Source organism: Alligator mississippiensis, chromosome 8 (genome assembly GCF_030867095.1).
Source record: "Alligator mississippiensis isolate rAllMis1 chromosome 8, rAllMis1, whole genome shotgun sequence".
In the NCBI taxonomy this organism is placed as follows: domain Eukaryota; kingdom Metazoa; phylum Chordata; order Crocodylia; family Alligatoridae; genus Alligator; species Alligator mississippiensis.
In genome coordinates this window covers 83128305-83403312 of record NC_081831.1, presented here as the reverse complement: position 1 = coordinate 83403312, position 275008 = coordinate 83128305, and the positions used below count along the sequence as shown (strand labels likewise).

Below are 275008 nucleotides of genomic sequence, written 5' to 3'. Positions count from 1 at the left end.
AACAGAGGTAGAGAGCACACGGTGCTGTATTACTATAGTAGAAGAGACATATCCAGTGCACACAGTTAAATACAACAAGCTTTGACAACTTTTCCTGTGAAAAGACAAAAGGTGAATCAAAGAGCCACTTATGACTTGGAAGGCATGGTCTGAGCGTCACTATCTAGTGCTTTTCATGATGGCTTGGGATTTAATGTATCCCATTCCACTGGTAGGAGCAGAGATCACTTCAGAGCTCAGGCTCCTGAGGTCCAGGGTCAATGGAACAAGATCCATTTCCCAGCCCAGGAACCACAAGCAATCCCAACAACATTCTTAGGTAAATAAAGGAATGATGTCCTAGGACCTTACATGAACTCTTCATCTTTGGTAGTCCGTATCCGGCAGTAGGCATCAATGACAGAGGGCTTCCGAACCGTCTCACACCGCACGTATTCTTTCCCATCTTCATCTCGGAACGTGCGATAGATTTTGAGCCGACGGCCAGTGGCAGAGGAGTTGAGACTGGTTACTGAAGCGGTATCATCATCTTTGTGAGAGCCTGCTGAAGTGCCTGAAGCCGATGCTGCAAGACAGGTTATTTCAGCATCTTGCAACGGCAAGGAAGTTTGGTAAGAACAGCTCAAGAGACAACACCAACCTATCATTGACAAAGGTAAGGGCAGATGAGCAGAACTGTGTTCCTGCTTAAAGATGTAGTATTAATGTGAAACCCATCATTGCTCTCCCTCCTCCTCTCCCCCCCACCCCCTGCCAAAAGGATGCCTATTGGCTCAACAAAGCCCACAAGATTTCATACATACAGGAAGCTCTGTCAGAAGATTCAGGGACAACTAAGTTATGGTGTCTATAGCCACATCTGCAGAACATTGGTATAAGAACTGTATGGTGGGTAAAGAACTGGCTCAAGGGAAGATGACAGAATACTTTTCAACACGACACAACCATCAGGTTGGGGGGGGGAGGGGTTACTATTCAAGTTCCTCAATAAGCTGATCTTATTTAATATTTCTGTTAATGGCCTTGGCACAAGAAGCAAACATATGCTAAGGAAACTTACTGGTGACAAAACAGGGAGTCCTGGTCAATGCAGAAGAGAAAGAGGAAAAAGGGAGCCAGGCAGGAAGAACTAAGGCACCTCAAGGACTGGAGCAAAAGAAATGGGCTGCTGTGGGACTGTGCAAAGTGCAAGTTCACGTTCTTAGGAGTTAATGACAGGAATCAAGGCTATAAGCTGGGAACTCATCAGTCGGAAACAACAGAGGAGGAGACTGACACGTACACGAAGGATGATTACGAACCACCAATGTGGTGAGGCCCTAGATGCTTGGAATGATTAAGCAAGATATTTCCAGAAGAGATAAGTAAGAATTAATGCCACTGTATGACAAGGTTCTTTGGGTGAATATGATATCTTTTATTAGACCAACTTAAATAGTTGGAAAAAATTCTTTTAGCAAGCTTTTGGGTTTAAAAACCTTTTGTCAGGCTGAGGAAGTCTCTGCAGTTGCCGTGTGCTCTTCCTGGATTCACTCCAAAAAAAGGACTATTGGGGCGAGGATGGAGGTGAAAATGGAGAGCCTGTTTTACAAGAGATAACAGACTAGAAGCTGACTTGTTGACCTGGCAAAACACAGACCGAGGGTGGAACACTACTGCTGTCTATAAATAGATCAGGAGCAAAAACCGGACAAAGATAGAACCACTTAGAGCCAGGGATGCCCACAGGCCAAATACTGCCCATGGCGCTGCTCCATCTAGCCTGCTGGGCTAGTGGCAGGATTTACTCAAGGGGCAGGGGGGTGGGTGAGTGCAGTACACTGCCCAGACTATGGGAGGATGGGGGCAAGGCACAACTGAAGTCCCCAGGCTGGCAGGGAACACCGGAGAACTGGGCACAACAGACCAGGCACGTGAAGGGGAGGGGGGCCACCAGCTGCTGTCCTGGGCAAGGGGGGAGCCTCAGTGCCACTTCTGCCCTGCTCCAGCCGGGGGCTGTGGAGAGTGGCTGGATAGGCAGCTGGAGAACAGCTGGAGCAGCGTGCAGGTTGCTCTTTCTAGTGCCTACTCCCTTCCCCACCCTCATCTTGATGTCCCCACTAGCCAGGAGCAGGTGTCAGAAAAAGGAATCTGTGTGTCACCATGGCTGTCCCTGGCCAAGCCTGGCTGGCCATGCAGCCATTCCTCACAGCTCCAAGTGGAAGGAGGGCAGGAGAGGCTCTGGGGCTCCCTGCATTGTCAACTGGGTATTGTGGTGGCGACAATGCCACAGGCAGGGCTGTTCTTTCAGTACCTGTTCCCACCCCATGGAGGATGTGGTGGAGTGGCAGGAAGTAGGTGCAGGAAGAGGAATCCATCTGCTGCCACTACTGTCCATTGGTATCCACGCAGCTGCAGCCTGCAGCTGGAGCAGCTCTGGGGCTCGCCCAAGGACAGCAATGGTGGCAGAGTTGAAGTGTGACTGCATCTGACAAAGGAGCACCTTCACAGGTAACACAACCAGTGCTCTTAATTGTCAAGTGTGAGAGAAGTGTGGGCAGCACTACAGACTTGCACTGATGGGACTACATTGCTGTTAACTGCAGCATATGTTTCATGGATTTACATTTTTAAGGCCTAACAGCATTAACCTCTTGCATAAACACAAACCATAGGATTTCCTTCACCCAAACCCCTAACTTCTGGTTGAGACAGAGCATCTTTAGAAACTGGATGTCTTCTAGAAAGACACCAAATGACAGCAAATCTTTACAACATATCCTTTACTAAGACGCTTCAGTGGCTCAGTACTCTCATTATTAAAAACGAGTGCCTTACTCTTAATCTGAGTTCCCTGCCCATGTTGGCAGAGCAATCTGTAACAGATCCAACAGTGTCCAAGTTGTTACAGCTGTTCTGAGCAAAACAATGTTGATCTGAAAAACTCTGCTGCTAGAAAGCATATTTGTGGTTCAGAAGGAGATGTGTCAGGGGTACAGTGCCAGCCTGCAGTGTGAAAAGCCCTCAAGCATGAATGTATTCTGGATGCTGTTTTCTAAGGAAGCAGTGCAGGGCAGGTGCTAAAACTGTGCTGATACAGCACAGGCTTTATGACAGATATGGATGATCAAACATGGCCAACACATTCTCTGTGCTATGAAAGTCTCCAGGGTGTTATAACCAGTTAAAATAAGTTTCTTTGAATGGATAAATGCCATCCTACTTCTAAACAAAGTCCTAGAGAAAGCAGGCAAGACTAACAGGACCTTGCACAAGCAACACCAGGCATTCCTGAACAGACTCAGACCAAGCTTGACTACTTTCTTCTAAAAACAGGATTATAAAAGCCAGTGAGAAAAGGACCACAAAAGATCTCTTCCAGCTCTAAGTCATACACTAATCAACACTGACTGCTTGCAGCTAGTCAGGAACCACCCCAAATATGCGTAACTACAGAATCATTATGAGCTTTTTACACCTTCCTTTGAAGCACCCAGCCAGAGACAGGACCAGACCCAAGCTCCACACCACCCCACGCACCAGCAAACACAACAAACCCTCCAAAATGCACTCCCCTCGTAGCAGTTACTCACACAATCCTTTTTTGTCTCTCCTATCCTTTTTGCTCCTCTCCTTGTCATTGCCGCTGTCTTCTCCCAGAAGCATCCTCTGCAACTCCTTCCTCTCTTGCTCCTCTCTCTCTCGGGACAGCTGTGAACTTGTTTTCTTGTTCTGTAACATATTCTCAATATTCTTTCCCATCTCCTCAAAGTCACTGTCCTCAGCTGAGCTGCTATCCGTGTCTGTTGATAAGATCTCAGTTGATTCCAAAACCCTGAAACAGGAGATAGCTTCAGAGTCAGTTACCTCAAAAGCCACGAGGGCTTTGCCATTAACCGCATGCCATGGGTGATACCTGGCTGGACGACAGCACTATGGAGTAGGAACTTGGAATCTGGGTAGATCACACCCTATACAAGCCGAGGGCCAGGAAATAACTTTTTTTCCCCCTTTTTGCTTCTACAGGTCAGAGTTTTTTCCCTGCTTCCTCAGAAGCACTGAGGGTTGGCTGTAGCCAAGGCTGGGGATTTTGAATGGGCTGTACTGATGCTGCTGCTGGAACCAAAGCCAGGTTCCTGGCTAGGTCTTGCCCTTCCACTCAGGGTCAGACCAACTGCCATATCTGGGGTCAGGAAGGAATTTTAACCCCTGTCCGACTGGTATGGACTGTAAGAGGTTTTGCCTTTCTCTGTAGCAGGGGGCATGACCCTCTTCCTTGGATCTCTCGAGCATAATTTTAACAACCTTGCCACAGCAGGACATTGGGCACCACAGTCCCTCTGGGTGACTGGAGTTTTGCTAATAAGTTAGAGCATGGATTTGTACAGGTTTGGATAGGGATGACCTTGGCTAGATGACTTCTGAAAGTCTACTTCTCTACAATTCTTCCCACAAGAACAGTGCCAGAAGTGAGAGCAGTTTGACAACAGCACCCCTACCCACTCCCAAAACAGGAGGCAGAATTCAAAGGACTGAAACAGACACCCATACCTTATGATAGTCACTCATTTTCCCCCCTCAATCCTGCAGCCCCTACCCTCAAAGCAGCACAAACTCAGTGGCCCTCCCCTCACCCAATTTGATCCTGGCTCCTGAGCCAGGACTTTGGATGGGAGGCGTGAACACTGAAGGCAGCAGTAACAGAGCAGGATGGGAAGCTAGTAGTAGCCACGAAGAGAGAAAGGGCAAAGAATTATCAAACCCCTGCCCTAGAAAGAAGGAAAATAGACCCGTAGAGGCCGCTGCTCTGTGGAACACTGTGTTGCTCATAGCACTCATCAGGCTGGACTGTCAGGCTGCCATTTCTGGTCTTTCCCAAAAAGATTTGTGACCGTGAATACATCCAAAAAATCAAGCCCTCCTCCCAAGTGCTTTGTTAACAGGGCTCAGGCAGATGAATCAACATTTATCTTGCAACATGCCAGTCTCAGGCATTCAAAGACCATAAGTAGGGACCACCAAAAGCACAGCAGAAGTGGGCCGCACAGCACTTCCTTTAATCCTGCAGTTTCCCCCGCACACCCCACCATTGCTGACTGGCTGAAGGGCCCTGCTGCTTGTTGCTGACCAGCTGGGAGGCAAAACACCACCAAATTTAAAGCCAGTTTTCACCTCCCTGCCCATCAGGAGCGAGCAGCAGAACCCTTCTGCCAATTGGCACAGGGGGAAGCAGAGGAACCTGCAAGATTAAAAAAGCCAGTGCACAGCCCACTTCCGCCACCAATTAGGTAGGTCCTTATCAATACGGCACATAAGCAAAAGGAAAGGATCCTGAGCTCCTGGCCAGAAGCTGCAAGCAACTGATAAGAACTTACTTATTCTGCAAGTCAAAGATACGCTGACACTCCTCTTTGTATCTCTCCTGATGTTCTGCCACTGAGAACCGAGATCCACGGGCAAATTTACTCATAGGCCCCTCCCCTGAGCGAGCCTGCTCTGTGGACATTGTGCGCACCACATCAATCACTTCCCAACGGGACAGCTTCTTAATCTGGGCAAAGACAGAATGGAAAGGGCTTCAGGAGACGCAGGGGCTAGGGAAGGAATATCTGCAGCCAGAAAAGTGGAGCTCTTTCTGTATGCAAGTCCGGCCTCCACTCCCTTGATCCCAGCTTCGCACATTAGCTATTGCAGGTTCACTCACCTCTTCTTCAGGAACTCCAAATTTACGCAAGAGCTGTTTGGCATTTTTGAGAGAAAGACGCCGGAGATCAGCATCTGTCCCTGTCACTGTCTTCTTCACTGGTTGTGGCTCCTTATCATCCTGCTCCAAGAAGAACACTGCTGTGAATCTCCCCACGTGCCAGCATTTCCTGTACTTATACCCTGACATCATCTCTCTACCCAAGCACAATTGGCCTAGGTTTCCAGCTACCCTTTCCAGTCCCACTCCAGCCTTGGGCATAGATTTACCTTCTGTTGGGTTGGCTTGTTTGGGATCTTTACGTAAGAGAACCCTTCACCACACCCTGTAGGATCTGCTACCCCAGTCACTTCCAAAAGACACTTCCCCTTCATCGCAGCAATGAAGGCTCGTGTGGTGTTCCAAGGAGCTGTGCGCACCTGCCAGAAAGGAGAAGACCATGACATCATGCCTCTGCCACTTCGGAGAAAGAGACCCCGGTCCTTTTCAATTTTGGTCCCACGAAAGACTCAAGCAAATTAAACAGTCTTAATAAAGTTTTCTAGTATAAGTTACAGAGTTTTACAGACAAGACCGACAATCAATGAAGCACATCTGAGCTGTCCTCGCAGAAAGACCTGGGATCATACAATGTGTAATGAACAGATGCACCAGCATTCCCTGACATGCTGAACACTCCACACCTGTATCTCCACCTCTGCCAGTTCCTCCCAGCTCTTTACCACCCTCCCAAGATGTCCCTGGGCAAACGAGACCATCTGGTTCCACCGGACTCCTGGTTCTCCTCCTGCTGCACTGGCCAACCTCAATACCACACCTGAGGTCATGTCCCATCAAACTCACCCTGATGCCTGCATCAGGCTCTCTCAGAGACAATACCAGAATCCCATCGAGCCACCATTTTCATCTTGCATATTTCTAAGCCTCCCTTCATCCTGGTAATTAAGTGCTGAGCAAGCCCCATGTGGTCTGTTCTCCATATCCCAAAACTCCAACTTTTCCACAACCTCTTTCCATGGTGCTTTCCTTCTGATCGTCCCCACTCCTCCCAAGCCTACACCAGTCTGGTCACTGAGGAGAGACTGCCCCAGGCCTATATCTGACCACAAACCTGTACACTAGCAGTGTCCCTGGAGAGTAAGCATAGTTGCTCTGATGGTCTCTGGCTAGACAGATCTCCAGGAACAGCCCTAGCTATCAACAACTAGATAGTGAAGTTGACCACTAGTAGACACCACCCCACAACTCAGTTTCACATTTGGGATCAGAATGGAATTTTGTCCCACTGTGTTACTGGCATGGACCATGGAGGGTTTTGCCTTCCTCTGCATCAGAGGAAGATATATCCTTCTACAAGGACAAGTAGTAGTTTGTAGCGGGCAGAATGCTAATAGTATCTTCCTCAGTTTATTTTACCTTTGCCAAGTTAAGGCAACTGGGTTCTTTTTTGATGAGTGGGGTACTGTGCATGGTGTCTGCAGGCAAAGGTTACTCACAAGGTTTAAGAAGAGGTTAGATAATCACAGGTCTATGATTATGATGGTTACACAAGAACAACAACATGGGTTCATTTGAGGCAGGTCCTGTCAGACCAACCTGGTGGCCTTCTACGATCAGGTCACAAAATCCTTAGACGCAGGGGTAGCAGCGGACATAGTCTTTCTGGACTTTAGGAAGGCCTTCAACACTGTCTCTCACCCCATTCTCATTAAAAAACTAAGGGACTGTGGTGTCGACACCTACACAGTCAAATGGGTCACTAACTGGCTGGAGGGCTGCACCCGGAGAGCGGTGGTGGATGGGTCCTATTCGAACTGGAAGGGTGTGGGCAGTGGGGTCCCCCACGGCTCGGTCCTCAGGCCTGCACTGTTCAACGTCTTCATTGGCGACTTGGACGAGGGGGCAAAAAGCACCCTGTTCAAATTCACAGATGACACCAAGATGTGGGGGAACGTGGGCACGCTAGACGGGAGGAACAGACTGCAATCGGACCTTGACAGGTTACAGGGGTGGGTGGATGAGAACAGGATGGGTTTAAACACTGACAAGTGCAAGGTGCTGCACCTGGGGAAGAAGAACCAGCAGCAGACCTGCAGGCTGGGGAACTCCCTTCTCATCAGTGCAGAGGCAGAAAAGGATCTTGGAGTCATTATTGATGCCAAAATGAACATGGGCTGCCAACGTGGGGACACAGTCAGGAAGGCCGACTGTACCTTGTGATGCATCCACAGATGTACCTCAAGCAGGTCCAAGGAGGTGATCCTCCCCCTCTATGCGACACTGATCAGGCCGCAGTTGAAGTACTGCGTCCAGTTCTGGGCACCGCACTTCAGGAGGGATGTGGACAACATGGAGAGGGTCAAAGGAGGGCCACCCACACGATCAGGGGGCAGCAGGGCAGGCCCCACAAGGAGAGGCTACGGGACCTGAACCTGTTCAGCCTCCACAAGAGAAGGCTGAGGGGGACCTGGTGGCTATTTACAAACTAGTCAGGGGGGACCAGCAGGCACTGGGGGGGTCTCTGTTCCCCCGAGCACTGCCAGGAGTGACAAGGAATAACGGTCACAAGCTGGCAGACGGTAGATTCAGACTAGACATCGGGAGGCACTACTTCACTGTCAGGGTGGCTAGGATCCGGAACCAACTTCCAAGCGAAGTGGTGCTTGCTCCGATCCTGGAGGTCTTTAAAAGGAGGCTAGACAGACACCTCGCCGGGGTGGTTTGACCCCAGTTTCTTTCCTGCCACGGCAGTGGGTCATACTTGATGATCTGCTCGGGTGCCTTCCGACCCTACCTACTATGAAACTATGACGTACTGCCTTGGGCAGGGTGTTGGGCTACATGACCCGAGAGCCCTTCCAGCCTGACTGTTCTATGATTCTATAAAAATATTCAAGAAAACCAAGACTGAATTACCTGTTGCAAAGGTCTGTTTTCCCAAAAATGGCACATAACTGATTGATACACTGAGCCCGGGCCAAAAAAACCTGTTCTTCACCAGAAATAGCCTTTTTTTTTTTTTTTTTTAAACTGCTAGACATGTTTACAAATTGGTAGGTGTCTAAGCCTTTCCATGGTTTGCCTTGGCAGTACCTCATCATCAATCTTCATCTGAAAGTCCTCTTCATTCTCTTCCTCTGGGGCAAAGAAGGATTTTTCTCCATAACCCGCATCCTGTAAAGAAAAAAATCACATCCCCCACCCACTTTATTAAAAAAGCCAGCACGGTCAGGGAAAGCAGAATATTGTGAACCTGAAAATTCTCTAGCAGAAAGTCAGCCAGTGCCTTGCACAGGTTCTGCTGCGTGAATGCAGGGAATGCAATGGACAAAGAACCACCCCACAAAAGAACTAAAAGGCTGAAACACTGACTGGCATCTGAACAAACTCTGAAGACAGAGACTGCACTCTTGACATCAAAAAATTACCAACTCCTTTCAGAGCAAGCCCTGCCTCATCACATGCCAGCCAACGAGCTGTACACAGAGCTGCAAGGGCAAGCAGGCCTCTACCTTCTTTCGTGATTTCTGGGTTCTCTCCTCACTAATGGGTAATTCTTCAGGAAAATCAGTTGAGGGACAGGCTAAAGAAACAGGAAAGAATAGGAATCTAACACTAGGTGTTTCTCAAAAGCTATGCTCTACTGCCTGGCAAAGTTCGCCCCAGCCTAGGTGGCCCCCCGACTTCATCCTCTATAAAGGGCTACTTGCCAGCAACTTATCTAGTCACTGGTATATTGCCTGCAAGCAATGCTCACTTTCAGTCGCTGCTCTGCTGAAATCATGCTGTAATAGGCACAACACTGTTCCGGTGACACCATTGCTCTGATCTCCTCCTCTGTTGGTAATCTGAAGTCTGGTTTCAACACCCACCAATTTGAGTCCATCCCTGAAAAAGAGTGATCCAACACTGGGGACATTTTTGCTGGTGCCAGATGACATCGTCTTGGCTACGTTGCAATTCTCAGAACCTAACTGCAACAACCACAGGCAGAACAAATTCAAGTCCACTGCCTTCAAGATGTATCATTAGGTTGAGAGTCAGGCTGGTTGTTTCATTTCCTTTGCTTTTGTGATCAAAACTTCCTAGGTAAAGACCACTGACCTATCCCCACTCCTTCCTCACAACATTAAAGTTTCACATTCAATACAGCATCCCAAGCAATACACGAGCTATATCCAAATGGCATCACTCCTACTTTTCACCAGCCAGGCCCCTCCAGGCAGCCATCTAAGCTAGAACTCACCCCCTACAAGGTGAAAGAACAAAAGTAGTGTAATTTCTCGCATGGTATGCGTCTGACTCGGACTGCCAGAACCTGTACTTGATGTTAAGATATACTATGCCTCTAACACAGCAAGAACTTCTCCCAGCACCAAGCAGAAAGCAGAGCAAGTGGTACCTTAGAGCCTCACCCTGCCTCATAGCCTACTTGGTCAGATACTATGAATGGACTGACTGAAAGAAAAAGGTTTAAAATAGGGAGGAACTTAAAATGCAAAAGGAAAGGGGACACCACTAAGAGACAAAAAGGTGGGATGAAGATGTCAATAGGAATAAACAAAGCAGTTAACAGAGGGCCACAGGAATTAACAGCTGGAATGGAATGGATTCACCTGGAGTCCCTTAGATACGATGCTCACCTGCTTTCTTTCTGACCAGATGCATATCCTAACTGCCATGTTTAATGGCCCCAAGGAACCAATCCGCCATAGAATCATAGGGCTGAAAGAACCTTAAGGGTTACCTGGTTCAATCCCCTGCACAAACATAGGAATCATCCCTGAGCAATGCTGATACAGTGCTGATCCAGCCTCCAAGGAAGAAGATTCCACAACTTCCCAGGGCAGTCTGTCCCACTGCCCCACTGTTCTAACAGTAAGGATATTTCTCCTGCTATCTAATCTAAATTTATTTTGCTGCACTAAAAAAAACATTGTTTTGCATCCTGCAGCAAATAGTAACATGTACTCCGTTTTTGACTGCAGCTTTTCAGATATTTGAAGACTGTCATTGTGCCCCCCCACACTTACTTGCCTTTTCCCCAAGCCGAACATACCCGATTTTCTCAACCTCTCCTCATAAAGCTTGCCTCCCAAGGTCCTGATCGTTTTTGTTATCCACCCACTTCACCTTCTCCACAGCCCAAAACTGTATACAATACTCCGGGTGAAGCCTAACCAGTGGCTCCATGAAATGGCACAATCACCTCCACCAAAACTTCTAACCCTTCTCAGCAGCGTCGCCATTGAGCCAGTTATATTTCCCCTTCTGCATTTGTGTTTGGATTCGTCTTTTCCTTAAACATGTCTAATTCCTTTTTTGAGATGGATTATGCCAGGGGTTTTCAACCTTTTTTAATATGGGGGGGAAGCATGGTGCTGACGGCTGAGGACCCCCGCTTCTCTGGAGTGGAAGGGACCAGGGAGTACGCCATGGAGGCGTGTGTAACGGGAGTACTCAGGAAGCAGTGGCACATGCTGCTGCATACCACCACTGCAGCGTAACCCTTGGAGCCTCCGGCAGCAGCGCACGCCACTGCTTCCCAAGTGCTCCCGCTTCTCTGCACCTCCTCCGTGTACTCCCTGAGGCCTTCCCAAGTGCCCCCAGGGGTACACGTGCCCCAGTTGACAACCCCTGGGTTATGCTATTAGCATTGTATGGCAAAGTTCTACATATTAATTATGCATTACATAAAAAGGTACTTTGGCTTGTGTGGTCTAAACCTACTGCTGGATTTATTCACCAGGTAATTCCTAGTACGTGTATTGTGAGGCACAGTAATATTACTTCCTTATTCACATAGTTCACGATTGTATCATATCCCCTCTCTGTCATCTCCCAGGCTGAAGAAATCAAGCCCTTTTCAGCCTGTCCTCACATGGCAGATGTTCCATAATTCACATTTTAAGCAAATGAGAGTATATAAATAGAGTATCCTTCTAGAAAGAGGCTGACTTTCCACGGTTTCCTGGAAGAGAAAAGGGAACAGCAGACAGAGAAGGTGACCCTGATGGGCAAATAGTTCTCTACATGCAATTCTCTAAATTACCTGTACGTTTGAAGTCAGCACAGAGTTTCAATCGCTTTCGAATGCTGCTCTCAGAGTGAGAAGGAAATGCCTTTTTGATATCTTCCATGCGAATTCTCCGAGGCCGGTCTCTGCTCTTCCAGAACAAGCGATAAATGAAAACCTAGAAAACCAAGCCAAAAAAATCCTGGTATGATTTATGTAGTGAAGAAACAGCTTGCTTAATTTTATTACAGATAGTGCTAGCAATGTTTTCTTTTAGACTTCCTGAAATTTCCTGTAAAAACCCATTTTTGGCTGCTTTGCCAAAATTTTAACCATGTATGCTTAATCCTGCCTCTCCCACACCACAGCTTCAAGCCCCCAACCCATGGGGATGGAGCCTGCCAGCACCACAGCAAAGGTAAGTGGTAACCGGGAGGAGGGGCAGTGGCTCTAGGGCCAAGTGAAATGGGGGCTTCAAGGAGGCCTGAGGCTGCAGGGGGCAGAAGTGGCATGGGAGAGGAGTTGAGAAGAAAGGGGGCAGGGGCAAGCTACCTGCCCTTCCCCCTTTATCCTCCACACTATCCCCCTATCGCTCCTCCTATCCCCCTCTACCACTGCTTTCCCTGCTGTAGTAGTAATAGGGACAAATTTAAAATTACCCTTTAATAATCACCTGCCCCCAGTTTTCTTTCTGCCTAGCGCACAAGGACTGGACCCAATGATCTTGCAAGGTCCCTTCCAGCCCCTTACAATCTATGAATCTAGGATTTAGATTCTATTGATGGAAAATTAGAACAAATTTATAAATGCTGTATGTACAGAATCCTAATAATTGGAGGGGGGGGTGTCTTAGGTAAATATGGTAAGCTTTTGCTCTTCCCATGAAGAGGCACCCAAATTTGGGCAAAGTATAAGCCTTTGAAAACAATCAGTTTACACATGCCAAGTAGGGACCTGTTAGTCTAACAGCTAAATTCCCTAAGAAGACTGCCCGCATTGGAGCACACCTAATCCATAACTGCAGGAATTGAGCAGAACTTTCTAGCAGCTATTTGTCCATTGTGTGGTGCTGGCACAAATCTCATCTATCAATGCCAGCCAGTCTTGCTAGCTCCCAGCACCTGGAAGGAAAAAAGCAACACGACTCAAATGAAGTGCACAGATCACAGAAGGAAGAACTGGGAAAGAGGAAGTGTCAATACTGGGAGACAGTTTGGGACATAATGGGAAAAAAAGACAGATAACAACAGAAGGTGGGAGGCTTGAAACAGAGGCTCAGAGAGGGAGAGTCTAGGAATAAAACAGGGTGCATGGGGAACAGCTGAAGAGACACAGAACCAAAGCAGGTTGTAAGGGAGAAGCACCTCTAACCAGTACAGATCTTTTCCTGGTAGCACTGGGTCAAAAATATCAGTGAAACCCACTGGCAAAGCTTACGCCTCATGCTCAGCATAACTGTTGGACCACAATCCAGCTACTGCAATCAGCTGCTCCATTAGCAAATGTCAAACTGTCAATCTAAAGGTTCTATCTTGCTAATGAAGCATGCAAGGAAAAAACAATTCCTGTTCTTCTGGATGGTTTTTTTAAACATCTGGGATATTAGTCACAAATATTGCAACTTGAATGTTTCTTAATGCAGCAAAGTCATGCATTCATAAACTCAAAAATGCAAGAATTAATATTACCTTTGCTGCCTTGATCTGGCCCTTTTGTACCCATGCAGTGATATGCAGCAATTATATAAGCACATGCTATATTTTTTCCTACAAGTCTTTTGTTTCATTCACTACCTAGGATGGGAGTGCACTCTGAAGATGAATCAGGTTTGCAGTTAACAAGGCTACTGTCTGTAAAGTAGTTTCCTGGGTAAAGCATATGAATGCTGTCCCAAAGAACTACAAAAATCTAGAACTCTTGGTTCCAAAATGATACCTTTTATTAGACCAACTGGGAAATCGCAAAAAAATTATCCTTTTCTGCAAGCTTTCGGGCTCAAAGGCCCTTCATCAGGCTCTGGGAAAAGTATAGATGGTCCCAAAGAACTGGATTCTATCCTTGCCTCTGCTACAAGTTTCTCTCACATCTGGTCATTATCCATATGCCCCTGATTTCCTCTTGCTCAATCTGATATGCTGGCACCTGATTTACAAGAGTCCTTAGCCATCACTAATAGCACAGAAGTCAATGGAAGCTGTGCTATGAATGCATCAACTGCTAACTACTCGAAGAAAAATAAAAAAAAAAACAACAGTTCCTACACGCTGTAAATGAGACACCAAAAATTAATGGAAATGTTTTACCTTATTCTCTTCAATTCCCCTTTTGTAAAATGGGGATACAAAACGTCTTCACATTCCAGGGGCATTATGAAAATAAATTCATCAATATTTATGACACTCAAACTTAACAAGAAGCACCAAAAAAGAGAACAAGAGGCAATGAAAAATGTTGTTTTCAGTGAGGGATTTGAATAGTATTCGTTAAATACGCTAAGAGGCCACGCACTGAAAAAAGACTAAAACAAAATATTGATTTATTGCTCATTAAATGAGCTCTGAAGTTTGTGAGCACCAAATGACAAAGGTGTCAAATAGAAAAAAATGTACGTGATCAAAGCATGGATCTAAACACTTTATTATACTGTACACACACAAGGTGGCTAAATCCTGGACTCTCTCAGCTTCCATGTGCTGCCCCTTGCAATACTAGTATTCTTTAACTGTAATCTTGTTTGTGCAGTTGACAGCATATACACCTGCAATTACAGGTTATATTCAAATCTGGGCTTCCAAAGTGTTTGTCAAATTAATGAGGCAAAGATGCTTCCGTGTCCCAGATGGTATAGGAGTGATGTTGTAGTCAGGTGCAGAAATGATGGTGTCGAAGAGGCAAGGATTTATTAGAGTGATAAGAAAAGATAATTAAAAGATATCACCCTAAGAAATCCTTGCCTCTGCATTCCACAGGAAGTTTATGGTTATGCAATAGCAACAACAAGCGAGAAAACATAACAAGATACTGTTATCTGATGATGAAGTAACTTCTTACCTTTTCTAATTAGTATACTAAGCACTTTATAATACAAGGAGATACGTAGTACATTAAAAGGTATCAAATGCGATAGGTGTTAATTCTACATAAAGTAAAAAGCCAATATAATAACCGCCTGAAATTTAAGAAAGCTTTCCTGCTGGAGTAACCTGATAAGTATTGAAAATAGTCCAACTGATGGTTTGTGTGTTAGAAACATAATCAACAAAAGAACTCCAATTAACAAACAGGTATAATGGAGTTATTTATTTAAAAAGGTGATATGCTCAATTTACATATTGAGCAGCTGTTGCAAACTGAACATTTTTTTAAAGGAAATCCAGCCAAAATGTTCAGGATCCAGTGAGAGGCATGGCACGCTGATACCAGTAGAGACAGATATTATCATCTCGCCTAATAAATAATGGGGGTCAGGCTAGATGGTCTGTTCAGGTCCCTCCTGACCCTAGCTACTATGAAACTACTAAGAAACTACGAAACGGTTACATCTTACTGGCATTGACAAACATTTATGTTTCTTCATAATGAATTACTAGAATAAAAAACACATCAAAAGCGTAAGGAGGTTATATGTAAGCACTATCTAAATTACAAGGAACCTTCTGTGGGACATTTATGCTGACAGTACTGACAAATCAGTTTACAGAAAGCAGAGGTATGCAAAGCTAACCAAAAGGTATGCCACGGGGGGGGGCGGCAATGGAAAGAAACTTGCATAAGCAGGTTGTTAAACAGAACCCGAACTACCAGATATCCTGAATACTTTGTCCAATACCACAACAGAACAGGTGATAAGCCATATCATTTTGGAAATACCTTAACATGACCTGCCCAAACTGAGAAAGCACACAATATATATGGACACCTAAGTCCCAGCAGACATTCAGTTAAAGGCACCAAGGGATCCAATAGGCAATTCCAACAATTGCGCTTCCTGCCATGCTACATGTGCATGGCAGGAAGTGTGATTGTGGGATCAGAGCTAAACTGTGCCATGCTGTCATCATGGTCCCAAGCTGCCCCACTGCACCAAGCAAGCAGCAGCTGCTTGTGCCCCTGATCCCTCCACTCCCAGCCTCGGGAACACATCAGAGATAAGGGCTCTGATGAGGTCCCAAGGCTGGGAGCACAGATCAGCTGGCTGCCATTCCCAGTGCGCTGGAGCACTCGACTCTGATGTGCTCCCAAAGCTGGGAGTTCTGATCAGCTGCTACTCCCAGCCACTACGGCACAGCGGGTCTCCAAGTACACAGAATCACAGAAAATTAAGGTTGGAAGGGACCTCAGGAGATCACATCTAATCCAACTGCTTGCTCAAAGCAGGACTGGCCCCAACTAGATCATCCCAGCCAGGGCTTTGTCTACCCAGGCCTTAAATGCCTGCAAGGATGGAGATTCTACCACCTCTCTAGGTAGCCCATTCCAGTGCTTCACCACCCTCCTAGCGAGAAAGTTTTGCCTCATATCTAACCTAAACTTCCCATACGAGTTACAGGTTCAAATACGCCTAAGGCTGGAGTGCAGATCTGCACTTCCCCACTCCAATATACCCTGGAGGCTGGGAGAGGCAGCTGATTGTGCCCCTGAGGCTGGGAATCACACTGAAGCCCTTGACTCCGCTGTGTCCTGAAAGCTGGGAGCAGCAGTCAGCTGATGAGTACTCCCAGCCTCAAGCACACAGAGGAGTCCCAATCAGCTGATGCACATGTAGCCAAAATCATCCCAGCAAGGTATGCATCCAGCCTCCTTCTGAAGATCTCCAAGGTAGGTGCCTGCACCACCCCTGCTGGGAGTCTATTCCATTCCAGAGTCTGGAAATAACCAAATAACCATATTTATTTTGCATTATATAATTTCTTGCTTTTTTTCCCCCCCTGCCAATTAGCTGAAGTGGGATTTAAAACTCATGTTGATAATAAGTCTCCCAAGCTGAACTTTACCTAAAGAACAAGAATGTAAAGAGCCATAAGAACTTGACAGGTAATGGATTAAATAAAATGACTTAACTAAAGTGTCTTTTATACTGTGTTCTCACACAGGCATAGCACAGACAATGAGCACCACAGTGCAGGGCTGTCCTAATAAGCCCATGCCCACCTCGCGCACTCTCTCTGAGGATTGCTTACTGAAATGACACATATAGCACATACCTGAAGAAAGTCTCTGATGTGCGTATTAGCCCGTTTAGAGTTAGGACCTGGAACTTCAAAAAGAGGGCACTCCTGACCAACAACAAAGATGTCCACCAGCTCCCGAACGTAATAGCCTTGTCGGGTCCGAATTATGAGGAAATCAGTTTCTGGCATCTTATGCAGATAGATAGGAGCCCGGAAGAGGTTGTTTTCAAATGCCTAACAAAGAAATAAACCAAAGTTTGAAAATCAGGCATCAATCAGAGATTTTGCAACAGACAAAAGTCTTGAAAAAGGATCAGCAAGATAGTCATCCTTATAGTCCCCATAAACATTAAATCCATGATGTATAAACATGTACAAGAAGGAGACATGTGCCCTGCTTCAGGGCAAAGACATGAGACAACAATTAAAATAAGGGAAGATCCGAAAACAAAATGCAAAGAATTCCTTAGACTGGGCTTCGGGGAGGAATTTTGAAGCAGTAACAGAAAGGGCACTTGGCAGGCAGAAAAGGAAGATGATTCCAAGCTTGGGGACGAGACAGGTCAGTGCAAAGCTTGAAAGTGGAGAAGTTCCAGTGAGAAGCGAGGACAGAACATCGTACTCAGATACTGAGGAAGTAAGACTGCATAGAGAAAAAAAGAGCTCAAGGGGAAGACAGATGGGAACAGACTCGGCATCATGAAGATACAGAAAGCAAGCTGAACCCCTTCCCTATTTACCTTTATATACCACCACTCCCCCTCCCACCCAACATCTCTACCTACAACACCTGTTTTGTCACTTCACTTGTTTGGAGAAGTCTAACCTTACCCTTGTGTGGATTGGGACCCTCACAAGCCACTCTTATTTCCCCATTTGCTTCCTGAAGGCCTACTTGCCCATAGAGAGCCAACTGCCTAGGTCTGCTACTTGTATACAAATGTTTGTCTTCTGAATGAGCTGCGCATCTGCCTGGAGAGGGAGAAGTGTGATACAGGCATCAAGTTGGAGAAAGATCTAGGGAATGCACTGGGCAGGGGGATTTATTCAGAAAACAGCACATGGATTAACTATTGGACCAGGGAATCATGGTTTAAAATCTGCATGCCTGCATCTTGCATCCCTACCCAGATCTTTTGCCAACTTTGCTTCTTGCTATCATACACTGCAGGCCCACAATGCTGCTACAGCAAAACCAGTCAACATGTTAGCCAGAACCAGATGTGTCAAAGATACAATTTGTCACAAGTTTCATCACCAGGTGGTTCTTACTACAGTACTGGGGTCTAAGACTCTCCAATCTTTCCTCATCCTACTGCAACCACAATTTTCTCAATGACAACTTCTAGCCCAGTTAACCAGCAGATGGGGATGAGTCCCTCTCTTGCAATAACTGGCATCTGGTAGGTCTTCCCAATTTTTAAGCTCAGTTGATGGAATGTGGATGAAAGTGACAGTAATTTAGCTTAGGAAAATAAGACCAGAGAGATGGGAGTCTCCTGGGCCACTGAGTCCAGTCTCCTGCATTTACAGGCAGGCAACCATTTATCCAAAGAGAACTACAGCACACTCACCCCAACCTCTCATACACTAAAACCATTAAGCACATTAAGAAAGCAAGTACAGTGAAGGACTAGAGTAGCTCACACCCACGGAGGTGGCAGAATCTCCATGCTGGAAGTTAAGAACAGGTTAGAAACTGACTAGGTAGTGTTGATCCTTCCTTGGGGCAAAGGGGGGGGGGGGGGGGGGGGGGGGAACGACGACGACACGGGACGGACTACATGACTTCCCAAGGGCCCTTCCAACCTAGGGACAAATGGACTGAAAGAAGGGAGATTTCCATTCCAGAGCCTTGCCACCCTCTACAGCTGGTTGGTGGATCCAGAAAGATCAAGACCTTCCCCCCTCTCCCTCACCTGCAGTAACTGGCCTGGGTGCAGGGATCCCAGGAAGGGAGATGTGTGACAGTAAACAGTCTCTCCATATTTGCAGTCTGGGGCTCCAGGATCCTTGCCAGGTTTCTGTAAGAAGCAAAGCAGGTGCAGTCAGCACCTAACAACAGACAGGAAACAGTGCCTGGACAATAAACTTTGTACTCACCCGTTTGTAGTAATTCTTTATCTTTGTTGCCATGCCAACCTGCATCATTAAAGGGGCATTTTCCTCACTGTACTCAGCCAGAATGAGGTCACCATCCTTGCCAGTCAGGTCCTGCGGCGTGCGCATGAAAAACATCTCGCCGCCTCCTGAAGCCTGCCGTTCCTGCTCTCTCATCTGTGTGTGGGGCAAGGGATGCCATCAGGGAAACAAGCAGCCAAATATCTGCCATGGTAGGATCTTGATTTACCTTGGCTTTACCTTGGCTTTCTTCTTAATATGTTTTAGCAGTGGTTGCACAGCATGGGGTCCTGGCTGGGACAAGGCCCCAAAGGAGTATTTTTTCAATGGAGGGCGATGAAATTGCCGAAGCTTCATAGGACCCATGTGAGTGGGGAAGAATGGCTGGCGAAGCTCCACTGCAGGGATAGAATGCTGGTCCAAGACAGAAACACAGACTCAGGACATGCAACTCAATACAGATGCCACGCTCCAACCTCCACCACGCAGGAGCATCCTCCCCTCATCAGGTATTGCATAGCCTAGAAACATCTTAGCAGCAAAAGTAAACAACCTATTGAGTCTCACCCCTGGCACTGGCATCCTCAGACAGAAGATGTCTGGTCATGGAAACTCTCTCTCGCATTCTCTGAACCACAAGAGAAACTGTCCTCGTTAATATTTTTTAAGAAGTGCCCACTGGGAAGAACGATATAGGAACAGGTACATTTTCTCCAACACCATGTGAGAGAAAGAGGACTTTTAGGAATGCATACATTTTCCCTGCGTTTCCTAAGAGTCTCAGAAACTAGCTGGGATCTTATGACCCAAATCACAACTTTGTCTTTCTACAGACATGGGTTAGACAGACTAATATACTCATGTCTAACTAACACCTAATAATCTCCACATCAGATGAAATGGTCTCATTAGCAACAGAAATAGGGTATCAACATCCTAAAATCTAGGAAAAATTACTCTAAACCAAGGGTGGCCAATTATTTTGGCTGGAGAGCTGCTAAACGAGTTGTGGCAAGCTGTAGCAGGCTGCACACAAAATCTATCACAAGATATAATTTTAATAAATTATAAATAAAAAAAATCATATACTAAAAAAGTCAAACATCTATTATAACAAATTTTAATTTTATTTCAAAAAATACTTTTTGATTTATGCTTTTTTGAGTAGAGTGGCAACTGCCTAGCTTAAGTTTCCCTCCCACCCCGACTTGGCAGGGCACCTGCTGCCCAGCACGCATCCCCACAGCTTCTCCGCATTGCCTGCTGCCCGGAGCATCATAGCAGGGGTAGGAAGAGGAAGCCAAGCAGTACCCTGGCAGCTGCAGCTGCACCAAGAGCAGCCCCACTGGGAAGCTGTGCGCGCTGGCCAGGGGCAGGTGGGAGTACGGCACAGTCTGTCCCAGGCAGGGCTCAACCTTATGAGGAGCAACATGGGCCAGATGCAATGAATTGGTGGGCACCTGTTGCAGGCTGGACCCAATTAGCTGGAGGGCCAGATCCAGCCCATGGGCTGTATTTTGGCCACCCTTGCTCTAAACAGCCAGATCTGTTGAACTCAGGGTAGGACTGGCATGGTACAATTATGGAGGCACTACTTTATTGACAGAACACAGGAGATATAAACAATCCTGGAGTTTGAGAAGAAGGAGGAAATAGATCATTGGCTGAACAATGAAAATCCGAGAGGGGCACATCAGGGTGATTCACTTCAGTGATTCTGCAGGCACATCAGAGTCTGTTAAGGGCTTATGTACATAGTTTCATAGTAGCTAGGGTCAGGAGGGACCTGAACAGATCATCTAGCCTGACCCCCTGCCACAGGCAGGAATGAATGCTGGGTTCACAAGACCCCAGACAGGTGATCATCCAACCTCCTCTTGAATTTGCCCAAGGTAGGGGCGAGGACCACTTCCCTGGGAAGTTGGTTCCAGATTTTGGCCACCCTAACTGTAAAATATTGCCTTCTGATCTCTAATCTAAACCTATTCTCCATCAGCTTATTACCATTGTTCCTTGTCACCCCAGGTGGTGCTGGGGACAAAAGGGCTCTACCTATTTGCTGCTGATCTCCCCTGATGAGTTTGTAGGCAGCCACTAGGTCCCCCCCTCTTCTTGCTCCCAATGTACTTGAAAAAGGACTTTTTGTTGTCCTTAATCCTGGACGCTAGCCTGAGCTCCATCTCTGCCTTGGCCTTCCTAATGGCCCTCCTACACTCATGGGCCGAGGAGGAGTACTCCTCCTTGGTGATAGCTCCTCCCTTCCACTGGTTGTATGCTCTCCTTGTAGTCCTCAGGCATTGCTGAATGCCCTTGCTAAGCCAAGGGGGTTTCTGAGTACTCGTACCCCCGTTGCTTCTCTCAGGAACTGTTATCCTTTGGGCCTGGAGGATTGCCCCCTTAAGGTACGACCATCCTTTGTGGACTCCCATCCCCTCTACCTTCTGGGCCCTCAGTGCCTCCCCGACTTGTCTCCTAAGCTCATTGAAGTTGGCCCTTCTGAAGGACATGTGAACACTCAGGAATATTTATCCAAACTAAATGCTTTAGTTACACAGCATTAACTTCCTGTGTGGACACTCAACAAATCCATTTGGAATTCACATCTAAAAACAATTCAGATAGATTCTCCTGAGCACCCCTGTGCAGGCAGCTCCAAACCACAACAGGTTTCTACTGAGGATAAAACATTGTTCCTTCCACCATGTATCTAGCATCACATTACCACTACCAATGTTCCCTCTAAGGTTTAGCAATCCGTGAGCAATCCTGGCTGAGCGTGTACGGGTATCTCCGTGTGCCTGCCCCTCCCCACCTCCTGCAGCAGCCTGTGGCCGGGCTGGGGCGGGCGGCAGGTAGCTGGACATCAAGCCAGCAGCGGCAGCAGGGGAAGCGTCAGCGCTCCCTTACTACAGCATTGGGCATTCCCCTCTTCTCCCCACCCAGGCCAGCACCTGGGGGCCATGGCCCCCTACTGCCCCCCACCCTGTTGGTACGCCACGGTATGCATGGCATTAAAAAGTTATTGCACAGCATCATTTTTTATTGTGTGCAGCCACGCATGCACGCAGCTTAGTGGGAACGCTGGCCAATACCTGGATGATATTGCCTCCAAAAGTTCCTCGAAGGCCCTGCTGTTTGGGATAGTAAAACTCATCATTGGAGAGGTTCCAGGGATCCTTCACCTCCGGCTGAGACATATTCTGATTTAACACCATTAAAAAAAAAAAAAAAAAAAAAGAACATGAATCAGAATTGGTCTTCCCAGCTCACTCCTAGCCACAAATCCCAAGTCTCATGCTGACCTGTTGTGGTTCCTCCTTGATGACACCTGTTTTCCCCAACAGGATCCGACTCTTCTTCAAAGAAGATTCCTTCTTGTTCTCCTTGGAGGGTGAATTCAAAGTCATCTCTTCCTTTTCATCAGGAATTTCTATGAGAAGAACATAGAACAGACAGAACATAGTCACAGCACTGCTCCTAGGATTCCCATACCATTAGCACAATTTCTCATGTATAGAGAGATTATCTCTACTGCTTCTGAAAGCCTCTTAGCACTTGTTCATCTCCCAAAAGGATCCCACTACTTCCCACCATAAAATCAACTTTGACACTGCAAGGAATGAACCTCCCAGAAAACAAATGGCTGCTCTTTCAGGATCTTTCAAACAAATGCCAGAGCTGATTTACATTCTTTCAGAGAAGATTCATGGAGCCCAACATGTAGTGAAATAGCAAAAAGGCCCATCCTATAGAAGAAACCCTGCTCCTTAATGTAGTTTTTCCAGCCTAAGGGACAGTTCTCAGAGTCTCTGAGGTGCTTGACGGCTCTGCTCCATGCCAGGGACAATGACAAGGCAGGCTATAGTTCCCTTCTCTTTGTTCCCTCAAAAGTAAGACTAGAGCAGCTATCATTTAGGAGGAAAGACACAAGGAGGCAGAATCATTTTAGGTGCGGACAGAAGTGCAGCTCCTGGGATTTAATTCATGGTGATTCATAAAAACTGCCGTGAGTTAGAGCTATCCTCCCAATCCAACAGACATTAGCCATTGGATCAGGAGGGCGGAGGATTGGTTCCAATTTGGAGCCAATCCAGGGAGACAGGCTGCATCTTCCCCTGGCTCCACACTCTCTGGATGGGAGCGGGTAGAAGGCAGGAGAGACAGGCTGTTATAGGGTTCTCTCAGCCCTGTTGGATAAGGGAGGGGGCAGGTGAACTGGACACCCCCTCCAAGGTGAAGGGTTCCAATGCACTGCCCTCCCACCATTCCAGTAGGGCTGAGAAAACCCTGGAAGGGACCTCCCTCCCCTGCCTTCTCCTCTTCCCATCCAGAGACAGCTGCTGGAGGGAGCAGACAGAAATTAACTAAGTCATTCCACTTAGGAGCAGCTTCATTCAAATCCTCATACAATGAGGGTTAATTTGTCCTGCAAATCAGAGGGCTCTGCAACCATGTTCTTCTGTCTGGGCACAGCAATTTCAAGGGGCCAATCATGCGATAAATGTAATTTCTGCCTCAGCCTTTTATTTACTAAATGTGCTTTGGTTTGCTTTTGCTTTCAGCTAATGGTTTGAATGTGGCATTAGAAGCGCACGTGCCACACTTATCAGGGCAATCAATTACAGTTTTCAGTTATCTCTTGACAGCTCTGGAATCATTTGTGAAAAGTCTTCAGAAATCTTTAAACAGGAGAAAAGCCTACCCCCAAAATAATGCTAAGAAGTCCCTGAAGTACAACTATATTCCCATGCTTCCACTTTCATCCCTCCAGAACAAGCCCATGGTAGTCTACGCCATCCATGTTTCCATTAGCATCCTCCACCCACCAATAAGTAGTCTTCATTCCCTACTCATCCTAGCTGGCCTGGAGATAGATATACAAGGGTAAAACAAGGAAAAGAGAGATAAACAGACACAATGGACTAATGCCATAAACGTACCCAGGATGATATTTTCATCATTAGGATCAAGTGTCAAGACTGGAGGATCCAAGCATGTTTCCATTGCCTGGTCATCCCAAATGATATTGTCTTCCCAGCGGCCATATACCAACTCCTCATTATCAATAGGGAAAATGGAGTACCAGGGTTTATCTTCATCTAGAGTAACTGCAGAGACAGCGAGATGAGATTTTTGAGGGCTCTGCACTCCAAAGCAAGGACCCTTGTAGATTCCCAACTCAGTACCCTTGCCCCACATCAGTTCTCTCTGACCATCCCTCCTTTGAGGCTCTTAGGTTTGGGCCTCTCAAGGGCAAAGCAAACCAGACAGAACTTTGCACTGTAGTCTGCACCAGCACACCTGAAAAAAAATATTCCTGAAGAGCTCTCAGAGGCTTTGCTTGATGAAGCCAAAGTCAATTTTCTAAGAGAAATGGGTTTTGTGCTCCGAGAGCAAGCTTTTTGTAAAGAGAAACTCTGCCTTACCAACCTACTGGAGTTCTTTGAGGGCGTCAACAAGCACATGGACAAGGGGGATCCAGGTGACATAATATTGTTTGGACTTTCAAAAAAGCATTCAACAAGACCCCTCACCAAAGGCTTTTAAAAAACAACTGTTATACCATGGGATTGGAGGGAAGATTCTTTCATGAACTGCAAGCTGATTAAATGGTAGGAAGCAAAGGACAGGGCACATCAGTGACATGTCAGGATGAAAGGAAGTCAAAAGTGGGGTCCCACAGGGATTTGTGCTGGCCTCAATTTTGTTCAACGTTTTCATCAATGACCTGGAAATGGGGAAGCACACTGAACTCGCCAAGTCTGCAGACAATGCTTAATTATTCTAGGCAGTCAAGCCCCAAGCTGATGGAGAAGAGCCACAGAAAGGTCTCACCAAGCTAAGTGAGTGGGCAAAAAAGTGGCAGATGAACTTCAATGCTGACAAGTGCAAGGTAACGCACCTGGGGAAAAACAACATTTCAACTGAACATACACTGTGCTGGGTTCTGAACTAGCTGTTACCACTCAGAAAGGAAACCTTGGAGTCATTGTGGACAGCTCTATAAAAACATCAGCTCAGTGTGTAGCAGCAACCAAAAAAAGCCAATAACATGTTGGGCATCGTATTAAGGGAATAGAAAGCAAAACAGAACATCCCCCATGCCACTACACCAATCCATAAATGCACCCACATCTTGGCTACAGTGTGCTCTGGGCCCATCTTAAACAGGATATAGAATTAGAAAAGATAGAGAAGGGCTGCCAGAATGATTGGGGCATGGAGCAGTGGCCATACCAGGAAAGGGTAAAAAAAGCTAGGACTCTTCAGTTTGGAAAGGAGAAGGCTGAGGGGGGATACAATAGAAGTGAAATCATGAAGTCTGCGGACCCAAGTAGTGACAAGTTTAAAACTAACAAGAGAAAGCACTTTTTACACAACATGTAATTAGCTCATGGAATTCACTGCCACAGTGAGTGGTAGAAGCAGACAGCATAGCCAGGTTCAAAGAGGGACTGGATAAATCCCTGGATGATTGATCTCTTATAGTGGCTGCTGAACAGTATAGCTGGAGATGTTCTCTGGTACCTCTGAACCAATAATGGTGGTTATCGGGGGGGGGGGGGGGGGGGGGGCGGGCCCCCCCGCCGCCGGTACTGAATAGGACAGTGGTTCCTAACCCCCCGGGCTGTGGCCCAGTGCCAGTCTGCAGAAGGGAAGTGACTGTGGATCGACAAACCACGGACTGGAAATGACCAGCATACTGCGGACTGGCAGCCAACCCTTTTTTATACTGAGTATATTGAGTATAAAAAAGGGTTAGCTGCCTGCCCACAGTATGCTGGTCACTGCTGGTCTGCGGTTTGCCAGTCTGCCGCGACTTTCGTTCCGCAGCTTGCCAAGCCGCAGCATAAAAAGGTTGGGAGCCCCTGGATCACCCTACATCAGGGACGGGCAATTGTTTTGGCCGGAGGGCTGCTTAACGAGTTTTAGCAAATGTCGAGGACCGCAACGGTAGGGCCCCCAGGTCACTATCTTGGGACCGAAGTCCCACCCTCTAACCCCTGCTCTCTACCAGCAGACGTCCCTCCCCCTTGCCCCAGAAATACTTCTTTTGGGAAGGGGGTTTGCCATCTTGGAACTGAAAAAAAAACCCAAATTAGATACTAAAAATCAAAAATCCACAATAACATATTTTAATTTTATTTTAAAAAGATATTTTTGTCCCGATTTGTGTGTTTGCATTGTGTATATGGAGGTGATTGCATACTAGCTCAAAATGAAGTCTTACACTTGTATATTGCAGGGGATGTGGAGGTGGTGGGGTATGGGGTTTGTGGGGAACTGTGGGTGTGAGTGTGGATGTATACGTATGTGGTGTGTGGGTATGGGGCTTGTGGGGAGCAGTGAGCAGGGCTCACTCCAGAGGCACACAGGTGTATGGGAGAGTTGCATGTGTGGAGGGTATGGGTGGATGCAGTCTGTGCGTTGGGGGAGGAGGAGGGTTTGTGGGTATGGTGGGGTGTACATGGAAGCCTCCTGCACTGGCCCCCACCCCACAACAGCCTGGAGCCCACATACCCTGTGGCACCTCACTGCCACTGCCAAGAGCACACAGCCCCAGTCCCACTGCAGCCTCCTCTGGAATGACTTCAGCAAGAGCAAAATCATCCAGATGTGTGCACAGTCCCAACCTGGCCCACCTCGTGCCTGCTCTGCACCAACCAGCTGTGGCAGGTCCTGCTGCTGTCTGGGCACACAGCAGGGCTGGGGCAGCTCTGCAGCTGGACTGCCTTTCTAGGCAGCAGCAGCTGCTGGCCCTAGCCCCATGGTACTGGCGGAGATACGTGCACAGCCCCAACCCACCCTGCACTTGCTGCAGACTCACCTGCTCATTATGAACAGCTACAGAAACAGCAGCACTGGCAGGGCACAAGTGTGCTCAGCACTGGGGCGGTGGGGGGGAAGCCCCCCCCACTACCCAGCACTTCCTGCAGCCACCACCTGGAGCCTGGTTGCTTAAGGAAGAACTGGGCGGCAGTGAGGGGAAGGGGCCGCTTTCCCTCGTGCCAAGCACACTTCTGCCCCACCAGTGCTGCTGCTGCACCTGTTCAGTGTGAGCTGGTGAGTCTGCAGCAGGCACAAGGTAGATCGGGGCTGTGCATGGGTCCCTGCCAGTACCACAGGGCTGGAGCCAGCAGCAGCAGCAGCTGGAAGGAGCTGCTGCCGCCTGGGCTGCCTAGACACAGTTGCCTAGACTACGTGCCGAGGGGGAGACAGGACGTGTCATGGCAGGATGGTGCCTGGGCCAGGCGGGATCAAAGGACCTGCCACAGGGAGGACAAAGCCCCTTCATAGGCCGGATCTGGCCCACAGTCCATATTTTGCCCACCCCTGCTCTAGTTCAGTGGTGCTCAACCCCTGGCCCACAGGCCAGATCTGGCACGTGTCTCACCAGTCTGAAAATTTGGTGGCAGGGTAGCAGTTGTAGCTAACTGCAACACCCTGCTGCCAAATTTCTGAACCTGTGGGGAGCCCCACAGGACAGATAACACAGCCCTGCACACTAGACAGGGCACACAGTGCCAATCTGGGTGGTGCGAGACCAACTGGGGCCTGGTCCCAGTGCACAGCCTGGACAGAGACATCATGAGTCCTAATCTGGTCTGTGTGCTGGCTCTGTACCATTTGTCTGCCTGCAAGGCACAAGAAGTTGAGCAGGAATGCTCTACAGACATCCAGCTCAGTGCTCTCCCTCTAAAGCACCTAGATCTGCCACAGTTGCAAACAGGATACTGGGCAACATGCACCACTGGTATGATCCAGTCTGGCACTTATGTTCTTCAACAGAGAGAGGCCCTGCGCAGGATTTGGAAGTCAGCAGGACACAGCTCTGACCCACAGGTCAGGATCACTGCAGGACCCTCCCACCTTTGACATGGAGCCCAGTCTCTCATACCCTGCCACTGACAGACCCAAGCCCTGTTACCTTGTTGCTCAGGGGGCTGCTTCTCTTTGCTCTTTGCGATGCCCAGAACCCCTGCAATGCTGGGTTTCTGTGAAAGTGGAATGGGTGGATTGAGCAAAGAGCCACTACGGTTCAGGCCTGTAGAAGAGAACACACAACATTAAGGCATTTCTGCCACCTGCTAAACCACAATTCAAAGCTCAGTGGAGAACAACTACCAGCATCTGCCCTGGGGGAACCTTAGCGTTATGACTGCAATCCCAAAAAACATTATATTGCAGCAAAATGGCTGCTGCTAGCTGGAAGCTCTACAGTGCTGAGAGGAATGGAATGCTGTACTCCTTCCACCCCAAGCCAAGCAGCCTTTAATTCAGAGAGGGGATATCAGTACCAGACAGGGTGCATCTTGACTGTTATTTTGATCAGCTCAGTTCAAAAAACCCACTTAATGTGCAAAGTTGACTAAGAAAGCAAACAAAATTATTATATTGCAACATACTGGACCATTCTATAAAGAACTGTTCTTACAAGTCAGGATAAGTCATGTGTTCAATTTTGGGTACCCTATCTAGAGAGCAGAAACTGCAGCTGTTTTCCCAGCTGCCACCTCCTCAGCCTGAGTGGAGTCAGATCCTTCATCTCACACTGTAGCTTCACCAGGCAGCAGGTTTAAAACAAAAAGGAAGTATTTTTTACACCAGGGATCACCAATCTGCAGCACACGTGCCAGATGCTGCCTGTAGCCGATTGGGGAGGGGACAGGCAACATAGAAGCAGATGTGGCAGGAAACAGAAAGCAAAGCAGCAAATGGGGCAGGGAGCACAGGGCAAGAAGCAGAGCAAATCGGGCAGAGGAAGGAGAGCGGAGTGGCACTTGGGGAGGGTGCGTGGTGGCACCCCTGCCAAAAAGGTTGGCCCCCAATGTTTTACACAGTGCACAATTAGCTTATGGGACTCGCTGCCACAGGACATTGTGGAGGCCAATAGCAGAACTGGGTTGACAAAGGGATTAGAAATTGATTTCTGAAAGACAGGCCCATATTAAACACAAGTAACCCCACACTCAAGACACCCCTAAAACTAGGACTTCTGGTAACAGGGAGGGTAGGACAGGGAACATCTTGCTGTACAAATAAGCCACATCTTATACCCTTCCTCTAAAACACCCGCTACTTGCCAGTGAAACTGATCAAACCCTGGGTTCGATGGACTTTGGTCTGACACAGTATAGCATGTCTTGTATCCTGCCTGTCCCTTGTGCAGAGCATGCAAGTCCTCACCCACCAGCCACCCTGTCCTGCCAGCATGCATGTCACATTTCTCCACAACCCAATTCAGTCACTGCTCAAACACTGCTGACAAAAGCACTGACAGTCTGCAATAAGTTACCTGTACGTGAAAAATACAAGGTCACGGTTAAGATACAGTAGCAGAAGCTAAAAGCACTTCTCCTCCCCCTTCAGTCAAATGTCACACGAAGTTCTGGTCTGAAACGCTTGTTCCCATAGCAGACCAGGAAATGAGCTCTAGAAGGTGCTGGCCTGCCTTTTCTTTCTGGAGAGCATAGATGGTTCTTCTGCCTCTCCACTATCCCACAGCTCCATCTACACCCTCTTTTTGAATTCCCTCTCCCACAAAGCCTCACACTCCCTGCAGCACTGATGTCTGATGTACAGGAGCGAACTGGGAATGTTGGAAGCTCAAGACCTGCAGCACCAAGAGCAGCTCCTGATACAAGAGTACAAGGGTGCTACTGCTGGGAGCATTGAGAGCCCTTTAGCTATCAACAGTCATACACTTACCAACCACCCAGGCTTCCTTCTACCGCCAGGGCCTTGATGACCTGCTACCCTCCCACTATGGAACAGTTCATTCTTCCTGCCCCAGTCAGCCTTCACAGCTCTGCATGGCACTGCAGCCTGGTGAAGCAGTCAGCTAGGATTCCATCACTGCCAGGGGGAGCAGTCTGCGCAACACAGCAAAAGCCTGCTCCCAATTTCTGACACTCCCCCAACACAGCCTCATTTCTCCTTGCACGCCGACATTTCTGCCCGTCTTTCCTTGTCTCACAGACCCCTGAATTCTTCCCTCATCTTGTGCTACCTCATTTGCTTTCATGACTCCCCACAGTGACAAAAGAATACAGTTCAGTGTGCTCACGAAGTAGGCTAGCACCAACATATAAAGATGGAAAATCTGACATCATTTGAGATCCATTGACATTTCTCTGCAACGGTGAAACAAACTATCATGAATAAGAGCAATTCTGCATTTTCACTTTAAATGTAAAAAGGGCCCTACCTCTGACAGAAATTTGGGGGAAAATTGTTTCAAAAGCAATGCAAGAGGCTCCTCTTTAAAAAAAAAAAGTCTTCTAGCTGGAGAATTGATATAGAAAATACACCTGGTCCCCAAGGGACAGACAGATGTTTACTTGTGTGGCAGAAGGTATTTCCATAAATTCAAAGAGAACGGAGTCACCAGTACAGCATCAGGGTGGTGCTGAGTGAAAGGGGCACCCCCCTCACTCTGATTACAGAAGAGGCGGTGGCAGATGCTTAGCTGGGCTGGCACTTGCTCTTTTCTAACAGCAGAAGTATAGCTTCTTTATAGGAAGACTAACAAGAGGCCTGGGCCTTGGCATCCCACCCTGCACTCTGCCTTACTGGATTGCAGTAGTGAGAAGGTAGGAGGTCACTGCCACACACCTTGCTGGGCATTGTAGGCAGTGGCATTCCTGGTCATGCTGGATGGCAGCCAGCCTGCCAGGCTTGCTCGCTGTGTCTTAGTCCCTTTGTGCTTGACGTCCTCCCCGTTCCAGATGACATCATCCTCCCACTGCAGCTGTGTCACCATGAGGAAGTGCTCATCAGCCAGTAGGTCATCCTTCTCCAACATCAACCCTGCATCCTGCAGATGAAAAAGGAGGACCTCAGACCCCAAGCCAACGTCCCCAATGTTCCAGGACTAAAAGAAAGAATCGAACTCCCCATTTCCTCCACGGTGTGATCCCTTCACCCCCACCCCACTCTACAGTGCACCCTGCTCCCCACTATCCTTCCTCCACTAAGCTGTCTCCCAGCCTTAGTCATCCATCCAATGCAGCTTCTTCTCTTTGCTACCATGCTCCACAACACCTTCACCCCATGCCTTCTCCAACATGACTGACCGCCACCATTTGCCAGCTAGCCCCTCATCCCAAGCATATGCACCTCTCACCTGCTCATCACCCTGTCCTTTAGTCTCCTGGTCCTTCTTTCTGTCTTTTAGTTTGAAACCATAGTCAAACCCACTGCCATCCTCTGGGATCCCCAACATGTCATACCAGAGCTGGGCAGGCCCATACCGCCATTCAGCCACCTTGGGCTTCGTATCAGTCACTTTGTCTATATCTCCTGTTGACTGGGAAAACTTGGACTCCACAGGTGCCATCATAGTGATCTAGAGCAGCGTGAGAAAAGGGAATCCATTGGCCACTGTTGCCAGAGCTGGTAACAAGAGGCATTTCTTGCAAGTTTTCTGTCTTTTTCTCCATGAAGCATTTCCCACAAAAACCTTTTCAACCTTAAGTGCTGCCGCAGAGAATGCCGGCATAAGGCCACCAGCAATACAAGGAATCCCCATACCATAAAAGGCAAAACACTGCCTCTTGCCTAACAGAATGAACACAGGGCCGCTGCACAATAGAAAATGGAAACCAAGCCAGCTTTCACCCAGATGCTCTTGGGGTCGAGGGGGTGGGGGTCACCTATGGGGTGAAGAGCGCTCCATTTGCTAGTCAGGCCCTTCCTAGATTTCAGACTCCCCACCTCATCATCTGAAAGGCACTGCTCAGGAGGAGGAGGAGGAGCAAACTCATATTCCCAGGGTGACTTTCCTTCCGCTCCTGCCTCAGCCGTGGCTTCACCCTCCTGGACCTGCACTTCTTGAGTTAGCTCCCGGTGCTTCTTCTTGCGTTTCCGGCGGGCACTACGCCAAACGGATGGAACATTCTTCCCAGGGCCAAAGAGGCGAAGGAAACGTAGCACCTAGGAAAACAGAAGGGTCACAGGAGTAAGCCACAAGTCTCTAACAACATAAGCAGGAGTTATTCATGCACGGGGGCAGCATGGTCGAGCACAGGATCTTAGTGTGACTTTTTTCTTGAATCTAGTGCGACTTGGCTGTATCTTAATTTAAACCTCAAAAAGATTTCACTCTACAAATCCGATACCTGCAAAGCATCAACAAAAGAAAAACACAGCATTTTGACAGAGCAAGGGCCCACCAACAACTGGAAAAGGTTGTCTTCATTCCAAGCAACCTCTTACTAGAAAGGCACCAACCAACTGGAGGGATTTAGAAGGATGGAAGAAACGACAGACATGGGAACTCTACAGCTTATACAGTATATAGTCAAAACCATTCTAAGCAACAGCTAGGAGGGGACAGTAATATCAGACACACCAGAATCCAGAAATACTTAAAGCAAGTAAAAACCAAAGAGGATGCTGAATTATTTAAGACTAATGTTTTCTGTCTTTAAGTAAAATTTTAAAATCTAGCCATAACCTTGGAGTAATGGAATTCATGTTCTCCATTCTACTTTAACTTTGCTCCTTCTTGCACAGACATTATGTGACTGTTCATCTAGATTTCACAGACATTAGGGCTGGAAGGGACCTCGGGAGACCATCGAGTCCAGCCCCCTGCCCCAGGGGCAGGAAGTCAGCTGGGGTCAAAGGATCCCACCAAGGTAAACGTCCAAATGTCTCTTAAAACGAGTCCATAGTAGGTGCTTGCACCACCTCTGGAGGCAGTCTGTTCCAGGCCTTGGGTGCTCAGAAAGTAAAGAAATTCTTCCTTACTTCCAGCCTGAAACGGTCTCGGAGGAGTTTTGACCTTGTCATCTCTTGGGGTGCTCTGGTGAACAGGCATTCCCCCAGGTCCTGATGTACACCCCTTATATACTTGTAGGCAGCCACCAGGTCCCCCCTGAGCCTGTGCTTTTCCAGGCTGAAGAGTCCCATAGCTCTCAGCCTCTCATCACAAGGCCTGTTTTCTTGCCCTCTGATCATGCGCTTCTCATCTGGACTCTCTCAAGCTTCTCCACACCCTTTTAAAATGGTGGAGCCCAAAACTGGACGCAGTACTTGAGCTGCAGCCTCACCAAGGCCAAGTACAGTGGGAGGATGACATCCTGGGATTTGCTTGAGAAGCATCTGTGGATGCAAGCCAGAGTTTTGCTCACTTTACCAGCTGCAACATCACACTGGCAGCTCGTATTCATCTTGTGGTCAATCACGACTCCCAAGTCCTTGACATTGGCAAAGGTGTAAACAACTGAAAAAGGAGTCATCGATGGAAGAATCTGGCAGCCTTTGTTACAGCTTCAGCCGTTACTGAGCACTACTGTTAACACACAGAATCATAGAAAATGAGAATTGGAAGGGACCTCAGGAGGTCACATCTAGTCCAACCCCCTCCACTCAAAGCAGGACCAGCCCCAGTTACATCATCCCAGCCAGAGCTTTGTTGAGCCAGACCTTAAAAACCTCCAAGGATAGAAATTTCAACACCTCTCTTGGGTAACCTGTTCCACTGCTTCACCACCCTCCTCATGAGAAAGTTTTTCCTAATATCCAACCTAAAACTCCCTTGCTGCAACTTGAGCTCACTGCGCTTTGCCCTGTCATCTGCCCCCACTGAGAACAGCCCAGCTCCATCCCCTTTGCAGCCCCCTTGCAGGGAGTTGAAGGCTGCTATCAAATCCCCCCTCAGTCTTCTCTTCTCCAGACTAAATAGGCCCAGGTCCCTCAGCCTCTCCACACAAATCATGTGCCCTAGCCCCTGAACTATTTTCACTGCCCTCCACTGGACTCTCTTCAACTTGTCCACATCCTTTTTGTAGTAGGGGTCCCAAAACTGGACACAGTACTCCTCACCAGTGCTGAATAGAAAGGAAGCATCGCTTCCCTCTATCTACTGGCAACACTCCTAGCAATGCAGCCCAGGACACCATTAGCCATCTTGGCAGCAAGGGCACACTGTTGACTCATATCCAACTTCTTGTCCACCATCACCCCCAGGACCTTTTCTGCAGAGCTGCTGCCCAGCCAGTCAGCCCTCAGCCAGTCCCATGGGATTGTTCTGTCCTAAGCATGGGGACTTTACACTTGTCCTTCTTGAATCTCATGAGATTTCTTTTGGCTCAATCCTCCAACATAACTCCGATAATCCTCCAATATAACTAGGGGTAACAGGGATAAGATTGAGAAAGGAGGAATTTCATCTTGAATCTGGAAGAAACATCTTCCTGCCAGCAATTTGTCTGAGGCTGGGCAATAGACTTCTCAATATTAACGATAGAATACCAGTTTCTTGGCACATTTAAAACTAGAATGGACAGTTATTTTTATTTTCACCACAGCGGGGTTGTGCGTTAGGTGTTCCTTCTGGCCTGCAGAGCTTACAGAAGATTAGCAAGCACCGGAAATATAAGAACAGAAGCACTGCCATACTGGGCCAAACAAATGGTCTATCTAGTCCAGTATTTTCTCTCTAACAGTGGAAGAAGTGGATGCTATACAGCAGTGGTCTCCAACCTTTAAGTAGGAGATCACCTTTGGCATTTAAAAGCAAGCCAAGATCTACCGCAGGCCATCACCACTCCCCTCCCATACCCAGCTGGTAAGTCTGTAGGGAGGGAAGTACGGGGGCCAGGTTGAGGCAGAGAGAGAAAAAATTATTTGGGGGCATGCCTCCCCAGTAGGTAAATCCGTGAGGGAAGGGCCGGGGGAGGGCAGGGCCCACTTCCTCCCTCACTGCGGGGACCTCGATCTAGCCCCCAACCCCTTTCCTCCCCCACAGACTGACGGGCTGGGCTGGGGTGGGGCACACGTGTGCATGCACCCAGGCACTCAGCACCCCACCCCAGCCTCGGATCGACTTCAAGAGGCTCCGAGATCTACTGGTAGATCAAGATCCACTGCTTGGTAACCACTGCTATACAGGGAGAACATCAGACCAGAGATCTGTAGACTGATGCATTTCCTATTCAATACCCCAGCAAAGAGCCATGTGGGACCCCTCTTTTTTTACTTCCTTCCATCCTGAAAAGTGACCACCGTGCCCTTCCCTTTGCTTCCTACCTTTTAATCGGTTCTCAGTCCACAAAAGAATCTTCCCTCCAGCCCCGTGGCATTGAAATTTGATTCAAAAGCCTTTGGTGAGGGATCTTGTCAAATGCTTTTTTGAACATCCAAATAATAGTGCCAGCTGGATCCCCCTTGTCCATGTGCTTGTTGACACCCTCAGAAGACTCCAGCAGATTGGTGAGGGATGGTTTCTCTTTATGAAAAACATGCTGACTTCCTCAACACATCCTGTTTGTCCATGTGACTACTGATGTTATTCTTTATTATAGATTCTAGTAACTTACCAAGGATGGAAGTGAGATTCCCTGGTCTGTAGATCCCAGGATTGCCTCTGGAGCCCTTTTTGAGGATGGGTGTTATGTTGGCAACCTACCCATTCTCTGGTGCAGAGGCCGTTTGTAATGATAGGTTACATATTATTGTAAGCAATTTTGCAACTTCACCTGCGAGTTCCTTCAGAACCTGCAAATGCCATGTTGTCCTGGTGACTTATTAGCATACGGGTTATTGACTTAAACCAAAACTTCCCTTGTTGTTACTTCAATGTGGTCTACCTCTTGAGACCCATCTACCAGAAAGGATTGATTTGGCATGGGAGTTTCCCAGGTGCCTTCAGTAGTAAACACTGATGCAAAGAATTCATTTAGCTTCTCTGCTATACCTTATCATTTGTGAGTGTACCTTTTACACCCGGATCATCTAATAGTTCCACTGATTCTCTAGCTGGCTTCCTGCTTCTGATGAATTTTAAAAAGTTATTATTATTACCTTTAGCATATTTGCTAGACACTCCTCCAATTCTTTATTGGCCTGCCTCATTTCACTTTTACACTTGACCTGCCAGAATTTGGGAGCTTTCCTGTGTTCCCTATTTGGGCATGCCTTCTATTTTTGGGAGGATGCCTTTTTGTTTTGAATGGCCTCCTTAACTTTGCTGCCAAACCATATAGGAGTTTCATTTGACCACTTGTATACTACTACTCTTAAAGGGTACCATTTTCTGAGCCTCTAATATGGAATTTTTAAAAAGCTTCTTACAACAACCCCTCAGAAAGAGATTAAATCATTTGCTTCCATCTCATCACTCCTATTAATAAATGTTTACATTGGAATAGTAGCCAGCAGCCCCAGACAGGATTAGGCACTATACAAAAAGGTGACAAAGTTGAGGAGCTCAGAGTTTAAAGATGCCAGACAAAAAAAGCTGCCATTTGTTTAGTATGATTGGTATTTCAATATCTTCCCTTTAACCTATCTGCTGCTAATCATCCAATTTCTTGTGCGTGTCACTGCAGCACTGAGCTCAGGGTGAACTAAACAAATTAAGAGCATGGATCACGTAAGTGAGTTTGGGTATAGAATTCCCATGTTAGAGACCAACTCAGGAAGGAAAATCACCACATACTACAACTTAAGACAGAAATCCAGACATCTTCCCTAATAATATACAATGGATACAGAGACTACAGAAGTTTTTCTACAACATTCATCCAACATAAAAAGAAGAAATAGAACAAATTACTCCAAGAACAACTTCCCTAGCCACAAAACAACCATCAGAGGAACAACACCAACACCTCACAACACTCCAACCTCAGACTTGATGAAAGTGAAAGCAATGACCAACCCCCAAATATCAATCTCTCCACACACGCGCTTACCAAAACTGAAAAAACAAAAAAAAACAAAAAACGGTCCTTTCTAAATGCCTAAATTTCTGTCCAGAAAAATACCCTAATAAAATACTTCAATGTGGAGAACTAGAAGAATTCTTCCAACACCTCTGCCTCAAGGAATAGTTCCACGGCCAAACTGAATCCACTCCCAATAACAACTCGTCCATTGACAACATTGAGGAAAAGATCAACTCCCAAAACCCCCCAAAAAACATCAGATCGGACACCCCACAGCAGCCAAAACCCTAGCCTTGACCGCTACATTGACTACTTCAGGGAAAGAATGAACAATGAAATAATCAACAACACACGCCACCATAACAACCTCTCTCTACCAGAAAGAAAGGCCATAGAATTTCTAGGATCTAACCAAGAAATAGTAATGAAACCAGCAAATAAAGGAGGCACCGTAGTCATCCTAAACCGTGAAGACTACATAAAGGAAGCCAACAGACAACTCTCTGACACCACCTACTACAGAGAACTACAAGAAGATCCTACTCCCCTTTTCATCATGAAACTCAACACCACTATCAAATCTTTTCCATCAGGACTACAAGAAAAACTACAGACCTTTATCCCCACACTACCTAACCCAGGGACTTTTTACATGCTCCCTAAAATCCACAAACAAGAGAACCCTGGCAGACCTATCATATCCAACCATGGGACCCTAACCGAGGAAATATCAGGTTTCATTGAATCAATCCTAAAACCGCTTGTCACCCAAAGAGCAAGTTTTGTCCAAGACACTACAGACTTTCTATGCAAACTTAAAAACATAGACCACCTTCCCAGCAACACCCTCCTAGCCACCATGGACATTACCAGCTTATATACCAACATCCCACACCAGGATGGCATCCAAGCCTGCCTTACATATCTACAAGAGCAAGATTACAACTCAGATTACAGACCCAAAGTTATTACTGACCTTATACACTTCATCCTCACACACAACAATTTCACTTCTAATAACCAACACTTCCTCCAGACCATGGGAACAGCTAAGGGCACCAAAATGGCTCCACAGTATGCCAACCTTTTTATGAGACACCTGGAAGATGACTTCCTCAAGGACTGCACCATCAAACCCTTGCTATACTTATGATACATTGATGACATCATCATCATTTGGACTGAAAACCTGCAATCTCTGATTGAATTCCATCAGAAATTCAGCAATCACCATCCCTCCATCCGACTAGCTCTTGAATACTCCAGCACCAACATCTCCTTTTTAGACACGATGGTCAGTATCCAGAATGATAAAATACAGACCACGGTATACAAGGAACCCACAGACCAACATACATATCTGCACAGAACCAGCAATCACCCTAAACACACCAAAAAAGCTGCGATATACAGCCAAGCCCTCAGATACCACCGAATTTGCACTGAGAAGAACACCCGGGATTGCCACCTCACCAACCATAAAAAGGCTTTCACCCAGCAAGGACGCTCCTCCAGAGAGAGAGATTGCACGTTTGAAAGAGCCACCCAGATATCATGTGAAGAATTGCTGCTGTACAGAAGAAACCCCCCCGCTATTTGCACACCGCTGGTCATGACATATCACCCCTCCCTCGAACCCATACGGAAAATCCTCAACCAACTGCAACCCATACTAGAAAGAGACCCTATTCTTAAAGAAATCTTCCCAGAGCCACCCATCCTAGCCTTCAAACAAGCACTAGGCCTCGCTAACCTCATCGCCAGAAGCAAACTTCCTCAGGCCCAGAATACACCGAATGGATCCAGAGCATGCCATGACAAGAAATGCAAAACCTGCCAACACATCTCTACCAACCCTACAATTACTACACCCCACAACAGAGCCATCAGCATTCCTGGATCTTACAGGTGCACCTCCAGAAATGTAATATATCTCAGCCAGTGCACCAAATGCCCCGATTGAAAATACGTAGGAGACAAAACAACAACTGCGCACCAGAATGAACACACACTAGAAATCTATCAAAGACCAGACCCAATTACTGGCGGGGGCACATTCCTGACAAGAAAACCACTCCCTCTCCAATCTCTCAGTCCTGATCCTCAAAGGAAACTTACAAAACACTTCCCAGAGACAAGCCTATGAACTTCACTTCATCAACCGCCTGGATACTAAAAATCATGGATTAAATATAGATATTAGATTTATGACACATTATAACCTGCCTGACATCTGACTCCCCAGGTACCTCTCCACTGTTCATCCCCCTTCTCTCCCCCCACACCCAGCCTGTCTCTCATCCACTGACTCCTCACTTTACATCTTCACTGACTGCCTATCTTGTATGCATACCAGCCCAGTCTCTGGCTTCTTTACTTTTCATTCCATCCAGGAAGAGCACACACCAACTGCAGAAACTTCCTCAGCCTGATGAAGGGTTTTTAAACCCAAAAGCTGGCTTCAAATGTTTTTCCAACTATTTAAGTTAGTCTAATAAAAGATATCAGATTCATCCAAAGAACCTTGTCTGTCCATGTTAGAGGCAGCATAGGAGGAAGAGCAGAGACATTTGGGAAAGAAAACGACAAACAGGTAGGTAGGGCAGAAAGTATAACTTCTGTTTTGTCTGTAATCTGGAGAAAGGTAGTCACTCCCCAAGCATAAACTATTTTTAAAGTAAAGCACAAAAAACCTATTGCAGAGCAAAAGATTAGATCAGAACCCAAATTATATGCAACTCTCCCTAAGAGATTCCTATAGACAGCAGGAAAAGCACAACACAGTGACTTCTCTCCTGCACAGGGTAAGGGAGAAACGAGACAGACACACAAAATCTCAAGCAAATCCCGGGACGTCATTCTCCCCTTGTACTCGGCCTTGGTGAGGCCGCAGCTGGAGTACTGGGTCCAGTTTTGGGCTCCACGATTCAAAAAGGATGTGGAGAAGCTTGAGAGAGTCCAGAGAAGAGCCACGCGCATGATCAGAGCTCAGGGAAGCAGACCCTATGACGACAGGCTGAGAGCCCTGGGGCTCTTTAGCCTGGAAAAGCGCAGGCTCAGGGGTGATCTGGTGGCCACCTACAAGTCTATCGGGGGGGACCACCAGTATCTGGGGGAAAGTTTGTTCACCAGAGCGCCCCAAGGGATGACAACTAGGTCGAACGGTCATAAACAACTACAAGATCGTTTCAGGCTGGACATAAGGAAGAATTTCTTTTCTGTCCGAGCCCCCAAGGTCTGGAACAGCCTGCCACCGGAGGTTGTTCAAGCGCCCACATTGAACACCTTCAAGAGCAAACTGGATGCTCATCTTGCTGGGATCCTATGACCCCAGCTGACGTCCTGCCCGTTGGGCAGGGGGCTGGACTCGATCTTCCGAGGTCCCTTCCAGCCCTAATGTCTATGAAATCTATGAAAATTGCCTAGGACCTCTGGACCAGCACATATTCACAACATTCACGAGCATGACTGACTGCAGGGCAGACACTTCCCACCACTTTCCCATTACGTACAATACCTTGCCTGGCCGGAATTCAGGGAAAAGCTCAGTAACGCTTGGCAATTGTTTGGTGGCATCCCGCTGCATGATTCCTGCGAGAGGCAGAGTGAGTTTGCCTTCCTTAGATTCTGTCTGCCTGGCCTCTTGGGGTCCCATCTCTGACTCGGAATCAGAGCTGCTGCTAAAATCCACCTTCTCGGAGGCAGCAGAGGAAGGAGCAATGATGGAGGGCAGAATGATGCCATCTCTTTCCTCAGATGCTACAAGAAAGCAAGCAACTTATCAACAAAGTTCCATCCCTGCCCCCGAGCACGGCCCTCAGAGCCACCTGTGCACTGCTGCTTTATCTCAGACCATGCAGTAACAAAGCCTCTGCGTGTCACAGTTACCAAGTCCCATCCAGTTTAGCCTTTCCTTCCAACCCTACAGCAGAGAAGGAGCAAGACGGAAAAGCAGCTCAAAGGCAAAGGCTTATTTATAAATCTTCATATTTGAACACTTGGTGAGAACGTGACAACTTTACTCTGTATTTCATGGAAGTGCCAGTCCTAGGCAGCACCATCTCACTACGTGCCTGGCCAGACCCCTCTTCAATTCCAAAACACTAGACTGAGGGGGAAGGAGGGGAATTATTTGGGCCGGGGGACCATATAAGGAGTTTCGGTGAGCTACTGAGGGGTGTGGGGGGGTGCCAAGTAGCCACTGCCAAGCCACACTAAGAAAGTTGGGGGCAGCTGCTCAGGGACCAAGCCCCCTTCTTTCCTCTCCTCTCCCCTGCCAAGGCTTGTAGAGACTCACTTCCTAGCGGTGTGGCAGTGGCTTAGAGCAGCAGGTTGGTGGAACAGCTACTCAGCACGCTGCATTATGCATTGTTCCATGAGGGCTCACTTGTTGGTGGCCACAGTGCCAGGACTGCAAAGCCACTGCAGGTGGGGGGGGCAGCGGAGGTGTCTATATGATCCAGCGCAGCCACGGCAGAATGGAGCAGTGCAGGACACAGTCCTCCCTCCTCCGGCTTCCAGTAGGCAGAATAGGCTCAATTAAGAACCATATCTTGCTGGGCCCTGCACTAGATGGATCTCTAACAAGATTCCAAGCAGGAAATAAATGTAAATGTACTGCCTGGAAATATTAGCCTTTGATATGTTACGCTCTATAACCCCCAAAACTCCGATTTTCTCAACAGTTTTAGAGACAAGGGGATATTCCTTACTTACCAGGAGCAACTGCATCCTTCTCTTCCTCTTTCTTTACTGGCACTGGAGGGGGTGGTGGTGGTGGCATCAGCTTGGAATCAATATCTTCACAATCTGCATCATAATCATCCTCATCTTCATCTAAACAATCAAGAAAGAGTCATCTGAACAGTCTGTTCTTAAAGATAAGCCGAATGCTAGAGGTGGAAGTGGGGGAAAGCAGGCAGGTTCAAATGATATAAGGGGGTCCAACATAGGCCCCCACCTATGACTGATCAGGTGTCTCGGCTGATAGAAAGAGGAATCAAGCCTGTGCCTGCAGGGCACCCCAGCCTTTGCAACCCAAGTTAAAAGACAGATCTACATGTAAGCTACATGTAAGACCCCAGGATCAGGGAAAACTGACACTGAACTGTTTTCTGGTTGGCATGCCCTGAATGGTACTGTTTTGGAGAAAAATCTGTGTGAAGGGCTGAAATTTCACTCCTGCTAACAGCTCTCCAATGCCGTGGCAGATAGATAGCCAACTGTTTGCAAGGGGATGCTGAAGCAGGGAAAGCAAATGGCAGGATAACATATTGCAGACACACCACTCAATCACAAGCACAACAACCAAGGCCAGTTTGTTTCAAATGCATCATTAACAGTCAACCCCAAGCACCTGGTCTCCGACTCGGCTGCAGGTTGCCCATTGCCTGCCTGAATCTGCGGCTCTCATCTTCCGCCATCTCACTGATATCAGAGTAATCGACGGCATCCTCTGTGCTCTTAACCCAGCCTAAGGAGAAGACGACAGTCACACAACAGATCCTTTACCCCAATGCAGCAGTCACATTTCCTCCGTGTGACTTTATCCTGTCTCCACCCATGGATCTTGCCCTCAGCATACCTTCTCCCCAACCCCTGTGGAGACTCCTTTTTATAAATGGACTGGAGCGACTCCCAACCCTTTTAACTGTAGTACATCTCTTCCCACCCCACCCCACCCCAGCTCCTCAATACCTTTGGCCTGAGAAAGAATAGGGTACGGAGTCTGTAGGTTCCCTTCACTGACCTGCCAAGATCTATTCATATTTCATAAATAATGGTACGGTCACTGTCCTAAGATGACCACGAGCCAAACTTTTCTTGTCCCGATTGATGTTAGTAATCCCATCCCCTCCCGGACAAAGTCAGGGAAGGCTCACACCCCACAGAGAGGTGACTCCAGTTGGAAACATAACCCAGATCTTCACTACTGCAGACAGAAGCCCTGTCTCTTTAATCATCCTGTCTCTCCACGACCCGTCACAGCACGGGCAAGGACCATGTAAACGGGCTTATCTGAGTGGAAACAAGACACTGTTCACCAGGTGAGGGGCCCGCCTCCCGTGGCTTTCCTGTGTGCAAGGACAGGCCAGTCTTGCTGGCCACCGGCCCCACAGGGCACAGCCCAGCGCTGCGGGAGAGGGCCCGGCCTCCAGAGCAAACGTGAGGGAGCCACACGCTGGGTTTGGGCCAGCCCGCAGCAAAGGCAGGCCTGGGCTGGGAGAACAAAGGCCACTGCAGCGCGGCTGCCGGCGGGTCGCTGCCCAGTGCGGAGGGGCGGCCCCCACCAGCCTCACCTTCCTCGTCCAGCTGCGGCCCGTCCGCCTCGCTGCCGTCCTCCTCGCTGGCCGTGAGCTCCGTGATGAGGCTGCCCAGCCCCAGCGCGCCCAGCCCGGCCAGGTGCTTCTTGCATTCCTGCAGCGGGAGACCGGCACCGCGTTGGCGCTGCCCCGCCCGGCCCGGCCCCGCGCCGCCCGCCCCGGACAGCCCCCGGGGGCCGGGCCGGGCGGCCGCTCACCTTGTCGAGGACGCTGTCGCCCTCGAGCTGGCCCGCCTCGTTGATGTTCCCGAAGAGGAAGCCGGCCAGGGAAAAGGGCCCGGCACCGCCCTCCGCTTCCTCGTCGCTCTCCGAGTCCGACATCGCGCCGCCGCCCGCTGCTGCGGTGCTCCCGGCCCGGCCCGGCCCAGCCCGGCCCGCACACCGGAAGCGGAAGCAGAGCACCGACAGGGTCGCGGCGCCGGAAAACGCCATAGAGAGGAGAAGCGCTGCCCAGAACGCCCCAGGAGGCGGGGCGGCCCGCTTCCTGCACGCATGCGCTCTGTTGAACAGGGCCGTGTGGCTGCCCCGGGAGTGCAGGGGCAGGGCCGGTACTTCGCGCCCCACACAGCCCTCAGCGGTCGGGCCCGCGGCCTCCCCCCTCGCACAGCCCCCGGCGGCCGGGCCCGCGGCCTCCCCCTCGCACAGCCCCCGGCGGCCGGCCCCGCGGCCTCCCCCTCGCACAGGCCCCGGCGGCCGGGGCCGGGCCCGTTGCCCCCGGGGCTGCGAGCCGCGGCGGGGGTGGGGGGACCGCCCCCAGCACGGTAACGACTGAGAAAGCGGAACGAGGCGCTGAGCCCGAGAGATGACGAAGCTTTATTAGTTACGGTCTGCGCCAGTCACAACGATCCGCTCGCGCTGCTCGCTGCCCTACGAGCTCCTCTGCAGCAGAAGCCGAGCTGCCGCGCCGCCCCGGCCCGGGGGCCCTCCGCAGCACCGGAGGCCAGGCACGGCCGGTCCGGCACGAATCCCGCGCAGAGCTCCATTCCTACACTGACGAGCGCATTTTCACTGTGAAGCGGCATGTCTGAACTCCTCGGCTTGATCCACAAGGGTTTCACTAAAAACCTTTTGCCTTAAATGACTAATTTGCCAGAAGGAGAAAAACAGCTAAGAGTACAGAAGAGACTGACTTGTTACGTTAACTACATTCCCGCCCACAACATTAGGAAAACTGTACAAGGTTTCTCAACTGTTCTCTTCAATGTCAGCATCTTTTTTGGACCCTGTCAAAACCAAACCAGTTCTTCAGGGAGCCACTAAATTGCCATGTTACCAGCTGACACAAAAATGGGGCAAGAAAGGAGCCCAGAGAAACGCTGTGCACTAGTTACAATACAATATGTTACGAATGTCAGGAATGGGAGAGGACATCTGAGCCCTGGAGTGCGAGCAGGAGGAACCCCCGCTCCTCCAGGGACCAGGTGCTGAAGCACACGAGCCGTCAGACCAGCAGGATTTGCTTCTCTTGGTAGAAAACACACAGTAATGCAAGGCATTGTGACCAGCTTCTATTAATGAGGTACTATGAAGACAGTGAAAAGCTTTCCAAGTTACTCTGTTCAAAGGTCACCTCTATTTTACATTCACCATTGTTATATTAATCTCTTAAATCCTGTGTGGAGTAGCTTGCTTAGTTGATTAAAGAGATGGGGATACCACAATTCCAGGTTTAACCCAACTGCCTAAGCAGTAGCTTTCTACCTCCTCCAGTTAACACCAGAATGGACACACTGAGCTGTGGAAAAGAAAGCATGCAGCAATATCTGCTCCCGGGACTTGCTATGCTCACCCTCCTTCACCACCCAGTTCCGCAGGGCCAGAGTGGCTACAGTGGTATATTTCAGTCCATAAATCACTTAATACTTAAAAAAAACCCCAAAACTAGCATGAGCTTCAGCACAAAATTGGGCTTGTGCAGCTGATTTAAAGATTGCATCAATTCTAATTAAAAGTGACCCATTTAGAACAGTGCAAACCTCTAACCCAGATGCACTTGAAGTTAATCTTTCATTTAAGTAAAGGCCACGGGTTTTCACTGATCTAAATAGATACAATTAAAATCTATCAAGGTAAACACCAGTGCAAAATTCTGAATCTAGACCAGGCTTGAACAGGGCTTATTGGTTAAAATCTATTCACTCTATTACAGAAGTTTACCCACAAAACACAAATGTCTAAGTACAAGGCACAGAATTATTGTTGCTTGCAAGTCAAGGTCCGGCTAAAGACCTGACTGCTAAACTGAAGGCAGGGAGCAAATGACTAACATCACTGAGGTTCTTGTATTACATTGCAGCTTGCAGAGCTCCGGCTTAGAGACCATGCTTGGAACAACACTTCCTCCACAAGTGCAAAAGGTGCAAAGACTTTCCAGTCAATGGCACTTGGTGAAAAACAGAAGAATGGTGCGCAGAAGTGTTCAGGTTTCTGCAGAAATCATGCTATACAGTTCATTTGGTATCTGTTTGAACCATTCTTGGGAAACTACATGATTTCATTAGCTAGTCATATGGCACTTTGGGTCAACCCTAATTTGTAATTTATTCTCTTGGAGTGCAATTTGCTAAATTACTACCTAGAGTAGCCATCAGACACACTGGGACTATAGGTCAAGGCAGGATCAGCACACCAACCAGAGAAAGGCACATCTTCCTTACTGAGAGCTTTCAGGACACAGGCAGGGCCATATTCATAGCCATCTTGTGCTTCTACAGCAGAAAAGGCAAGGCTAATATTATTTTTTATATATTAGTTTCTTAGTCCCCAATTGCTGCATCTTGCCAGGCAGAGAGATGAGGGCTCATTCCACTCAGGACAAATCCAATAAACCTTGACATGGGTAAGTTGTTAGTAAAAATGAGACCCAAACAACTCATTTAGGCTGCAAGGAGCACAGCTCCTGATTTCAAGAGGCAAAAACTCACTCCTAGCACCACTGGGTTAATACAAAGTCTCTTCTGAAGCACACCACTTCCTAGATCAGCTATCCACAGTGACTCTAGCCCTCAAGAGAGGTTTCACAGTGCCACTTTTCTTCTGATCTCAAGTGGATAAAACAGCGTGCTCCCAGTTTTTGGCTCTTGGCTTCATTCACAATGGGCTACAAAAAAAATTAACTGAAGCTCTGGTTAAATGCTTAACAGATTATAAAATTCAACTAGTTAGCACAGGGAATTTTTTAGGCATGCTAGAGCCAAGGTGACCACCCAAACATCAAAGACCAATATAGCTGGAACCACTATTAAATCCACTTCCTGGTTCCAGTTCACAGAGGAAATGTCATTGGTCTCATTTAGTGTCTTGCCAAGAAGAAGGAAGGGCATTTGCCATGAAAACTGATGCAGTGATGCAGGGGACTCTAGTTACAGTTAAGACAAAATAAATTAGTTCCTCGAGAGCAAACAGGCTCCTGCCAAGCCTCCAGAATTCACCAAAGGAAAGGGAATGAGCCAGTGTTTGCTTTGAGAAGGAGTGTCATACCAATTACCCCAAGCAGTCTGAAAACTCAGAATTTAAAGTTTCTTTTGAAGGAGAAGAGAAACCTTAAATGAGAAGGCTATGGCAGATTTGCATTTAAGTTTCCCCTCTCACCTCTCTATTCCAACGCAAAAGAAAATCATTGCTTTGAGTTACGCTGTCATTAAGAATGCCACAGATTGAAAGATGCTAATAAAGTTAATAAAACCATGTCAGGTATTCCTCATGTCTGGACCACTGAATTAAATATGCCTGGTTTTCATTAAGTTCATATACATGATCACATCCTTCACTATAAAGTGAGTCTCAGCAATACGGAAGGCATTTCTAAATTTTGACAAATGTTTTTCAAACTTATTGTCAAATTAAAGCAATAATTAGAAAGCCACACTTCCATCTGGACAATCAAGCTGATCAGTGAAAAAAAAGGCCAGAAAAAGCAGCAACTACACTTAAAGAAGAATTGTCAACATCTGGCTTTCAGCCAGGTCAGTAACTGAAGTTCATCTAGTACAAGAAGAAACGTTTGGCTTTGAAGAAGTCCCCTTATCTTTCTCCTCCATGGAAAAGAACAGAAGCCAACCAAAGACTGGAGAAGTTGAAGACTCTGGAACTCTAGAAGATGAATAAGTGTTTGACCACGCTCTCACTAGGTTGGAACAAACTCATTGTCTCAGTTTCCCTGAAGCAGTAAGAAAACTGCAAGAATATTCTTTGCATAAACTGTTTCTTTAGAGCTGTTAGTGCAAGATGCATATCTTCAATTAAAAAGGAAGGAACCCTCCATGATGCCAGCCAGTCTTTATTCCATCTTAAACGGCTACCACTGTAAGTAACTACAACAGGAGACACTTTTTTGTGTTTTTCTTTGTAACTGGGTACAAAACGGCACGCACAGCTTCAGCAAATACTTCTCGAACACCATCTTGGTTCAGAGCTGAGCATTCCAAGTACTTGACTGCTCCAATCTGTTTGGCTAGTGACGTTCCCTGCTGCGGGGTAGTGGGAGTCAAGCTTTGCTCCTTCAGCTTTTTCACCGTTTCCAAATCACTTCGCAAGTCTCTCTTGGTGCCAACTAAAAGGATTGGAACATTAGGACAGTGGTGAGAGACTTCAGGATGCCATTTGTGCCTCACATTTGCATAAGAAGAGGGACTTCCAATGGAGAAACAAATGACAAATACATTGGTTTGGGGGTATGAGAGGGTACGCAGACGATCATACTCCTCCTGGCCTGCAGTGTCCCAGAGATTCAGGCTAACTGTCCGGCCATCAACAGTCATCTGGGCACTATAGTTGTCAAACACAGTGGGGATATACTCTTCAGGGAAGGCATTGGTGGTGTAGCTGATGAGAAGACAGGTTTTTCCCACTGCACCATCTCCAACAACTACGCACTTTATTGTCTGCATTCTTTACCCAAAACGGAGAATCCTACACAAAGCAAGAGAAAAAGTTAGATCAAGATCATTCACACACCAAAATTTTAAAAGACAATGCTTAACAGGCTTCTCCAATGCCTGTGCTTTCAAACGCTTAATAAAAGGTTGGGAGTACACAGGCCCCGACCGAGGAACCCACACCTGAGATGCAACAGAGTGAAGAAAAGGTAATAGAACATAGAAGTCAAGCAGTCCGGTAGCAACCAGCCACCTCACGACTGTTTTTATGCAAGTGGCAACATGTGTCCAATGGGGGTCCATGCCCCAGATCTTAGTGACAGGCCTTGCCTGCTCTGCCCTTGAATCCCCGACCCTTCTACAAACTCCACGGGCCACACGTGGCTGCATGGGCCATAAGTCTGACATCCCTGGTCTAAGGCACAGTAACACAGAAACACCTAGGAATCAATGTGTAAAAAAATTCCTTGAAGAAGAGGCAAATGTATGACTGAACTCTAGGGATCCCATGTATAAAACAAGTAATTAATTCACTCTATTCAGTACCACTCAGACCCCAGAGAACTGGAGAAAATTCAAGGAACACCAATAAAAGGTTCAGAATACAGTATCTACAAAGCTAGCTGAACACATTGTTCTTTGACATACAACTAGAGAGACATGGGATCAGTCTATGAATGCACAAAGAACTATTCTAAAGAAGCCAAGGACAGATTATTCTCACTAGTCACTGACAGGACAAGCAGGAATGAATGAGCTTGAATGGCAACAGAGAGAGCCTATGTTAAGCAATGGGAAAACAGAAATAGCATCCGAGTTCAGCAATGAAATAAACTTCCGTGGCAAGTTATAGATTCATTGCTCAAGCTACCTGATGCCAAGACCCTCCCAACCACCCATCCCTCATAGCATCAAAGATAAGAGCCTCATGACCAAGTAGCAATCCTCAACCCAAATCATTATTTTTCCTTCTAATGTGATTCCTACCCTTTTCAATAATGGCTTTACAGAGCATAAGGCTCCTGCTTTCTCCTCACAGGTGCTGAAGTTGCCCACATATTTTCATGCTGACAATTCTGTTGCTAGTCAGAACAAGAAGGAACCTGTTGCCTGCATCTGCTTCTCCACCCTAATGCCTTTGCTTGTCAGCTTTAACTCAGTTCCCAAGCTGAAGGCACATTGGAGCTTCCAATCCAGAGAGAAACAGTGAAAACAGCAACTACATTATACATTCCAGAAAAATCAGCAGCTCAGAAGCCACAACAGCAATGAGAAGACATTAAAATGAACACTCATCAATTACCTTCTACAAAAGTCATGACATTCTTTTCTGCCAACCCCGTCCTTTTTCCAGCTCCAACCTCTTACTGGTCATGCCTCTGTCCTTCTTGATATCTTGCCTACATAATCCGGTCTTTTGGTTCCCCTCCCTAACCCTCACCCCCCAAGCCCAAGCACACACACATACTTTGTGTTAGCTTGAAATAAGCTAACAAACAAAACAAAACAAAACAAGCTTTATCAGGTACGTTCCCGGTCATATTGGTGCATGCGCTCAGAATCCTTCAAACTGCACACACATTTGCTACTGATATATAGCAATAGTAACGTAGCAGAAAATCTTATTCAGTAACATGCAGGAGGATCAGAGAGGAAATAACCGTTTCTTTCTGAAGCTGAAAAGGGTAATTTATTTAATAATATAAATCACTCAAGTTAATTTCTAGCCACAGACCTATGCTAAGGGCCCCAACTACTACTAGCAGAAACTGCAACATATGCACCTAACTGCTCAAACACAGCAGCCAGAATCCAGTACAGGGCTAGAGTAAATATGAAATGGCATGTTCACTGCAGCAGATTAAAAAAGCCACTAAGTCAAATAGAAACCATCCAGAAGCAGAACTGTGTTTGGAGTGTTGTTATTTTTGAGAGCTAGCACAGCTATCAAAAACACGAGAATTGCCATTTACTGAGTCAAACCATAGATTCATCTTGCCCAGTACCCGGTGTCCACAGTGGCAGAGAGTAGATGCAGAAAGGGAGAGCAAATTGGATGAGACCAGGGTTTTTTCCCCACCACTGTTGCACTCTCACTTGCAGCCTCCAACATTTAAGGTCTACAAAGTTCTAATTCCAAGGCTGTGTCCCTCACTCCAATGGCCCATAGCTACATCCATCCAATCCCTTTCTGAATCTAGCTAAATTGTCAGCTTCAACCACATCTGGTGGCAACAAGTTCCACACTTTAATTACACACTGTGAGAACACTTCCATGTGGCAATGCCAATTCTTATGTTCCTGACAGATGTGCTAGCCCTCAAAAATAACAACACTCCAAACACACTTCCATGTTTTAAACTTACTGCCTGCTAGCTTCATGCTATGATCCCTAGTTCTTGTATTGCAGGGGACAGCAAATAATAAATCCCTATTTACTTTCTCTTCACCATTTAGTATTTTGTAAACCCTTATCATGTCCCCCCTCAAGTGTCTCTCTTCCAAACTGAACAGGCCTGGCCTCTTATTCTCTCTTCATGTGCAAACCCCTCCATACCCCTAATCTTTCTTGTTGCCCTTCTCTGAACTTTCTCTAGTTCTTTGATATCCTTTCCGAGGTGCGAGGACCAAAACTGGGCACAGTATTCAAGGTGTGGATGCATGGATTTATAAAGCAGCATACTGATACTGTCCCTTTCGTTTACAATTCCCTTTTTAATAACCCCTAACATTTTTGTTTGCTGTTTTGAAAGCTGTTGAGCACCGAGCTGATGTTTTTAGTGAACTGTGCAAATTGACTCCCAGATCTCTTTCACGTGTGGCAACAGCTGACATACAGCCCACCTACATTATTAAGACTGCACCAAAATTCATATTATAACACAAGTGAAACAGAAACAGCCTAATTTGGCATTAGAAAATCAATAATAAATGTTTATTATTGTACTTTGTGAACTGCTTAAAAGGTGTGCCAGTTTGCAGTGATAAACTAAAAAGTGAATTATGACTGGTTAAAGCAGGGGTGGCCAACCAGCAGCACATGGGTGGCACATGAGATCAGGGAGGGCACAGGCAACGCAGTGGCAGATACAGCAGGAAGCAGAGCAGCAAACTGGGCAGGAAGCACAGGCACAGAAACAGAAAGCAGAGCAGCAGATCAGATGGGGGAAGATCAGAGTGGCCCTTAGGGAAGGTGCCAGGTTAATTTATGCACCCCCCCCCCTCAACTGTCAAAAAAAATCCCCTACGACTATTTGCTAATCTACAGTATCTTCTATTTAATTTTAAAAGACTACAGCATACTCAAGTATGAAATTGCATGTCAGATTCTTTGCTGTGAAGAGCCCAGATGAAACTTGGAAGCTGAAGCACATTTTGTATTAATATAGTTAATTAAGGTTCTAAATGTTATGGTTTTCAGCCTTGACTGATGCTATGTTAGCAAGCTGAGCACAGTTAGAAATTACACCTTGCTCCGTCATCAACAGTGTTATGTCAACATGAAATTTTCCTGCTTATGTAAGATATGTGAAGGGGTCTACCGAACTCGAGGAGGCGGCCAGCCAGTTTCACAGCTAGAACGTGGGGCTAGCCACCATTTTTGCGGATTGAGCACTAGGAGCCCCGGCAGTCCCACCCCTCCCCAGAGACTGCCACATGTCCTGAAACCTCATCTTAATTACCCCAGTTAAGCCCAAGGAAGCCATTAATCCATATATTATTCAGCATGCATTAATGGCTTCTCCGGGCTTCATCAGGGTACTGAAACTGTGGTTTCAGGCCATCCCCAAGTGAAAGCTTTGCACTTTTGTTGGGCTTGCTGGAAAAATAAAAAACGTACCACCAAGCAGAGAAGCCCTGAAGTCTTTGAGCACAGGGCGGAGGGGGTGGGGGGGAATGAGCTGCTACTGCCCTGTGCCCCACTGCCACCAGCCCAGCTGTCAGGATTTCATGACACTGCCACCCCTTGCGGCCGGCTCCATCCATGTCCTGCCCCCAACCCCGAGCCTCCTGCTTTGAGCACCCCCGTGTCCTATCAGCCCCGCTCCAAGACCACAGGGCTTCTCTGCTTGCCTGTAAGTTGGGGTTTTCAGTGAGCCCGTGCTTTTTCGCAGAGCATGCCCAAATTCACAATTTCTGCAGAAATCGCACAATCACGATTTCGGTCGGTCCCCAGGTATTAGGGTAGTAGGGAGTTCAGCACAACAGCAAAGCTTTAGAATGACGATGTACCAGACGTATTGTTTAATACCACAACACAGGACACCTGAAGATGCAACTGCAACCAACTCTATCAGTCCGGGTCTTTGCTCTCTTGAGAAGGGAGAGGCTTCAGATAGTTTACGAGACTTATTCCTGCCTTTGACCCTGGCCTTTGTTCCAATACCAAAGGCCTCTCTCCCACAAATCTAAACAGTGACTAACTCAACAGTGACAAAGCAGAATACAGGCTGGAGTGCTCCAGTCTCAGCGGTCCAGGAAATATTCAAGAGGCAAGGATTTTGGGAGTCATTTTTTTTTAATGGATGAACTGTCTACCTGGAAGAGATATTAGACTAGTTTTCAAACAGAATGCCCTTCCCTCAGGTCTCGTGAGTCCCAAGACAAGGCACTTTATGCACAAAAGCCTGCCTAACATCTTTCCTAACTATGGAGCTGGCCCAATCAAAGCTATTGCCAAAAAAAAAAAAAAAAATCCTTGCCAGAGGGCAAAGAAACCAACTAGGCGGGAAACTCTTCTCAATGTTTTGCTCACGGAGAGGAATTTGGTTGAGAACGTGAAGGTGGAAGGTAACTTGGGTGACTGTGACCATGACATGATGGGATTCAAGAATCTAGTGCAGAGGGCCAGCCTGCAGAGCCACTGGATCCAGCCTGCTTTGGCAACATGGGATTTCAGCTGTAGGGGCTCTCCTGCCATGATGGGGGGAAAGCGTCAGCTTCAGCTGGGCCCTAGCACCTAACTACCTTTGACCCAAACTGAGTCACTCTGGCCAGCAGCCTAGAAAGGTTGCCAACTGCTGCCCAAATCCCTGTTGCTGAATGCTGCAGATGCCCCTCATCTGTGGGCCAGATCTGACCCACAGGTCACAGGTTACTGACCCCTGCCCTAACGGACGGCGGGAGGGAAAGAAAGCAGGCTGGCAGCAGAATAAAGACACTGGACTTCAGAAAAGCAGACTTCAACAAAACTCAGGGAACTGATGGGCAGGCTTTCCCAGGGAGGCATGTCTACAGGGAAGGGAGTTCAGCAGAGCTGGCTGTACTAGTTTAAGGGCACAGAAGCAAGCTAGTTTCATGGAAAAAAAAAAGAGAATGGGAAATGGAGCAGGAATTGGCCTAGCTGAACAGTGAACTCTTGAATTACCTGAAAATAAAAAAAACAACTCTCACAAGAAATGGGAATTTGGCCATTTTATTAGGTGGAATAGCAATGCTGTAGCCACAATGGTCCATAAATTATGCAAGAGGTAAGGATTTCTTAGGGCGATTTATTTTATTGGACCAACCAGTTAAACAAGCTTTTTCAATGCAAGACGTTCTTCACCAGATCTCTGATCACAGGCAGCCAGGCACAGCAAAGTGATCAGAGACCTGACCAAGAATGTCTTGCATTCAAAAGCTTGTCTAACTGTATCCCAACTACAGAGCTGGTCCAATAAGAGAGATCACCCTAAAAAATCCTTGCCTTGCCTGTATTACCAGGGAAGAGTATAAGAGTACTGCTTGGGCATGGAGGAAGATTATCAGGAATGCCAAGATGCAATCTGAGATGGAACTAGTGAGGGACATAAGGCAATTCAAGAAAACAAAACAAAATGGTGCTACAAGTACGTTGGAAGCAAGAGGAATACCAAGTAAAGCTTAGTTGCCTTACTGAATACAGGAAGCCATCCGGTAACAGAACGTCAAGAAGGCTAATACCAGCAGAAGTACTAATGCCACTTACGGTCTTCATAAATAAGGTCAGTTTTCAGATGACAAGTGCAGCTAGCAACAAGGACGGGAGGAGATAAGCAGCCTAGCGTATCGGAAGAACAGGCTAGCGATTGGAGAGGTTAGATGTAGTTAGGTCAGCAGGGGTGGACAGGATGCACCTGAGGAAGGATACTGACCTTCACATTCTGATATCAAGAAATCAACACCTCCGACTGGCACGCAGGCTGCTGGACTGTATCACTGACACTGCTGAGGCACGCACTAAGGTTGTGAGATAGATGCAAATCTAAAGTTTGTTGTATGCAGTTTCTTGGTTTCTGCTAGAGTTTGACACGATAACTTTATGGAGTGGGGTTGATGGCACTAAATGTAAGTCTGTCAATCAGAAAAATTTCACGTGGGAAAGAAGACAATCTTAAGTAAAGTCTAGAGCCATCTAGACCTAAGTTTCCTCACACATTCCATGGCATTAAAGTGGTCAGAGCACAGGTGGCATCCTTGTTTCTTCTGCAGGGCAGGGTCTTTACTGGATTCTTTGGGGCTACAGGTGAGAGGACAGAAGTGCTATTCATAGGTTATAGAGTCGGAAGGGCCCCAATGGACTGTGTCTGACCCCCGTCCCTGGCAAGAAAGAGGACTGAGGTCAGACGACCCCAGCCAGGTGACTATCAAGCCTCCTCTTGAAGACCTCCAAGTTAGGTGACAGCACCACCTCTCTTGGAAGCCCATTCCAGACTCTGGCCACCCTTATTGTAAAAAATTTCTTCCTAACGTCTAACCTAAATCTACTCTGCACTAGTTTGCACCCATTACTCCTAGTTACTCCCTGGGGCGCTCTGGAAAGCAGCGCATCCCCAATTCCCTGCTGTCCTCCCCTGATAAATTTATAGGCGGCCACAAGGTCACCCCTCAGCCGTCTTTTGTATAGGCTGAAGAGATCCAGATCTCTCAACCTCTCCTCATAGGGTCTTTCATGGAGACCGCTAATCATGTGGGTTCTTGTTTGCCCAAAAGGATCTACATTTTACAACAGGGGTCTCAAGCTCCAATCAGTTGGTGGGCCCTATTGCCTGCCAGCAGCCAGGGGTTAATACTACTACTCACCCCTGTCACCAACTACCGCCAATTTTTATTGCCAGTGGCAAACAAAAGCAATACATTCAATAAATTCTGTGGTGGAAGTACTGAGATTTGGAGACTATGAGCTGGTACATTAGAGTCCTGGCTACATACTTTCTGTGTACAGTGTTACACACACTTCAATAAAATAGACTTATTAGTAGCAGTGCACCAATATATCGGCGCCGTATTAGATCACACTGATAAAAAGAAAATTCACATTACAGGATATCGGGTTTTTTGGAGCCATTATAGCCCATAACGTACCAATAAATATAACTTGCCTTCCAGCTGGGGCCCCCAGACACTGCATGCATGTGTGAAGCCGCACACATGCACTGGACATGAATGCAGCCGGGTAGTGTGGAAAGCAGCGACCTGCAAGTAAGTCTGTAGAGGCAAAGGGGTATAGGGGGAGATGGGCAGATTGAGGCCCCCACAGTGATGGAAGGAGCAGGGCAGGGTGATGAAGGGGACCCTGAGGCATTCAATGACCTTGAATTCAAGTGCCCCCACCACCATTTTTAAGCGCCAGGACGCTGATCCCCTGGATGAGCCACCCATGTCTCCTGCACCAGCCTCAGGGTCCAATTCGCTACCCTGTAGGAGCCTCGATCTGCACCACTCTGCCACCAATGCCCCTTCGCCTCCACTGACTTACCCGCAGGCGGCAGGGCACTGCTCTCCATGCTGCCCAGCTGCATTCCTGTAAATCGGTTATCGGATTGGAATCGGCCGACTTTCCTGGTGAATAATTGGTTATTGGTATCCGCCAAGAAAATCTTTATTGCTGCACCCCTACTTATTAGCTGAATACAAGTTGCTTTAAAATTTGGTACATAATAAAATGATATCTAAAGTATGCCCAATTTACCTGTGATGCTGACTGAATAGCTAGGGAGCAGAAAAAAAATCTTCACTTTGGTACCAGTACTCGTAAATCTATGCTTTAAAACAAGGGCTGGCAATCTTTTAGGAGTGGTGGGCCCAATTAATGTTGCATTTTGAGGGATATCAAGCCTGACATCACTGGCAGAACAAAATGGAAACAAAATGAGAATCAATGAGATTTTAAAGTTTTTTCTATCTTCTGCACTCTAAGCCCTAGAAAAAAAAGGGTGTGTTAGTACGGGTCAGCACCCTTCTCAGAAAGTCACTGCGGTCAGCTTCAAACAGACTTTCAGCTCCTTCAACCCAGGGTGTCCCCTGTAATATGGAAGATTTCAGTCGTCTCATTGAGACGCTATCTGGACGACTGTTCTCATTCTGACCTAATTGCATGTCTTATGGTATCATTAACTTGGAGAACCAACCCTGGCTGCTTAATGGGAAGTATTTGCCTATAACTTTTTCACATCACTGGGCTGTTCTTCTGACAATTGTTGTAGGTCGTATGAAAAGATTCAAATCATTTCTAGTGTTGAACTACAATTGTGATGGGTGGAGGAAAAGAGGGAGTTCATTTGCAGAGGGTTCACACATTTGTGAAACCCCTGGCACAAGACGACTGAGAAAGCTTGGTCAAGGGAATCATCACACCTTACCCCCTTTCTGCTAGGGTTTGCTGACAAAAAAAAGCAGTTTGCAGCTGGCATTGTAAAAGAGCCCTTGGGACATCCTGACCAGGTGATGCTTATTCAAGACATTCTCCCAGGAAGGATGCTTTCTTCTTCATAACTAACCCCCTGAGAGCAAGGGTTTTAGTTCTATGGCATAACTTAAGGGAGTGGAGCTGATTCTAGGGAAAGGGAATTGCTCCTGGGTTCTCTTATGACAGAGTTAAGGCTTGTCTTTATACACTGTTCTTCCTTGCTTTGGTTCTTTCCTTAGTGGCTGGAGTTGCTAGTGCTCTTATGCTCAGCCCTTGCAACACTGCCACTAGCATCCCTCTCTTCTACGGTGAGAATTTTGGCTCTGAACCGAAACAGTACTGTGAAACTGCCATCTGGGAACTTTGGCAGCTTTCCTTCATACCCCTTCATTCAGTGTGAGCAGGTCCTCAGCCCCAAATGCAAGTGAGATGAAAGCTCACTGGGAGCTTCGTGGAAGGAATCCCTGTGTTGAGCACATTGACATTTGTCCCGCTGAACCACCCTCTTTCATCAGCTTCCCTCTAGGTTTGGAAAGCACCACAGACAGGCTAAGCTGTAAGGAGGAAGGAGAAGCAGTAGGCAAGAGATGAAAGCTGGTTTCCCACAAGAGCTAGCTCAAACAGAAAGGTCCAAACTACCCGCCTTTTGTTTGAACAGAGGTAGAGACATTTTGAAGACTGCTACAAAGGAGCTTCAGGGCCTGTCTCACTGGATCAAGTGCTCGGATAGTCCTGGCTACCAGCAATGACTCTGTTCTCAAACACGTCAGATCATGGAGTATTTAAAGATCTTTTGGTTAACTCTCTATCTGACATATGCAAAGCTCTTGGGCTATCTATCCAAGACCTGAGGGACATCAACATCATCTGGGTCCAGGTACTTCAACCAAACCATAAACAGTATGCTGCCAGGCTTGTACTTAAAGGACCACAACCCCTGAAGGTTGCTTTTTTATTTTTTATTTTTAAAGAAAAAAGCTACTGGACTGCTCCCTCCCTATTCCTCACCTCTAAAGCAAGAGAGGCAAAGACAGACCCAAGAGCACAAGAGTCACTAGTCCAAGCCAGAAGTCCTTTCATCCATCAGACACAGTGGGACCCAAGTCCCAAAGCAGCAACTGAATCCCAAATTACTGCAAGGAAAAAAAATAAAGCCCTATCAAGACAGCTAGTACCTCAATGCACAGAGCCTGCGATGCCTGAACACCAACGTTTTGTTATTTAGACTTTGAACATTTCCAACAGAAAGGGCACTAACAAAGCAGCAAGTTGAGCTGACTTCACTGACAAGAAGCTGTACAGCTGAAAGGTAATGGAGCAACACCAAGATGGCCTTTCACTGGCTATGACTGGACAGGAGCCCACAGGCAGGGCTGCAAGAAATGTCTTTTTCCATTGGAGAGAAGGTTAAGATGCACCTCACTGGAACCAAAAGCTGCAAATTATTAATCAGGAATTTCCCTTAACTACCTGCAAGGACACAAGTCCATGAGCAGGGGTGTCTTGTCATGGGTATTCTGAGGAGTTTAGTTAAACGTGGCTATCAGAAAGCAACAGCCCCTGAATAAGCCAAGCAGCAGGCTGGGAGCCAGAACTCCAGGGTTCCACTTCCAGCTCTACCCCAAACTTCCTAGAGGACCTCAAGCAAGTCGCATTCTCTGTTCCTCAATCTGCCGTTTGTAAAATCTGCCTTGCCAAGGTGCTGGACAGTTTAATTCATTATTTCTTTATTTTTAAGGGAGCAAGATTGGTTCCCATTTTCAATAAAGGGAGGAAGGAGGATCCAGGAAACTATAGGCCTGTTAGTCTTACCTCAGTCCTGGGTAAGCTTTTTGAGAGAATTATCCTGGTGCATGTCCGCAAGGGGCCAGCAGGGGAGATTATGCATATGGGCAACCAACATGGGTTCATTCGAGGCAGGTCCTGTCAGACCAACCTGGTGGCCTTCTACGACCAGGTCACAAAATCCTTGGACGCAGGGGTAGCAGTGGACGTAGTCTTCCTGGACTTTAGGAAGGCCTTCGACACTGTCTCTCACCCCATTCTCATTAAAAAAAACTAGGAGACTGTGGCGTCAATACCTACACTGTCAAATGGGTCACTATTTGGCTGGAGGGCCGCACCCAGAGAGTGGTGGTGGACGGGTCTTATTCAACCTGGAGGGATGTGGGCAGTGGGGTCCCCCAGGGCTCGGACCTGCACTGTTCAACATCTTCATCAGCGACTTGGACGAGGGGGTGGAAAGGACCCTGTTCAAATTCACAGATGACACTAAGATGTGGGGAGAAGTGGGCAAGCTAGAAGGGAGGAATAGGCTGCACTTGGACCGAATGAGAACAGGATGGGTTTCAACACTGACAAGTGCAAGGTGCTGCACCTGGGGAGGAAGAACCAGCAGCACACCTACAGGCTGGGGAACTCCCTTCTCATCAGGACAGAGGCAGAAAAGGATCTTGGAGTCATTATTGATGCCAAAATGAACATGGGCCGACACTGTGGGGACGTGGTCAGGAAGGCTAACCGTACCTTGTTGTGCATCCACAGATGCATCTCAAGCAGGGCCAAGGAGGTGATCCTCCCCCTCTACGCGGCACTGGTCAGGCCACAGCTGGAGTACTGCATCCAGTTCTGGGTGCCGCACTTCAGGAGGGATGTGGACAGCATGGAGAGGATTCAGAGGAGGCCACTCACATGATCAGGGGCAGCAGGGCAGGCCCTACGAGGAGAGGCAACGGGACCTGAACCTGTTCAGCCTCCCCAAGAGAAGGCTGAGGGGGGACCTGGTGGCCGTTTACAAATTAGTCAGGGGGGACCAGCAGGCACTGGGGGAGTCCCTGTTCTACCAGGAGTGACAAGAAATAATGGTCCCGAGCGCTACCAGGAGTGACAAGAAATAACGGTCTCAAGCTGGCAGAGAGTAGATTCAGACTAGACATCAAGAGGCGCTACTTCACTGTCAGGGCAGCTAGGATCTGGAACCAACTTCCAAGGGAAGTGGTGCTGGCTCCTACCCTGGGGGTCTTTAAAAGGAGGCTGGATGAACACCTCGCCGGGTTCGTCTGACCCCAGTGCTCTTTCCTGCCCATGGCAGGGGGTCAGACTTGATGATCTGCTCAGGTCCCTTCTGACCCTACCAACTATGAAACTATGAAGATCCTCAGACAAGAGGTTCTAAAACAGCCAAATTGTTATTAACTGCAAGTTTAACAATATAGGAAGTTAAAATTGTCCACATATTTTCATTTTAAATGAGACCATTCATTATACAGCTAGACTTTCTTCAGCTGACGTTTGAACAGGAAGCACTTGGTTACTTGAGAAAGGCTGCCATGCTGGGAAAATCCACTTTGACTCCACATAATCACAGCACCTTGTCCTCCTCTGCCTGCTCAGCACAACCTTGATCCTTCCCTCCCCAGACAGAACCAGACTTGGAAAATGATGCTATAACAGTGCAGGAACGAGTATGGAAGTAGCGGGGACCTTTTTTCAGGGGGAGCCAAGCATAGTGGGACATGATCCGAGAGCACAGACGAAGTTCTCACATCTCTCACTGCGCTGTTCCCAGGCAACTCCCGATGCAGCACTGCAAACCCCCACGCCCTGCAAACACTCAGATGCCCCGGCCTGCTCCAACATTCCTTCCATCATGCCCGTTGCTCTTTCTAACCAAGGATTTCCTATAGCTCTGAGGTCTGCCTTGAACCACGATGCTTCTTGTCAACTTGGGGGGACATAAGGACATGAAAGGTCATGGAAAACTAGAGCAGCAGGGCTGGAAGGGACCAGATCATGGACTAGTCCTGAGGCATGATTGGCCCCATCCAAGCCATTCCATACAGCCATAATCTAAACTACATAAGACAGACAATCCTACACAGCACAGACCTAACAAACTAACCCGTCACAGGTAAAGCAGGGGAACCACGGTAGCCAACACCCTGCTTCTATGACATGTTGTTAATATATGCTCAAGCGGTTACAAATAGAGGCCTGCCACTGCTTCAAAGGAAGGCACCCCCCACCCCGTCTGTCCCAGTCTGACCATGGGGTAAAATTCCTCCTGGATCCCAAATATGGTGTCAGTCTGACCCTGAGCAGAGGGGCAAGCACCCTCTAACCAGGAGCCTCCACCTTTGGTCCCAGCAGAAGCATTGGCACACCCCAGTCAAAGTCCCCAGCCTTGGCTGCCGCCAACACCCAATGCCTCTGAGAAAGGCTTAAAAACACGCAGACTCATGTAGCAGAAAGCAGGGGCAACTAGCAAAGCCCAGAAGCACAGAAAATACCCATAACAAACATAGCACCACTATGCCTAGACCCTCCCCAAACAGGAAAAGGATCCCCGCTTCCAGCACCGGCCCTCTGAGCCCTGGAGGCCACCTCCACTCCCAGTGCTGCCAGAGGACACGTGCCTCGCAGCCTGACTGACGAGCTGAGACCCCAGCCAGGCTCTGGGGTGGGAAGAAAAGCATCCTACCAGGTGCCAATGAGAAGCTGGCACCTCCCTGCCCCAGCGGGGAACTGACCCACAGCAAACAGCAGGCCTCAGGACGCCTAAATGGGCCCTAAATTAGCCAAGTTTTGCCTGTGGTTCTGGGTGCAAGCTTCCCATTGAAATTAGTGGCAACTACCACTTTCAGTTCACCTGACATGCTGCCTCTTGAGCCCTGGTCAAATGTCTGCTGACGATGGAGCTCCTCCTTATTTGCCAAGACCCCCGTATGCCCCGTTCGTTACCGTACAGCTCCGTCACAAAACCCCTTCTCCCACTCCCATCCCATCCCGCCCCTTCTGCCCGTCACCTGGCCATGCCTCCACGTACCCAGCATTGCTACAACCTCTACAGACTTCCAAATTATGCATCAAAATACTGGAAGACCCTAAAACATCTTATGAGCAAGGCACATTGGGGGCTGTCTATTCAGAAACCACTTGGCCAAATAACCTTGCAACCTGCTTTCCTGGGATCAGCCTCCATGCCGCTCCTCAGGAAACTATTACATTTATCCTGTCGTTCATCCTCCCTCCGCTTGCAACTTGAGAAACCGAGCGGCCTAGAAACTTCCCCAAGGAAGCAGATTCGCGCGGGCACGCGCTAGCCGACACGAGCGACAGGCAAGCGAGACAAGCTGGGAAGTATCAGAGTCGCAACGTGGGTCAGTTTTATGCAACGCTGGAACGAGCTCTGCAAGGCGATGCTCTGGGAAGGGCCGCTGGGACCCGCTGGAGCAGCCGCACCGCCCCAGGGACCCGCACACTTCTCGGCTGAAGCACCGCGCGGCCCCGCCCGCCCGCCCGCCCGCCCGGCCCGGCCCCCCCAGGGCGGCTCGCAACGCCTGCGCCCGGCCACGGGGCCACGGGGCCGGGCAGGCACAGGCAGCTCCAGCGGGAGGCGCCCGGGCCCGGCCCGAGGCAGGAGCGCCCGCGCGACCTCAGCCCAGCCCAGCCCAGCCCAGCCCTGCCCTGCCCTGCGGAGCTGGGCCCTGGCCGCGTCCGACACGACTCCGGCACGGCCCCCGCGCTCCCCCAGCCCCGCCGGGCCTGCGCTGCGGCAATCGCGCCGGGACCGGGGCCGGGCGCCCGCACACCCCGCGGGGAGGCGCCAGCGGGCCGGGCCTAGGGGGCGGGCGGCGGCGCCAAGGAAGGGAAACCGCCGCCCGCCGGGCCGGGCCGGGCCGGGAAGGGGGCGGGGTCACGCTCACATTCGCCCGCGGCTCCCCGCGCTGCGCCCGGCTGCTGCCGCCGACTCCGGGGACCGCCCCCAAGCCCCTCACTGCGCAGGCGCTGCCCCGACCCAGCGCCCCCACCCCCCGACTCCACACTGCGCAGGCGCGGCTGGCCCACTCGTCCTGTGTGCGCAGGCGCAGCCCTTCCTGGCGCCCGCCCCCGATTCGGCACTGCGCAGGCGCGCCTGGACCACTCGTCCTGTATGCGCAGGCGCAGCCCCTCCTGGCGCCCCACCCCCGATTCCGCACTGCGCAGGCGTGCCCGGCTCTCTCGTCCTGTGTGCGCAGGCGCGGCACCGCCCCGGCACCCTCCTGGACTCCGCACTGCGCAAGCGTGCCCGGCCAGCTTGTCCTGTGTGCGCAGGCGTAGCCCCACCCCTCGGGCCCCTCACTGCGCAGGTGCGACCCCACCTCGCCCGGCCCCCAGGCCCCTCATTGCGCAGGCGCGGCCCCGCACCGGCGGCCCCCGGGGGCCACATTACGTAGGCGTAGTCCCGGGCCCGAGCCTAGCACGACGCAGGCGGGCCCGGCCCACTCGTCCCGTACGCGCAGGCGCAGCCCTACTTCGCTGGCCCTCGAACACCCCATTGCACGGATGGGGCCCTGGGCCCTGGGCCCGAGCGCCGCACTGCGCAGGCGCGGGCGGCTCGTCCCAGTGACCCTGGCAGTGTGGCCGGGTGTGCGATTAATACCGTATTTGTCCGATAACTTGGGCCCTTGTGCGATGGCTGGGGGGAGTCGTGTTATTACGCGTGGGACGCGAGCGGCCCGGGAGTGCGCGCGCACGTGCACGTGGCTCCCCGCCGAGATCCAGCCGATGCTTTTCTCCCTTCAGAGCCCGGCGGGATCCACGGCCCGGCCCCTCCCGGCCCGGGCCGTGCTCGCGCGCCCAGGCCCCCGGCGGCCCCGCGCAGGCGGGCAGGGCAGGGCAGGGCAGGGCAGGGCAGGCATTGCGGGCTCCGGCAGCGCGGGACGGGCGAGGGTGGGGAGGAGCCGGGGACGAGGCGCGCAGGCCGCGCCGAGCGGGGCCGCCTAGTCGGCCGGCCTGGCCGTAGCGGCTCGCCCGGCCTGGCCACCGCATCGTGCGGGGCGCGGCTCGGGACCCGGGAGAGACGGGACAGGACGTGACTACGAACAGGCGGCGCCCGGGCAGCCCGACTCTGTGCAGGGCGCTCCGGTAAGGCCGGGCCGGCCCCCGCGGCCAGGAGGGGCTGCGGCGCGGGCCAGGGGCCGCCCGCAGTGGGGTCTTTGGCGGCCCAGGGGGCTCCGCTCCCGCCCGCCCCCCCACTTAAGAAAAGCGAGGCACAGACACGAGGCCCTGGACGGCCCGACTGCGTTTAATGACAGGACGAGAGGAATCCGGGGCCTTGCTGCTTCTGCCCCGGGAGACGGAAGCGCCGGGTCCGGAGCGGTAGCACAGGGGCAAGGTGACAGGCTGGGGCCCGGCCCGGGCCGCAGGCTGCGCTGCGCTGCGCGGCGCTTTCCAGCGGGGAGGCAGCACTAGACGATGCCGCTCGGCTCCGGTCTAATCCTGCGTCTCGGCACAAGGGATCAGGAACAGTCGCGCAGGGCAGGACCTGGGGCAGTGTGTCCCCGAGGCAGGCTCCTTGCCTGCTCCTCCCGTCCATCGTGCCTGTGCTGAAAGCCCTTTAGGTCTGGCACCTCCTCCCCGCCCCGCGGGTGCCAGAGGGACGAAAGAAAGCGAAGCCCAAGTCCCGTTCCCCTCCCCCCGCAAGCAGCTTGACATTCAGCGCTGGGCCTGCGTCTCCAGGAAGCTCCGGCCATTCCTCGGGAGGTGGAGCTGGGCTCCCCGCTCATCCTAGGGAGCTGGCCCCATCCCTCCTTTGGAGAAGCAACCCAAGCATCACTTGCTTGCTGCTTCTTCCACCCCCTCATCTTCCTCCTCAGACCAGCTCAAGCTGTCGTCGGAGTCTTCCCAGTGAGCTTCTTGGGGCGCTTCCGCTTCCACTGCATCTCTCTCGGCCTGCTCCCCTCCAACCTGGGGCCTGTTGTGCGGATGCTCCAGTTTGCCCCAGAGCATGGGGCTGGCCTTGCTCAGAGTGATCTCCACCTTGGTGGGCACCATGTTGACAAAGCTCTTCTCCACCTCAATGACCTAGGGAGAGCAAGGGGAGGTTGGTCACTGCCTGGCACATGCTCAGCAGCCAGGCACAGCCATCACCGGTGCAGGGAAGGGTCTCTTCCCTCAAAGGGCCTTGCAAAACCAGCAGAAAAAACATGGGGGTTTTTTTAAGGGCCTAGAGAAGATGCAGGAGGATGGGGCAAAGGTGACAGGAGTGGCTGAGGGGTGCAGGGCGCCGCCCTACCGAGGATGGCACAGCAACACAGCAGCCTGGTGCCATGGAAGAGGGAGCTCAGGCTGCCTGTCAGAAGAACAGGGAAGCAGGGTGGAGCACTGCTTCCTACCCTTGGCTATCTTGGACTCACCACGCAGCCTGGCGCAGGTCTGATCACAGCCTCGGGCCATTACTTCCCTGCCTGTAAAACAGGAATGATGCCCAACTCCCTGCCTGCTGGCTAGCAATTACCCATCCATCACAGCCCTCGGAAACTCTGGCTGTCACGTGCATGGTGTCAGTGTAGCTGGGAGGCGGCACAGGGGAAAAGGACAAAAGAGAAAAACCGTAGGGTAGTGACATGGAGACTGCATGGCCTCAGCCTCCCGTGCAGCAAAACTAACATCTGCATCCAGGTGGAATAAGGCAGGCAGGGAAGGGGGCTGAGCTCAGGTCCTGGGCACAAGTGACTTTCCCTGTGGGTTTCAGCTCAGTCCAAGCCCTGTGAGAGGCTATGCATGTGCTCTGCTCTGCTGGGGGACCAGCCATTTCTCTGGCCCCAGCCTAGCTGCAATCTGCTGCTTGCTGGAGTACTGAGATCTGATCTGCAGGAGCCTTACCCCCCAGAGATCCAGCTCTGCTTGGAAAACCCTGTTCCCTTCGAAGCTGATACGGACCTCAAGCTGGAAGAGAAACAAGAGCAAGCAAGAACACACAGCAGGGGGGTCTCTCTCAGACTTAGCAGCAGGGACAGCACAGTCTGGGCCCCCATTTCACAACTCCCCGTAATGCCCCTCACACACCAACCGTCTCTAGGTATAAAATCTGCCCCCATCCAACCTCACAAGTAAGACCCTGCAACATCCAGGCCCTGCATGCAGTCTGCAAAAGCAGGGGAGGGAAGCCAAGAGGAGAAACCAAGGAATGAAACACTGATGGATGGATGCAGAATGACTTCAGCTGCTCACTGCCTTGTATTTGTGGGTTGCATGGGAGGGGCTTGCAGCCTGGCAGTCTAAAGTCCATGGGGGCGTTTGTGAGGGAATAAGAACATAGGTAAAATGACTGCGAAAGCCCATAACTGCCCCCTCCTTGTTCCTGCACTTAAGAGGGTAACAAGGGGTGCCCAATCTCCCCTCTCTGCCTGCTCACTACACTTTGCTATTACTTATCTTCATGGCGGGGAAGTGGCAACTCAAGTTGGCAAATCAGGAACAACAGAGGTAGGCAGCACCTGGTGTGGACGTCGCTGAGTTGTAGGATGGGGAAAGCACCAGAGGACCAGGCACTGTCTATGCAGACGGCAACCACACTGCAGCCTTCATGGAGTTTCAGGGCAGCTAGCTGTACCGGGGTGGCCGGGGCCATTGTTCTTTGCAGTGCTGAATCCCACCCATACGTTGCCCTTGTTGGGTAACAGGCGCAACCTGGAGAGAGTGTGGAGGCCGTGAATCACCCTCAGCTACCTGGGCTGTGCCATGCTGCACTGCCTCACCCCCTGGGGCAGAAGCAGGCAGCAAAAGCCAGAGGAGAGATGGGGAGCCCAGAGACTGACTGCTGATGTGGAGAATGGTGGCTGGGCAGGGTCTATGATGCTACAACATAACCTCTCACAAGCCAGGTGTGGCCCATGGGCTGCCAGTTGGGTAGCAACACTAAGACAGCCCAGAGAGAGAGAATGGAAGGAAAAGAACAGCAAGGGGCTAGATGGAATTGGTAGGGGCAGCTATACCCCTTCCTCTCTCTCTGTCTGGTCAGGATGTCTCAAGATGGTGAAGGCCCAATGGTGCCACAGTGGATCCCTGGGAACAGTGGCAGCTGTCGGTATGTTCAGGCTTGTTCGTTCAGTGATCCTAGATAATGTCTAAGAAGTGGCAGCCTCATCCCATTAATAGTAGCCAATCAAAGCACTTAACCAGACACAATGTTAACCAGATCCCCCCCATCCACAAGCCTTCAGCTCCTTGTCTCGCCAACCTGTGACTGCCAGGAGCCTTGAAGATCCTTTAGTGCGGGTGTCTAACTCAAGACAATGCAGTTAGCACATTCACTGCCCTTCCATAACTCTGTCAGAGGAGGATGCAAATTTCAGCTGCTTTGGCCAACTGAGAGCAGTAGGCTTCTGCATAGCACCCCTTGCCTACTGCCCTAACAAGCTTGGCTGCACAGGGAAACAGTGACGGGGCTGCTCCTGGGGCTGGGACTGTGCAGAAGAGACCCCAGGAGAATGCAAGCTGGAGAAATCAGCCAAGTCCCTTTTAGGCACCCCTGCAAAACCCAGATCCTCCTCAGTCAGGGCAGTCACGCCCTATGGTAACTGTTGTCTGAGACAGCCAACAGCCTGAGCACAGGTAGCTGGCTGGGCATGCCATCTTGCCCCTTTCCTAGGAAATGGGGTATTCTGTCTATAGCAGGATTACCCCACAAGCACCAGGGCCAATGGCAGGTCTCTGGGGAGCAAGTAAAGAAGTCATAGATTCACAGAAGTAGGGTCAGAAGGGACCTAGGGACCTTGTAGATCATCAAGTCTGACACCCTGCCCTGGGCAGGAGAGAAAGCCAGGCTCAAATGACCCCAGCTAGGTAGATGTCAAGCCTCCTCTTAAAAGACCCCCAGGGTAGGAGCCATCACCACTTCCCTTGGAAGTTGGTTCCAGATCCTAGTCACCCTGACTGTGAAGTAGTGCCTTTGGGTGTCTAGTCTAAACCTACTCTCTAACAATTTTTGGCCATTATTCCTTGTTACCCCGGGGGGCGCTAGGGGGAACAGGGTCTCTCCCAAACCCTGCTGGTCCCCCCAGTAAGTTTATAGACGGCCACCAGATCCCCTCTCAGGCTTCTCTTGTGGAGGTTGAACAGGTTCAAGTCCCGTAGCCTCTCTTCGCAGGGTCTGCCTGCTGTCCCCGGATCATGTGGGTGGCCTCCTCTGGACCCTCCTGATACTGTCCACATCCCTCCTGAAGTGCTGCGCCCAGAACTCGACGCAGTACTCCAGCTGCGGCCTGACCAGTGTCGCATAGAGGGGGAGGATCACCTCCTTGGCCCTGCTTGAGATGCATCTGTGGATGCACGACAAGGTACGGTTAGCCTTCCTGACCACGTCCCCACAGTGTTGGCCCATGTTCATCTTGGAGTCAGTAATGACTCCGAGATCTCTTTCTGGCACCGTGCTCTCGAGAAGGGAGTTTCCCAGCTTATAAGCGTGCTGCTGGTTCCTACCGCCCAAGTGCAGCACCCTGCACTTGTCAGTATTGAAACTCATCCTATTTTCATTAGCCCACCCCTGTAACCTGTCCAGGTCCTGCTGTAATCTGTCCTTCCCTACTAGTGTGCCCACCTCACCTTAAATCTTGGTATCATCAGCAAATTTAAACAGTCAGGTGGACTGAGGCAGAGGAGCCACTATGTTGTCTTTGCACAGGCATCAGCCCAGAAATCTGGGCAGCATGCGAGCCACTGCTCCAGGATGTTACTGCAGCATGGAGCATCTGGATGGCACCAAAGGTGCCTGGCTGTGCCAGCCTTGCATGCCTTGCCTGTGTACACCTGTGGCTGTGAGCATGGGGAAGCAGGCAGCTGGTAAGCGTTTTGTACGTCCCAGCCAGTTTGTCTGGGACTCCACCTACCACCGTGCGATTCGCCTTCACACAGCTGAGCGCTGGCAGAGGGTTCTTGGCATAAACAGTCACCACCACTTGGCTGCTGGTCTGATGCCAGTCCTGTCGACAAGACACCAGCTTCTTGTCCTGGTGAGGGGAGGAGCTGGTTACTGACATGAGCCACCACCACACCAGGGGCTGTGTGTTGTGCACAAGGGGGCAGGGGCCAATTCTCACTTCCTAGAGACAGGTACAAGCTGCTTCCTGAAACAGTGGTGCTTCAGCCTGTGCTGCTTGATTATGGAATAGGAGGCTGAGTGCATGAGCACAGGGGCACACTGGAAATGGCCTCAGCTATGGCCCAAGCACACTTGCTGCCTGTGAGCACTTGAAGACCTCAAGACCTCACTGGCCCTGCACTGAGCAGACAATTCAGAATGCCTTGTCACACGCTCAGCATTGCATGAGCCTTGGCTTGTGCACTTTCAGGAGCCCCGCTTACCTGTTTGTGTGTCCAGGCATGCATCCCAGTGCTGCAGCCCCGCTGCTCCAGAAACGCGCTGAAGTCTGTAGTTTTAATTCCACAGCAACTCCAATACTTCATCCTAGGGAGCGACCAAGAGATGGACTGACCCAGGACTGCCCGGGGGACAAAGGACTCCAGGGCAGAGGGGATCTCTAGAGCTTCAGGGTTATAAACGGGTGGGGCTGGAAGACCTGGGCACCTCAGCCACCGTCTCTGGGGAGGTGGAGTTTGTATCTCCAGGCTGACCCACAGAGCCCCAGCAAGGTGCCTGGCCACCTGGCAAGCCATTTGTGTGAAATGAGCCAGGCCTTCAGGCCAGGTCAGGCCATGATGACAACCAACAGGGCCTGCCCTAGCATCAGAGGAAGCACAGCTGGAAGGGCCCTGCAGAGCAAGCTCCTGCTTGCCTGAAGGACTCTCCTTGCAAGAGAAGTTCAATGCATGCATCAGCCTCCAGGGTAGCTCAAGGCTTCATATCAGTCTAAGAAACAGACTCAGAAGAACACTACTTACCCCTCATGGAAGACAGGAACTCCTGGGTGGAAAGTACAAGCCTCCTTGTCACTCTCCGGCCCCCGGTACATCTGCAGGGCAAGCAGCAGAGACAGGGGTCAGCAGAGCTTGCAGCAGAACATAGAAGATAAGTAAGTGCACATTTGAGGCCAGCACTGCTCAGAGGCTGTAGTAGGCTGTCCCTTCCCCACTCCCTCCCAGGGAAAGTCAACCTTACAGAATCTCCAGTCTGTGATGGGGCTGAGATAAGTGTCCAGACTTTTTCCTGGATGTTTTTTAGCAGCTGCAGAGTAGCGGGGACTCAGAGGGATGTTTAAACATGGCCTAGTGGACAGAGCACAGGAATGGACTCTGAAGACCTGGGCTCCCAACTTCCCTCTGCCATGCTGGGCAAGTTGCTGCCCTCTGTATGCTGTCAGTTCTACACGGACAATGACACTGACTTTCTCTGGAAAGGGCTCTGAGCTCTGCTGATGCCAGGCACTGAACAAAACCTGCGATCCCTGGTGTGACAGACACGCTCCACAGCAAGAGCAGTGTGGCTTACAGAGTTGCCTGAGGGCCAAGGCTCATGCCTTCCCAGGAGACTGGTTTGGCACCCTCTGGGGCAGGACAGGTTCTGCCAGAGGATAGGACCCCCACATGGTGCGCCTGCAGCCTCCTGAGCTCTGGGAAAAAGGAGAAGTCCTGGGACTGTGGCTCTGCACCCACCTCTGCCACACTCCTAGGACCTCAGACAGACATTCATCAGGATGGCCTGGGCACCAAGACTAGAGTGGCAAGGATGACACCCCAAATGCACTGACCAGGCACAGAAGGTCACATGGGCAACTCACCACCTTGCAGCCGGGGTTCTGGCAAGGGGCTCCAGTTCTCACCTCTGGGACGGCCTCCGCTGCAGTCAACATACACAGTAGAGATCTTCACTCCCCAGGCTCAAGACAATCATCCCAGACCTCTGCCCACTGCCCCCAACTGCAGCTGCTGTTCCTAGGAGCTCACACCACTGCCCTTGCCCTGCATCCCTGCTCACATCCCTCTCCCACCTCCCCACTAGCCTGGAGGCTGTATGCATGGCACATGCAGCCAGAGAGTTGTGGGTCCTCTGCGCTTCCTGCAATGCACAGCCCCACAGCACCTTGTCAGACCCAGTTCCACCTTCTCACCCTGGCATGAGGAGCCCCCCTTTGGGGGCTGGTCTTCAGAGGCTAGATTCAGTTTCTCCAACACCTGCTCCAGAGACCTGGACACTTTAATTGGCAGCTGCTGTCTCAGCTCATCACGGCTGCAAAAGAAATGCAGCATAAAGAGGCTGTTTTTAATGCCATGCTGAGGCCAGCTGCGCCCAACCCTGCCCAGAGGTAGCAGGGGCAGATGCTCCCTGCAAACCTTCTTGGGCAAGGAGCCAACTGGTTCACCTGGGCCTCTCCTGCTGCATCTTCTCTGCCGACTTTGGTCCTTGGACAATGAGCTCCCTGCCTAGCTTGGCCACCAGCTTGTCAGAGGTCTCCACTTGGCTGAAGGGCTCAGGAGGCTTCTCACTGCTGTGACAGCCCTTGGTACAGCCCTGAAGGGAAGTGACAGAGAAAAGCCTGATGCATGTTTTGACCCCCTCACCCTGAAGCTTGTGGCCAGGCTGCTCCTGAAGCCCCCACCGAGCCCAGTAGCCAGGACATGCATCTTACTAATGCTGTCCCTGACCAGCCTGGCAAGGAACACAGAGCACACCAGCCAGACCCGCTTCAGGCCCAAGCCATCGGACCCAGATGCCTCCCAACAGGCTAGTTCTAGAGCAAAAAGAGCTTCTGGAGCTTGCTGTAGGGTGAAGTATGTACCAGGTGACCAGAAGAGGAGAAGCTGCATTAATTAAGAGAGGAGACACAGGACTTGCATAGGAGGACAGGCAATTTGGACATGCTGTGAAGGAAGATTGGGTCCTGCCAGGGAGAAGGAAGCAAAGGCAGACCCCAAGCACAAGCCTCCTAAGTAGGACGGGAGGCACAACGGCCAACAGAAATAAAGAAGCAGAGTCTGGGACTAAAGGAAAGCAGTTTGTTCCAGCCATGCTGAATCCAGATGAAGTCACCCAGGAGACTGAGAGGCAGGATTGGCCAGAGTTGACAGGTACGTGCCTGGCACACCATGTGGAGGGCTCCTTACGACAAGGCCAGGAAAATTCCTGCTAGGGGAGGGGACCCAAACAGAGGCCTCCCTTCATGTTGCACTGTCAAAATTAAGATGTGCACCAGACCCCTGCGGACAGAGGGATTTCCCTGGTGGTTGCATGCCTGGGAAGGGGAGGCAGAAAGAGCAGGGAAGCTGAGAAAAAAAGAGGCATGGAAGAAACAGGCATGGCCTGAACAAGAACATGGAGTATGGCCCTGTGGGCACAGCACTGGCTCCAAGAGGCTTGAGACTGAGCAAGCAACTGTTTGATTCTTTCTACACTGAGGGAACCTGAACTCTGCATGTTCTTTCTAAAGCAGTGGGACTACATCAAAGACAGGCCCAACTCAATCCACTTGTGACACCTCAAATCTGTTTCAGATTCCATGATGCACCACATGGGCCCAGACCCTGATCCACATCTCTGCTTTCTGTTCACAGATAGTCACTGCTTTGCCAGTAGATTTAGGTATTTGTTTCTCTTCCGATGGGCAGTGGCTACAAACAGCAGAGACTTGCACCCTGCTGCTGCAATCAGGTTATATGACAGATGCCCTCACAGCTTGGGGCCCCTCACCCTGTCAGATGAGCTTGGTACCAGCAGCTCCACAGCACCAGGTGCTTACAGAGGTCCTGGGGTGGAGGACAGGTAGTGCCATCCTCCAGTGACTCCCTATTTATCCAGCTGGACTGGTCTGGAATAGGGAAGGGATGTTAGACATAGGGCCCATGAGCTGGATGCAGCCTGTGAGGCAGGGTCATCTGGCCCATGGACTTTTCTGCTGCTCTTGTCATGGTGGCAGAGCTTCAGCCCCTGGTGCTGTTGGAGCTGCTCACTGTAGCTCTCACAGGGGTATTGACTGCCACTGTGGGAAGCTTGCCACTGTAGCTAGAGCTCTGGCCACTGTAGCAGGGCTTCTTCCCATGATACTGCTGGGGCTGCCCACATGAAATCCCAGCTGTGGCCCACAGGCACCTGAAAAGCAGTGAATGTAGCTGTCCAGTGGAACTGAGTTTGATGCTTCAGCAACTGGGGAAGCTGGACAAGCAGAGCTGGGCTCAAGCAGACAGGGGATTTGAGGGTTTTGTTTCTGGGGACAGACAAATCAGCTGTCTAAACCAGACAGGGAGATGTCACATACCTTAATGGAAAGGAATTCTGAGAAGTCGGTGGTTCTTTTCTTGCAACAAGACCAGCCCTGCACACAAGGGGAACACACACAGGATCAGGTGTTGAATGCCCCAGGGGGCTCCAAATTGTGTGCACCAACACCCACACCCAGTGTGTGCCCGGCAGCCCCTTCCTTGGACCTGTGCCCCGTGGGGTGTTCCCAGCACACGCAGCTCAGGCCAGCAGCTGCCTCACTCACCTTCAGGGCATCGTGGAATATGGGGACGCCTGGGTGGTACACACAGGAACCTATAAGCAGAGATGAAGCAATCAGCATTTCACAGGGAATCCTGGCAAGGCCCAGAAATCCCAGCGCTCCTGCCCAGCTCCCCCAGTGCCTCCTGCCAGGTTCCAAACACCTGGGAACTGCCCCACAGCCAACACTCCAGCCTCACTCCTGGCACTGCCCGCTGCTGAGACAGCAGGAAGGATCAGTCGCAGCTATCCCCCCACCTCCGGTGCCTCTAACAGGCAGCGTGGGGAACTGTGTATTTTACATTCCACTTGCCTTGAAGCCCGTACCAGCCCAGCAAGACACTTGTTTCCCTAGCACTGGACTATCAGATTCCACTATGCATCACTTGCTCCCTCTGCTGCTTCCCTTGACCTGTTGGTCCAGGCAGGCAGATTATTTGGGGACTGGTGTTCCTCCTTCTCATGTCTACATTTTGGCCCTAACAGGAAGGTCCTTCTGAGCAGTCACTGCCCTTGCAGACACCCCTGGCTTTCCTTCCCTCCAGCCCCAGGGACCAAAGGGATTGCTTGAGGCCTCAGGAAAACCAACCCAGGCTGGAAAGGGGTCTATGAGGAAGAATCTACCTGGCATCCACCAACCACATCCAGCCCACAGATGCACACAACAGAGACCCTCCCCTGGCCAAAAGGGGACCTGGCCCTGGAAAAGGCACCAAAGCAGTAGCGACCTGGGAAAATACTTCCAGAGATAGCTGGGAGCAGGGGCAGGTCATTTATGGTCTGGCTGAGAACCCCAGGTTACCATAATGGCACCTTGCGGTTAACATCAGGCTTCTCTCCACATGCAGTTCAGTGGTGGGGCTTAGACAGCAACAGGTCAGAATGCCAATCCCATTCTACAGTTGGAAATGGCTGTTTTGCCACAGGCAGCTGACCTGACATCAGCTGGGCCCCAGCTCACCAAGTTCCAGAAACCCCAATGGTTTAGCTTCCGTTACCTGGCGCAAGGCAAAGGGACCTCTGGAACAAGCAGAGGGAAAAGGGCATAAATCTCAGCTCGCCTAACGCCTGCAAAACAAATCCACTTACCCTGGGAGTTCTTATCCAGGTCAAACCTTTGCCCACAGCCCTTGTTGTAACACAGCAAAGCCATTTCTGTGGGTCACACACAAGGATCTCAACTCCTGCCCAGTGGCTGAAATGACTGCAAATCACATCCCCGCCTCCAGCAGCAATTAACTGAAACTGATTGTTCACTACCCAGCATCTGTGGCGAAGCTTCCAGCAAAGCAGAGAGAGGGGGGAGGAGAAAGGGGATTTGTCTATCTTTAGAGGCAGCCCCGGGTGGTGGGGGGTCTTTGGCAACCAGAGAGCAGCCCAAAGATGGGCATGCAGGCTCAGCAGCTGGCTGGACCTGTCTGTCACTCTGTCTAAGCAGGCATTTCTGTTCTGCCTCCCCATCCAGAAAGCAGAGAGACAGAGCAGCAACAGAAGGGGAAAGGAACACCACCAACCTGAGGGGGAGGCCAAATTTATCACCTGACTTCTGTGCCTCTATGCAAGGCACAAACCTCAGCCAGGAGCCTGCAGTGAAACCATGCTCAGCAGGATGCCTTCCCAGCTTTCCTTGCTGCATGCAATGACTCCAGGCTGTTCACTCTGCTTACAGCCACATGGCTGCTCCAGCAACCAGCTCATCAGACCTCTGCAAAACCAAGTGGGCTTTCATTCCTGCCTCACCATCTGCTTCAAAGATCTTTGCCTGAAAGTACAGCTGTAAGTCTATGGAGGAATCTGGCCAGGCCATCTCTGAATACCAACCATACAAAGGGGCTGGTGTCCAGAGGTGCACGCTGCAGCACAGGATGCCGCATGGAGAACACCCCTACTAACTAACCGGACAGACTCGCAAAGGACCAACCCGCAGGCTTACTTCAGATGCTAGCGCTTGGACAGCACCCATGGTTATATTTACATTTTCTAATTGCATCTTTCTCTAATTCCTCACCATAGCAGGGAGGGGCAGGTTTCTGAGACAATAAACTAATGCAGTGGTTCTCAACCTCTGTAGACTCAAGGCACCCCTTTGTTAGACTCCAGATACCCTAGAAAAATGCCATCTCTTAGTTTTCACTCATTTTTCAACTACTGAAAAAAAACAGCAATAATTCTGTCAGAAAGAACTCCGAGAGACCACAACAGGGCACAATGTTTTTACACAAGGACGTCAGCAGTGCCAGATTGGCTCAGACCAATGGTGCATCTAGCCCAGTATCCTGTCTCCAACAGTGGCAGGACTAGATACTAGAGAAAGAGCATTGAACTGGACAGATCTAGAGTGATCTCTCCCTTATTACTCTCCCTGGCATCCATGGTTATTGGATGAGAGATGCCAAAGGAAACATCTCCACCCGTTTTGCTGAATAGCCAATAACAGATTGATCATGCACGAATCTCTCAAGTCTCATAGTGTTTCTGTCACTATGGATTCCTATTTGGAATCTCCAGAATTATCTGGTGGATCATGTTTGCACACCTAATAATGCCAGCATTCCACAGCACCCTTGAAGGGATCTCAGGACACCTGAGGGTGCCACAGCACCCTGGCTGAGAATCACTCAACTAATGCATCTACTCATGGGAAAAAGCACATTCCCAGTAAATGACCCTGTTTCTCATCTCCCCAGCATATGGAAATGTTTGGCTAGGACCCAGAGAAGGTCTAGAAGTTACAGAAGAAAGCACAGGTTGCAGACGAGCAGTGGAGAAGACATTCTGGAGAGTGCCTACCACATTCTTGGAGCAGCTGACCAGGTATGGCTGGTCCAATGAGTAAGGGTGACTGTGGACTACACAGACTTCAGCAGATAAATAGCACATATCTGGATATTCATAACCTTTTTGTACAGGGTTCCACAAGATCCAACACAGAGAATATTCCATGGACACTACTGGGCCCTTCCACAACATCACCAAGAGAGCAATCAGGCCAGGCTCGGCTCCAATACTCTCCAGGCTGCACTGCCAGGTCCTCTGTCCTCTGAAGATTGCCTGTTCTCAGGGTCCCATCAGCCCCTGGAAAAACACAGAAGCCCTCTCCAAGCTGAGACTTTATTGAATTCCCACAAACACTCAGGAAGATTAGCTTTGTTATTTACACAAGGAAAACCATTTTGCATGAGCTGCTGAAGCCAGCAGGAGCACTGCAGTTTGCTCACTCCAGAGCACAGTTGAACACAGTAGCCTTGTTCTCAACAGACTGAACAGCACATGCCTTAGAGAAAGCAGCAGCCTAGGTCAAAGGGTGCATGGCTGCGCTCTCTAGGGGTGAGCCCAATCGCTGCCGCACTGAAATGGCTGAGCAGGTCACATGGCTCTTCTGACGACAGTCGCAGCTGTCTGTCCCCACCCAGCACCCTGAGAAACTTCACACGTGGATTTGGCCTTGTCAGCTCAAGACAAGTCTCATATACAGTTGTCCTGATGCCCCTCCTGGGATAAGGCTTTGACCTCCAATCTCAGGCCGTCCTGTCAAGCAGCTCCATTAGCTTTTTCCTGGTGACTTCATATGCAAGGAAGAGAGCTCCGTTGGAAGGGACTGCACGTATCACTGTGGGCATCAGTCCGCAGTAAAGAGGCACAAAACCTACAACACCAATGTCACAGTCACAAGAGTGCTCTATCCTCAGGCTGGGCAAACAAGAGCTTCTGGTAAGGAGCTGGCCATGGCCCAAGACAGGAAACTCCACTACAGGGCCACTAGAGACCTCCTCCTAGCTGTGCTCGAAGGGACTCCCACACAGGAGCCCTGGAAGTGGACTTGGGGACCGTGGCTGTCAGGGTCACTCACCTTCTGTCCTCAAAATGTGCAGTAGAGAGAGCAAGAAGCCATCCTGCCGCCCTGCCATGGACAGCACCTGGATCCGCGACTTCACCGAGTCGATGGGATAAACAGCCAGCCAGAAACAGGCGCCCCCAACCCCGCCACTCACTGTGAGAGGGATGGGACCTGAAACCCAACAGAGGGACAGGCCTCAGTGTGAAGATGAAGAAATCCACCAGGAAACTGGCCCATGTCACCAGGAGTCACACCCCAGCTCTTGCACAAGAAACAACCTTTCCTTTAAGGTAAGGGAAGCAGTAATTAATCTCCTTGTTAGAGCGAGGTAGCTGAAACAAGAGAAGCCATCACCCAAGGCACAGGGTTGCATGAGAGGTCCCAAGCAAGAACAAACTAAGGGAACAAAAGCAGGGACTTCCTGAGCTAGTCTGAAAGCCAGGCCCTGGGGCACTGGGCAGTGGAACAGTGCAAGCCAAAGGGAGAAATCTGGAGAAGTGCTCATAGCATGGCCCCAAGGCGCCCAGGCAGAGCTCCTGGAGCATAGGGCAGCTGGCTGGAGAACAGGTTCACATTTCAGACCAGAGAAACCTGCATGCTTTCTTTGTAAGAAAAAGGTCTGCCCCAAGAAAGAAAGAAAGAAAGAAAGAAAGAACTCATAATTAATTTTTCCATCTCCTAGAGCAAGGCCCCAAATGCTGGCCAGCTGCCAAGGGGTGACCTTCTAAATATGTAATAAAGACCCAGGAATGAAGGGGGATGGAGCCCAAGACTGACACAAAACAGTCACCCCAGACACTTCCTTCCTTTCTTCCTCCAAGTGATCTGGCATTCCCTTCCTGGACCCAGGGTCTCCACTTGGTCCAACCTGCTGTTCTTGTCCTAACCCACGAGGTGCTGCTGCTTCCGTCACCATTTGCAACTCATGGCTTGAGCATACGTTCTTGTCCCTCTCACCCCTTTGGCAGAGATCCCAGTGACTGGGACTAACACTGGCTCACTACATCTTTGTGAAGGCAACCGAATGGCCCAGCTCCTTCCACTCTCCTGATTCCCTACAGAGCACCTGGAGGGCAGATCTCCCTATTTCCCCTGTCCCCAGTGCTGTTTACCCAGATCTTCCTTGACCTTCCCAGCCTGAGTGAAGAAGCTTCTACTGACTTCATAGCCGCCAAAGAAGAAGAAGTAGCCAGGTACCTCCCGCAGCCATGTACTGGTCAGGCCCTGGAAAAAGCCCAGCAGGCCCTTGGAGTGAAAGATGGCTTTCACCACAGCCCAGGTCGAGCTGCAAGAGAGAACGAGAGCAAGCCATCTGAGAGAGAAGCCACCAATGCCAAGCTGTGCACATGACCTGGCCCAGCACGGCACTCTGTAGCTCTGAACTCTGGATGGGTCTGGTGCCCAGCACTGACTGGACATGCTTCAAGCAAACCAAACCCCCCGTCCCCTTCCCATGGACCTGCAAATGGTCCTCCCAACCTATTCCTTGGACATATGGACAAAAACCAGACTGAAGAGCAAGGGAGCCCGGGAATTGCAGCACCAGTGCTCTGTGCTGCGACATGGGAGCTACTCGTGACCCTTGCCACAGTACAGCATGCCCAGGAAAGGAGAAGGCTGCCTGTTCAGGGTCCAGAAAGGCTGGGGTTAGATGGTCTCATGTAGACCCACAGTGCTTCCAGCCCGGGCAGGAAGGATGAAAGCCAGGTGCAGGGCCCTGGCCAGGAGACACCCTTCGAAAGGCCATGTCTGCGCTGCCTTTGTTCAGCACGCTATGATTCAGCAGAGGGGAAGCATCCTGGCTGCTGCTCTCCCAGCCAGAAGGGCCCGAGACCCTCTGCTTGTCTGTAAACACATCCACCCACTTCCCAGGGGAGGCTGGACATGTACCTGTGACAGGATATCGCTGCCCGCCCAGTTACTTTCATCTCATGCAAAGCCTGCATGCGGCACTTCACCAGCTCAGTGGGGCACAGGACCATGGAGGAAAAGACAGAGGAGAAGGAACCAGCCAGCGCACTGTGCAGGTCACTGACATGAGAGGACACGGGGACACACATACAGTGGAAGGAGCTCACCTCCTGCAGCATCCACCCTACAGGAGGTATGGGGCTTCATCACGCCCACCTGAGGAGGAGACTGAAGGGCCCCACACTGCCAACTGCAAAAGGCCACTCACCAAAGGAGTAACCAAGTCACAAACCTCCCAAAATGGGGGCATCCCAACCAGCCCCTGAGTGCCTGTTCCATCACCCCACAGACCCCTGACTGCTGTGTGCCCCACGCCCAAGAGCCCTGGGAGACACGCATACCTCAGCTCCTGCACGCTGCCCAAGCCAAAGAGCTGCCTGACCAGCTGCTGGCAGAACCCATAGCAAGCAAACAGCACGGCGTTCTCTGCCACATTGGCCAGCAGGGCTGGCAGGGTCCCCTGGTACAGCCCGCGGAGCCCCTCCTGCTGGTACGTCCTGATCGAGCAGTCAAAGAAGCCCCGGTACATGGTGGGGAAGGTCTGCATCTTCACCTTGATTGTGTCAAAAGGCTGCCCGCTCACCACACATGCCACACCCCCTGCAGAGAGACACCCCTCAGTGCTCGCCGTGTACTCCCAGCACCTCAGCAGTGTTGCCAAGTCCACTTATAATAAGCGGAATTGGGCTTGTTTTTTTAAGTCGCTTTTATTTTTTGAGTCGTGGGTTGATAAGCAGCCCCCCGCTCCCCTCTCTGAAATGGGTTGGGCTTGTTTTTAAAGGCAGTGCCGCTTTTCTTTCTTGCGAGACTTGGCAACACTGCTCCTCAGTGCCAGCCACTCAACCCAGTGCCCAGTCCCAGCCCCTCAGTGTTGCCCACTCAACCCACCCGTCCCAGCCCCTCCGTACTGGCCATTCATCCCACAGGGCCCAGTCCCAGCCCCTCAGTGCCAGTCACTTGCACCATAGGGCCCAGGCCCAAAATACCAACCCCCTCGCATGACAAATCCCAGCCATTCACACAACACATCCCAGCCCCAGCCACTCGCCCGACACATCCCAGCCCCAGCTCCTCAGTGCTGGCCACACGTCAGGCCCCAGACCCCCAGTGCTCAGGTCCTGTGTGTGAGCCTCCATCGTCCCCGCCCCACCTGAGGAGCTGTCTGCTCCTGAGCCTGGGCCTGCCTCCTCTCTGGGGAGTCGGGTTCAATCCCTGCTGCCTACAGCTCATGGCCCGTTCTCTGGGGCTTGGCCATGCACTGGTCTTAGAGCTCCCGCTCTTCCCTGGCCATTCTGGGGAGTCCTGACAAGCTCCCAGGTGGTTCTCCTGACCGCCCCCACCTTCCAAGACGGGTCCCCGTGGCCCACACTTACCTGCTGCCCCTGCAGCGAGGTGAATGAGTGCCTGCACCAGTGGGTGGCACTTGGCTTCTCCTGCAGACATCGCAGCAAATGGGGCCACGCTGGGCCCTGGGGCAGGAGCTAGGCTGGAAATCAAAGATACTGGCAGCTCAATGGAGCATGGAGAGGTTGGTCTGAGACAGCAGAAGAAGGGAGCACCATGAACACCCTGCTGTAGATCCCTCCCTGTGGCTGGTGTTCTAGGTCCCCTTGGAGTCAGAAGGGGAAGGCTTCCCCATAACAGGTGTAATAGTCAGCACCTGTAAGTGGCAAGGTTTGGGAAGACACTAGGGTACAGTGAGATGGAAGGCACTGGGGGCAGAGGGATTTGGGAAAAGCTGTAGGGAGCTGGAAGCTGTAATGGATAGGGGAAAGGTTGTGGGGGTGCAAATTGGGCTGGACAGGCAGGACAGGGGTCACATGGAACAGGGCAAAAGGGGCTATTTCTGGGGTCAGGAATAGAGACACTTGGGCAGGTGTGAAGATCTGGAATGGGAGATATGGAGAGTGGTCCTGTTCAGTTCTGTCCATGGTGGATTAGGGCTGGAGCAGCAGCACAGGCAAGGGAAAAAACACCTTAGCTGGGCTCAGGCCATGTTCAACACTGCCAGGACACTACTCCTCCCTGGAGCAGGCTGATGGGCTAGGATCATGGGCAGTACTGGGACAGTGGAAGCACTAGGGTGTGGGGCACAGGAAGACAGTGCTAGGTGTTGAGGTTTCTGGGTGTGGAAGAGCGTGCCAACCAGAGGACTGGGAAGGGATGTCAGGTCAGGGCATGATGGAAGGTCCTTCACCAGACTGCATTAAACCCGGATTCTGTTTACACAGATCTGTGCAGTGTTCCCCAGCTCCCACAACTGAGACCTTCTGGGACACTTGACACTCCTCCAGGCCAGGCCTGCGCTGCATCCTCAGCTGCAGCAGGAAAGATTTTTTTCTGAATGGTTTTTCTCCATGCCCTGAAGGGAGCCCTGCCATGGCCCTGACCCACCCCTGAGAAGCAGGAACACTGTCAGAGGACCACAAATAACAGTTTGCAGGTTTAAATCTTGTTAGAAAAGAATCTCTCTGATTTTCCTTAGTTATATAGTTCTGAACCAACTCCTACTATGACTCAGTGCAAAAGGTGCAAAAACATGGACTCCATACATACTGCTCTTCTAGCACTTGCATAAAGACCCCTTGTTCCCTGCAGGCTTTTGACTTTATCAAACGTTACACCCAGTGAAAACAGCGTACCTATGTGCAGCTGGAATCTGTAAAATCTACAAGTTTCGCAAAGGGAGCACAGTTTAAATGGACTAATTAAGCAGCCCAAGCTAAGATGCCTTCAGCCCACTTCAGAGAACCTGTGGGCACGTTCTCGCAACCTGGAAGAAGCAAGTTTCATGCGGCAGTTTCTGTATACTTGGCATCTGGGCACAACTGACCTTGGGGACTTTCAAGATACAGACTGGACTGCTGCCATGCCCAGTCCTGACTCCAGGTTACATCTGTTCAGTCCAGACATCTGTACTACCCACCACCATACAGGCTCCTTCAAAGCCCCTTCTCTCTCCAGAGAGCCAAAGTACAGGGGGACATGGAAGGAACAAGTTAAAGGAATCTGACAATCATGAATAAGAAATTAACTACCATATATCCCAGCAGCCAGTTTCCTCCAAAGCATCACACCAAGGGGAGGTAAGAAAGGGCCAACTGTGATGTATCCCTCTAGAGCAGTGGTTCTCAACCTCTTTAGCTCTGAGGCACCCCTTGATAGACTCAAGGCCCCTCCCATAACTTCTGTGACTTGAGGAGCAGCACCCCATTTAAAAAACTAACATTACTTCCTGGCACAGGGGCCAGCCAGTGGGAGCAGAGCACAGGCTGGGCAGGGAGAGCCTGAGTATGCACTTATCTCCTCACACCTTAAAGCACCCTTGAAATCATATTGAGACACCCCTGGATACCCCAACACCCTGGTTGAGAATCATTACTCTAGTGACACATTTAATGGAGGAGCAAAGTTGTTCCAGGCTCATACCTACCTCTAATTCAATCCCTCTCAGCCATATATCAATCATAAAACAAATCAGTGAATTCAATGGCTGAGGCCCTGTGCCAACGCCTTGGGACATCCATAACCCCAGCCCAGCTGGAGAGATTTAGACTGTGGCTAATGTACGAGCAGGAGAAGCTTGTGGACAGAGCCGTGACTGGTGGAGCTTACTGCCCCTTTGACTATGAGTTCAATACTTCAGGGTTACACCCTTCTCCTTTAGTTCATGGCTTGTAGGGCAGCATTCAGCAGGAGTACAACTGTTGTCATTCCAACCTCCACAAGGATATGAAGCCTGAGTTATTGTGTGTGCCTTACAGCAAAGGAAGCATAAACATGCACCAAGCTGTCAAAAGAAACAGATAGGGTGAGTGGTGCGTCAGTGGATACGTGCAGGAAGGACTGCTCTGATGAACCCTGCCAAGTGCAGTGAAGGAGCAGAGGTTGCAGAAGCACTGGTGTGAATGAGGGTCAGCACAGGACATACCCAGGCCAGTACAACAATGGTCCTCCCTGGCTGCCTGCCTTTGCTTATCAAAGAAAGCTCACTTACGAAAAAGCAAGGGAAGTGCAAAATGAGGATCAGCAGATGTGGAGTCTGGATTACCTTACCTTCCCAGAGTATACCAGCTTCTACACAGTCCAACTGGGTATTCCTGTGGGAGCCAGATGACTTGACGGCCAGAATTAAAGGAGTGTGCAGGTATCGATAACACAAAGGAACCAGAGACAAGAACATGGCAGAACTTGCAAAAATCTACTCACCGCCCTGGGGAATGGAGGACAAAGACACTCGTGCATGCAGGAGTTCAGCCTGAGACGTCCTACTTCAGGGAAAAGCCTTGCACTGGCTTGTGAACTAGTCATTTTAGGGTCTCGTGGATGCTTGCTCACTTAGTCAGGACCCACTTTCCTTCCCTCTGGCAGCCAAATACTACCCCCAGAAGGGATTCCAGTCGCAGATTGGAAGAGCAATATTAGGAAAGCATTTAACAGACTCCTGGCTTCTTTTAACATGAGTTGGCAGGCAGAGCAGAAGAGGTGAAGCAGCACCTCACAGCTTGCTAGCCCTCCGTAGACCAGTTAAGGGCACCTCTAGGCCAGGTGACCCAGCTCTGATTTCTAATTCCAGTACTGACCAGCCAAGATACTTGGTTTCTCTGAGTCCTTGGGCAAGCTGCAACCAGAATCCTGATTCTGGTGGCTTTGGGCTCCAACATGGAGTCACTCAAAGGAAGAAAAATCTCTATATGATTAAAATGCAACTCTTCTGGAAGCAGTGTAAGAGTTGAATTTCTACAAAGTGAGGTGAGGAAGCAGCACAGCCACGAGGAGAGCGCAAAACTAGATCATGTCACATGGCTGATTTCAGAGGTGCTGAAGGTAAAGTCATAATCACCCTATGGGCCAAAGCTGGACTTCTGATGCTGGGAAAGTGGGAAGTGGGCGAGTAGTCAGGATGATTTCTGAGCTAAGACATATCATAGTTGTAATTTCTTTCTGGCCCAGGCTTTCTCAGAAGGCCTAAGGTCTGTGCAGGCATTTTTCCTTCAATCACACACAGATATTTAAATGTGTCTATGAAAGCAAGCAAGGTGTGCACGTGTGGATCTCTGCTTGTGGGGAACTGGCCTTCTCTAATTCTGTGATAAAAGCAGAAGAAATCAGGGAGGGCTCTAGTTTGGGATCTCATCTCTAGCAGTGAATGGCCTACAGGAAGGCCCAAAAAAGTAAATCAAACGTTCCCATCAGGAAAAGCACGCTTCAGGTCTGTGGGGTCACACGGGATGATTCTCAAATCAGGGGCGGGCAATTATTTTCGGCAGAGGGCCACTTACTGAGTTTTGGCAAGCCATCAAGGGCCACATGACAGGCAGCCCGGGGCAGATAAATATTAATTTTCTAAACGTTTTAGAGGCCCCATGGGCCAGATAGAATGGCCTGGCAGGCCACGTCCGGCCCTTGGGCCGCATTTTGCCCACCCGTTCTGAACTTAGTAGAAGAAGCAATGTTTCAGTCTTCCTCTCTCCTGGAATGCTTTAAGCCACTGGCCAGTTGGATCCAAGAGGTGCAGGGCCTGTCTGCAGGCCGGATCAGGCTCTGCACGCTCAATCTAGAAAGCTGCCCACGGGGCTCCCCGAGTCCACAAACAGGACAGCAGGGCAGCGGCAACTGGCTCCACTGCTGTCAAAGTCTCAGGACTGGGGGAGCCCTGTAGTTTGGATGACATCAACCTGTGGCCAGATCTGGCCCATGCCGGGCGTTGGGCACGCCCAGTCCACAACATTCGAGCGTGCTGCACTGACCCATGCCTCAGCACAGCGAAGCCAAGACCATGGGACTGCCACTCTCACATGGGCCCGTGGTCTGTCTAGTGCAGGGCCCCGTCTCCAACAGCTGCCAGCACCTGATGTTTCAGAAGAAACCGTCAGTGACAATTATGCATCTACGGATGTTCTTTATTCACAAAACTTTTCACCTTTTTAAATACTATTAAGCTGCTAGTCCCTATCTTACGGCAATGGCAATTTTAAAGGCTGTGCAGTGTTTTTAATGGATTTCCTTTCATTACTTCAACACTGGTTGTCTTTAATTTCAAGGTCTTTCCATTCTTCTATTTTGCTCTGTGGAGGTAGACAGGAATGCCATAGTGAACTCCGCCCCCCCAAAATCGCAAACTATCATTTGTACACAGTTCTATCAAATCCAGTCTCATTTGTCTCCCCCCTAAGCTAATCAGTCCTAATCTTTTTAATCTTTCATCATCTGAAAGGTTTGCTGACCTCTGTTCTAGCCCTTTTTCCGGGCTCTATTTCTTTGTAATCTCTGAGAGATGGGTTGACCGAGGTGAAAACTGTATGAAGTCAGAGTACACCATTCATTTAATGACATTAGAAAACAGTTCTTTCTCCCTTTCTTCATGAAACACATAATCATTTGGTGCTTTGTTGACCATGAACTAAAAAAAAAAAAAAAATTCTGAACAAAGCTGAGGTCTCAAGAGATTCACAGCACTTTTCTGAAACCATTTTGCATCCATCAAAATTCTGTGCTGCAAAAGCACACCAGTTTGCTTCTGCTGGCCCAGCACTTCTCCCACAGTTTCTCCTTTCACTACATTTGACTTGGATAATTACTCCTTTTCTTGTTAGAGATCAGTGTGATAATTTTATTAGCTGTCATCTTCTCCTTTGACAGAAATCATGTAAAATTTCACTTGAACACAAACATTCCTGAATGAACAGCAGCAAAGATTCCAGAGCTGCTGTTTGTAATATCTAGTAAGAGAGGGCTGCAGGTTGTAAAGTGTGTTACCGAAGCTGGGACTGGTCCTTACATACTTCTTGAGCAGATCCAATGCAGGTTGGTTTAGTTCCAAGGCTGCACAGGTCAGAGAAGTACTCCTCCACTTGGACAATACTCAGGAATGGGAAATCAATTTGATCACAGCTTGCAGCTTATCCTCTGCATTAGAAGATGCCCTTTCTTGCCTTCCTGATTTGTCTCAATTACTGTTCCTTACCCAGTTGTGTATGGAAAGCATGCTCTTCTGGCTGCTTGCATAAAACCTGCCAGCACACTTATGCTTCTACCCTTTACCTCACAGCAACCACCAACATGGATAAGATGCTTCTCTTTCTCCCCGCACATCCCACATAGTTCCAAGAACTTAAACCCTCTGTGTTTATTGCTGGATCCTGGGCACAAGAAAGATAAATCTTCCACCCTTCTGATACTGCAGAGAAAAGACGTTGCAGAATTAGAGGGAGTTCAGAAGAGGGCGAGGAGAATGAATAAGAGCCTGAAAAAGCTCTTGTAAAGAGAAGCTGTAAGGATTGAGATTGTTTATGTAGAAAGAAGAGAGGTGAGAATCATATAGACATATATCAAATAATGAAGGTCTGGAGAAAGCAGGGAGAACTTCTGCTCTCATCTTGTCACACAGGGAGCAATTCAAAGACACTGAATATGTTCAGCAAACTCAAAACAGCTAAGAGCAGTGATTCTCTACCAGGGTGCCACAGCATCCCAGGATGCCTTGAAATCCTTTCGTGCGGGGGGGGGGGGGGGGGGAATATGATGATGATATTAGTATTGGTGGGTGTATAAACACGATTCACAAGATAAACCCTGAGACTTTAAATATGAATCCAGAGTGCTTAAAACATTCTGCTCTGTTATGGTCTTCCTGAGCTTTTTTGCAACAAAAGAGTTGCTCCGTTTTTTTTCTGTAGCTCCAAAATTAGTGAAACTAAAGAGCTGGCATTTTCCAAAGGGTGCCTCTCTTAGAAGTGGGGTTTGAGAGTGCAAGTTTTGCACATGGGATTAAACTGTGGGACTCACTGAGGCCAGCAAGTCCACTGGGTTCAAAGAGAATTTGAAAAGAAGTGGAAAGAAGTGTCCAGCATTAATTAGCAGAGCTAATACTAATAAATGCTGCCAGGGGTGTACACCATGCTTCAGGGTTTAAGCCACTCTCCAGTAGGGGCCAGGAAGAATCCAGTGGGTGCAAATGATTCCACTCTGCCATACACAGGGTTCTTGGCTCTCCTCTAAGGCAGCTGGTGTTAGCTGCTGTTGGGAGACAGGCACTGTTCTACATAGACCTGAGATGAGGCCTAGTAAGGCAGGTCCCAGGCAAGGGACAAGCAGTGTAAGAAATGGCATCCTGGTTGCAGCTCAACCTTCTGGCCACTGTGTATAAAGCGCAGGAGTGGAAGGGGTTTCCTGGACTCCTGCTAGTGCACTCACAATGTCATACAATCCTGTTCATAACTTGATCAAGCTCCTCTCAAAGCCAGTAGTACTTTTGGTGTAAAGAAGCTGCCCCACCAGCAATCCTATATCTAATAAGTGGTGCAAATCAGGATTAGGATTTTGGGGACCTAGCTCTGTCTGGAAGGGAAAGGAATAGCGGCCACCTCCAATGCCATAATGAAAAATAAGGCTAAGTGAATGGTTCTTCAATCTTTGCAGCCAGCACAAGCTCTGCACAGAGAACAGGAATATGCGGGGCTGATGCTCCTCTCAGATCACCTCTCTCTGGGGAGATGACAGTACCTCCCCGTCCCCTCTTCTCCTCTTGCTGATGCAGGATCTTGTGTCTCGCTCTCTAGCGAGCAGCTCAGCATGCATCTGCCCATGGTTTCATTCCACCCTTTCCAACAGTTAGTTCTGTGGCTGAGGCAGACAGAAGTTCTTTCAAGGCAGGACCAAGGACTCTCTACTCCCTTCTCCTAGGCAGAGTGGCTATGGGAACCCTCACAGCTACTTTTAGTACAGAAAACCGGTGGCTGCACCCATGTTCAGAATAAAGCACAGATCCCCATGCCCTCAGCTCTCCAGAGACGCTTTTCATGAGAAACTGGCTCTACTCTCCTTCTCTAATCCCCAACATCTTGCCCCAAGCAAAGAGACATGATCCCTAGGAACAGGTAGTATTGAGCCAAAGGCTCCAAAGGAGACAGACATACCATGACCTTGATACAGGAGAAGCAGCCTGGAACAGCAGCTGTCTGAGGTGAATAGGAACATGATAAGGTGAATACAGGACCACAGGAAACCCATGGCACTATCTGGGTGAGATACAGAACGACATAACAGGGTTGAACCAGCACAACCCTTATAACTTGATAGGGTTCTTTGAAAAGTTAACAATGCAATCAATAAAGAAAGGTGACATGGGGCAGGTAACCCTGCACAGCTTTAAAAAAAAACCCAAAAAACAAACAAACTGATAAAGGCAACTCATAAAATACTTAAGGGAAAAAACAGCTGTGACGTAGCGAGAAATATAGAGTTATACAGTTAAGTGACAAGAAATGCTGCCCCCACCCCCCTTCACTGGGCTCCAGATTTTAGGATTAGGTTTGTTACATACCATGTTATTCAAGGGACCTGATAACTGGGTTCCTGGCTCAATGTTCTTCTCCACCTATGCTTAAAAGCCAAGGATGCTGCAGGGTTGGTAAGGCCTGGCTTACAAAGACAGAATGGCAAGATGAAAGCAAAGCAGAGGAGCAGAGAGAAGTTGGTGAACACTGCTTTGCAAAAGGCCTGTGCTTTGCAAACTGCATGGACAATCCATTAGCTTTTCTGGTTCTCTCTCCTGTCCCAGAGACTCCAAAGACACAGCCAGAATAGCCCCCACTGCCCCTCTGATCTTTCCAGGTACTCGGGACATGTGGTAGGGAGTAGGACCATGCAGAGGCTCCATGCTAAGGACACCTGTGACAAGTGACTTAAAATATGTGCAGAGTTTTAGATAACAAGCTTGCAACAGTCCATGATACAGATCATGTGAAAGCTGCTGTGGGAGCTGCCCCATGGCCTACCTGAGCACATTTTGTTACCTCTAGGTTTTTAGACACCTACCAAGTCACAGTAACAGTAACATGAAGTCTAATTCCTTTGGACAGTCATGGCCTAACCACTGTGTGCACCCAAAGTCTCAGAAACCTTGGACAGGTTTGGTCCTGTACATGACTAAATGATTACATCAGTTACTACCATCTGAAGACAGAGACGGTAATCCATGTTAGCCTGCAATAATCGGGAAGAACGTAGCACGGGGTGGCCTTTAGTTTCTCTTCAAATGGCATCTGATAAAGCTGTTGCCTACAAAAGATCATGCCATGGAACCAGTTAGTCTCTAAGAGGCTATCTTGCATGACTCTGGCTGATTTACTACCACAGTCAGCATACTAAGAATACAGCCTCACTGTGCCAGGCACTGTAACAACACAGAATAAGAAAGTGCCTGTCCTGAAGAGTTTACAATGTAAATAGATAATACAGGTACAGCCTGGAAAAAAAGGTAGAACATATAAGCAGAGCTAACTACGCAATATAGCAGATGTCATGCTAACACATTCCATGTATATCTGACTATTTGAATCATTTCAGTGGTGTTCTCTTAGAGGTGATACATTAGATGCAAAGTTGAAGGAAAGGAAGGAGCTGGAAATTAAGGAAAAAGAGTTGAAGAAAACAGCTGGTTAGCACAGGGGAGTGTTCAGAGAGAAAACTCAGACTGCAGTTTGAGCACTGCCAGTCATTCCTGCAGATGCTGTACTGATCTCAGCTTCTGGCTTGCTCCACCCTGCAGTTTCTTCCCCAATGGCTGCATGGCAGGAAGAAGATGGGAATAAACAATTTATACATTTGAGGCATATGAAGTACTTTTAGAAATTAGACTATTGGATTTAGGATGAGAATACAGAAAGGAATACTTTTTCTAGATTGAATATAGTGCGTACAAAATACAGCCGTTACTAGAGGTGCAGATACATCAGTTGTATATCATATCAGCACCAATAAAAGGAAAATCAACATTATTGACAATCGGCTTTTTTTGGCCGGTGTACCTAATAATGTCACCGATAAATGCTGCGTGCATGCACACAGCCAGGAATGCAGTGGGGGGGGGTGCTCCCCACTATTGTGCTCACCCCTGGGGGAGGCATGGAGGGGCATATGCCCCCCAGATCTGTGTATAGGGCAAGGGCAGGCTGCCTGCTGCAGGCTCAGGGCCAAGGACTGCACCAGCCTCTTCCCAACAGGGGAGGCTGGGCTTGGGGCAGGCGGTGGTGGCACTGGGAGAGGGGAGGACTACAGGGTGGGCTAGAACCACCCCAAAATCTACCATAACCACCCTTCCCAGCTCTGCCACCTGCCCTGCCCTGAGTGCAGCCCTGCTGCTGGGAAGAGGCTGGTGCAGCCCCTGGCCCCGAGCCCACAGCAGGCAGCCCACCCTCACCCTGAGCACAGTCCAGGAGGCACATGCCCCACATGCCTCCCCCGGGGGTGCATGCACAAAGGCCTCTGATGTAGCCTGATGAAAGACATCACTTAGTTGTACTGGTAAGGAGCCACTCTTGGCAGGATGGTTTTTGCACGTTGAGCCTTGACAAACCTCAAAAGGAGGCACCGTTTTGTTTGGGAATGAGAGCACGTCCTTCTTCACATATGAAACTATGAAACATACAAAAAGCACCCAGGACTGGAACAATGTATACAACTTTTTGAGAGCCCAGGTTGACAGGAATATAGGCATGGATGCCTTGACATCTGAGAGAGACATCTATGACAGGCAACCATTTGGGGTAAAGCCCAAGGCTACAGAAAGGACAAAGTGTAGGATACAGAAGCAAGAGAAACAGCTCAAACCAGTTTCGTTAAATGAAATATGCTGATCATGAGAGTGATCCATCACTGAAAAGATGACAGAAATACAACTGGGCTACTGAAAATCAGAGAGAGCTGTCTCTGGGACCCAGTAGGGAGAAGCATTTTTTTGTACCACCTGGGCAGCAGAAAGCCCCATATATGGAAGTCATATGACTAACAGTATATGAGAATTAACACTCTTCTAGCAGGCCACTCAGAGAGCCACTCCGCTCAAGGATACTTATTTCCATACTAGTTCTGTATTCTGCACCTCTAGAATTATAAATTATAGCTTGACAAGTTCCAATCCTAGATGACTAGCACAGCAGATATAAAAAGGAAGGAATGTTCCTCATCTGGTCTTCCCAACAGCATAAGGTACATAACATTGACCTAATACTTGATGTCAGCAGGATGCAGCTGTATGCTGTTCTCACCCTTTCAAGAACACACTGAATCTCACAGGGGAGCAACCAGGACAAATGGCTCCATGGTCATGGCTTCCAGCAGAGCTTGGCTGATATCTTGGGATGCCCTCAGCCCAGTTTGAAACCTACCTTATTTAAGATGGGCCTTCACAGACCTGGAACCACAAACCTGTGTCTGGAGACAGAGCTTTGAGATTTCCCAGCCCACAGACTGAAATTAAGAGAGCTCTAAGGGTAGAGGAACTCCTGCACAAGACAGCACTCTTTTACCACGCAAGAATAGACATTTGTACCTGATCTCCCCTGTGCAAGGTAATGGATGCTGAGCTGCTACCAACAGCCAATATCAAATCAGTAGTTTCAAGGCAAACCCCACCACCATGGTACCAGGAGATGTAATTTGTTCTTCCTTCCATAGCTTAAGTAGTATGTCAAGCACAAGACAGACTTAAAAGACGCATCAGTACTAAAGGCTCAAAACCAAAGCTGAGGAACTCTGTGCCACAACGAACTCCTTTTGCCTGTGACTTGAGACACCCCCCACCCCCAAACTCAACTGGCAAGGCAGCACTGGAAACTCTTTACTCTGGTGGCTCTCTCTCCAGAAACACACATAATGCTCTTCTACAAGAATGTGAAACTTCAGTCCTAAACAGAAAGTAGGCTAGAGTTTATTCCTCTGACAAGCAAGACTCCTCATCCCGAAGCTCTGCTTGTCTCTGCCAAAGAAAACCAAGCATGGAAACCCACTGCTGGAGGCACCACTCAAAGTGAATGTGTGGCCACTCCAAAGCTCAACTGAAACAAGCATTTGCTAGGAGAGAGAAAGATTAGACCATAGTAAATAGGAAAACAGCCTGAGTTTCCTTGTTTTTACAATCCAGAAAAAAGTATGGGTAGGGATGTAGTCAAGTTATAGATGAAGAGAACACAATGAAAGCTGGTGGCTTTAATATGCTGTAAAGCAGGGCTGCCCAAATGGCATACAGCCCATAAGTGGTTAACTTGTGGCCTATGGGTTCCCACCCGAGCATCACTCTCTGCATCGCTCCTAGCTCCCACTCCCTCCTCCAGCTTCCGCTTCTAATTCCTGCCCCAGCCCTAGGGTAGGGCACAGTGGGATGCTGCAGCTCATATGGCCTGGCAAGGAGAGCAGGGAGACATATGGCAGAGGGGGGACCTGACTACTCAGAGGTTAGACAGCTCTGCTATAAAGCAAAAAGAAGGGAAAATAGTGCCTGTTCCTTTGCTTGTCACAATATTATCTAAGTTAAGTTCTGTAGATTTACACACACACACACACACACACACACACACACACGTCTGCTATGCATCTATCAATGTCCAAAAAAATTATATAAAGCAACTTGGTAGTTTCTGAACAAGAAAAGTAGTTAATGCCCAGTACAAAAAGCCTTTGTATATGGTATCAGTTTAGAATAGAAGAACTAGTCAAATATGAAGGTAATGGAACAGCCATGTATATGGTCCAGACAAGTCAAAATGCTGCATCTGCAATATCCAGTTGTGTCATTGTTAGTAACCTTGAAAGGTATAGTATGCTCTGGTCTCTTTTGCACATGGATTGATTTTAGCTCATTACAAATAAAAACGCTGTTTAGAATCCTGCGTCTTGGAAGGCCTCTTCGCAGAAGTTGCATAGCTAAGCTTAAGTTAAAAATGTAAGCCCTATGGGAGCTGCTGCCATTCCTATTCGCATAAACCTGAAGCTCAGAGAACCTTCACAAGAAATAAAGCACCACAGCTGCACATGGTACGGGGCATCTGTGCTCACACTCCGTCCGAGGCACGGCACCCTTGGACACTTGTCCTCCCCAATACCACCTATTACTGCTTCTTCTCACTAAAGTGGATCTGAACACCCTCCACCCTTCCAACAGGCTTCCCTGACTGTTCTCTTGCAAGAACCCATGACAAAGCTTTTTAGTTTGCCCTTCCACCTTTCATTAAAAAAAACAGGTATTCCAACAAAAATGAACCTACTTCAGAAACATACATACCCGAGCAGTTTTTGCCGTGCTGCTGTCACACTCTCCCCCCAACACCCTTTCCTCTAACCTGTCTTACAAAGATGAACTTTGAGCTGTGCAAAGTCACTCCCCTTCCCTGCCACCCTTACAAACCCTGTTTTTACCCATTAACTCTTAGAAAAGAGGCTTCCCAGCCCAATCCTTATCATGAATTATTATGTGTATAAGGGAAGGGTCAGAGCACAGCTAACTGCTAGGTCTGTCCCTGCTTTCCTAACAAGCTCCCATCTGCTTCAGCTCCTCAGCCACAAACAAACAAGCTGAGAAGTGGGGGGAAGGGAGGGAGAACAGTTATCCTGACAACCCAGACAACCAGTCTTGGCTCCGGAGGCATTTGCTCTACATGTTCTTAAGTCAGAAACTGTAGGAGGTACTGATCACACACCAGGGCTTCAGGCTGCACTCCCTCTAGCTACAAGTGGGACAGATCCACAGCAGACTCCAATCCCAATGTCCTCACAAGAGCAAAGGCAAGCTCAGTTAGCACTCCTGCCAACACCCCATGCCACAGTCGCTCAAAAAGATAAAACAGCAACCCCACTACTACCGCAACTGAATACAGGCATCTCCCTAGACCATGCTGTCACTACACAGCCCTCTCTCCTGGATGACTAGGGGACCATCTACCTCAGAATCCTGCATAATTGCTACCAGACATTTCAGAGGAGGGAACAAGAAGCCACGCAATAGCGGTTAGAGTAACCTGCCTCAGGAAAGGTTCCTTGCTAACCAAGTCATCAGGGACTGGCTTATTTCCTTGAAACAAAATGACTTGTACCCTGGGAATTCTGTATGACTTCACTAGAGCTCCTAGCTTGACTCCTCCGTCAATCTTCCACAACGCAAAGCAAATGGTGCCCCCGCTGCCTCCATTAGGCCAGGCATTAACTGTCCCGATCTCCTTACTCTGTACACCGATGACACGCGATCTCATACTGCCCACTTCTTTCCCCCACCTGAAGGATTCCTTGTTGGAACAGACCCATTTATTCCCCAGCCAACAAAGGAGAACAAGGATTTAACCCTGAGAGCACAATGTCCCGGAAGACTCCGGCCTCCAGCTTGTATCACATCTTAGCAGAAGCTTTTCTTATAAAGTCTATACTTGGGGCAATAAACTGACAGTTGTGGTTATGCCACTTCCAGTGGAGAGTTTTAGGGAAGGCATGCACTGCAGCCACAGCAGTAACTGCAGGGTAGAACAGAGATTCCTGGGCTCGAACTAGCTATCTCAAATACTGGCAGCAGTCAAATGGGGCCACATGGAGCTCAGTGTGGAGTACTTTACTCTGCAACTGCAAACACACTCGTAGATGCACAAACAGTTCCCCTAACTTACCGCAGGCACATTGGCAAAATTGTGAAGTTGAAAGGCTCCAAACATGCCAAAGTTTCTGTAAATAGAAAGCCAACACACACCAAGGAGAATTCTACTGGGGAACCCTCAGGGTTATACAACAGTGCCTACATGTTGTGGCTACTTCCAGAAGGCAAGTGGACCAATGCACTTTGCTCTAATAGCTGAGGGCTTATTTACCTGAATCTGCACATACCCAGAAGCTTCAAAATCAGGAACAGAAGAGACTGCACACAAGATAAAAAAGGCTTAAAATCCACTTTAATAATGCATTCCTGTAACATTCCTCAGACAAACTCAAACTTGTTAGTGGGACAATTACAGCTCATGTTCAAACAGTTTACACTAAATGAAAATCTTGTAGTACTTCTACACAAAAGACAGGCAAGGTTAAGATTATACAAACAATTGTTTCAGTTAAGTCTTCAGCATGAGATACAGTATTTTTGTCCAATAGATTGTACTTTACTACCAGTAAAAATAAACAGCGGTACAACACATACCAAAAGATCCATCCAAACAAGAGCCTTCCAGCCATTCAGGCTGCACACGATGGGCAACTACTTTAAAGAAAGAGATGGTCCAGAGAAAAAGTAAAAACTACAAGTTAAAAAAAGAACATAAAACCCTTCCGTTTCACTACATGATGGGCCATTTGAAGCTATATAAATTTACAGAGTCACTGGGGTCTGCAAAATATTTGGGTGCTCCCTTAATGCTCCAGAGACTTGCCTGTGCTCCCAGAGGAGCTGTATTGGGCTAGAAGAAAGCTAAGAAATACTTCAACTGTATCTAAGTTAGTCTCAGGGCTGTGGCTGCATACAGGAAACTTGGAATGGTAAAGGCATCAGGGTCCTAGCCAGGTCTTACTTTTACTGCACAGCTACTGAAACCTCCCAGAAGTCATTTTCACATTGAAATTATAGGAATGCACCACACAAAATTTACTAGAACCTTTACCAGTCAGACTGCACTCCCCGTCCCTAGAGCGGCTTTGCCGAGGCAGGCCCTAATTAAACTACTGTGAAGAATCTCCCCCCACCCAAGTAGAACCCTGCATGGCCTGCCAAGATTCCTTTCCTCTTTGGGGTGTCGGTAGGGGGTAGCTTAATCCTATTAGTATCTGCGACGTTTGTTAGGACCAAATTCCCCCCCAGGATTTCCTCTGTTGAAGCCAGGCGGGTTTCCTCCCATAGCTCCAAGTCCTTCCATTGCGCTGCCCTGGCCAAAGCGATCAGCAGGCGGTGGTGGAGTCTTGGACAGGGTGAGAGCACAGAACAGGCAGAAAGGAGAAAAGACTTAAGTTAGAAGCAGTTCCAGTTGACCCGAGTCCCATCAGGACTCCACAGCCCCAAGTGACCTATCAGCTCCAGACAAGGCCATTGGAAGGCAGCAACTTCAGATGCCCCTGTGGGGCAAACACTTCTCCCAGATTTGCTGAAGGGTCTCCCAAACCAAGACTGGACCGACAGGCGCACAACTGTGTCATAGGAACAAATCTGCTTCCCCACAAAATCCACCTCTGCGTCTGCAATTCTAACAGCCATATGGCAGGACTGTTACCCAAACCTATAGGTTTGCAGTGGAACACGAGAAAAATGCAGTTAGGAAGCAGAACTTCATGATTCCACTGCGCTTCCCCGAACTGAACACCCAGCAAGGACACCGAGCCCAAATCATCATTAAGCTTTGTGAAGAGAGTGAGCAGAGGGTTTTGTACCCTCATACGTGCTGGGAGTGTCACAAAGGATTTATACGCAAATACAGGTAGCAAAACAGTAGCAGTCCATCCTTTCCCTCCCCCCACATAGAAGTTTTCTGGAGAAGCCTTGATTCTGTCCTGCAAGACATGTTACCACGGGGCAAGATGGAAACCCCGTCAGCACCAGAGCGGGTATGAGACAGCCCTTCTCTCCCCACTAGTTTAAGCAGCATCCCCAGCCGCTTTCAGTACCAACCACACAGCCAGCGTAAGTAGAGTCAGACTTCAAAGCAACCAGAAAAGGCACCGAATATTAGACAGCACCTGACCTTCTTTTGGCCATTTTCATTATGCTGCCTAAATACCTACCCTTTCAATCTGTCCCTGCCATGTTATCCCCCTCATCCCCACTGTATCCATGCTCTCCCCCTAATCCAATCCACCAACCTCATCCCTTCCTATCCCACTCTTTATCTACATGGGCATAATCATCATTTGAAATAAGAAACCCCAAATCATCTGATAATACAGCAACATATGTCTCTGGCAATCAAAGCAATGGCATGGACTTTACCATCCCAGTGCCTCCCCTAACAGCCACTACTCCAGGCTTAGATTGCAAGCTTTATAGGGCAAATTGGCTTATTTGCCATGTCAAATTTTTGGATTCCAAATCAGGCTAAAAGTTAACTCAGTGGAAACACCCAAGCTGTAGATGTAATAGTGCTCCTCAGGCAGGAGGAGTGGCCTGTAGAACAGATAGGAGCAATACATGGAAGGAAACCATGGTCTCCTGTGAAGCAAACACCGCTAGGTAAATGTCTAACTTGTCACCGCCATTCCCACCCTTTTGCTTTCCAAGAACATACTCCATACAAAGACTCCATTAAAGTTAAGAAACACTAACAACTAGAAGCTTCAAACTGCAGTTTAGACACTCAACAAAGAACTTAACTGCACCTCTACAGCAACCTAAGCCTAAAACCATTTGTTCCATGCATCATGTTCCTAAGAGCTTTAAAACACCAAGACACAAAGGCTGTAGACATCTTGTTTGGCAGCAATAATGCATTTATACAATTGCCAAGGTAGTAAACACCCAGGCACCGTGCGCTGGTTCTGATACTACTTCAAACATGCGTGTTTTTGTGATCTAGTAGCATTATGCAATGAAATAAAGGCAAAAGGTGGTGCAGTCACATTTTCATTTCACTCGCAGCAAAGCATTCTACTTCACAGTCAGTGCTAAGATAAAAACTTAAGGAGTGGTAAGAAGTTCCTTGCAACACTGCTACAGAAGCAGAGTTACGCTATGGGTTTCTTTCAGCTTTACTTCTAAATTGCTGCTGGGTGGTATGCGCTAATTTTCCACTGCTGGTATGCACTTTAAATTCAAAGCCTGTATGTGGCATTTCTTTGGGATTTTGAATTGTGAACTGTTTAAGGTGACATGCATTGGCAGTGCAAGAAGCAAAACCCGAGAAGGGACCACATTTTACCAGGTCGTTTATGGATAGCTGGGGAGGGGAGCAAAGTCAGGGTAGTATGTGGATGTGACACTCACTGTGGAGCCCTGATGGTCCCTCACCAGTCCCACTCTAGCTTACATAGTTTCATAGTCCTTAAGGTCAGAAAGGACCTAAACAGATCATCAGGTCTGACCCCTTGCCCCAGGCAGGAACGAGTGCAGGGTCATAACACCCCAGCCAAATATCTGTCCAGCCTCCTCTTGAAGACCCCCAAGTAGGACAGAGCACCACCTCCCTTGGGAGTCCATTCCAGAGCCTGGCAGCCCTAACTGTAAAGTAAAACAGGGTAGTAGCGAGAGATGAAAATCTCACAGGCACCTGATCTGTGTGGGGGGTGTTGTGGAAGGGAGGACAGGTTCTACCAGCAGCAAATTATAAAATCAGAGTCCTGTCTGCTGTCATAGAGAATTTATTCATGCTCTTGTTTGATTCTCTCTCCTCCTCTTCCCCACAAAGAAGTCAGCAAGAGCCTCTCCACTTCCCCCAAACCACAATCTTATATTTTAGATAGGCTACTACCATGCAGGAGTTAAAAACAAACAAGCCTAGGTTTCTAGTTGTTCTTTGCTCACTACTGTCTAAGCCATAACTCAAGCAGTAGGGGGTTTTCCACTGTTCTCTGCTGTGCAGAGCAACTGATAAGCCTATACATATAGACTGCCAGAAATCTGATCTCCAGACACTTGAGTTCAACTAACAGCTTCCCAAACATGCCTTCCCCTTTATTAAGTGGTCATATGCTACAATCTCTTTCAAGTGAATTTTTAGAACTAGTAATTCTACAGGTATGAGAGCAAAAAAGCAAGACTGAATCACTTCAGAACTGTGCAGCAAGTCTTATGTCAAGACAGACTTGTGAAGACCTGAAAAAAAGCAAAGATCAGGTATATCATGGCAAACAGGTCCTGACCTTAATGCCACAGCCCTTAACATTGAAAGCAAAACACCCTTCACTTAGAAAGGGCACAGGGAGAGAGTAGCTAGAAAGGCAATGCTGCAGATACATTACCATCCCCATGGCCCCATCAGGTATCATGGCTCCAGGACCAGCTGCCGGGGGTGCACCAGCTGGGACATTGGTGCCACCCATGGCACCTCTATTGTTCATGCCAATGGCACCTGAAAGAAATTGAAGAATATTCCTGACAGACCTAATAAGGACCACCCCCCATTACACTGGACAGACACACGGCCCATGCAGCCTTCCTGCAGAAGCACATCCCAGAGACCGAATCCTCAACCAGGCAGCCTTACAAATGTGCTAGTGGGTACTCCCCTTCTCAAAAATCAATCTGGGCAGCAAGCAGTATTCCAAGGGTCATAATCATATTTCAGCATCTATTAGCCACCTAATACTTCTGTCTCAGGGGCCAAAACTTGAGGCTGCAAAACCAACACCAAAATGCCATCATGGGGTTGTACTCCTTACCAGCCTGGACTTTGTTCCATAGTTCAGTCTTGCATGTTATAGCAGTCTGTAAACTAGAGATAAGTGTGCTTGGTAGTCCTGACTTCCTTACAGGCCTTCTGGCAATTTCACCTGAATCTTCTGCTGAAGGAGCTGCACTATCCACACATACTATTATCTCATTTATGTCTAACTTCTTTCACGTCTTGCCAAATACGCCTCACTCAGTCCAATGTAAATGCTAAATGCTCTTAAAACTAACTTTCTGTAGAACATAGTACGAGAACAGCCACCAACGAAATAGAAAGCAAGTTTCCAAGTACACTAAACACGGAGCCAGTAATTAGACCTGTTCTTGGAGCATTCCAGTCTAGAGAGAGGGGAACTAAATATACAAAGAAACAGAAGAAAGAAAGTCAGAAAACTCTTACCTCCCATGCCCATCTGTCCCATCCGCATGTCTGGTGGTTCCCTCTGAAAAAGAGGCACTTGTTTTTACATTACAGCATTACAGATATTTTTATATAACTTGACAAAGCCAGAACCTCCATGAGCTCATCAGTGAAGACCTGGAAACGGATGCTTTTAGGACAAGCCCTGAAGAAAGACCCTCCTCCAACCCACTCTTAGCTATTCAAACAGGACTTCACTTCACATAATTCATTCTGCAAAACAGTTAGCCACAAGCATTGCACAACATCCAACATCAGATACAAAGTAACACGTGCATATTTAAGCAACAGCATTGACATAAAGAAGAGCCAGTGCCTTGGTGGAGAGGTCTGTCAGAAGCAGCTGCAATACCATATCAGCAAGGTCAGGAAAGTGTACTTATGGAAAGGAATGCAGATGCACAAACTATGCCGATCTGAGCCCAAAGGCCAAGAAGTGACACAACTGTGGTGTCCCCTACAGAGAGATTATAGTTAGCAAGACAGTCCTTTTTTATTATTGATGTCAAGCAGGACACCACTGCACAGGCAACCTCCGCTTAACAGTTTTGGTTAGCGCTATTTCGCTATAGTACTCATTTAAAATTCATGCCCGATTCCACTGAGTGCTCACAGCACTCAGTGGAATCAGTGAGTTTTGACAGGTGGGTGGGGAGAAGCAGTGGCGGTGGCAGCGAGTGGGAGGGGTGGGAGTAAGTGCGGGGCCCGCACCAGTAGGGGCTCAGGGTGGGGGAGCAGGAGCGTGGGGCCAGAGTCGCCAAGGGGGTGGGGAGAGGCAGCGGCGGTGAGAACAAGCGAGCGGGGGGTAAGCGTGAGTGCAGGGGCTGCGCTGGTGCCCGGGGCCAGGGCTGGCAGGGTGGGACAGGAGCATGGGCCTGGGCTAGCACATGAGGCTGGAGCAGCCAGCAGACAGGTGGGGGAGTAGGGAGAGGCAGCGATGAGAAATGGTGGTAACCAATTATCTCTATTTACATTTATTCCTATGGGGAAATGGGTTTCACTTAGCATGGGTCCGCTCTCTAAAGCACAGAGGCAGAAAGAGATCTTGGGAGTCATTATCAATTCTAAAATGAACATGGGCCGCCAATGTGAGGACGCAGTCAGTAAGACTAACTGGACCTTGTCATGTATCCACAGATGCATCATGAGTAGGGCCAAGGAGGTGATCCTCCCCCTCTATGCAGCACTGGTTAGGCTGCAGTCAGAGTACTGCATCCAGTTCTGGGTGCCGCACTTCAGGAGGGATGTGGACAGCCTGGAGAGGGTCCAGAGGAGGCCACTCGCATGGTCAGGAGCAGCAGGGCAGGCCCTATGAGGAGAGGCTATGGGACCTGAACCTGTTCAGCCTTCACAAGAGAAGGCTGAGAGGGGATCTAGTGGCTGTCTATAAACTTACCGGGGGGACCAGAGGGGAATGGGTGAGACCCTGTTCCCCCAAACACCTCCCGGAGTAACAAGGAACAACAGCCACAAGTTGATAGAGAGCAGGTTCAGGCTAGACATCAGGAGGCACTACTTCAGTCAGTGTGGCTAGGATCTGGAACCAGCTTCCAAGGGAAGTGATACTGGCTCCTATCTTAGGGGTCTTTAAAAGGAGGCTTGATAATTACCTAGCTGGGGTCATATTAGTGTAAACTTACCAGGAGTCATATAAGCCCAGTATTCATTCCTGCCCAGGACAGGGGATTGGACTTGATGATCTGCTCAAGTCCTTTCCAACCCTGCATCTGTGAATCTATGAATCACTTAATGCTCATTTTTTCCAGACCAATTAAGAGTGCTAAGCAGTGGTTGCCTGTATTTGTAAAAGCAGGAGCTACTCTGCTACAAATCCAACAGTGCCTCCTTTGTCTACTGGCAGTTCCAACTCGCAAAAAGGAGCTTAAAAAGTAAGTTTCATTCTATTTCCTGTGTACATCTGGGACCAATAAAAAATCTGAACTGATGTTGTTCATTCGTATACACTCCCCCACACATACATACACACCCCCCCCGCACGCTATACATATACACACCCCCTATACACACACACCCCCACACCCCCTATACACACACACCCCCACCCCCATACACACCCCATACATATATACACACAGACCCCCATACATATATACACACACACACACCCCCCTATACATACACACTCCCACAATACACATACACACCCCCCTCCACACTATACATATATATACACACATACACCCACCCACACCCCCCTACACACACACACACATCTATACATTAGTGGTGTTTCATTTTAATCATGGAAAAATGTGGATTTGGGGTTACTTTTTTAAATCTGAAAATTAGGATTTTTTTATTTTTTTTTAATCAGAGAAAACCAGGATCCCTGCTGATCAGGTCCAGTGAACACACTTACACCTAACCTATAAAGTTTCCGTAGAGACGTACCATATTTACTCAAATATGACATGACCCTGCATATAAGACAACTCCCCAGTAATAAGACTCTATAGATAGAACATTTATAAGTTTATTATAATTTTCTAGGTATAGAATCTCATTATTGGTTTGCCTTGAATTTGTCCTCCAGGTGTCACCCCAACTTTTTCCTCCTGCAGCTCCTTCCCCTCCTCTTACAGACCAGTCTGGGGTGGCACAGGTGCTAAGGCGTGCAACTGACAGCTCAGAAGTTGCAAATTCAAGGCTAGAGCAGCAGCACCCACAGCACAGCCCTGCCAGATTCCAACAAATCTGTGAATTCTGCAAAATACCTTCTCGCACAAAGACAAGAAAAAGGAAGGAGTGCCAGACCTTGCTCTTCTTAAGCACGTGGAAGTGGGGTAAAATCTGAAAATGCTGACTTTTTAAAAAATAAATGTGCCTGTAGTCATTTGCATAAATATACCCACAGACTTAGTTCATCCAGAATAATGCATTTAATCTTTTCTGGAAGTGCTGCAAGTTTTAACACAGGTACTCCATGAACACACTTTTGTACCTATTTAAATATAGTACAAACTATGCATGATATTAGTCCAAAGTAACAGTGCCTTGATACCAAGATAATTAAACTCAACGTAACCTTCTAATGTGGGAAAGACAAATTTATCTATTACCAATTACTAAAAATATGGGTAAAACTGAAAAGCACCCAGAACCTGGCCTATCCCAAGGAGCTTATAGTAGATGGAACTACATGGGACAAAAGGGACAGAAACGTCATATGAATTTGGATACCAAGCAGGCCACAAACACTTCAAGTAGAATGGACGAAGTCCACTAGCCTAATCTTTGACAATCCTTCTATATAATACAATGGGAAAAGAGATACCAAACCCTTCTATGGCGTGGCAATGATTTCAATTCCTCACTCCCATTGTTATCAGAAATAAGAGACTAAAACCAAGTGGTTTCTGGAATGCAACTGTGATACCCGATATTACAAAATGCCAGGACTGGAATTGAGTCCTGGCTCAGGGGTGATCTGATGGCCACCTATAAATTTATCAGGGGTGACCACCAGTATCTGGGGGAACGTTTGTTCACCAGAGCGCCCCAAGGGATGACGAGGTCGAATGGTCATAAACTACTACAAGATCGTTTCAGGCTGGACATAAGGAAGAATTTCTTTACTGTCCGAGCCCCCAAGGTCTGGAACAGCCTGCCACCGGAGGTGGTTCAAGCGCCTACATTGAACACCTTCAAGAGCAAACTGGATGCTCATCTTGCTGGGATCCTATGACCCCGGCTGACTTCCTGCCCTTGGGGCGGGGGCCTGGACTCGATGATCTTCCGAGGTCCCTTCCAGCCCTAATGTCTATGAAATCTATGAGTCGCTGATTCCCAATAGTTTTTTTGCAGCCCTGTTGATTTATGAAATATCCAGCCTTATCACTGAATTATCATTTCTTTTTTTTAAGTCTTCTTTTATCACAAATGTTTCCTACTCTAAGAACTGGGAAAAGCTGAGGTATCAAATACTAGCAGGTGGTAACTTGACTAACATTTATTCTCAGTGACAATCACACTGCCAGGCCTGCAAAGTCCCTCAAGTCAGTAATGTTCAAACTGACAGGACAACGCACCTGTCTTCAAGATAGTGCTATCATAGCCAGGTATGCAAATCATAATAAGGAACTGCATTTCAACTGTTGCTCAGAGAATAGGCCTAGTTAGCACAAGCTCTTCTGCAGAGCAAAGTGACACACTGTGGGTTCTACCTGGACAGTGGGAGGAAAGCATATTGCCCAGCAGTTGGTGGATTTCTGTATGTTTATTCTATACTAAGATCAAGTTGAGGCTGCAAGTGCTCGGTAATCTGGAGCAGAACAGATTAGTAAATGTCCCGCAGCCAATACTCTGAACACTTGACAGAAGCCCCTGCACTGCATCTGGGCAGCATCTCACTAGCAGCACCAAGATAGGAAGTGAAGGCAGGAAGAACTCATACCGCATCAGGAAAATTCCCTTTAAAGCCCTCCTGCTGACGCCTCATCATCTCCTCCTGCTGCCTCCTCATTTCCTCCTCACGGCGCCTGCGTTCTTCCTCCTGCCTGCAAGGAGAGCATTCCAGAGACTCAGCACAGCCTAAGCCAAATTCTCTGCATCAGTGTGAAATGCTAGAGTATGCAGCTGCCTGATAGTATACATAAGGACACTGTCCTGCCCAGCCAGTGCAAGGTTAGGCTTCACAATACAAAAAACAGTAACTTCTGTGAGCACTGAGCAATTTCCAATCTATTTCAATTCTAATGAGTTCATTAGAAAAGGGCCCATTTATATTAGGCCCCAGTATCTAGCAGCTCCCACAGAAAGACTATCCACATGGAACTGTGAAACACTAGCCAGGTGGTCCTCAAGCCACGTTCCACAGAGCAATGGCTCCTAGCATTTCACAAAATGTCCAAGAATCAAACAACACAGCAGAAATGGAACAGGAGACCTGTGTGAAAGCTTCCAAAAGTGATCTGGAGATTGGGAAGGCAAAAGCTAAGACAGCAATATTCCCACCAACAACTCTGGAGCTCAGGATCACTGGCTTTTGCATTTGCCCCAAAAGTCAAGCAACCAAATCAAGGTCTATCAGGGAAAGAATAAATACTAGTCATTGACTCTCAAGGTCATTGGTATAGACCCCAAAATCCTCCACCCTAAAAACACTTGCACTTGGACAAAGATGACCAAAATGATGGCCACTATAAGTACTGCCCAACTGGTGCACCCAACGGTTCTGAGCAAGAGTGGCCGAACCCTTCCAGGGCGGGCTCGCTGAATTTAATACTGCCCCTTACCTGAGTTCCAGCTGTTTACGTTTCTGCACTTCCTGATTATGCAGTTCCTCCATTCTCCTCAGTTCTTCCTGACGTCTCATTAAATCTGGAAAAGGTAACAGCAAAAGTCAAAATCCCCACCCTGGTCAACTGCTGTTCCTTCTGTCTGCAGACGGGAGATGCAGCAATGTTACATCCCACTTCCATGCCTGAATCTCATTTTATGACTTGGTTTCTATTTGGCGCTGTATGCCACCTTAAAGAGGTGGTAGAAGAGAAGCTAGTTCTTCAGTGCTGCAACTCCACTGACTTCATCAAGGACTGTCTGACAAGTTAGTCAGTTAGTCATGTCCTAGCCTAACTAGTGTCAAACTGACATTCCTGGCTCTCAGAGAAGATCCAACCAAGTGCCTCATGTCGGCATTTTATTGCTCTCTTACTGCCGGGTCTTGGCTCTCACCTTGCCGCATGAGCATAACTTGATGCTCATGGCGAGCTGCTTCCATCTCCATCTCCAGCTTCTCTCGTGCTTCCTTGATGTTACGGTCTACTTGTTCTTGCTGCTGCTTCTCCATCTCTATCAAAGCCTTCCAGCGCATGGCATACTCATACTCAAAGGTACCAGGCTGTGCAAACCGAGGAGGCTGCTCACGCTCCCTGGTGGAGAGAAGTTATTGGATGTTTGACCAGAGACTGTACCAATGCAGGAATTACAGGGTGTGAATAAATGCAACAGCATATTCAGCATTTAGAAAGGCTAGATCACTAACACTTCAGATCTCTTATCTAGAGACCTGCCATCCTGTCAGCATGGACAAGAAAGAGAATCCCCACTAAACTGAATTAAAAGGTGCTTTTTCCGTCTGAAGTACCATCATGTCAAATCTCCAGAGAACATCACCATGGTTCTTCAAAGGGAGAAAACAAAGGAAGACCAGTCACTCCTGCCTCTTTACCAGTGCAAGTACTCTTTTCTGAAGGTGTAAACTACTTGCAGAAACCTGTTGCCTGGACTCAGGTAGTGCTTTCTACAGGCATGCAATAGTTAGCGAGAACAGCAAAAGGGAGAATAGAAGAGGAACATTCTATAATTTTCTATGATTCTATGTTCCTGTTTTACATCTGATCCATTGCAGAAGTATGCCAAACATACTCCCTTTTCACTCGACCTAAGATGACAAGTCTTGTCCTTATTCTACACAGCTCCTAAACCTCAAAGGCCTGATTTTGTTGGTATTGCCTTCCTGCTTCTACAAGTCTTGACTCAGTGAAGGATTCACAAAACAAAGCAAAGTCAATCAATGTAATCACATCCTGCCTCCTTGCTCTGTTCCTGTGATGGCCACTTGAAGTTACAGAAACTTCAGGGCAGGTCTGTCTGAATAGGGCCTTTACTACTTAGTGCCATAAAACTTACTTATTAGAGCCTTGCTGGAAAGAAAGGTTAGGCCCCAACTTGGGACTCTGAGCATCGAGGTCCAATAACCTGCTTCCTTTACACCAGTGGTAGGCCAGGTGAGTGGCATGGGCTAGTCCACGAGCCAGATCCAGCCTTGCACTGCCCTGATCGCACAACCTAGTACACAGAGCCATGCTATCCAATCTTCTGGCTCACCACAGATCCAGAAATTTGGCAGCAGGGGAGCACCAATTAACACTGCCACTGCTCCCCCATCACCAAATTTTCAGGCTCATGGTGAGTTTGGCAGGCCAGATGACATGGCTCTGCAGGCAAAAGCTGGCCCATGAGCCAGGTGTTGAGCACGTACTCTAGACTACCTTCGTGACCCTGAGCAAGTCAAAGTCTGTGCCTCGGTCCTCATCCATGTAATGAGCTAGGACATTCATTTAGCTCACATCTGAGTAGTTCAGATAACCAGCTACTGTGGCCAGATAAGCCCATAGAGAGAGACTGATAATCATGCATGGCAATAGCCTAAAAGCACTGCCTTCCACAGCAAAAGACAAATATGGTATTCTGCTTCCTGGGATGAAATCATATCTACAAAAGCAGCATAGGGAGGCTTTTCCTACCCTACGATCACCCACCCATCCTATGATTAATGCAGCAATTACTGGCCTATAGTTCACAGCTAACACTGGGCTCCCCGCCTCAGGCAGGCACATACTTGTGATACTGCTGGTTTTTGATGACCAATTTCTCTGGCAGTCCCTCCTCATCATCATACTGGTCCATGGGCTCCACAGTGACAGGCCGAGGAAACCTGAAAGGAGAGAGACCACACATTTTAAGTACTACACAGACACTGGCTTGTACTGCAGACTAGCTTCCACTTGCCCTCCGACCCTAATATTTAGAACGATGCATTCTCTACTCGCATTCAGAGTGGCCAGATCAAAGAATAGCACTGAACATCATGACAGAGAAAATACAAGTGGAAGCCAACTTCTCACCTGCTCCAAGTCATACATTGCAAGGGTCTGGGTTTAGATTATTGCCACCCTGACACAGTTTCCTCAGTGCCTTCCTTTAAAGTATGCGCTTGTGAAACCTAGATCAGCTAGCAGTAGGGCACAGCTACGCTGGATTCAGGCTGTCACTGTAAAAAAAGGCACTGCCTACTTGCAACCACTTCAATTTTCCTCTTACCCAAAAACATGCCCATGGGAATGCCTCAGTGCTGGGAATGGAGTAAACAGACCAGAGTCAGTGTAGATATATCCTTAGATACCAAAAAAAGCAGGACATGAATAAAGAGCAGATTCTGAAACACCCACTCAATGCTGCCCCCTCCCACCCCCCACTCAAAACAGCTGCCTGGATGAAGTGTGGCAAGTTTACTACCGGTCATTCCCAGACATTCACGAGAGAGGGAAAGAGAGAGTTTCATAGTAGGTAGGGTCGGAAGGGACCTGAGCAGATCATCAAGTCCGACCCCCTGCCATGGGCAGGAAAGAATGCTGGGCTCAAATGACCCAGGCTATGTGATTATCTAGCCTCTTTCTGAAGACCCCCAGGGTAGGGGTGAGCACCACTTCCCTTGGAAGTTGGTTCCAGATCCTAGCCACCCTGACTGTGAAGTAGCGCCTCCTGATGTCTAGTCTGAACCTACTCTCAATTAGCTTGTGGCTGTTATTCCTAGTTACTGCTGGTAGTGCTCAGGGGAACAGGGACTCTCCCATTCCCCGCTGGTCCCTCCTGATAAGTTTATAGATGGCCACCAGATCCCCTCTCAGCTGTCTCTTGTGGAGGCTGAACAGGTTCAGGTCATAGTTTCATAGTTGGTAGGGTCAGAAGGACCTGAGCAGATCATCAAGTCCAACCCCCTGCCATGGGCAGGAAAGAACGCTGAGGTCAAACGACCCCAGCAAGGTGTCTATCTATCCTCCTTTTAAAGACCCCCAGGGTAGGAGCGAGCACCACTTCCCTTGGAAGTTGGCTCCAGATCCTAGTCACCCTGACTGTGAAGTAGTGCCTCTTGATGTCTAGTCTGAACCTACTCTCTATCAACTTATGACTGTTATTCCTTGTTACTCCCAATACTGCTCAGGGGAACAGGGACTCTCCCATTGCCTGCTGGTCCCCCTTGGCCAGTTTATAGACAGTCAACAGATCCCCTCTCAGCCTTCTTTTGTGGAGGCTGAACAGGTTCAGGTCCCACAGCCTCCCCTCGTAGGGCCTGCCCTGCTGCCCCATGATCATGCAAGTGGCCTCCTCTGGACCCTCTCAATGCTGTCCACATCCCTCCTGAAGTGCGGCACCCAGAACTGGACGCAGTACTCCAACTGCAGCCTGACCAATATCACATAGAGGGGGAGGATCACATCCTTGGACTTGCTCATGATGCATCTGTGGATGCATGACAAGGTGCAGTTAGCCTTCCTGACTGCGTCCCCACATTGGCAGCCCATGTTCCTCTTGGGAGTCTATAATGACTCCAAGATCCCTTTCTGCCTCTGTACTGACGAGAAGGGAGTTCCCCAGCCTGTAGGTATGCCGTTGGTTCTTTCGCCCTAGGTGCAGTACCCTGCACTTGTCAGTATTGAATCCCATCTTATTCTCATCCGCCCAACCCTGTAACCTGTCCAGATAAAATTGCAGCCTGTCCCTCCCTTCTAGCATGCCCACTTCTCCTCACATCTTAATGTCATCTGCAAATTTGAACAAGGTGCTTTTCACCCCCTCGTCCAAGTTGCTGATGAAAATGTTGAACTGTGTGGGCCTGAGGACCAAGCCCTGGGGGCCTCCACTGCCCACATCCCTCCAGGTCGAATAAGACCCGTCCACCACCACACTCTGGGTGCAGCCCTCCAGCCAACTGGTGACCCACCTGACTGTGTAGGCATCGACACCACAATCTCCTAATTTTTTAACGAGAATGGGGTGAGAGATGGTGTCAAAGGCCTTCCTAAAGTACAGAAAGACTATGTCCACTGCTACCCCTGCATCTAAGGATTTTGTGACTTGGTCATAGGAGGCCACCAGGTTGGTCTGACAGGACCTGCCTCGAATGAACCAATGTTGGTTGCCCCTAAGCATACACTCCCCTGCTTGCCCCTCACAGATGTGCACCTGGATATTTTTCTAACAGAGTTTCCCCAGGACTGAGGTAAGACTAACAGGCCTATAATTTCCTGGGTCCTCCTTCCTCCCTTTTTTGAAAATGGGGACCACATTGGCCCTTTTCCAGTCCTCTGGCACCTCGCCAGAGCACGAGTGCTCGTAAAACTGTGCCAGGGGTCCCACAATGACCTCTGCTAATTCCCTCAGCACTATGGGGTGGAGATCGTCAGGACCTGCTGATCTGAACACGTCCAGTCCCTCCAGGAGTTCCCTGACTAGGTCCTCTCTGACCCTGGATGTGCCTCCCCTGGGACCATCAGGGATCCTGGTGGGGGGGGATGACCTGGTCCCTGCTCAGAAAAATGGAGGCAAAGAAATTGTTTAATAGGTTAGCTTTGTCATCTGGTGAGATACCAGATTTCCTAGCGTGTCCTGCAGAGGCCCCACGTTACCCAGAACCTTCTTTTTACCCCCTATGTATTTAAAAAAGGATTTCTTGTTATCCTTGATCCAGGTCACTAGTCCCAGTTCCATCTCCGCCTTGGCCTTCCTAACAGCCCCCCTACAGTCCTTAAGCAATGGAGGTATAGTCTTCCCTGGTGATGGCCCCTCCCTTCCATTGGGTGTACGCCTTTTTAGCTTTGAGACGTTCCTGGATGCTTTTGGTAAGCCATGGGGGCTTTTGAGCACTCTTGCCCCCTTTGATCTGTGTTTGGATTGCTACCCTTTGGGCTTGGAACGACCACTCTTCTTGGACTCCCAACTCCCCACCCCTCCAGGACCTCACTGCCTCCCCAACTAGTCTCCTTAGCTCAATGAAATCCGCCCTCCTGAAGTACAGGGCTGCTGTCTTGCTACAAGCCTTTGCCACCCTGCGCCAGATGGTGAATTCCAGTAGGTGATGATCACTATCGCCCCGGTTCCGTAGCCCCTCCTCATAGAGCCTGCCCTGCTGCCCCCTGACCATGCACGTGGCCCTCCTCTGGACCCTCTCCATGCTGGCCACATCCCTCCTGAAGTGCGGCGCCCAGAAGTGGGCGCAGTACTCCAACTGCAGCCTGACCAATATCACATAGAGGGGGAGGATCACCTCCTTGGTCCTGCTTGTGATGCATCTGTGGATGCATGACAAGGTGCGGTTGGCCTTACTGACCGCGTCCTCATATTGGTGGTCCATGTTCATCTTGGGGTCAATAATGACTCCAAGATCCCTTTCGGACTCTGTGCTGACGAGAAGGGAGTTCCCCAGCCTGTAGGTATGCTGCTGGTTCTTTCTCCCTAGGTGCAGTACCCTGCACTTGTCAGTACTGAATCCCATCCCATTCTTATCCGCCTACCCCTGTAACCTGCCCAGATCTAGTTGTAGCCTGTCCCTCCCTTCTAGCATGCCCACCTCTCCCCAGATGAACAAAGCTAGCTGCTTTCCGAAACTGAAGGCACCCGAATCATCTCCTACTAGTTGAATTGGCAGTGCCATCTCCAACTCCTCCAGAAAAGGGTAAGACAGTGGTAGTGAGAACAAATAAAACTAACATTTAAGAGAGCAAGCACAACTCACCCTGTGCTTTTACTGTCTTCCTACCTCACGTGCACAACATACTGATTGTTCACCCCGAAAAAGGACAAAAAAGCTTTCTCTTTAGGTCTCCCCAAAGCATGACACCTTTAGTGTTACTAGTCATTACTGACTCCAAGATGAACATGAGCCGTCAATGCCAGACCACAGCCAGCAAGGCCAGCCATACCTTGTCATGCATCCAAAGGTGCATCTCAAGCTGGTCCAGAGAGGTGATACTCCCCCTCTATGCGACTTTGGTTAGGCCGCAGTTGGAGTACTGCATCCAGTACTAGGTGCTGCACTTCAAAGGGATGTGGCCAGCCTGGAGAGGGCTCAGAGGAGGGCCACCCGCTTGGTGAGAGGGCGGCAGGACAGGCCCTACAAGGAGAGACTGAAGGACCTGAACCTGTTCAGCCTCAGCAAGAGGAGGCTGAGGAGAGACCTAGTGCCTGCCTACAAGCTCATCAGGGGAGATCAACAGCAAATAGGTAGAGCCCTTTTCTCCCCAGCACCACCTGGGGTGACAAGGAACAATGGTAATAAGCTGATGGAGAATAGGTTAGGTTAGAGATCAGAAGGCAATATTTTACAGTTAGGGTGGCCCAAATCTGGAACCAACTTCCCAGGGAAGTGGTCCTCGCCCCTACCATGGGCAAATTCAAAAGGAGGTTGGATGATCACCTGTCTGGGGTCTTGTGAACCCAGCATTCATTCCTGCCTGTGGCAGGGGGTCAGGCTAGATGATCTGTTCAGGTCCCTCCTGACCCTAGCTACTATGAAACTATAGCAGGGATCCGGGTTTTCCGTTCACCATGGAAAAACATGGCAAAATACAGATTTTCACATTTTAAGGGGAAAAATACAGGAAACAGTGGGTTTCCCCCTGCAGACGTGCAGAGTTTCAGCCTGCAAGGGGCTGGGGGGAGCAGAAGGAGGGCAGTTAGAAAGAAGGTGCCATGTGAATGTGCACACATGCATGTGGCAGCCAAGTAGCCTGCAGAGCAGCTCCCTGCAGGTAAACTGGGGGTGGGGGGTGGGATTGAGGCCCCCATAATGAGGGAGGGAGGGGAGTTGGGCAGGGCTGGGGGTGCTGCCCAGACAGGGTGGTGCATCAGGCCTGGGGCTTGGGCAGGGAGCGTCACAGAGTTGTTGGCAGGCCAAGGATCTGGGTCTGCAGCCCCCTGCCCCCCTCAGCAGCGCCCAAGTTGCAGCTGCTGCCTGCAGGTCTCCCCAATGGGTGGTACGGCCAGAGCAGAGCTGTGACAGGGGCTCATTAGTGAAAGGCCTCAGTAGCTGTCGAACCAATGGAACAAAAGGCCCTCCTGAGTTAGACCCTCCCAAAAATGCTCTGCTACCACCCTAAGACTTGCTGAGGCTCAGGAACTGGGTACAAGATTCCATTGCAGGAGTATTTACTGCACGTAAAAGCTGTTTCTACACTCGCCTGCAAGGGAATCCAGACGGGCCAGCTAACATACTTAAGCTTTATTCATTGGCTAACTGCGTTAAAAACAGGAAGGACAGCCTCTAAAACAAGCTTCTGCCCCTTTAGGCCTGTTTTGGGAGGCTTTGCCAATATGGACACATATACAACAGCAGCTCCCAAATTAGCACGTTGACCCCACAGGTGGTTTCCAGAAAGGCTTCAGGCATGCCTCTTGTGCACAGTTTTTGAGGGGTTTTAAAATGGTCCAGGCATGGCATATAAAATCACTAGGATTCTTCATGGTAAAGCATATTTCACTCCATATCACACCTATTCCAGCACCTTCTCTCAAGCTGTGAACATGCCAGAGACACGCTTTTTGCCTCCAGACTTACGTAGTTAGCAGGAAAGACCCTTCGCTACATCTATCCAGGGCTTTTCTGGCAGCTGGCTTCCCTGAGAACTCCACAATGCCTTTCCCAGAAGATCTTCCTCTGTCATCCACAATTACCACAGCCCTCTCCACCTGGCCAAATATCGAGAAGGCCTCCTCAAGGAGCTCATTTGACACAAACTGAGGCAGGTTTCTGACGGTCAGCGATGCACTGTGGCAGGCAAAACGCACTCTTAGCTGCTTCCCACGCAGAGGCATGTTGTCAAGTTCCACCTTTGCAATCTCTGCCAGAGTGCGAGTTTCCTGAAGATAAGAAAGTGGCCATTAAAACTTGATGCAGCATGGAGACGCAAAGAAAGGCACAGAAACAGAGAAGACGGCCTGAAGACCAGCCTTCCTCCTGGACAAACCCTAATTTATAGTGCAATGAAGGATGCCCCAGTAACATGAAACAAACAAACAAAACAAAACAGTTCTCTGACCATTTTCCAAGGTGTCAGAGTTGCACTCATTCAGTGGGCACGTACGAAGCTTGGAGGGAGAAAAGAAAGCAGGTATCAAGGCACAATGCTTAAAGGAAGGTTACAAGAACTACAGTCAGTGCACAAGACTGTTAGTATTAACAGCGGGAAGCAAAATCAGAGCTGCACTTCCCCAGGTTTTTCTCAGTAGCCTAGTTTAATGACTGACATAGGAAATGCTCAATACATGAGATTACAAAGGTAAAATGAGAAAATATTATTTGAATTTAGCTTTATTTAAACTAGTGTTAAATGCCACCTTGTAACTTTGTTCTCCAGCTTCTCACCCTTACAAAGAACTCAAGTACACAGGCCCAGCTCCACACCTCCCTTTGCCAACTGGAATGTCATGACACTGCTAGGGTGGCCTTTCCTTGCCTCCAGTGGCAGAAGCCTTTAAAAAGAATTGAATTCTTCCTCAAGCAACCTCCCCCACAAAACCCCTTCCAACCCTGTGCATCTGAGATTCCTTTATTGATGTACAATTCCTGGACTGATATTATGCTGTAAAATTTAAAAAAAATATTAAAAACTTAAGAATCTTTGTTCTTAGGTATCACACAAAGGTCAATTTCCCATCAGCAAAAAAGGAGAGGTGACAAGATATCAGAGCAAGAAAGGATTCCGGACAAAGACAGGTCACATCGTATCATTTAACTGTATTTATTTATAAATATTGCCATGGGCTTTACCGCCCCCAAAGATGAGCACCTGAGAGACAGGTCATTACTATTCCTGTATTACAGATGGGGAACCAGAGGCACACATGAAAATGCAAATTCCCAGGGTCAGACAAAGGGTTCTCAGAGACAGGAACAAGCCCAAGGGCTCAAACACAAACCTACCCTTTCTACCCGTATGATTTGCACTGTGCAGCTAGTGAATGACTGGTTGCCAGTTTTCTCCAAGACAGAGCTGGATCAAACAGGCCTAAGGCTGGCTTAGATTAGATTCAGTCTACAACCTGGGAGTATACTATGCCTACAGTATTGCACAGGCTCCAAGAGCAAGAGTCTAGGGCCTACATTTTGAAAAATCGTATACATTACCACCAAAACCCAGAAGTAGACTCTTAGGTACTGTAGCAGGCAAGGTGGGTCATGTGAAAAATGACCCAGGGGGGAGGGTGGGGGGTGGCAGCAGGTGGCTGCAGGGGAGTATCTTTGACTGAGCCAACTGTATAGGTAAGAGAGGTGGTCAATCAGCCTTTGGCACTAAGTGCCCTTTCTCAGGGTGAGAACACCCAAGTCTGACAGGTCCCACAGCCTCACTCCTGCCCATGGAAAAGGGTAGGTCTCAGCAACTATTTCACTTAGTGCCATGCAAACATGCCATAAAGCAGGGACTCTCAAAGCCATAGAAGCACTCTCCCTATTCTTCTGAAAGGCTGATGTCCCTGTCTCACTCCTACAGATTTCCTGGTATATCCAGTTGATTTAAGATCCACCTCCAATAGTTAGTTTGCACTTTCTTTCTCTCCAGCTAGGACAGGACTGTAAAGGGACTTGCATAAAAAGTGGGTAATGGGATTATAAACAAACTTCACTTGGTGTAATGAAGCTGATAGCATTTGTACTTCCCCCTAGGAAATGTTCCACCTACACCACCTGCTCAAGTTGACCCCATATTCCATACTACCAAAATTAAAACCACCTGCTTAGTGAGAGCAGGCTGGACTAACAAGATAGCTAAGCTTCATCTGTACTTCCAATAAGCATCACTCCCTAGTACCAGAGGACATCCCAAAAGTAGCAGTAACCACTCACCAGCCTGATAAAGCCAAAGCCTTTGTCCTTGTGTATGAAGACTTCACCTGCCTTTCCATATTTCTCAAATAACTTCCTCATCTCCTCCTCTGTAATATCTGGGGGCAGGTTCCCCACAAACAGACGGCTCCTCTGGGTGAAGGTCTTTTCACCAGGTTTCCGAAAATTCTTCAGGTCAATTGTCAGACCTTCATCTGAGGGAAATAATGCCCAGCAGCAATGATAAGCCTTATTATATCACATCAAACACTGCATAAATACACAGATAACATCTCCCATACACAGCCTGGGAAAGCAAGAGATGGGACCCAGGTTCCAGAACATGCTTCCAAGCTGGCAAGGATACTGGAATGGTGAGAATGGCAGGAAACCCACAGGTGGGACCTCAGCAACTACTGCAAGTTTTTCGGTCCATATTTATACAACACTGAGCAGCTAGAATAGAACCAATGCACCGACAAATTAATGATACATGAATCAAAGCATAGTGAAGGAGGAAGCGTGAAGGTTTCCAAATAGTAGTGAGAGAAACATGGGAAATCATCTGACTTCTGAATTGGTCCAAGCCAGACTCACAAAGATGCATTTGGATATCAGCCATCAGGTACAGGAATATGCTAACAGAAGCTTGACGTTAGAGATCTCTTATGGCCACTATCCTGTCCTTAGTGGAACAAACCAAAGAATGCCAAGATATAGGCCTGTCATTCTGAGATGACCTCCCCATGAATGTCAGAGTCCTACTTCTCCAGTCAAGCAGAGCAAAGACTAGCCAGCCACCTTATTCCATACTCAAATGGAAACAGGTCTGCACATGATGCTGAGACCAGGGAAACAGCCTCCCACTAAAAGTGCAAAATGGGTAATAGGACTATAAAGGAATTTTATTTGGTGTAGTGAAGCTGATGGCATTTGTACTTCCCCTTAGAAAAGGTTTCACCTACACCAACAGCACAGAGAGAATATGACCAATATAAGATAGGAGAGGTCTAGTAAAAAATGCAGTCAGTATCTAGACAATCAGGTGACATGGCCCACAACAGATGATAGGTAATGCAATGAAGGGAAATACAAGAAAAGCAGAACGCAAGAAATTACTTGGCACTTAGCAGACTTTTCCCAAAGCACCGCGTTAGTATTAAATAGATGAATTAATGTAATCAGCCACCTCCCCAAGCCATACGCAGAAATGGAGTTCCAATCCCTCCCATCATGCTTCTGAACAAGACACCTCCTTTCCCCCATAACCCCCCCCCCCCCCACGCCATTAAACCCCACTCCTTGAGGTCCAAATTATTATCACAATTTCACCAATCCAGAGCTGTCAACACCACTGGATAAAGGTTAACTTAGCCCAAAGGATGAGAAATGCTAGCTCCAAACACAGAACAGTGCATTCCAAGGGGAAGGGCCACTGTCAGGAAAAAAACACCCCCCCCCAGACAGGAAGAAATCATTGACAGAAGACACCTGCTCCCCCTTACTTCCCCCCAAAGGACTGGAAAGAAAAATAAAGATGGGGGAAAGCAGTAAGGTATTCAAGAGATGCCTGATGGGGAAAAGAGCATCTAAGGGATACCCACACCTTGAGAATGAGTCCTGCCCCCCCAGTTGTTCGTGCCAACAGGGAAGCTGGTCGCTGGAAACACTGACAAGACTCACTGAGGGACTGTTTTCTAGTGAGAAGAGAGGCTAAGGCTGTGTCCAGTTTTTGGCCTCTCACTTCTAGAAAGACATGGACAGATTGGAAAGGGTCCAGGGGAAAGAGACCAAAAAAAATAATTAGGGACCTCAGAAGCAAGACTTAGGAGGAAAGGCTGAAAGCATTAGGGTTATTTAGGTTGGAGAGAGAAGACTGAGAAGGGATTTGAACAGTCTTCAAATAGTTAAAGCATACTTTATAGATGAGGGAGATGGGCTTTTCTCTGCAGCCACAGGGAAAAGGACTAGGAGCAATGGCCTCGAGCTGCAGCAGAGGCAATGTAGGTTGGAGACTAGGAAAAACTTTTTGACTGTGAAGGTAAGTCAAGCATCAGAACAGACTACTTGGAAAAGTTACAGAATCTTCACCCCTGGACACTTTCAAGAGCTAGTTACACAGACACTTGGCTGGAACAGTTTAGTCTGGCACGATCCTGCCCCGAGCAGGGGGCTGGACTAGACGACCACACAAAGTCCCTTCCATCCCTATTTTCCTATACCTTACGGACAGCATGTGGGAAGAGCGAAAATCAGAGCAACAGACAATTTTACAGGTATTTTGTTTCTATGAGAACAGATCTGTAATATTTTGCAAATCAGAGATGCTAACTCTGCAAGCTGGCCAATTTTCCCCTGCTGGAGCTGGAAGGTCTGAATAGGAGCCAAGGAAACAGAGATCTGCTGGGGGCAGAGTTACCCCAAAGGGCAAAAATCCAGTCTGCTCCCTGAAAACAAGCAGAACAGTGGAGAGGGGCTTGGGGTGTCCCTGTGACAGCAGTGCGACACACAATTTACCCCACCTCCAAAGAAGTGAAAAGTTTGACTATCTTTTTGGAAAAGAATAATGCAAGGGATTGCGTGAGACGGCCAGAATTAGGACAAAAAGGTTCCTAAATCCCTGTCCCACAAGTAAGGATGGGCAGCTGAGGACAATCCAAAGCAAGCTCTGAAGTACTGCGTTAAAGACGTATTTCACAGAGAAAATGTGTCAGGGTGAGGTGAAATACCCAGCAGAGACTTGAGGGCATGTAAGGCCCCCAGAACGACTCCACGACTTCCACCCCACGACTCACTCTGGCTGTTGGTCTGTTGCCCGTTGGCAGGAATCGGTGGTTGCTGATGTTGCTGATGTTGCTTTCTTGGAGTGTGGTTCTGTTTATCCATGTTAAAGCCTTTATTGCCCTGCATTTTTCCAACCTGAAAACAAAAACATACCCAGTTAGGTACTGTATGGGTAAGCTAGGCGCCCCCGCTACTCACGGCGCTACGCATGCCGTCCAGGGCCCCGCCTTGGGTCTAAGGATCAGAACTAGCACCCCTGACAGAAGCAAGAGCAGGCACCCGGTCTGCCAGGGTCTCCCGCTGGTCTTCACAAGCCCGCGCCCTGCGCCGCCAGCCCAGCCCAGCCCAGCCCAGCCGAGCGTCCCCACGAGCAGGAGGACGGCTCGCACGAACCCAGGGTGAAGCGTATCGCAGTCCGCCAGGCTGGGGCTCGGGGGCAGAGGAGCAGCGCCCGGACCCTGCGCGCCAAGGCGCTCGGGCGGCGCCCGCAGAGCTGCCCCGCTCCGGCCCACGAACACGCCCCAGCTGCACGGGCGGGGCAGGACGGCGAGGGCACGCGGCGGGGCGCGGGCCGGCGCTGCCAGCGGAGCGCTCGCGTAGGAGCCCCGGCCCCAGCGGGAGGCAGCGGCGCAGCGCGAGACCCGCGAGGCCACCCCGGCCCGCCCGGCCCGGCCTCGGCGAAACAGCCCCGCAGGCCCCGGCCTCGGCGAGCGGCCCTGCAACGCCGCCCCCGGCCCGGCCTCACCGAGCGGCCCCGCAGCGCCCGCGCCCGGCCCCGGCCCAGCCTTGCCGCGCCTCACCGAGCGGCCCCCGCCCGCAGCGGGTCGCGGCCTCCTCGCCTCGGAGCGGCCTAGAGAAAGAAGCGCGCGCGCGGCCGGAAACCGCACAACCTAGCCGCGCGCCGCCGGCCCGCCCCCGCCGCTCGCCCATTAGTCGCGCTGCTGCGCCCGCCCCGCGCTCAGTGGCTGGCCTCCCTGCCCGTTAGGGGCCGTTCGGGGGTGAGGCGGCGCCGAGCTCGGGGCGGTGCCTCCTGCCGAAGCCTATTGGCTGAGCCGGCCTCGCGGCCCGCGAAACACGCTGCCAATCACCGCCCGGGCTCTCAAGCTTGGGTGAGAGGCGCGAAGGGGACAAAGGAACGCGGCCTCGATCGGCCCGGAGGCGGGTGCGCATGCGCAGGGCCCCGCTGCCCGGCTCGCGCGCAGCCGGTGCAGGCGCTCCGGACCCCGCAGCAGGCGCGGTGCCGGCCCCCTGCAGCGCCCGCCCGGCTGCGCGCCTCGCGGGCGGACAGACAGACGCTGGCCGGGACCCTGGCCCGGCTCGGCGTGCGGGACCCCTCGCTACAAAGCCCCCCAGGAGCGGGTCGGGCCGGCCTGGCCGAGGGCGGCTTGTGCGGCGCCGGCGCCCCGGGGCCGAGCTGGGAGCGGCGCCGGGCTGCGGGGGACGATTGGGTGGCAGCTGCGCTGCTCTTGCCGTCTCCGCCTCGGGGGGCAGCAGGGACGCGAGGGCTCTGCCGCCCGCGGTGCCTGCACTTGCCAGCCGCGGCAGTGAACGAAGCCAGGACCGCCTGCGAGGCGACCGGCCGGCGGCCCACGCGGCCGTGGCGCTGCACTGGCTGAGGCTGGACCAGCTTTGGCCGTGGCAGCGCCTCGAGCAGGTGCCCCAGGTGGCTTTTCAGCCTTCCATATGCTGCTTTCTGCTGCCCCAGGGCAGCTCACAGCTCAGGCCCAGTCTCAGCCCAGCTGCTCCAGCCAAAGCCAGTCACCCCAAGGGGACCCGAGTTGGGTCCAAGTTGGCTGCTCTGGAAAACCTCCCACCCCCCACTTCCTCCCTCCCCTCATGCTTTTAGCCACCTTGACCCGGTGGCTAAGTCTGGGCTTGTGACACGCGAGACATGTTGCTGACCACTGGCACATGACTGGAGACTGCAGCCCCAAGTGGGCCAGGTGCCTAGAAGAGGCATGTCCGTCCCTTCCCAGACCAGCCAGGTGCTCCATCTGTGTACTGCTGAAAGGGGAGCTAGGTGTGCGCCACTTCCCCGTGCCTCTGCTTCAGCCTGCCCGAGCACAAGTAAAGAGGCTCTCCTAGCCCTGGGCTCATCTCTGCCACCCAGGAGCGTTTTACAATGGGATGCAAACAATGAGTGTGTTTGAGGCTCAAGCCAAAAAGGAGTCTAGCCCCCTCCTCACAGAACCAACACAGGTTGTCTCCAAATGCAGCTGCAGCTCTGATGCAGGCAAGCACTGGGAGTCAGTTTTTGAGCAAGATGGCTGTCCATCTTTATATCCTTTGCTGAAAATATGTGAACTTAAAAGCATAGTCCGTTTCAGTTCTGAAGCTAGAAAGATTTCCCACAGTGCACACCAGGAGGATCCATGAGATGAGACCAGGCCAGGCTTTCTGCTTGGATGCAATTGTCATCAGCACCTCAGGAACAGCAGGACTACTCAGAATTGGGGGTGGAGGTATGAACCTGTGCAAAGGAGATGCTGACAGGTATCAGACTGATCCCTGGCACAGCCCTGCCTCCCTCCAGCTCAGCTTCCTTCATGCCTCTCAGCCCCGCTGGTGACCAGCTTCTTTCCCATCTTACCCATCAGCAAGCTCAAGATAGCTCTATGGGAGCCTCAATAATTAACACCATTAAATGGAGATAAGCTTTTAATATACTGTACTAAGACTAAATAAATAAAATGCAAACTGGCAGGAAGCCCCCCCCCAGTCCTGGCTCTTTCAGCGGTGGTTTCCAGTTGCTGCACGTGCAGGTACAGCCTCAGATGAGCCAGTTCTGGTCAGAGGTGGCTCTAGATCCCTGCCCTACAGGAAGCCTGTGACAGGCTCTCACCTGGAGCAGCTTACCTCCTCTCCCCTCTCCTCAGTCTCCCAAAGGCTGCTCCTGCTCCTTGAGGCCCTGCTGGGTGCCAGTGGTACCTAGGAGTACAAGAGAGCACGGGCACTTTCTAGTTTTTGGGTATTCAACCCTGCAGCCTTCATAGCATTTTAACATTGTTTTCTGGAGTCTCTCTTAGCATTTACGTTGCAGCAGCAGTCCGAGGCAGCCCCAGGAAGACAGGGGTGCCCTGCTTGCATATGTACATTATATACCTGTTCGTTGCTGCCACCTCAGTGCCGTGTGCCCTGGCCTCAGCAGCGCTGACTGGCAGTCTCCTGAGGTGCTTGGGCTGGAGGAGGAGAGGGCCCCTTGCAGCCCCCAGGGGTGGCCGATGTCCAGCCGGGGCATGGAGGAAGCAGGCAGGCAGGCTGTCGGGACCACTGCAGCCTTCCACTTTCCTCCTGGCCAGTCTGGAGCCCCGTCTTTCGCTCAGCTTCAGCTGCTGCCACGCTGGGTGCTTTGCCATGCCCAGAACTCTGCATGGCCCTTTGCCCCATGTGCTGCAGCTTGCCTTGTGCTTCAGCTGTGAACCCCCTTCCTCCTGGATGTCCCATTTCTTTGCCTTGCTCCAAGCCTGCAGCTCGGCCCTTCCCCCACTCCAGCGGTCTGCCCGAGCCTGGGGGAGGGGAGCGGGGGAATGAGCAGGTGGTGGTGGGGGGAGGTGAAACCTGTGGAGGGTGGAGGGCAGCAGGTCCAGGGCAGCTGTAAGGGAGGGGAAGGGGCTGGGGTGTTCCCAGGGACCCCTGGCTGCACTGTGGGGTGGGGTCCTGGGAGGAGAGGGGCCGGAGAGCTGGTTGGAAGAAGTGGGAACACAGAGAAGCATTGCCAGGGAGAGCAAAGCAGGCAGGCTCTTAAGCCCATTGCCCGGTGGGGACAGGGGCAGGAGGGCTTTGGCAATGGATGCTGGGGGCTTCCCTGGGCTACCTGCCTGCATGGGGGCAGGGAGGGGGGGCAATCAGGCTGGCTGGTCTCTGGGCTGGGCAGGTGCAAGTTTTCAGGCTGTCTGTGACAAGGATGAGGGGGGCAGAGCCCCTGGGGCGTAGCAGAGGAGCCCTTGGGGGCAAAGGGGGAGGAGGAGGGGGAGCTAGAGCATGTGTGGGGGTGGACTGGAGCCCCTGGGTGCAGGGCGGGGGCAAAGCCCTTGGGAGCAGCAAGGGGCTCCAGAAAGGGGGGGAAATAGAGCATGGGGGGGCAGAGCCTTTGGGGGCAAGGAGGGGGAAGAAGGGAGCCCCTGGGGTAACAGGGAAATGAGGAGAAGGAGCAGAGCCCCTGAGGGCAGGGAGGGACTACAGCATATGGGGGGAAGAGCCCCTGGGTGTACGGGGGGGGGCTCGTGGGGGGCTAGAGCATGTGGGGGGGGCTGTGCCGGACGGTCCGCGGGGAGCGGCGGGTGTGCGGGGGGCGAGTCGAGGGGGGGGGGCAGGGCCGCGCCGTGCGTGGGGTGCGCGTGCCAGGGAGGGGCGGCGGCGCAGGCCGCGTCGCGGGTGGGGGCCGTGGGCAGGAGGGGCCGCAGGCGGCACGGGCTCGGCCCGCGGATCCCGGTGGAGCGCCTGGGGGTGGGTGCGGGCGGGCCGCGGAGTGCCCGGGGGGGGGGGGCGGGGGTGCTAAGCCCGGGGAGGATGGGGGGCGTCTCGGGGCGGGGGCGTGGTGCGAGGGGGGGGCCGGGGCGAGGAGAGGGGGGATCTCGGGCGGGGGCGTGGTGCGAGCGGGGGGGGGGGCGTCCCGGGGAGAGGAGCTGGGGGGCCCGGGGGGGGGGCGTGGTGCAACGGGGGGGCGCGGGGGCGTCCCGGGGAGAGGAGCTGGGGGTCCCGGGGCGGGGGCGTGGTGCGATGGGGGGGGCGCGGGGGCGTCCCGGGGAGAGGAGCTGGGGGCGCGGCGGGGCGGGGGGTTGCTGGGGATCCCGGGGCGGGGCAAGGGCTGCCGGGGGTCCCGGGGCGGGGCGGGGCGACCCGGGGGTCCGGGCGGCGCAGCCCATCCCGGGGGCGGTGCCGCGTCCCGGGCCCCGCGAAGCCCCGCCCGGCCGCGCTGTCACTCACCGCCCCGGGGAGACGCGGAGCTCCGGGAGGCGGCGGCCGGACCGCACCGCACCGCGCCGCGCCGGGCCCGCGCCAGTGGCGCAGGTAGGGCCGGGCCGGGATCCACCCCCGGTGCTGCGCGGGGCGGCGGGGCCGGGCAGGGCCGCCCCGTCACAGCCCGAGGGGCCCCCGGGGGTGGCGGCGCGGGGCCCGGTGCCGGTGGCGCGGCGGCCCCGCTTCGCGCGTAGCGGGCAGCCTGCGGCGAGGGCACGGGGCGGGGCGAGGCTCCGCGCACACCCCCGCATGGGGCCCTGCCCGCCGGGGGCTCCCGCTCCCACTCCCGCTCCGCTCCGCCGCCATGTTTTCCAGGCCGCCCCGCGGGCCCCGCGCCGCGCTCCGTTCCGGGCCGCGCGCTCCGCTCCTCGTTTTCCAGGCTGCCGCGCGCAGGCGAGTCTCGCGAGTCCGAGCCCCGCCGCAGCCAATGGGGAGCCGCCCCCTGCTCGCCGCAGCCAATGGGGAGCCGCCCCCGCCCCCCCGCGGGCTGCAGCGCGCTGAGGGCTCCGAGCGGCGCCTCCATTTAAAGGGGCCGCGACCCTCCTCGGCGCCGGGGCGAGCGGGCGGCGCCGGGAGCCAGGTGCGGGCCGGGCCGGGCCAGGCGGGCCCCGTGAGCTGCGGGCCGAGGGGGGCGGGGCCGGCCGCGGCGCCCGCCGCTGCGCTCCTGGGAGGGGGGCGGGGCCGGCCCCGTGTGCGAGGGGCGGGGCAGGCGCGGTGGCCCCACGCGGGGCGGGGCGAGCGCCCCCTGGGGGCGGGACGCTGCGCCACTGGGGGGGCGGGCCCCGCAAGGGCGGGGCGGGGCGGGGGTGCGGGTGCGGGTGGGGGGGGCACCCGTGGGTCGTGCGTGGCGGGGGCGGAGCTGGCACGTGCCTGCGGGGTGTGGGGCGCTGCCGGGCCGCGCGTGGGCCGGTCCCGTGGGGGGGGGGCTGCGGGTGCCCGCGGTTGCCGGGCTCCCCGCTGCGGCCGCGCTCGGGGCGGCGGGGCCGGGCCTCGCGCGTCCCGGCTCCCACGTGACGCCCGCGCGGAGGCGCGGCCGCCTCGATATAGCGCGCAGCGCGCGCCGCCCCCGCGCGGCCGGGCAGGGGTGGGGCAGGCCAGGCCAGGCCGTGCGGGCGCTGCGGGGGGCGGGGCCCGGGCCCTGCCCCGCCCCGCCCCGCCCCGCCGCTGCCCGGCGCGGGCCTGATCCTGGAGCTCCGGGCAGAGTTGGGCCACGTGCGCCCTGCAGGCCCCTCCCAGCCCAGGGGCTTGGGTGCGGGGCTAGAAGCAGCTGTTGTGGCTGCAGCGGCCTCAGGTCCCGTCCGCGCCGAGGCATGGGAGCGCTGGAATGGGCTGTCTGCCGGTTGCAGCGCCGCGGTGGAGATGTCCAGCCAAGCGGCGCGCTACCTGCAGCGCTGACTCGCCCAGGCGGGGACAGGCGGTGGCTGTGGAGCTGAGCCTTGCCTGCTCCCTTGCTGCCTGTGCTGGTGAAGGGCCCTGGTGGCTGCAGAGGAGGCGTCTGCCCGTGCTGGGCGCTGGGGGCATGCACGTGGCCGGGCAGCTAGTGCTGCCTGCGGTGCTGGCCAGGCTCTCGGAGACCTGCCTGTGCAGGATTCTTGCCTGTGGTGCTGGCTCCCACGAGGACCAGGAATCGCTTATTGCTGTCTGGGGTCAGAAAGCCTGAAGGGCTTCCAGATGTCCAGCTGCTAGGCCAGCTCAGGAGCCTCACAGCAGCAGCCTGGCTCTCAGAATAAGGCGAGGCCCTTGGCACCTGCTTTGGCACTCTAGTCTGTCCAGGACTTGGACCTACTCCTTTTCCAGCAGGTGCTGTGGCACCCTGGGAGCACTGAGTGTCTCAATACTTGGGGTGCTCTGCACCCCTCAGCCTGGTACTTGTGCCCTGCATGTGTCTTTGGTGAGGGGATGATGACGCTGTTTTGGAAGGTAGCAGGAGCCTTGGCATGTCGTGGAAGAAGTACTGTTTGCTTTGTGAGTGGGGCTTCAGGCAGGAAAGGCCCTGGTTTGTGGACAGGAAGCTGCACAGCAGCAGAATGATTTACTGCCTGCCTTGATCTCTGGTCAGTCCTTGAGACATGTTTCTGGGAGCTAGGCTCTACTCTTGGGTTGAGATCCTGGATGTCCTGCATCGTTGCTCTGGGCTGCTGCACGTGCATAAAGGAAGCACATTGTACATTGAATAGACCAGGCTCTGTCTTCCTCGCTTCTCCCCTTGAACTCTGAGACGCAAAGCCCTGAGTCCATCACAACCGGGCGAGGAGTAGTGCTGGTCACCCAGTGAGCTGTGCTGGCAGAAGGCCGTTGCAGTTGAGCGGTTCCTGCCTTGGGCAGGGGGTTGGACTAGCTGACCTCAGGAAGTCCCTGCCAGCCCACTTCTCTCTATAACTATGGTATATAATCACATACCTTCTTTGTAGTGGGTCTCCAGGGTTTAGCAGCTGCTAGGGCAGGAGCGAGAGAGATCCTGGCCTTGGGACAACTATGCAGACCCCATGAACTAGAGCAGGGGTGGCCAAGCCATTGCAGGGGCAGCTTCTGTGTGTGGCATGGAGCAGGTCAGGAAGGAGACTGGCAGCACAGCAGCAGATAGGGCAGAAAGCGGAACAGCAGAGGAAAGGGGTCAGAGTGGCACACGGGGAGGCTGTTGGGCTAATTTGCAGTCCCCCTTTCAAAAAGGGTGGTCCCCACTGAACCAGAGGACCAATTTCTAGGTTCAAAGATGGAACAGAGCAGCTTGCTCACCTGACCAAGCCCTCTGTAATGCCGGCCAGAGCATTTCACCTGTGGCTCCTGCTAGAGGAAGTTTTGGAGAAAGGCACCCAGCACTGGCACAGGCTCGGAGATGGCAAATCCCCCCACATTCCTGTCAGTTTTTTCAGTGGTTAATTACCTGCTGTTAGAAATCTGCATTATTTCTGCTATGAATATGTCTAGCTACAATATTTCTAGGTCACAGTTTCTAATGGTAGAAGTCAGGCTGCAGATTAGCCCCTTATCCTTCCTGAGTGCCCCTCCAGTCCCTTTCCTCTACCCAACATGATGCTCTGCTTTCCACCTCCTGCACAGCTGCCACTTTGGTGCAGGTCCCCTCCCCGATCTGCTGTATGCCTCTCACAGAGGCTGCCTGTGCCACAGGCTGGCCACCCTTGGTCTGCAAGGTGCCACCTTACTCTGTCTTCATAATCTGTTGGCTATCTACAGTGCCCTTTCCTCAACTTTTGCAGTCTCACTGCTTTCCAAGTGCAGTCTCCCATCCTGTGAGCATGACATCCGTTCATTCATCCTAGATGGAAAACCATACATTTGGCATTACATTTTGAGTAGTTTGCTTGCACCCATGATCCAGATCGCTCTAACAGTCCTCTATCTCTCCTCCATATTTTCTACTGACCCAATATATCTGTCCTCTGCAAACTTTATTAGTAGCAATAATTGAACTAAAACTCTTTAAGCAAAGGGCATTAACCCAGGCCTGGGAGGCAGACTACAAGGTACTTCCCTAATGCTCATTGTGGAGAAGGACCTGAGGTGATAGGGAGCATCATCAAAGGTTACAGCATCATCTCTTCATATTGCCAAGGAGCGGTTGTGTAGCCCCAGTGGCTATGGATTTGGTGTTCTGCAGGCACCGAGCTGGGGTTGCAGTCCTCCCAGGTGTAATGCAGACTTGGGGCTCTAAAGGAGTAGCATTTGAGGGGGAAATTTTCTTTCATTTCTCTGGAAATGTCCTAGTATTTCAAGTTTAACGCTGTTTTTCCAGAGAGCTGCTTGGCCAATTCTTATGAAACTCTTGGGTGCAAGTTCTCTGGACCACCGATTTTAAAAAATGTTTATCTTTAGCACAATGGAGGCCAACCTTTTTCTCAGATGTGCCACAAGTTAAGCCCTGAACCTTCCCCGAGTGCCATGCCAGTCCCCTTCCCCTGCCTGGTCTGCTGTTTTGTTTTTTGCACCCTTTCCTGATTCCCTGTCTGATCTGTTACTTTGCCTTCTGCTCCCTACACTGTCTGGCACTGGGCTGCCTGCCCCTCCCTAAGGTACAGCGTGCCACATGCAGAGGCTGCCCATGCCACTTGTGGCCCTCGTGCTGCAGATTGGCCACCCCTGCATTAGTGGATGATGTTTACTGTTTCCTTAATTCTGATGCATCCTGTTGGTGAGAAAGGTGAGGAGTCTGCAGCCCAGCCTAGATTTCAGGGCTCTGAATCAGTAGGACAGTTACCCAAGGGGCCCTCAACCTCTGGCAGAGGAATGATCTGATGATGTTTCATAGTTGGTAGGGTCAGAAGGAACCTGAGGAGATCAACCAGTCCAACCCCCTGCTGTGGCAGGAAAGAGTACTCTGGATCCTGCACTTGCAGTGCTTGGGGAGGCCATCTGATTTGTCATAGCAGAGCACTAACCCCCTTTGTGGGCTGGCATGTTCAGTGCTCTATATCCTCATTAGCTGCTGGATAATATCTGTGGGCTCCCAGTCTTTGCAGGTGGGCCACCTGTTTGCTCAGCCAGCTCAGCTACGTCACGAGTGACACTGCTCCAGGTGGCATGGCAGAGCAGAGGATGTATCCTGTGGGCTTATAGGGTCAGTGGGGTTTTTATAAACTACCCAGTGTCCCAGCCCAAAAACAATCAGGGCACTGGGAGCCATGGCAGATATATCTCATCTCAAAGCCTCCCTGGCCTAGGGCAGGATCCAAGATATTACATTACATGCCTGGCAGAAAAAATGAGCATGTCCTGGTACGTGAGGGCAAGAGCTCTGCTGTGTTGCAGACAGCCACAGGTATTCCTCCCAGAACAGCACTCAGAACCAGAAAGCAATGCTCTGCCCTGGTGGTTCTCAATTGGGGTGCTGTGATTCTTCTTAGGGTACCATAGGGTGCCATGTGGTCTTGGCATTGAGGTCTGGAAACACCTGCCTACACACAATTCAAAAGATAAACCCAGAGATCTCAAATAGGAACCCATCGTGTCAAAAACATTCTGAACTGTTGTAGCCTGAGTTCTTTGCAACAAAATAATTGCTCCAATGTTTCCGTTGTCAAAAATGAGTGAAAGCTCAAAGTTAACATTTGGGGGGGCAGCCGTGGGGGGTGCCCAGAGTCTAGAAATGTTGAAACCACTGTTCTAACCCATCCTGGGAATCCTGTCCCTGGCAGCCTGGCTGCAGACAGGCAGACATCTGTAGACATCTGTCTCTGTTGGACAGCTTGTGTCCTGATCTCTTGAAGGCTGGCTACATTAAGGACCTGCAGCTCCAAGTGGGAAAGGTTTGCGGCAAAATTCAGAGAGACCCTTTACATACAAACTGCTCGATGGCTTCACCTGCCTGAGTCCAACCTACAGAACCAACTCTATCCAGGGACATTGGGCATCCATTGTAATCTTTTGTGAATTTGTAAAAGGCAGACTCTGTCTGTCTCTGTGGCCCTTTGTCATCAGGCTTATGCAGGGCTTAAACACCCATGTCCACTAAAATACCCCTGTGTCACATGGTATTGACACAGTCCTGCCAAATGTGCTGAAGGGGAGCAGGGCTAATCTTGTAGTGGGAGCAACATGCTCCAGCAGCTGGTCCACTTTGTGCCACGTCTTACAAGGATGCTGTGCGGCTCTCAACCCCTGGGTTCTTCTCATGGTGGTGGCAGTGCAGAGCCACTTAATGGACCAGTCATCCTGCCAGTTACCTTTGCTGACCATAGGCCCGTCTCAGTGAATCTGCTTTCCACGTTCTAAAAACCTTGGGCTTTGTCTAGAACAACTGAAGCCTGAGAAAGTTCATGTAACACTCATTCCTTTTGATGCCAGTACACAGGTCACTGCTATGGCGTAGAGCCTGTCTGCATGGGTGTCTCGTGTTTTATGTTGCTGTGTCCTGACTGCTTAAAACGAGAAGGTTGTGTTAAGGCAGACTCAGTCTGAAGCCAGGTGCCTCTTGCTGCCTTGGGGGTGATTCTGCAGCGGACAGCAGCAAGGCTGGCATGCTGTCCTCCCTCCAGGCATCCGCATGGGATTATTGCTTGAGTTCTCGTGGAGGGAGTCCCCACTGGCATTTTGTGCTGCAGAACATGCTTCTATATCTAGGAAGATCAAACTAGCCATCAAATGAGGCCTTGGCCAGCAAAAAAAATAAAAGGGGTGTGTATGTGCAGATGCGTATATGTCTGTGTGTGCATGTGCCCCCCTCTCTGGGCTTGCACATAGCACCTGCTGATGTGCCTGAGCTGGAAATGTGTCTTCGTGTTTTGCTGCATACATCAAATAAACCCTTTCCTTATTCGTGTGGTTGGGGCTGGACTTGTTGCTGCTCACTGCCATGATGCTCTAGCTTCATGTTTCCCTAGAGTGGGAGTCCTGATAGGGAGTATTTTTAGGGGTTGAAAAATTGTTCCTCTTCTTGGGAGCAGTGTCTCGGCACAATTCATGCCTCGTGACAGCTCTGCAGCTTTTCTCTGTTGAAAAATTTTTCTCCTGCCCTCTGTTCCTCTCCGTGCCCTGCTGAAGCACATTTGAGATGGTACCTCCAGCTAGGACCTACCTCCTGCTGACGTGAGTTCCGCGGGTCAGCGCTACAGACTGCAGGGATTTCCTGTGTTGTTCCAGCTAAGCCTAGTTTTGATTCTGGCAGCAGGGTGGGGAAAAGTGGCTGCTCAGTTCTCGCCATGACCTTTATCATCTTGCATGGCAACTTTCTTCAGCAGAGAGTTATTTTGTGGTTTCTTGTTGCCCCAATTTATTTTCTCTTATGGAACTGAGATTTGTGTGACTAGTAACATACCTTGTTCATTTGACAGGGTCACCTACCCTCCACATAAAACAAGTCTCTAGAGGAGTTCAAAATGGGCTCCATGCCCTTCCAACTGTGAGAATGAAACATTGGCATCTGCACAACTGACCTGTGTGACAAGTACCAGCTCTAACGGAGGTCACCAGAATAAACTAGCCCCCATTCTTTGCTCTTATGCACAGTAACTGTAGGGACCATGCTGCCAGAAGAGCTGTGGAACAGGGTGAAGGTTGCTGTGTTGGTTACCAGGAGCTTGTAGCTGCTTCTACAGGAGGCAAGTCTGGAAAGAAAGAGCTGCCTTGTCTCTGCTGTCGTCTTGTGCAGTCTGGTGATGGAGCTTTTACAGCTTCCCTTAAGGAGATACTGTGGAAAACAGATTTTTTTTGCCTTTTTTAAAAGAAGCAGAATAGGAGATAGGGTGCCTGTCCGTGAAGTGCTGAGACCAGGAGCTCCTCTTCCTTGCAGCATGTGACCAAAGGGGTGCCTGATGATATCCAAAGGTGGGAAATTGAAAACTTCAGAGGAAAAAGGCTTCTTCCTGCCATGTGATTGCCTGTGAAGCCCATTGCCACAGTGTGGTACTCAGGCTTAGCACTTGGCAGGCTCTGGGAAGGATCTAGCTCAGGGGTGGGCAGTTATTTCAGGCGGAGGGCCGTTTACTGAGTTTTGGCAAGCCATCGAGGGCTGCATGACGGGCACCCAAGGGCAGATAAATATTAATTTTCTAGAGTTTTTAGGGGTCCTGCGGGGCGGATAGAATGGCTTGGCAGGCCACATTTTGCCTACCCCTGGTCTAGCTAGTTATCTAGCTGAGAAAGGTGTTCAGAGTGTGGCATACGTGTGCTGGAAGGGTCATGGCCAGCTTCTCTGCCTGTTGCAACTGGAACACTCCTTCCCAGGGAGCCAGCAGGACCCATGCCTGCTGCTGTGGTTTCCCACACCTTCCTCTGAAGCATCCAGTGTGGGCTGCTGCTGCAGACAGGGGTATGCTCAGCGGTCCTGCCCAGGTCCTGCTGGCTGTGCCCCATTCCTGCCCCTGCTGCGCACTGGCTCCCTGATGCAGCTGCTGGGTGTGGTTTGGTGACCTGAGATGTGTGCCACATGCCTTCAGCTCTCAACGCTCCCTTGGATTTGGCCACTCCAGCCCTTTAACGGCTCTTTGACCTCCACCCTTCGATCTCTCTGCCAGCAAGGCACCAGCACAACCCAGGGTCAGCAGAATTAGCAGGTTGCCTTTTCCCTGAGCAAGGCCATGCAATCCCAGATTACACTGACCATTTCTCTTGATGTTGCATTGCAGACTGGTGCCTGCTTTGCTGTCTGCTTTTCCTCCCCACAGCCTCCCCACCCCTTAGCTCTCTCCCTGCCAGGGTTTTTCAGGGTATTTCTTCCTGATTCAAATCTATGCTTTTGTTTCCTTTTGTCAGTAGCTTGTATGTGCTACCTTCCTGCCCTTAATTGCTGGTGCCCCGCCCCTGCAGACTGACACACCCCAAGTTTCTTGCAGGGGGGTATGAAACCTTGTCTCCCTGAGACATTCAACTCTTGGCCCTTGGGGATAGTCTGTATCAGAGGTGCAGGCTGCCTGGCCCACAAAGTTGCCAGGAGTTGATTGTTTAAACTAGGGGTGCTCAGCCCCTGGTCTACAGGCCAGAATCAGCCCCCACAGCTGTCATCCAACCTATGGGGGTCCCCACAGGCCTGAAAAGTTACCAGTGGAAAGCAGTGACTATTCCTCTGCCACCACGCTTTCAGAGCTGTGAGGAGCCCTGTGGGCCAGATAGCATAACCCTGTGCACTACATTGGGGACCCAGGGTGGTACAGACCTGATCCAGGGGTGATGCAGGGCACCAGGGCTTGATCCTGGCATGCAAGGACTAATCCTAGCCCACAGGGCTGGTGCGGGGCCTGGTCTGGGTGTACAGGGGTCAGCCAAAGCTATGCCAGGCCCAATCCAGGCCACAGACCGACTCTGTGCCACTCACCTGGCCTGCGGGGCCAAACGGTTGAGCACCCCTGGATTAAATGGTACCATGGGTAGGTGGGTGAGAGCCCGCCAGAGGGACAAGATAGGCCAGGCTCCCTGGGACAGGAGCAGCATTCAGGGCAGCAATACTGCTGCTATCTCATTGACTGCCTGAGTCCTCTGAGCAGCCACGCGAGTGACTTGTGCTAGCCTACTGCCTTGCTCTGCTATGAGTGCAATTACTCAGCCTGCGGTGGCTTTCAGCCACAGCGGGGCATGGATGCATGCTGGGAAGTTCCCAAGGGCTTACTGACCAGGCAGGGACCGAGGCAGCTTTCCTGCTCAGAAGTCCATGGCCCCCTGTCCTGCAGATGGGGGAGTCTGGTTGCTTACAGCCTGGTCAGTGCTGGGCGTCTGGGGCCTCACCTTACTGCTGGAGTAGAAGAGAGGTGTGTGATGCTGCATTTCTCGCTCACTGACAAATCTTTCTTGTTCCCAGTTGTCACCTGTTGTTCTCAATGGATTCCAGTGAGTTTCCTGGTTCTTTGGACCCCCTTTCTCTGCCAGATAAGCCACTTATTGGGGATCTCCCTGCTGACATGGAGTTTGGGGAGGATCTCCTGGCCTCCCAGACTGCTGCTTCTACCCAGCCAGTCTCAGCCCTGCAGCCCCCTGAGATGGAGTGGGAGCAGTCCAAGCCGGTGACTTCAGAGAGAGACTTGGATATTCTGGTGAAATCAGACAGTCTGGCTGACCTAAGCAAACCAAACAGCCTTGATCTAGATCAGCCCAGTGTCCTGGATGTGCTGGAGAAACCCGGGGATTTGGATGACCTGGACAAAGCTGCCGACTTGATGGGTTTAAACAAGTCTGAGGACCTGGAGGGGCTGTACAAGGCCCATTCATCCCAGGACATGGCCAGCGAGCCTGGGGGCTCCTCTGCATTGCCTCAAGCAGACCTGGCTGCAGAGACATGGAAGGAAGAGGATGGGGAGCCCAAAACCAACCCTGGGGACTTGGAGGAGGACAGTGCCATAGCTGCTCCTGTGCTGAGCGATGGTGGTACCCCAGAGTTGCCCCAGGCGCCTGCTCCTGACCCTGGGGAGCAGAGCAGCACTCCCCCTGCAGAGGAAAGCACCACCCAACCCTCAGATCTGCCAGCAGCTCCACTGCAGCCAAGTCTGAAGCAGGTGAAGAAGACCAGATTGAAGGCCCCAAAGAAAAGCTCCACCATACAGAAGGAAGGGCCAGCAGCAGAAGAGGGAATGGAGCAGAGCCCAGATAGCAACGTGCCGGCCCTGCCCCCAGACCACGTTGGCGATGGCCAGGGGGAAGAAGGCAGCGAGGGTGGCAAACCCTCGCTGCAGGAGGAGAGTGGCACACCAGCAGCCCAGGATGCCACGCAGCAGCCAGCAGCAGGTGAGTGGGTGCTTGCACCTAGGGCTTGGGCTTTTGTGAGATCCCTGGCAGGCAGCCGCTGCCACCACTTCAGGCCACGGGGCTGTGCCTAGCTCTGTCTTGCCCAGTGGCAGTTAGTGTTGTTTGCCAACAGGCTGTCTGAAGCAGCCCCTAAAAGGTGGGTCTGGAAGCTATGACAGTCAGGGCCCTGCATATAGGTGAGTGTGCTCCCTGCCTGTGGGACCTTCTGCTCTGTTTGTCTGTGCTGCTGGTGGCTCTGAGGCCCCTGGGATGGGTCAATGGTGGGTCACCAGTGGCTTATGGGCCACTTCCCTGCTACAAACGCTGCAGTGCTGGGGCTATGCAGTGTTGGGAGGGACGTTTCTGATAGGTGGGCCTACCATCCCTGTCCCCCTCTGCAGGGAGCAATGCCCGGACCTGCCCAAGGCATGTGTCCCTGATGCAGCTGAATCTGCCTGGTGCTTTCAAAGAGAAGATTTGGCTTTGGGGCTGTGAGCTCAACCCTAGAAATATAGATGAACACCTTGCTGGGGTCGTTTGACCCCAGTACTCTTTCCTGCCACGGCAGGGGGTCGGACTTGGTGATCTGCTCAGGTCCCTTCCAACCCTACCAACTATGAAACTATGAAGAAGCTCTGGCCTTGGCTGCCCAGTATCCCTTGTTCCCCTCTCCCAAAAGCTGCCTTCCCCCAGCAGCATACTGGCTCATGCTGGGTCTAGGGCTCTTCCCAAAGCATGGTGCCATGTCCAGGACTTCCTGTGCAAAGCAGCCTTGTCTGTGGGATTTGTGGTCTCTCCAAGGTGTGCAGAGAGCCTGTGAGGGCAGCTCCTCTGTACTGGGCACTTCCCCTTTTCTGGAAAGAATCAAAGAAAGAGTTCAGGTCTCTTCTGTGTTTTCATTGCAGGAGATGGCCTGACCGGGAAGGGGAGCGAGCAGCCAACTGAGAAGGTGAGCAGAGTGTAGCTTGGTGCCTGTGTCTACGAGCTCCCAGGGCACCCTCTCCATGACCAAGCCCCAGTGAGGGACACCAGCTGTCTCTGTCTGTACCATGTCCAGTTCTGGTAGGAAGGAGCTTGCGTGCTTCCTGTTGCAGAGCATGGCCCAGAGGCCCCCTCTGTGCTGTGCATGTGGCCTCAGTCTGTTACTTCCATGCTGCTGCCAGGGCACCTTCCTTAGCGGCCCAGTCAGCATCCCCACATGGCTAACCCTGGCTACGACCTTGGCCTGGCCTCAGCACAGTTTCAGGGGAATGCGGCCAGGACCCTGGTGGTCCCCAGGTGCTGTCCTCGGTGGCTAATCCAAGTGTTCTCTGGGTGTCTTCTAGGAGCAGAAGAGAAGCGAACGAGCCAGGAGGTCAGAGGCAGCGAGGCCTGAAACTGTGAACTCCTCTGAGAGCAGTAAGTGGCTGGGCCTGGCCCAGGGCCTGGGCTTAGCCTGGGAGCAGAAGGCTAATGAGAGTGGGGTAGAGGTGCTGTGAGCAGACCTAGGGGAAAAGCACAAGAGCTTGGGCACTGACTGCCCTGTCACCCCAAGGCAAATCTCTGCCCCACGGTTTTCCATCTGCACACAGGGATGTTGGTCCTGACCTTCCCCTGGGATTGTGCACAGTCTGTCTGCATAATCTCAGCTCCATCTGCCCATCCAGGGCCTCCCCATGTAAAGCACCAATGAAGCATCCTCTGGGGATACATCCCAGGAAACAAATCCTCCCTAGTGCCCCCTTCCCAGCTGGGGCAGCCTGTCCTGTTGGGGCTATCTGTCGTTGCCGCTATGCCAGCAGGGGTCTGGAGACTCTTCGTTGCGGGGCCTTTCCTGAGGGGACGTGTCCGGCCCTAGTGTGAGAGAGGCAGGGCCTGCAGCCCTGTGTCTCTGTGCTCATCTGCACAGAGAGGAGATGTGTTATTAGAGGCTGCCTGTGTCCTGTGTTGGAAGGGACTGAGGGAAGCCAGCCCCAGGACCTGCCCCGTTGTCTATGAGCACTGTGCGTCTCTCCAGGCTCCTCACAGCACCCCCCTTTCCCCGTTCAGTTCCAGTGTCCGACGAGGACTCAGACGCGATGGTAGATGATCCCAATGATGAGGACTTTGTTCCATTCCGCACACGGCGCTCAACCCGCATGTCCCTGCGCACGCAGATGGCCCAGCGCGCTGCCCGCTCCACCGTCACCAAGATGACCTGTGCCCACTGCCGCACCCCACTGCAGAAGGGGCAGACAGCATACCAGCGCAAGGGGCTCCCTCAGCTCTTCTGCTCCAGCTCCTGCCTCACCACTTTCTCCAAGAAACCTCCTGGCAAGAAGATCTGCACCTTCTGCAAAAAGTATGTGATACTTTCCCTGCATTGTGCCTTCAGCCCCATCTCCACAGCCACACTGGCCATTTAGCCTACCCCTACTCCGGCTCTTGTGGTCCCTGCCTACTTGCCTTTTATGCCCCTCTCATCCCTGCCCCATCTGTCTGCATGGTCTCATTCCATCTACGCATCCAGGTGCTTCCCAGGTCCTGCCCCACCCTCCTCATGCATAGCAGGCCCCGCTCCCCTCCATGCCCTTTCCTGTTCTCAATCCCCTGCCCTCTCTCTCCCTTTAGTAGCCCTGTCCTGCTCCCCTTGGCTTCTGCCCACTGTGTGTCCTTGCCCACTGTTTCTCCCTGCTGTCCTGGTGGGAAGGGCAGCTCTTCTTGCACTACAGCTGTCTCTCCCATGTGCTGGAGCAGGCACATGCCTGCACTGATAGCTCCTGCCCTTTCCGCCAGGGAGATCTGGAACACCAAGGACTCTGTTGTGGCCCAGATTGGCTCAGGCGGCTCTTTCCACGAGTTCTGCACCTCGGCTTGCCTCTCTCTGTATGAGGCCCAGCAGCAGAGGCCGGCACCTCAGCCTGCAGAAGCCTCTGACACCAGCCGCTGCAGCGTGTGTCACAAGCCTGGTGAGGTAAAGGAACGCCTGGACTGCTAGTGCTTGGCTCAGTGGGCTCCAAAGCTGCCTGCTCTCTCTGTGGCTGGAGCTGGAATTTGTGCCGCTGCCTGAGTTGGCCAGGTCCCTGTGAGCCTCCCATTCCAGTTATGGGACCTTGTTGCTTCTTTCAGAGCCATATGCTGGGACCTGCCAGCACCTGACCCACTTGGCGCTGCTTCAGGGTGTCAGCCTGGGGCTCAGGCTCCTGCCCACGAGCAGATATGGGCTCCTCTTCAGATGGCTGGAACCTGGGGTTGAGGAGGACTAGTCCAAAAATGCAGCTTCTATGCTGCTCCCCTCTAGCTGCCCCCATGCTTCCCCTTGGCATTCGGCTTCCCCACCTGGAGCAGTAGCCTGCCTTTCTGGAGGGACAGGAAGGCTTGGGGGCTAGGCCTTTGCAGGGTGCCTTTCATGTGTGGAGGGAGGCTCTGCCAGCCCAGCCTGAGGGGTGACTGGTGCCAGTGTCTGTGCAGATCCAGCACGAGGTCAGCAACGGGAACGTGATTCACCGCATCTGCAGCGATGCCTGCTTCACCAAGTTCCGAGCCACCAAGGGGCTGAAGACCAATTGCTGTGACAACTGCGGGCTCTACATCTATAACAAGGGGCTGCCGCTTGAGTATCTGTTCCACGAAGGCCAGCAGAAGCGCTTCTGCAACTCGGCTTGTCTCAACAGCTACAAGAAGGTGAGTGCATTGGGTGGGATAGGGGAGATGTGTCTGTTGAACACATCCCCTTCTCAGGGCTCCTGCCAACCTCCCCTGCTCAGCACCAGAGCTCCCTCTGACAGCAGGCAGCACTGAGCAGCCCTGGCTACTGCACCTGAACCTGCCAAAGCTTTACGGCAGATCTGCAGTCCCTCCAGAGCAAACAGTGCTGGTGCACCGAGACTATTTGCTCTGCTGGAACTGCAGACTTCAGGCCTGTCTCCGAGGCCAGCTGGAGCTCGGTGCTGGATGGGGTGAGCTGGCGTGGAAAGCAGGTTTGGTCATATAACGTGAGCTGGGCACCTCTAGCCCAGCCGTTTAGCCAGCGGCAAATCCCGAGGTCTCCAGAGTCCAGAGCTGGTTCAGTCCTGCACTCCTCATGCAGTGTAGAGTTCATGTAACTAGCCCAGGCCCTCTTTGTCCCCCAGCTCCATCCTGCTGACCCTGGTGTCCGCCCAGAGCACCTGCATGCCTGTGCAGGTGGACTTCCAGAGTCTGGAGGCAAGCACAGGCTGCCCAGTAATATGAGCTGCTGCTCCATCCCTAGCTATGGGGACCTGCAAGCTGTGGGTATATGGAGCAGCCCAGGCTTTCACTTCGGGTGTCCTGGGTCAGGTACTGGAGAAAAGCTGCCCTGAAGGTAGAAGGAATGGGAGGGGACAAGCACGCTGGAGCCTCTGTAGCAGCAGCTCTTCTCTGTGCTTGCAGAAGAACACTCGTGTGTACCCTTGCATGTGGTGCAAGACTCTGTGCAAGAACTTTGACATGCTGCCCAATGTGGACCGGTCAGGGCGCACGGGCCTCTTCTGCTCCATCTGCTGCACCACCTCCCACAAAGTGAAGCAGTCGGGCCTTGTTGGTAAGAGCTCCCCCAGCTCCACAGCACCAGGTCGGGAGGAGTGGAGGGAGGCAGTGTTGCACACTATGGGGTAGAAGGAGCTTGGATCTGAGGAGACCATCCCTATCCCCCACACTCCCAAACTGGAGTGCAGGGGAAGCCGGTGTTGCAGCTGCTCTGGCCACCCAGGCTCTTTGCAGAAGCTTGGGGCCTGTCCTCTGGCGCACTCCCTGCTCAGATATACCAGGGAGCCCTGGCACAGTCCTGTCCACTGGAGAAGACAACAGTGGCCCTGGCAAGACTGGTGCATGCATGAGGCTCCTGGTGCCACTGAGCTGGCATGGGAACTGCAGGCTGCTTTCCCAGGTGAGCCAGAGCTGCACCACTCCCTCGCAGGGGTCAGCTCTCGTCCCCTGGGACAGTGCATCTAGCCTTGGAGAGCTTTCCTGGAGTTCACTTGTCACTGTAGTATGTGAGCATTGTACCCACAGACAGACCTGGGGGTAAGAGTACAAGGGCTTGGGAACAAGCAGCCTAGCACTGGCCTCTCAGGCTGCTGCACTCACCATCTCCTCTCTGACTCGCCAGGTCCCCCTAGACCCTGCAGCTTCTGCAGAAAGAGCCTGTCCGAGCCCTGCTATTACAACAAGACAGACCAGGTCGTGTACCAGTTCTGCAGCCCCAGCTGCTGGACCAAATTTCAGGTACTGAGATACTCCAGAGCTCCCTTCCTCCATCTGTCCCAGCAGAGGCTGAAGCTTCCTCAGTTTCCCACAGGGAAAACACATAGGAAAGACGTGCTAGGGCACTGGATCATGGTCACAGCTGCACCTGGTTGGAATGCCATGCCGTGCCCCGGGGCTGGGTGTGAGTGGAGGTTGGTTGTAATGTGCCCGTGTGGCTGCAGCCTGTGGCAGCTTGAGGCCCGGGTGGCAACTTGCATGGTGTGTTTCTGTGGAGATGCAGCAAGTGCTTCGCAGTCAGCAAGCACATGCTGTGGGGTCAGGAGCTTCCCAGTCAGCAAGCACACACTGTGCTGTCAAGACTGAGTGTGAAGGACAGGGTAGAAATGAAATGCTTTCTCATTTCTTTAGCAGCTGTGGAGGGTGTTCATCTGAGCACGCTGGAAGGTGTTTTCTGATCACTTAAAGGCACCAGACCCAGATAACTTGTACCTGATGGCCCTGAAAGATGGGGCTGGGATCTTTGACCTGTTGATATTAATTTTCCAAACATCTAGAATTTCCTCCACGTTCAAAGGAAACTGGAGGAACGGCCTTGTTGTGCTATTGTTCCAAAAGGGCATGAAGGGGTCCAAGTCAGGATAGGCCATTACCTGAGGTCAATCCTGAGCAACAGAATGAAAAGTCTGAGCAGAAATTCAGTCAATAAAGAATTAAAGGAGAAAGACTAATTGAATGCCAGCCAATGTGGTATTATGGGAAATAGACTGTGGTGTCCTCTCCTCTGAGATCAAAAATGTGCTTGGTAACAGTAACAGCACAGATTTAATATCTGTAGATACTGTCTTTTAGTGCTCTGTGTTCTGATCAAGACGAACACAGGTGTGCCATTGAAACACCTGTGTGTGGACTGGCTGACGAGTTTCAGAAGGGAGCTGTTAAGGAGGAATCGTAAAATGGTTCCACAGCAATTCACCTTAGGCCCGGAGCCATTCAACATCCTTGCGATGGTCTAGAAACAAATATCAAATCATGACCGATCAACATCTGCAAGTGACTCGGAGATGTGTGGAGAAGTGCATGATGATGAGGGACGGCAGCGGTACGGAGCAGTCTGGATTGTTTGGTCATCTGGGCTCACTCACACTCAATGTTTTTAAGTCCTATCAAAGGCCAAATCCTGCCAGCACCTGACCTGACGCTGCCCGAGAGCAAAGCAGGCAGACGCTTGCAGAAAGAAACTGGAAAGCAGGGTTGTAAAAAGGCTGTAGGGAGGAGAGCCTTTTCAACCAGCTCCACCCCAGCCCCATGCACCATTGTACCTGAAAGGGCAAATGCAGTCCTCAGCCGTATGAATAAGAGGGCAGTGAGCAGGAGCAGGAGGGATGTGCTGGTGCTGTGCAGCGCCGGTGAGACCAGTTTTGGAATGCTGCATACCGATCGGCATCCAAGGCTCTTTGGAAGATGGTGAAACCTTGAAGAAGGCACAGGAAAGAGCCACAGCAACAGCCTGTGGGGTGGAAGAATGCTGAATGACTTCAAGAGCACAATTTTTTCTGGTGTGTCAAGGAGGAGGTGGCTTGATTACCAGGTATAAGCACTTTCCCAAGAAGGAAATACCAGGTATCAGGAGGCTTTTGAACTTGGAAAGATGGACAGAACAAGAACCAGTGGCTGGAAGCTAAAACCACAGCAATTCAACTTAAACATCACACCCGAGTAATCATGAGAGCAATTGAACCCTGGGCCAAAGGGTGGATTCTCTGCCTCTTGTGCCTTTAGCTCCAGCCCAGATGCCTGCATGGAGGTCATGCTTTAGCCAAGCACAAGTGGCTGAGCTTCGTGCAGAGGAGATGGCATGAATTCTCAAGCCTGTGATGTACGGGAGCTCTGGGTATATGAACAAATGGGCCGTTCTGACAATATGACCTTTGAATCTTTGTGTGGCCAGGCTTGAGGCTGGGTAGTGGATGCCATAGGTCTGGACAAACGGGCACCAGCTGGTGGATAGAGTGGGCATGCTCTGTTCTCCACGTGCTCTGTACTCTGGAGCTCTCTGCTTTTGTTCCCTACAGCACACCAGCCCGGAAGGGGGCATTCACCTGAGTTGTCATTACTGCCACAACCTTTTCAGTGGGAAGCCAGAAATCCTTGACTGGCAGGTGAGGAGGAACAGCAGAGCCTTGGTTAGATTCCTTGCTCTGCTCGGAAGAGGAGGTGGAAGGGGTAGTGCCGTGTTGGGCAGTGGCAGCATGCTGCTCTGAATGAACTGGCCCAGCTATGGGTGGGAGGCACCACCCTGAGCTGTACTGTTCGGGTGTTTGGGACTTGCAGGGCTGGCATCTCCCCTGCAGCCCAAGGAGGATGCCTTGCTGCTTGGGCTCTGTGCCGGGAGCCCACGGTTCCCCTTGGCTCCCAGGGCTGGCACAGCTGACCCAGGCTGCGCTCTGTTTGGCAGGATAAGGTGTATCAGTTCTGCTGCAGGGACTGCTGTGAGGACTTCAAGCGGCTGCGAGGTGTGGTGTCCCAGTGCGAGCACTGCAAGCAGGAGAAGCTGCTGCATGAGAAGATCCGTTTCTCTGGCGTGGAGAAGAACTTCTGCAGCGAAGGTACCCAGGGAAAACACATGCAAAGCGGGCTCCTTCTGCCAGCCCTGTGGCTGGGGAGGGTGGGGGCCTGGCTGCAGACCTTGGGGAGACTGTGCAGCTGCCACCTGGGGCAGGGCCTTGCTGCGCGCTGAAGGGAAGATGCATCGGAGATGGGTCACTGTCCGGCCAGGACCTGGGGCCGAGGCCTTGCCATATGTCCTGTCCGTGGGGAGGGGTTTCTCATTGCTTTTCTCTCTCTGGGGCTGGGGGAGACAGCAGGTGGCAGCTCCGCTCCTCCTGTCAGCACACACATCTACACTGCGCCTGGGCTGGCCCGGCCTGGCCTTGCTCTGCCTGCCAGGTTCCTGCACACAGGAGGTTGGAGGCGTCTGTGTGGAGTCAGACTCTTCCTAGAACCATAGAGGTGAGAGATGGCAAGTCCCCATGAGGTCTCATCTTGTCCCAGCCCCAGGGGCCAGTGCAGGATTGTTACTACAGTGCGTTCTGTTGTGTCTCGCAGACCTGGCTGCCAGTCTTGTTTGGGTCAGGGAGCCCCCAGTACATCCTGGGAAGGTTTCACTCCTATTGTTTCTCCGCAGGGTGTGTGCTTCTTTACAAACAGGATTTCACCAAGAACCTGGGCCTGTGTTGCATCACCTGCACCTACTGTTCCCAGACCTGCCAGCGGGCAGTCACCGAGCAGCTGGAAGGCAGCACCTGGGACTTCTGCAGTGAAGACTGCAAAAGCAAATACTTACTGTGGTACTTCAAGGTCAGTATTGGCACTGGCAGCTGCCTGCCAGAGCTGTTGTAGGTGCCTCATCCAGAGCAGTGGGTGTTGCTGTGGGGAGCTTGCACTGACGGGACACTGCTGTGAGGGAGCTCACATGGTTGAAGTCCCCAGCTGATGCTGCCAGAGCACCACACTGCGGACCTGACAGGGCTGGATCCGTGGCCAGTGCCGTCGTGGAGAATGCCAGCATGCTGTAGCCCCGGGCACTGCTGGGGGGAAGCTCGCAGCACTCTGCCGTGCACTCCCATCCCGCTGGAGCACGTCTGCATTGCGCCCGGAGTGAGGGTGGCTAGTGACCTGATTTTCTCTCCTGCGATCCGGGCTTTAGGCAGCTCGGTGCCACGCCTGCAAGCGTCAGGGGAAGCTACTGGAAACCATCCACTGGCGGGGGCAAATCAAACACTTCTGCAACCAGCAGTGTCTGCTGCGGTTTTACAATCAACAGAACCAGCCCAACCTGGACACGCAGAAGGGGCCCGAGAGCCTGCTGAACAGTGAGTAGGAGGGAGGGGGGGACCTGCACGGCTCCACCCCAGACACAGCAGGGTGGAGGCTCCCATGGCTGGGACTGGACAGGACGCTAGGGAACAATCCTGCACTGGCCCCCGGGGGGAAGGACTGAGTGGGACCTCTCGGGGCATCTCCATCTCTAACGTCTATGGTTCTATGACACACAGGGCCCAGACGGGAGGAGCCGGTGCCAGCGTGCTGCCTGTAGCTCTCGCTCTTAGCGAGGATACTCAGGGATTTAATGGGCGACTCCATCCTCTTACCGCATGTTGCCAGCGGAGAGCTCCATTTACAGGGTTAGGGGACAGCATGGTTGGACTTGCCAATCCACCTGCAGCCCCGCATCACCTCCGAGCTGTGACCTTCTCTGAGCTCATAAGCTAAGCAGGATTGGGCCAGGTCAGTGCTTAGATGGGAGACCTCAAAGAAAAGCCAGGGTGCTGCAGGAGGTGGTGCTGGTGATGCTGTAGGTGGGGCTCTTCAGGCGGCCCCCTAGGGCAGACAGGCATGTTGAGCTGCAGCAGGTGCTTTTCTTCCCTCCAAACAAAACTGGAGCATTGAGCCTGTGCAAGGTCACGGGAAGGCAGGAGCTGCTTTCCCTGGCTAGCGAAGGGGCATCTCTTGCCTGTTGTCCATTCCTTGTTGGCAGTGCAAGTTAGCTGGTCATGGGCAATGGCAGTGCTTTGGGATCCCACAGGCTGGAAGGTGCTGGCAGCATAGCTCACCTGTGGGATGCTGGACTTGGCCTTGCTTACTGGGCCTTCTGGGCCCAGCCGCCTCCCCTAGCTTTGTGCAGGTTTGGAAGCTGTCCCGGCCTCCTGCCAGACATGTACCAGATATGGACTCAGCATCAGCCATGTGGGCTGCCCCACACCCAATGACCTTGGGGAAGCCACTGCGTGGGACCCAGGAGGCATTAAGCCCAGCTCAGCTGGACCAGGGAGAGCCTGCTGTGGCAGAAAGAGAACCCTGCCCTTGGCTCTGGGCCCTCTGTTGCCTGGAGGCAGGGACACGAGTGGGCTGAACCCAGCATCACTCGTGGCCCCAGGAGCCAGCGGGATAGCTGGGCAGCTCACTCGGCAAGCTGCTGTGGCAAGAGCTACACTCCTGGCAGTTAGCGAGGTGCCTGCGCATGGCCTCGGACACCTGTCTGTCCTGTGCTGGAGCAGCGAGGGGGTGTGGATGTGGCCTGCCCCGTCAGGGGTGAAGACAGGAAGGCCTCAGAGGTTCTGTACTGGGGCCCCGGGATTTGGAAGAAGGGCAAGGACCCAGAAGCTCTGGGAACCTGGATAAAACACTTGTGGCGCTGCCAGTCCTGAGGGGTCCAGAGGCCAAGGATCCATCCAGGCAAAACCGCCCAGTTCTCCCACCAAGGCATAGCACTGCATTCGCTGCTTCCCAGCACCTGCGCTGCCTCTGCTGCATCCTGGGCCTGCTGAGCCAGAGGGGCACACGGCTGCACTACCCAGTCCGGTAGAACGGCCCAGTGTGCTGAAGCCCCTGCAGCCCCCTCTTCTGAACCTGCCCAGAAGGCCTCCCATGCTCAGGAATGCCTGCACCAGCGCCCCTGCCAGGGAGCCATTGCCCGTGCCCCTTGGCCCCAGGCAAGGCTCCTGTTGCACCTCAGACAGACCTGGAGGACCTGGGCTCTGTCAAGCTGTTCACCCAGGGCTGTTCATCCATCCTCAGGGTGTCTGGGCTGCTTTTCCTGCTGCTTCAAGTGGCTAGTATGCGTCTTGCCTGGACTCGGCAGCGCAGTCTGGGGCTATGCAGATGAGGGGCATTGGAGCCTCCTGAGAAGGGCTGGATGTTGCAAGGCTGCTTCCTCAGTATAGGGTGCATGCTTACCCTGAAGACGTGGTGGCACTGAAGGACCTTCCTTGCCTGCTGGCCCCATCACCAGGATGCAAAAACTCAGGAGGTCTCTGAGCACTCTCCCCGGGCTGCTTGCTCATCTTCCCTGCTCTGGAGTTGCAGAAGAAACACTTGTGGGCGAGCTATACTGCCTGGCGGATTTCTTGGCGGGTGGCTCATATCTTCCTCAGGATGCAAGCCCTCTCCAGCGTCTTGCAGGATAGCTGTCACTCCATCCGCCCAGCAGCCTCTGCTCTGCCAGGAACAGGCAGAGTCCAGCTGCAAGAGGCTCTGCCCTGATCGAGTCCTTCCGCGTGACTTCAGTGGGAGTTTGGAGCTGCCTAGGCCTCCTGGCAGATGAGCATGAGGGAGGTGAAAATACCAGGGACTGGATTTCAAGTGGACCTGGCCTCCATCGCTTCTGCTGCTGCTTGCCCAGAGTCTTGAGAAGCTAATACTGCTTCCGTGGGATCCAGAGACATTAGGCCAGACTCGGCTGTAAAGGAGGGCCTGCCGTGGCACTAAAGGTCCCACCTAACAGAGCCCTGTTTCTGGGCATGCTTGAAGGTGAGGCCATGAACAGGCAAACCCCAACGTCGCCTGTGGCCCTGGAAACCAGAAAGCGCTTACCCAGCGAGCTCAATTCATTTTGGCACAGGCTCCTACTGGTCACTGGTCTCTAGCCCCTCAGCATCCCAGCATATTTAATTTCTTTGGCCCTGCAGCTTCTCCTGGCTGCAGAGCAGCTCAGGAACTGATTCACTGTGGTCAGTGAGAGGCCTGAGGCTCTGGCCACCAGTCTGTTGTGACTGCTGTCAGCTCTGCACAAAGCCTCCCAAGGAGTTCTGGCTTCGTGGTGGGTCCTGCTCCCCCCTGCCGGCCCAGCCGACCATGTTCATGGCATGTGAGCTGCCTAAATGAATGCTTTGGCCATGGCTGTCCACTGGCAGCTGAAACCTGGGGTGGGAGCCAGGACCCCAAGATCCTTGTAACCCGGGAGCCAGTCCCATCGCAGCTGACGGAGCAGTGCTCAGTTTGGCCCTTTAGCACGTGGGGCCAGGGGGAGAAGCTTTCCGGGGCCAGTTTTCTTCCTGCTGCAGAGATGACTGTTGCTGCTGGTGTGCCCCATAGCCCTGGCATCGCCCACTCGGGTGCAGCTCTTAGAGGCAGGCTGGTTCTTCTTTCTGCAGAGGAGGGACATGAGTGCTGGGTCCCTGGAGGCATGCAGCTTCTGCTGCTGGGGTGGCTGCAGCCTACGTTGGACCCGGCCAGGACTCACTCTCTTGCCCTCATTGGGGTTGATCCACAGGCTCTGGGCCTGTCTCCCTTGCATGTACCCGCAGCTTTCCCTGCATTTCCTCTGTGGGGTCCAGGCTCCCAAGAAAGCTGCTCCTGGAGCCCAGCTGAGGGGGAGAGGAGATGGGTGTTGTGGTGACCCTCGCTGCTGCAGTCCGATGACACGGGCTGTCTGCAGTGGTTGTCCCTGTGCCAGTAGAGTGGAGGCACTCCCCAGGGGCCTGCTGTCCGACCTGTGTGGGGTGAAGGCACTGTGCTCACAGTTCAGCTGTGCCCTGGGCAGTCCCAGGGACCAGTCCTCCATGCTGAAAATGAGGTTGGAGCAGATGGTACAAGACCAGGAGAAGCTCGGCGCTGTCTCTGCCTGATGCATTTATGTTTGAGGGAGTGGACCCTTGGCTGGGCTGTCTGCAGCCCAGAGCCAGCCTCACTCTTGGTGCATAGGGGGCTGCTAGGTCCCCTCCAGCACCTTTCTGTTCCAGATTTCAAAGCACTCTGCAGAGGTGTTCCCTGGCCAGCAGCAGGAAGGAGGGATGTGGTTCTAGTCAGGCCGCCAGCCTCCAGTGGAGGAGCTGGGGTGGAGCTTGGGCCCCTGCGAACAGGGCTGCGCTGCAGCAGCCCGGGGAGACGGCAGGCTGGACGCATGGGGTGGAGTGCAGGGGAGAGCAGAGGTAGCGGGAGTGACGGGACTGCCGAGGCCCAGGGCCCTCTGAGCTGCTCAGGTGAGGGACGTTCTGGCAACTGGTCACCTCTCCTGGGACTGGCCTGGGCTCTGATCAGAGACCCTGCCTTGCTGGCCCAGGTCTGCAGCCACGTCCAGCCCCAGCCGTGGCCCTGCCAGCCTGCAGGCACCCACAGAGGAGTGGAGCATGCAGCTGGGGCTGATGACCCTCTCTTTGCCTTGCAGGTCAGACGCCAGAGCCAAAGCCGGCTGCCTCTTCGCAGCAAAAAGCAGAGACAAACACGGTGAGTCTTGAATAGGGAGCGGATGTCCTGAGGGTGCATGCACGGGGGTGCCCAGGGAGAACCATGGTTGCCCCCAGCCTGGGATTCTGTCAAGTGAGAGCAGGGCCCAGGGGTTGCAGGGTGGGGACAGCGTGCCTCATCCCAGGAACAGGGTCTAGGTTGGGCTGGGGGCAGCACGGAGGTCTTGGTGCTGGTGGTGGAGAGTGGCCAAGCCCCGTGCTCAGATATGGGGTGACAACCAGGCCTGGGCTGTGGACTTGCTTATAGATCCTTGACGTGTGCCCAGGGGCCGTCTTTCCCTGCCCTGGCCTGACAGCTCAGTCCCAGTGGCTGTGGGCCAGAGCTCCTTCCTGCTTGACGAGGTGGGCTTGCCACTCGGGTGTCACCAGCCCCTGGGCTTGGCACTCCCTTGGCCAGGTCTGGCCATGACCTGCAGCAGGTGCCTGCCCCAGCATCATGGAGAGCAGCAAGGGGTCTGGTCCCGGCACTGTGCTGCACTGGTGCAGCAGGCAGCACTGCAAAGGTGGGCACTGGCTGCCACGGCTTCCAGGAGTCATCCAGCCCTGGGGGCTGGGAGTGTCCATTGGCTAGAGGTGGTCTTGGTTGGAGCCAGACACCAGCAACCCCTTTCTGGGTTATTTCAGGTGTCTGCAAAAGCCTTGTCGGCCCAGGTGTCTGCTCCCCCACCACCCCCACCACCGGTTCCAGCCACGCCTCGCAAAAACAAAGCTGCCATGTGCAAGCCCCTGATGCAGAACCGTGGTGTGTCCTGCAAGATCGAAATGAAATCCAAGGGGTGTCAGACGGGTGAGTGCGGTGGTGCTGTTGGGGCTGCACTGGGTGCTGGGGCCTGACTCATGTGACTGGCACGGTGTGGGTTCTGGGAGTGTCGGGCACCGCGGGTTGCTGGGAGTGGACCAGCAGGGCACAGCGGGAGCAGCGCAAGGCTGGCAGATACCCAGGGAGGGGCCTGCACCTTTCTCAGAGCATGGAGAGGTGGCCCAGTCTCCACACCACTTGCTTCTCTTGCCCCACGTCTGCTGCTCATCTTTACAACTCCCAGCCCCCCGCCAGCCCTGCCACAGCCCAGCTCATGCTGCGCAGGAGACAGTCAAGCTGGGCCTTCCCAGCTCCGATGGGTTCTCACCCTACATCTGGGGGGTCAGCCTTCCCTATCATGGGTACAGCTGGCTGCCAGGGCCCTGGGGTCCATGGGAACAATGTGGGCTGGCAAAGGGCTCTGCCAGACCAGGGAGCCTTCAGAGCTCTCGTGATTGTACCAGAGTCCAGGTCCTGCAGAACTCTGGCGGTCTCAGGGCTGTGGGGCGGTCAGTCCCAACCCAGCAGGAGTGCTCTGTGGGGAGGGCTTGGCGGCGGCAGCAGCAGCCTGCAGCCTGGCTCTGCTGCCCCACCTGGGCTGAGCTAGGGGAGCGGATGCCAGCAGTGTGGCCCCCCTGTGCCATGCCAGGGAGGATGGTGTGTGGAGGACCCCTGCCAGCCACACCTGCGGGGCTGAGCATGACTGTGGCAGCCCCCGTGCCTGCCCTGCTGCCAGGGTACTGATTGCGGTCTACCCCCAACAGAGGCAGATTGGAAGCCCCAGGTGATTGTGCTGCCAGTCCCAGTCCCAATCTTTGTGCCTGTGCCTATGCATATGTACTGCCAGAAAGTACCCGTGCCTTTCTCCATGCCTGTCCCGGTAAGTGATGCTCCTTCCCCCAGTCCCCTCTGTGAGCACCTGCTCTCTCCACCCTGTTGCCAGCAGCAGGGAGTAGGGCCAGAGTTTCTCACTTGGCAAAAGCCCCTCTGACCCTGCCTGACATCACACTGGTCCCAGGTGCCTGTGCCAATGTTCCTGCCCACCACACTGGAGAGCACAGATAAGATCGTGGAGACCATTGAGGAGCTGAAGGTGAAGATCCCATCCAACCCCCTGGAGGCTGACATCCTGGCCATGGCGGAGATGATCGCAGAGGCAGAGGAGCTGGATAAGGCCTCCTCCGACCTGTGTGGTATGTTCCACCCCTGCCTTGGGCTTGGGAATCCCTCTCCAGAGCTGGACAGGGGGCCCCACTGCTCCTGGAGCCAGCCTGCTGCCCAGGTTTGGCTCTGCAGTCTGGCATGGGCCAAGACTTTGTTAGCCGTAGCTGAGCAACCATGCTCTGCAACCAGCATGTGCAGGAAGAGCCATGCTCTAGCAGGATGATGACCTCCAGCTCTGTCTGGTAGAGCCTGTAGTGCAAGCCATTACTGCCGCGGCTCTGGCTGGCTGCTCCAAGGTCCTGTCCTGCAGTGGAGCTCTCCTGGGGCAGGCACCAACTTTCCCTCCCATGTGGCCAGTGTGCACGTGGACTTAAGGGTTCCTCATGCCCTGGCACCTACTGTGAATAAGTCTTGCTGGCTCAGGCTGTGCCCGAGAGGCTCAAGGAAGAAGCCCCAGTGCCATCCCAGGGAAGCCTGGCTGTGACCAGCGCTGCCACCTGGAGCCAGCACGTGGCACAGGGCCTTGGCTGGCCAGAGCCTGACTATCCCACCTGCAGCATGGCCTTTTGGGGAGCAGGGGGAAGGCACGTCTCATGTGGGCTCTTGAATGGCTTCCTTGTTCGCAGACCTGGTAAGTAACCAGAGCGCCGAGGGCCTGCTGGAAGACTGCGACCTCTTTGGGCCAGCGAGGGATGACGTGCTGGCCATGGCTGTTAAGATGGCGAATGTGCTGGATGAGCCTGGCCAGGATCTGGAGGCCGACTTCCCGAAGAGTAAGTGCTGGGCGGGGGTGATTCAGGTCCATTGTGGGAGAGGCCGGGCTCACTGGGGAGACCTGGCTATAGGCATTGCCCCTTCAAAGGGGATGCGTGGGCTGTCGGGTACAGGGAGGGCACGGGACTGCAGGCAAGAGGAGCTGGTGAGTGGAGAGGGATGTGGAGTTGGCATGTCCTGCACCAGAGATCCAGGAGGAAGTGGGTGTGGAGCATCTGCATCAGTGTCAGGGAGTCACCGGGGCCTGGGCAGAACCTGGAGCAGCCCCTGAGGGGCACAGAGTGGGAGGAGGCACCATTTGACAGGAGCTGTGACCAGGATGCAGGGGAGGCTGAAAACCCAGTCTGCAGGAAGGAGACCAGCAGGGAAGAGGGTGAAGGCAGCTGTGCCCATTGCCTAAGTGCAGAGCTCCCCCAGCATGGGGTCTGGTCGGGAGAGATTAGCTGCTAAAAGGCACGGGCAGGAGTGTGGCTGCAAGGAGCAGTAACATCCCTCAGAGTCAGCATGACCACTCTGAGCTGGGACACAAGCTGTGCTGGGCGCCAGTGCAGCCAGTGACCAGCTGCAGCAGAGCCGGCAGGCTCTGGACTGTGCCGTTCTTGCTGGCATCAGAGCAAGGAGCAGACCAATCCCAGGGCAGATGTTGGAAGCAAGCAGGGGCAGGAGGCCTGGATGGGCAGTGTCCATGTGCCCAGGGCTCGATGGGCAGGGAGCTGGGGAGGTAGTCGTGGGTGGCAGAGGGTGCTCCAAGCCTGCCCCTGGGGCACCCCAGCGAGGATGCCACCTCTTGACCCTAAATCCTGCTGTGCTCCTTGTTTCCCTCCAGATCCCCTGGACATCAACCCCAGTGTGGACTTTCTCTTTGACTGTGGCCTGGTGGGACCAGATGATGTGTCCACGGACCAGGACCTGCCACGTGCTGTCCGGAAGGTGAGTGATTGTCTAGGCCGGAGCTGCCAGCAGCTCAGTGGGCGCTGCCTGCTCGGACCCAGCCTGCAACTTCTGGGGACTGGAGCCATGCCACAGAGGGAGTGGGACCAAGCATGGAGCTTCCTCCTCAGCCCCCTGCTGCACCCACCTGCACTGGAGCCAGCTTCCTTCACAGGGGCACTGCTTGTCTGCAGTAGTGGAACCCAACACCAGCCTGTGGGGCACCCATACTTGCACCTTATGGTGCCAGCACAGCCCTGGCACTGGACTGGCCCTGCTGGCCTTGTGGGAAGGCTCTATTCCCAGCTGCAAGCATAATTGTGCCCTAAGCCAGGGCCCAGTGCCTTGGAGCAGTCCCCTGAGCGTGGGCAGGGGCTGCAGCTGGGATAAGCGGGAAGGCGCAATGCCTGAAGTGCTGGGAAGGGCAGCGTCTGCCACAGTGGCAGCATGCCCAGCCCTCCCATGTGCTGCTCTGTAGGGTCAGAAGCGCCTGGTGCTGTCCGAAAGTTGCTCCCGGGACTCCATGAGCAGCCAGCCCAGCTGCACGGCACTGAACTACTCATATGGCGTCAATGCCTGGAAGTACTGGGTGCAGGCCAAGTACGCAGGTGGCGAGACCAGCAAGGCGGAGGAGCTGCGCTTTGGGCGTAAGTGCCCTGCTCAGGGCAGGCAGGGGCTGTGGCACTGCTGGGCCTCAGGATGCTGGAAGCTGTTGCAGGAGCTGCGGAAACCAGCCTGTGCCAGGCCCATTCCAGCACCAGGGCCTGGGACAGCTCTGTGCTCCCTGCCCCAAGTGCCTGCGGCTGAGACCAATGCTGCTTTCCCCACAGCCAAGCCCATGCGCATCAAGGAGGACATCCTGGCCTGCACGGCCGCCGAGCTCAACTACGGCCTCGCCCAGTTTGTTAAGGAGATAACGCGGCCCAACGGTGAGCGCTATGAGCCGGACAGCATCTACTACCTCTGCTTGGGCATCCAGCAGGTGAGGTGGCCTCCCAGCCTGTAGCCCCTCCAGCCCCATCAAGGGACCCTTTGGGCCTGGCTCTTTCCTGAGGCTGAGAGCCCTGCAGCCCCAGGAGGGTGGCCATTCAGGTCCCTCTGCACGGCCTGACCTGTACTCCCTTCCCTCTAGTACCTGCTGGAGAACAACCGCATGGTAAACATCTTTACGGACCTCTACTACCTGACCTTCGTGCAGGAGCTGAACAAGTCTCTGAGCGGCTGGCAGCCCACGATCCTGCCCAACAGTACGTGTTGCAGGGCTGCGCATGGGCCGGGCTGGACCAAGGCACAGGTCTGCCCTGACCCTCCGCCAAGGTTTAGCCTGCCCTGACCCTCCGCCTTCCTGCTGTGGGGAGGCAGCCTCCATGCTGCCAGGGTCTGGCACCAGAGCCAGCCCACTGGTCCTCAGTGTCTTGAGCTTGCAGTACGCAGGGGGGCTGGTGATGGAGCTCTGGCTGCATGTATGGCCTGGCTGGAAACCACCCAGTGGAGCAATGCCCCGGCACCTGGCTGCCACACTCTGACCTCTGCAGTTCCCAGCCCAGAGCACTGTGGCCTCACTGGCTGGCTCTGCTATGCTAGTTCCCAGAGTTATGTGGGAGTTAAACTTGCCCAGGTGCCCAGCTCCTGTCCAGGGACCTCTGTCCATCCTGGCCAGTGGCCATCCCATCCCTCATGATCTGGGCCCTTTCCACATGTGCCAAGCCAGTGGTCATGCCACCTGGCCCATACTTGCGGTGCTGGCAGTCCACTCACCTGCCGTGTGGTGGCAAGAACTGGTGTGTATCCATCCGGCCCATGGCTTCATCCCTCCCTCTACCTCTGCCCTCTCTGTCCTATGTGGGGTCACCTCCCAGCTGTCTTTGTGGTTGGCTGTAGGATTAGTGTCACATGCTGTGGCTTGAGGCAGGGCTGTGAGGCTGGTGTCAGTCAGCCGGGACGAGGACTACAGCGGCAGAACTCCCCATATCTGCCCATGCCCATGCTTCCCTGCCCTCTCTGCCCTGCAGCAAGGGGCTGAGTGCTTCTGGCCACAGGCTGGGCTGTGCCATTTCAAGCCCTACTGTGGGACAGCGAGTGACTGCTTCCCTGTGTCCACAGACACGGTGTTCTCGCGTGTGGAGGAGGAGCACCTGTGGGAGTGCAAGCAGCTGGGCGTGTACTCGCCCTTCGTGCTGCTCAACACCCTCATGTTCTTCAACACCAAGTTCTTTGGGCTGCAGACAGCAGATGAGCACATGCAGCTCTCCTTCACCAATGTGGTGCGCCAGGCCCGGAAGTGCACCACGCCACGAGGCACCACCAAGGTCGTCAGCATCCGCTACTACGCCCCTGCCAAGCAGAAGAAAGGCCGAGGTAGGCACTGGACCACGGCCCCGGCCCCGGCCCCCACCCTAGCCCCCTTGCCCAGCCCAGCCTAGCCCTGACTCCAGCCTCTCCCCCTGCAGATGGAGGCCTGGGGAAGCGAAAGCGAGAGGAGGAGACACCCATCCTGGAGCAGCGCGAGAACCGGATGAACCCGCTCCGCTGTCCTGTCAAGTTCTACGAATTCTATCTCTCCAAATGGTGAGGCCCTGCTGCTCTGCCCCTTGCTGTCCCCCACGCCCCGGCCTGCCCTGCGGCACACAGCCTGCTCTCGCCCCAGCCCTGCCCTCCCCTGCCAGGGCCTGTGCCACGCTGCCCACAGGGACAGAGAGCTTGTCTCCTCCCCTCCTGCTGGGGTGGTGGGGGTGACCCATGCCCTCCTGCCTGTCTCCACCACGGATGCTGTCCAGGGCCCCAGAAGAGAAGCCCACACCCAGCTGCTGGGTCCTTGCTCTGCAGGAGGGCAGAGAGTGCCCTGAACACTCATCCAGGCCTCTGCCACCTCCTTTGCTCCTGGCAATGGATAGGAAGCAGCTGGGGAAGCCAGGGCTCAGCGTGCCCTGGGTGGAGTGGGGGCAGGCTCTGGTCAGCCAGGTCTTGGGCCCTGGGGCAGGTAGGGAGAGGCAGAGCCTGTACAGGGGGCCAGAGCCAGGCCTCACCCTGCCGCTCCCCTCTTGCCGCAGTCCCGAGAGCCTGCGGAACCGGAGCGACGTGTTCTACCTGCAGCCGGAGCGGTCGTGCATCGCGGAGTCGCCCCTCTGGTACTCAGTCATCCCCATGGACCGGAGCATGTTGGAGAGCATGCTGAACCGCCTCCTGGCTGTGCGCGAGATCTACGAGGAGCACAGCCGGGCTGGCGGCCTGGACGACGACATGGACTGAGCCCGGCCCACGGTGCCCTGTCCGCTCTGTGCGGGGAAGCCACGTCCCCCTGGTTCTTGCTGCCCACCCACGGGGACGTGAGCGGAGCGGCCTGGCATGGGGCTGGTGCTGCTCCCTGCCCCGGAGACCAGGGCGCTGTCCTGCTTATCTGTATCAGACTGAGACATCCCTGCCTCATGCTAGGGCTGAGGCCCCAGTGGGCCCTAGCATCCAAGCCCTACCTGCACGCTGCCTCCCAGCCTGGGCCTGGCTGCGGCAGGGTCCTGCCCTGCCCCTTCCTGTCTTCCCAGTGGCTGCAGGCCCAGGGGAGCCAAGAGCCCGAAGGACATGCTGCTGACAACCCTGCCTTGGCACCACCCCCGTTGACTGTGCCAGGGCTGCGGCAGCTCCCCATGGCTGTTCCCAACCTGGCTCCCTTCCTCCATACCCCCCAATGTGTCATGTGGCTGCCACGGTGGAGAGGCCAAGGCCAGCCGAGGGGTGGGAGGCTGGGCTGGGCCCAGCAGCCTCTGCTGGAGGCTCTCAGCCCTTGGGCTGCTCGCTGCCTGAGTGGCAAGCTCCCAGCTGGGGACAAGAGCCCTGCCCCAAACGTGGGGCCCAGGGATGGGCTCTGCAAGGTGGGGCTGGCCTGTTCCTCAGGGCAGCAGGCCTGGTTCTGCTGGACAGGAGAGGGGTTTGACCTAGAGCATGGGGCAGCCCAGCCAGGGCTGAAGGGAGCGGGGGCCTCTCTGGTGCCGGGGGCGGTGGGCATGGAGCCTTCCCTGATGGGACAGTGGGTGCTGGCAGGGTATGCCCTGGCCAGGGCCTGGCTGTTTTCTCCAGCTTGTCGTCTCCTCCTGTGACACGGAGCTCCCATCCTCTGCGTGCAGCTTGGGGGCACAGGTGGGCATTCTGCAGGCCAGATGGGGGCTGATGGCACCCCCTTGCCCAGGGGGAGCAGGGATGCCCCTGCACCTGCTGGAGCAGGGGGTCAGACCCCCTCGCATGCTCGGGGCTGGAGAGGCAGGCTTCGGCTGGCCACCTCTCCACTCCTGTCTCCCCACTAGCCACATTGGCCCAAGCCCCTGACCTGCACTCTGCGAGCAGGGGTGGTGGCACCTGGCCGGGTCTCCGCTTGCTCAGCCCCCGCTTTGCTGCCCCAGCTCCCACCCCTTTGTGGTGTTTGAAATCCTCCGAGCTGTCAATGGGGCTCGGCACTGCCTGACGAGCCTGTACATATTGTCCTGGGCCTGGTAGGCCCTGTCCTCTGTGTCCATGTCAAGCGTGAGCACTCACTGGTCTTGTCGTAGTGATAACGGGGCGCTAGGACGAACCCTGTGTCTGGAACCATTCATTTCAATAAAGACGCAGAAACCTGGTTCTGCTGGGCTGGTTCTGCTGGGCAGGAGAGGGGATTGACTCAGAGCATGGGGCAGCTCAGCCGAGCAGCAGGGAGACCGCTCCTGCCACCGCGCCCCAGAGCTTGCCTCCCGTGGCTGGCCTGAGCATGGCAGAAGCTGGCCTGCTCAAGCCAGGGGGTCACCCACCTATAGCCCCAGCTCCCCCCAGCATGGTGCCCTGGCCCCCTCCCCTACGAACCCCCAGTTGCAGCCTGGGTCTGTAGCTGCCTCGTGTAGGGCATGGGCTGCTGCTTGGTCCCAAGGGGCATCCTACCTACCCTCTGTCCATGCTGAAGTGGGACCAGTGGTGCCCCCATGGCTGCCAGGAGGAGGCAGTGCCAGCACCAGCACTGGTCCCTGTGACTTAGGGCCCCCTGGGCCTAGAGGAGACCCAGCGCCTTGCTCTGCTGTGATGCTGGGGTAGCTGAGCTCCCTGTGGGGTTAGCACAGCCAGCCTTGGACACCCCATGTGTGTGTTCACCATTTACTAATTGCAGTGCAGGTGCCTCACGGGCTGGGGGGCATAGCCTGTGGGCAGAGGAGGGAGCTATGGAGGACACCCCAGCACTGCTGGGGTCCCACAGTGCTGGATCCCGGGTGGGAGCAAAGAGGGCCAGTCCTTACAGCCAGCCCTGCCCAGTGTCTCCCCAACCCCTGCCCAGCTTGGGGAACATGTCAGGCAGGGCACATCCAACAGCAGGGCAGGAGGGGCAGTGGGGATTCACCCTAGTACCTGGGACACACCCAGTGCAATGTGGCTTCCTCACTTGGCCTGGGCCCAGCAGCACTGCTACCAGGGCCATGGTGCAGGGCTGGCCCTGGCTCCAGGAGGGCTGCTCCAAGGGGATCACCCTGCACCTGCACCCCAGGCCTGCTTGGCTGTAGAAAGGCTGTCTGGGTGCAGGCTGGGGCTGAGTGGCTGGTGCTGCACAATGGGACCAGCATTTCCTGGCAAAGGAACCTGGAGACCAAAAGGTAACCATGGAGACGCAACGGGCTGTGCACACTACAAGGCCTGGGGCAGGTCTGCGGGGTGCAGCGCTGCACCCCGTCACCCAGCCAGCGCAGCAACAGCGTGGGTGCTGAATGGCCAGGGGGCCAGGCTGCAGGGGCGGGGGGGGCTAGCAGGGGATGCTGCCCAGCACTGGGGCCAGTCGCTCCTCTGGGGCTGGGACCAGGCCCAGGCAGCTGTTCTTGCCGCGGCACCGCCTGAGCCATGGGGCTGGCCCCAGGGACGCTGTGGCAGCTGCAGGGTCAGGCTGGCACCAGAGGGGCAGGGGGCTGTACCCATCTGGCCTATTGGGCACTGTGAAGCTGGGCAGGCAGAGCCCTGGGGCCTTGCGGTTGCCTGGAGGCTGCTGGCTGTGGGCCTCCGCAGGGCTCCGGTGAGGCCGAGGTGGCACAGCTTGACCAGAGTGAGCAGCAGGGACAAGCCAGCCACAGCCAGGGCGAAGACGGTCTTCTCGGTGGTCTGCAACAGGTAGCAGTTGACAGTGTTGCGGCAGGGCCAGCGGCTGCAGCAGCAGAGGGGCTGCAGCTGGAAGCCCTAGAGTGCGCGCTGCCCTGCCCTGCCCTGAAGCCTGCCTCCAGCAGTGCCTTGCACACCACAGTGCCAGCATAGGTCGCAGCAGGGCCCTTGGCATGCCCCCAGTGCCCTGCCCCAGCCCCCAGCACCGTGGGCCCAGCCCCTTCAGCTGCACGAGCTGCAGGCTGTGGTCCAGGTAGACGAGGCTGGGTGTGGAGATGAAGATGATCTGCAGTGCCCAGAAGCGTAGCTGGGACAGGGGGAAGGTGGCACCATAGCAGGCGCTCTGGCAACCAGCTGCTACCTGTTGCAGGCAAAGCCGGCCGCCTTGTCCACCCAGGCCCGCTCGGCCACTGCGCCCAGCACCAGGATGCAGAACACAGCACGGTGAGCCACACCTGGCCCACCGCCGTGGCATGCACCTGTGTCTGCTCCAGCAGGCTCCAGTTGCCCATTGCTGCACCCTGGCTGCCGGTGCCCGCCCCCTGCAAGAGAAACCGGCTCCAGAGGTACGCACAGCCTCTCCACAGTGCAGCCTCACTATCCCTGTTACACGCCCCAACCCCACCTGCCCCCAGACCCTCTTCCCCAGCCCCGGCACCTGCCATCCTAGTGCAGGGTAGGCTGTGCCATAGCCATCACTCCAGCACCCAATGCAGCCTGTGCTGGAGCACAGCAGCTGGCAGCAGCTCGGGCTGGGCTGGGCTGGGCTGGGCTGGGCTGGGGACTCTGGTCTGGACCAAGATTGGAGGTGGGGCGGGGGGCACCAGGCCTCCTGTGGGGCACTGCTGCAACAGCCAGCCCCATGCTGTTCCTGCTCAGACTGGGTGGGGGCAGGCAGGGGCCAGGGAGAAGGGTGCAAGGCCATCTGTGGGGCTGGGCGGAGGGGCTGCAGGGCTAGGGCACACTAGCACCAGCACTGATCCTGGGTGCACCTGGACAGCGCTGCCGGGCCACGCTCTGGCCCTAGGCGCCCTCCCGACTCGCCACATGCAGGTTCGTGGAGCCGGCACTGCGTTGTGCCACCCTTCAGCTGCACCTTGGCCCACAAGCAGGTGTGTCCGGCCAGCCTAGCGTGTGGCTGGGCCCTGGGTGAGACCGTTGGGGGTGGATGGTGAGCAGGCACATGCATCCCACTGTCCACGCGTTTGGCTTGGCAGTGCAGGAGGCTGCGTGTGTGGGAGTCACACTACTCTGGCCTCCCCACTGGCAACAGCAACGTGGCCACTTGGTCCCGCGCTAGTTCTGGCCTGACCCTGCTCTAAATAGCCTCCTGGCTACTGGGCCAGGCAGCATATGGTGCCCGTGGCAGGTACTGGCTCCCGCTGCTGCGATGCTGGCACTGCCCAGACTGCTGCCCAGCTGCTCCCAGCTGCACTGAGCAGGGCCATGGGGGCCTGGAAGCTGCCCTGCCCCACTGGCCTGGGCTGAGGGCTTGTGTGGGGCCCACCGGGCCCAAGGGCAGTGCTGTTGGGCCAGCCCTGTGGCCCTGGGCACCTGCTCACCCCAGGGCCATGCACCCAGCGCAGGAGATGTGGTACCTGGCCTGTGGGAGCCACCCACCCCCAGGGGACAAGCAGGTGGGCAGCAGCAGGGCATGGTGCAGCGCCCATGCCCCACAGGTGGTTGCAGGGCTGTCACACCCATGACCACGCTTCCTGCGGCTGTGAACAGGCTGCTCATGCCCACTGTCTCAGCCCCCAGTGCCTCAGCGCTGTGGCCTCCACGCCGCAGGAAGCAGCCCCCACCTGCCGCCCCTTGCTCCCCATTGTGGGCTCTGGTGCTGGGATGGAGCCTGCAGAGGACAGGCAGCACTGGGGGGTGGCAGGGGGGGATATGTGCAGGCAGAGGTGACATGGTACAAGATGAGAGCCAGCTTGCAGAAGCAGCAGCCCTGCCCACCTGTCCTGTGCCCACTGAGCCAGCCCAGGATGCCATGGGCAATCTCCCTCAAGGCTGCATGCAGGCCCAAGCACCCTGCAGCACTGGTGAGGTGCTGGGGGGCATACCAGGACTGGGCCCAGGGACCCTGCACACAGCTCCGGAGCTTTCCCAGCCCCATGGAAGACGGGGCGAGGCAGTGCCTGAGAACGCAGCTTTAATGGGGACAGTGCAGACCTGTTCCTCTGTGCACCCAGGCCTCCCCCCATTCACATCGCCCCTTGCCCAAGTGCCCTCATGGGCTGGAAGCCCCAGGCCTTCCCTAGCGGGTGCTGCTGGCAGGGGAGGGGGAGGGGAGGGGAGGGGGAGCAGGGGCTGGGGGTGGACATTGCACGTGGACGCAGAATCCCAGGGCCACGGCCGCCTACACCGACCTGTCTGCTGGCCCCAGTGGAGGCATGGCCCCAGGCCCAGGCTGGCATGGCCACACATGGGTGCCCGTGGCAATATGGTGCAGGTGACATCATGGTCCCGGGGGCCGGCAGCACCTCTAGCAGGCAGAGCAACGGTCGCCCTTTTCCTGCAGGCCCGGGTTGCGTCGCAGCATGTCCTTGAGGGAGCCGTCCTGCTCCGTGAGCAGCTGGTTGATCTCATTCTGCTTGTACTCGGACGAGAGCTTGTGGCCATAGAAGGAGCTCTTGGCTGAGGAGGGGTTGCTGTTGCGGTGGGTGCGGCGGACACAGGCACGCACTACCAGATAGACCAGCTCAGCCACGTTGAGCACGATGCAAATGGCAGATGCGGTTAGCATAAAGACAGTGAAGACGGTCTTCTCGGTGGGCCGGGAGACGAAGCAGTCGACCGTGTTGGGGCAGGGGTAGGCCTCGCACTTGACCAGCCGCACCATCTGGTAGCCGGGATAGAGCATGTAGAAGATGTACATGAAGGTAGCCTCGAAGAGGAGCCGGAAGGCCACGCTGCTGACGTAGGTCCACCACAGCGCACCTGAGATGCGCATCTTGTGCTTCTTCACCTCCTCCAGCTGCTTGGGGTCACCATGGCCTGTCAGCAGCAGCAGCTTCTTCTCCTGGTGCTGCTGGTAAGCCACATGCATGGCCACGAGCAGGGCTGGTGTGGTGACCAGGATGAGCTGCAGGGCCCACAGGCGCACATGGGAGATGGGGAAGAAGTGGTCGTAGCAGACGCTGTTACAGCCCGGCTGCTGCGTGTTACAGGTGAAGGCCGAGCGCTCGTCACCCCACACACTCTCAGCTGCCACCACCAGCACCATGATGCGGAAGATGAAGATGACCGAGAGCCAGATGCGCCCAATGGCCGTCGAGTGGCGGTTCACGCCGCTCAGCACCGCATACAAGCCGGCCCAGTTCATCCTTCCTCACGCCTGCAAGAGAGAGTAGCAGCCTGTCACTGCCTGGGCAGCAGAGGCCCAAGAACAGGGGCAAAGGGGCAGCAGTGGTGAGGGCAGACCCCTGCGGGCGTGCACAGGCCCTGGGCTGCCGTCTGGCATGGGCCCTTGGCAGACCTGGGGCTGCAATGCTTCAGCCTCCGGGACTGTTTCCAGCACCCGTGCTTGTGAAGAAAACCAAAACCCTGCCCATGGCTGCTATGCCAAGGCCATGCCAGCTGCCAGCACCCGCAGCCAGCCTGGGACGGGCAGGAGCCACAGGTGTAAGCTGCCTTGTGTGTCCCTGCCCCCCACTCCCCTCAGCAGGCTCCTAGTGCTGGACCTGCTGCTGCCCCATCACTCTCTGTGGCATCAGCTCTCGCAGCCGCCTTGCAACCAAGCTGCTCCCCAGCCTCCTCCCCAAAGCCCTTGCCTTACGCAGCCTCCAAGCCCTGCAGCTGCACCCAGTGTTTTGGGCACCATGGCCATGGCCCAGTAGAGCCGAGCACATGGGGAAGGCAGAGCCTGGCAAACCTGAGTGCAGCCCTGGCCAGGACAACCAGTGCTGGTGGGATTCCTCAGTGGCGCAGGGTCTTTGGTTCACCCACACATCTGGGACTCAAGGGAGGTTGTGCAGCCTCCCCGGCTGCACCCGCGCCCCACCCCCTGCTCCGTGCAGGCTCTTGCTGCGGGACCGGGGCCTGCCAACTGTGGGGGGCTCTGAGTCCTGACCCCATGGGGGGGCTCTGAGTCCTGACCCCAGGGCAGCTGCTCCCCACACTTGTTGGGAAGCTCTGAGGGACCCTCTTACCCTGCCCCAAGCTCTGACCCCCAGCCATGCCCTCATGGCCGAGTACTCAGGAGAGCTGAGGGCCTCTGCCTGGGCCCTGCCTGGGGCTGCAGGCAGTGCAAGGGGGCTACTGGGGAGGGCTGAGCCAGCAGTGGGTGCACCAGGGGGGCCATGCCTCATCCACCCTGCACCTGGTGGTTTGTGCCCTGCCGTGGGGCCCTTGGGCCATGAGCCACCGGCCTGTCCCTGCGCCTGGGCTTGTCTGCACTCCCTGGGCACGCAGAAGTGGGGGGACTCATGCCTGAGGGCAGCCTCCCTGGCCCTGCCAGCCCCCCCCAGAATGGCAGTGCCTCTGGGCATCTGCCTGCCCACACCCCTGGGCACCATCCCTGCACTCCTGCTGGACCCTGCCCAAGCCACGATCACTGAAGGCCTCCAGGGCCCCCCAGCTGGAACTGTGCGACCCAGCCTGCAGCCCCAAGTGGAGCCAGCAGCACGGCCAGGGGAACGCTGCTCCCCTCAGCATTGCCAGCCCGTAGCCACACACCCAGGGAACCCTCCTCCCCTCCCTGCCAGCAGCCGCGCATACCTTGGACGCAGGTCTTGCGGGGCAGGGGCCAGCAAGGTCCCTGGCCTGGACTGTTACCTTGCAGCGAGGAGCGTTGCTTCTCGAGCTGCCCGGTGGGGCCCTCTACAGTCTCATAGCTCCAGGCGGGCGTGAGCCCAGAGCAGCCCCCCGCGCAGCCTGCCCTCGTCTCTGTCCGCACTGCCCTGCTCTGGGAAGTCATATGCTGCTTTATAAACTATTTACATACAATTGGGCCTTTATGGGGCCCTGAACAACACACTTTGCATTCAGACCAAGCGCCCTGACTTCCGCCCACCCCTGCTGAACAAAGTCCTTGTGTCCTGCATTCCAGGCTGTCCAGCCCCGCGCCCGCTCCCACCTGGCCCGGCACTGCCGCTCCGCTTGCACCCCGCCTCAGCGCCCGTCACACAGCTCCTGCCCCAGGCCAGCGCCCCACACTGCTCTGTCTGCATGGCCCCTGCCCCCAGGAGCGTCTGGCCGAGGGCTGTGGGGAGAGCCTGGCCCTGAGCAGCCCAGCACCAGGCTGTCTCCCATGAACACTCAGACCTCTCTTTCTCCAAGAGGGGGAGAATGCAGCCTGGCACACCCAGAGGTGCTGGGCACCTGGCTGGACATACTGCTCCCACATGGCTGCTGCCATCAGGGGTCGGGGCTGGGGTCGGGGCCAGGGCTGTCCCGTGACCAGGCCACCCTTGCTGTGACGCCGTCTGGCGTCAGTGGCTGCGAGCTGGGGCCCTCCCGGGCGCAGATGCAGCAGGAGCTGCAGCCCAGGGCCAGTGGCTGAGCACAAAGCAGCCCACAGTTCCCGGTTCCAAGGCCACGGGCAAGCCGCTGGCCGCTCCTCCGCAGCGGTGACATCAGGTGCCCACAAAGCGGACATCGGACGTCCCCTTGGCCAGGAAGAGCGTCCAGGGCCTGGAGAGACGTCGGAGGCGGAGGAAGGAGCCAGCCACCCGCCCAGCCCAGCGCCCACGACTGGGGCCTGGCAGGTGGGGCAGGAGGCGCGAGGACAGGCCAATCCACAGCAGGACCCAGCCCCTGGCAGCTGGCTCCGCGCCGGCCCCAGGCACGGACCTCCCGGGTGGGCAGCTCAGGGTGCCCCAGGGCCCTGCCCACGCCACGGTCCTGCCCCCGGGCCAGGGCCAGGGCCAGGGACAGCGCGGGCGCCCGGCCCTGCCCCGGGGAGCCCTGCCCTGCCCCGCCCGGCCCGGCCCTGCCCTGTCCTGCCCTGCCCTGCCCTGCCCGGCCCGGCCCTGCCCCGGGGAGCCCGGCCCGGCTCTGGAAGGCCCGGGGCCCGGGGTCGCTCCGCGCCGGTACCTGCCCGCGGCGCCCGCTCTCCCGCCTCGGCCCGCCGGCTCGTCGCGGGCCCCGGAGCAAGGCGGCGGCAGCTGGACCCGGAAGCCCCTTCGCCCCCGCCCGGCCCCGGCCCCGGCCCCGGCCCCGGCCCCGGGGAGGAGCCAGCCGGGCAGCGACCCGCGCCGCTCGCGGGGGCGGCAGCACGGACGGGGCGGCGGAGCCGGCTGCCCGGGGCGGCGGCCGAGGACCCGGCAGGCGCCTGCGGGGCGAGGAGGCTGCGCCCCGGGGGGCAGAGCCCGCGGCCCGGCCGCTCCGACCGCTGCGGCGTCGGGGCGAGAGCCCGGGACAGGACGGGGCGGGACGGGGCAGCGGAGCACGGAAGCCCCGGGGGCGACAACCCCCGCCCGCGAGGAAGCAGCCCCCGCGCGGACCGGAGCGCCGGGCCCCTTGCGCGGAGGCCGGAGCCGCGGGGCGGCAGCGCCTGCGGAGGGCACAGCTAGCGCAAGCCCTGCCAGCGCCGAGGCAGGATCGGGGCCGCGCAGACCAGCCCCGGGGCCGAGCTCTGAGCAACGCGACACCGTCACCCCTGGCGGGCACGGCCCGGCCGCAGGCAAAGCAGGGGCCGCGGCCCCCGGCGTCCGGCGGGTGTGACATGTCGAGACCCGCTGGGGAGATCCCGGGCGGAGGTGACAGCCCAGTGCGGAGGAAGGCACAAGCCCGCCGGGCGCACCGGGTAGAATTCCTTCCTGAGCCTGGCAGACACAGGTCTGACCACGAGCAAAGGGGCGAGACCCTCTCGCCAGGAACCGCCGGCTTTGCTCCTGCAGAAGCATTGGCTCAGCCCAGCCAAAGTCCCAGCCTGGGTGCCGCCAACACCCAGTGCCTCTGAAGAAGGCTTAAAGACACCCAGATGTGTAGCAGAAAGGAGAGGGCAGCAGCAGCCAGCAAAGTCTGGAAACCTGAGAAATACCCAGAGTAGAGCAGAGGCATCGCTACGCCTGGATCATCCTGAACCAGTGGCTAGCCGAACTCCTCTCGCACCCCTCCAGTGATGGAGGGGCCGCAGCTTCCCTGGCATCTATGCCATTGCCTCACTGCTCCACCAGTGGACATCCAGATAAACTTCTTCAAATTAAACTGACTTCACTGCAACTTCAAGCCATTGGCCCACGTCCTCCTCTGCGCAGTATGTCAAGTCTTCACAAATTTCTGTCATCCTTACCCAGCTCTTCAGTCCTGGTTTGCAGCAGTGCCAGGGGTGCATCATGCTTCCCTCTCCAGTCTTTACCTGCTCTCAGCTGTGGAGCTCTTCTCTGCTCCCCAAGCAGCCGGGATGTGGGATCTCCTCCTGCTCCTTACAGTGCACCCCAGGCACTGCTACTCCTCGGTCAGGGTGGCCGGCAGCGGCACGCACCAGAAGTGGCAGAGCAGCCCACGTAGCACATACAGACTGGGGAGGGGGCAGGCAGCAGAGTGGCAGACAGGACAGAGAGCAGAAAGCAGAGCAGCAGATCAGGTAAAAGAAAGCCACTGGAGGGACTGTTGCAGGGCTAATCTGTGGCCTGCCTGCCAGGAAGTTAGCCCCCATTGTCCTAATCTAGAGCATCCCTGACCAGTGCTTACCCAACCTGTTCTTGAAAAACTCTGATCACGGAGATGCCACCATGTCTCTAGGCATCTGTCCCACTGCTGCGCTGCTCTGACAGCGGAGGAATTTGTCTAATTTATTTTTTTTTTGCAAACATATTTAATTCTCTCTCTCTCTCTAAACTTTACCTCCAACCTGCTCATAAACAGCCACTCAGACTCCACAGTCGAGGACTGTATTAAAATGGGACTAAGTGAAATGTACTGGTACTACAGGAAGACAGAAGAGGACCATGGGAAAGAAATGGCAGCGCTCATCTGGTGGAGAGGGGTCTGGCATAGACTGTTTTGGGGTGGGGGGCAGACCCTCTGATGAGGGCAGTGGGCGGGGGTATGGCTATGGAGATGGGTGCGCACGTGCATGGGTACACAGTGCAAACTGTGTAACGGGTTTTTTATGGTTTAACTGTCACAGTGTGCTTTGATCTGCCAAGTGAACCATAGGGGCCACTTGGCATAGTTTGTCTGTCTAATCTGAACATACTTTGCTGCACCTTCAAGTCATGGCTATGCTTCCTGCTCTCTGTGGCAAGGGGGAACAGGTTGTCTCTCTCCTTCAGGTGCTTGAAGACTGCTGTCATGTCCCCCCTTAAAGCACCTTTTCCACAGCATGAACCCACCCGTGTCTCAGCCTGTCCTCCTGTGACAGCTTGTATTTGTGTTTTGATTTCTCCTCCCAAGCTGCAGCACCTTGCACTTGTCAGCACTGATCTTCATCCTTTGGACTCCAGCCCAGCTTTCCAGCCTGTTGAGAGCCATCTCAATTCACCTCCAGTGTGTTCACAGTCCTTCCAGGTGTCGCCTGCAGCTTTGCTCAGGAAGCTTGCTCTTTTCCAGCATCCAAATCATTAGCAAAGCACCAGGCCTAGGACACAGCTCTGTGAGTTTCTGCTTGAAGTCTGCCGTCCTGACAGGGACCCTTGATAATTACCCTTTGCTTGCGCCTATTGAGCCAGTTGTCCATCCACATTGTAGTAGTTTTGTCCAGCCCACATTTCTCCAACTGGTTTATGAGAAAGTTGTGCAGAACTTGTCAAAAGTCCAGATACGTGATATCCACTGTGTTCCCTTCATCTGCACAGTTGGCTACTTTGTCGAAGACGGCACTGGGATGTGTTTGGTGCGATTTGTTCTTACCAAATCCCTGCTGGCTGCTCCTGATCAGCCTTTCCTCTGCCAGCTGCTTGCAAACAGGCTTCCTTAGGATGTGCTCCAGCAATGTCCTGAGTCTGGAAACCCACAGGAGAAAGTGGGTGCAGGGCAGCAGTCCCAGCCCCAAATCTGGGCTGGGGCTCAGGGGACAGAGAGAGACAGCCTGGGGGGGCAGGGCCAAGCATCAAGGAGATGGGGCAGCAGCACTCAGGCAGGATTTGGGTGACCAGGGAGCAGCAGTCCCCTGGGGCTGGGCCAGCTCAGGGCAGAACTGTGCTAAAGGCTAGAGCATGGTGGGCAGGTGGGGCACACAGTGCCCCGCTGCAAAGCAGTGAGCTCCAGAGCTGCTCCCTGGAGTGAGCTCCAGAGCTGCTCATGCAGAGAGTCCCCTGGGCAAGTGGGCAGTGCTGCCAGTGTCCCCAAGTGCCATGCTGCGGGGAATCTCAGCCAGCTCAGGCCTGTGCCCCCAAGGTCACATCTGTGGCACCCCATGGTCCAGATGCTGCTTGACAAGCCAGGGGCTTCCAGGCTCCTTCCAGAGTTGAGGGCAGTGCCCAAACCAGTGAACAAGCAGTGGCTGCAGTGCCCTGGCACAGAGGCATTCCTGTCTCGGGCGTGGTGCAGTGCTGGGTGTGCTCCTGCACTGATGAATAAACCAGGGCAAGAGTCTCCCTAAAGATCAATAGCCATGGTTGCCTTATCGCTCCAGAGGCAGGGTGCGGGCCAGGCGTCAGCCAGAGGGGGTGCCAAGCCAAATCAGGTGTCAGCAGCGGGGTGCAGGGTTTGGGCACCACCTCATTCTAGCAGAGCAGAGACACTAGTCTTAGCCTCGCTGCAGGCTGAGTTTGTGCCCAACTCATGTTGCAACAACTATGCTGGTGGGGACGTTGGCAGCCAGGGGCTTGGGCCAGGTCACCTATGCTGTCTGGAAACCCTCTCTGGCATGCCAGGGCCTCACTGCTGATCTGCAGAACCAGGTAGTCAGCACTGGGACTGAGTTGCTGGCTGGTGAGCCCCATCTTCCTGGGCCTGCCCCGAGGCTGCCAAGGGTGCAGGGTCCACAGGCAAGTGGCGTCTGCAGTGCCTGGCACATCCTGGGGCCCAGGCCAGACACGCAGTCATAGAATGGGGCTGACAGGAAGCCCCAGAGGTCACATCCAGCCAAACTCTTGCCCAAGGCAGGATCATCCCTGTCCAAAGCATCCCAGACAAATCCACAGTCTCTGTAACACGACCATCAACCTGGACACAGCACATCTTGACTTCACACCTGAGCCTGCCACGGGGAAAGCAGCCAACATCCTGCTGCTCTAAAAGATTGTTAATACGTGCTCTAGAAATCAGAGAGGCAGGGCTGAAGGTACGTCTAGCCCAACTCCTGCCTGAGGCAGGATCAGCCCCGTCCAAATCATCCCACCCAAATCCGTAATCTAACCTCTTAGGAGCACTACCATCCACCCTAACACAGCACAGTTCATAGCCCCTAACCGACTTCTGTAAAAGGTTGTTAATATGCGCTCCAGAGATCCCAGAGAGAGGCTGTGCCCCTGTTACAGAAGGAGGCAACTCCCCTGCCAAGTCCATAGCAATCTGACTGGGGGAAAATTCCTTTCTGACCCCAGTACTGGTGGTTGTCTGACCCTGAACAGAGGAGCAAGACCCTCTAGCTAGGTGTCTCCAACTTTAAGTCCCAGCAGGAACATGAGTGCAGCCCAGCCGAAATCCTCAGTCCCCACATATGCACAGGAGAGTCCTGGTGTGGTGGGAACAGCAGGTTTGACCAAAGATGAGCCCAGAAGACCATGCATCCAGAACAGCTGCCGACTGTCTAGGTCACCCCAGAGCCCTCGCAGGCACCTGTGGCCACAGCACAGGACCCCATCCATAAGGGTGTGGAGGGCAGCCCAGCTGTGGGGCACAAGCGCAGCTCTGCTTCATGCATTCCTCAGGCAACCACAGTCAAGTGCCTTGGTCTGCTGCTGCAGTCCTGCCCCATGCAGCCCTGGGCCTGCCTCCTGTCTTGAGGTGACCACGGTGATGGCTGCAGGCTCACAGGCCGCTGACGGGGGCAAGGAGCAGCTGCCCACAGAGCCCTGGTGACACTAGCCAGGCCTCTGGGGTCCAGCTGCCAGGGCTCCCTGCTGCCAGGATGCTTGGTACCAGGAAGCTGTGCTGCTGGAGGCATTGGCCAGAGCTCTGCTTGGGAGAGCTCAGCACAGCCTGACAGGAGAGGGCAAGGCAGGGCAGGGCAGCTAACCTGGTCTGAGGTGGCCACAGCTTCCTGCTGCCCCCATGACAGGCACTGCTTCAATGGGGCTGCCCTTGGGCTGCTTGGCAGAGCTCATGGGCAGAGCTGAGGATCCCATGTCTGCCTAGTTAGGCTGACCCTGGGTGGCAGGAGCATCTGGGGCTAAGGCTGCCATAGGGAGCTCCCCTGCCACAGGAGGGGCTGCGGCATGTGCCTGGCCCTCACTCACCTCTAGCTGCTGCCTACAAGCCCAAGCCCTGGCTGGCAGCGGTGACATTGCCCCCACCTGCCGCAGCTCAGCTCCATGCTGCGGCCATGGATGCGTGACCCGCCCTGCTGGCACAGCTTCTTCGTCCTTGATTTCCCCACACCTGCAAGAAGCACCAGGGAGGGCTTGTGCCCTGGCCAGGAGGCAGGAAGATCCCAGGTGCTTGTGCAGGGTGGGGCAGCAGCTCTGCCAACCTCGGGTGCTCACAGGGAGCTGGAACAAAGAGCCCAATGGGCACTGGAGCGAGACGCTCCCTCCGAGCAGCCCTTTGCCTGTGCCCACAGCCCCCAGCCTGCAGCTGGCTCTGCCGTCTCCCCAGGACACAGCCCCAAGCCCATTCTCTGCGTGCCAGCCCTGGGACTGCTCCTCAGTGCCACAGATGCCCCTGCCATGATGTTTTCCCAGGCTCCACCATGCGCTGGGTGCTCCCATGCCAGTGGCTGCAGGCTCTGGGCAGACTGGGACCTGGGAGCAATCTTGTGCAAGGGCTCAGGCCAGAGGCCACAGGTGCTTTGAAGCCAGTGAGAAGGAAGGGGCAAAGGTTGCTGTAAGAAAGGCCTCGACAGGGAAGCTGGCAGCTGTGCTGGAGCCAGGCACATATCGTCCTCCTCTGATCGATACTGCAGCGCCAGCAGGGGCTGCAGGGCCGGGGCCCAGGACTCACACACGGGAGAGAGGAAACCAGTTGTGCAGCTGACCCAGACCCCTGAACCCAGGCTGCACCTAGGCCCAGACCATAAGCACAGGGTGCCGGCAGTCACAGTACCCTTAAGTCTGCCCTCAGCTCCCACAGGCATCTGCCATGGCCTGCCACCTCTGCCAGCACAGGCCTGGCACTCAGCACCAGCCCCCAGAGCACCTCCCCTCCCAGTTCCCCTTGGGCCTGAGAAAGGGGCTGGGGGAGAGGGGGCTCTCCCTCCCCCTGGGGGAAAGGGGCACTTCCTCTAGATGCGGGGTATGGGGGTAGTGCACGGAGCACGCACCCAGGCAGGGGCATATGGCTGGAGGAGGCTGCCAGCTGTGGCGGGGCCCACTCACCTCTGCAAGTGGGGCTGGCAGGCGCTGAGCTGCTGTGTCCCTCGGAGGGCTGTGCTTCTGCAGGCTCGGACTTTATACCTCCCTGCTCCCCGCCTGGCCCCTCCCGCCGGCGAGGCAGGGGCTGGCTCTGTCCAGGGCTTGCTCACCTCCAAGTAAACACTGTCAGGTGTGTCCATCCTGTGCCAGCCCCGCTGTGCCCTATGCACCTGGGCTGGCCACACCTGCAGGGGCTGCCAAGACAGGCCAGGGCAGCGGCCCCACCCCAGAACTACTGTGGAGAGCGGGCCCAGCACAGGCCGTGGGCCCAGTGCTGTGAGCTTCCCCACAGCAGTGCCCGCCACGTTGCTCTGAGCTGTGTCTTCTACCTGCAGGGCCAGCCCCGGACCAGCGCTCCCACCCGGGGCCGGGCGGCTGCAAGGCGGCTCATGGCCCTTGGGAACAAGCCCGCGCTGCCGCTCAGGGCAACAGGCTGTAAACGATTAACCGGCGCGGGCCCTGCCCGGCACAGCCCAGAGCCCGCGGAGCTGCCCCTGCTCCAGCCTGGGCCGCGGTGACCTGCGACTGCAGAGCTCTGCGCGGGCCGCGCCTGCGGGCTGCCCAGCTCGGTCTGGGGGCCCGGGGCTGGTCGGGGCAGCGGGGAAGAAGCTGGTGGCGAGTGCTGCCTCTCGGTGAGCCCCGCTGCAGGGGGAAGCGCAGCCCCTCCGACAGCCGCTCCCTGCCGCGGGGCCGGGCCGGGCCGGGCCGGGGGCTGCCAGCGCCGCTGTTGCTCCGTCGCATCCCGCTGGGGCGGGCGCAGGGGGCAGCTGGGGGGGGCGGGGGGCAGCGGCCGCAATCTGGCAGCGCCTGTGCGGGGCCTTCGGGCGGGGCGGGCGGGGCTCGGGAGCCGATAAGTGCGGCTGAGTCAGCAGGAAGCGGCGGCACCACCGCCCCGGGCCCGCCGCTGCCCTCTGGCCCCAAAACCCGCGGCCCGGTTCGAGCACCCGGGGCAGCCGCCCCGCCCGCCCGCCCCTTCCCCGGCCCCGCGCTGCCCGAGGCGACCGTCCGCCCCGTCCAGCCGCCAGGTCGCGGCTGCCTCGGCCACGGCCACGGCGCGGCGCCGGAGCCCTCCCGCAGCTCGCCGGCGCCCCGGGGATGCCGATGCGGATGCCAGGCCCCGGCGGGGGAGCGCCGCCTCGTGCAGCCCCGCCCCGCCCCGCCCCGCCCCGCGGCGGTCCAGGCGGGAGCGTGGCCGGGGGCGCCCCGTCCGGGCTCCGGGCCGTTCGCGGTGTCGGCCGCTGCGGGGGGCGAGGGGGGCCGCGGGGCTCCCCGCACCGTCCTGCCCCGCAGGAGCCCCGGGGCCGCCGGCTGCAGCGCGGAAGCAGCGAGGACCGGCCGGGCGGGGGCGGCCTGCGGGCACCGGGCTCGGGCGGCGCCGGTCGGAGGGCCCGTGGGGCACCCCCGAGGCTCGGGGCGGCGGGGTCTGGCCGGGGGCGCAGAGCTGCGGACGCCAGAGCGGGCCGTGCCCCGCGCACCCACGTGCCACGGAGCCGCCGCCCCGCCCGCGGGCGCTGAGCGGGGAGCCGGCCCGGGCCGGGCAGCCCCACGCGCCCGCCCCCGGCACGGCACGGCCGGGTCCCGCGGTGCCTCAGGGCCCGGAGCGGCCGTGCGGGGCCGGGCTGGGGTCGGGGCCGGGGGCGCCCGCAGCGCCCCCCGCCGTGCTCGGGCGGCGGAGACCGGGGGGCGGGGTCGCCGAGCTGCCCACCCTTGCGGTTTCCATGGCAACCGGATCCCGACCGGGCTGACGTCACCTCCCGGCGCCGCTCTCCCGCAGCCCGGCCCGAAGGCGCGAGCAGAGCGGGCCGCCGGCAGGGGGCGCTGCGGGCGGGGGGGGCGCTGCCCCGGGCCGGGCTCGGCTGCTCCGTGCTCCGCTGCGCCGCCGCCCGCGCCCGCGCCCGCACGCGGAGCTGCTCCGGGCCCGTTGCTGCCGCTGCCGCCGCCCCAGGGCCCTCGGCCGGGCACCCAGGCCCCCGGTAGCCGGCCGTGCGGGCGAGGCAGCGGCCCGGCGCCCGGGTCCCGCCGCCCCCTGGCCCAGCTCTGCCCGGGAGCCGCTCCCGCCGCCCGCCCGCCTGTGCCCCGGCAGCTGCCAGAGGCTCCCCAGGCCACTGCCCGCACCCCCGTCGCGGGCCGCCAGCTCCCGCGGGTCCCAGCACCCCGCAGGCACCCGGGCCCAGCACCTGCCCTCTGCAGTCCGCGGCCCTGCCCCTGCCCCTGCCCCTGACACAGGCACAGGCGGGCCGCAGGCCAAGGCACAGCCGCTCGGGCCCTGCCCCGCACCCCTGTGCCCCGCGCGGGGTTCTGACCCACGGCTCCCGGCACGGTTTGTGACGCCCCTGCCTGGGCTGCAGCCGGCTGAGCGGCCATGTCCCGACGGCTCCAGGAGAGGAGGGGGAGGTGGGCAGCCGTGCTGGGAGCATCACCGCTGGCCGAGGCACAGGGCGGCACAGCAGTGGGGCAGCCCCTGGCCCCTGGCAGTCGGGCATCCCCGGCGGCACGAGCTCTACCAGCCCCTGCAGAGCCCCAGACTGGGAGCGCAGCGAGCGCAGCAGAGGGTGCCCCCCTCTGTCTGCTGCACCCCAGCCTGCCCTAGCCTGGCAGGGCCTCAGCCTGTCTGCAGCACCTGCCCCCCCCCCGGGTACCGCCAGCTCAGGCAGCCCATGGGTCCAGCCAGCAGCGGGGCCACGACCGAGCATCCCTGCATCCCAGCTGCTTCATGGCTGCCTGGGGGAGCCTGGCAAGCCCTAGGCATGGGCAAAGCACGGGCTCATGCCCTCCCCCCCCACCATCTCACCCAGGCCCTGGCTCCAGCTCATCGGGCCTGCGCGCTGGAGGCGATTCAGGCCCCATGCCTGGTTTCCATGGAAACCCCATTTGCAATTACATTAAAAAGAAATGAAACCAGCAGCTTTTCTGGTTGGCAAGAAAGGAGAGATGGGTGGGGGTGGGGGCCTGGGCCAGCACGGGGAGGCAGTGTAGCACTGGGGTCAGGGTCACAGGGATGCAGGTCCCAGCCTGGGGTGCCTGTTATGGGGGGGGCAGGGAGGCTGCAGAGGCCTGTCCTGGTGCTGCCAGTGGCACAGGCTGTGCACCAGGGTGCAGAGCTGGGCACTGCCCCTCTGACAGCACCACAGGGCAGGTGCCGTGCGGGGGCACGTGGTTACCAGGCTCTTTGGGCAGCACTGACTCGGGCATTCGGGAGCTGAGGAAACATAACAGGCTGGCTGGCACAGGCAGGACACTGCTGAGTGGGAGCTCGCAGCTGGGAAGCCCCGCTTACGGAATAGATGCCCTTGGCTGCCCCTGGCGCCGCATCTAGTGAGATACCCGCTGCACGGCCCCTGGCTGGGCGTTCCCACGGGCGGCCGCCTGCTTGGGGAGCGCAGCCTTTGCTCCCACCACACCATTTCCCCCAGATCTGGGCATCCTCCCCTGCCCCAGTGCCAGGCATCTCACAGGACACCACACATAAAAATATCAGTTTTATTGGAGCAGGTTACTCGCTGGGGTGATGGGTACAAATACATTCTGCCATCTGCACCACCCAGTCCCAGCCTTGGGGCAGGGGAGCAACACCCCCAGCCTTATGCTGGTCTGGGCCTCGTCTACCCCAGCTGGGGGCAGGTGCTGGGCATGTGGCCGCCCTGTGGTGGAGGGGAGCAGCTTTGCTGGCCATGGACCCCACCCTGGCCCCTGCTCCAGCCCTGGGCTCAGGATCAGGCTCTCCTGCCCCTGCCGGCCACCAGTGCAGTGACCCTGCAATACCACTGCGGAGGACCTGGAAGCCCAATCCTGCGCCAGAGGAGGCCGCTCAGCACGACTCCCCCTGCCCCCACAGCTCTGTAGCTCTGCTCCAGGGCCTCAGGCTGCACCCCTGCCCTGGGCTCCCCATCCCCAGTGTCCCCAAACCACAGCCCTCCCCACCTCAGCCAGCTCCAGCCCCAAGCCTGCAGTGCCTCTCACTCCCAAGCTGCAGGCCCTGCTCCCCACAGCCCTGCCCACCCTTTCCTGCCATGCTGCAGGCTAGCTCCCTCCAAACACTACCCCCAGCCCTGCTGCCCTGGGACTGGGCTCTGGGCCAGAGGCCCCCAAGCACAGGGCCTGCTTGCCAAGTGCAGAGGCCCAGAAGGGACCAGCTGAGGCCAACCTGGACACGCTGCCTCCCCTGGCCCCCCGCATGCTGCCCAGGCACTGCTCCAAAGTGGGCTGCCTTGGGCCCCCTGGTTTGTTCACGCGTCCACCCCCGAGGTGGCTGGCTGCAAGACCCCAGGGAGGCAGGGGGCATGGAGGGCACAGGGCAGAGCAGGCAAGGGGGCATGGACCTGGGCAGCAGGGACCAGGGCTGGGGCCTGAGGGTGGCGCAAGGGCAGGCTCAGCTGAGCAGCATCAGTGCAGCAGGGGCGGCACTCACCGGAAGGGCAAGGAGCAAAGGTAGGACCGGCGAGCACATGGACCTGGGGAGTGGGGGCAGGAAGGCAGTTGGGCAGGGCAGGGCAAGGCAGGGCAGGGCTGGGGCAGTCACAGACGGGCTGCATGGCACGTAGTGCCCAGCTGGCATACGCAGCATGAGAGAAGAGGGAGAATATAAAAAATACAAAAGGTCAGGAAGGGCCTGGGAGCACGTGCTGCCGGGGCTCAGGGGATGCCGGGGCCACACACGCTGGGATTCTAACTGGCTTTTTTATTTTATATCAAGAACACTTGGTTTAAAATCTTTACAAAGGACAAAACGCGGCGACTCCGTTAGTGTGTAAAGAACTAAAGATCTGCTTAAAAAACGTCTCTGCAAAGAGAAACGCCCGCACGAAAGAGGTTCTCTGCAGCGCACAGCGGGCAGGGCAAGCCCGGGGCGGGCACGGCACCCCCTAGCTCCTGCCCAGCCGCTGCGGCTCGGCAAAGTGCGGGCGCGTGTTCCACGGCACTTTGGATGATGGCGAGTTTCTGGCGCCCCTGGGCTCCCGTGGCAGGAGGCGACCAGGGGCTCTGGGCAGCCCCATGTGCCAGGCAGGGTTGCTGCCTGGCACGAGGCCCAGCCTCTGGGAGGCCAACGGACCACGGGCCAAGGCAGAGGCTCTGCAGCCCATCGCATGTGTCCGTTTTGCTGTCGGCGTGGCCAGGGCTCCCTAGCAGGGAGCAGGGCATAAGGGCTGTGCCCCTGCCCTGGGGTCAGTCCTGCTGTGCGGCTCTGGCTGCGCCCCACAACCCCGGCATCAGCGCAGGAGAGTCAAAGCACTTGGAGAAATAAAAAAGAAATGGAGGAAGGAGCTGGGGGTGGCACCAGTTGTCCCCCCCCCATGCTGTCCGCAGTGCGCCAGCTGGGGCTCTGCTCTGCCCTCTGGGCTGGACAAGCCTGTCCGTGCGCTGTTGGAGTGCCCGGGCCCCCACCCCGGCCCCAGCGTCCGCTGTGAGCGAGCGTGCGTGTGCGTGCGTGTGTGTGCGTGCGCGGGCAGGCGGGCAGCTGGGGAGCTATACCCTGGTGGTGGAGTGTGAGTGGGGGAGCCCGGTGCTGTTGAAGCCAGTGGCGAAGGTGTTGTAGGGGTGCAGGGTCTGCAGCCCCACCAGGGAGTTGGGGATCATGGTGATGGTGTTGGGTGTCATGAGTGGGATGTCGTCTGGTGAGCGACGCAGGGTCAGCGTGTAGTCAGGCAGCGCGGCCAGGCGCAGGGCATCGTGGGCTGGCACGGGCACTGGCTCGCACTCGCGGTGTGCCTGGCTGGCCTGCAGGGAGGGGATCTCCTCCTCGGGCGTGTGGGCCATGTCGTTGCCAGCGCTGCGCTGGGGGCTGGGCTGGCGGTGTGTGTCTTGCCGGCGCTTGTCCTTGCGGTAGTAGAGGGCAGCAAAGGCCAGGACGTTGAGAAAGAGGAGGGAGGCACCCACGGCGATGGTGACGCTCAGCTCAGTGGAGTAGTCGCGTGGGTTCTCAATCAGCAGGGTCCCGGCCTCCTGCTCCGGGCTCCATGGCTCCTTGCCGTCCTCACTGTTGTAGGCGGGGGACAGGGCAGGGCGCTTGGTGGTCCAGGCCTTGCCGTTGGGCCGGCGGGTGATGTGGGCGTTCTGCGTGGCGTCGGGTGGCGGCACCTTGGTGGTGGTGGACGTGTAGTGGAACATGTCGTGCAGATTGTACAGGTGCGGCACCAGGTGCTTCCAGAAGGCCACCTTGGTGGCACGGTAGTGGTCGCGCACCCGTGGCTTCAACCCGATGTGCAGGTACAGCTGGTCTCGAGGGTTGTACTTGGACCAGGCCACCTCCTCGAAGCGGTTGGCCTTGGTGTGGATGAACTTGGTGTCCTGGGGCACTGGCTTGTTGGGGTCCCTGTGCACACAGGGCGGGACAGGGTTAGCGGGGAGGGGGCAGGTGATGACATGTTGCCCTTGCTGGTGCCCATGACCCACCCCGCCAATGCCGTCTGTGCTGCTACCAAGTCCAGGGACCCCCGAGCACAACAGCCCTGCTCCAGCTGGCGCTGGACAGCTAGGAAGCAGCCAGGGGTCTGGCACTGTCAGCCTAAGCAGACAGGAGACAACAACTGGACACAGACAGACCGACTGATGGGCAGACAGATGGAGGGAGAAGGGAGCACAGGGATGCTGCAAGCCCGCCTGAGTGGCAATGGGGTCCGTGCTGGCAGCAGAGCTGTAGCAGGTGTCCTGCAGCATCACAGCAGAGGCACAAGGAAACCATGGGGGCTTCATGATGGGCTCAGAGAGCTTCCCAGGCTGGAGGGGCAGTGGGATGGCAGCGCCTGTGAGGCATGGGGCAGCACGGGTGAGCAGGAGAAACTGCAGTGGAGACAGGGCTGTGCCCTGAGCAGGGGCCGTGGGCACATGCCCAGGGCAGAAATGCCCACTCAACTCATGCGGGCAGTGCCTGGCCAGGGCAAGCAGCAGCTGGGGCTGGCAGGAACTTGCCCATCACCGAGAGCTGTGGGGCAGGGCTTGGGCTGCCCAGAAGCAAGGCTAAGCTACACACTGTATCAACTCCACCTGCCCGAGCGCACCAGAGCCTCCACAGTGCCCCGGCAGGACACAGGCAGGCGGAACCCATGTGCTGGGCCTGGGGAGGAGCCAGGCCCACACGGGTGATGAGGGGAGGCCGGGCCAGGTGGGGGCATGTAACCTGGTGGCTGGGATCAGGGAGGCGAGTGTGCACACACACATGGGCTCAGGGCACCACACGCACACATGCGTGTCAGCTTGAGGGGACACACATGGACACAGACTGGCTGAGTGGCTCAGGTTTGCTCCCACATGCCCTGGTGCCACATGCACCCACTTGTCCCCGCATGAGCTCACCCACACCTGCACACCCAGCTGTGGACCTTGCACACACCCACACTTCCCAGTGCAGAGTCTGCACACACCCAAGGACCCTGGCTTGGAGCACACACATGCCCCAGCATTCTTCCTGAATATCAGCACATACATCTCAGCAAGGAGCCTGCAGATGCCCACACATGCCCCGGCACAAAATCTGCACATGCCCCAGCATGGAGCCCACATGTGCCTGCCCACACCCAGCATGGAGCCCGCAAACACCTGCCCACGCCTGGCACGGAGACCAAACACTGCTCACCCCGTCTTGGCAAAGTTGGTCCAGTAGGTCATAACGACAGCACTGAGCATGATGTCATTCTTGGAGAAGTTGCAGGGGAAGAGGTCAGTGGGGCCGATCATGGGGATGCCGAAGACATAAGGCACCTCGTCGCCATGCGCTGCGTCGGACCAGGCGGGCTTCATGAGGCTCTGGCAGTGGTGATAGAAGGCATAGAAGTAGGTGGGGGAGCCGTAGCGAGCGTGCAGGTCGGCCGTCACCACTGAGGGCTCCACCCACTGGTGGTCGGTGAAGAGTGCCACCAGGGTCTTGCGGCGTGTCTCAGGGTTGTCGCGGTCAGCCCAGTCCGTGTACATGAACTTGATGGTCTCCCGCAACGTGTCCTTGCCCTCAGGGTACCCATACAGATTGTCCACGAAGTTGGAGACAGAGTAGTCGAAGTCGCTGCCCGAGACGCCATCCTCGGGGTCCACCACCCCCTCCACGAACTTCAAACCCTCGCCTTGGTTCACACCCAGCATGATGTCATAGTTGAGGAACTCGCCCTGCTCCATCAGGATCTCGGGGTCATCAGGGATCACGTCACCATCGATGACGGGGCCGAAGGCCACATGGTAGCGCGCCGGCTGGATGTCCTGCTCCACCAGCTCCTTGGCACTCTTCTGGCGCAGACAGTCCACCATGTCCACCGTGTCCAGCACATTGCAGCCCACCTTGTCTGCCAGCATGCTCGTGTACTTCACTGGCTGGTAGTTCACGGCCCAGCTGGAGAGTGCCGAGCCGCTCTGGATGATGGCCCTCTGGAACAGCCCTGCAGTGAGACACAAAGCAGCCCACAGGGTGAGAGCCAGAGCACAGCCAGATCCCGGCACAGCATGGCCAGCTCTAGCTAGCTCCCCAGTCCATGCAGCTGGGGCAGCTGCTCAGAGCCCCATATGCATGGAGGGGCATCCCCCAAGGGCTCAGGAGCGAGAGCTGGGCCTCTGAAAATGCCCCTGGAGCAGAAGCGGAGGCAGGGATGGGGCACTGCTTGCCTCTTTCACTGGCACCCTTGGCTGGGCCCAGTAAGACAAGCTGGGGGGACCCTTCTCCCAGCACCGGAGCCCAAGCACAGTCTGCACAGGTCACGGGGGGGGCAGGGGGGCCAGCGGGAGCCTCTGTGAGCACCAGGCTGCAGGAGGTGCATGCTTTTGGGGGACCTGTTGGTGCTGCAGCCGGAGCCAGGCTGCATGGGGCCACGCATCCAGGTCTAGATGGCATCTGAGCCATGTGGGGCAGAGGGAGCATGGGCACCCCCAGAGTGCAGGGGGGCAATGGGCCCATTGCTTGGGCCACCCTGACCCACCACTGCCCCCAAGTTGCGTGCCCCAGGCAAGCAGGCACCGGCGCCAGGCAGGGAGCAGCTATGCCCATGCTGGGCCTATGTCCAGGAGGCCCCAGGATCCTGGTGGCGGTGGGGGGGGCGGCCCCTGGGTGAGCAGCATACTAGCAGCCTGAGGGTTAATGCTGCCAGAGCTGGTTAACCCTGCGCATCCCACTGAGGTGCTTTGTGAGGGCTTCCCCTGGCTGCCCGTGCTTCCTGCCCAGCTGGGCCCACTCCGTGCCAAGGCCGCCTGGCAGGAACACGCTGGCCCGGGCACAAAGGGGCCTTTCTGCGCGGGAGTGCGGGGGGGCAGGCGCGCGCCCTGCGGAGCCGGGCCACAAAGGCCCTGGCCCGGGCACAGGAATGTGTGGCCAGGCTCCAGCTCCGCCTCAATGGGGCTTGTGCAGAATACAAAGGGCTCCGGAAACAGTGCTGGGGATGGACGGGATGGGACGGGACAGGCGGGGAGCGCTGGGGCTCCGCTCGCCGGCTGGGCCCACGCCCCACGCACAGCCTCCACACCGTCCCGGCCCCACGCCAAGGTCCCGAGCAGGCTGGCAGGCAGAGCACTTCCCACGCGGCAGGACCTCGCTGCTGCCGCACTCGGCGCCACGCTGCTCCCTGGAGCCATCCAGGAAGCCCCCAGTATCTGCCGGGGGCCCTGGTGCCCATGGTGCCAGGTGCAGCCCCACCTGCCCAGCACAGGCACTGCTGACAGGGTAGCCTAGGGCCCTCTGCCTTTGCCTGGCCCCGGCAGCAGGGAATCCACCTTCTGTGCAGCCGGCCTCGAGGCCAGCCAAGCTGGCCGTGGCAGTGCCCAGGAGCAGGCCTCTACCCGGTCACATCCACGTGTTTGAGGCCTGGCCAGTCATGGCAACCCCTGCCCTGGAGGTCTGTGAGCCCCAGCTGCTGCCCCGCCACTGCCCAGCCCTTGGGCTCTGCAGAGCTGCTTCTGCCCAGGGCAGCTGTAAAGAGCAGACGCATCATGGGTGTCTTGGGAAAGAGCTTGGCGGTGACAGATGAAAGCATGGGATGCAGATGGCGCAGGCCGTGCCATGCTCCTCCAGTGTGCAGCACGCCCTCCCCTGCTGGAGCTGGAGCCAGAGCCTGTGAGCGCGCTGGGCACATGCAGGCTCTGGGAAGCAGACGCGGGAGCAGGAGTGGCATCAGTGTCCCAGGCGGGTGTCAGTGCCTGGCAGGAGGCAGCCTGCAGCCAGAGTTGCCCTCCAGGGGCCCAGCACAGCCCCCAGGCATCGGCCTGCCTCCAGGATGCTCCACGCCAGAGAGGCCCCATGCTCACCAGCCCCAGGCAGGTTGCCTGCACACCGTGCACGTGGCCCCTGGGGCACAGAGATGCCTTCCTCCTTACTGGGCTCCCCCCCACTACCTGTGCACAGCCCTCATGCCATGTGCCCAGGGTGCATGTCTTGCACACCAGCACGGAGGCAGTGCTGGCTCGACACAGCCCTGCCCCTGGCCCATGCAGCATTTGCACGTGTGTGTGGAAACAGCCAACCTGTGTAACTCCCGCCCTGCACACGCCCTGCCTATGCCTGCTTGAGGGGAGCATGCCCCCCGTCAGCCAGCACTGGGGGACCCCGGGAATGCCCAGCAAAGACGGGCCAGACCGGAATGGCACATCCCCAGGTCAGCCAGCCCTGGGGAATCTCTCCTGAGAGGACAGGAGCTGTCTGCCACTCACGGAGAATCCTGGAGCCACGGGCTGGCAGGGACCTCCAGAGGTCAACCCGTCCATGAGGCAGGATCAGCCGCGCAAACTCAGTGTCCAACAACTAGCAACATTACACAGTCAGCCCTGACGCAACACCTAACATCATGCCCACACCTGCTATGGGGAAAGCAGGGGACCACGGTGGCCAGCACCCTGCTACTGTGAAAGGTTGTTAATAGACACTCGAGTGATCCCAGGAAAAGGGCATGCCCCGCTACAGAGGAAGGCAAATTCTACCCTCCTCCTCCTGCCCCCCCAGTCTGATCAGGGGGTAAAGTTCCTTCCTGACCCCAAATCTGACATTGGTCTGACCCTGAACACAGGGGCAAGACCCTCTAGCCAGGACCCTGTGGAGTTGGTGCCAGCAGGAGCACTGGCACAGCCCAGTCCCATCCTCAGCCTGGGCTGCAGCAGCACCCAGAGCCTCTGGGGAAGACTAAAAAACCCTTGACACATGGAGCAATAGGAGGGGAAAGAATTCTCTCCCAGCCCCACCTGCAGTCAGCAAAGCCCAAAAGCCTGGGGAATCCCCATGGTAGAACATAGGTATCCCTATGCCTAGATCACCCCGACCGGTGGCTGTCCAAGTGCCTCTCGACGCCTCCAGTGATAAAGTCCACTGCTTCCCTGGCATCTATTCCACTGCCTGGCTATCCCTGCAGTGAAGTTTCTCCTGATCTCCAATCTAACCCTCCTTTGTTGCAACTTCAAGCCACTGATCCGCATCCTCCACTCTGCAGCAATACAGAAAAGGTACTTTCCCCTTTTTTTTTTTTTATGGCAGCCCTTCAAGTACTTGAAGACTGCTGTCATGAACCCTCTTAAGTGCCTTTTCCACAAGCTGAACATGCCCAGCTCCTTCAGCGCCTCCTCTATGACTCGCTTTCCAAGCCCTGGATCATCTTTGTTGCTGCCTCTGGACCCTCTCCAACTTCTCCATGTCCTTTTTAAAATGTAGAGCCCAGAACGGTGCAGTGTCTGGATGAGGCCTAACCAGTGCCGAGTAGAGAGGCATGATGATTACCTCCCACGTCCTGCACCTAATGCAACTGTTGATATCTTCCAAAACTGCCTTTTGTGTGGCTGCATCACACTGCAGACTCCTATCAAATCTGTGATCTCCCAAGACTCCCAGACCCTTCTCCAAGGGACTGCAGTCACCTCACTAAGACCCAGGGAGTGTGCTGGGTGCCTCCAGCTGCGCCACCTCTGCACAGCCCATCCCATCCCATCCCATCCCAGGTCAGCCAGCACCATCACAGCTCCACACAGAGCCTGGTACTGCAGGACCCTTGGGACAGGCCAGGACAGCTTGGGCCGAGCTAGCTGCAGGAAGTGCTTGGCTCTGGTGTAGAGCTGCAGGCCTGGGCATGGGGCTGCAGGGGCAAAGGGAATGGCTGGGCCCTAGCAGACACCGTGTTGCGCAGACCCTTGTGCAGAGACTGTGCCACGAGGGTTTGCCCCAGAGCTCCCCTCAGAGTCTGGCTCACCACCTTGCAGCTCTGACCCCTGGCAGCTGCCGGCTGGCTCTGGCCCCAGCTTGTGTCACTGGCCCTTGGGCTGACCCTGCCCTCCCTCCCCGGTGTTGCTGCCAGCAGACACCCTGCCCTGCACACCCCATCTCACGGTGCAGCCTGCTCACCCATCTTGGGAGCCTGGCCCTGCCCTGCCAAGCCAACCTGGCCATCGCCTCTGTACCGCCGAGATCATTGCTCCCGGACACGGGTATCAGACTGGACACAGAACCTGGCCCGGTTTCTCCAGGGCTTTGCAGGGTGGCATGCAGTGGTACACGCCATGCACCACTGGACACGACCGACTTCCTCTGCCAGTCTGCACTCCCCAGCAGTGTGACTTGTGCTCCCTGCATGCACCATGGCCGGCAGAGCACTGCCCGGGGCAGGACAGAGCCAGGTTGTGTCTCTGCCCCTGCCCCTGCCTGCCAGCCCAGTGGGGCCCTCATCTGTCCCTCCCGCTCCGTGCCCAGCGGAGCACAGGGCACCTACCTTCAGAGTGGTGGGACAGGGTGAGCAGGCTGACGCAGGAGGCGCCAATGCCGGAGCCGAAGACAGTGATGCGCAGGGGGTCCCCCCCGAAGAAGGCGATGTTCTCACTGACCCAGCGCAGTGCCTGGATCTGGTCCAGCAGCCCGTAGTTCCCCTTGGCAGCCTGGTCCCCCGTGCTCAGGAACCCTGGGGGTCACGCAGAGCCTGTCAGCAGCAAGGCACGAGCCTGAGGGCTCTGCTGCCTCCTCCAGCCCTTGTGCGTGGCCCGACGGCCTGCAGCACCCCACTAAGCTGAGGCTCATCCAGGCAGTATCTGGGAGGGTCCCCAACTGCAGTGGGCACCGCTGAGCCTGACCCGGGGCTGCAGGGACACACACAGGGCAGCAGGACTCTAGCCTGAGCCACTTGCCCTAGACCCGACACCAGCTGCCCTGGCAGGCCCAGGCTCCCTGCCCCTGCCAGGGGAGAGCAGGAAGCAGAGGCCCAGTGGGATCAACTCCAGATGCCTTGGCCCGGCAGCCCTGCCCTGAGCTGGGACCTCACGGCACGGCACGGCACGGCACGGCACACCCTGCCCAGCCCAGCCCAGCCTAGCCCGGCTGGTACCTAGCACGCCGACGCGGTAGTTGAGGGTGATGACGATGACATTGCCGTAGCTGGCCAGGACGCTGCCGTCAATCATGTTGCCGGTGCCCTCCATGTAGGAGCCACCATGGATGTAGACCATCACGGGCTTGGCCCCGCTGTCCCGGATGTCTGCAAGGAGATTGGGTTACACACGGCACCCACCACGCCATGGCCGGGGCAGTGCCAGCTGCCAGGACCGGGGGCAAGGGGCCAGCTCTGCTCTGCGCTGTCCCTGCCGTGGAGGGAGGGCAGTGTCGCAGCCTGAGCCACGGCCCCCCAGGCCTCCTCCCTGCCCCAGGCCCTGCCCCGGGAATGGCCTCCTCCCCCTGCCAGTGCTGTGGCAGGAGGAGGTGGCTGGGGCTGAGCCTATGCGGTGATGCTGCCCCAGGTCCCGGCCCTGCCCCGTGGCGCCCTGGCAGCTGGCCCAGCCCTGGTGGGGGGGTGCAGGATGGGGAGGCAGGGGTGCAGGGTCTCAGGTGTCTGACCGCCCGAGGACAAGAGGAACCAGCCTGCACCGCACGAGGCCCGTGCCCGGCACCAACGCCCTGGCAATGGGCAGACGGACGGGGCAGGGAACAGGGTATCCAGGTGGGATTGGAGCAGGGATGGAGTGAAAAGGCAGCAGGAAGAGGAGGGTTAGGCACAGGCGGGGGCTGAGGGGGCTGGGGAACACCAGGCTCAGGCTCCCTCTCGTCTGCTCATGAACCTCTCTTGGGACCCCGGCCCCAGCCGAGCGCAAGCCAGGGGCTCACAGCTGCTGCCTGCGGAGGAGGGGTGCTGGGGCTGACGCTGCGGCAGTGAGGGCCCCACTCTCCGGGCAGCCCCAGGGCTCCCGCTATGGGCACTGGGGTCCAGCACAGGGGTCTTGGCTGTGCCAGGAAGGGGGCAGAGGTACCCAGCGCCAGAGGCAGGAGCACGCCACGTCTCAGCACAGCAGCCCCTCGGCCACCAGCCCGGCCCTGCGGTGCCTCCCCAGAGCCTCTGCTGCCATGGCACCGTGGCCGGCTGCAGGGTGGCCCCTGGGCCCCACAGCCACTGGGCCGCCTGCCGGCCCGCACACACCTGCACCCGGGCAGCCAGGAGCATGGCAGGACGTGCCTGGGAACACGTGTACTGCCCAGCACTGCCCATGTGTCCACAGGCCTTGCCACACGTGCATGCACCGGAGGTGATGGCCAGTGCCCGGGGTCACCGGGACAGGACCAGGGATAGTGGGGGCTGAGGGGCAGGTGCTTGAGGCTTCCCAAGTGAAGCAATGCCTGCCGGGGGGTCCCGTGCCTCAGCATCCCACACCCCCCGGCTCCCAGGTCTGGACCAGCCCCCAGGCCACCTGGCAGTGCCAGGGCCTGGTCTGTGCCGGAGCTGCGCTTGCGGGAACCTGCCTGCTTGCTAAACCTCCGTGAGCAGCCCCAGCCTGACTGCACTGTTCAGCAGCCCTGGCCCTGGCCCTGGCCCTGGCCCAGCCCAAGCTGCCTGAGGCCCATCCAACCCCGGCACCAAGGCTTGCTCAGAGCCAACGGGCGCTGCGCAGCCCAAAGTGCTCCGGCATGACCCTGCACTGCCCAAGGGCCCTGTTCCCCACCCTGCTTGAGAGTAGCTCACACCGGAAGATGGCCCCAGGCCTGCCCCTGCCTGCATCCGGTCACCTCTGCCCAGCCTGGCCTGGCTGATGCCCCCGGCTCGAGTGCCAACGTCATGCCCTGCCCGCAGCGCTCATCCAGCCCTGCTGCCTCTGGGCCCCACCAGTAGCGCTGTGGGGTCACATGCCCTGCAGCCCTCGGCCCACCCCCGCCCCCAGCCTTTGCTCCCTGCTAGCCATTCCCGGGGCAGTTGCAGCCCTGGTGTCATGGCTGAGCGTGCAGGGGCAGTTGCAGCCCCCTGGGCCCAGCTGAGCTGCTGCAGAGTCCGGAGGAGACCCCTGGCTGGTCCCTGCTCCTAGGGCACCCCTGTGCCTTCACCTCACGGATCCCATCGGTGCCGCCACCCACGAGGACACGCACCCCAAGGGCAGTGCCAGCCGGCCTGGCAGCCAGGCCTCAGCAACTGCACCTTCTCCCTCGGAGAACTACAGCCACATACTGGGGGGTCCTGCCCCGCCCCTCCCCTCCTCTCCCGGTGCCCAGCTCCCGGCTCCACTGGGGCCTCACCGGTCAGCTCTGTACAGCAGCACGCCTGCACACAGTGGTCCTGGCCCCGAGAACTGCACTGACTGGTGCCTGCAGCTGTCTTGGGCGTGATGCTTGCGGGAGGTGCACCCGACAGCAACAGCGCAGGAGCCCCAGCACGCCAGGATGCACAGGCTGGCCCTGGGACACCCCCTGGCAGCCAAGTGCATGGCCAGCACAGCCCTCCGGCTGGCTACTGGAGCCTGGAGCACCAGACCCGATGCCAACACGGTACCAGACCTGGCTGTGCTGCCAGCCCGTGGTACCGCACAGCACAGCCAAGCACAGGAGGCAGCGAGAGTGGGAGCCGGGTGGGCGGCCCCAGGCTGGGCCATGCTTTGCCACCTAGGCTGGCGGGTCCTGCTCTCCACGCTGTGCAGGACGAGGGGGGATGGCAGTGGTGGGGATTGGAGGGGGGTGCCTGCTCACCGCAGGCATTGTTGGGTCAAAATGGGGTTCAAGGTGAGCTGGGCCGGGCCAGGCCAGGCGGGGTGCGGTGTCGGGGCCTGCAGGCCACGCCTGCACACAAGCTGCCATGCTTCCCTGCAGCCTGGGCTGGCGGGAAGGCAGAGCGGTGGGGCATCTGCAAGCTGCCCCGAGAAGACCGGGCCACGGAGCGAGCGCCCCCGTGCCCTGCACAGCCTGCCCGCCCGCCCCGTGCAGCTGTGCAGCCCCATGAGACAGACAGACAGACGGGGCTCCAGGCGGCCGCCAGCGGCGAGCACACGGCTGGCTTTGCGCGTCATGCAGCAGCAGCAGCCTCGAGCACAGAAATACCTTCGTCTTCGTCCCCGTCATTATCGGCTAAGTCCTCGCCCTGTTTCTTAGCGCTGGCTCCTAGGGACCAAACACGAGGAGACAGAACAGGAAAGGAAAACAGAACACAAAACAAGAGAATTCAAAGAGAGCGAGACAGCAGGGACGGGGCCGCCGCCCGCCCGCCGGGCTTCGCACACGGCACCTCTCCAGCCGCCCGGGCTCTGGCACCTCCAGTTGCTGGCCCGCCCAGGCCCCTCGCCCTGCAGGGATTGCACACCTGGGTCGTGGCCTGGGGAAGGGGCAGGAGCCATGGGCTGGGGCCACTCTGGACGCAAGCAGGAGGGCCGTGGAGCCTGCTGCATACAGGCCTACCCAGGCGTCTGCCCACATACCCGCCTCCCGTGTGCCCTTGTGGCTGCCTCTCCTTCCCGAGCGCCACATGCTGCGCCCGCTGCCCTCCGCTCCACAGACGGTGCTCAGCCAGCGCTGGGGCAGAGGGCGGCCGGCCGCATGGGTTCGCATGGTCAGGACCCAAGTATCACGTTGTGTGCCCCCACTTTGGGCCAGAAGCGTCTTTCTTCTCCAGGCGCCGGCTGCCCAGGCCCCAGCCCTCCGGGGTGCACGCAGAGGTGGTGCCACGTCTCTCGGGCACAGAGCAGCAGGAGGCCCATGTGCAAGCAGCTGGCACGTGCCCACCCACCCACATGACCGTTGCTGCAGGTGCTGGGCCTGCTCACAGTGGGCTGCCTGCCTGCATGCACAGGTGCATGGGTGGCGGCAGCAAGCGCCCGAGCCTCTCTTGCACCTCATGCAGCCCAGGGCACACGGCCTAGGACCAGACCCCCTGGGTGTCCTGGGCGCACTGCACTGCATCAGCAGGACCTGCCCTCCCCTGGCCTGTGCCGGGCACAGTGGGGTCACAGGGAGTCAGGCACCGACAGGCAGATGGGCTGGAGGTCTCTGCCCCCAGCTCCCCTTGCCTGACCACAGCCCCTGCTCTGGGCCCAGACCAGATTAATGCTCCCCGAACTGCCCTGGGGCTGCCTCTGCCTTGTCCAGCACAGGGAGAGGGGGCGGTCAGCCCCAGCAGGGCAGGGAGAAGCCTCCCCCCATGCTCCAGACAGAGCAGGGCACAGCCACAGCTCCGAGGGCCCCTGTGAGACCAGGGACCCCCAGCCAGGTCAGCTCCACAACTTGCCCACCCCACCCTGACACCTGGGCCACAACTCCCTCTGCCTGCCACCCCCTATGCAGGATCAGTCCCTGCCTTGAGCTCTGGATGCAGACACCCTCCACCACAGCAGCCTGTGCCCTGTAGACCGCAGCCGATGCGGTGCTCCTGGATGCTGTGCCAGCCCCAGGGCTGCAGAGTCACTGCTGGTGCCCAGTAGGTTGCAGGGGCCAGGCGCCTGCAGCAGGCAGCTTGCTGGGACCAGCTGCACAGGGCAGGCAGGCTGTGCCGCTGCGTGGTGCATGCGGACAGCCCTGCGTGCTGGAAGCACACACAAGCATCCTGAGGCAAGCCGGTGTGCAGAGCACAGACGCGCTGCTTGGTGACACTGGGGCAAGGGGAGCCTCAGCTCCGCACGGGGCCCGCAGCCTGTGGCAGCCCAGAGCAGGTGACCCTGTGGCCTGGCCAGGGGAGCCTGGTGCCAGGTAGGCTCAACTGGCACAGGAGGAAGCTTGACACCCCCCACCTTCACACTGAGAGGAGCAAGGCCCAGGGACCCCGTGCAGCAAGGGCACACAGGCTGCCTGGTACCGTGCTACAAGTTGCCTGGGCCGGCAGCTCACTCACTGCTGCTGCCAGGTTTCCCTCTCTGACTCCTGTGAACCCAGGTGCCTGCAGCGCAGAAGGCAGGACAGAGCTGCGGGGGTGGGGGCGAGACCCCAGACTGCAGGTGGATGGGCCCAGGGCACTGGCCTTCCCCGCGCACTGGCTTGCATTCAAACCTCACTAGGAACGCATCAACACCTGCCCGGTTATACGCGTGGCCTAGAGCTCCTTCGGCCCTGGGACAGGTGGGAAGCCCAGCAAGTCCCAGGCCTCTGGCTGCGTGCGGCTGGCCCAGGCACCCCAGTCCCCACGAGGGCCGGCAGCCCTGAGCACTTGCCCTTCAACTGCGAGAATGGCAGCATGCAATGGTGGAGGCCAGACCCCCAAGGAGACTCCGGAGCAGAGCAGAGCCTGCTCATCTGTCCGGTCACAGCCTGAAGCCTGCTACAAAAGACCCAGCTGTGGGGGGGTCGAGGGTGCAGGGAGGGGAGGCTGCTTGCCAAAGGGGGCAGGAGAGGCTGGTGCTGAGGCTGCAGGCAAGGGACAGGGACAGGGACAATTTTCCCTCCCCCATGCTCCTGGCGCTCTCAGAGCCGGTAGCACAGGGGCTGCAGTGCTGCCTCCAGACAGCCCTGCATGGGCCAAGACACTGCAGTGGGACACGGCTGCTGCCCCAGCACTTGCCTCACCTGTGCCAGGCTTCACGTGTAGCCTCTGTGCCCCCAAGGGCAGTGACCCTGGCCGAGAGCCCCGGGTCAAGGGTGGGATCAGAGCTGGGGGGTCCGGTCCGACTCAGCCGGCCCATTCTGCTACCCATCCCCCCAGGACCTCGCATGGGCTCTGCCCCGCCAGCACCTTGCTTGCTGCTCCTGTACAAAGTGCAGTACAGAATCACTGAGCCGTGGGGCTGGCAGGGACCTCCAGCGGTCACTAGCACAGCCCCTGCCGGAGGCAGGATCAGCCCTGTCCAAACCAGGCCAGGCACACCCATCGTCTAACCTCTTCATAAATCTACGGCCAACCCTGACACAGCACAGACATTGCACCCAAACCTGCCACAGGGAAAGCAGGGGACCACAGCGGCCAATGTCCTGCTGCTGCAAAGACACTCGAGAGATTCCAGCAAGAGGCCGTGCAGGCTACAGAGCAAGGCAACTCCCTCCCCAGCCCGGCCAATCTGACCAGGGGGAAATTCTTTTCTGACCCAAATCTGGCATCGGTCTCAGCCTGAGCGCAGGGAGCAGACCCTCTAGACAGGACCCTGTGGGGTTGGTCCCGGCAGGAGCACTGGTACAGTCCCATCCCCAGCCTGGGCTGCAGCAGCACCCAGTGCCTCTGGGGAAGGCTTAGAAAACCCCTGACACAGGTAGCAGCAAGAGGGGAAGGAATTCCCTCCCGGTCCCACGTGGCAGCCAGCAAAGCCAGGAAGATCCCCACAGCAGAGCACAGGCATCGTGATGCCTAGATCATCCCTGCCCAGTCCCTGTCCAAGCTCTTTTAGCATCCCCAGTGACAGAGAACCTATAGCTTTCCTGGCACCTACCTCACGGCCTCCCTGCACTATAGTGATGTTTTCCTGCACTCCAGTGTAAACCTGCTGTGCTGCAACTTGTGCCCCGCTCTCTGCAGCCAGAGAGAGAAGGCGATCTCCCTCCTCTATGGAAATGGCTGCCATGTCCCCCTGCTTGAGCAGGGGTTGCATCCATTTACGATCACAGAACAATGCTCGCGGCACAGCACGTCATGGGCGCAGAAGAGGTCAGCACCGGGCTGGGGGGCCTGGTGCAGGAGCAATGTGCCTTTACCAGCCCCCAAGTGTCTCTGTGGGAGGCTTGGGATCATGTGGCCTGTTGCCTGCCCTCCTGGGCTCAGGCGCGAGCCGTCCAGGCACAGGTCCCACACCTGTATCCTGGCTCCATCCTGGTGCTAGCCCACCGGGTCTGGACATGCCCAGCAGGGCCTTGCTCACCAACGGCAGTGCAGAATCCCCTGGTCCGTGATGGACAGCATTGCAAGGGATGCCAGCCCTGCACCCCTGCTCAGCCCCTCCCTGCACTGGGTCCCATGGCACACAGCAGCTCCCCTGGGGCAGGGGCCATGCCTGGCAGGCAGTGGAGGCTGGGGCAGCAGGAAGAAGGGCTCTCAAGCGGCTTGCTCAGGACCAGGAGCTGGTGCCACCTGAGAGGAGGCTGCCTGCTTGGGAGGCATGGGAGAGACTTGCTAGTGTGCAGCCCCGATGCTGGGAGACGGAGGGAAGAGCCAGCCCAGCACCAGGGAGGAAGAGCAAAGCAGCCAACCACAGCACCAGCGGCACTGGAAGGACCCGGCCCGCGCCAAAGCCAGCTGCATGGGTAGAAGGTGCTGGGACCTGCCTACCACCCACCAGGTGCCCGAGCCCAGGTGGGTGAGGGCAGGACCAGCCCTCACATGTGGCAGCTGCACAGGGCCATGCACATCACCCTGCTTACCCCTGCCTTTGGGAAAAGCTGTCACTGCGGCTTTCTGGGGGAGCAGCTGCAGCCTGGGCTCAGGGCCTGCACTGCGCAGACCACAGTGGCTGCAGGCCGGGCAGGCTGGGACAAGGACAGCTCCAGGAGCTTCCAGGGCCCTCCCTGCACCATGGTGGGAACAACCCCTCGGCATGGGACCCAGACGGTCCCAGCCCTGCTGCAGGATGCAGCCTCTGGGCAGGCCGGCAGGGTGCAGAGCACAGGCGGTGTGTGACCAGGCTGGGTCACACGAGCCCGGAGCCTGGCTGGGCCCAGCGGGCAGACAGCCTGGGTGCCGGGGCAGGCAAGGCCGGCACCAACATGTAGGTGCAGGGGGCAGGCCCCCGCACCGCCGGCAGGACCTAGGTGCCGTGTTGGGGACCCCCAGGCACAGGCACATCCGGGCAGGCCTGGCACCACGGCACCCGGGGCAAGCAGGCTGCACAGATGTCGAGGCCCCTCGGTTCGCCCCGTTCCCGTCCCCGGGCCCCGGCTCCTGTCCCTGCGAGTGGCAGTTGGTGACGGCCTGGGAATGCGCCTGGCCCTGCCCTGGTCCAAGCTGGCGGCAGAACCGATCTCCCGGCGCCGGCCCAGCCATGCCCTGGCGAGGGAGCATCGCGCAGCCGGGACGGCCAGGAGGCCCCTCGGAGCGGGACCGGTGGGTGGGCAGGCGGAGGGGCAGACAGGCAGGGGCAGGCGGGTGGGCGGGGGCTGCACCGCAGGTGGAGGAAGGCTGAGGAGCACGTGGCAGGCCGGGCAGCGGAGGGCCCCTGTCTCCCTCTCTCTTTCCTTTCTGGGCCGGCTTGCTACCTACCTCCTTTCCTACATATTTTCTTGTTGGGCTTTCGGGCGCATTCCTTGGAAATCCGCTTTACTGTAAAATGAATAAAAGACTACAAAATAACAGAGGCTCCACAGGCCGCAGCGGGCATGCACGTACGCACGACCGCGCCCCGGGCGACCAAGGGGCGGGGCGGGGGGGTGCCCGCCGCGGGAGGAACACTCAGCCCTGCCCTGGGTGGGATGGCGCCGGGTGGCATTGCCCGCCGGACCCCCAGCTCCCCTGTAATGAGGCGGCCGCGGCCCGGGGAGGGGGCTGCCTCCTCGTCTGCTACTTACTGTCCTGGCTGGAGACCTGCTGCAGGAGAGAAGGTTAGAGAGGAGGCGCCCGGCTCGCCCGACCCGCCTCACCACAAAGGGGCTGGTCCCGGTGCCCCCACCCCTGCCCCACCCTACCCAGCGCCAGTCAGCAAGATGTCCCCATATGCCCTGGCTGGGCCCTGCCCTGCGCTGGGGTCCCCGGCTGGAGAGAGCAGCCAGCCCCGCTTCCTGGGCCCCCATCCCAGTAGAGCCAGCGAGCGAGCAGGAGTGTTCCTCCCCACCAGCGGCAGCCCGCCCTGGGCCGGGGCACACGGCCAGGCCACCTGTGGCAGCACCTGGCCCTCAGCGCCAGATCTGTGGTCAGAGCCCGGTCCAGACTGAGCAAGACGAGAGAGGAGCCGTGAGGAAGCCATGGCGGGCGGGGGAGGCACGGGGCAGGGAGAGCACGAGACAGGGGCGGCAGCGAGGGCAAGCGGCGTGGGCAGAGGAAGCGCGCGCATCCACACACAGACCATGCTGCAGGTGCCACGGCGGCCACATGCGGCAGACCCACGCCCCGGGACCCGGCCGCCGGCACTCACCGTCCTCAGTGGGGATGTAGATGTTGAGGTACAGGCAGTCCTCGTTGGGGTCCTGGATGTAGGTGGCCACGATGTCCAGGTTGGAGGTGAACCAGATGGGCAGCATGATCTCGGGCACGGCGCTGTGGATGTTCTGGGGGCAGACGGGCGAGAAGTGCGTGGCGTTCCGGATGCCCGACCAGGACGCAGGCGGCTCAGGGGGCATGAACCGCTTGTCGCCGACGGGCGGCGCCGCGTAGGGCACGCCCAGGTACTGGTCCACAGGCCCCAGGATCTCGCTGGGCAGCGGCACCCTCACGCCGCGTAGCTTCCCATAGCGTGTGTTGACGGTGGGAGAGTAGGCCTGCCCCTCCAGGCGCGCCACGACCACGGCCAGGCTCAGCACGCCCAGGACGAGGCGCAGGCCCCGGCCCGCCGCCAGCTCAGGCGCGGGGAGTCCAGGGGACGTGGCGGGGCCTTGGCGCGGAGCCAGCCACATCGTCTGGGAGGAGCGGCACCACACCCAGCCAGAAGCCTGCGTCCACGGCTCAGAGAGTCCCCATCGCGGCCAGGTGCGGGGCGGCGCCACCCGCCAGCGCAGCTAGAGACAGGGTCTTGGGGGGCCCGGGCAGGCGGGCACTTCCCACGAGGGTGGCAGGATGGCTGCAGTGATCTGGGGGCAGCTGGCTGCCTCTTCAGAGCCACGGGGCTGCTGGCTGCCAAGCACCTTCAGGAAGAGCTGCCCAACTGGGATCCACGGCTCTGTGGAGAGAAGGGGACAGTCAGCGGCCACGGTGAGCAGCTGTGTCCCCCACCCAGAGACCTGCACCAGCCCAGTGCCCATGCCCAGCGAGTGGCTGGGGAATGCCTAACCACCCCAATGGCCTCCCACTCTGCTCCAGCCCCCGGCCTGGCTGGGCACCAGGGGAGTGGGAGCGCTGGGTCACAGCGAGGCATGCAACAGGACCAGGCCCTGCACCCTCTGTGTGCCGTGGAAGGGAGGAGGTTGGCACCCAGCGCCCAGGGTGGCAGACGCAAGGGTCTGCGAATGCAGAGCAGCACGACCAGCATCCTGCACTCCAGAGCTGGGCAGGGACCGCACACCCGAATGTGCATGGGACGACCCATGGGCAGGGGACTGCTGATGCACACAGAGAGGCACGTGCAGACAGACGCATGGACAGGCAGTGCCAACAGAAGGGACGCAGCAGCCTCACGCACAGGGATGGAGACGACCCCCGGGGAGCCTCCACTGGGCTCGCCAGGGATAGGAGAGGTGGCACTGAGCCTGGGCTCCAGCCTGGTGTGCTGGGCACCTAGTGCCATGGCCCTGCCTGCCTTGGACGTGCCACGCCGTGTCCAGCTGCCCCAGGCCCCCACGCTCTCCCCCCGACCCGCAGCCAGCGTGGGGTGCAGGTGGAGACCCCTACCCCACCCTGCCCCAGTGCGGCCAGGCTGTGCCCCGCTCAGGCGCATGTCCTGCACAGACTGACCTCTCCTGTGCCCGGCGCGCTGTGTGGGGGCGTGGGAAATGCAGGTGGCTGTTGGGGCTGGGGCGCGGCGCCTGCCCAGCCACAGCCATCCCCAGCCGCACCAGGCAGCCCTGCATCCAGGGCTGGATCAGACCCCGCACTCCCCCAGCACTTCTCTGCCTGCTGCTCAGCCCCTCGGCAGCTGCCTGCCAGAGCTGCCCCCACAGGCTGGTGCTGAGCCCGGGGCCAGCAGGGCAGCTGCAGTGGGGAGCATGGGGCAGCGCCAGTGCCAGTGGGGCAGCGTGGCTGGCCTGGGGCCAGTGCCACAGCAGGGTGGCAAGGAGCCCACGTTCCCCCTCCCACCCACGCTGGCCTGCAGAGAGCCACCCACGTGGGTGAGGCGAAGGCCCAGGTGCGTGTCACCGAGCTGCCATCCTCCGCCAGGGAGGCTGGGCAGGAGGCGCCAGGATTTGCAGCTCTGCCGTCCCCTCCCCCTGCTCCATGCTGCTCGCTCTGCTCTGCCGCTGCCTCTGGTCCTTATGTAACGGCCCCCTCCCCCTCGGCTCCTCCACTGCTGCTGCAGGGACGTGGGCAGAGGGAGGTCCTTGGCTGCAGGCTCGGGCCTGGGACCACCCCAGTGCCTGCCCGCCCACCCTGGAGGCGACGAGGGGGTCCAGGCTAGGCTGCCTGCACCACAGCCCTGCCTGGACTGGCCGACCCCCGGCTCAGAGAGGGCTGATGGCTTGGCTCTGCCGCCACGCACTGGGCACCGGCAGGAGGCCCTGGGCTGCCCGGAGCATCCCCACGTGGCTGCACACCGGCTGGTCCCTGACGCAAGCCCAGGCAGCGCCGACCTCTCCGGTGCACCCAGGGAGCGCAATGGGCCTGGACATGCTGGCAGACCGGTGCCACGAGAGCACCCAGGAATGCAGCTGCAGCCCCGCAGCGGGACCGTGCCAGGCCCTGGCAGGCCCAGAGGCCGCCGCATCGGGTGATGCCAAAGACATCAATCAATGCCCAGGGTGAGAAGAGAGGCAGTGCACCCCCCACCCTGCCCCCACCGCACTGCAGGGACCGCCAGGGCCCGTCCTGGCACACGAGCCTCCCGCGCAGCTGCAGCCCCAGGAGGAGGGCAGACCCGGGGGCAGCAGGGCTGGAGCGAGCCTCTGAGCCCAGGTAAGGGCCAGTGGCTGCAGCCCGGCTTTGCCAGCCACGTTCCCCAGGACCCACCTGTGCCCCCAGCAGGCCCTGCCCTGCCCTCTGACCGCACACAGCCCACTCCCCCAGGACAGGAGGGCCGTCCCAGCGTGGCTCGGCTCTGTCCCCATGTCTGATGCCACCACTCAGACGGCCTGGGCTGCGCCTGACCGAGGCCTGCGGGGAGCGTGGCCGCTCTTCAGGTCCATGGGTTGCTTGAACTCACTGGCCGTGGGTGCTGCCAACTGCAGACTCGCCAAGGGAGCCTCACAGGCGGCCCCCAAGCAAGCTCTGAGGTACGGGGTGTGTGACTGCGTCCGCTCCCTGCACGCCGAAGGAGCCCGAGGCCCCGGCTGGGCTCCCCTCACCGGCACCAGCCTCATGGCAAAGCCCTCGACACCACTGAGCCAATGGCAAACGAGGGCCGGCTCGTTAGTGCGCACTTCACCTGCAGGGGAGCCCGGAGCAGCCATAAGCTCAGCTCCCCCGGGCAGCGCAGCTGCCAACTTGCCCTTAAAGCACAGCCTCCGCCAGCACGCGCTGCCCAGCCCTTCCCACCCCCGGGCCGCGGCCGTCAGGACTCCTGGCCAGGGCTCGGGACAGCTTTAGCCACCACGGAAATCCCAGGCGACCACAGATGAGCAGAGGCATCGTCAGTGCTGGGATGAGCCCCAACGCCTGGAGCGAGGGGTAGACGCGAGGCTCCCGCCAGCGGGGAGTGACCCCGTGTGCCGGCACCAGGCCGCCGATCGGATGGCGCCGACTGCCACAGACGTGCTCGTTGTTTCTCCATCTGCTGCATCGCTCCAGGGCAGGTGGCGCTGTCAGGGGCCCTGACTGCGTCCCGCCACCTTGGGACCAGCAGCCTGCGACGGCCCGGACTGGGCGCTCAGCTCCCACCGTCCGCGCAGCCGTGAGGCGCCCTCCCCTGCGGGGAGCTCGTGGGCAGATGGCGCGGCTCAACCCTTCCAACAAGCATGCCATCCCGCAGCCCGTGATAAGCCCAGCACCACCCCCGGTGCCCACAGGCCCTTCGGGGCTTTGCTCGCAACGAGCACGCTGCAGGTGGATCTGCGGCTGAGCGGGGTCCGGCTACGGCTCTGCAGGCGAGCCCCAGCCGGGTTGCAGGCATGGGCTACCTCGCCTGCCATGTCTCAGGAAAAGATGGCTGCTGTCTCCCTGGAGAAGCCAGGGGCTGCCCTCAGTGAAGATGGCTGCCATTCCCCTACTGCTGGTCTTCAGGAAGGCAGGCCAACACTTCCTGTCCCCAGGAAGGAAGCCAGGCTGCCCTCCAGGAACATGGCCGTGCTTGGCACAGCCGCTGCCAACGGGTCTGTCTGCAGGGCACAACCAGGACCCTCTCGACTCCACGCTGCAGCCCCCTGCCCCGGGCACAGGCCCTTCTGCCCGCAGTCCGGGGAAAGGATGTAGCGGCTCTACGGCTGCAGTAGCGGACGCAGCGCCAGCCTGGGACCCGTGCCCTGCTCCTGCCCAGAGCAGCCAGCTGTCCTGCTGGGCAAGGAGCCGTCCACTCCTCCACCAGACACTCTGTGCTTCAGCCACGGGGGCAGCTCCTCAGGTGACAGGGGCTCTGGTGCCAGCAGCAGCAAGATGCCACACGTCTGCTGGCCCTTTCCTGCCAACGACTGCATCACTGCCGCCAGGCGGGCCCCGGGCCCAGCTGGGACCACAACGTGGCTGGACCCAGGACGAACCCAGCGGAGGTGACGTGGGTGCGGGAAGCTTTCTGAACCGCCTGCAGGCCTGGTCCCTCTGTCAGAAGCACCCCCAGGAGGGTCCCCTGCCCATGACAAACACAGCACCACCCATGGGGACCTGCCAGCCCCAGCCAGCGAGGAGATGCCGCCTGGCCTGGTCTGCAGCCACGCAGCGCACCCGGGCCAGAGCCCCCACTAGCACAGGGCCCAGCAGCACATGCAAAACCCGCCTCCACCAGCTACCGCAGCTCCCACACCCTGCAGATCAGGCTCGTGGTCCCAGCCCTGATGGTCCAGGATGGAGATCGCTCAGACACAGCAGGATGGGACTCCTGCACCCAGGAAGAGGGAACACAGCATTTCCCCAGGGACAAGGGGCTGCTGAGCCTCCCCTTGCCCTGCCATGGGCGTGAGGCACGTCTTTGTGTCTGCACACGGCCACACGCTGCCCACGCTTCCCCATGGGGGCAGCTCTCAGAACAGCCGGGAATGGACCGACAGGCGATCTTGCCCCTCCCCGAGCCTGGCTCCCAGCCCGGCCCCACCTGCCCCAGCACAATGCAACTTGGGAAGACCAGAGCACGGGCAGTGGCCGCGGCACTCCTGCCCCAGGGGCTGCACTGATGGTGCATGCAGGGGTGCTTCCTGCAGGCCAAGCTGCCCCGGGTCTCTCCTGCGAACTGTCTTCCCAGGTCTCTGGGGAGGCCAGCCTGGGGTGTGGGCCCTGCAGCCTCCCCCTGCCTGCAGAGGCCAGGAGGATCTCAGCCTGCCAAGGGACCCCTTGATGCCTCGGCATGCCCCAGCCTCCTGGCCTCTGCCATCGGGCAGGACAGTCGCTCCCACCCTGTGAGGCCAGGGCTGGAGCTGGGGCCAGGGCCAGACATGGCTGAGGCTCTTGTGGCCCCAGGACCCCAGCCAGGGCACTGGGCCCACCATAACTAGTGCCAGCCTGTGCTGCCGGGGAGCAGAGATGCGGTGCAGGGAAGCAAACCCTCCCAAGACCACCATGCACTGGGACCAGGCTGGGGCTCTGACCCAGGCCACGCAGCCCCCGGGATCAGCCGAGGGCAGCGACACAGCCACCCGCAAGAGGGTGAGGCAGGGACCTGAGGGACCCAGGCCAGCACATGGCCAGCCCCTGGGCCCTCCACGCCGCAGCAAGCCTCCAGCAGAGGCCCTGCCCGGTGCGCTCACAGGGCAAGCCCGGCAGGCGCTCCACGTGCACAGGTGGGAGCTGTCCCTTCAGCACTGCCAAGGAGCGCAACCCCGGGTGCCTGGGCATGGACAGGCACGGGCACGGGCAGGGCGGGGAGGTTCTGCCCCCACATCTGCCTGCCACGGCAGAGGCCCCGTGCCACGGCACTGTCCCCTTGCAGGCAGCTCCCGGGTCACTGCTGTGCACAGCACCACGGGGCAGAGCTCCAGAGCACGCGTGCCCTACCTGCCGGGCATGCTCGGGGCTCCTCAGCCAGCTGCGGAGAGATGGAGGGGGCTGGTTCCCTCTCTGGGCTGTGGCAGGCGCTGCCAGGGCAGCCTTCACCTTCCTGGGGCTACACCCAGGCTGGTCAGGGCAAGAGCAAAGGCAGCAACACAAGGTTTGAGGCAGAGCCTGGAAAGTCCCCAAACCCTGGCACACCACAGCCCATGCCCTGTACAGCAGATGCCCACACACACCCCAGCATACCACATCTGTCCACACTGCAAAGATGCCTGCTCATGCCCATACCCACATCCTGCACATGCCCCAACACACTTCATGCCCGCCCATGCCCCAACACACCACGTGCCCATGCCCCAGCACACTGCATGCCCGCCCACGCCCCGTACACCAGATGTGGAGGCGGGGGTGGTGGCTGGAGTGGACAGACATCACCAAGCACCAGAGGCCCAGACTCACAGGCAAACCCGCAGGCATCGCTGAGCGCAACATGTACATGGGGCCAGCCTGCTGTAAGGGTGTCACGCTCAGATATGGTACTAACCGGCTGTGCGTGCGAGGCCCGGCACACACCCAGCTCCAGTAACAGTAGTGTGCACAGAGCATGCCTGTGTGATGGCCACCTCCCCGCCCGTGCCACCTGTCCTTGCCCACAGAATCAGGGGCTCCCTCGCTCCATCAGGCCAATCAGTTCCCTGCCACTGCCACGAGCCAAGCACGGACCCACGGGACACCTTGCACGGGCAGTGCTCGGGCTTTGCAGGCCACAGCTGCTCCCCTTCCCCCATCTGCAGCAGAGGAGCAGGGCGGGTGGGGGGCACCTTGGTCACCTGCTCTGAGGTCGTCACCCGAGGTGCTTGGCAGCTCGGTGCGTCTGGGCTCCCTGAGCAGGCTGCCCCAATCCTGCTGAAGGGGTGCTCTAGCCAGCCCTAAACATAGGAGCCCTCCTGGGGGTCACACACTAAAGGTCAGAGGGTATCCTGTGCCCAGCAGGGTTGTGCTGCTCCAGCAGCAGGCACCCATCCAGCGCCACAGTCCCCAGCCCCATGACCAGGCCCCTCCAGAGTTTCCAGGCCTGGACCCCGCACCCTGCGACAGCAGCACCCCGCCACCCTGGCTCACCCCCCACCTTGCCCCCCAGAGCTGCAGCCCCTGGCTGAGAGCAGGAGTTCATGCTCTGCAGCTCCCTACCCTGTACCAGGCCCCCACGACTGCCCCGTCCGACCTCGCACTTCCCAGTGCCAGACCTGGGACAGGTTCTGCCCAGCGCACAGCCCTGGGGCCCTCCTGTCGTGCTCACATTGGCACGCGTCCCACCTGCCATGGCCCGCTCGACCTGGGGCTGGGGGCCAGGGGCCAGCCCCGGAGATGGTGGGCCTCGCAAGGAGAGCACAGGTCTGCTCTCACCGCATGGCAGAACCGGGAAGGCCTCCCCCAACCCCAGGACAACAGGGGATGAGGGTACTGGTGGGAAGCCCTGGTTGTGGGCAGCAAGGGGGCTGTTACACCTGGCCGCAGCACAGGCAGAGCCTGCCCGCTTCCCTCCATGGGGCAGGGCCAGGAGCACGGGCCCACACTCCCAGGTCCGAGGGCCAGGGCCAGGACCAGGGTGCCACAGAGGGCTCACAACAGGCGTTCAGTGCGTGCCAGCCGGCTGGCAGCTCCACGCTCAGCCTCAGGCCCAGGGCTGCGAGGACAGCGTGCCACTGGCAGGGCCTGCCAGGGGCCTTGGGGAGTCAGCACCGCAGCCCAGCGCCCACCACCCAGCAAGCCCTCGCACAGACGAGTCCTGCAGCAGCCGGCGCGGGGCTGCGGTGACGTCAGCGGCGCGAGCAGCAGGACACGCGGGGCAGGCCCTGCCAGCCGCCGCTCAGCTGCAAATTGCATTTCACACGCGTGTGCCCTTGAGCGAGACGCAGGTGGCGGGGGAGTCTCCCTGCCGTCTCTCCCCTCCTCCCCCTCCCTCTGCCTCCGCCTGGGGAGGGGCTCACTTCGCAGCCCTGCCTGGGGCCTCCTGCCCAGGCCCAGCACGGCCAGAGCAGCTCCCACCTCCCGGGGAACAGGCAGGGAGACGAGCCCGGAGCCCCGCTCCCCGCTCAGTCCTCAGCCACCCGAGCAGCCAGCACTTCAGCAAGCCGGAGCTGCTCTGTACTTGCAGGCAGGCAACTGTCCCGAGCTCCAGGACCCGGCCCAGGTGCCAGGCAGGCTGCCTCGTGTACCCAGCACAGCTCGGTAGCCAGGCCCAGGCCGCCAGGCCCCAGCAGACACTGCTGACTGCGGCCACACTGCCAGCCAGAGGCAGGGAGCCGGGCAGCCTGGTCTGCCAGGCCCATGGCTCTACCTTTGGCCCTTGAGTGAGCACTGAGTCACATGCCAGGCCCTGCCAGGGCAGCCAGGTTCATGGGGGTTGGGAGCAGCTCTGGCCACCTTCCCCCATGGCTCACCCAGGGACAGGGCCATCTCTAGCGGGAGCAGCACTCGGCCCGGCCCCAAGCCCTCCCATGCAGGCCTGCCCTGCCCCAGATGCTCCACAGCAGGGGACATGTGTGCAAGACAGGCCAGGGACATGGGACAGGCGGTGCCCTCACAACAGCCCCTGTGCCCAGAGCCAAGCAGGGAGATGCGCAGCGGTGACCCCAGTGCTGCTCCAGGGAGGGCGGCTCTGCACCGCAGCACATGGTGCCCAGCTGGGGGATGTCGGCCTGCACCCGGGACCCTGCCCCTCTCGCCCCCAGACCCGTGGGCTACTGCCCAGGTGCCACACTCCCAGGCAGGCCTGGAAGACGCTGCCCACCACAGCCCACGAGCAAGCACATGGCTGGGGAACATGACATTACCACAGCAAGCAGACAGGGCTGGGACTGCCCGGGGCACATGGTTAAGACACTGTACACCAGGGACTGCGCAACTGGACCAGTTTGGATGGCATGGGGACAGGGCTGCCCATGCAAGAGACCGAGTCTCCACTGCCCACGTAAGAACAGGGCACCTCTGTGGACCCCTGCACCCCAGAGCCCCAAGCAGCAGCGTGGGTTGGGCTTCCACAGCTGATGGCCACGTTGGTCTCTGTGGCTCTGCGATGCTGACCTCACTCTCCTGGGTGACCCTGGAGCCAGGTGCACCTGGGAGCTGGCACTTGGGGCCCCCTGAAACACTGTCCATCGCCCTCCTGCCCACCTGCGGGTGGAGATGGCCCAGGGCTCCCACGCCTGCTGATGTGCCTGGGGCAGCCCGACACGCCGGGTCACTGCACACGCCTGCCACAGCGCCACAGGGGATGGCCACCCCACGAGCGCTCTGGAATCCGGCACCAGCCACACGCTCCAGCCATGCACGTAGCCATGGCAACCACACACGCGAGAGGCCAGCGGTAGGTGCGCCCTCGCCACACATGCAGCTCGAGCTGGTGCGTGGTGGCACTCGGGGGTGATGTCCGCAGGCCGGCGCGTGGTTGCGGTTGTGTGAGTGGCGCTTTGGCCACGGGGCCGGAGGGTGAGGCTGCAGAGACCTTGCCCCGTTCTGGGAGGACACGCCCATGCTTCCTGCCCCGTCGCCTCCCCGAGCAGCTCCTGCCCTGGTGCAGCTGGGAAAGCCTCCAGCTTCCCTCGACCCTGGGCAGCTCGGGACAGCAGAAGCACAACCACACACGGGCACGTCGCAGACCAGCCACACGGAGCGCAGCGTGCCCTTGCACCCGGGCACAGGTGCCCTACGCTGCCTGCCTGGTCCCGTGGCAGCCCTGGCCACAGAGCGAAGACCTGGGGAGAAGGAGCAGCTGCAGCCAAGAGACCCAGCCCGGGCAGGGGAAGCACCCCAGGCCCCGGCGGGGTGCAGACGCCCAGGCCACACGGCCTACCTGCTGGAGGATAGCGGGCCTGCCGTGGCCAGCACCTCACCAAGCATCTCCTGCTGTCCTGCCATCGCAGGTGCCCTCCTCCTGCCGGGCCTAGCACGGCCCAAACCTGGAACCGCTCCTCTCCCTCCCACTGGCACCACCAGGCACCAGCTGCTGGGACTGCCCTGCACACGCCGGCCGTGCCTTGCAGCCACGCAACCGCAGCAGACCCACGCTGCTAGGACACGACGCAGCTCCTCACGCACCCCGGCCACCCGAGCCACGGGCCAGACCCATGCCACATGCAGGGAAAGGCCACGGGCCCGGCCACAAGACTCCCAGCCCTGCGCAAGCCCGTCCAGCCGTTCTCCACGCCTCGCCCTGCTCTGCCCTGCGCTGACGCAGCACCGTGGCTGCGCCTGGGACCACGCGGCCTCCGCCGCGCCAGGCTGGGCCCTGCACCCGGGGCTCCCCCGTGCCAGGCAGGGCAGAGGAGCGTCCCCTGCTCGGGGAACAGAGGCCTCCGTGGCCCCAGCCCCACGCGCCTCGCAGCCCGCGCCGCCAGGCCGGGGGTGCAGGGCAGAGCCCAGGGCCTGCTCTCGCAGCGCCCGTCGCAGCCGCGGCCCTGCCCCCCGGCCCGGAGAAGCTGCCCACGCTCCCCAGCCTCGGCCCCGACAGGCTGCAGTCGCTCCCGCTGCGGGCCCCCGCCCCCGCCCCCTGGGCCGAGGGTGCCCGGGGCCACGGCTGGGTCCCACAGGCGCTTGCCGGAGGAGACGAGAAACACGGGCTCGCTCCGGCCTCCCTGCTGCCCAGCGCCAGCACCAGCACGAGCACGAGCACGAGGTGGCACCGCAGGGCCAGGCCGGGCTCCGCGGCGCGGACCTGGCTGTGGGGGCGACCCAGGACGGGCGCGGCCGGGCCCCCGCCACCGCCCCGCTCCCCCTTGCAGCCGGGCCCTGGGGCGGGCGGGCACCCGCCGCCGCCGCCGGCCTGGGGCGCAGGGGACGGGCCGGTGCGGCGGCGGGTCCCGCCCGGCGCAGCCCAGGCCGAGCCGCGGGCGGCACGTGCGGCCGCGACGGGCCCCGCATGCCAATGAGGCGCGGCCGGGCCCAGCGCGGTGCGGGGCGGCGGGCCCGGCCGGCATCGGGGCGCGGCGCGGCGCGGCGGGCCGGGGGCGGGGGGGACGCCGCACAATCCCCCACTCACGCGGTCGCCATGGCAACCGGCTGCACGGAGCGCGCCGCCCCCGCCCCCCGCCGGCCCGGCCCGGCCAGCCGGGAGAGACCCCGCGGGGCGGGGCGGGGCGGGGGGCACTCACGCGCGGGGCCGCGGCCGGGGCCGGGCGGGCGGTGTCCGTGCGGGCGGCGCTGCCGGTGCGGGTGTCCGTGCGGGCGCGGGGCTGCGGTGCCGGCGCGGCCGCTGGAGCTGCTCCGCCCGCACGACCCCGCGCACCCGGGAGCGCGCGGCGCGCGCAGTGCGGGGACGCGCGGGGGAGGGGCCGCCCGCTCACTAACCCCTTCGGCGCCGGCTCCGCTCCGCCCCCCCCCCGCCACCCGCCACCCGCCCGGCCGGCAGCGCCGCTCCTCCCCGGGGCCGCCCGCACGGCCCCCCGCTCCAGCCCTGAGCAGCACCGGGCCGGGACCCGGGGCGGGGCCTCGGCCGCCGCTGCCACGCGAGGGGCGCGCCCGGGCCGGGACACGGCGGCCCTCGCCCTCGCCCCCGCCTTCTCCCCGCGGCGCCCGGCACACCCCGGAGCTGTGCTGTGCCGCTCTGGCGGCCCGGAGCAGGGCGCACGGTGCGCGGGCGGCAGTGACGAAGGGGGCCCTGGCTCAGGACACGACGGCTGCAAAGTAAGCTCTGTATTTGTCGAGACCTCTGCAGTACAGGCTCCATCCGGTATAAATAAAGTACAAAATTTTACAATGTCTTGGTCATCGCTTTACCAAAAATACTAAAAACTCAGTAAAAACTGAAACCAGGTGGGAGGGAGGCTTGGCCAGGCGCGGCCCGGGCGCCACGGCGTGCTGCAGTACAAACCTCCGCCCTACGCGGCGCGCCCGGCCCCGGCCCCGGCCCCGGCCCCGTCCCCAGGGGCACGGGCCGCGCCAGCGCCGGCGGGTGGTCCTGGGCACGGCCTGCCCCCACGGGGCTCCTGCCCCAGGGCTGTGGCTCAGTAGCGTCCGAAGGGGTTGTTGCTCTGCTGGGGCTGCGTATCTGTGGATCAGACGGGCAGAGGGTCACGTAGGTCCTGGCCTGGGAGGGCAGGGGGCCTGGGGCTCAGTAGCCCAGCTCCCAAGTCAGCATGATGGCACCAGGCGCAGAAGGCAGCTGCCGGGGGTGGGAGCTGTACCCGCGAGCCTCGTGCCCCTGGGCACCACTGCCAGGGAGCCTGGAGGCCAGCACAGCTGTGGGCCCTGGGCACCTGTTTGAACTCCAAGTCTGAGGCTTGGGGCTGCCCCATGATGCTCGGGAGCCCGGGGTGCACGGCTCAGGGGCACCAAGCTGCTTGCCCCGGTGCCCTCCTAGCTACCTTAGAGCCCCCCTCTCCGTGCTCCCCACAAACGAAGGGGGTCTTCCCGACCAGCTCGGGTCTGCCCCAGAACCGTGCACCTACCTCTGGGACAGGCTGGCCGGGAAGGGCCAGAACACGAGAGTCCACAGCCGACCCGCCAGGGCCTGGACCATGGCAAGCCAGCCAGCGCTGAGTGGAGCAGGGCAGCCTCCACCCCCGCTCAGCAGCTGCAGCTGAGGGTGCCCCATCCACCCCCTGCCGTGGCCCAGGCCAGAGAGTGGGGCCAGGAGCAGAAGGCCCATGACCAGGCACCTGCATGCCCTGCCTGTTCTTGCTGTCTGGGCCCTGTCCCACCCTCAAGAGTGGCATCCGTGTGCCGGCTGCATGGTATTGAGCATGGTATGGAGTTGCCATCTGCTTGGCTGCTTGCACGGAGATGTGGTGATGGGAAAGAGGGTTCAGGGCAGGCTGGGCCCCGCTGAAGGGGAAGCCCACCTGGGATGAGGGCAGCGTGCTCTGGCTTGTGCACGGCCTCCCTGTAGGATGTGGCTCACGTCAAGCAGGTGCACAGCTGTTCTCATGAGATCAAATCACTGGCACTGCACCTAGACAAGCAAGGAGCTTGGGGGCTGCCCTGCACCTGCAGGGCTCGGCCACCTGTGGGGCAGCGCCAGCAAGGAGGTCTCACGCTGAGCAGGCCACAGACAGGAGTGCTCTAGCCAGCAGGACAACCCATTCCCAGCAGAAGCCAACAAGTGCTGAGGCAACCGCCACTTAGTGAGACCCCAAGGGAGGCAGCTCCGACCCCTCTGGGAGAGCTGCCCTGCACGGACAGCCCAGGCCCTCTCTGCAGCAGCCTTGCCTCCGTAAACACCTACGGCACCCGGACAGACCTGGGACCCAGCCTGCACTTGTGATCCCCATGCAGCGCACCACTTCCAGGAACAGGGCACTAGGCGGGGCAGGGACAAGGGTAGAGGAGGCGCCTGGGAAGCTAAATCTTACTGGAGAGCTGCTGCTGAAGCTGTCGGACCAGCGCAGCCGTCTGCTGCTGTTGCTGTGTCTGCTGGAGGCCTTGGCGCTGAAACTAGAGAGAGAGAAGGGTGAGTCATGCAGGGCCAGGGGTCTTGCCCAGACACAGCAGGCAGGAGGGGGTCATGGGGGGCATGTGCCAGCACTTACAATGGGCTGCTGAGGAGGTAGTGCCTGCATCCCCAGCCCCGGGGGCTGGCCTTGTGCCTGTGGCTGAGCCACTGAGGGCACCTGTGGCTGCGGCTGTGGCTGTGGCTGCTGCTGCGGCTGCTGCGGCTGCTGCGGCTGCGGCTGCTGTGGTTGCTGCTGCGGCTGCTGCTGCTGCTGCTGCTGCTGCTGCTGCAGCAAAGACAGAAGCCCAGGGACTGTCAGGGCACCCTGCAGGACAGCGGACCTGGAGCATGCTTGGGGGAAGACCTGCCACCACCTGCGGCGGGGAGCTGCCCGTGGCCTCAGAAGCCCATCTGATGCTTGCCGAGTCCCAGGGAGGCTGCAGCAGGGCCAACACAGCTGTGACATGAGCTCCGTGAAGCACAAGGTCTCTGAGACAGTGAGTGACCAGAACCCATGCGGCTGGGTAGGGGCAGCTGGTTAAGGCCAGAGGAGGAAGCTCGGGTGCTGGCTGATCTCAGGGAACCCCGAGCCACTGCTGGGGGGGGGGTTGGGCATCTCCAGCAGAAACAGGGCTGGGGCTGCCATGGTGCAGGTTATGGAAAGTCCTCTCTGGAAAGCTGCAGGCATTTGGTCACCTCCAGCAAGGAAAGGGGACTTGACTCAGAGCAACACGAAGGGCTGTCAGGACATTTAGGAGGATGGAGAGCCTGCGCAGTGGCTGCAGGGGATGCCACTGCTTTTCCCACCTGCACCAGCAGAGATGGGGTGCAAGCAGCAGGGAAGGAGGAAAGCTCTTTGGGCAGAAGAGCCTGGCTGGCACAAGAGCCAGGGACACCCAGAACAGCAAGACTCTGGAACTGCCAGAGTCGGCTGCCATCTGGGCTCAGCGGCCTTGGGGCCCTGCCCATCTTGTCCTGTGCTCATCATATAGCCCAGACTGCCTGCCCTGTCCATCAGCTTGACCCCAGCTACAGAGCAATTTTGCCTCTGTGCTGCCACTGGCACCACAGCCAGAGTCCAGTGGGCCTACTGAGAGCATTGGTGGGGAGAATTCTGAACCTACTTCAGCGCAAGGACAAAACCCCCAAGTGAGTTCAGAGGCATCCACGACCTGCATTCCTTCATGGCACGTGGAGACCACAACTCACTGGAGCTCAACAGCTCAGAAAGTCCATTCTTTCACTTAATGCTCCCCTGCAATTCTCCATGGGCTTCTCTTCAAGGAGCAGGTGTGTTAATGCCAACGTCCCTGTGCCATCTGGGCCATGCATCTATTATTCATGAGCCTCCTGTAAAATCCGGAGGAGAGCGCCTCTCCACCGCCGCACCTGGTGAGCTCCTGTGCAACCAGAACTACATTGGATGGCTTTCCAAGGATGAATACAGCACTGGCTGCTCTACAGCTTACACAAGAGACCGCTGAGGGGAGCAAAGGCACAGGCTGGATGGCAGAAGGCACATCAGCCACCGGCTCTCTTGGCTGGGGACAGCTGTCAAAGGCAGTACTGAAGGCTGCACCAAGGCCTCCTCTGGACACTTCACGCTGAACAACACCAAGGGCTTGTCTATGCTTGCAGCAGGGACGTACCTGTCAGGCGGGGTTCTGTTAACAGCCAAGTGGGACTGATCTGTGAGCCAGGCCTGCCAGCATCGAGAGCTCAGTGGCACCAGGAAGGCAGGGAAAGGGGGAGGGGGACCTTCCTACCTGCCTGCCCTTGTCTTCTGTATAACCGGGGGTTGCTACAAACCAAGCAGGGCTCCAGCAGGGAACAGAGGGGAGACTTGCACTCAGAAGATCATGCAGGAGTGCCAGAGCTGTCCCTAGCAGGTGCAGCAAGGCACTGGGGATGTGCAGCCTACCCTTTCCCCTGCCTGACATCTGGCTTCCCGGTGATGAGGAAAGGCAGGATGGTGCAGTGGGCCCCACTCACCCGCAGCATCTGCTGCTGCTGCTGCCTCAGGTACTGCTGCTGCTGCTGCTGCTGGTCAGGGAGCATCTGGCTGGGCCGGATCCCGGTGGGGACCCCTTGTGTGCTCATGTGGTTCATGCCGCCCATCATGGGTGCCTGCTGCAGTGACTGGTGTGGAAACCTAGGGAGTGAGGGGCTGGGATCAGAGACTGCCCCTGGAAGGAGCCCCAGGCTGGGCCCAGCTTCATGCTCCAGGTAACCCAAGGCACGAGGACCAGCCACTCTATCCTGCCCAGCTGGGAGCACCTGAGGCAGGCTGCTCTGGGTTCCTGTACCAGCCTAGCCCAGGTCCCTGCCCCACCCCTCAGGACCAATCCCAGTTGCATCCATTGGCCCAGTGGGGAATGAAGGGGCGCTGCCCGTCTCCTCCAGGGGCTTCTGGCAGGATCCAGCCCCAAGCCCCACCCCAGGGACAATCTGCCAGCCAGGTCCAAATCCACGATGGTTCCCTTTTCATCTTGCCCCTCGTCCCTAGGCTTACGCCCATCTCTCACCTTCCACTAGATGACCTCTGGAAGTCCCTTCCAGCACTGCTTCACTATGATTCTAGACATCACATCCCCTTCCATGGGACACTGACAAGGAGCTGGACAAGGACATCAGCTCAAGGGCACCAGGCCCAGCCCTGCAGCCCCACAGCATTGGGTTTGGAAGCAGGCTTCCCCCAGCCCCTCTCTGCAAGGGCTGCTGGGCAGATGATGGGAAGCTCCCTGGGGACCCTGACAACACCTGGGGTGGCAGGCTGGGGGTACCTCTGTGCGCTGCTCAGGGCATGCCCATAGCCAGGGGCCTGCTGGTGCACGTAGCCACTTGGCCTCTGCTGCATCTGGCGAATGGGGTCCACAAGGGCTGGGGTCGAGCCAGGGTGAGAGTTCTGGTAGGGTGGGTTGGAGTAGGCAGGTGGCACCATGGTGCCGGACTGTGAGGGGTGCTGCTGGAGGCCGATGTGTGAGACATAAGGTGTGTACCCCTACGGGGAGAGCAAGCCCTGTTAGGTAGGGGGCAGTAGCCTCCACCACACCACCCTGGGGCACGAGGCCACCACACTCGGTGCTGGGCTCTCATGGGGGGCACCACCCTCCTGCCCAGGTGCTCACACCACGTGGACACAGGGCCCCAGGGGATGCTGGATCTGGGCTGGGCAGCGAGAACTTGTGCCCTGCCCACACTGCAGGTCGTAGCCTCCCCAAGAAGCACCATGCTCACCTGGGAGGGCTGGAGGGCTCCATACGATGGGGTGGGGGCCATCGGGCGCACCTGTGGCTGCCCCAGGATCCCCTGGCCCTGCTGAAAACACAGGAGAAGCTCTGCTCAGGAGGCTAGGACCAGGCTGTGTCCACCAGGGGCTTCTCCTGGCAGCCCCCAGATGGGGCCCAACACTGAGCTTGGGCCAGCCTCTGTGCTGGCCCCACAATGCCAAGGCCAAGCTGGGTGCCCTCTCCCGTGTTTGGGCCACCCTTCCTCCTACCCAGGCTCCTTCTCCACAGTGCCACAGAGCCATCCCCACCCTCTCCCACACACAGCTGGTCTGGAAACCCCTGGGACCTCCCCACATCCACCAGCTCATCCCCCTGTCAGCAGCCCCTGCTCAGCTGGCCCCGCTGGGAATGACAGGGACGCAGGGCCCTGGTGCCCGGCATGTGCTTTGGCCCCCTCCTGACAGGTGCTGTACAACACCCCCTTGCAGCCAGGGGCAAGGCAGAGGGCAAAGGGCTCTGGGGAAAGGAAATGGAGCAGTGCACAGCCAGGGCCCGCTGGGGGCAGGGGTACTCAGTGTGAGGCCATGCCCCTAGCCACAACCAGCTCCCACTTACCAGCTTGGCTTGGAGCTGCTGGCGCAGCAGCTGCCCCTGGGGCACTGGCGGCTGCTGCCTATAAGCTGTTGGCTTGTAGGAAGGGTCAATCCCCATCATGCTGCCCATGGCAGAGGGCAGCACTGCGCTGTATGAGGTCCGGCTCTGCACCAGCTTCCCCAGGGGCATCCGCACCGGCCGGTAGGAGGTGTCCAGTCGAGGGCCCCCTGCAATGGGACAATCTCACTGCAGAAGCCTGCCGCGCTAATCCTGGCACACACACCCTGCCCCAAGGGGATTGTGTTCCCTGCAGCCCCAGCAAGATGGAGCAGGCCTCAGACATGGAAGAGCACAAGGCAGAAGGGATCCAGGTCCACCTACCTGCTGGCAGAGGCTGGTTCTGGGCGTAGAGCCCCACTGGTGACTGCCCGTAGGCAAGTCGGGACATGGAGCTCCCTGCCTGGTGGTGCAGGAGGTCAGTGGGCATGCCAACGCCATAGGGGACCCGCCCGGGGCCCAGCATGAAGTCCTGTGGAAGGAAGGAAGGAAGGAAGGAAGGAAGGAAGGAAGGAAGGAAGGAAGGAAGGAAGGAAGGAAGGAAGGAAGGAAGGAAGGGGTGAGGGGCCTCCGGGACTTAAGGGCCAGGCCAGGCTGGGCCAAGCACTGCTCAGCACAGCTGCAGGCTCCTCTCCAGCAGGGATGGGGGCGGGTGCTGTGAACCTGGGGAGCTTCCAGCCCCAGGAAGGCAGAAGCAACCCAGCTCTTGGAAAGGGAAGGCATGGCTCCCTGCTCCAGGGACAGGGCATGGTACCTCGCTTTTGTTAGCAGATTGGTTGCGCTTCTTGCTTTTCTGTTTCTTCTTACGCTCCTCTGTGGAGGCAGCAGGATTGGAGCTGGCTTTGTCGGCTTTGACTGGCTCAACGGCCTTCTTCTCTGGCTCCAGAGTCACGGGTGTGGGGGGCTCCTCCTCCTCAGGGGGCAGCGGCAGTGGCTCTAGGTAGTAGCTGCGGGGCTTGGGCTTCAGGTGTGTGTGATACAGCAGGAGCCTCTGCTGCTCCTCAAACCTGGACACCTTGCGATCTACCCGCACGGTGCCAAACCAACCCCAGGACAGGGGAGCTGAGTGCTTCAGGCCCTCAAACAGGTCCCAGGGGGAAATCTTCTGCTTTGTGGAGACCTGCAAGCCCTGCCAAGAGAAGAGGAGGATCCGTGAGAGCCCACAGGCTGCACCTGAGAGCCCTCAAGCAGGTGCCAACCCTGCCCTTTCCAGGCATGGTCACACCACACAGTTTCCTAGTGCCAGCCAGCCCAGGCCACAGCACCACCAACACGGGGCACAGGGAACAACCCTCCAGGCAGCAGTGTGGGCCCCTGGCGCAACCACTGACCTCCTTCTTGAAGATGGAGTCAAACCCGGCGATCTTGTTGCCCTTGGTATCAATGAGGGAACCCTGCGGCTCACACGTGATGACATCGCGCGTCTGCTTGGGCAGGGGGAGCAGCTGTCGCACCTTCTCCAAGCTGTCGGACTGCCGGTCCCCCAGCTCCTTCTGCAGAGATACAGGGGCTTCAACAACCATTTGGACAGCACTGCACAATACCCTGCAATGCTCCCACCACCATGCCAATCACGGTCTTCGGCGCCCCCCACTCAACAGGGCTGTGCCCCCTGCCCCACCCGCCACACTGACACAGGCCTGGCTTCCTCACCCGGAGTTTCTTGACCAGGTTCATGTACGCCCGCTTGTTCTCTTCCATGCTGCCCTGGGAGATGCTGGACATGTCTGCCGCCAGGGTGCCATTAATGAGGACGCTCAGCATGTCCAGCACCGTGGTGAAGAGCTCGCTGGGGGTTGGACAAAGGCCCAGGTTCAGCACAGACACCCCCAGCACCCTAGCAGCACCCGTCCTGCAGCACCCCTGGACATGAGAGCTGCAGAGGAAAGGCCCTGCACTGCCTCACTGTTACTCATCCTCCAACCCCTCTCCAGTGCTTCCCTGGGCTCTGCTCACTACTCCGTCCCTGCAGGCTCCAGCTCTGACATCAGTCCTGCAGGTCGGCTGCCCTCTGGCCATGAGATGAGCTCAGAGCTCCCCACAGCCATGGGATGGGGATGGCCCTGGCTGTGCCTGGGGCGGCTGCCAGCCACATGGCCATCCCAACACCCACATGCTACTTCCCCCTGCATGGTGGTCTCCCAGGGCTCTGGCAGCAGGGATCTGCATGCACCTCCTAGGGACAGGACCATGGCAGGTGGTGCCCTGCACTCACTGGTCCTGGAGACACTTACTTGTTTGACTGCATGTCCACAGTGCCACTGCTAATGATGTCAAGGAGGAGCACGGCCCACTCTGTTGTCTGCTGCGTGCTGCGCTGAACCGTGTCAAACATGCCCCCCACCTGGGACAGAAGGGTCTGTCAGATCCACTGGGAGACCCCTCCAGCAGCAAAGGAGGAAGCAGGCTGGGCTAGGACCCCTCCCCTCACATGCCCATAAGTCTCCACTGCACATCCTCCCCACACACATATCCTTGCTCCTGGGAAGAAGGCCTTTCCTCCCCCAACTCACTGCCTGCCCCTCTCCCCACACAGCTCAGCCCTGCTGGTCCCTCGTTCACCTGCTGCTTACCAGATTCAGTCGCAGTTTCAGGGCCTCGTGCATCAGCTGCTTGGCTTTGCAGTCATCCTGGTACTGATCCTCCCGCCAGTTCGTGACAATCTGAGGGCAAGAAGGAATTCCCCCCCTGGTCAGACTAGTCCAGGCTGAGAGGTTTTGCCTTCCTCTGCAGCGGGGGCACGACCTCCACCTGGGGTCTCTCGAGCGTGCTTTAACAACCTTTCATAGAAGTAGGGGGCTGGCGGCCGCAGTCCCCCTGCTTTCCCTGTGGCAGGTAGGGTATTACATCTGTGCTGTGCTGTGCTGTGTCAGGGCTGACCATGTAGTTTGATGAAGAGTTAGGTTATAGATTTGCCTGGGCTGGTTTGGACAGGAAGGATCCTGCCTCAGGGACTGGATGGGACCTCTGGAGGTTCCTTCCAGCCCGACTTCTCTATGATCTAGGAGGGTCAGAAGAGGGCAGGACTTCAAGCTGGGCCTGGCACTTCAGAGGGAGCCACTGCCACTGCTTTGCTTCCCCCCCACCCCCACCCACCACTCCCTTTCACTGGGATCCTGAGCCAGGGGAAGCCCAGGGGATGTCTATGCTGATATCCCACTCAGGTGGGAGAGACAGGGTGTCCTGCACCACCCTAAATGCCCAAGTCTTTGTGCCAGGCACATCCTGCCTGGGGCACATCCACAGGGACTGCTATCCTGCTGCTGCACCCACCTGAGGGGCTGGAAGGTGCCTACCTGCTGCACCTGGCTGTAGAGTGAGGTGAGGAGGCCTTCCCTCTGCTCATCCTGCCCCTTCAGGCACGTCAGCACCAGCGACAGGAAGGGTTGCTGGCTCAGCAGGGACATGCTGGAAAGGAGGTGAGCATGAAAGACGTGCAGACGGGCGGGCTGGCAGGCGTGGTTGCCCCAGGCAGCTCGGCACAGTGCAGTGGGGACTGCCTGCCCACCTTCCAGCACTCACCTCTTCTGCTTCTGACGATCCCGCTCCTTGCGGGATGAGGATCCCAGGTGCTGTCCCTTCTCCAGCTCCTCCCCTGCGGCTTTCAGCACGTGCCCCTGCACCGACGTGGGCAACTTGGCAATGAGAGGGGCCACCAGCCACACACCCGACCTCTCCAGGGAGCTGGACACAGGACAAGAAGTGCAAGTGGCCCACACTGCCATCCAGAAGCCCCAGGGGGGTCCTGCTGGCAGCACTAGGCTGGGCAGCCCTACCTGAGGATGGCCTTGGACTTGGTGCTGGCAGGCGCAGTGCTGGCAGAGCTGCCCAGGCTGCCGGCTGCATTGCCCGTGGAGCTGCCAGAGCTGGTCTCTGCTGACTGCTGGAACACCTCTATGGTGGCCTTGGCAATGTTCTCCAGCAGGGAGTTCATCTCCTGTTGAGGAAAAGGAGTGAGTCCACGGGCAACAGTGCTTCCCTTCTGAGCACCTGCTGACCCAGTGGCCTGGGCACAAATCTGGCAAGCAAAGCTCCTTGCCTGCAGCCCCTGGCAGGGCCTGTTCTCTATGCACCATCCCCATACTCCCACTGTCTGTCATGCCCTGCCTAAGTCCTGTGCAGCAGCCACTTAAGACATGGGCAGCCCCAGGGGACCCAGCCCACTGTCACCCACCTGCCCTGACAGGGACTCACGTTGTTGGCCGTCTGCTTGATCATGAGCTGCAGCTCCAGCGAGGACTGCCGCATTGTCCATTGGTCCAGGTTCTGAAACGTGCGCATGCTTCAGACCGGTGACCACCCCAACCCAAGCCCTAAAGGCGAACATGCCACATGGCTCAGCCACAGAGCTCACAGCAGCATCCTGCTGCACTGAGCAGGACCGCACCTGTAGGATGCGCTTGATCCTCTGCCGCTGCGGGTTCTCACCCTCTTCGCTGTCCAGCAGCCGGTGCGGGTAGCAGATGAGCTGCATCAGCCGCTGAGCCTGGATGCTGCTCAAAACTGGGTCCTGCAGATCATTGCTGTCCTCACACAGGGACTTTAGGCACCGCTCACCCACCCACTCCTGTGAAGGAATGGGAGCAGGCAGGGTAGTGGCAGCTGGCCATGCACCAGGCAGCACCCACACCTCCGTTATCTCAGGGGTGGGGAGGCAGGTATCTCCAGGCAGGACCAGGCAAGGTTGTGTGGCCAAATCCACACAGGCCACCCACACACACAGCTGCACCCAGAAGCCCCCTCCTCTTCCAGAGTGGCAGACAACAGCCAGCACAGTTGGCAACCAACAAGTCCTGGCCAGGCGCCAGCCCTGCGTCCACTGCACCAGCCAGACGTTCTGCTGGGCTCCTGGATCCCAAAGCGCCTCTGGCCAGGCCTCATGTGCAGCCAGCACAGCCCAAGGCAGTGCCCAGGGCTGCCTTTCTCAAAGCCCATCGCTGCAGCTATGGCTTCTCCTTCCCACCTTGATTTAAAAACTGACGGGGAAAGAGTCCCCTGCACCCTTGGCAAACAGGCCCTGTGGCTAAGTGCCCTCACTGCCAGGTGTGCTCCATCCAAGTTTGCCCAGCTGCCACTCCTGGACACTGGCTGCACCTTGTCCTGCCTCTCTCTGAGACCCAAGAGCCCCTCCTGGTTGAATGCCTGTTGGTGACGACAGAGCCCCCTTCACCTTCTCCAGTGTAAGAGAAGCAGGTTTCACCTGTGAGTCCTGCTCTGCATGCTGCTACCTGGATTCCCCTCACGCACCCAGGACCCACTCCCACCAGAGCTCAGCAGAGGTGCCCCAGCATCTTGACCCTCAGCATCCTCTCTCTCCTCCCTGGGCTTCTGTGCCCAAGTTCTGTGCTGGGTCTCTATGCCCCTTGAGGGAGTCCTCTCACCGCACACACACTTGCACACTTATAGATTCATAGATGTTAGGGTCGGAAGGGACCTCAATAGATCATCAAGTCCGACCCCCTGAATAAGCAGGAAAGAGTGCTGGGTCTAGATGACCCCAGCTAGATACTCGTCTAACCTCCTCTTGAAGACCCCCAGGGTAGGGGAGAGCACCACCTCCCTTGGGAACCCGTTCCAGACCTTGGCCACTCGAACTGTGAAGAAGTTCTTCCTAATGTCCAGTCTAAATCTGCTCTCTGCTAGCTTGTGGCCATTGTTTCTTGTAACCCCCGGGGGCGCCTTGGTGAATAAATCCTCACCAATTCCCTTCTGTGCCCCCGTGATGAACTTATAGGCAGCCACAAGGTCGCCTCTCAACCTTCTCTTGCGGAGGCTGAAAAGGTCCAGTTTCTCTAGTCTCTCCTCATAGGGCTTGGTCTGCAGGCCCTTGACCATACGAGTGGCCCTTCTCTGTACCCTCTCCAGGTTATCCGCATCCTTCTTGAAGTGCGGCGCCCAGAATTGCACGCAGTACTCCAACTGCGGTCTGACCAGCGCCCAATAGAGGGGAAGTATCACCTCCCTGGACCTATTCGTCATGCATCTGCTGATGCACGATAAAGTGCCATTGGCTTTTCTGATGGCTTCGTCACACTGCCGGCTCATGTTCAACTTGGAGTCCACTAGGACTCCAAGATCCCTTTCCACCTCTGTGCCACCCAGCAGGTCATTCCCTAGGTTGTAGGTTCGCTGGACATTTTTCCTCCCTAGGTGCAGCACTTTGCATTTCTCCTTGTTGAACTGCATCCTGTTGTTTTCTGCCCACTTGTGCAACCTATCCAGGTCTGCCTGCAGCTGTTCCCTGCCCTCCGGCGTGTCCATTTCTCCCCATAGCTTTGTGTCATCTGCAAACTTGGACAGAGTACATTTGACTCCCTCGTCCAAGTCGCTGATGAAGACATTAAAGAGTATACTTGTCTTTGGTCTCCTTCTCCTCCACACGCTTTCCTCCCACCCCCTCCCAGCTGGTTTCTGGGTGGATTTGTGCTTGTGGGGGAGATCAACCCCTGTCCCAATGCTGCCAACGTGCAGGCCTGCCTCTGCTCCAGGCCTGTCTTCTCCTATCCAGATTAAAGTCTGGTTCGCTCCATCTGGCAGCTCCCCAGGAATCATAACCTCCAGCTCCCCATGGCTCCAACAGAGCCGTTCTTCCCACATCCTCCCCTTGGTCACCAGGACATCCCTGTCCTACCTGTCATCTTCCACCCTCTCAAACTCCTCACAGCCAGGCTACATCTAAATCTGGCAGACTTCCTGCGCAGCCTCTCTCCACCCGGCCTTTCCCAACTGCCCATACAGTCCACGCTCCTGTCCCAGCTCTCACTGCACTCCCTTCCCCCAGGCCTGGGGCAACACGGCCCTGCCCTATGCATGCCCATCCAGAGCATTGCTGCTGCTGCAATCACACAGACCGTCTCCCTGAAGCCTTCCATTACCCCCTGCACAACAATAGCAACAGCTGTCTGCACTCCTGGGTCCATCCGGCCCACCTTGACTAGCAGGCAGGAGCGCACCCTGCCAGTCTCCATCCACCCACTCACTCGACAATCCAACGTGCACCATTGGGGTTGCCTCTCATGTGGGAAGAAGCTCCCTGTGAACATCCAGAGGCCGCCTTCAGCTCAGCGGAGCCCCCTTCCACGAACCATTCCCTCTTCTGCCCACTTGTAATGATCCAGGTCTTTCTAAAATACTTGACACCACATCCTCCTCCTCTTAGTCCTCTGGAGCTTCCCCTGTGTTCAAGACTCACTGGAAACCAACACTAGCAGCCCAGAGAGCTTCTCCTGCAATGACTCGAGGGCTCCTGGGTGCAGGCTGTCCAGATCAGCCAATCGAAACACCACTAGCCTTAGTGGCCCTGGAGCAGCATCCTCCTGCAGCACCACAAGCAAGGACCACAGCTCCTCCTCAGAGGGTTCCCGCATTTGGATTTTGGCAAACGCAGAGCAGGCATGCACTCATTAAGCATATCTACCTTCTCTGCATTACCATTACCAATGGTCCACTGCCACCTACTAACCGCCAACACCACTGCTTTATACAGACAGCTGCTTTCACTCCCCCTGCTAAAAGAGCCTGCTTCCGCTCGCTAATGTTCTCTCTGTGTCATGGTTCTGGGGACTGGAACAACACAGATGTTCTTAACCAGTTCAATTAGGATTTCAGCAGAAAAACATGACTGATCCCTCCCAACTGATTTGGTTCATCCATGTTTTGTGAAATTGACCTGTTTAAAGCACCAGTTACAGGCAAATGGCAGGTTCAGCCTTCATGCCCTTTGCAAGCAAACCTCATCAAGTCACAATCACCTGAAACTGAACACCTAGCTCTGACTTCTGTGAGCGATTCCTTCTTGCGCCTCAAGACTAGGCCCAACAGCAGTAACTCCCTCACATAGTCAGGGGGGACCAGCAGGCATTGGGGGAGTCCCTGCTCCCCCGAGCACTACCAGGAGTGACAAGAAATAACGGTCACGAGCTGGCAGAGGGTAGATTCAGAGTAGACATCAGGAGGTGCTACTTCACAGTCAGGGTGGCTAGGACCTGGAACCAACTTCCAAGCGAAGTGGTGCTGGCTCCTACCCTGGGGGTCTTTAAGAGGAGGTTAGACAAACACCTTGCTGGGGTCGTTTGACCCCAGTACTTTTTCCTGCCATGGCAGGGGGTCAGACTTGATGATCTGCTCAGGTCCCTTCCGACCTGACCAACTATGAAACGTGTTGCTCTCTGAGCTTGGGAGATCCTGGTCTGTGGTGCGTACAATGCCAAGGACATCTCCATACACCAGACTTCTACCATGTCACTCAACCTGCACTCCCCTTAAGTGTTTACCTATGCACCAAAGGCAAGTAACTTAAGGAGCCAGCCATCCTGTTTGCTAGCAAAATTTGCTGGGTTATAACAGAAAGCAGCTAGCATCCTGTCCTGCATCACCTGTGAGAACACTCATCTCAAAGCAATTGAGCTCATTTGCTTCTGAGTATCAGTGACTGAAACAGGGCACAGTACTTCTGACAGACCGCTTCTCCCGCTGCCCTTCCAGCCCCTTCATCCTTCCCAGACCAGCTCCGACCTGTAATTTCAATGTTTCACATCACGTCTCTCTTCCCACCAGGGTTCTGCAAAACCACCCAGAGCACTTTTACCTTCGCAAATGAGCAATTCCAATTCTTCACGTTTATTACCCAGGTGCCCGGCACTGGTGCATGATGAGCCAATTAACACATCACAGCATTCCGGTCATGAGGCCAACACAGAAACTGAACAGAAGGCAGGCTTCACAATACCACCCTCCTTCCTTCCTGTCCACAGGATGATGCCACACATGGCCCCAGGGCCTCGTTCCCCAGTCTCTCTGTCACATACAGCAAATGGCAATAGTGGCTCCAGACTGCAGCAGCTTGTTTTAGGACAAGTTGCAGCCCCCTATCTCAGAGGCACAAGGGAGCGCTAAGCTCAGGACGGGCCAGACACACTGCGTCTTCTACAGCCACCCTGGAAATGGACCAGACAAGGAGTTGCCGAATCACGCCCACCCCTTGAAACAGAGGGGCAGCAGCCTGCGATCCCGCAGCATACAACAGGAAGCAGAGCTCAGAGCTGACTTGGAGCTCAGCTAGTGGACTGCACATCCCTAGGGCTGCAGCTTTACTGCTTCAAGCCTCATCCTAGAAGCAACATGCAGTAGCTTCACACGTGTCACAACAGCTTGTCAGCTTCCTGACACGCAGGTCAGGCTCAGCTGTGGCAGACTTAAAGCTCCATTTAACACAACAGCGTTTCTCGTGCTTTCCCTAAGGAAGTTGTCAGCCTGTGCTCAAGCAGCAGAGAAGATGGAATCTCCCACCAAAAATTCAATTGATCCAACATGCTGAGCACAAGGCTCAGGTGCACTAAGAGCTGCTGCTCTTCCATTTGACTTAGGATGAGTGCAGGGGGAATGCCTCTTGCCCCTACTAGGCCTGCCATGCTCTAGACTCACCTCCTGTAGATGAGGGTGGCAGGAAGAGTTCAGGACTGGGGCAGAGATGGCAGGGCAGCCAGGGGAGTGAGGATACCAGGGGATGTCCTGTAAGTTGTGTGTGTCCTAAGGGGGCTGCCTTGGCTGCTCAGTTTCCTGGCTTAGAGTCAATGCCCTGGTACAAAACACTATTACTCTGCTTGCTAGCGCAGGCTTCTGGGGCTCCAGCCTTCTGGACAGGGGAGGAACCTGGCAGTGGCACCAGAGCACTGTGGGATGTCCAGTGCCCACTCCCCAACCTCCAAACGTGGGTTTGCTCCCTCTGAATCCCCTCCTGCAGCAATTTGCAGATCCCGACACCAGCCTGTGCCCTGCTGGTCTGAAAAGGCAGAAGAGAGCTCCCCGCACCTGGCCAGGTGGGGCCAGCAGAGCCTGCCTCCGGGGCCGGGCAGACCTACCTGCTGGCAGATGCTCCTCAGGACGTACTTGGCATACACGTCCAGGCTGGCTGTCTCTATGGACACCGCCCGGCCACCAGGCTTCTTGGCACCAAGCTCATCGTCCATGAGGTCATCTACCCCTCCTGGGTGGGAGAAGCCGGAGCCTTTCAGCTCCGCATCCCCTAAAAGCAAGAGGTGAAGGGTCACCTGATGACTTGCCATAATTACCAGACCTGTCCCACCCCTTGCCACACAACTGACTGCACCCCAGCCAGGGAGCCCCTCACGGGCCAGACTCAGCCCCTCACTGACCCTGCCACACAGTCACTGTGCAGGCAACACTCTGCAGGTCCCCGAAGTGCAGAGCTTCACCCTGCTCTCCCGAAGTCCAGGCTAGCATCAGGAACCTACCCAGCACAAACACAGCTTTCAGCACCGCGAAGACTGCTCCATCCACGATGCGGTTCTGGGAGGCTGCCAGCAAGTGGCGGTCACAGGAGGAGCGGATGCCCACCGTGGACTTGTCTGCACAGTGAAGAAGAAGAAGGGTCACACCCATCCCCCAAGCTTCCCAAATCATGGGCTATGAGTGCAGCACAGTGCTGGAGAGGGGTCCTGGATCTGCCATTTCACTGGGAGGCAGTAAAATGCCACTGCCTTGGAGGTGGAGCAGTGGGCTCCAAGCTTGCTGGATGACAGACAGCGCAAGGCTGAAGTGTGGGGGAAGCAAAAGAAAGGCTCTGGACATCAGCACAGTGGGCTACAGAGACCAAGGAAACTGTGTGCGAGGCAGGGAGGAGGGAGCCTGGACCTAGCCAGGGTACAGGCAATACAGTCCAGTGTGGTAGCACATTCTGGCACTGTGATAGGAGGCAGCAGAAGACTTGGCCAGCACATTCTTCAGCGGGCAGCCACACCAGCTGCACCGGCCAGCATCCTCCCTACTGCGGGACCCAGATGCTGGCACTGGAGGAAAAGCATCCCTTTCCCAGCATGCCTGGTTAACCACGCCAGGACACAAACAGGAAGGACACCTGGCCCGCTGCCTGTGGCTGCCCAGGCTCCACAGGCACAGTCTCTGCTCACCCTTGGCCTGGGACATGGGGCACCTGCAGGACACCTAGGGCTGTTGTGCCCATGGCAAAGCCAGGGCTCTATCACGGCATCACCAGCTCCTCCTCCTGGGGCTGGGAAATGCAGGCTACCCCCAAACCAGGACAACTACTCCTGTGTCCAGCTCACTTACTGCCATCCTGCTGGCACGGGTTCAGCTGCGGCGTCTTAAACAGGTGGAGCAAGATCCGGCAGGTCAGACGGGCCCCTGGCTCAGAGTCCTGTTCACTGCAGGCTGCACAAAGCAAAGGGACCCATCACAGGCGACATCAGCTGCAGGTCTGCCCCAGGCAGCAGACACCAGTGCCACGGCGAGAGCCTGCAGAGCAGGGGGGCAGCTAGAGAGGCTTCAGTAGCCTCCCTTTGGTGCCAGATGCAGGGGGCAGACTGCAGCTTCTGTGCCAGTGCCAACCAGGACCACGCTTGGAGGTGTCAGGCTCTGCGCTCTGCATGAGCTTGGCTCTGACAGGCCACACACATGGTGCCCAAAGTGCCAGGTGCTCAGCTGAGTCTGAGCAGGGGCTTGGGAATCCAGGCCCAAGAGATGGCTAGATGTGCCGTAGGGAGAGCCAACGACACAGACAGCAATGGGGCAGCGCTAGGGTCCAGCGCTAGAAGCCTGCTGGAGAGGGCAGACAGACACCATAAAAGGTCCTATGTGGCTCTTGGGCGTTCTTGTCCCAGACTGGCTGCAGGTGCTGGCAGCCAGCACAGCCCTGGTCCCTGGTTACAGGCTGGACCACCCGCCTAGGGTTCCAACACAAACCCAAGGGCCAGAAATGCTCCTCAGATGGAAGCTGCAATTCTGAAGCAAAGCTGCTGGGCAAGGTGGGTGCTGGCATGCTCCCTAGCTGCAGGCTCAGCAGAACCTGGCAGAACCATGCCCCATGCTCAGTGCCTGGCCAGACAGGGCAGGACTATGGGAGACTGAGTGTCAGAGTGATAGGGCCAGGACCCCATGCTGGGGCAGTGAGGGCTCCTTTCAGAGGCCATTTTGTTATGCCAGTGCAGGACATGCCTGTGGGAGGCAACCTACTCCCCAATGAGGTGTCTCAGGACCCTGGAGGCTTGTGCTCCGAGGAGCACTGCCTCTCCGCAGGGCCACACTCACCAGCATTGAGGAGTGAGGGGATGGCTGCGCAGCGGATCAGGTCCTCCAGCAGCAAACACTGACGAGCAATAAGAATGGCAACAAAGGTGGCCAAGGAATCGTGGAAGGACAAGTCGCTAACCTGGGGAAGAAAGAGGAGCGCAGCCAGTGACTGTGCTACAGCCCCCACCTAGACCCCAGCATGATGAGGCTCTCTCTGCCCCTCCATTCCCTGGCTGTGCCTGGCACTCACGTCGACGTTGCAGAGGAGATCATTGAAGCCACAAGTGCCATTGTTGGAGGAGCAGCACAGAGCCTTGAGCACGCCCAGCCACTCAGCGCTTAGTGACTTGCAGTAGCCAGTCAGCTCCGCGCACAGGATAGCAATGTCGTTGACGCTGCAGGGAGGAGCCACAAACCAGTCCCCTCACCAGCACAGCGCCAGCTCCCCCTTCCTGCCCCCTCCCTCCACTCCTAGCGGGGGTCTGTGGCTCCCTCCCCCATCACTATGAAGTTCCTGAGACCTGGGACTGCCCTTATGCTCCACCCCACACAGAACCACTGCCTCAGCCCTGCCTGTGCTGCGCCTCACCGGTCAGGGTCATGGTGCCCTACACACACGTGCATGAGGGCATTGCACACAAAGCTGTAGCGGTTGGCCGGGTTCTCATTGAGGCTTTTGCCCAAGTTGGTGTAGGTGAAGTTCTGCGCGGATGGGTTCTCGATGGTCTCGATCATGAACTCGGGCTCCCAAAGCATGTTGGAGTCTGATGGCTCCACATTGCAGTAGATTGTGTTCTTCACCTTGGAGCAGAAGTCACTGGCAGGGGAGGGGCAAGAATGGCAGGTCAGAGGCTCCTGCAGGGACATCTCCTCCAACCTCTTGTGCATCAGGCTGAAGTGCAAGGATGGGTCCCCCTGCCCCACCACCTGCCCTGTGCTGCCAGGACTCCAGCTCATGCACTACAGCTTTAGGTAGGCTCCTTTCCAAGCACTCATCCTCTGCCAGCAGCTACCAGAAGGGGACTTGGAACCAAGCTGGGCTGCCAGTGACTTCTATGCTCTGCGCAGCCCACTTCAGTGGAAGTTGCCAGCCAGGAACTGAGACAGCAAGTAGCCTGGCACCTGCATGCCCCAGGAGAGCTGGGGCAGGGCACCCTGCTGCACAGGACCAAGGCAACAGCATGCTGCTGGGACGAGCACTGGCAAAACCAAAACCAAAGCTGCAGCCCCAAACTCCCAGAGGAACACCTACTGCGCCCACCCCAGCTCACCTGAAGAGCTCCCCAAATTTGCTTTTGAGGTGGCTGCAGGAGGTGTACAGGTCGTAGAGGTAGGCCAGAATGCAGCGCTCCGCAGAAGAGCCGTCTGAGCGGTTCATGCCGTGCTTCACCACCCCACACAGACTATAGAGAGAAGCACTGCAGTACATGGCACAGCACAGGACAGCACCCAACCCAGGCCCAGAGACAACGTCCCTGCCTCCACAGGCCCCAAGCGGTGACATAAGTACATAAGAATTGCTATTTACTGGGTCAGACAGTAGGTCTATCTTGCCCAGTATCTTGTGTCACAGTGGCAGAGAGCGGATGCCAAAAGGGAGAGTGAACTGGATCTGACCAAGTTCTGATCTGGAAGCTGTATCCCCCGCTCCCATGCTCAGTAGCTACTGATGCCCCATCCTCTTCCCCATTTAGTATTTTGTAAACCCTCCTCCTGTCACCCAATCAGGTGTCTCTCTTCTAAACTGAACAGGCCTGGCCTCTTTAGTCTCTCCTCATATGGAAGCCCTTCCATACCATTAATCATGCTTCTTGCCCGTCTCTGGACCTTTTCTAGCTGTTCTATTCCTTTCTAAGGTGTCAGAGACGGGGGGGACCAGAGCTGGCCGCTGGATTCAAGGTGTAGACGCACCGTGGCAAGGGCATAATGATACTTGCAGGAGCACTGCCCCCCACTCTGTGCAGCCCTGCAGAGCTGAGGCTTCCTCTTTGCCTGAAGGGAAAGGCCCTTTACACAGCTGACTCCCTTACCCTTCAAAGACCTGGGCCATCTGGTCCTGGTTGAGGATAAGGCAGGAGTGGTAGTGCCGCAGCACAGCCACGATGCACAGGCACAGGCTGGTGGTGTAGCTGCCAACCAGGTCGGAGGATTTCAGCAGCAGCTCTGCCTCCACCACGCTCAGCTCGTTCAGCAGCTGCACCCAAGGACAAAGAGCCCTATCAGACCCTGTGTGCAGGTCCAGTATGGGCAGCACCACAACTATGCCACAGGGACTGTAGGCATCAGGGAACCAGCCACAGGAAGAGGCTCCAGTGAAGCCAGAGGTCTGCCAGCCAGAGACAGCAAGAGGGGCTGGCATCAGCCAGTCAAAGGTTGCAAGGAGGGCCAACAGGGGAGCTGTAAGCTGGGCACGACATGGGCACATGGCTTCCTAGGTACACTGCTGATCAGGATCAGCTGACCCCTGACTGAGCACGGTTCAGTCTCCAACTGCAGCAAACCTCCTGGAAGACCGTCTGACCCAGTGGGCTGGGTTGAGTCTGAACACACTTGGGACACACCAGGCCTACACTCACCGCCCTGCCTTAGCCCCACTGCTGATGCGGCAGATGCTTTGGATCCCAGGTGGGGAAACCTGCCCGAGGGCAGAGCCTGGGCCCCTGGCTCACCTGGATGGCAAAGTCGATGAGGCCACTGATGTTGAGGGAATACTCCATCAGGTCAAAGATAAACTGCACATGCTGCACAAGAGGCAGGTGGTACGACATCCCCAAGGCAAAACTGGTGATCTGCTCCAAGACATTGCGAGATACCTGCGAGCAGAGAGCATGAAAAAGCACCTGCTGCTACAGAGGTCTGCTCAGCAGACCCACCTCACTCCCTCGCAGGAGGCTGCTCTCAGCGATGCACTGGGCTGGCACAGCCAGGGGCAAGCTGACAGGAATTCTCTGCCAGCACCATACCTGAGAGGTGACTTGGTGCTGGTCAAAGTGAGAAAGGTGCTGGAACTTAGCAAAGATATCCTCAGCTGTTGGAAATGCTTCTGGCTTGCTCCTCTTCCTCTTCTGGCCTTCCTCCCCGCCTGCCCAAGTGGAGAGACCCCAGAAGCCATGACCAGATGCCCCTCTTGGACACAAGGCCAACCCATGAACCAGCTGCATATACCTGCCAACGGCTTGGCAGGGACCCCTGTAAGCTGTAAAGCACCCCTCACAGGTGTAAGGCATGAGTCTGAAGATGAGGAACCCCCAGTTAGGAATGACAGTAAGGAAGGGGGAAACCCCCAAGCTAGGCATTCTGACCACACCTAGTTTAGATGCCCAGTACAGGGGCTTTCCATGGGAGCCTGAGGCTAAGCCTAGAGAGATCAGCTTGAGGCACTCGACTTGGTCTCCAGAGCATCTCTGCTCTCCTTTCAAAGGACCCCTCTCTCAGCTCAAAAATCGTGTATGTCTGCTGCTGTTTGGAAACTCTGCACTGACAGGGATGAGAGAAATGCAGGCCAGATCCTCAGCCGAGGGGAACTGATGTCATTCTGGGGATGTCTGTGCTGCTGCACTAAGCTGCATCGTGTCCCCTGCTTGGCAGGCTTCCTGGGCACAACAGCCTGCTGCATCTAATCAGTGTCACCACTTCCCCTGCAGTCAGCCAGGAGGCAGCCCCATGCCCTGTGGAGGGGTCTCATAGCAACAGGAGAGGGAGGAGGTTTTAAAAAAATCAGCAAGTCTGCAGAGGCTCAGGGGCAGGCTGGGCTTGCTCAGGACCTGAGGTGGCTCAGCTCCTTGTCTGAAGCTGACTGGTTCTCAGGTGTCAGCATCCCTTTAACTGGCTCCTTCTCCTGCCTGCTGCTCATTATTAGTGGGAATTAAGCATGTCCAGGACAGGCAAGGGATCAGCACATGGTGGACAGGACAGGGCCCACAGCCTGGGCCCGAGCTGCAGTGCCAGGCAGCTAGACAGGCCTGAGATGCACTCACTTGTCTCTGCAGTGCTCTTCCTGTTTAACACCTTCAGAATGTCTTTGGTTATTTTCTTGATGGCATGTCGGGCATCGTCGCGCTGCTTACCCACCCCAAACAAGACCACCAGCCGCTGGTTACATTCGTGACTGCACGACTCCTCCTGGGAACCCAGAGACAGCAGTATTAGCTGTCATCGCACCAGGCGCCCCCTGCCCCATGTCCAGGCCTCCTTCCCCTGTGAGAGGGTCCAGCTGGGAGGCAACCCTGTGGGACAAGGAAGCAAGGAGCCATCCCAGGAGCCCCCTTAAAGCCAAAGAGCATGTAGCAGTCAAGGCAAGCAGGACTGTGCCCCTTATCCACTCAGGGCTGATGCTGCAGAGCATTGGGTGCATCGGTTAGTTCCATGCTTGGACTGAAGCACAGCAGGGAAACAGGTGAGATGCCAAAGCGGGAGCAGAGACCATGCAAGCCTGTACGGGGGGCCATGTACGTCTCCTACCTGAGGGATGGGAAAGTGGGTTGCATACTGGATGTGCCGGGGTTGATCATACAGGGATGCAAGCGTTCCTTCTGCACACTTCTCCTTCAGCAGGGGCTTGGCTTCCTTCTCAGGGTCTGGCTTCTCTGGAGAAGGGCTGGCCTTGGATTCACAGTGCATTGGAGGAGAGAACATCTAGGGAGAGATGAGAGGAGATGAGAAACAGCCATACAGGAGGGACTCTAGATGCAGCCTGATACTCGAGGGAAAGCAAGGAGATACTTGTTTGCCTCCACGAGCCCCTGCTCCCAAGCCTAGGCTCCACATCCCAACCCCTTTCTGCTCACAAGTGCAGCTCTTAATGACCTTGGACAAAGAAACCAGGAACTGCAGGCCAGGACTCTGGGGACAACCACCAGAGCCAGGAGAAAGGCACTGAGTCCCTTGGAGGAAGTAGAAGCCCAGGTACCATAGGCACCTCACTTGCTCCACAAGCACTTATTCCTACAATGGTAGAAAGGGCTGGAGAAGGAGCTTCCTAGGGCTCTCCATTCCTTGCGCTCCAGGAGAGTCTCCCTCAAAGCCCTGCACAAACCTTAACCACTGCCCACACCATGGGACACGGGTAACTAAGGCAGGGGAAAGCCTCTTGCTTGAGGCAGCAGAACAGCTCCCTGCTCTGACCAGGAGCTCCAGTTCCACCATCATGCAGCCATTCCAGCCTCCATGCTCTGCACCGTCTCCCAGCCACCCTGAGCAACAAGCCACTCATAGAGCATGAGGAGAGAGGGGAGTGGGAACATACCGAGAAGTCTGTCTTCTCCATGTCATCAAACAGCACACTGGAGTTGTGGTCAATGTCCATGGACTCAGAGAGGCCAGTATCCTAGGGCCACACACAGAGAAGCGTCAGATCTCAGGTCTCTGCTAGGAAGCCTGTAACAGCCCAGAGCTCCCTCCGGCAGGGCTGGGCTTGCTACCAGCTCTGCAGCCCTCACTGCTTCCCAAGAGCCACAACTCCTGGCAGCATGAGCCCCTGCCTCACTGCTCATCCCCTCTGGCCTTCCAGACAGAGCAGGCTGGGACATGCTGCTGTGACTACACGAGCCTGGGGACCCGGGACACGGCCACTGACACAACTCCCTGCTGCTCGCCCTTGGCAGTGACTTGGAACTTAACCCTTTGCATCTGGGCCGAAGCATGCAGACTTAGCCCCGGGACAGGGAGCGCAGCAGCCATACAGATGTGCCTGCTGCACAGGGGCTCCAGATCCTACAGGAAGCTGTGCAGGGGCCTTACCTCCAGCTTGATGCCGCTGCTGCCTTCTGCCTCCTTCCTGTCATGGTCCTCAGCAGGATCGTCAAAGGGCGAAGGGGGCCGGGGCCCATGCGAGTCCATGGCGAGGTCGCCACGGGAGATGAGCGTGCACATGTAGATGTTGTGGGAGAAGACGTCATGCCGAATCAGCTCGCAGAACAGTAGCACCAGGTTGAAGAACTCCACCTTCTCGTTCTCGTTTCCGGGGTCCGCTGAGGGTGGGGCAGGGCAAAGTAGGGCAGGTGAGGCAGTGGCAGCTCTGTCAGAGCTCCCCCTCCAGTGCTGCTCCAAGCAGCACTGCCAGCCCCTGAACCATGAGGCTGCAAAAGGCAGCCTCCCTGGAAGGCTAGGAGTCCCACGCAGAAGTGGCAGCTGCAAACCCAGGCCCCTCTCCAGGCAGTCTCAGGATTGGAAAGGACCCGGTGCCCAGCTGTCATGGGCAACCACCCCATGGACCCTTTCACACCCTAAGCAAGCTCCACCTGGAGGCTCCTCCTAAGTTAAGGGGAGGCAGTTCCAGACTCTCTGCTAGCACCACCTTTGAATTTCCCGTCCCCATTCATTCCAGGCCATTTACATGCATTTGGGCTTGAGCCTGCCTGTCTCCTAGTGTGAGGCTTCTATGACCTTCCCATATCTGAGTCTCCAGGCTGCCCACTCCTCACTTGTGAGGGAGCATAGTTGCTGCATCCAGGGCAGGAGGGGCAGGCCATGGCAGGGTTGTGGGAGAAGGAAAAAACACAGACAGTCCTGGGATCTCACTGCATACTTAGCATAGGAGCCTGAGTGTCCAGGAACTGCATGAGGACGTCCTGGAAGACAGGGGCACTGGCTGCCGAGAGTGAGCCTGATGAGATGGAGCCCTTCTCATCCACAACTTCGGAATCCCCACACCTCTGCAGGGACAGATAAGTACAGACAGCTGCCCTGGGGCAGAAACACTGTACCCCATGCCCAGGAACAGACCCCATTGCTTGGAGACTCCCCTCCCCACGTGTGTGCATGTACATACACACGCAACACACCCCCAAGAAACCCAGTCCTCAGGGCCTCCCTGCGAGCTGTGGTGTGTGCCTCCAAGGAACCTAGCACTTCTGGGTGCTCACACTCCAGGGCAAGCTCACACAATACTAACAGCACTAGTGCCCATGGGCTTCGCATGGCAGCCAGCCTCCGCCTTTTCTACTGCAGCCTGCCAGCCTCCACCCACCAGCTGAGGAGATATCAGTTTCCTGCACAGCTTAGGGACCCTCAGTAGAGCTCTTTAAGTGTGGGAACAGGCAGGTACCTACCCTCTTTCCACTGCGTTGCTACTCCTGGCACCCAGAGTGGACAGACTCACCTCAGCCTCGATCTCTGCTTGACGTTTCTCCAGCAGCTTGGCCACCACCATGGCCCGGTGGCGACCAGAGCGCTTGTAGCTGACTGCCCACTCACACAGCAAGGCCACTACTGCATCATCATCAGGGGAGATCTGCTCAGACACAAACGCGATGCTGGGCCGAGCCATGAGCTGGCTTGGGCAGCCGGCACACAGCAAGCAGCTGACCACCTACAAACCAAATGCACTGGGAACTGGCCTGCCATCTGCTGCACTCCCCTCCTCCTAATTCATGGAGGATGCACCCAGCCAGAGCTCCCGTGCGCATCTCCACACGTCAGTCAGGCACATGCTCAGATGCAGCAGGTCTCTCATCCCCAGGTAACCCTCAAGGCAGGAAACTCACCTGGCCCTCAGAGACCAGGCTGGGGCTGCTCAGCACACCAGGCAGTGCAGCTAGCAGGTTGCTATACCAGCACCAAGCCTGCCCAGCTCCTGGGCTGCTTTGGGGGTTGGCACTGAGCTGAAAACCCCTCTCCCACGTGGTCATTGGAGCACAACGAGTGCTGCTCAGCTGCAGTAGCAGAGCTGGGACCAACAGCTCGTAGCTTCCCAGAGTAGCCCAAGGTCCGGAAGCCACAGGACCAGTGCAGGCTGCCCATGTACTTATACAGCAATGCCTTATAAAAGAAACCAAAATCCCTCCGGCCCCAGGCAGAGACTGCAGCTGCTCTCTGGGCTTGTGCCTCTTTTTGAGGCACAGGTACCACCTACCTCATGACTGTCTTTGCTTGGTCCCAGCCCAAATATCCTGTTGTACAAGGAATCCAGAGAGTTGCTGAAGTCAGATCTCTCAAAGCTGTGACTGTCCAGAACTTCTAAGGTGTGCAGGACACGACCAATAGTGAATCCTGGGGCAGCAGAGGGAAGACAAGGCAATAAAGCCTGAGGGACATACACATCTGGGCACCTGGGAGCACCATGGGAACCGAAGCTGTGGCTGGGAGAACTGGTCCCTGCAGGAGGCTGAGCAAGGAAATGGGATGGATCCCTCTGCACTCCCTCCCTCTGGCCACCAGAAACCCCTCCACCAGGCAAGCCTGAGAGGACGGCCAGGCAGTAAACTCCTGGGGGCAACACACCTGCTGCAGGGAATGGGGCCAGGGGCTGCACAGCTAACACTGAGTTACCTGCAGTGGTCTCCTGGCACTTGTCAAATGACCAGCGGACCTCCACCGCCTGGCCACGCTCTTTTATCTGCTGCTCGATCTCCCGTAGCTTGGCCCGAACCTGAAGGTGAGGGAGTTCCTTAAACAGGGGGGGAGGGGAGGGGGGGAGGGGCGCGTGGCAGGACGGAGCTGCGGTGCAAGGAGCTGCCAGCTAACACAGGGCAGGTCAGCTCTGCCGGCGCCCAGGGTAAAGAGCCTGCCCCTCTGCAGGGGCACAAGGATGTGGCTTGGAGCAGCAAAAGGGAGCTGCCACCTGCACCCCTCTGCCACAACTGCTTGGTCTGGGCAGGGGCTCAGCAAGAAGCAGATCCCAGGACCCCCTCTGAGAGCTGCTCACCTGTTGCGTGAAGGCTGACGTGCCCCCAGGCATGGGCAGGTTGGAGGGGGCAATAGGCAGATGGTCCAGGGGAGAGCCAGTCTTTATCCTACTGTCAGTCAAAGAGTAATGCCAGACCAGGGCACTTGGGCAGCACAGGATGATGCTCTGCAGCAAACAAAGCACAGGCACTCCCATCACCTCCACACCCAGCTGCCTGTCAGACGACTCCTCAAACGGCTGGCTGCTGTCACCCTGCTGATCAGACCCCACCACCCCATGCAAACACAGACCCTTCAAATCCCAAAGTCTCAAGGGAGGGGAATGGGCCGGGGACAGCCCACTCGTGACAGGGGCCCCCAGCATTTGCTGCCTTGCTGTTCTTGGCTAGACAGGGAAGCGGCCGAGGATAACCCTGCAGGTCTGCCAGCAGCCGGGCAGGATGCCACACCCGAGTGAGCGGGTGCCAGTCCTCCAGGCCATGAATGAGCATGCGAGCTCCTCCTGCTGGCCTTGACTAGTGGAGGGACGGAGAACCCCACGTCTCCTGATCAGCTGTTTTAATGGCCCATCTAGACTCAACTTCAGCCTATGAATCTAGTTCTGCCTTGCCTCCCAGACTCCTGCTACCTCCAGGCACATTCTTCCTAGACCACAACCAAGTCCTCTTCCTTTCAACCGACTTTCCAGTCAGGTAAGCAGCCTGAGCTCCCTGAGTCGCCTAATTGTCTCAATTTGTCCAACGCCCTTCCTGAAGCGCGGGTGGCCCTCCTGACTGCAGCATCCTACTAGTGATCTTGGATGGAGGGGTAACAGGGTAAACAGCACTTCCCTGGCTGAGAATCGATCCTTGCAGGGCTCCTAGGCATAGTTCCCTGGGTGCTGAGCCCCATGACAGACCCGCTTTGAGAGCTGCCGGGTCCTAGCAGATGTTGCTAACACCTTAGACACCATGTCACCTGCAGACCCACCCAAGCACCAGACGTCTGTGCCACGAATTTCCCAGGCCTACCTGCAGGATGCAGCTGAGGCCGTACACCACGGGGCGGTGCTGGGGGCAGAGCAGCAGGTCACTGAAGGGGCTGGGGGGAGGGTTGCCAGTCGCCGGCTGAGGGGTAGGAGTGGAAGGGAGGGCGTTTCCCGTCTGCGTGGAGAGGATGTGGGGTGGATGCCCCCCCGCCCCGTCGAGCTGCATGGCGAGCCGGCGCGTGCAGAAGTAGGCCAGGCGCCTGGACAGGTAGGCAGACTGCACAAACTCACCAGAGTACTGGGGGGGAGAAGGAAAACCGTTCCAATTCTAAGCAATGCTAGGGAGCCCCAGCACCTGCCCAGAGCCACCCACTGGACAGCAGCACCTCACTGAGGGCCATGATCTTGCACAGAGCTGGGCTCTCCTGCTGCCCTGGCCTCTCAGGACAAACATCATCCCAGTGGCTTGCAGGCACCAGAGGTTCCCACAGCACCCAGGGCAACATCTCCAAGGACCTTAGTGCATCTAGCCCCAGGCTTCTCAGGTCTTGCTGTGGCTGCAACCAGCCCCAAGAGCCAAAAGCCAATGCCATGCAGGGAGAACACTGAACTCTGTCCATGGGCTAGCTGCCGGGGTGGGGCAGGAGCAATACAAGGAACTGTAGATCTACGTGATGAAGAAGCTGGGCAGGAGTCTCTGCTACTACAGGAGATGAACAGCATCCCCCTGCGGTAGCCAAAAGCTCAGAGGAGGGGCAGTGCCCAGATACAGTAATGGCTAAGCACAGCAAGGCAGCCCTTCTTCCACTGGACTCTCCTGGTGTGAGGGGCACTGTGCTCACCCGCAGCAGCAGGGGCAAAAGCATTTTCAGGAACTCATCTTCCCCAGATCGTATCTTCTCGAAGCACTCAAGCACCCAGGTCAGGAACTCATGACGGTCCAGCATCCCATCCTGCAGGCAGACACAGCAGTGACAGGGCAGGGTAGGGAGCATTCTGGAGTCACTCACACAGGCAGGGTGCAGCAACAGCTGCTGCTCTCTGTCAGCTAACAGGATTGGTCCCAGAGACTTACGCTGCTCTCCACACACACACATACCCCATCCCAATTCTAGCAGCCGGGCCCAAGGCTGTACCTTGGCCTTCTGGGCCACCCAGGGACACAGGATGTTCTGCAGATAGGTGATGCCTAGATTTTATGTATCCCCTGGAAACCCCAACTGGCCTGACTAGCTGTTCCCTTCAGTGGCTCACCTGGAACATGAACATGGCCAGTTTCTCATTGTAGTCCCACTGCTTCAGAGCCTGCTCCACCTCCTGTGGCATGGGCCCTGACGGCGACCCGCAGCCCTGCCCTGGAAGCTGTCTATAGAACTCAGCAATCTTCTGCAGCTGCTCTGACAGGTACTTGGTGATGATCTGGGTCCACTCTGGGAGGAAGATGACAGATGACCAGTGAGTATAATGGGAAGCAGGGAGGGGAATGGGAGAGAGAAGGACCAGGCTGGTGGGAGAAAGCTAAAGAAGAACATAGGGGAAGCAAGGGGCAGAAAACCAGCCTGGCCTGGAGAGGGTGAGGAGTTACGGGTGCAGGTTCCAAACTGTGCTATCAACTGGATCTTCAACACAGAACACACAGGAAATGTTGTACATGTTTCTTTCCTTGTTTGAAAGAAAACTCTTCCCTGAAGTCTCAGCAATAGGAGGGAAGGACCTCCCGGTCAGCCTGGTTTGGCATCCTCATGACTGACGGGAGAGGGGTCAGCCATGCATTTGTGATGTTCCTTCTCCCTTGCGGACTCCTAGCAGTTGCCCATGTTGGTTGAAGGCCTGAGTCTAGCTTCCAAAACAAATGGTTTAAACCCAGCTGTACGAAAGGCCATGGTTTGTTCTGCAAAGTGGCAAAGCAGTCAAGCCCCCTGGGGCCCTGCAGAATGCAAAGTCCAGGACAAGACAGCCATGAGATGGGAGCAAAACTCTCAAGTGGGTCCTGCCTGGAACAACACCACCTGTAACAAATCAACTGATCCAGAAGGCAGACTAGAGAACCTGCATGTAGCTTCCATCCCAAAGAGATGGGGAGACATCCCGTGGTGTCCACTATTGCTGTAGATTTGAAAATGAATTTGGATCCTGTGGTGACTGGTGGCAGTATAACACCACACAGGCAGACGTTCCTAGCCAGCACACAAGGGAGATGCTGGAACTGCAATGAGGCCACAAGCATAATCTAGAGGGGCCCTGACAGGCTGGATATATGGACAAGGAATAACAGAATGGGATTCTTCTGAGGAAAATGCAGTTAACCTATACGAAGAAATAGCCCAGCCAAGCTAGATGCATGGGCTGGGGTTACTAACACAGGGATGGGAGAGTCTGCAAACACTGGGCAGTTATAAACACCAAGGAGAGACAGAGCTACATGGGGGAGGAGCACACAAGGATGTAACCAGAGCCATGGGAACGAATCACAAAGGGGAAGCAGAGGCCATCAGGAAACATTCCCTGGCAGCAAGAAGGATTTTCCTATGGAACCACCTGCCAACGAAGCTGTCGGGGCACAGGCTTGCAGGGACAGCACTAGGAATTCTCCAACTGGGAGCAAACCTGGCCCTGCCCTTCCTGGAGAGTGCGAAGGGGCCCAATGGGCTCTTTCCTTACTGATGTTTACTGTCCAGCTGCCAGACAGCAGCAGGCTGGGGTGAGGTGCCTGACAGAAACACGTCCAGAGCTCTGCCAAAAGCACTTACCAATAAAGGGATCGATGACATGTCGCTTTTTCACCTTGGTTTCCGTGATGGCAGCATAGTAGGCACAAGTCATTTTGATCAGCCAGGCTGCGCGCATTACTGGAACAGTGTATTTTGCCAAGTAGCCAAAGACCTCCTCCTTCTTACTAAAGATGGGCACCTGAGACAGAGCAGAGGGGAAAAGAGGGCATCTGAGGGCTCATGAAGGAGCACAGCAAGCCGCACACACTAAAGCCGGATGCCCAGATGCAAACAGTACATGTCGCACAAGCCAAGGCACCAGCACATGGAATGCATCCAGGTCAGAAACAGTAGCACCAGAGCTGCATTTCAGCACGCTGGCAAGGATTGGACACCCTGGACAGGCTAATCACACACACAGGCTAATCACCCTAGCCAGGCTAATCACACATACAGGCCCTGCGGGAGGATGAATTATGAACAAAGAAACATGCAAGCACCAAAGTCAAAGGCACGCAGCAATGGGGAAGACCGACTACTCCCCTGCCAGGGGGCCAGACAACCTGCAGGCCCTGCCTCACACACACCACTGCTGCAGCACCACAGCTTCCAGCAGGCACCCAGGCCCCGCTTGACAACCCACCTCCACAACCTTCTCCAGGTCTGCCTCTTGTTAGGCCTCTCTAACAACACACTAATAACTTTCTTTCCTCTTCCAGTCCCCAAAACATTCCTAACTCCATCATCCAAGTGTCCTCCCTGGAGCACAGAAATACTCCATGCTTTGGTGCTGGCCCAGCCAGTGCACAGAGCTTTCCCGTAGCTGCAGCCTGCATTTTACAAGAGAAAACTGGGAAATCACTCAGCCCACTACTTCTAGTTAGTCTCGCAACAGCCACAGCTTGAAAATACTGGAGCAGCAAGAGCTTCCCTCAGCTAAGCATGATACCAAGTAAAAGCAGCAGTAGCAGATCAGCTAACAGCCACTGAAACTCAAACAAAATCTGTGTGTCCACAAGCTGCAAGACAAAACTGAGTCCAGTCCCTGACCAAGTGATGAGGAGCTTTCATTTAGCAGATGCAGAGAACATGAGCAGCCCACCCTGGGACACTCCCTCCCAGGGAGAGGGAGCAAACCTCTTTGCTGCCCAGCTTCAGATGTGCCAGCAGCCACACGAGGGGAAGCAGGGGGTCCTGGCCACACAACACCTGCTGCATTCCCTGGCAGCCTCCCCCACACGTACCTTTTTAGCCAGGTGAGTGAGGGGCTTAGTCCCAGCCAGGTCCGTGAACCAGTTGTTTATAGCGCTCTGAGAGCGTGCCGTCACCAGCCAGAAGTTATCCTTCTGGTTCACCTGAGGCTTCCGCCTTCCCGTGTCTGGCAGCGTGTTGCAGCGCAGCTTCTCTGCGATAATGCTGCTGAAATTGGAGCTGATCTGAGAGGGACAAGACAGTCAATAACATGTGCAGAAACGGCCGGAGCAGCAGCTAACTCCACTCAGCTTCCTACAGCTCGTGTAATAAGTCTGGGACAGGAACTCAGCCAGGAGAAACAGATGGGGATTCCCTGCCTTCCACACCGGACTGCCACAGGCCAGGACTAGAGATGGGGAAACTGAGGCACGGGCCTGTTCTAAAGCTCCCAGGGCTGAGCCACCAGATGCTTATCTCCTAAAAGCAAAGCTGATCCTCTGCCATGGCAGCACCGTAGCCAGACTGACCCTGAACCAGGTCCCCGCTACTGGCCTTTCCACCTCCCTCTTCCTTTGCCCACAAGGGTGAGCCCTGGTGCTCCGGCATGGGGCCGTCTGAACCCTGCCGAGGGGACGGATGCAGGGTCTAGCTGCAGGTAGGGGGACTCGGCCCGCCACCCTCGGACCCATCCGACAGCGAGGGCCCTGGTCGCAGGGTCACCTGCCCAGCCCTGCCCACGCGCTCCCCCCTTCCCGGCACAACCCGGGCTCACCTTGGCAGGGTTGAAGTTGACGTTCTTGGCACTGCCATGCTCGTCGCCAGACACCGCCGGCTGGTTGTTGAAGCCCTGCTTCACGTTCAGGGCCGTCAGCTCATCCTGGGGGATAAGGCAGTGCTGCGGACTGACACGGCCATGGGCCTGCATGGCTCTCCTGGCGCGGGGCATGACCCCCACCACTCCCAGCGACTGGGGCACAACTCCCCCTATGGCCCCAGACACGGGGCACTGCCCCCAGCCCCGGGTGTAATCCCCCACAACCCTGGGGACAGACTGCAGCCCCCCCACCAGACACGGGCATGACCCCCACAACCGCAAGGACAGACAGCAGCCCCCGCCCCCCCCCAGACACGGGTGTGACCCCCATGACCCCAAGGACAGACAGCAGCCCCCGCCCCCCCCCAGACACGGGTGTGACCCCCATGACCCCAAGGACAGACAGCAGCCCCCGCCCCCCCCCAGACACGGGTGTGACCCCCACGACCCCAAGGACAGACAGCAGCCCCCGCCCCCGCCCCCGACACGGGTGTGACCCCCCACAACCCTGGGGACAGACTGCAGCCCCCCCCCCAGACACGGGTGTGACCCCCCACGACCCCGGGCACAGACTGCAGCCCCCCCCCCCCCCCCGACACGGGTGTGACCCCCCACGACCCCGGGGACAGACTGCAGCCCCCCCCCCCCCCCGACACGGGTGTGACCCCCCATGACCCCAGGGACAGACTGCAGCCCCCCCCCCCGACACGGGTGTGACCCCCCATGACCCCAGGGACAGACTGCAGCCCCCCCCCGACACGGGTGTGACCCCCCATGACCCCGGGGACAGACTGCAGCCCCCCCCCCCCCGACACGGGTGTGACCCCCCACGACCCCGGGGACAGACTGCAGCCCCCCCCCCCCCCGACACGGGTGTGACCCCCCATGACCCCAGGGACAGACTGCAGCCCCCCCCCCCCGACACGGGTGTGACCCCCCATGACCCCAGGGACAGACTGCAGCCCCCCCCCGACACGGGTGTGACCCCCCACGACCCCGGGGACAGACTGCAGCCCCCCCCCCCCCCGACACGGGTGTGACCCCCCACGACCCCGGGGACAGACTGCAGCCCCCCCCCGACACGGGTGTGACCCCCCATGACCCCGGGGACAGACTGCAGCCCCCCCCCGACACGGGTGTGACCCCCCATGACCCCGGGGACAGACTGCAGCCCCCCCCCCCCCCGACACGGGTGTGACCCCCCATGACCCCAGGGACAGACTGCAGCCCCCCCCCGACACGGGTGTGACCCCCCATGACCCCGGGGACAGACTGCAACCCCCCCCCCGACACGGGTGTGACCCCCCATGACCCCAGGGACAGACTGCAGCCCCCCCCCCCAACACGGGTGTGACCCCCCACAACCCTGGGGACAGACTGCAGCCCCCCCCCCCCAGACATGGGTGTGACCCCCCACAACCCTGGGGACAGACTGCAGCCCCCCTCCCCTCCCCCCCGACACAGGTGTGACCCCCCCACAACCCTGAGGACAGACTGCAGCCCCCCCCCGACACGGGCATGACCCCCCCAAACACGGGCGTGAACCCACGACCCCAGGGCCAGCGTGAAGCCCCCCCCAGGCCGGGGGTGACCCCCCCACGGGCACGTGACCCGCTGACAGGCCTCCCCCAGACGCAGGGTGTGACCCCGCCGCGGGCCCCCAGGCACGGGGAGGGGCCCCCCACGGGGCGTGAACCCCCGGCCCGGCCCGGCCCGGCCCCACCTCCTTCTGCTTGGGGTCCTGCGGGTAGACGTCGGGCGGGCCCAGGCGCGGCCGCTTGAGGGGCCGGTGCTCGTAGCTGAGGATGCCGAAGGCCGCCATGGCGGGGGGGGCGGCCACAACACGGCTCCGCCGGGCCGAGCGCCGCCGGAAACGGCCGAGGGCTGCCGGAACGGCCCGAGCCCGCCTCGGAGGTCACGGAAATTGCCGAGCGTTGCCGGAAATGGCCGAGCGCTGCCGGAGGTGCTCGAGCCTGCCACGGCGGCCACGGAAAGAGCCGAACGGCACTCGCTGTCACGGAAAATGCCGAGCGCCGCCGGAGCCGCCCGGCCGCGCCCCCTTGCGGCCTGTCATGGTGCCGCGCTCGGGCCGGGCAGTGTCCTGGCGGCCACGTGTGCCACAGCCCCGCCGCGTGTCCAGAGTGACCCCTGACCCGTGTCTGGGCCCATGCCATGTGCCCACGTGCCTGTGCCCGGCCGTGTGCCAGTGGCCCGTCCGTGGGTGCCCGCACTGGTGGCCGGGTCATGCCCTGTGTCCCACGTCTGGGCCCACGCCCTGTGTCCACACTGGTGCCGGGTGGGGCCGCGCCCCACGCCCAGGCTGGTGGGGAGGGCCAGGGTCTGTGCAAGGCCCAGCCCGAGGGGCCGCAGCGTGGCCAGCCAGCTGCCTCCATCGTGGCTGTGTTTGTGCCCCACGGCCACGGGGCTGGTCGGCGCTGGGGCCCTGCCCCTGCCTGTCTGGCCTGCCCAGCCCCTGCGCTCTGGTGCCTGAGCTGTGGCGCACCAGAGCTGCTGTGGGGCCCCCGTGGCAGGCCGGGGTTTCCACAGGAAGCGTGAGTCACGGGTGTGCGGCGGTTCCTGCTTTGCAGTGACAGCGCCGGGCTCGAGGCAGTGACGCAGGTGGCTCGGCTGCGCTGCTGGGGCTGCTCCCATCCCTCCAGCTGCGGCGCGGCGCGGCGCCTTCCTAGCCACGAGGGCGCGGGCAGCGCAGGAGGCCACGGGCATGATCCTGGCGGTGCTGCTGCTCTGCGGCCTCGGCCAGCTGGGCACGGCCGCCCCCGGCTCACAAGGTAACAGCTGCTCTCGGATCGGCTCCTCCCGTCCGAGCCTCGCCGGGAAAGGAAGTGCGTGCGGCCTTGACACATCCCCGGATGGGCCAGGAATGCAAGGCACGCGTCAGGGCGAGCATGTGCCCCACCAGTGCAGAAAGGTGGCATCTGACGTAGCTGGAGCCACGGGCCTCAGACCCGGGCAGGACGGGCGTGTGGGGCTGTCCACTCCAGGGCTGCTCAGCCTGCCCACGGGCCGTGTGGCAGGGCTCCAGGCCTCTCGTTGCCTGGTGGGGTCCCTGGGGGCTTGCCAGTCTGGCTGCCCTGGGGGCTGACCCCCGCCCGGCTTTGGGTCCACAGGGGAGGGCTGGGTGCGTGGCAGACAGGGCCACGGGCAGCTGCCTCCGCCACATCCTGCACGCTGCCTCCCTTGGGCGCCCGGTTCGTAGCAGCTTGCAGCAGCGAGCGCGGTGCCACCGTGGCCGGCCGGCTGCCTGTGGGGCACCAGGCGGGTCACCTCTCTGGGGCAGGGCAGGGTGATATCCCTGCCGGGGGCCAAGTCCTGGGCCAGCACGTCTCCAGCCCCAGTTCCTGTCCGTGGGGCAGTATGTAGCACCAGCATGGGCCCCCCGGGCTCTGCCGCGTGTCTGGGGCAGCGGGTGAGGCTGCATGAGAATCTGGTTCCTCCTGGGAAAATCAACCCCGAGCCACCGTGTTGGTCACTTCCTCAAGCTGCCGCAGGGGAAGGCATTCGGCCCCGCCAGCTGCAGCTCACAGCCGGGGGCACAAGCCCAGACAAGGGGAGCACAGTGGGGCCATTTTGCTGGGAAACAGGGTGCGTGGGCAGTGCCAGCTGTGGGGGCGGCAGAGAGGTGCAGTGGAGGCTGTGGCATCTCCCCAGGCTGCCCACGCACCCCTGCAATCGCCGCCTTGGCCGGGGGCGCTGAGATGCCCTTGGATTGTCCCAGGCTGGTGAGTCTGGCCCCGGCAGGAGCTGTGCGGATGCCAAGCAGTGTTGCTGCTGCTGCAGGCGCTGGGGCTTGGGACCAGCCGGAGCCACCCGCTTCTTCACCCTGAGCTGTCGCAGGCTTTGCCCAGTGGCCGCAGGCACTGCAGTCCAGCCAAGCCTTGTTCCTCAGGCCGGCGTTGGCTCTGAGGGGGCGGGGGCGGGGGCGTACCAGTAGTAGGTTGGCTCTGCCAGCCTGGGGCGGCCGAGCAGCGCCTTCCTGGACGAAGCCCCATTCCCACTCCTGGGCCCCCGTGTTGTTCTTTTCAGTGCCTTTCCCCTTGGCAACAGCTGCTGCTTCTACCAGCCACCACCATGGCCTGGCTCTGCTTGTCCATGCCCAGGAGCCCCCCACGGTCACTGATCGCCCGGATGCGCGGGGGGTTGGCATCCGCAGGGCAGCGTGGCCCAGCTCGGGTCTGCCCAGCATTCCCAGCACACGGATGCCCTGCGCCCACCTGTGCATCTCATCCCACTGCCGTTTCGTGCCTGCCTCCCCATGCTCTGGCACGGCAGAGACCCCTGGGCAAGTAGCCATGGGCTTGTCCCATCGCTGATTCTCCCCACTGCAAACCCGTCGGCCCATCCCCCCCAGGCATCATGGGGGTGTGCTGAAATGCAGACCCCGAGGGTGCCAGGCCCCATGCTTGGCAGGCTGGCTCCTGGCCACCCCCCAGCTGTTCGCTGCAGGACGTGGGAGCGCGACAGGACGGAGCTTCGCCCAGCCCCTTGTGGAGTGGGGGCCGGGGGGAGGGGGCGGCAGGATGTGAGGCCTGATAGCGATCTGGACAGAGGCGCACGGCTGCAGCAGCAGAGCCTCCTCGGCATGAGTCTGCTCCAACCCACGCTCACATCAGCACCAAGGCAGCCTCTGCGGCCTCTTGTCCAGGAAGCCACAGGACTCGGTGGACACGTCATGCAGGGTCAGGCCCCCTGGGAACTCCCTACTGCCCATGGGTAGCATCTGGCAGGCCCAAGCCCGGTGGCAGCAAGGATGGGGCAGGGTAGGAAGGGCTTGGGATGTCTCTGGCTTCTGTGCAGCCCCTTCCCTTGCTTCGCGGCCGGGAGCAGCACGTCAGTCAGCCAGACTCAGATCCGCCGCGCTCGCCAGGCTGGAGCCAGCGGGCACAAGGCACCGAGTGCAAGCTCCTCTCTAGTCTGCTTCTGCCTCTGGGGTAGGTGGCTTCCAGGGTCAGAAGCAGCATGAAGCCAGCTCTCTGGTCAGCTCGTCTCAGGGTGGACGGCCCTTGTGTCCACCCCGAAGCGGTGAAGGCGAGTGCTCCGGCGTGGGCTGCTGGCAGCTCTGACCATGGCTCTCCGGCTGTGCCTGGCCACTGGTACGAATGCCATTGTGCCTGTGGGTGAGCGGTGCAGCTGCCAGGGGTTGTGGTGCCCTGCGGCCTTGACCAGCCACGTGGTTTGCAGAGAGGAAGAGAGGCCTGGAGGTGAGCTCCAGTAGCCAGTGGGGTGGCTGAAGTGTCCCCAGGCAGCTGGCTGGACAAGACAGACGTGCAGCCCAGGGCAGGGCGCGAGGGCCGGGCCGCGGGGAGCAGCTCCTTGCACGAGGGAGCCGGGGTTCCAGGCAGCCGCCCACCCGCTGGCCTGCAAAGCATGCAGCAGGGCCTGACGCAGCCGCCTGCAAGGCTAGGGCCCGGCCCAGGCCTGTCTGCACAAGGAGCAGCACTGGGGCTGCGACTGCACGGCCTGGGACTCCAGGTCCCGGGTAGCGCTCCGCAGCCAGAAGACAGAGGCTTGGTTTGGTACGGAGCTGAGGCACCCAGCACGGCGTGGGCTGCAGCCAAGGGAGCGCGTGGGCACCTCTGCTTCGCTACAGCCTCTGTGCCCACGTGGTGCCCATGTCCCAGGCCCCATGCACGAGACCGCTGCCTTTGGAAGTTCCCGGGCACCCCAAACACCTCCTTTCCTCTCCCCTGAACCCAGCCACATTGGCAGCACAAGCAGCCGTGTCAGGGTGCTCCAGGCACCCTGGGGCTGCATTCACCCCCTATGCCGCCCGCCACGGGCCCCTGCAGCGAGAAGCAGCCAAAGCGGGGCATTTTCGCTCCAGGGGCTCTAGAGAGAGCTGTCTGGCAGTCAGTACTGGGCTGCCTGCGCAGCTGTGAGCCGAGGTCCAGCCCGGTCCAGCCTTGCCCCAGCAGAGCCGAGGCAGCGGGAAGCTCTGGACCAAGCCGGCAGGTCACGGCTGTGCCTCTGGCAGAGGGCGGACTGCGGGATGTGTCAGGATGAAGTCTCCTGTGCCCAGTTGGGGCTCCCTGTGGTCCAGCCCAGGGGGGCAGAGAGACCCCGGAGCACAAACCCACCTTGCTGCGCATCAGCAGGTCTACGTGGGCTGCGGGTGTTGCTACAGCCGCCCAGGCTTGCGTGCAGTCCTGGCTCGGCCTGCTCCAGCCTGTCCAGCACCGCAGAGCCTATGTGGCCAGGCTGCCCACGTAAGATGCCTTTTGACCCCTGAAGCATCTCGCCCCATCCTTCAGCTGGGCTCTCCTGAGCTCGCCACAGCCCCCAGCCTGTGCAGGGCCTGGCTGGCATCTGTCATGGGCACACGGCACGATTAGTGTGGGCAGGACAGCACGGTGGGTGGGCAGCAGGGACAGCCCCGAGCCAGCTCAGCACATCCTGCCAACCCAGGTGCGCGGCCTTCTCCGGGGGCTCTGTGGCCTGTGCTGCCCCAGGTGGGAACTTACTGCGGGTGGCCGGGTCCCCAGGCCAGCAGCTCAGCCGCTCTGCTCTGCTCACTTCACACCCGTCCTGCAGGTGTGAAGTGCGTGGTCTTCAATGACGAGTACATGACCTGCATGTGGGGCAACCAGGAGGACCAGCCGGCTGCCAACTACTCGCTCTACTACTGGTACGCCCCCGCCCCCTCCTTTGGCAAGAGCTCCTGCCAGGGCAGCCTGCCACAGCCACTGCAGCCCACTCCTGTGGCCACGGGCATCCCCCGGGCTCTGCCCCGCAGGGTGCAGGCAGCTGCTCCCAGGCCGCACAAGCCCCTGGCACACCACTCGAGCATCTGCTGCGGGACCCCCGCAGGGCAGCCCCGCAGAGTCCGGGCTACAGGGGTGCATGGCCTGGCGGCAATGCGCAGGGGACTCACCTACCCATCCTTTCCCCCCCCAAAAAAAAAAATATATAATTTCACCTCCAACACTGCTAAGTGGCCTTTGTGGTTCACTTGGCAGATCAAAGCACACTTTGACAGTTAAACCATTGAAAACCTGTTATACAGTTTGCACCGTGCACCCGTCTCCATACCCATACTCTCACTCACAGCCCTCCTCAGAGGGCCTGCCCCTGAAACAGTCTATGCCAGACCCCTTGCCCCCAGGTGAGCTCTGCTATTTCTTTCCTGTGGTCCTCTTCTGTCCTCCTGCAGTACCAGTGCCCTTTACTTAGTCCCATGTTAACACGGTCCGTGCCTGTAGGGTCTGGGCGTCTGTTGATGAGCCGGTTCCTGGCCTTCCACAGGGCAGCCCTGAAGCGGATGAACTGGTCGCAGGGAGCTGCCGGGGCCCCTTGTTGTCTGGCCAGGGCCTGTAGAGGACCGCTTCCCTGGTCAGATCTCTGACCCTGTGTCCACCAGGAGGAGCGCATGGGTTTTCTTCTCACCCGCCCGTCTCTGCGCAGGTACCAGCATCAGCCGGCAGTGACGGAGTGCCAGCGTTACCTGCAGCACAACGGCATCAACACGGGCTGCTGGTTCAGCCACAGCGAGATCAAGCTGTTCCAGACCTTCCGGGTCCACGTCAATGCGAGCCACGGCAGCAGGACCCAAGTCATCCCCACCTACGACATGAAGCTCCAGGACCTTGGTATGACCAGCTTCTGCCCCAGGAGGTCTCCCCAAGGACCTCCATTGCCCCGCAGGACCCTTGGGGTGAGGTGGGAGCTCTGAGCAGAGCTCGGGCACTTGTCTGGGGCTCGGGTCTCCAAGGCCCCGTCCTGACCCCGCAGCCCAAACAGCCAGGGTGAGGGGTCATGTTTTGGCTGGACCTCAGCTCCTGTCCCAGCCTGGCCCCATGGCCAGGACCCAGCAGGGATGCCACACCACCAAGGAACAGCCGGCCCTTGCACAGCCGGATGCTTGGGGATTGGGGAGCACACAGGGTCAGGGTACGGGTATGAGCACGGGCTCCCTTTGTCCGTGGGCAGGGGGAGGTTTCCAGGCCATGCCCCTGGCCCTGCAGGTCGGCCCCTGGGGCCGGGGGGGGAAGGGGGGGGTGTTTGGTGGCCCACCAAGACCCCACGTGTGCTTGCTGCAGTGAAGCCCGACCCGCCAGTGAACCTCACGCTCCAGAACATGAGCAACCATCAGCTGCAGCTGAGCTGGCACACGCCGTACCCCCGTCAACAGTGTGTGGAGCATGCTGTGCGCTACAGGAGCAACAAGGACACGGACTGGACGGTAAAGCTGCCCAGCTGGGCCCCTCACCTCCCACCCGGGAGCCATGTCAAGGTGGGGGGGAAGTGGGCCAAGCCTGGGCCCTGGGAAGGGGGACTAGAGAGGCCACGGCCAAGGCCATCTCCCCACACCTCGGAGCAGAGCTCTATGCTGTGGCCCCCCCACACCCACACGGCCCCCAGACCTCTGTCTCTCTGCAGGTGCACGGGGTGAACGGTCAGCTGTTCTCCTTCCCCAGCGTGGATGAGGAGAAGAAATACACCTTCCAGGTGCGCAGCAAGATCAACCAGTACTGCGGCTCCACGCAGCTCTGGAGCGAGTGGAGCGTCCCCGTGTACTGGGGCAACACAATGGCCCACAGTGAGTGCGGGGGGCGCCCGTGGCGGGAGGGACACGCGGCCGTGCCGGGGGTCACCGTGCAGGCCCTGCTGCCAGAGGCTGTGGAGAAGCCCACAGCTACTACCACAGCTGCAGCGCACCCCCGTTGCTGACCCCCAGTCAGCAGCTTGCTGCCTGCCCTGCACGGGGTTGGGCCCACAGCCCCCCGCCCTGCCCCATCCCTCTGACCAGGGCTGGTCACTCCCCACTCCTGGGTGGAGAAGCAGCACAGTCCTCACTGCCCCCAGGCTCCCTCCTGCCCATCCAGGCCCCAGCCCAAGCCACACAAGCCCCCTGGGCCTGGCCCTGCCCACCAGTTAGCAAGGCCAGGCTGACCCTAGCCTGCCCCCGCAGACTCCACCGGGGAGCCACTGCCCCGGTACTGGGTGCGGACAGTCCTGATCCCAGTGGTCTCCGGCGTGGTGCTGCTGGTCCTCGTTGTGATGCTGGTCCGCATGGAGAGGTGAGTGCAAGAGCTGAGAAGAGAGCATGTGCCTGGGGCCATGTCTGTGGGGAGCAGGGGGCAGGGGAGGGTGGAGGGCTCTGGCGGAGGCCCGGAGCCCTGGTGCAGTCCCAGCACGGCTGTTCCCTGCTGACTGCGTCTCCCATTGCAGAGTGTGGGTCGTCTTCATGCCCCAGGTGCCCAACCCCAGTAAGACCTTCGACGAGCTCTTCAACACCCACAAGGGCAACTTCCAGGTAGGGGAGGTGGCGCCCGCACTGCCAGCGCCCCCATGCCCAACATGCAGCCGGGCTGTGGCCACAGCAGCTCGGGAACAGACAGACCCCCCGCCTGCCCCCGTGGCTCGGTCAGAGCAGGCGGGACAGACACGCGGCAGGCAGGGCTGAAGCAGGCCTGGGCCTGCCGGGCTCCCAGCCAGCGCAGCCGCCAGCCTTACGGGCAGGGCACAGCTCCCTGCAGCTGCAGCAGGGGATGGAGCCGAGCCCAAAGGGCCGGGGGCACGTGGGGTGGCTGGGGGAGTACGGGGCAGCCAGGGGCACGTGGGGCAGCCGAGGGCATGGGGCCAGCCTCACTCACACCCTGGCGTGTTCTGCAGGAGTGGGCCGGTGTCCCCAAGGACATGGTGGAGAGCTTCACACCCAACTACAGTGAGAGCATCTGCCACGTCAGCGAGCTGCTCCCCAAGGAGGGCCAGGAGCCCGTTACTGACAGCTGGGCCCCCCTAGGCCCCAGATCTGGGCCCCTTCCTTTAAAGAAGGACATTGGGGGCCTGTGAAGGCACCAGCAGGCTTCCCCCAACCCCCTGCCCAGCTCCCAACACCCCCATCCCATGTCCTGCCCCAAGCCAGTGCTCAACACCTTGTGGCCTCGGACCCCCATGCCCTGCCCTCAGCCCAGACCCCCCCCCCAATGTGCCATCTCCGGACACCCCGTGCCTGTGCCCTGCCCCCCCCACCCCAGTGCCGCCAGCAGCACCTGGCGCCCTGCCTATGCGCCCCACACCTTCCCATGCCCACACACCAGGGGACAGGGCCCCACCGCAGGCTCGTCCCGGCCCCTGCCCCAACACCCGCGGCTTTCCAGGGAATAAAAGGAGTTACTTTGGGAGCCCGTGTTATCTGTCTGTCCTGGGGCTGGCAGCTCGGGGCCCCGGTGCCCGCAGCCGTGCCAGGCTGCAGCCGGGCCCCCCGGCGGCGCAGCCCACCCCGGTGACGTCACAACAGCTGGAGCCGGGGCCCTGCTGACGTCACAACACCTGGGGGCCGGCGGCCGGGCCCTGCTGCCCTCGCCGCACCGCCCCGGCAGCGGCAGGATGTTCATCTGCATCCGGCACGGAGGTGCGGGGGCGAGGGCGCGGTGCGGGGTGCGGGGCCCGGTCCCCGGCCCGCCCCCCGCAGCTCCGGGTCCCCGCAGACCGGCGGCAGTTCCTGGCCAACACCGACTGCCCCGTGCCGCTGCTGCTGCAGTACGTGCGCGCCCGCCTGGGGCTGCCGCCCGCCGGTGAGCGCCGCGGGGCCGGGCGGGCGGGCGGGCGGGCCCGGGGCCGCGCTGAGCCGCTCCCGCCCCGCAGAGCCCATCGACCTGTGCGACGAGCTGGGCGCGCTCAAGCTGCTCTTCCTGCCCAAGGCGCCCGGCGACCGCGCCGCCAAGTTCCTCGCCCCGCGGGGCACCTACCACGTGTGCCGCCTGCAGCGCGGGGCCCCAGGTGCGCCCCGACGGCGCCCCAGCCCGCTCCCTGCACCGCCGCGCCGCGCCGCGCCGCGCCGCCCCACGGCCCCGCTGTTGCGCTGTTGCAGGGACCAAGCAGGAGACCTCGTACCGCGCCTTCGTCCCGCTGCTCAAGGACCCGGAGCCGGAGCTGCTGGGTACGTGGGGCCCGGCCCGGCCCCGTCGTCCCCCCCCTGGCGCGGTGCGGTGCGGTGCGGTGCGGTGCGGCGCGGTGCCAGCCCTCGGCCCGCCCCGCAGAGGCCCTGCGCGCCCAGTGCGAACTGCTGGAGAAGAACCGCCTCAAGCTGAGCCGCGGCCCCGACGGCAAACGCGCGGCGCCGCTGGACGCGCTGCTGGGCCTGGCGCCGTCGCAGATCCTGGTGAGCCCCGCGCGGCGGCCGCGCCGCGCCCCGCCCCGCCCCGCCCCGGCCCGGCCTGGCCGCTCCCGTCCTGTCCCCGCAGGGCCGGGCGGGCGCGCGCGCGGGCCCGGCACCCGCAGCAGCCGCCGAGGAGGAGGGCGCCCCGCGCAGGGCCGGGCCGCCCCCCCGGGCACGCCAGGACTCCGCCAGGAGGGACAAACACCGCGCCGCGCAGTGAGCGCCCGCACCCGGCCACCTCCAATAAACCCCGCACCGCACCGCACCGCACCGCACCCGGGCAGCGCCAATAAACTTCGCGCCCGGTCCAACGCCAATAAGCCCCGCCCCGCCCCGCACGCGGCATCTGGCCCTGCTCCCGCTCGCCCCGCCCCCCACAGGGCGGTGCGGTGCGTGACGGACAGGTAACTTTCCACCCGCACCCGCGTGCGGCCCCGGGCCCCGCCCCCGCGCGCCCATTGGCCGCGCCCCCCGGGCGGCCGCGCCCCCGGGCCCGCCCATTGGCCGCGGCGCCGGCCGGCCCCGCCCCCGGGCCCTGCGCTGGCAGCCGGCGCGGAGCGGGGAGCGGAGGAGCGCGGTGCGGTGCGGTGCGGTGCGGGGCGCTGCGGGAGCTGGGGGCGCCATGCTCCTGTGCCCGCACAGCGCCGAGCACCCGCCGGGCGCCCCGTGCCAGCGCCAGCGGCAGGTAGGCAGGGCCTGCGACGCGCCGCGCTGCGGGAGAAGTGCCCGGCAGCCCCGCACCTCCGCGCCCAGCCCCCGCCGCCCGCGCTGCTGCAGCGGGGCCGGGAGCGCGCCCCAGGGCTGGCGCGGGGCGGCGCGGCCCGGCCCGGCGCGGCGCGGGGCGGTGCGGTGCGGTGCGGGATGCGCCGGCACTGCCAATCAAACTTGTTTTTCTCTCTGCTCCTGCAGCGCCCGCGCGGGCCGCCAGGGGCGCTCCCCGCACGCCCCGCCCCTCCCCGCACCGCCGGACAATGGGGCTCGGCCGCGGGGCCGTGCGGGACGGGCCCCGTCGGGGCAGCAGGCTGCCGCCCGGCGGGGCGGGACGGGACGGGACGCGGAGCACCGGGGCCCCTGCAGCGGCGGGGGGGGCTCGGCTCGGCTCGGCTCCTGGGCCGGGGTCCCCGCTTGTCCCGGGCAGGCTGGAGCCAGGGGCAGCTCCGCGCTCACTGCCCGCTGCTGCGGGGGCAGCCAGGGCTCGGGTGCGTGGGGCTGTCAGCCACCCGACCCGACCCGACCCGACCCGCCGCAGGGCACGCTCGCCCCCGTGGAGCCGGCCCTGCCCTGCCCTGAGCTGCGCCCACAGCCTGGGGCTGGGGCTGGGGCTGGGGCTGACCCTGGCGGGGGACGTCTGCTGGTGTGAATGCCCTGGGCGCAGGAAGGTGGGCAGGTGCCACGAGCAGCCAGACGCCCACAGGGTTCCTTCCTCTCCTCGCTGCTAGTGTGGGCTGCAGGCAGCAGCTGCCTCCCCGGGTGCCAGCACTGAGCCTGGCGTGGGGTCAGTAGCGTGGCAGCCTCTGCTCCTCCCCGGTGGGCTCCGGTGCCAGGGGCCAGGCCAGCTGCGAGGTGCTGTCTGCGTGGTGCCGCCTCCGGGCCTGGGACCTGGCCAAGGGGAGCTGGGAGCTGCGTCGGGCCGTGGGGCAGCCACAGGCCTGGCCGCTGCTCTCCAGGCCTGAGCACTGCCCTGAGCTTTGTCCGGGTTCCCCCTGGCAGTGGCCTCGTGCTACCGGTTCAGGAGCCTTCAGCGGAGGCTGCTTCAGGCAGGTGGTGCTGGGCACTGGCTTCTACGCTGCTCGGTCCCCAGTGCGTCCTGATCCTCCCTGCTGGAGGGTCTGGACCTGGGGCACTTCGCTGGAGCTTATGAGCAGTCTCCGGAGACAGGGCATCAGCTGTGTCCGGGTCCATCCTGCCTCTGGCTCGGGCAGGGGCACCGTGGAAGGAGCTCTTGCGCGGGCCAGGCATGTGGGGTCATGCAGTCCTTGCTTAGTTATGCACAATCCGGGTCCTGCGCTGGGGCCTCTGGCTGCACAGGGTGCAGGGAAGTGCTGCAGTGCTCTGGGCACGCACCCTCCTGCTTGTGCTGGTCTTGCCAGTGGCTGCTGCTGGTGTGGGGAAGGGCAGGGGAGGTCCCCGTGGCACAGGCCTGGTGCATTCAGGGCACGAGCCGTGCCCAAGAGAAGCAGGCAGGGAAGAAACCACGGCCTCCTGGACTAGGGCACCGGGGACCCGGTGACGAAGCCCTAGCTGGGTCTCTCGTCCCAGTCCCTGCAGCCGGATGGGAAGGGCTGGCCCCAGGAAAGCTGGGCCTGCTCTGGGCACCGCTTTGGGGCACTGAGATGAACTGCATCACAGACGCGTGTCCTGCTGAGGCCAGGGTGTGGAGGGGGCAGGTCCTGTGGGAGCCGCCAGCTCTGACATGGCTGTCCCAACAGGTGGGGAAGATGACTAGCAGTGACCCCGAACGGCCCCAGTTCCTGTTCGTGAAGGCGCTGGCCAGCCGGGGCCGCGCGGAGGCCGTGACGCAGCAGATGGGCTACCACCCGCAGTACCTGGACAGCTTCCTCAAGACACAGCACTACCTGCTGCACATGGACGGCCCGCTGCCCTTCGCCTGCCGGCACTACATCGCCATCATGGTGCGTCCCCGGGCAGTGCTCTGCCACCTGCCTGGCCATGACCAGCTGGGTGCATGGGCAGCGCCTGGGGCTTGCACCCAGTTTCGGCTGGGGTGGAACCTCGTGCTGCTTCTGCTGGCTGCTTGGCAGGCACAGGGCTCAGCCTGGCCATCCTCGGCAGGGGGTGCTGAGGCTCAGACTGGCTCTTGCAGGCAGCTGCCCGGCACCAGTGCCGCTACCTGGTGAATCTGCATGTGCTGCAGTTCCTGCGCATGGGGGGGGACCCCCAGTGGCTGCGGGGCCTGGCCTTTACCCCGCCCAAGCTCCGCAACCTCAATGAGATCAACAAGATCCTGGCGCACCGGCCCTGGCTGGTCAGCAAGGAGCACATTGAGGTGAGCAGCGGGTGGGTGAAGGGCAGGCGGAGAAGCCCCGGGGGGTGGGGGTGGCCGTCCCCTGCTGTGGCGTCAGTCTGTCCGTGTGCCCCCTGCCCCTGCAGAAGCTTCTGAAGATCAGCGAGCAGAGCTGGTCTCTGGCCGAGCTGGTCCACGCCGTGGTGCTCCTGGCGCACTGCCACGCCCTGGCCAGCTTCGTCTTTGGGTGCGGCTGTGGGCAGGACGAGCGGCCAGATGGCCGGGCTGTGCCAGCACCCACCTCACCTGGGAACCAGTGCTTCTGCGAGGCTGGCAGTGGCAATGGCTGCAGCCAGGAACTGTTGCGTATCAACCGCAAGCGGGTGAGCCCTGGGCAGCCCCCCTGTACCCACCCCACCCATACCAGGGGCCTGGGTATCCATGGAGCCGCGCTCATCCCACTCTCTCCCCCTGCGCAGTCCCTGGACTCCTGCGTGGAGCTGGAGTCGCTGCGGGACCGTGCCCAGAAGATCCACCCAGAGGCCGAGGGCAGGGAGGAGACGAGGCTGCCCCAGCCAGACAGGGAGGAAGGTGAGAGGGGCAGGCCAGAGCCCAGCAGCAGGGAATCCCGGGAGCAGCCCATGGGTGCGGACCCCTGCCTGCCCCCCCACGGCAGGGAGGGCTCGGTTGCTGCAAATCCCACATGATGGAAGCCCCTGAGAACAGGCTGGGCACAGGCCTGCGCCAGTGTGACACCTCCACAGGGCCCAGCGCTCTGGGAGCCGCAGGCTCTGCTGGGGCCTGGGGTTCTGCTTCTGTCCAGCAACAGTGGAGGGTCGGGAGGTCACTGCTGCCTGGCCTGGTGGCAGCTCCGTCCCAATGTGCCTGGGGCGCCGGGTCTCTGTCTCCCTCAGACTTGCACGGGGAAGCTGTCAGCACCGCAGACCTCTCCTGCTACCTGCAGGACCCCGACTTCGCATACCAGGACTTTGCCCGGCGCGACGAGGATCACACACAGATCTTCAGAGTCCAGGTGAGCACTGGCACCAGGAGATGGGATCAGCCTGGGGCAGGGAGGGCTGTGTGCGTCCACAGGGCTGTGCGTGCCAGCAGGAGGTGGCATCAGGCCCTGGGCCTTGCAGCAGTCACCAGAAAGGCCTCCCCGTTTCACAGGGTCGGGTGAGGAGCAAGTTGAAGTGACTGGCTCTGGTGCCGGAGTCCTGCTCCTGGGCCCTGCAGGCCAGAGCCACTTGCCAGCGGCAGGACCAGGCTGCCATGTCCAGGCACCTCCCTGAAGGCAGCAGCAGCTGCTGGGGGTGGGAAGGCTCCTGGGCTGTGGGGAGCTGGAGCAGGTGGGCCCTGACACGTTGCTTGGGGGCAGGACTACTCCTGGGAGGACCACGGCTTCTCGCTGGTGAACAGGCTCTACTCCGACATTGGGCACCTCCTGGATGAGAAGTTCCGCACCGTGGACGGGCTGCACGGCAGTGTTATGGCCAAGCGGCAGGGCTGCGAGCCCTCGGCCTTCAAGCGCGGCATCTGGAACTACATTCACTGCATGTTTGGGATCAGGTAGCCTGGCCCTGCCCTGCCCGGATTGAGGGGAGGGAGTGGGGCCACGGACTGGGGAACAAGACTGGGTAGGGGCATGGTGTTGTGCCGCAGGAGTCTGGCCTGATCCCTGGGGCCAGCAAAGCCCTGCCCAGATCTCAGGGACAGGCTTGGAGCATGAGCAGGCTTGTCCCGAACCCTGGACTGGCTGGTGAAGCAGCTGGGTACCCCATTGCTCTCCCCACTCCAGGGGTCACTCAGCTGCGTCAGCATCACGAGCCCAAGTGGGTGGCACCAGCTGCTGGTAGCACCTCCTAACAACCGCTGCTGCCCCCAGCTCACACCGCTCGTGCCCCAGGGTAGGGGCGTTTGCCCTGTGTGACCATGGCATCGGGCTGGGCAGGAGCTGCCTCTGACGTACCCTGGCTTCCTGCAGGTACGACGACTACGACTATGCTGAAGTGAACCAGCTCCTGGAGCGGGCGCTCAAAGTGTACATCAAAACTGTGACGTGCTACCCTGAGAAGACAAACCCTGAGACGTTTGACCGCTTCTGGAAGCAGTTCAAGCACAGCGAGAAGGTGCAGGCAGGGGGGAGCACACAACCTTGGCCAGCAAACCCCGTCTCTGAGCAACAGGGCTGGCTCCTTGCCTTTCCACCACCACTTCCCTGGGGCAAGCGGTGCATGGCCCAGCCCTAGACAGCACAGCCCTCCAGTGGGCAGGAGCTTCCTGGCATCAGGGACCCAAGAAACATTTGGATGTTTACCTTGCTAAGATCCTTTGACCCCTCCTGCCTCTGGGGCAGGAGGCTGGACCTGATGATCTTACAAGGTCCCTTCCAGCCCTAATGTCTATGCAGTCTATGAAGATGCTGGCCTGGCGCCTCCCTAGTGACAAAGCTTCCTGGGGAACGTCATGGATGCTGGAGCAGGCGGGGGGGAGGGGGAGCTGCAGTCCAGAGTGCATGGTTGGGGTCACCTGCTGCTGGGGTTCAGCCTATCTTGCCTCCACAGGTCCACGTGAACCTGCTCATCCTGGAAGCCCGGATGCAGGCGGAGCTGCTGTATGCGCTGCGCGCCATCACCCAGTACATGATCTAGCTGGACCGGTGCCCACCCGCGCAAACGGCTGGCCAGCGCGGGGCAGGGCACTCTGTCTGCTCCGGTTACCAGACTGACTTTCCTTTTCCCTGTGGGCCACAATGCGTGGCCCGTGATGTGCAATGACCAAGCTGTGAGGAGAGTCCAAGCTGCGGCAGGGAGGGCTGCCAAAGCTGCACCCCATCCTCCAGCGCTGCTGAAGCCAGCTCCGACGGGCAGCAACAGGCCAAGCCGTGAAGCCAGGCCCTCCCACTGTGCTGATCTGGTGCCTCCCTGGCGATGAAGCTTCTTCCTGAGGAACATCGTGGGCATGGGGCCAGGCAATGGGCAAACTGCAGCCGGTGGCAGGGGAGAGGCTGGCTCCAATCTGCTTCAGGGAGCTCAGCCCCTCGCAAGCCTTGGGCTGGGCGGCAGGCCGCCCCCTCCCTCCCCTGCCAGTGCAGCCCCCTGCCCTCACTCCTGTGCCAAACCCTTTTTGGGGCAGAGGGAGCTGCTGGCCAGGCCTACTCCACACTGAGCCTGTGGCTGGGGGGCGGCTGGCACTGCCCAGCCCCAGGGCAGGCAGGGAGGGTGGCTGCGGTTCCTGGTGGAGGCTGCAGCAGGGCAGAAACTGAGGGTCCCTCCTGCAGGCTTCTGCTGCGCTTTCTTGGTGCTGAGAGGCAGAGGGTGAGTGCAGGATCAGGGAGGGCATGTTCTCCTGGGAGCTGGCCCTGGCCCCTGTGGCTGGCTGCTCGCTGCCAGTGTGAGGCCTGCTCCTGCCCTGGGAGCTGAGGCAAGTGGGACCACCAGGCAGGGGTGGTGCAGGGCAGCCCAGAGCTGTCCAGTCCCCCTGCCATGGGCATGTCCCCTCCTTGGCTAGGTGCTGCTCCAGGACCCCAGCTTGGCTCCAGGGGTGCAGGCCAGGTCCTGCCCCTGGAGTATGAGGGAGGGCGGCAAGGCCCGCCTGCGCGCTGCTTCAGTCAACCTGTTTACTGCGTACGTGTGTGAAGAAAACTGCGTGTCTGGAAGCTACAGAAAAAGCCTATTTTTGCTATAAATATCATTATGTTTGACATGGGCCATGGCCTTGCTGCCTTCTTGGGGCAGCCTGGCCCCCCTGCTTGGTGCCAGCGGGTATAGCAGCCACTTACCTGCAGCAGTTCTAGGCTGGTCTCGGCCTAGTCTGCCTGAGTCCACTCACCTTGCTGGTCCCCACAGCAGCAAACGGCTGGAGAAGGCATCACCCAGCAGTTTCCTGGCTTACAGAGCAGGCAAAAGAGCCACCCCCACGGACATGAGCCAGCAAGCCTGGTGCAGCAGGAAACACCTGCTCTCGGCCCGTGTGCACACAGGTGGAGTGCTGCAGGATCTGGTCCCCTCTCATCCTACTTTATGGCCATCAGCTTGGGCACTGCATAGATTAGGCTGGTGCTGGTCTGTGCCTACTCAGGCCTTGCTCGGAGCCAGGGGGCTGACACTCATGGGCAGGGGCACAACTCTGGGCAGAGCCACAGCAGGTCTCTGGGCACTGGGGGTAGATGCTCCCACCCCAGAAGCGCAGCTACTCACCACCCCCTCCAGCTGCTAGTTGCCCACTTTTCCGAGCTGGGATCAGACATGGGCACAGGGAGGATGGTGTGCTGCTGCCCTGAAGGGCAGGGTTACATGGCTTGCCAAGCCCCAGCCGTCCCCAGAAGGCAGTGCCAGGGCTGCTTGCCAGGCCCAGGCTTTACCAGCAGACTCCTGGCCTACGCCTGCTGCCAGCTATGGCAAGGCATGGCAGGGCAGCTGGTTCTCCCGCTCAAGGTGACAGACACCACATCCCCTCTACAGCTGCCTTGGTCCACAGAGTGACAGCTCATGCTCTGGGGCAGCAGCATGATGGATTCAACCCCCGCTCTAGGCCCACACTTGGGTCCAGTGCTCTTAGCAGGGCCTGGCCAGCTTGGGAGGGTCTCACTTCAGTGCCTAGAACAAGCATCAGCTGCAACAGGAACATCCAGGACTGAACAGGTCATCACCTCCTGCAGGGACCGGGCATTGGCCCTAGGAGCCTGCCCTGCCTGCCATGGGGGGGAACTACACATCCCACTTTTGCAGGAAGCAACTGCCTCCCCCTGCGTGCACCCTGGGGGTTGTGTTACAGCACCTCCAGCCCTGCTGCCCCCAGGAGCTGCAACCACAAGGCCGAACACCAGAGCCTCTCCCCTGCCAGCAATGTCACTGGTTAGCAGGAGCAGGCACCTGTGAAAGCCACTGTCTGGGGCAGACTGCCCAGTGGCTGGGACAGAGGGCAGCTGCCCCCCAGAGCCGGGGTCCACCTCCCAGCCACAGCTTGCGCTTGGCCCTGGGACAAAGCTTGGATGCAGAGGCCCCAGCCCCAGGTGAGGTGCTAGAGGGAAGGCAGGTCTCCCCATACCCTCAGGCATTGGGCGCAGCAGCACTGCTGGCTTTGGCAAGTCCCCAGGCGGTCAAGGCCAGTCTTTCCCCAGTGCTTGAGAACAGCAGCACGACTGCAGCAGTGCACATGGGACCACCTGCTCCAAGGACTCCTGAATGACCCTGAACTGCAAGGAGGCTTGGGCTGAGGCAGGATGCTGAGTCCTCATCAACTCACACATGTGGCTACAACACCAAATGATCCCATCAGCAGCGGGACAGGGTATGGTTCTCAGCCTGGATCACGCCATCACGGCCATGAGACCCCCTGCCCACCAGCTACAAATGAAACATTTCCTTCCCCCATCTTACTCTTCCTTATCTTACACTCCACAACCCCCAGGGTTCTCCTCTCCCCTCTCATGCAGCAGTTATTTCACGTGCTGATACGTTCCCCCACAGCTCACCTCCCTTCTAACTTGGTGACCCCAGTGCTTGCAGTCCCCTGGTGCAAGCTCCCCTTAGGCAGGCTGCGCAGCCCCTCACCTGCAATACACTTGCCTTCCTAGAGACACCACAGCCCCTGCTGCCTGCAGCACTCCGCCAAGGGCCCGTAACCAGGGAGGTGGCTTCCCATAGGCCCCCCTGACTGCACCAGGTACTTCTACTCATTGCTTACCCCACAGCCAGGTTCTCGTTTCCTTTGCCGACATTTCTGAACCCAAACACATGAGCAGGATGCAGCCCCAGCAAATGGCAGCTGCTGTGTACAGCCCCTCTCTGCTCCTACCACTGCGTTTCCCCTACTAATGCAGGCTGTGCCAGAAGAGAGGGCCACAGCGCACAGGGGCGGCTGGCAGGTTGTGTCCAACACAGGGTAAAGCCCCTGGAGCTGCAGACGCACTCGGGAGCTACTGGAGCCTGGCCTGGCGGGGGGGGAAGGTAATGGATAGCCCTGGCTGCAGGCTGGAAGCTGTGTTGGGCATAAACACACGGGACATGGAGCAGAGGATTACAGGTTTATTTGTCAGACGTTCCTGCCCTAGTCTAGCACGTTCTACAGCCTTGTAGCACCGGTGGTAACAAAGCGCCGCAACATTCGGTTACACCATGAGAGCAAACAAAGCCGGTGGGACAGGAGGAACTCTGAGGAATGGGTGGGTGAGAGACCTGTGCCAGCAAGTGCCATTGCCCCCACGCCAGCAAGGAAAGCCAGCCAGGGCCCAGGGGATGGGGTGCGGGCTGTGCCACAGCAACAACCAGTTCATAGGACCATCTCCCAACTCCCTGCCAGGACACAGGGCCCAGCCTCTGCCCCACCTACAACTGCACCTGGAGACGGGCCCCTTGCTGGTGCTCACAGGCCTCATGGAGACGTGTCCAGCACTGTGACCACCACCCTGCAGGAAGCGGTTTCCCCCTTGCACCTCTCTGCTCCCTCAACCCCCACCATGGCCACAAGCGCAAGGACCGAGCCAGACTGCCTGGACTTTCTCCCCCGGGTTAGAATGCACTCTCCCTGCCCTGCCCTGCCCTGCCTGCAAAGACAGCTTCAGAGAGGCCCTTGCTTCCTACAGGCCTGGGCACCGTGTGCGAGGGGTGGTGCTGGGCTGCCCTGCCCAGGGGGCCTCCCCACCTGTGGGGAGTCATGTCTCCTAGCTGACATCAGGCTTGCAAAGCCTCCTCCACGGCTGAATGAGGACAGGACCCCAAGCCATCTGCGCTCTGTCTCCTGGCCTGAGTCCAACCCCACACTGGCCCATGATCAGAAAGAAGTGCCCAAGGCTCAGGCCCCAGCTGCTGTGTGGCCACTGGCAGGGCATGCCAGCTGCCCCAGGCCCCTCCAGCCACCCCCACCCGGCAGCATTCCAGCAGCACTATAAATAAGCAACTAAATAAGAAAACAAAGGAGCGGTGACCTAAATAAGAGCTTTCTAGGCATTTCCTTTGGAACAGCTGATTAGCATGACCTATTCCAGCACGCACATCACTGAGGGCTGCACCCAGGCTCCAGAACGCTCCCCTGCTGTCACAATGACTTGGCCGCTGCTCTGCACGCAAGCTAGGACAAAGAGGCGCTGTGCACTTCCACATATCCACGGGACCCCAACCAACTTTGGCTGCTCTTCTCCTGTGGGACTGGGGCCCCAGGCAGCTGCCCCCACACCCAGCTCAACCCAGGTGCATGCAAAGGCCATGGGTTGGACTCCTGTGAGCTCTGCAGGCAGAAAGCGCACAGTTGGCATGGTGCGGGCACCAGGCTCCATGCCCCCAGGCCTGAAGTAACCAGTGCCCCACCAGAGCCCAACCTGGCCAAGGCAGAGGAAATGCACAGCTGGACGGTACAACTCCTCATGTCCGGATTACCCCCCTGCCCACTTGTCCAGGACAGCCCCCTCCAGAGCCACTGCCCCCCTTCCCCACCCCACACCAAAGCACAGGGGCAGAGTGGGATCAAGCTTTACCATCACCTTCCTCCTCCTCTCCACCCACCATGGACCTATCCCAGTCTGCCCATCTCTCCCTGACAACACAGGAGGCAGGTGGCTTGGCTGCATCATCAGCTTGGTGGCGCAGAGCCTGCATTCTTACTCTCCATTTCCCTGAAGTATTACCCCAAGAAGGAGGTGACAAGCAAACCCTGAACAATCCTCTGCCCCAGAGATCCAGGCTGCCCAGGCACCTCTGCTAGCACAGGCGTAGGAACATGTCTTGGGGAGGTGTCTGCACCGTGCCAGATGTGACAGCACAGGCAGGGCTGCAGCAGCACTGCCAGCCCTCAGTGGAGCAGCCTGGAGATCAGATTTTGGACTGTGGAAGGTGGCAAGTGCCAGCAGCCAACCCTAGAGCATCTGCAACTTGGCAACACTTCCACTGCCTCTGGGAAAGGGAGCAGTCAGGGCTCTGGTGCAAAGCTCTCCTCTCCAGCACTGCTGCAGGGAGGGAAAGCAAGGGCCATGCTAGGGCAGGTAGAGCCTATACATCACTTCAAATGGAAGGTCACCAGCCCCAGCTGGGCTGCACGGGATGGGCCAGACCAGCACGCAAGTGCACGGGCATATGCCGGCAGCGCCCTGGGAGAACCTGAGCGCCAGAGGCTGAGGCCCACCCAGAGCTGTACACACGTTGGCCTGGGTCCACAGGGCAGTTGGGCACCACCACACTCCTGTACAAGGATTGGACCCAGGCTGACAGGCTGGAAGCAGACACTGCAGACCTGGCTACTCATGGGCTGGCCTGCACTACATTTGGCATGCTGGTACAAGCAATACCATAGGACCCACTTGCCTTCGCAACTAGGGCCTCAGCTGCTGGCTTGCCCAGAGGACAGGTGCCAGCAGGAAGGGATCCCCAGCCACCAGCTGTTCTAGCTGCAGGTTCAAGGCAGCTGCCCAGGGGCCGGGCCTGCATCTCACAAGGGGGTACAGTCAGGGGCACATGGACAGGTTCTGCAGGTGAACCCAAGTATAGAGTGCAGATAGCACCAGTATGCAGTTTCTGGACTGCCACCTCAGCACCTTGTGCTGGAGAAGGTAAAGGCAGGTGGTTGGAGGGGCCTTGTCTCAGGCACCTGACCATATTGTGCTGCTCTGGTCCCCAGGAGTACCAGAGGGGCCCTTGAAAGTGCACACAGCAGACGGGAAGGGAATGCGGAACAACCTCACAACACCTCCTGGCGGGAGCACCCGTTAGCCACACACCAAAGGAGGTCACCAACTGTCCCCATGAACAAGCTTGATAGACCCAGCAAAGAAACACCCCCCTCCACTCCTGCCACTGCACCACCCAAAGCCTGATTGGAAGCCATTGGATAGCACGCCTCATCCCTTTGGCTCCTCAGCTCCTTCCCCCACATGAACAAGGACAAGATGGGGCACAGCCCTGTCACATCCCAGAGATCTGTCTAGGAGGTGAGCATGGGCAAGAAGAAGCACAACTTCAGCAACATGAAGAGAAAGCAATGGGAACCACAACAACCAGGCCACAAGCACAGCACAGGACATCGGTGAGGACAAGGGGCCTGGCCTAGCCCAGCCCTCCTCATCGGTGGGGCAGGGAACCTAAGCCTGAGGCCTCAGCTGCCACCCTGCTACTCTAGGGCTTAATCCCCACCAAGGCTCAGCCAAGCACACAAGTTTAAGAAAGGCTAAGGCAGGAGTGACCAAGCACCCCAAGAGGCTGGCCTGCTGCAGCCACATTCTAAGCATGTCTGTGGGTACCTGGTGACTCCCACACACTGCAGCGACCTGCCACCCTCACCTGCCACTGCATGTTCAGCTGTGGCCCAGCCACCACAGGCTTGTCCCCACCCCTCTGTAGTGTTCATCTAATATCCATGGGATAAAAGCATGTTTTTACCCAATAATTGCATGGTTCCTCAGTTAAAGAGAGAGAGAGAGAGAGAGAGAGAGAGAGAGAGAGAGAGAGAGAGAGAGAGAGTGTGTGTGTGTGTGTGTGTGTGTGTGTGTGTGTGTGTGTGTGTGTGTGTGTGTGTGTGTGTGTGTGTGTATTTAAAAAGGTTTAGAAAAGTTTCTAATCAATCTGCAGGCAGTTTTGCACATGGATCACAAGTAATTTACAACCCACCCCCCCAGGCGGTTCTAGACAGCATGGGCCTGCCAGTTCCTTTCCACCCAGTTACACACATGATCAAATGTCAAAAGTGTGTTCTTAGCACAGCTCTGAAAGGCAAATCTTCAGTCGGCCCCTTCCATGAGGGAGAGATGGCCAACGTGCCTAATGGAGACACTTACATTGGCCTGAAATTTGTCATAGAAAGCCCCCAGATTAGTAAAAAAATATGTCATCTATAGAAAATGCCCTTCTGAAAAGCAACCAGGGCTCTGTTAAGGCCACACCCAGGCTTCAAATTCTGACTGCTGTAACAAGGCAGCCCAGGAACAGACTCAAGATGTTTGGTGTCCCAGCAGTGACTATTAGCACCCATGTGTCTACTTTGCAGCAGCCTGCTGCATCGGCACAGTGCTGAGGACAGAGGAACTTCTCTAGACCACGCTACTCGTTCAATAGGGGCCAGTTGGCACAGTGAAAATAAACTCGCATGCCCCAATTCTGCACAGGTGCACAAAGGAGAGCACCCCTCCCTGCAGGGCCCTGTCCCTTCCAAAGCATAACAGGGCGCAGAGGGAAGTGGGTCATGCCGAAGCAATTTCCAACACATCCAACATGCCCTTTTCCCACCCTGCAGCACCTTCCAATTTCTCTGCAAGTCTGTGGGGTACCAAGTGCGGGCCAGTGGCTGAGGGAAGAGTCCAGTTACTCCACACCCCAGAGGCAAGGTGGGGACAGAGCAGGCCCCACTGACAGGTGCTGGGAGACCTGCCGCCGTGGCAGAGTTAAGGCAGTCACTGGTATGCGCCTCCAGCGAACCCCACCTTCTGCATGGGAAACGTTTCAGTCTGGCACAAAGGCCTCCGGCCAAGGTTCTTCCCAGGACTCCTCTTCTGCAGAAGGTCCAGGGCAGGGGCAGGATTTTGGGAGAAGTGGCACATGACAGGATTTGCTAGAACTCTTCCTGTTGCCCCTGGCACCCAGCAGGCAGCCCTATCTGCCTGGGGCAGTGCGCAGGAATGCGTCTCCAATGCGTTCCATTCTTTTCAGACTCTGCCGGGGGTGGGAAGCGAAGTCAGAACCCAACAGTCAAACCCTGAAGGACACTGGGAAGAAAAGCAAAGCAAGTGGTTAGTTCTGGGCCTGAGGGAGCCTTTGGGCACAGATCTGAGAACAATGGTCAGGAAAATGGAGAAGCAGGCAGCAAGAGACTGACTCATCCAGAGACCCACACGTTCCAAGGATACTTGGCAGGGCAGAAGCCCACCCAGCTGCCCTCTCCACACTGGGCGCAGAAGGAGGAAAGGGAAAGAGCCTGCCTGACTGCCTTCTCCACGTGGGCAAGTGCAAGGCAAGATGACAAAAGAGCCACCTGGGGTCTTGTGCTTGCAAAGGAGCAGGAGGAAGAGAGGTCCCATGGCAGGGCAGACTGATGGGAGAATGCTCCTGAGGGAGGCAGCAGGAAGAGAGAAACTGCTGTTCCATCAGGCAGCACCAAGACAAAGTACAGGTGGAGAAGCCTGCTGGGCTGCGAACAGGCTGGCAGGCACCGGGGCACTGGACAGAGCCTGCTCAGCTACGCCAAGGAACCTTCTTTGCACTTGATACAAGTAAGTGGATGTGTTTGATTGCACGTTCCTCATTAAGTCTTACAGGAAATGCTTCCCCAAGCACCCCTCACCAGAGGGCCAGCCTGCTGGCAGCCATGGGAGCAGAGGCAGCTCAGGAGAGCGAGCCACACACCTCCACTGTGCACTTGGGACCCCTTCGAGCCACAGGACCCAGTGGTGCGGGGAGAACTCAAAGACTGGCAGAACTCTGCCAGGCAGGAAGAACCACTACATGGAGGGACAGGAGACTTCCCCTGGCAGCTGCAGACTGCTCCAGGGAATCCAAACCCAGCCTGTGTATGAACAGCAAGGAGAGAAGTGCAGACCAGCAGGGAGGGGCCATGAGCAAGACTTGATGGGGCAGGAGATGTACAGAGGGGCTGCGGCCAGTCAGTCTGCACAAAGCCTTGCTTCGGAGCTTTAAATTGGTGGTGCGCAAACTCCGATTTATGGAGCCGTGTCCCCTGGCCCATGGGGCTCTCCACAGGTCTCTAATCTGGTGGAAGGGGAGCAGTGGTAGCATTAGTTGCTGTTTGCTTGCTGCCAAATGTCCAGGTCTATGGCAAACTGTGCAGGCCAGCTAATGCTGCCCTGCCTCAGTGCACGGCCGCATCCAGGCACACACAGGAAACGCTGCAAACCCCCCAGACATGCCCCAGAGGGAGTCTTGTCTATTAACATATCTACTGACTTAGGGCTGCACTATTGCATGTCAGGGACTTGTGTGGCACAGGCTCAGAGGACAGCTCGATACCCCTCACTACCTACCCAAGTCTCCCCAGACCATTTGGCAGAGCAGCTCTGTGTCCAGTTCAGCTACGTCAACAGTTATGGCTGAACATAAAACGTACTCGAGAGCTCAGGATGCACAGTCAGCCTTACCATCAACTTCAGAGGGAACAGGCTTGGTAAGTCTTCCATTTCCCACCAATCTCCAGGCCCAGTTTAGTCGAGATTTACCCATTTCTTTCAAAAGAGGGGGCAGGTTGAAATCCAAGCACGCAACACACTGCAATGCTACAACTACAATACTATGGTAGCAGAAGCTGCAAGAGATCGGTCACATTCCTGCATTCTCATCTTCCTACCTTACAGCACTAGATGTTTGCTCGCACCTGGGGAGTAGCTCAGCCGGAAGATGCGCTCCCACCAAGGCACACTGTGCTCAGGGTTCACCTACCCCTTCCCCTCGTCTGCATCTACTCTCCACTTTTTCTTTGTACCATCTTCTCTGCTGCAACTCCCAACCCTTCCCTTCTCTCCTGTTCCATCTGCTGAAGGTATCAGTGATGGAACAACGTGCATTCTAGAACTAATACCCCAGTGTGATGGAGGGAGGGACAGGATCACATACCTCTCAGACTTCTGCAGAATTGGAACATCAGTGGGATTGGCTCTGACACCACTCCTTGCCTATAGTGTCACTTTCCCCTCACAGGAGGGTTCTGCAATTGTACTCGGGGTTAGGCTGCTCTCTGAAGGTAGCTGCCTCTAGTAACAAAGGGCTCTCCATTAATTCAATCATTATCGTACTTCACTGAGACGGTTGACAGCATGGCAATTACATGCCATCCGCCCCTAACCCCATCTCATCTGAGGCCAGCCCAGTACTGTTCTCAGGAACAGGGTCCTGGCACTTTGTGCCTACACTTCACCAGACAGAAGCTGAAAAGGGAATGGTATATTCAAGCTTCTGCAGCATGCTGTGCCCCTACAAAGCAATCAGGGAAGCTCACCTACCTTTTTGTACTCCTGAAGTTAACTTGGTACCCAAGTATGGTTGGAGGCCTGCGAGGTGCTGGGGTAGCTGGGAGTAGACAGAATGGGTTCAAAGTTAAAATCCAAGCCCTCTCCATCCATGAGGTCACTGTTGATTATGTAATCCATGTCACATTCAAGGTTCTCCATGTACATGTCAAGGTCCAGGTCAGTGGGCAGCTTGTCCTGGGTTGCTCCCAAGGGGGCAGGGCTACCAGAAGGGAGAAGTGGTGGAGTGCCCAGCTGGGTTAGCTGGGCAGCAGCCTTCAGAGTTGCCAAGTTGGCTGTGGTCTCAGGAGATGCCACCATGGGAAGTGTGGATGGCAGAGCACCAGCACCAGACTCTGGCTGTTGCTCTGAAGGCTTTCCTCGTGGGTTGACCGGGCTCATCTTGTTCTGGGCGGCTTGTCCACCTAGAAGCAGGAGAGTCGGGTTGTTCAGCCTGCTTCCGGTCTGAGGGAGTATAGGATCCACCTGAGTCATCATCACATCACTGGGAGGTGGAGAGTTGGATGTCAGGAGAGCTTCCAGGGTCTGAGGGCCAGAGAAGCGGCTCACAGGACTCTGCAGAGCTACATCAACAGGGTTAAACAGAGAGTTGCCAAAAGTAGAGGCCGGGCCAACTGTACTCTGAGTCCGCAGAGAGAAACTGGAATCTCGTTGGATCGGACCACTCGAGACAGACTGCTGGGTGGGCAGCATGGAAGAACTGGGTGACATCAGGTTTAACCCATCAATGAGTTCAAGCTCCTCAGTCACGGTGGGCGGGACATTGCTGGATGCACTGGAGAACACTAGAGATGGGAGAAGCTCCTCATCTGGGAGATCGTCCCGCTCGGGCAGGATAGGAGAGCGCCTGGTACTAGCGGTGCTTGCATTGGAGCTGGTTCGAGGCCGGAAACTGGTCCATACATCAGAGTCCTCATTACTCCTTGATGGGCTTCCAGGCCACTTTGGGAACTGGGAGCTAGGACTGTCAGCAGTAGTCTCTGGAGCTGTTTGGAGTGAGGCCTTCTTCTTGGAGGCCTTGCCTCTGACCTTGGCCAGTTTGGTGCTGTTGTCCATGGAGGCAGCTCTCCTCCTTGGAGCCTTCCCACTTTTGCCACCTTCTGGATTAAGCATCCACCAAGAACTCTTCCCTGTGGCTTCATTATGCACTTTAATGAACTTGCTGTGCAGGGAGAGGTTGTGTCTGATGGAGTTCTGAAAGACAGAAGGGACAGTGTCAGCAACATTTGCACTCACAGCCCCATCCCCTTCCCTACAGGAGTCTGACATGCATTCATCGGTCTGCCAGGAACCCAGGTGGAGCTCTAAGGGCACCCCTAGCTGCCTGCAGCTAGAGCAGAATGCACCAGCCCTCTGCTATAACCACATAACCAGGCCCTTGGAACAGAGCTAGCAGTGCTCCTCTTATCCCTTTTATCACCCCACCTCCCAGCATGGTTCCTTCTCTTTCTTCCCAGTTATAGGTCAAACTCTCCCCATCCTCAGATGCCTCCCAGCCAGGCTGGGTTCTGGGGAAGTTCTGCCCCATGCACAAATCTCCCCTCAGCCTCCTGCTGCACCCCAAAGTGAGGCAGACATGGGACCAACCGCAACAGAGGACCATACTGCAAGGGGCAGGACCTCGCTCTCCTCCAAGACTTGGCCTCTACCCAGAGCAGCCTTCCCAGAGGCTCAGCAGTTGCTCATGCTTCACAATCATGATGATCCACACGCTGATATTCTGCCCTAAGCAAACTCTGACCGACCAGACTTTGTATCAATGTTCTGGAAGGTATAGCTTGACATAACAGTTATATTGGTTTAAGCTGCTTAGATACAACAAGGTTTGGGGATTTTGCATGCTTCTATGCTGGTATAAATATATCTTCGCTGCTGGAAATTTAAGTCTGGGGCTGCAAACAGACATTACATTTGTCCCAGGATAAATCCTAAAAGAGTTTCCCTGATAAGAACTATTTGTTTATCCAGGGATATTACAAAGTACATCTATACAATTATCCTGGGATTGCATTGCTGAGTTAATGGCAATGCTACATTCAGCTGCTCACTAAACCCCGATTAGAAGGGTGACGTGTGTACACACAAATTCCAGGATATTTTAATTCTGGGCTAAAATAGGCACAACTTATCCAGGGACAAATGCAATGTCTCTTCCTAACTTGAATGAGATAGATTTAAAAGTTACAGCTGTTTTACTCCTATAGCAAGACAGATGGAGCTGACAGACAGAATGGATAGACCAGCTGGGTGCCCTGAGTGGCAAAGTACCCTCCCCCCTTCTGAAAACCACACCCCACCAAGGGCTCTGGGCAATCCCCAGTGGCAGCCAGGAAGTAACCTGCCCATAGGACACTGGGGAAGCATAGAGGAACTCAGAGTTCAGTGCAGGGTTCTGGTGGGAGCAGGAACATTTGCCTTGAGGTGGGTGCTCCCCACTGGCTATCAGAAGGGTGCAAGCTCACTGTTACTAACTGGCCACGCTAGGCAAGTAGCAAGATTAAAGCTATTCCTAACAGGTCCCTCTTGCTGTGTCACTTCCTAGACATGATGTCTCTAGTGCCTACCCCAGCTCTCTGGACAGAGAAACCTGAATGACTGATGCCTGCCGAGGACAGCGCAAAGGTGGCAGAGGCAACCACAGCTCAGGGAATTCCCACCCTAAAGCACTGAAAAGAACATAAAGGCTGTGACACTGCATGAATCCACATGTTGTTGTACAAGACAGGCAACTCTGTCTGTAGCTGGGACTGACACATGCCCCAGTCAGGCACTGAACCCTGGGACTTCACAGCGCAGCACCCCCCTTGAGTACATGGGCAGACAGATCAACCACAAGAATGGGTGGCAGGATGGGATGATTCCAGATGCAAGAGTAGTCTCATTTCTCTGGTAAAGCGCCATGAGACCACACAGCTGAAACCCAGGGCTGCTGTGCTAGACCTGAGGTCCATCCCAGTAGGACAGCGCATTCAATACTGAGTGTCTGGGGTGAAGTCAGGGTTACGAAGGGCACAGAACCATCACCAGCCAAAAGCAGCAAGCCCACACCCAGCGGGCCTTTCCCCAAGTCAGCGCCCTGTAATTAGGGAGGAGGAGAGACTCTGTGCCCAGTCTGGAGCAGCTGTACGGCTCTGCAGCGAGGCATGCCCTGTGCTAATGAAGCATTCAGGGACAAGCCAAGAACAAGTTGTACAGAGCAAGACAAACAGGGAACAGTTATCTGCGCAGCTCTGTACTTGCCTGGCTCTGAACTGGGACTGGCAAGAGCAGCTCCCAACCAGGATCTTTCTCCTGGGAAATCCCAAATTCTTGCTGCAAACCACAGAGGCCAATTGGCCTGCTTGAGGACTTCTGCCAACTGAAAACACTGGCCACTCAGACCACTGATGCTCCCCCCCCGTGACTCTTTGTTGCCCCCAGCAAGCCCAGAAGGGAGCCCCATGCGTGCTGTATTTCCAGTTTACCGAGGCATTCCTCAAGGGGCTGTGCAGAGAGGACACCTTCCTTGCACACACCTGCCAGCGTCTGTCTCGGCCAGCTGCCAGCTCCTGAGGCTTTGGGGACGGCAGCTTGTGTGGAGAGATTCTGCAGAGTCAGTTACGTGGCGCAGAGCAAACAGCTGTCCCTGCTCCAGAGGCACAGCTCTAATGTGCTACCCAGGAGCCCTCTCCCCCAGGACAGGCACAGCAGCCAAGGGATTCACCATGACGCTGTGCCTGATGATGTTGCCTGCTGTAGGGGAGAGCGACAGGAACTGTAAGTGCTTCCCAAAAGGCCAGTGAGGCTGGGCAGGCACTGACCACTGGGATGGACAGCACCAGCCTCTCAGGGGCAGTCTAGGCTCTGCCCTCCTTCCAGAGAAGCAGCTTCTTCCACAAGCAAAGTAGGAGACAGAGAAGGGACACCAACATCTCTGCACCAGTGCTGCTCACAGCGGTGGGAAAGCACTCCCTCCCAGATGGGCTCAAGAGATGCCGGTTTGTGCTGTACTTGCAAATCTGTCCCCTCCCTCCATTACTTCCCCACCCACTTGCCTTTCTCCCACCCCACAAGCCTGCTCTGACCAGCTTCCACTACCCACTCCCCTTATAAGTTATATCTCTCGGTGTTTCATCTTAGTCCCCTCCTCCAAGCCACGGGGAGGGGTGAAAAGCTGTCATCCAGCCAAATCAGCATGGAAGAACATGTCCTCTTGGGTTCTTTCACTGCCCCCTGCCCTATGGCAGGAGAGAATCAGTCATGTGGGTTTTGTTGATTACTACCTCCAAGTTACCCATCTAGGTGGCAGGTTCACTGGAGCAGCCACCCCTGCTCCTGCCTCCAGCTCGCAAAAACAATGCATTTGGAAATGCAGGGGACAGGAGAACAAAATCCCAGCAACTTAGCCCAGGACAGCTGCAAGAGACAGAAATAATAGATGGACCACTTCCTGCAGCAGAACTCTTCAGTCATGCCTCATTCTTCCAGAAAACACCTTTTAGCAGCATGACACACAACACTATTCACCTGCAGACCCAAAAAGGCAAAGACTACCTGAATTCAAAGGCAGGTCTTGGAGTGCTGAGGACAGGGAACAGTGGCTGGCTGGGAGCTGGCCACTCTCTCCAGCTCTGTCCATTAAACACTTCCAAGGTAGAGCAAAAAACAGGGCTGACTTCATGTAGAACGTGCAGCGCTTCACTGTGTTGACAGGAAGGTTCAACAGGGACTTGGCTACACCCTGCACCTTAAAGCTGCTGGGCATTTGGACAGCCCAGTCTCTTATTGACAGAAGCCTCAAGCCAGAGCAAGGCCCCTTTCGCCTTGAATGCCAGCAATTCCCAGCTGCCTGAATGGGCTCAAGCCCTGGCTGAGGCACCTTCTTCCACCCTAACCCCAACTTATAAATCTGGGCTCAAGGTCAGCCAAAATTAAGCTTTGCTCAGCACAGATGCAGCATTTAAGTTTTCCATTTCCTTTGGCTATGTGGCTTTTAGGTCCTGTGTGAGCTATGCCTCAGCGGGTGGAGGCTGAGAAGCATTTCTAGCTTGTTTCCAATGAAGCCATGAAACTATCATCATCAGAGGTCAGAACTGAACACGCAGGCAAAGTCCTCCCACCAAGAGATGTCCCCAAGCTGGAGCAAACCAACTCCTGTCCAAGTCCTTCCTACTACCTTGGGCCTTGACCAGCCCTCCCCAGAAGCAGTGCTATTCTACCAGCCTGACTTGGCGACTCAGGAACCTGATGAACAAGGCTGTACTAATCCTCTTTACTGCACAGTACGAACATGTCCACACCCCAGGAAAATTGTTCTCCCTCAGCGCCCTGTGCTAACAGAAGATATCCGGTCAATGCTCAGCAGGCTGAGGGAGCTTTCCGGCCATACCAAGATAAACCTGCATCTTACGTTCACCCAACTGGAAGTCACTTGTAAGGGTGCCCTGCACGACTGACACCCCAGCTCTCATCTACAGCAGGAAACTGTAGAGGATGAAGCAGGTTTCCTTTCAGAAAGAAGCACCAGATGGCCATGGGAAAGCCAGCTGCCCAGCACTCTGATAGAAGGGCAGGCACACACAGGTCATCCTTCACATCAGCAGCTCTCCATCTAAGAGGGGCAAGTCTCTCCTCCCACCTCACAGGGGCTTAGACACTATGGGGATGGAAGCCAGCTCCAGTCACAGGCACTGGGCACAACATTATGACAGCCTCCCTCCCAGGTCACCTGGGAACCTAGTTACCGGCTACCACCTACCTCAGGTTATACAGTGCAATGCATGCTTGCAGGACTGAATGTGACACTCCATAGTAAGATGTTGACCAATAACAGAGCCACAAGTCACTAAGACAGTGATCCTCAGCCAGGGTGCCAGAGCATCCTTTTCAGGGGGCCACACCAGAGTAGCACTGTTAAATGCGCAAACACCTACCTACATGCGATTCAGAAGAAACCCAGAGATTTCTATTAGGAACCCGCAGTATCAAAAATATTCTGACCTGCTGCAGTCAGAGCTAATTGCAGCAGAAGAATTGCTCTATTATTTTTCTGTAGTCAAGAAAAGAGGAGCTTGCATGTTCTGAGCAGGGCTCGAGTCTAACAGGGCTGAGAACCATTGCACTAAGTATCATAGATTTCATAGACATTTGGGCTGGAAGGGACCCCAGAAGATCATCGAGTCTAGCCCCCTGCCCCAGGGGCAGGAAGTCATCAGGGATCACAGGATCCCAACAACATAAGCATTCAAATGTGTCTTGACGGCGTTCAAAGTGGGTGCTTGATCCGCCTCCGGCGGCAGTCAATTCCAAACCTTGGGGGCTCAGACAGTAAAGAAGTTCTTCCTTACGTCCAGCCTGAATCAGTCGTGACAGAGTTTGTGACCGTTCGATCTCGTCATCCCTTGGGAGTATAAGAGCCACCTACCCGTCTTCCCATGATCTCACCTGAGGCAGGGATGCATCCAGTGATTTTTATTTTTAGAAAAAAATCTCAAATATTGCACTGGAGCATTAAGATCAACCTGACTGGATTGGCAGCTCAGAAGCATCAAACAATGCTTGGAACAGCTTGTCATTTGGACTCAGTTGGTCTATGACAACAGCAGCACATGGCGTCGTTTGGCTTTGTGCATAAGAAACAAGGTCTTTACTGACAACGACTGAGAGATTCCACCTGCGACAGGGAAGGGAAGAGGCCTGTTTCTTGCTCCCAGGGAAGTCTCTGAGCACTGTCAAAGTGTATTCCAGGACTAGCAGGAAGCATCTCAAAAGTCATTCTAGGGGGAAGGGCAGACAAGGTTCCTTGGGTGAATTTGATATCTTTTATTAGACCAACCCAAATGGTTGGAGAATAGTTATTAAGCAAGCTTTTGGGTTCAAAAACCCTTCGTCAGGCTAAGGAAGCTTCAGCAGTTGGTGTGTGCTGTTCCTGGATGGAATGAAAAGTCTAGGGGGAACACATTGAGTGCTTTGCCCAGGAATGACAGGACCCCTACACCTCCCTGACCTGATCCGTCTTGCACACAGGGAAGGAGACAGCTCTCAGTAGCCTCACACTCCTGCCACAGAGTCCCTCAAGGGTGCTTACCCACTTCTACTGAATAGCAAATAGTCTTATCCAAGGCCCTTAATCCTGAGAAACCATCTGCAGCCAGAAAAACTGATTCCCAGACTGTAAAGCAGCTTGTAAAGTGCTGAGGAGAGAACTACAGAGAACTCCACGGACACCCACCCTGCTGGAACGCTCCTACCTTTTCACCTCAGTTAATTCTTAACATTAGAGCTGGATTATTGTAGAGACAAGGCAAACTGCACAGCCAGCAAATCTGTCTCATTCTAAAGCCACTCAAGAGCAAGGAGTACCTCCTCCCTCCCCCCAAAAGCTTATATTCACCAGAATTCACACGAGTTACACCCTCACCGCATGCAACAGCTATAATTGCTCTCAAATGTACGGTGCCATAAAACAGCTACTAAGGGATTATGACGTAACAATGAAAGATTATGAAGTGTTATCATGGTTACACAGGCTAAATTAAAAAAAAAATCGACTTTTACTTTAAGAATAAAAATTGTACTTTAATTTAAATTGGAAACTGAGAGCCAATGTTACAGCCAAGATTTAATAAGCTATTAAATAAAAGTATTTTACCAGCATAGTTCTGCCCAACCTTTAAAGGAAATGACTGAACTTACCAAAGTTTTTAGCTGAGCACCTTGAACCAGTGTTGGTTAAAAGTGCCTACACAGCTCTACCAGCAGCGGCCTTGTCTGCTGCCCCAGAGGACACTTTCTGTCATTTAGTTTATTCAATCAGTTCTGTTCACTACCAAGTTTAGAAGTGCAAAAAGTAGTAACATATGTTTATTTCAGCCTATGAACAGCAAGGTAACAAGACCCTGAGATTGACTTGTTCTAAAAACCTGAAGGACATGTGATCTGATCAATCACCCAACTGTTGCTAATATTTCCTTGGTTTAATTGCCTAGCTGTAAATGCTAAACATGCTTTGATAAACTTACTCTTCCAATGTTTGTGAATTTTTATTTGAATTTCATCTGCCTCTAAACACAGCTAGACAGATCACCTAGTAAACGAGAAAAATGCCATTCGCCATAGTCTACCAATAAATAAGAACCTGAGCAACTGTAAGTTCAGCAGTTACTAGCTGAGCAAAATGCACAGTTACAGCCTGCCCCCCAGGTCACTGCACTACACAAGACTAACTCTCTTTAGGAGAATGCGCCCAAAGGGTACAAGCTCCAGCCAAGATTCAAACCGATGATTTCAATCAGTGGTCACCCACAACTCCCCCAGGAAGTCCCTGCTCTGCCTCTGCTGGAGTCCAGACCAGTAAGAAGCCCATCTGAATTGGCTCATTCACAGGCAGCAGTGCTGGAAAGGGAGCTGCCCCCGAGATCCACAGTGCCAGTGCCAGGGCGACAAGGAGACCTCTGCTCGTTCCCAAACCCCTTCACGACACACACGAATCTGTCTGCCGCCCCACAAACACAGCCTGCTTCCCTTGTAGGATTCCATCGCCCAATGAGTGGCTGAAATCATGGTTTTTCATTAGACTTCAATCTCCCCAGTACCTTTTAAGTGGAAAAGTGTTGCCAGCCACCTCCAAATAGAGCAGTGGAACAGCGACTGCGGGCCACTCCCAGCCCTGCGCACCAGGGCAGCACATGCCTTGTACAAGACTTCAAAGTGCCTCGTCCCATGTCGCTCTGTCTGCAAGCTTCACCTACTTACTCCAAGACTTGGATGCGGCTGGCTGAAGAGGTTACAGTGCAGATCTCTCTTTCACAGTTAGTCAGAGGCCAAGAAAGTTGCTTTAAAGTTACATCTGGCGGAGAACTTGATGGGACTCTGCTCCATACAAAATCCCATTGGTCACTGCCTACAGAACACGCAGACGCTCTTTGTCTAACGGGCAACGCAGAGAGCAGGGAATCACCATCAGCTCCACCGCTATTAGCCAGAATGACAGCACGTCGTTTGCTGCAGCTGGGGGTAGGTCAGGACACCCTGCCTTGACTACAGGGGCTGGAAAACTCCCCTTCAGATGAACCCAAGCTACCTGAGAGACAGGAAATATGTCCAGGTGTGCACAGCAACGCATGCTGGCAAAACCTCCCATAACAACTATGTGCCAGTTTGATTCCACTGGGATTGAAAAGACTCATAGGGGGAATTCCTGGTTTTCAGTCAAGCTACTCGGCCTCTCCAGCCAGCCACCACGCCCCGGGGAAGGGGACAAACAGGACAGCGCAACGGCACGGGAAAGAGTTCAGACCCACTCCACACGCCGCCAGGAGGGCGGCTGCAAGACCCTGCTCTTGAGGTAAGAGCCGCCTCATCGTCTCCAGGGCTCGCCCGCGCCTGTCCCCAGGGTATTGGGCAGGCACAACCAGCCACGAGGCCCCGCAGAACGGCAAACCTCTCGCCGCTGCCCTGGCTCCTGGGGAAACCGCTGCAGCACGCCGTGCCTCGGGTGCAACCGCGTTCGCGCTGTGCCCTCGTCAGCTGCCCTCACTGGGGCAGATGAAAACGCCCCCCGCCGCCACCTGCCACGTGCACTGTGCACGGCCGTGCCGGCGCTCAGAGCAGGGGCTGCTGCGGGCAGGACAAGCGCCGCAAGCCCACGCCGCACCTGGAGCAGCTGTGCCCGGCTCCCGCTGCAGGACGAGAGACGCCGTCTGACCGCAAACAAGCACCAGCCCCAGGCGCCCCGGAGCACAGGCGCGTCCCACGCGCGGTCAGCCGCCGAGGACTCGCCCCGCAGCGCCCGTCCCGCCAGGCCCCGGGCCCCGCTGCCAGCACGGCGGGCCAGGCCGCACGCGGGCAGAGGGGGCTCCAGCACGGAACAGCCCCGGGCCGGGGCAGCCCGCCCGCCCGCCCGCCCGCGGTACCTTCCAGCCGGCAGAGCTGTTGCTGTCGCCCTTGTCCTTGAAGTAGGGCACGGAGCGCACCATCCACTCGTAGATCTGCGCCAGCGTGAGGCGCTTGTCGGGCGCGCTGTCGATGGCTTGGCTGATCAGCTCGGCGTAAGACTGGTTGCCCCACGCGTTGCGGCGGGAGCCGCCCTTGCGCGCCGCCCGCGCCGCCTCCGCCCGCCCGGGCCCCGCCGCCGCCCCGGGCCCCGCCGCCGCAGCCGCCGCCTCCCCGGGCCCCGCCGCCGCCGCCGCCCCGGGCCCCGCCGCCTCGGGCTCGGGCTCGGCCGCGGGCTGCGCGCCCGCGAGTTCAGGCCGCGGCAGGGGCCAGGTGCAGGAACGCGGCCGACTCTGCGGCGCGAAGTCGGGGTCGAGCTCGAGGTCCAGCCCCGCCGCCGCCGCCATGGCCCCTCAGCGCCGCCTCATGCCCGTCGCGGCCCGGCCGCTGCCGCCGCCTCACGGCTCTGTTTACCACGGCCCGCGGCGTCTGCGCATGCGCCCGCGAGGCATGCCGGGGCGGGGAGTTTCCAACGCGCCGGACCCCGCTCGCCGCGCCGGCGCCAGGACTCGGCTTCCCGTCAGCCCCCGCGCCGCAAAGGAGGGCGGGGGCACGGAAAGGCATCGTGGCAGGGCTGGTGTGGAGGCGGACTACAGCTCCCAGGATGCTCCGCGGGGGGTGCCGGAAGCGTGCCTTACATAACACCCCCGACTTCCTCCCAAACAGGCGGTGCGTCACTCGCGCTTCCCCCCCCCGGTAGGCTGTGCCCGAGGTCGAGCCGCCTCGCTCCGCCGGCTGTGCCTCCTGCACGCCTCGGGGACGTCGGCACTCGCCGCCCCCCTCAGTCCAGGAGCTGGTGCTCAACGCGGGGGCAGCAAGGCCCGCCTCCCGCCAGCCTGCCCGTATCCAATATGGCTGGCGCCTGCTGCAACTGGCCGGATGAAGCCAGCCTGGCGCCGCCATCACTACGGGCAGGCGAGGGCCCTACGGGAGCCGGCAGCAGCCGGCTGCTGCTGTAGAACGGTGATATCCGGGGTCTCAACACATTTTAACATCGGCACATACAGCCTAGATTTATCTAAAACTCGAGGTTTTTGAACGGGAAGGCTTTTATCAGTGCTGCTCTTCCTTAAACAGAGACCAAACGTGTGCTGGAAGACGGGTAATGCTTTTCAGACCTTGCGTGAGGCCTGGCGTGTGCAACTCATGTTACTTGTGCCCAGAGCATGTGCAGGGGCTGCGTGACACCACCACCTGGGACAGGGCATCCTGGGTCAGGGGAGCAGAGAGCAAATGAAGGCTCCATAACCACATCCTCCGCTCCCTCTTGAGCTGCCCGTGTTGAAAGACATTATCATTCAGAGCCCGAACGCCACCCCTGCACGCAGTGGCAGGGAAGCGGGGAAACTAGGAGCTGAGGAGAGAGTGCAAAAACCCCATGGTTGATGTTCAAAATACCTCGCAGATTAGGGGCCTCATTGCTGCTTTCTGCTCTCTTGAGGACAGGATGAGGATGCCTGAGACCAGTTGCCTTTTGTAGGAGTCTTCCACCCTGATGTATGCGTTACTATAGAAACAGCAAGTAATAATAGTATTAGCAGCAGCAGTGGTGAAACCCAACCCCCCGGGGTCTGGAGACTGCAGCTTCCCCAGGCACGGCGGAGCCTCCCCGCGGATGTGGGGGACCGTTGGAAAAGGAGCTGGGCAGCACAGCCCGGAGATGGCCGGTTCTTAGGGGCTGCAGGCCGTGCTGTTCGGGATGGGACCCACCCGTGTTTTTACGTGTGCCCTGCAGCGTGGGTCCAGAGACCTGTTGAAAGCCAGTGAAGGGGACTGATGCAGGCTTGTGTCCACCCAAGGCACAGTCCTGCTTCTTGTGCAGCACTATGTCCCTCTGCACAATTGCTGCCTGGCAGGCTGAAGACACTTCATAACCCTGCAGCTCCAGGAGCACCTGCACCTCTTTCCCCTTCACGGTCATTCCCCGTCCAGGGTGGGATTCCACGTCTCCCACTCCCAGGCTGTGCCTTGGCCTAGGGCATCCTCTGTGTCCATCAGACTCGCTCCCCTCGCCCCCACCCAGCTGCTTTCGATGCCTGAAGTTCGTCCTGCAGAAGACTGTGACCGGAGAGCTGCCTTAGACCCAAAGCCCTGCTTATTCCCACTTCTCACAGAGCCTGGAGAGGAAAGGCTTTGCACCAACACTGCCCATTCGTGTCCGTCAGGCCTGACCTCCACCAAGGGGTTTGCAAGTCCTTCAGAAGGTCTTAGGGCATCCCAGTGTCTGTCTGGTTCCCCAACCATTCCCGTTTCCCCCTGGAAAAAGACCACAACTTCCTGTGCGGCCACAGCCCCGTTCTCTGCCGGGTCCCAGGCCTCTGCCTGCCACCACTGGTCTGGGGGTTGCACGGGGAGCCAAGCCGACCCTGCCATTCTTCTCTAGCAGTGCGTGCGAAGGGCTGGTTTATCCTGAGCCTTTCTTCTTCCTTCCTGCTGGTTTTCCTCCCTGCCGGCTGTTCGGCTCAGCCAACACGGGCACCCGGCGACCCGGCTGTGCGTGGTTTGTGGCTGACGGCCCTGCCCGCCTGGGACCACCATGGAGGTTGATGGGAGCGTGAGGGCGCTCCCTGTGCTCGCCTGCCAGTCTAGGGAGCTGGGGCCTGGCACGGCCGTCCTGTGCCAACAGCTGCCCAAGCCCCTAAGGCAGCAGAGCCGCGCTGCGGGCGGGGCGGGGGCTGCACACCCAGCCCGAGGCCCGCGGAGCGCGCTGATGTATGCGGGGGGGCCCAGCGCCACGTGGGGTGCACGTGACGCCCTAACGGGCCCGCAGCGCCGGGTGGGGTGGGGGTGTCTGCATATGCACGCACACGCGCGGCGGTGCCGGCGTGCAGCCGGCTCGCCCCTTTGCTACTCATGTTCCGGGGCGGGCGGGCGGGCGGATGAAGCGCGCCGGCCGGGACCCTGCGTGCCCCGGCGTGCGGGCGCCCCGGTGGGGCTGGGCCGGGCCGGGCCGGGCCGGGCCGCGGTGCCGGCGCGCAGGGTCCGCGGGCTCGGGCGGGGCGGGGCGGGCGCTCAGCTCCCCGGCCCCTGAATGTGGGCGGGGCGGGGCGGGGCGCGGCCATGCGCGTTGCGGGGCCAGCGCCGGGCGCCCCGGAACCTGGCTGGGCGGGGCGGCGCGGGAGGCGGGGCGGGGCTGTGCGGCGGCGGCGGCGGCGGCACCATGTCGGAGGCGGCGGTGGCCGACACCCGGCGCCTGAACGCGAAGCCGCAGGACCTGACGGACGCCTACGGGCCGCCCAGCAACTTCCTCGAGATCGACATCTTCAACCCGCAGACCGTGGGCGTGGGCCGCGCGCGCTACACCAGCTACGAGCTGCGCATGCGGGTGGGTGCGGGCCGCGCCGCGCCGGGGGAGGGGGCCGCGCTCGCCCGCCCGCCCGCCCGCCCGCCCCGGGCCCTCGCCGCGCCCCGGGACCCGGGCGCTCACGGCCGGGCGGTGTCGGAGCGCGGGGCCGGGCCGGGCCGGGGAGCCGCCAGGTGCGCTGTAGGCCGGGCAGGCGGGCGGTCTGAGCCGGTGCAGTGCCGCCGGGCCGGCCCCGTGCCGGCACCTGCGTGGAGCCCGGGCGCCCGCCCGTTAACCGCGCCTCTGCCTTGCAGACAAACCTCCCCATCTTCAAGCTGAAGGAGTCGTGCGTGAGGCGGCGGTACAGCGACTTCGAGTGGCTGAAGAACGAGCTGGAGCGAGACAGCAAGGTGAGCGCCCGGCCCGGCCCGGCCCGGCCTGCCCTGGTCTCCACCGCCGGGGGGGAGGGACGGACACACTTGAGCTGCTGCCCCTTGTCCCTCTGTGGGGGGGAGGTTCCCAGGGCACGACGCCTGCCCTGCCCTGCCCTGCCCTGCCCTGCCCTGCCCTGCCCTGCCCTGCCCAGCCGGGGCAGCGGGTGGCTTCAGGACCGTGGCCTGCAGGGCTGCCGAGGGGCTGCCCCCCGCGGGCGCACACTGGGCTCTTGGCTGACGCGGGCGCGTGCTTCCAGATTGTAGTGCCGCCGCTGCCCGGGAAAGCCTTGAAACGACAGCTCCCGTTCCGGGGTGACGAGGGGATCTTTGAGGAGTCTTTCATCGAGGAGAGGAGGCAGGGGCTAGAACAGTTTATTAACAAGTAAGCATCACGAGTCGGCACGGGACGTGGCTGGGGCGGTGAAGGGCTGTCTGCTGCTGCTGGGGCCGTGGCCGCTGCCCTCACCGCAGCGCGCAGCTGGCAAAGCTGCAGCTCTGAAGGGATCGCTGCTGTGTGTTGCCCCTTCCCTCTGTGTCGGGGGCTGTGCGCGTGCCGCTGGCTCCTGCGGGGTGCTGAGCAGTGCAGGCCCCTGGGCCTTTCTGCCTCTTGTGCTGGTGCTGAGGCTGCTGCTGCTGTCACTTGGAGACAGCAGCCAGGCGAGGGGAAGGGGGAGCTGGAGCGTGGCACAGGGCCCTGGCATGACCGACTGGGTGCTGCGTCCGTGTGGGTAGGATCAGACCCACAGTGAGGCTCTGTTCTGCACTAACAAGATGGGAGTGGGACCTCCTCCCTTGCAGGCAAAGGTGGCGAGTGTGTCCTTGCTTCCCACAGCATGGGACGAGGCCTGGGCTGGGCAGGCACTAACCTCCGCTCCCGGTTCCCTTGCAGAATC

At 56.7% G+C, this 275008-nt stretch overlaps 14 protein-coding genes across 38 annotated transcripts in view; 5 read left to right on the top strand and 9 right to left on the bottom strand.

Annotated features, from left to right (window-relative positions):
• Window positions 1-43378, bottom strand: part of TAF1 (TATA-box binding protein associated factor 1) — a 60237-nt gene extending 16859 nt beyond the window's left edge. Inside the window, exons 1-24 of the mRNA XM_014608311.3 lie at window positions 43190-43378; window positions 42969-43086; window positions 42026-42142; window positions 41386-41505; window positions 40187-40428; window positions 31709-31927; window positions 31119-31340; window positions 30608-30809; window positions 27921-28037; window positions 23932-24099; window positions 22294-22421; window positions 22084-22191; window positions 19232-19405; window positions 18974-19147; window positions 18790-18894; window positions 16904-17104; window positions 11736-11877; window positions 9441-9571; window positions 8777-8857; window positions 5953-6102; window positions 5684-5803; window positions 5355-5530; window positions 3573-3814; window positions 352-565 (exon numbers count right to left, since the gene is read on the bottom strand). Coding sequence (XP_014463797.1) covers window positions 352-565; window positions 3573-3814; window positions 5355-5530; window positions 5684-5803; window positions 5953-6102; window positions 8777-8857; window positions 9441-9571; window positions 11736-11877; window positions 16904-17104; window positions 18790-18894; window positions 18974-19147; window positions 19232-19405; window positions 22084-22191; window positions 22294-22421; window positions 23932-24099; window positions 27921-28037; window positions 30608-30809; window positions 31119-31340; window positions 31709-31927; window positions 40187-40428; window positions 41386-41505; window positions 42026-42142; window positions 42969-43086; window positions 43190-43312 — 3794 coding nt within the window. The 5' untranslated portion in view covers window positions 43313-43378. The remainder of the gene's footprint in view (window positions 1-351; window positions 566-3572; window positions 3815-5354; window positions 5531-5683; window positions 5804-5952; window positions 6103-8776; window positions 8858-9440; window positions 9572-11735; window positions 11878-16903; window positions 17105-18789; window positions 18895-18973; window positions 19148-19231; window positions 19406-22083; window positions 22192-22293; window positions 22422-23931; window positions 24100-27920; window positions 28038-30607; window positions 30810-31118; window positions 31341-31708; window positions 31928-40186; window positions 40429-41385; window positions 41506-42025; window positions 42143-42968; window positions 43087-43189) is intronic.
• Window positions 43379-43785: 407 nt separating this feature from the next.
• Window positions 43786-62301, bottom strand: LOC102569367 (rho-related GTP-binding protein RhoG). Its single transcript, XM_006258054.4, has 2 exons — window positions 62224-62301; window positions 43786-47902 (listed from the first exon to the last, which is right to left on the bottom strand). The coding sequence occupies exon 2, from the start codon at window positions 47878-47880 to the stop codon at window positions 47305-47307; it is 576 nt and encodes a 191-aa protein (XP_006258116.1). The 5' UTR covers window positions 47881-47902; window positions 62224-62301; the 3' UTR covers window positions 43786-47304.
• Window positions 62302-63563: 1262 nt separating this feature from the next.
• ITGB1BP2 (integrin subunit beta 1 binding protein 2) lies at window positions 63564-89441 on the bottom strand. Of its 5 annotated transcripts, none has more exons than XM_019486437.2 (11): window positions 87441-89434; window positions 72718-72767; window positions 72490-72546; window positions 70600-70748; window positions 70348-70466; window positions 70018-70076; window positions 69182-69252; window positions 68645-68747; window positions 68170-68289; window positions 65165-65227; window positions 63564-64363 (listed from the first exon to the last, which is right to left on the bottom strand). In XM_019486437.2, exons 1-11 carry the CDS (start codon window positions 87532-87534, stop codon window positions 64112-64114), a joined length of 1137 nt encoding a protein of 378 aa, XP_019341982.1. In that variant the 5' UTR covers window positions 87535-89434; the 3' UTR covers window positions 63564-64111. The 5 variants fall into 5 exon arrangements, 4 of the variants coding, with proteins under 4 accessions (XP_019341982.1, XP_014463801.1, XP_019341983.1 ...); XM_014608315.3 differs by lacking the exon at window positions 87441-89434 and adding an exon at window positions 73803-76222; XR_002089946.2 differs by lacking the exon at window positions 63564-64363 and adding an exon at window positions 65779-65971 and having other exon boundaries at window positions 87441-89441.
• LOC102572683 (mitochondrial ornithine transporter 1) lies at window positions 75811-92741 on the bottom strand. 2 transcript variants are annotated; one of them, XM_019486442.2, is made up of 7 exons: window positions 92585-92741; window positions 79896-80008; window positions 78864-79122; window positions 78442-78582; window positions 77664-77836; window positions 76564-76722; window positions 75811-76359 (listed from the first exon to the last, which is right to left on the bottom strand). In XM_019486442.2, exons 2-7 carry the CDS (start codon window positions 79963-79965, stop codon window positions 76232-76234), a joined length of 930 nt encoding a protein of 309 aa, XP_019341987.1. In that variant the 5' UTR covers window positions 79966-80008; window positions 92585-92741; the 3' UTR covers window positions 75811-76231. The 2 variants fall into 2 exon arrangements, with proteins under 2 accessions (XP_019341987.1, XP_059588951.1); XM_059732968.1 differs by lacking the exon at window positions 92585-92741 and having other exon boundaries at window positions 79896-87434.
• Window positions 92742-94212: 1471 nt separating this feature from the next.
• On the bottom strand, window positions 94213-118153 carry NONO (non-POU domain containing octamer binding). 3 transcript variants are annotated; one of them, XM_059732965.1, is made up of 11 exons: window positions 118050-118153; window positions 117261-117384; window positions 114487-114680; window positions 112201-112502; window positions 106426-106521; window positions 104757-104953; window positions 104318-104402; window positions 103477-103579; window positions 99042-99084; window positions 98212-98321; window positions 94213-95225 (listed from the first exon to the last, which is right to left on the bottom strand). In XM_059732965.1, the coding sequence occupies exons 2-11, from the start codon at window positions 117373-117375 to the stop codon at window positions 95088-95090; spliced, it is 1383 nt and encodes a 460-aa protein (XP_059588948.1). In that variant the 5' UTR covers window positions 117376-117384; window positions 118050-118153; the 3' UTR covers window positions 94213-95087. The 3 variants fall into 3 exon arrangements, with proteins under 3 accessions (XP_059588948.1, XP_059588949.1, XP_059588950.1); XM_059732966.1 differs by lacking the exon at window positions 118050-118153 and adding an exon at window positions 117995-118016; XM_059732967.1 differs by lacking the exon at window positions 118050-118153 and adding an exon at window positions 117643-117664.
• Window positions 118154-121670: 3517 nt separating this feature from the next.
• ZMYM3 (zinc finger MYM-type containing 3) lies at window positions 121671-153859 on the top strand. Of its 6 annotated transcripts, none has more exons than XM_059732962.1 (25): window positions 121671-121695; window positions 131456-132375; window positions 133281-133324; window positions 133701-133773; window positions 134404-134695; window positions 135130-135307; window positions 135805-136017; window positions 136747-136897; window positions 137465-137580; window positions 139635-139721; window positions 140018-140168; window positions 140747-140919; window positions 141269-141434; window positions 145508-145566; window positions 146211-146373; window positions 147150-147265; window positions 147404-147578; window positions 148176-148322; window positions 149150-149253; window positions 149732-149900; window positions 150084-150235; window positions 150386-150500; window positions 151357-151611; window positions 151689-151821; window positions 152304-153859. In XM_059732962.1, exons 2-25 carry the CDS (start codon window positions 131475-131477, stop codon window positions 152500-152502), a joined length of 4332 nt encoding a protein of 1443 aa, XP_059588945.1. In that variant the 5' UTR covers window positions 121671-121695; window positions 131456-131474; the 3' UTR covers window positions 152503-153859. The 6 variants fall into 6 exon arrangements, with proteins under 6 accessions (XP_059588945.1, XP_059588946.1, XP_059588942.1 ...); XM_059732963.1 differs by lacking the exon at window positions 121671-121695 and adding an exon at window positions 122177-122259 and having other exon boundaries at window positions 151704-151821; XM_059732959.1 differs by lacking the exon at window positions 121671-121695 and adding an exon at window positions 122177-122259.
• Window positions 153860-157487: 3628 nt separating this feature from the next.
• Window positions 157488-167805, bottom strand: GJB1 (gap junction protein beta 1). Of its 2 annotated transcripts, none has more exons than XM_019482728.2 (2): window positions 167721-167805; window positions 157488-158689 (listed from the first exon to the last, which is right to left on the bottom strand). In XM_019482728.2, exon 2 carries the CDS (start codon window positions 158675-158677, stop codon window positions 157838-157840), a length of 840 nt encoding a protein of 279 aa, XP_019338273.1. In that variant the 5' UTR covers window positions 158678-158689; window positions 167721-167805; the 3' UTR covers window positions 157488-157837. The 2 variants fall into 2 exon arrangements, with proteins under 2 accessions (XP_019338273.1, XP_059588941.1); XM_059732958.1 differs by lacking the exon at window positions 167721-167805 and adding an exon at window positions 161389-161471.
• A 3417-nt stretch (window positions 167806-171222) lies between these two features.
• Window positions 171223-200988, bottom strand: NLGN3 (neuroligin 3). 6 transcript variants are annotated; one of them, XM_059732952.1, is made up of 8 exons: window positions 200863-200988; window positions 189906-190646; window positions 189038-189097; window positions 183976-184035; window positions 181013-181162; window positions 180407-180592; window positions 175327-176116; window positions 171223-174066 (listed from the first exon to the last, which is right to left on the bottom strand). In XM_059732952.1, the coding sequence occupies exons 2-8, from the start codon at window positions 190381-190383 to the stop codon at window positions 173220-173222; spliced, it is 2571 nt and encodes an 856-aa protein (XP_059588935.1). In that variant the 5' UTR covers window positions 190384-190646; window positions 200863-200988; the 3' UTR covers window positions 171223-173219. The 6 variants fall into 6 exon arrangements, with proteins under 6 accessions (XP_059588935.1, XP_059588936.1, XP_059588938.1 ...); XM_059732953.1 differs by lacking the exon at window positions 200863-200988 and adding an exon at window positions 191748-191872; XM_059732955.1 differs by lacking the exon at window positions 183976-184035.
• Window positions 200989-201388: 400 nt separating this feature from the next.
• Window positions 201389-235247, bottom strand: MED12 (mediator complex subunit 12). 2 transcript variants are annotated; one of them, XM_019489202.2, is made up of 44 exons: window positions 235105-235247; window positions 233340-233444; window positions 232618-232809; window positions 231413-231572; window positions 229917-230092; window positions 229505-229615; window positions 228706-228960; window positions 227715-227861; window positions 227339-227438; window positions 226923-227059; window positions 226170-226301; window positions 225597-225723; window positions 224810-225039; window positions 224316-224396; window positions 223532-223705; window positions 223048-223192; window positions 222034-222152; window positions 221740-221883; window positions 221101-221264; window positions 220342-220473; window positions 219660-219887; window positions 219321-219465; window positions 219089-219209; window positions 218111-218212; window positions 217276-217389; window positions 216883-217046; window positions 211410-211589; window positions 211217-211288; window positions 210799-210959; window positions 210545-210706; window positions 210319-210430; window positions 209596-209685; window positions 209257-209366; window positions 208676-208811; window positions 208354-208515; window positions 207777-208151; window positions 207347-207494; window positions 206987-207192; window positions 206379-206459; window positions 205925-206142; window positions 205134-205293; window positions 203239-203427; window positions 203062-203143; window positions 201389-201758 (listed from the first exon to the last, which is right to left on the bottom strand). In XM_019489202.2, exons 1-44 carry the CDS (start codon window positions 235201-235203, stop codon window positions 201715-201717), a joined length of 6492 nt encoding a protein of 2163 aa, XP_019344747.1. In that variant the 5' UTR covers window positions 235204-235247; the 3' UTR covers window positions 201389-201714. The 2 variants fall into 2 exon arrangements, with proteins under 2 accessions (XP_019344747.1, XP_059588925.1); XM_059732942.1 differs by having other exon boundaries at window positions 203239-203424.
• A 454-nt stretch (window positions 235248-235701) lies between these two features.
• IL2RG (interleukin 2 receptor subunit gamma) lies at window positions 235702-243523 on the top strand. 3 transcript variants are annotated; one of them, XM_019489201.2, is made up of 8 exons: window positions 235702-236170; window positions 239931-240024; window positions 240801-240985; window positions 241436-241578; window positions 241776-241935; window positions 242308-242416; window positions 242568-242652; window positions 243012-243523. In XM_019489201.2, the coding sequence occupies exons 1-8, from the start codon at window positions 236104-236106 to the stop codon at window positions 243189-243191; spliced, it is 1023 nt and encodes a 340-aa protein (XP_019344746.1). In that variant the 5' UTR covers window positions 235702-236103; the 3' UTR covers window positions 243192-243523. The 3 variants fall into 3 exon arrangements, with proteins under 3 accessions (XP_019344746.1, XP_019344744.2, XP_019344745.1); XM_019489199.2 differs by lacking the exon at window positions 235702-236170 and adding an exon at window positions 237954-238078; XM_019489200.2 differs by lacking the exon at window positions 235702-236170 and adding an exon at window positions 238094-238330.
• Window positions 243524-243660: 137 nt separating this feature from the next.
• On the top strand, window positions 243661-244720 carry C8HXorf65 (chromosome 8 CXorf65 homolog; the record flags this gene model as incomplete). Its single annotated transcript, XM_059733128.1, has 5 exons — window positions 243661-243916; window positions 243987-244121; window positions 244213-244281; window positions 244382-244503; window positions 244586-244720. Coding segments are annotated over 5 exons (717 nt in total), but the record flags the coding sequence as incomplete, so codon positions are not given.
• A 326-nt stretch (window positions 244721-245046) lies between these two features.
• LOC102573425 (sestrin-3) lies at window positions 245047-251176 on the top strand. 4 transcript variants are annotated; one of them, XM_059732949.1, is made up of 9 exons: window positions 245047-245185; window positions 246930-247133; window positions 247325-247507; window positions 247612-247848; window positions 247945-248056; window positions 248380-248498; window positions 248847-249037; window positions 249453-249597; window positions 250033-251176. In XM_059732949.1, the coding sequence occupies exons 1-9, from the start codon at window positions 245123-245125 to the stop codon at window positions 250117-250119; spliced, it is 1341 nt and encodes a 446-aa protein (XP_059588932.1). In that variant the 5' UTR covers window positions 245047-245122; the 3' UTR covers window positions 250120-251176. The 4 variants fall into 4 exon arrangements, with proteins under 4 accessions (XP_059588932.1, XP_059588931.1, XP_019341080.1 ...); XM_059732948.1 differs by lacking the exon at window positions 245047-245185 and adding an exon at window positions 245449-245879; XM_006258061.4 differs by lacking the exon at window positions 245047-245185 and having other exon boundaries at window positions 245798-247133.
• A 2306-nt stretch (window positions 251177-253482) lies between these two features.
• Window positions 253483-270828, bottom strand: FOXO4 (forkhead box O4). Its single transcript, XM_019485539.2, has 3 exons — window positions 270320-270828; window positions 260400-261620; window positions 253483-258155 (listed from the first exon to the last, which is right to left on the bottom strand). The coding sequence occupies exons 1-2, from the start codon at window positions 270743-270745 to the stop codon at window positions 260418-260420; spliced, it is 1629 nt and encodes a 542-aa protein (XP_019341084.2). The 5' UTR covers window positions 270746-270828; the 3' UTR covers window positions 253483-258155; window positions 260400-260417.
• Window positions 270829-273520: 2692 nt separating this feature from the next.
• Window positions 273521-275008, top strand: part of SNX12 (sorting nexin 12) — a 3488-nt gene continuing 2000 nt past the window's right edge. The window contains exons 1-4 of the mRNA XM_059732950.1: window positions 273521-273723; window positions 273996-274091; window positions 274373-274497; window positions 275005-275008. The exon at window positions 275005-275008 is cut by the window's right edge and continues 2000 nt beyond it. Coding sequence (XP_059588933.1) covers window positions 273559-273723; window positions 273996-274091; window positions 274373-274497; window positions 275005-275008 — 390 coding nt within the window. The 5' untranslated portion in view covers window positions 273521-273558. The remainder of the gene's footprint in view (window positions 273724-273995; window positions 274092-274372; window positions 274498-275004) is intronic.

Coding starts and splice junctions, on each gene's coding strand:
- LOC102569367 (XM_006258054.4), bottom strand. CDS start 47,880: ATGCAGACAATAAAGTGCGTAGTTGTTGGAGATGGTGCAGTGGGAAAA.
- LOC102572683 (XM_019486442.2), bottom strand. CDS start 79,965: ATGTCTGCAGGAGAAGCCAAGTGCCACCCACTGGTGCAGGCACTCATT. Junction 78,583..78,863: donor GGCAGCGTGCAGGAGCTGAG/GTATGCGTGTCT, acceptor CTCTCATGTCAG/TGACCTGCACAGTGCGCTGG. Junction 76,360..76,563: donor GCACATTTTGAGGACAGAAG/GTGAGTGACCCT, acceptor TTGGTGTTGTAG/GTTTTGTGCCTCTTTACTGC.
- ITGB1BP2 (XM_019486437.2), bottom strand. CDS start 87,534: ATGGGTTTCCTGTGGTCCTGTATTCACCTTATCATGTTCCTATTCACC. Junction 72,768..87,440: donor TCTCCTGTATCAAGGTCATG/GTATGTCTGTCT, acceptor CTCTGCTTATAG/GTTCCTGTGTGTACCACCCA. Junction 70,077..70,347: donor GGGGGGCTCCTCATGCCAGG/GTGAGAAGGTGG, acceptor TGTTGACTGCAG/CGGAGGCCGTCCCAGAGGTG.
- NONO (XM_059732965.1), bottom strand. CDS start 117,375: ATGCAGGGCAATAAAGGCTTTAACATGGATAAACAGAACCACACTCCA. Junction 106,522..112,200: donor GGGTCTTTCCTGCTAACTAC/GTAAGTCTGGAG, acceptor CTCTCCTTTCAG/GTTTCCTCGGCCTGTCACTG. Junction 103,580..104,317: donor CGTAAACAGCTGGAACTCAG/GTAAGGGGCAGT, acceptor CTCTCCTTGCAG/GCAGGAGGAAGAACGCAGGC.
- ZMYM3 (XM_059732962.1), top strand. CDS start 131,475: ATGGATTCCAGTGAGTTTCCTGGTTCTTTGGACCCCCTTTCTCTGCCA. Junction 146,374..147,149: donor ATCCAAGGGGTGTCAGACGG/GTGAGTGCGGTG, acceptor TACCCCCAACAG/AGGCAGATTGGAAGCCCCAG. Junction 147,579..148,175: donor GGCCTCCTCCGACCTGTGTG/GTATGTTCCACC, acceptor CCTTGTTCGCAG/ACCTGGTAAGTAACCAGAGC.
- GJB1 (XM_019482728.2), bottom strand. CDS start 158,677: ATGAACTGGGCCGGCTTGTATGCGGTGCTGAGCGGCGTGAACCGCCAC.
- NLGN3 (XM_059732952.1), bottom strand. CDS start 190,383: ATGTGGCTGGCTCCGCGCCAAGGCCCCGCCACGTCCCCTGGACTCCCC. Junction 184,036..189,037: donor GAAAATATGTAGGAAAGGAG/GTAGGTAGCAAG, acceptor TTTGGTCCCTAG/GAGCCAGCGCTAAGAAACAG. Junction 181,163..183,975: donor TGACGGGGACGAAGACGAAG/GTATTTCTGTGC, acceptor ATCTCCTTGCAG/ACATCCGGGACAGCGGGGCC.
- MED12 (XM_019489202.2), bottom strand. CDS start 235,203: ATGGCGGCCTTCGGCATCCTCAGCTACGAGCACCGGCCCCTCAAGCGG. Junction 217,390..218,110: donor CCCGTGCCAGCAGGATGGCA/GTAAGTGAGCTG, acceptor TTCACTGTGCAG/ACAAGTCCACGGTGGGCATC. Junction 208,516..208,675: donor ACCTGGTCAAGAAACTCCGG/GTGAGGAAGCCA, acceptor GTATCTCTGCAG/AAGGAGCTGGGGGACCGGCA.
- IL2RG (XM_019489200.2), top strand. CDS start 238,150: ATGGGGCAGGGTAGGAAGGGCTTGGGATGTCTCTGGCTTCTGTGCAGC. Junction 241,936..242,307: donor GGGCAACACAATGGCCCACA/GTGAGTGCGGGG, acceptor CTGCCCCCGCAG/ACTCCACCGGGGAGCCACTG. Junction 242,417..242,567: donor ATGCTGGTCCGCATGGAGAG/GTGAGTGCAAGA, acceptor CTCCCATTGCAG/AGTGTGGGTCGTCTTCATGC.
- LOC102573425 (XM_006258061.4), top strand. CDS start 246,468: ATGCAGTCCTTGCTTAGTTATGCACAATCCGGGTCCTGCGCTGGGGCC. Junction 248,057..248,379: donor CCAGCCAGACAGGGAGGAAG/GTGAGAGGGGCA, acceptor TGTCTCCCTCAG/ACTTGCACGGGGAAGCTGTC. Junction 249,038..249,452: donor CACTGCATGTTTGGGATCAG/GTAGCCTGGCCC, acceptor GGCTTCCTGCAG/GTACGACGACTACGACTATG.
- FOXO4 (XM_019485539.2), bottom strand. CDS start 270,745: ATGGCGGCGGCGGCGGGGCTGGACCTCGAGCTCGACCCCGACTTCGCG. Junction 261,621..270,319: donor ACAGCTCTGCCGGCTGGAAG/GTACCGCGGGCG, acceptor TCTGTCTTTCAG/AACTCCATCAGACACAACCT.